Here is a 244,860-nt window from a genome sequence, read left to right on the forward strand (position 1 = left end):
TTCGTTTACAAGTCCATTAGATGTTATCTTTACCTTTTGTCTTCTATTTTCTAGGTAGGAAGTAAACCATTTTAGAACTACACCAAATATTTGACTTTTGTTTTTGACCCTCTGTTTGACTATTTGCATCTATCACCTATCTTCTAGACTATCATCTGCGAAACGTAGGTTGTTTATTTTACGACCATTTATTGAGATGCCCTTTTCTCATCCTTCTCATAATATAATGCTCCCCATATAAATTGAATAATTGTAGAGATAGTATACATCCTTGTCTGATACCCCGTTCTGGATAAAATTCGTTCGAAAGTGTGTCAGACACTTTAACTGTTCCATTAGTTTGTTCGTATAGTTCAGTTATAAGCGAAATAAGATGTGATACCTTTACCCTGTCTCCACTTGACCCTGTCGAACGCTTTACGATAATCTGTAAAGCATATTATGTACAGTGGAATATTTAATTCCCTAGATTTTTAGATTATCTGTATTATATTCAATAATAGGTGTTCTTGAGTAGGGGAGAGTTGGACAAAACCGGGTACCACTCCAAAAACCGCCTGTATCTTTTGCTATGTGAGAGTAGCAAATGTTTGCTACAGATTGAAATATTCTCAAATGATTTAGGTTTGATATACCAATGTCAATTTTTAAAAATATTCTTAGATTTTTAATTTTTTTTATTTTTATGAAAATATTGCAAAATACCCGGTTTTGTCCAACCAGCATGATAAAACCGGGTAGTAACTTAATTACCATGTAAAAAGACTAATCGGAGGAAAATAAAATATTTATTAAAAGTATGTGAACAAAAATCGAAAAACTATGAAGAGAAGTCACAAATAAAAACTTCATCTACATCATCATAGGCACTACAGGCGTCATAAGCCCATTTGGTGCAAGACACACATTTTATCCAGGCTTCCTTCGCATTATAATTTGAAAATAGTTAATTGTAATATAGACATGCATCGTCATTATTATCTTCTTCCTTCAAACTCTCCAAAATTTTGTTTTTGGTGCAGCCCTTTTTACCACGTTTTTTCTTTTTTTTTGTCCAGTTCATTTAGTATTAATTTTATTACGACTGGAGATTTTTTTTTAATTTTCCTACTAGCTTTCTTACTAGCTTCTTCGACAGAAGAAGCTACATGTTGTAGTTAACTAAAAGCAAAAAAACCACTGCAGAAACTGGAAGTAACAACAGGTCTGATAAAATCGGGTACCCGGTTTTGTCGATTTTCGGACTACCCGGTTTTGTCGATTTTCGGACTACCCGGTTTTCTCAAACTCGTAAACAAGACATTGAATGTTATTTAAATTTTTAAGTTATGAAATAATATTCAAAATTTTTGGCCAAATTAAAGGTAATATACTAGGTTACATGTATTAAATTTTTAAATGGCCATTAGTTATTCATTAGAGGAGAAACCAGCTATAAACTAACCTTAAAAATCGAGTTTCCTGCATCAAAAAACAGGTGAGGTCTTACTGCTCCGGCACAGATTACTCAAATGAGGTAGAAATGAATGCACACGACTGTTGGTGGTAAACATTGCCTAATAGATAGCAGCAGACAGTTAGAAAAATTATGGGGTACCCGGTTTTATCAACCTACCCGGTTTTGTCCAACTCTCTCCTACCTCTACCTTTGTTAAATCCAGTTTGCTCTTGTGGAATTTCTTTCTGAAAGAATGGCTTTAGTCTCTCATTAATTATATATGTAGCATTACCTTACTGGCATGCGATATAAGAGAAATAGTTCAATACTTGACGCATATTTCTTGTGATGTTTCGTTACGAATACAGGGCATTATTTTATGTACTTGGAGAAGATCGTCCTTCTTTCTTAGTTCTATCCTCTTTGTCTCTCTTCGTTTGTTGGGCGCTTTAAGTTTAAGCTTTACTTTAGATACGAGGAGAGTAGGATCATATGAGATAAGCATATGAAAATGTCACAAAAAAGAGGATCAAATCATGGTTAAACTTCGTATTGAGGATAGCTTATTGGTCTGTAGCAAAGCCATCGAATTAAATAAAAAAATCGTATTGAAATTTGACTGTCTATTATTGCATATCTGAATTGATTAAGCCGTTATGGTGTTCTCAGCTCATATCCATATTGTTTCACTAGACAACAATTAAATTATACGAATGCATATAAATAGGAATTTAATAAATTTTACCAACTTGTCATTGGAACTAGGTATATTGATGGTATTTAAAATTAATATATACAGAAATATGATGAAAATCCATATGCACCTCATTTACATGTTTTCAAGTCTCCGGCATTTGTTGTAGACGCATTAGTGGTAGGATTACTATATAACTACTGACTAAAAAAAATATCAATAGAGTACAATCATCCAGCAAGATGAAGACGTCGTTAATAGTAAGTACAGCTTTCATATACTTAGTTTACTTTGTCTAAAAAAAAAAAAACAGTTTTCTAGTGCGTCATTAAGAACTTTAAAGTTTGGTAAATATTTGCCATACATTATTCCTTTAAATCGGTGTCACGTTTATTGTTTCGACTTTAACAAGAATTTGTATTTTTCTAAATTCCCCAAAAAGTAGGTACACGTTCTTTATCAATTATGCAATCATAGCAGTGGTAGTCCTAAAGATACCAACCTGTAGAGCGATCAAACGTTTGCAAAAAAGACTGTAATGACACAATTTGTTTACGTGGAGCTCTTTAATTAATTTTTTTGTTTCTTACTAATTTATTCCGCTAGTACTAGTTTTTACCGTCCAAGTTTTATTTATATCTGCACATTTGATATATAATAATAACGTCAGATCTGTTTTTTCTTTGAGCTTTTCCCCAGAACTATGCAGAACTTTTTGTTTTCTGTTTTCCGTAATGTCTATTAGTTATGTATATCTATCATTCTTTACACCGGATTTCTTTACACTATTAATGTTTTAATTATTCGTTCTGATTTGTTCTACGATTTTTTATAATTCAGTGTTAGGTCCATTCCATTTCAAATCACTCAATTTTGGAGCAAAAAAAATTTTGGACCTCCGATTTGTCTGAAAATTGGTATATAGCTTCTGCGGGACGTAAAAATAAGATATTTAAGGTCAAAAAATCTTCTTCTTTTTTTTTAAAAATGTTATTTTATGCGATTTTACAGTGATTTGGTGTTTATTTATACAAATTTGCATTTTCTATCGTAAAATATCAATGGAAAACATAATATTTTAATAGAAGGGACTCAAAAATGTCATTATATGGCATTATAATAAGTTACTTTGATTCAAAACAAGCTTTTGATCAAATTTTATAGTGTAGAAAACATTAAAATACCGTTTTTACATTTTTCTCCATTTCCAAAATACATCATATTCGATTTGGCTGAAAATTTGCCCACAGATAGACAAAACATAGATTCTTTAAGTAGTGAGAAGGATTTGAATTATATTACAATACCAAAAAAGTTACATGCAATATTATAGTCAAAAATATAGGCGTCTACTGTAAGTATAATTAACTCGAAAATATCGACCTCACGACAAAAATTGTTAAAAAGAAATTGTAATAATTGTAAAACCGATTTATTTAAAACAACTTCAGTTCCTACCATTTTTGTCGAAAAGTTAAAAATGGCGGAGATATTGAGCAAAACAGGTTCTCCTTTAAAATCAAGATGGCGGCTAACGTAACGGAGGAATTCATTCGTGATTTTAAATTTAGGCTACTATTGACTCCCCTAAAGATCAGAAAAATAAAATTTTGGGCAGCTCGGCATTCAAGGTCAAATGCTATCCCGACTGGACTAATATATACTTTTGAGTCTGATATTACTGCATGTAACTTTTTTGGTATTGTAATATAATTCAAATCCTTCTAACCACTTAAAGTTATATCTTTTGGCTATCTGTGGGCAAATTTTCAGCCAAATCTATGATGATGTATTTTGGAAATGGAGGAAAATGTAAAAAACGGTATTTTAACGTTTTTTACACTATAAAATTTGATCAAAAACTTGTTTTGATTCAAAATAACTTGTTATAATGCCATATAACTAATGATATTTTTGATACCTTTCTATTAAAATATTATGTTTTTCATTGATACTTTACGACAGAAAATGCAAATTTGTTTAAATAAACACCAAATCACTGTAAAATCGCATAAAATAACATTTTGAGAAAAAAAGAAGAAGAAGATTTTTTGACCTTAAATATCTTATTTTTACGTCCCGCAGAAGCTATATACCAATTTTCAGACAAATCGGAGATCCAAAATTTTTTGCCTGAGTGATTTGACATGGAATGTACCGTTAATATTAGTTTTTTAACAACTTATTTAGAAGAAGCTGTCTTATACTTTTTTATATCAACCAAAAGAAGATTCAGTTTTCAGTCATATAATAGCTTTTTTCTATAATTCCAGTTATTTTAAACAAAAATAGCCTATCGTCAATCTTAAACTTTTTAAATTGGCTTGTAATTCTGCCTCATTTCACATTTTTATACTCATTTTCAACCTTATTTTCAACGTTTTTCCAATTTTTTCGGTCTTCCATCAACCTAGGGTCAAATGGGATGTTCATTTTTCAGAGATCTGCTTGGATGTTATCTCTCCATCGCATTCTGGGGCGTCCGAGTGGTCTTTTGCCTGTCGGAATCTCATCCCATACTAGCAGTGGCGACGCGTGACTTTTTCTAAAGTGTTACCAAAACCAGATGCAAAAAATCTTATTTAAAAAAATGAAGATATGGATAAATGTATATACATATAGCTTCAATAATATCATTTTGTATATCACTTGAAACTCTCGAAAAAACAGTTGATGTTTCTAGATATTGGCAAAATTTTTGTTCTCTTTTGGCAATTAATGTTAACAATTCCCTGTAATTGCCTCGAATGTCAGAGCCGTCTCCCTCAAAATGACCACGAAACGCTAATTCTTGTTCAGCCAAAAAACATACGGTACATATCTATTATAAGTGAGCTAAGGATATACGAGTACCTATGTATTTTTTTAACAAACTCATTATATGTTTAGCAATATTTGCTTTAAATGCTTGGTTAAGAGAACTTTTGATTCTTGTTTTGCCAAGCTGAATCAAATTGGGTATACATCTTACATGTAGGTAACGGAGAAATTTCATGTCTCTTTTTTAAAACTCTAAAACTATTTAAATCGTGAACCTGGTCCACCCATTTTTCTGTAAAAACCAGAAGACATGGCCAACAATACAGTCTATTTTTCTTGCAACCACATAACCAAGGATTTTCACTGTACCAACTAAATTTAAAATATCGAGCTAATTTTTTAAATTCCTTTTTTAAATTTTTTAAAATAGGTCTTTCATTTTCAATAATCTCATTTTATTTTTCAATCAAAATTACTTTTCAAGTAGTTGATCGATTATGCAGCGACACTCATCCATGGTGAACTGCACGCACACTTTTTATTATAGATACTGTTAGCAAATTTAAATCTGGTAACAGCCCTACTGATATACACAGCGCGCTTACGCCCATCGCTCCTTCAAAATTTTCAGTACTAGCCGGTCCCGAGCCGCCCGAGCGACAGCGAGATACCAAAATGAGACTGGTAACAGAATATAATAAAGTGCAACTGAGTCACATAAACTCGCCAATATTTTCGTGTGTCTGGCTATTTACTGAATTAGGTACTATTAACACATAATATGTTTCTATTGGTAAAAATAAAATAAAATAATAAATGGAATTATTCATCGTCATAAAATACATATTTATTTGCAAGATTTTTAACTGTTACCAATGGTAACAGTGGTTACATGGACGCTTCGCCAGTGCATACTAGTCTCACAAATCTCTCGTTATGAAGTCTGTGCACATGCCCTGCCCATCTTAGTCGATGTGATTTGATTTCTTGATCATTTTCTATTTTGTTTTTTTTTTATTAATTATTAAAATATAATTAAAAATGAATTATAATATAACGGATTTTTCCGTATACTCTCCTTAATATATTTCTATCACATTTATGGAATATAATCAAGGCCCCCGTAAGGGCCGTAAGGGTTACTGGCGCCTGTGTGCAAAAAAGAATTTTGTCGCCCCTTAAGGCAATTGGGATCATATTTTTTTATTTATTTTTTGAAAGTAGGTAGGCAGGTAGGCGCGTGAAGTAAAGCAAAAAACCGAAATTTATAGACCATTCACTCAAGGTAAAATATTGCAAAACCTCCGAATTTTAAAGAACCGCTTGGATTGACATGACGCATTTGGCATACAAATAACTAACATGTGAACGAAAAAAGTGATATTGTGCCGATGTGTGCTTTTGCCCTGGATGTGAATTTTACCCCTTCTCGGGGATGAAAAAATATACGTTAAAAAAAGTCCGTAATTGGATAAAACTACTAATTTTAAACAACTTTTGATCAATAGAGTTTTTCGTTTCGAGTTACGTTACACGTTTTTGGATGGTTTTTCACAAAAAACTTAAAAGTAAGTATTTTATCGAATAAATATTCTTAGCAAAAATATAGCTTATAAAGAAGTGAAAAAAAATTGTGTATATATTGTGTAGACTCAGTGGAAGCAGAGTTTTAGCTAATGAAAAGTAGGTTCTGATTCGTCAAATTCCAAATCGAATATTTCAACCAATGTGAAACAACCAAAAAATCAAGCACTTATCGGGGGACACTCATTATAAATTATCTTAAAGTGTTTAAAAGAACCTTTGTTTTTGTTTTTTTTTTAGTTTGTAACACCAAAAGAAAGTAAGTTACGCTCAAAATAATCTTGGTACCTTTCTTTGGTAAAAAAAATCGTGAAAATTACTCCTTAATTAGCATCCCAACCCAAATCAAATTAATCTTTACCGATTCACCACAAGTTACATTTCTTATATTATGTGTTGTTTTATGATCTCAAGTTTTATCGGTTCAAAGTGTTTATTTTTGAAAAGTTAAAAGGGCTTGAACGAATCACTAATCACGAGTGTATGCAACTTTTGAACAGCCATATCTTAACCAATTTTTGTCTCACAGCAATACAAAACATCCAAAATATTCAGAAATACAAACCTACATTTTTTTACTGCTTGAGATTTGTGGTCTAATAATTTTTTAAGGAATTTTCAAGATTAACAAACATTTTATTTTAAAACGAAATTTTTTCAAAAATGAGCACGGTGAACCAATAAAACTAACAAAATATATAAACAATACATATAAAGTAAATGGTAAAGCGGTGACGAGTAATTCCATTTAGGGTGCTAATTAGGGGGTGATTTTTACGATCTTTTTTTACCAAATAAAAAGGGAACAACTTTATTTTGAGCGGAACTTGCTTTTGATGTTAGAGACTTTTTTAAAAAACAAAAGTAAAGCTCTTTTTAAACACTTTAAAGAAGTTGTAATGCGTTTTCGCCGAAAAGTACAAAAAAATTTTTTGGTTATTTCACGTTGAAATATTCAATTTGGAATTTGACGAATCAGAACCAACTTTTCATTCTTTGCTTCTACTGGGTTGACAGACTTCCTATATAAACAATTTTTTTTACTTTGTTGTAAGCTCATTTGTTCGATAAAATACTTACTTTTTGAGTTATTTCCGAAAAACCGTCTAAAAACGGGGTTTTTTGTTAATAATGAACATACTTATTCACTCACAAATAACTCGAAAGGTATTGACATAGCGAAAAAGTCTATAGAACAAAAGTTCACCAGAGAGAAGGGGTGAAACTCACCTCCAGGGCATAGCACACATCGGCATAATATAACTTTTTTCTTTGACATGTTATATTAGATATGTGTACACCAAATTTTATGACAATCCAAGCGGTTCTTTAATTCATAGCAAAAGCCGGGACTATTTATTATTTGTAGACTAAAATATCAAAATGAAACAAACAGAATAAAATCATAATAAAATAAATCAAAATGTCTGACTTCTGACATATTCTCGCAAATAGTAATCAGAAATAACTGGATGATATACTAATCAAATTTCGTGTGTAAGTATTTATACCTTCTTCTTTAGGTGAGTGTCCGTGTTCAGACGTTGACCGTCATCATGTTTACAAGCTCCTGAAACCTTTTTCTATCGGCTGCTGCGCGAAATAATTCCTGTTGTTCCTTACCATTGCCTAATATTACCCAACCATGAAAGTTTCTTTCGACCAATCCATATCTTTCCCTCCACATTTCCTTGCATTAGGCGAAGTAGATGATATTTAGGTCCTCTAATTATATGGCCGAAGTATTCTGGTTGTCTCCTCTTTTTCTCCTATTTACACCTAATCCTATTTAATTTCTCAACTTTTATTTTAAATTTTTTTTTGATTTTTTTGTTTTTTTTTACAAATTTTTTCAAATTTTTACCTCGGGTTTTGGCGCCCCTAAAGAATGGCGCCCGTGTGCATTGCACACTTTGCACATATGGTAGCGGGGGCCCTGAATATAATCATCATCATCAACAACTATTCCATCCATTTTCGGATGTAAGTCTCCGTTAGGTATATCCATTCATTTCTATTCGTTGTTTTTTGCATCTATTCGTGACCAGCCATTCGCTGGATGTCAGCAGTCCATCTTGTTGGAGGTCTGCATCTACTTCTCTTATTTCCTCTTGCTCTTCATTCAACAAGTCGCTTCGTACAACGGTCGTCTTCCATTCTTCCGTGTGTCCTGCCTAGTTCCATTTTAACATGGCAATACTTTGGATTAGATCTGTTATTTTGGTCAATCTGGTGGAAATTTAGCTCACTTTAATACTCCTTCATTAATTGCCATAATTTCAAGTAGTTATATTATTTGCCGTCGTGCAAAAATTTTTTTATAAATTACTCAAAAAATAATGGATTTTTTGCAATTATCTCGGTCAATTATTTACGTATTTTTATTTCTCAACATTAAAGAACTTTTTATGATTTACAATTTTTATTTGAAACATTTTTTTCTAGAATGTATAAAGACACGTTTTATAGGGAAAAAGTATATATGTACAGGGCGATTGATTAGTAGGGTAAAGCTCAATAGCTCCGCTATCGTAATAGATAGCAATAAAAGTTAATAACAAAAAATTTAGCTATCTTTGAGCTTCACATTACAAAATTAGTTAGAATGTTACAGGGTGTTCAATAACACAGTGGCAGACCCAACTTATGTTTTTTTAAAAAGAACATCCTATATTTTATTTTAAATTCGAAATCCTGTTAACTTCTTCATCACAAAAATATAAAGGTTTGTTACGTTATATAGGGTATTTACAAAGTTATAACCAATTTTATATGAAAATCGTAACAAGTTCAACTCCCTGTATAAATAAAAATAAGCAAAACAACAATGGTTTATTAATGCCATATTTTTTAACGTATTGTCAAAATTTTCAAAAATGGTCGATATTGCTAATTTTCTTTATATCAAATACAGGGTGAGTCAAAACGCAAGTACATTATTTTCTCAGTCATTTTAAATGGAACGCCCTATATTTTATATCACTATTGAAAAGTACCATTACCGTACTTCAATTTTTAGATAACATTCCCTATGTCTAAATTTATTAGTTTTCGAGATATTTTCATTTTTCAATGGACCAGTAGCGTTGCCACCCAAATCACGAGAATTTAATAAACTGGACCGATTTTTTTGGGGTTACGTTAATAATGAAGTTTATAAAATACCTCCAACAACAAGGGATGAGATGAAAAATAGAATACAAAGTGTATTTCGATGTGTTAGTTTACAAATGCTCCGTAGAGTAAGTAGCTCATTCAATGATCGTTTTTAGGCGTACATAAATGTGTTAGGAGATAATTTTGAACACCTTATGTAATTAAATATTAAAAATATTTTATTAAAAGTAGCTTCTAATTTTTTCAAACATGTTTTTTTGCAAAATGTATTACTGATAAATTATGTTTCGCTTTTTATTTGTTACATTGTTACATTTACATACAAAAGTAGTGTTTAATTGTCTTCACAAAATATTGTATTTTGTGTTTGTGTGTTTTTTGTAAAATTTATTACTAATTTTCTTTGTTTATTTGTTGCATTTACATAAAAAGATAGTTTTTAATTGTTTCAAAAATGTTGCATGTAGTGGTTGTGTTTTTGTTTGTAAAATGTATTACTAATAAATTATTTTTATTTCTTTATGTGCTACAGTGTTACATTTATTACCGGATTGATAATCGGTAATCTTCAATAATTGTCAATTCAGTCATGGCTTACTTAAAATTTAGATAAATTTAAACACCTAAAATAATTTGCTCTGAAAAATGAAAATATCTCGAAAACGAATCAATTTGGGCATAGGGAATATTATATAAAAATTAAAGTACGTTAATGTTACTTTTCAATAATGATATAAAATACAGGATGTTCCATTTAACATTACTGAGAAAATAGTGTACTTGCGTTTTGACTCACCCTGTATTTGATATAAAGAAAATTAGCAATATTAATAATTATTAAAAATTTTGACAATAAATAAAAAAATATGGCATTAATAAACCATTGCTGTTGTGCTTATTTTTATTTATACAGGGAGTTGAACTTGTTACGATTTTCATACAAAATTGGTTATAACTTTGTAAATACCCTGTATAACATTACAAACCTTTATATTTTTGTGATGGAGAAGTTAACAGGATTTCGAATATAAAATAAAATACAGGGTGTTCCATTTAAAAAAACATAAGTTAGGTCTTCCACTGTGTTATCGAACACCCTGTAACATTCTAACTAATTTTGTAATGTGAAGCTCAAAGGTGGCTAAAATTTTTGTTATTAACTTTTATTGCTATCTATTACTATAGCGGAGCTATTGAGCTTTGCCCTACTAATCAATCACCCTGTATATATTTTTTTAATTTTTAAGAATATTAAAAAAACAAAACAAAATCAGCTGTACGTTTTCACGGATTTGTGATCAGCTACCCTTCATATTTGTGATCCGCCTCCTTTTAAAACCATTAATTATCTGTATAAGATTTTTACATGAAATCAATGATTTTTTCACAGTTTTTCACAATAGACTGGTCTAAACCAGACAAGAAAAAAAAAACTGAAAAAATCTTGTAAAGGGATTTAAACTTTAAAGGGATTTTAAGGTTTTAAAAGGTATTAAGGGATAGCTGATGATAATTATGTGAAGACATACAGCTAATTTTAGTTTTTTTTTATTAAACAATCATAAAAATTGGAAAAAATAGTTCTTGCCTATAAAACGTTTCTAACACATCTTATAGAAAAATGGTTTAAATAAAATATATAAATCATAAAAAATTCTGTAATACGGAGAATTTCAAAATTAAAATAAGTACGTAAACAGTAGACCAGTAGTAAACAGTAGATAATCACAAAAAACCCTTATTTTGGCTGTATTTAATTTATAAATAACTTTGTTTTTTTGCAAAATGACAAATTTTGCAAATTAACATAAATATTCAAAATTGTGGCTGTTAATCAGTTATTAAATAGACATGGATCCGGCGTACCAAAAAAATTGATTAATAGCAAGCTGAAAATTTGTTAATAGCTTAACGGTGTCTAGTCGGACAAACTTTGATGGAGTATAGGAACACTGGAACAGGGGAAGTTTTAATTGTGGAACAAGTTAAAAATTTGGAACGTCAGAGTACTAAAACGTTCCATGTATTTTGTCGGACAGAACTTCCAATTGATTTGTTACCATTTCATTAAACTCTCATGCAAAAATCAGACTGGTGTTTATCACCAACTGGGCATTTTGACCATTTTATCACCAACTGGGCATGAGTGGAACACGAAGAGCATGTCAAATGACAGGAATCATGTTGGTTAGTAATAACAGTCTTATTTTTGCATGAGGGTTTAATGAAAGGGTAACAAATCAATTGGATGTTCTGTCCAACAAAATACATGGGACGTTTTCGTAATCTGACGTTCCAAATTTTTAAACTGTTCCACAATTAAAACTTCTCCTGTTCCAGTGTTCCCGTGCATCAAAGTTTGTCCGACTAGACACCGTTAAACTATTAACAAATTTTCAGCTTGCTATTAATCAACTTTTTTTTTTGGTACGCGGGATCCAGGCCTAAAAGTGCTAAATATCAAACAGATCGAATAAATAGTTTATAAGTTATTCAATGGAAATGGATTATATGATGCTTCATTTTTAAGGTAGGTATATTAAAAAAAATGAAAAAAAATATAAACAGTTTGAAGAAGGGATGCTTTTTATCATATAAATATTTATAATGACTTTAACATTTTTTATGTCACACGCTTGTAAGTAGGCTGAATGAAAAGCCTCATATATGTACTTTTTATCACCGGAGGGACCGCAGACGTTCGGAAACAATTAGCGTCTCTTTGCAAAGACAATGACGTCGACTTTGCAAGGTAACAAGACACTTACTCAACACACACACTACACATTACTCCCCTGACTTAGTAATAAGTTATACAATTACGTGGCTACTAAAGGTTCTAGTTCTAAACCAAAGCCAGAATCAGAGAAAAAAAAATGTACTTTTTAGAACCTTCAAATATCTATATACTTAATTTAAACTCTTTTTCTTCCTTGGATCTTGGTTGGGGTATTGCTCCCATACTTGCTATTTATTATATTCATGTTTTTCTGGGTTGACATTTTTTTTGTGTGAATTTGATGGCCTTGGCTGAGCCAATTAGCCAGTTCTGGGTTGACATCTCTTTTGCTTTTCCCTATTTTTTTTTGAAAATTGCCGAGTTGTTTTTTATTTGGACAATAAAAGTATTCAACACATAATTTTGATTTTCGCATAGTATTTTAGAATATCTGTCATTTTTCTCCTTTATTAGCTTCATGAGAATTTTTTTATCCAATGTTCTGTTCGTATTTAAACGTACATTTTCACTGAGTCTGCTTTATCCAATGAATTTGCTAAATTAATTTACTATGCTTGTGCTGTTTCTACCATTAAGTATGCCTTTTCAAATCAAAGTGAACACGGTCAATGAAGACGATTTTCTTATTGTGTGTGCCATGTTTATAATGATGGCATCTCGAAGGTCAAAATCTCTTAGCATATCTACCATAGATTTGAATAAAATGTATTTAAAAAAAGAAGTTGTTTTTCAATATGGTAGAATGTAGTATAACATTTTTTGGTGTTGTTTTATGTGCTATTAGATTGAAAACTTAGTCTTTTGCTAGCAGTTGCCGCTAGGGCATCCCTGCCATTTTGTTCGTTGCAATCCGTAACTGCACGCCGGGGTTTGTCCTGGTTGGGTCAGAGAGATGTGCAGAATATGTGCCTCCTGATGAGAGACTAATAAGTTTCGAAACCGGTAGAGGTGCTTGCTGCACTCTCTGATTGGACTAGAATATGATGCGGCTGTATTTTCGCTTTGCAACGAAATTGAAAATGGTTTATTCATTTTTGATAAAATGTATTTCTTATTATACAGTTATTCATCTTTTTCATTAGGCCGGATAGCTCAGGCGGTAGGATGTCTAAGTTTCACACCGGAAGGCCGGGGATCGAATCCCAAAACCGCGTTAGCAGTATAAAAGCTTCTCTTTTTTTACTTCTATATTTATGTGTATTTTCAAATATTGATATCTTTTCAATATCTTCGTTAGCACCGCCAAATTCCGCAGCAATTTCTATAAGAGCATTTTGTATTTTGCTTCTGTTATTATAAAACATATACAGTGCGGTGGAATAAGTGTTGCTCCCCCCCCCTGTTAACTTGTTTATTTTAAGAAACTAAGCAAAACGCTCGGACAGGTCGATTTTTAAACTAACCATAGTATATTATAGTATCAACGTTTCGAACTTTACGCGATACCTCTTCAGGTGACAGGCATAACTTTGATTTTTTTAAATGGTAAAGTACATCATGTGACACCTTATTTAACAGCTTTCAAAATAATGATTTCAAAAATGTATAATACTTTAAATCTTTTTGAGATCGCAGGCCCAAAATTTCAGTCGAACTCTTTTTAAACGAATTTATTTTTTTCGAATTCTGAGAAAACTAATAATTATTTTTGAAAAATTTAAACGCAGAATGAAAGATAAGATTATTACCGAGGGCTGACAGTCCCTTAGAATAAACAAAAAGTTTCTTTTGAATGATAAATCACACTAAATTTTTTCTTTTTTCCACCACTGTGACTTATTAAAATAAACATTATAGGAGTTCTCAGGGCCTTTGACTATCGAGAATACTGTAATATTTCATTCTGTGTTTAAATTTTTCAAAAATATTTATTGGTTTTTTCAGGATTCGAAAAAAATGATTGCATTTAGAAAGAATTCGACCGAAATTTTTCGCCTACGCTCTCAAACAGGATTAAAGTATTATACATTTTTGAACTCAGTATTTTAAGAGCTTTTAAATGAGGTGTCACATGATGTACTTTCCCATTTAAAAAAATCAAAGTTATGGCTGTCACCTGAAGAGGGATCGCGTAAAGTTCGAAACGTTGATGCTATAATACACTATGGTTAGTTTCAAAATCGACCTGTCCGAGCGTTTTGCTTATATTCTTAAAATAAACAAGTTAACAGGGGAGGGGGCAACATTTATTCCACCGCACTGTATGTAGTTTTTAATAATATGGGAGTTTACAAAAAAAAACACTCTGCGAAATACCGCAAGTATTGAGTGAGATACCCAAAGATCAACTAAACAACTAGTTTGATGAAGCACGCAAAAGAATAACCAAACAGAAGAAGAATGACGCATATCTCAAAATGGTCAATAGAAGGATTGGGAGCAGTATTGAAGAATATCGAGTAAAAAGAAGAGAGAAAAAGAAAATGGCAACAAATCAATAAATAATAACTAGAAGGAGAGGAAATGAACTTTAAATAATTCTTCTTCTTCATGTGCCTCATCTTTTAAGGACATTGGAGATCATCAACGGCGGATCCAGCAACCTTGCAAAGAGGGGGCAATAAAGTAAAAATTTTCGTTTCGTTTGACGATTAAAAATATGTACGTGGTCTTGCTATGGATAGTTGTAGCTTGTTGGCCAATAGTTATACGTCTTCCCAAACTTTTGAAAATTAAATCTGAGCACTGTTTCTTTTGTTTTGTAATGTTTTAAGGAAATCACCGATCAGGTTTTTAGCAGAAATTAAATCTAATGATTCTTTTTGCAATAAGTTTTTTAGTAAAATTGTGAAGGAGAAAATGTTATTGATGAACTTTAACACGACAATGAATGGTGGTCCTAACAATTTAGGACCAATTATTTAGGAGTCCTAAAGCTATTTAACAATAAATTCCATGTACTGATGCTCTCTAAAACGTCGACAATCTTCACAAACTTCTTTTCGAAATGCAATGAAGCGTTGAGCGTTTCTACCTAATGTGTATCACATAGGTTAGATAAATTAGAGTGTTAAGAATTTTTCAATAAAAAACTTCGTTTGGCGGAAGCATGAACAAAAAAAAGAAATAACTTCCCTCGTAACTCCATAACAATTCCTTATACATGGCACTTGAACGGATTTCAAAATTGATGTTGAGGGAGTGAATATAACAAAGCATTTTTACTGTAAATGGATATATAGATTATGATAACTGTAAATTGATAGATAGATATCCTTATAGATAGATTTATGCTAAAAGTATCTGTATAAATATCAATACAACTTTTTATATTCAAATATGAATGGAACGGAATATATTCAAATGGACGGAACATGAAGAAGAAAAAGAATGCTCATGATGAACTGTAAAAGGTTGGGTCTCTTACCGCTCTTGGTTTATAAACTAAAATAATTGGGCCTTGATACATCGACGGAAGAGCGACACACTTTGTGGTTAATAATATTCAACTTATTTTTTATATCGAACTAATGTTATGTATTAGTTTTTAGCTTCTTAAGTTTCTTCGTTTAATTTATTTAAATTCAATTTCAGGTGTTGTTACTGGCGGTATCACAATCGTACTCTCAGGGGCCCTACAACTACCAAAGACCATCCAACTCATTGGACCACAGTGCATCGAATTCGCATCCTTTCTCGGGATTTAATAATGGTCTAGACTCAAGCTCTTCCCACAATTCAGGATCAGTAGTAGGGGCAGGTTTTCTTGGAAATTCTGGCTTAAATCAAGGATACAACTATCCTCGTCCAGGTGGTTCTGACTTAGGTGGTTCATCATCGTCGAATTCACTTAATTTCAATTCAGGAGGTAACGGTGGTTACAACTACCAAAATCCAAATTCTGGATTTAATCTACCATCTGCTTCAAGAAATGTAAACTTCAATTCAGGATTTAATGATGGATCCACTTCTAGTTCACACAATTCTGGTTCATTTTTATCTTCTTCGTCAAATGGCGTTAACTCAGGATTGAACGGTGGATACAACTACCCTAGTCCAAATAGCGGATCCCAGATTTCTGGGAACGGGAACTTCGGACTAGGCAACAATGGAGGAAATTTACTTTCATCAGGTTCTCAAAACTCTGGATCTTTCTTAAATAATATTCCAAGTAGCAGCTACGGCACCCCTGGCCTTTCTGGATCTCTCTTCCCTTCGGCCTCATCTAACTTAAACAATTTTGGTAACAATGGACTTAACAATTTGGGTAACAATGGACTTAACAGTGGCTCCCTTAACACCGGATCACTCTTCAATAACGTACCCAGCTCTAATTATGGCAGTCCTAGCAATAACAACGGTCAATTTTCTGATTCAAACTCTTCACCATCATTTGGACCCGTACCACAACAGAAACATGTATATGTATACGTTGCTCCTCCAGATCCAGAAGCAGAATCCAAACAACTTTATATTCCTGCTGCACCAGTAAACCACAAAATCATCTTCATCAAGGCTCCGTCTCAGTCAGCATCTAGGACACATGTTGTGCCATCGGGTGCCGGTCAAGAGAAAACATTGGTTTACGTATTGGTGAAGAAACCAGAAGATCCTGAGATCCATTTGAATGCGCCTGCTCCTACTCTAGCGTCCAAACCAGAGGTTTACTTCATCAAGTACAAGACCAACAAGGATGGAACTGGAGCGCCCAGCAACGGGTTCCCTTCAGTAGATAGTAACAGAAATGGAGGAAACAATCAAGGTTTTGATCCTAGCAGCAGTGGTTCCAATAATGTAAATGGCGTATCGCCAGTGTATGGTCCAGCGCATTAGTGTAGAATATTGTATTTATATTTTTTTACTGCTCTTTTTTGTATATAGCTTGTGCATAATAAAAAATCGGTGACAAATCATATTTCTTTTTATACTTCATACTTAATTAACATTAAAGACTAAATTTTTACTCTAATGGCATATAAAACAACATAATGCTATTCTACACCCCACCAGAATGAAAACAATGGGAACCTTCTCTGGTTACACCTCCGAGGCTTCTTCAATTTGCAAGCCATACGGATGCTGAGACTAAGGAAGATGAGGGAATTCTACAATTTACAATCCACGTCCCATCTGCTCAGCGCGGTAAAGTTCCAACGAGAATGGTTCCCTTCATAATCCACACAGAGTAAATGTAAATCAAAAATGAATAACCATTTTCAATTTCGTTGCAAAACGAAAACACAGCCGAACCATATTCTAGTCCAATCAGAGAGTGCTGCAAGCACCCCTACCGGTTTCGAAACTTATTAGTCTCTCATCAGGAGGCACATATGCTGCTCTCCCTGATCCAACCAAAACAAACCCCAGCGTGCAGTCCCGGATTGCAACAAACGAAATGGCATAGATGCCCTAGCGGCAACTGCTGGCAAAAAGACTAAGTTTTCACTCTAATGGCATATAAAACAACATAATGCTATTCTACACCCCACCAGAATGAAAACAATGGGAACCTTCTCTGGTTACACCTCCGAGGCTTCTACAATTTGCAAGCCATACGGATGCTGAGACTAAGGAAGATGAGGGAAATTTACAATTTACAATTCACGTCCCATCTGCTCAGCGCGGTAAAGTTCCAACGAGAATGGTTCCCTTCATACTCCACACAGAGTAAATGTAAATCAAAAATGAATAACCATTTTCAATTTCGTTGCAAAACGAAAACACAGCCGAACCATATTCTAGTCCAATCAGAGAGTGCTGCAAGCACCCCTACCGGTTTCGAAACTTATTAGTCTCTCATCAGGAGGCACATATGCTGCTCTCCCTGATCCAACCAAAACAAACCCCAGCGTGGGGTTAAACGGAATTAACATTCTTAAAAGTAAAAAAGATCAGTGAACTGGCACATGAAGTGAAAATCTAAGGATGACCTGATAGTTTTAATGGAAGTCATAGAATAACAGGCATGTTTCGAAGGCCGGAAAATGCTTCAAAATATAGAAAATGATGAAAATTTCATGATGACTAATATAGCTGAATATATAGCAAACGGGAAAAGTTACATGATTATTCAAAAAAGGTGACTGTAACAATAAATAATCAGAACAACAGATGCATTATTCTGTTAAATACAATCTATAAAATATACCTACTTAGTATGGTATAGTTAGACCCAAACCCAGACATCCAAAGTGAAAATTATCCTCCAACACCAAATTGTTCTATATGGTCCACATAATGTTCAGAAAAAGGTCACACCATTTTGAGCGTCGGGTTTGGGAGAGAGAGGGGGGAGAAATCTGCAAATTCGTAGTTTTTTACGTTTTTCGTCAATATTTCTAAAACTAAGCGGTTTAGCATGAACAACCTTCTACACAAAATTGTTCTACATTAAATTTGAAATAAAAAAGGCCCTATGCATAACCCTTCTAAAATGAACGGTTCCAAAGTTACGGAGGTAGTATAGTATAATTGGTCCAAAAAAAGGCCTAACCCAGACATCCAAAGTAAAAGTTTTCCTTCAACACCAAATTGTTCTATATGGTCCACATATTGTTCAGTAAATATTACACAATTTTGAGCGTCCGGTTTGGGGGGAGATGGGGGAGAAGTCGGTAAATTAGTAGTTTTTTTACGTTTCTCGTCAATATTTCTAAAACTATGCTTTAGCGTAAGGAATGTTCTATAGAAAAATGTTCTACATAAAATTTAAAACAAAAAAGGTTCGATACATAATTGTTATAAAATCAACGGTTCCAGAGTTACGGAGGGTGAAAAGTGGAGGTTTTCGAAACTTTTTATATTTACCGATTTCTCCCCCCTCTCCCCCCCAAACCCGACGCTCAAAATGGTGTGACTTTTTTCTGAACATTATGTGGACCATATAGAACAATTTGGTGTTGGAGGATAACTTTCACTTTGGATGTCTGGATTTTTGGTATAGTTATATCATAAATATTGCCCAAAAAATATAAAAAGTATCGAAAACCTTGACATTTTACCCTCCGTAACTCTGGAACCGTTGATTTTATAACAATTCTGTATAGAACATTTTTTGTTTTAAATTTCATGTAGAATATTTTTTTATATAATATTGTTTACGCTAAAGCATAGTTTTAGAAATATTGACGAAAAACGTAAAAAAACTACTAATTTACCAGCTTCTCTCCCATCTCCCTCCCAAACCGGACGCTCAAAATGGTGCAACTTTTTACTGAACAATATGTGGACCATATAGAACATTTTGGTGTTGGAGGAAAACTTTTACTTTGGATGTTTGGGTTAGGCCTTTTGGACCAGTTATACTATACTACCTCCGTAACTTTGGAACCATTCATTTTAGAAAGATTATGCATAGGGCCTTTTTTATTTCAAATTTAATGTAGAACAATTTGGTATAGAAGGTTGTTCATGCTAAACCGCATAGTTTTAGAAATATTGGCGAAAAACTTAAAAAACTACGAATTTACCGATTTCTCCCCCCTCTCCCCCCAAACCCGACGCTCAAAATGGTGTGACTTTTTTCTGGACATTGTGTGGACCATATAGAACAATTTGGTGTTGAAGGATAACTTTCACTTTGGATGTCTGGGTTATGCCATCTTTTGGATCAACTATACTATACTAACTCCAAAATAATCAACAATAGAAAAAAATATTACAGAAAACATTATGGAAGAATAAGAATGCTATTCTAGCAAAGACAAGATCTAATAACATTGTCTTTTACCTTTTAAAAGGAGAGAAGAGGACTTATTTCGTCCGATATCACGTCTTCCTTTGATTTATCCATTACGATCAACTGCAGAAAACCAGACTTATCGTTTTTAAGGAACTGGACAAAATAAGCTACTTTTCTTCGCTTAACTGTTGTCATTAATTCCTTATATTTCTGCATTCTTTCTAATACTCGACCATTTGATACTTTCTTGATCCATGATGTTTTCAGTAAATATCGCTCTTAAAAGAATACAGACGTGATATGTATCCAATAATGTAGACAGTATAGTATTTATCAAGATATTTTAGAAAACTTTAATCTTAAAGCTTATTACAAACTTTATTTGGCATCTTTGAGAGACATGGTCTGTGGCGACGAAGATATCAATTTGAATTATTAGAGTAGCTATACATAGATCTAGCTACATATTGTGAAATTTATTAAGGTACAGAGACTAAAAAAAAAAACTGACAGAGCGTGGAGCGACACTCTGAGTGAAATAGAAAAATGTAACAGAAAAAGATAAAAACTGAAGACGGGATTCAACCCAACGTGAAAAAGATTAAACGCAACGAGAGATAGAGAAATTTCTGTCAAAATTTGGTATTTATGACCCTTAAAATAACACCAAATGCTAAAATTTATTGGCCTGTGGATATCTCGTCAACCGAGGGTACAATCAGTGGCGTGGTAATTTTATGGTCAAACTACGTTTGTTCTAATTTTTATCATTGTGAGAATTAAAAAAACCAACTAATATTTTTATCTTCACCACTGAGGGCGGTCACCTTTTTGGTTGCCTGTATTCTTCGGGACATATGCTGTGACCCATTTTATCACAAAGTAAATATTACTAATTTTACCGTCTTGTAGGGTAACTGCGTTCTCTTTGTTTTCCACTATTATATATATTATATCTTTCTTTGCCGACGTTTAAATCAGGACCCACTTGAAGCTCGCTTCAACACACGCTTCGACCTGGTCGTGAGATTTCCCCGTAAGACGGGCTGGACACATTGCTAGGATGTCAGATAGTGAACATACGAAGAGATTCATATTCTCAAACCCAGAGGAGAGGAAACTAGACGATTGAGTAAAAGATGGATTGATGATGTGAAGGAAGACCTTAAATTTCCAAGGGTCACAAGATGGAGGAAAGTTGTTAGGAATCGACGGAAGTGGCGACTTCCATGCGAGCAAGCTAAGATCGAAAAAAGATTGTTGAACCAATTATGATGATGATGATGATGAATCCACTCATCTCTTTCGGCAATCCGTAAAGGAGGACTTTTTCCAGTCTTTTGATTTTTTTTATTTTTCTTACTATAGTCTGTTTTTAAACCAAGAGGAGTAATCCAAATTTCCCGCTCCGTCAAGCTTGTTTGTAATTGGTCCAACCTCAGGCAAGTTTATTCTTTCTTCTTAACGTGCCCTATCAAGTCCCCTTGACGTTGGCGATTAACATGGCGAAACTGTCTCTGTCTCGAGCTATTCTAAATAGTTGTTCTGCTTTCTTTATTCCTGTCCAATCCCGGATATTCTTCAACCAAAAGGCCTGCTTTCTATCAATTCCTCCGCATTCTTCGATTTTACCCATCATAATAAGTTGAAGAATATTATACCGGTCTCCCCTTAATACGTGTCCAAAATAGGCCATCTTTCTACAATATATTTGATGTTATCAAGCACCTCGCGGGCAGCATTTGCTCTCTTAAGTTTACTCCACTGTTATCAAATTTTGACACAAATGATATTTATAAAATTTTGACACTATTGGTATTTCATAAGTTAATTAAGTTATATCGTTATTAAGTTATATATATTAAGTTATAATATTTATAGGTTACCATCAAAGGCCGATATGATCAACAAAAAAGAAAATGTATTAAATTTGGTGGTATTTCTAGTGACTTCCTTGGGTGTGAATCTGTCTTTTTAGTTTACTCCTCTTGGTTTAAAAACAAAGCTTAATGACTAGTGCATGTGTTTTATTTTAAATACGAATTCTTGTACTTTTCATAAGCTTCTTGGTTTTTTCAATGCATATTCCAAGTAAACCTGTTTTTTTCTTTTCATTATAAATAGTCAATTCTTTCACGTTTTTGATCAGAATCTTAAAGAACGGCTTCGATTGACATGAAATTATGATATACCCATGGGAAACATATCAAAGAAAAAAAGTTAAGTATACAAATATATAGTACCGATGTGTGCCTTTACTCCAGGGATGAGTACCACCCCTTCTCAGGGGTGAAAATATTCCACTAAATAATTTTAGAAATCGATCGTTTATTTAATTTATAGCTAAAAATGTCTTACAGACTTCTAATATTTTCTAAGTTCTTCACACTTGAAATTGATAATTACCTATCTCTACCTAGAAATGTATGTTTTTCAAAAATAACTCAAAAACAGTAAATTTTAACCAAAAAATCATACGAATAAAAAAACTTTCTAAATATCCAAACAAATGTTTTTTTTTAATTCTTGTGGTAGCTGTACAACTCGAGATCCCACCTGATGAAGGTGAGAGCTTATTTGAATTGACCTGCAATTGAATATTTTATTATCAAGTAACGAAAAAAGAAGAGGTTTTAAAAAATGCTTACAATGCTTTTAAAAAGAGCTTTAAAATGGGCTAAGACAAAAGTGATTCGGATGAAAAACCATAGACATAATAAAGGGTAGACCAGACAAGGTATGGGTCGCTCTGTGCATCGAGGTGTAACGCCAATATCAATGGACAATATTCACTTTGAGTGGTCTAGCCACCTTTGGCTGTGATATGCAGGGATGGCTTTGTAAAAAGAGATAGAGAGACCACCGATCGACTGCCCGCGCGTTACGCTTTTTTGCTCAATATGCCTTGTCTATCCTTAATATGTCTATGTGAAAAACACCCGAGTTTTTTAAAAAAGAAAACGATTACCTCTCTCATGAAAAAAGGAGCGAGCGAAGCTCGTTATTTATACCCCGTTTAGGCCTGAGCCCCTTCAGGATGCTGGAAACTCCTTTTCAGGAGTGTAAGGACGATGAAAGTAAGCTTGTTTGTGAGTGTTGAGTTGATATGAGTGGAGGAGCAAAATTGCTCAGGGGTTGCTCATTGAAACAGGGGTTTAGAAGGTAGAGGTTGTTTTAGCACAGAAGCTATAGAGATGAAGGAGACGAAGTTGCCGTGAACTTGCCCAAACCAGCCAGGGAGGATTCAACGCTGCCACTAATGAGGAACGGCTCTTGGATTCAGCATGTAGGGATGCAGTTTAAGTTATCTGCGATATATTAGGGGGATTTGCTCTAGAATATCGTAGTACTCATCAGGAAGTTCGTTTCTGGCCAATTGTAGAAGATTGGCTGGAGGGAATGGAACTTTGTTTTTGGGAATCCTGGTGAGTATGTGACCTTGCCGATTGCCAGGGGTTGTTAGAACATATTTTGGTCTATGATTGTTACCGTTAATCGTGAGCGAGACGAACTTGTTGCTGAGAGAACGGATTATCTCATTGATAGAGGGTATTTTTGCGATTGGATGTATTAACACCGACGAATACCTCCAGTGCTTCCTGAGGCACTTTCTGAGTATTTTTCGCTCACAAGCCAGGATGATGTTGTTATGTGGACGGTTGATTAAGTCATAGAGAACAGCTCCGTAGTCGATAATGGGCCTTATGTATGTTTTATATGTGTGAATAAGAGTTTTGTTTGATGTACCTCCAGGCGTTCCAGACAGCGCTCCAAGGAGGTTGGACATCAATGTTCCAGTTGAGTGTCCTGCTAAAATGGAGCCCTAAATAGACCACTGATGAACGGAATTCAAGAGCTTCGCCCTTAGGAGTTATCCTAGCCCTTTCATTACGGGTGCTATGAGAATGTCTGAAGGCAATAATTTGGGATTTGGTTGGATTGAGGGTGACTCTCCATTTGTTACACCATAACCATTTTATTTAACTGGGAGTGGGCCTTATCGAAGATAGAGGGATGTCTCAGCGTACCGTATGCAGTTCCTGCAGTGAGCAACGCAGTATGGTCGGCGTACAGTAGGATTGACTCGGTTCGATTAATGGGGTGGGGGATGTCATTGTTGTATGCTGTGTATAATATTGGAGTTAATATCGACCCTTGTGATACTCCTGCTTATGGAGTGAATAGTGTGGAAAGTAAAAAAGGAGAGATTAAATTAACGACATTTCCATTTCCACAAAAATGAAAATTAAACTAATTCTACGTAGGTACAGTTAACTTTATTTATGTATCAACAACGTGTCCTAAAATTTTAACCAGTTTACAAATTTGAAACAAAATTTTTGATATTAAATGAATACAGTAAAACCTCGATAGTACGGACCTCTATTTAACGGACTTCGGATATAATGGACAAAAAATCAGATCGAATGAAAAAAAAAATTGAATGCAAAAAAATATGAAAAATCGAATTCTGGAAGAAAAATTAGCAAGGAAAGGATCGCGGCACTAGTTTGTACTCAAGCCGATGATGGATCGCATGGATTGACTGTTATAATTATTGGCAAATATAGTTATTTTCCTAACAAGTGCAGAAAGTCATTCTTTTCCGCACGCGACTGCAGTTTGCCGAACGACGCGAAGCGGGAGTTCGGCAAGCAGTCGAGTGCGGAAAAGAGACTTTTTGCAAGAATTAGGAACAATATTTTTTCTAAGAGTCTTTAAAAAATTACCAAATCTTAATCAATTAATTTAATTAATATGAAAATATATACACAAATTAATTCTTTGACAAGGTTGTCAAAACCAAACTTTCAATATAATTAGTTAGCATGACGACGATCTTGGTTTCCATGACGATGATTCAAAACGACTGTTATTGTCTACCGATTTGACTTTCAAATATTATGTCAATAGTACATTGTTTACCGGGTAGGAAAAGCTTAACATTCCTGGACGATTGTGAAGATTGCTAAGTCGAGGCGCAAGCCGAGACTTAGCAACACAGAGTCCAGGAATGTGGCTTTTCCTACGAGGTAAACATACTATTTTTCCGCAAATCGTTTAAAATTCGACAGATATTGATTGATTTAAAAAAAACGCGATAATTTTATTCCCAAATAAATGGTGCTTTGAAATTCCTAATAAAATTACTTGGGTTACTATGGAAACGTATTGAGGTTGAATTGTCAAACTTGACGCTTATAAATTTAATTGCTGGTGTTCTCGAAAGTAAAATGATAAGTGATGATGAAATTTCCATTCCTGGGACTCCTCCAGAGCTGGCTGAGGCAGTGAATACTGCTTCATTAGAATTATTGCCAAAGAAATCAAGAGAAAAGTACGAAAATGCATACAGCCGTTTTATGGATTATCGCATGAGTAAAAATACGAGTTCTTTCTCAGAAAATGTTGTAATGGCATACTTCCTAGACCTTTGTTTAAAGATGAAATCTTCAACATTATGGGCCAATTATTCAATGCTGAAGTCAACCCTTGCACTTAAACACAATGTAGATATATCTACATACTCAAAACTTCGTTCTTTATTGAAACGGCAAGCTCAAGGTTATAGGGCAAAGAAATCTAAGATTTTAACGAAGGAAGAAATTGAAAAATTTATCCAGGAAGCTCCAGATAAAGAAAATTTAATGATTAAGTTAATTTACAAGGTTTTAATAGCAATGTGTTTTCTATCATTTATGTAGAACACTAACAACTGTACGGAAATATCATTTCCTTACAGTAAGGAAATGACATTTCCTTACAGTAAGGAAGTCCTGACTTTTTCTTCAAGAAATTTTGACAGGAATGTCAAAATTTCCTGGCGATTTGCGGAAAAATAATTTTATTTCATCGAATTGTCGCGTTAATTTCATTAAAACAGGAACACAATAAGATATATTTGAAATAAATTAGTAAATAATATCTAAATATTAGTTTATTGCATGTATTATAATTACTTTAAGGCCTTATTAACATATCTAAATTAACACGCGTGCCGAAAAGTAAAAACCGCGTGCGGAAAAGTAACACGCGTGCGGAAAAGTGAAACTTTCTAAACTAAAATGCGTGCGCGAAAGTAGACATTTTTGCACGCTCGTAGAAAAAAGCATGTTTCAGCACAGATATTTTCAAAAATTGGTTTTTTTTAAAGAATTTGTACCTGCAGTGAGAAAATTTCAAGAGAAGAAACTGGAAATACCGCCGAAAGAGATGAATTGTTTATTGATTTTAGACAACACTCCTGCTTATCCCCCTGAAAATATTCGTCATTCAGAAAATGGTAACTTGAATTGAATCGTTTTTTCCAAAAAAATACACAGCTTATTCAACACATGGATCAGTGAATAATTTTGGCAACCAAACGAGTATATTGTAAAAAGTTTTGAGATGAAGTCGAGAAGTAAAAAAGCACCAAACAAAACTTAATTCTTCTCTTAACTTAGAGATTTGTACACTGCATCTAAAGTACTACGGCATATATTTTCAAAAAAAATTGTTTTGATTGATTTTAAACCTATTTTTATATAACGGACTTTCAGCTTTAACTGACATACCGTCCCCCCAATTAGTCCGTTATATCGAGGTTTTACTGTACCTATTTAAAATTTTTCCATATTTTCAAAATTACTTTGAAACTAACAGAGATATGGAAAATATACACAAATATAAAAATGTAGTATTTTTTTGCTGAAAATGTTTCATTTTTTGAATTTTTATACCATAAAAACTAATTGGGATCTCGACGTTTAATTAATTCATATTTGATTTGAGAATTAATAATAATTTTGATCTTGATTCGCGAAGTTGGCATAGATGACATAACACTACAAACGGATTATTAGTAGATTATCTAGTAGGTCAATGGTAATCTGCTAACGCTAAAAATAAAGCAAGAACAATAAAAATGCTAAATAGGCCTGCACCAGAATAACTGCTTGTAATCATATTTTGCAATATTGTACAAAAGGATGTGCCAATTGTGCCATGATGATTGCCAACCTCCGTCGCGGAGATGGCAGGTAAAGAAGAAGAAGACAAAAGGATGTGCAGCTGTCGAAAAGTTGGTCTTTTCTGTAATGCAGCCTGTGAAACTTGCTCTGGTAAATATTTGTCAAAACTCTCCTCCAACTACAGATCAAGGAGAGGAACTTGAAAATGATAGTCATTATCATCATGCAACCTCTTCTGTCCACTGCTGGACATAGGTCTCTCTCATTTTTCGCCACTCTCCACGGTTCTTTGTGCGTCTTGTTGTCATTTCTTGGACATTCGTTTAATGTCGTCCATGCAGCGTGTTGGTGTTCGTCCTCTGCTATGTTTGTCTTCTCTTGAGCGACAGTCAATAAGTTTTCTGGTTCATCTTGAGTCTTTTGGTCTCGCTACGTATATATATATATATATATATATATATATATATATATATATATATATATCGGTTTTAAAACGTTCTCCTACGTCTTCCGATGCCTAGTCGCCATTCACTTCGGTCCATCCAAAGGTCTTCATCCAATTCTCTTTCTCTCATTTCTCGATTTATGCCTTCTCTCCAACTCAGGCGGGGTCTTCCTCTTTTTCGTCTACCATGAGGGGTCCACGTTAGGATTTGTTTCGGGAGTCGTTCTTCGGACATTCTTTGTACGTGTCCATACCATCTAAGCTGTTTGGTACTAATGTCATCTACTATTGTGTGTTTCACATTCATTATTTCCCTAATTCTGTTGTTGGTTACCTTTTCTAATCTTGATTTTCCTGCTGAGCGCCTCCAGAAATCCATTTCTGTTGCTTCAAGTTTTCTCTTGTATCTTTCTTTTATTTGCCATACTTCACTGCTGTAAGTGATTATACTCTTAACAATTGTATTGTATATTCTATGTTTGTTGTTGTTTGATATTGACTGGTCCCAGAGGATGCTATTAAGAAGGGTAATTGCTTTTCTTCCCTGGTTGTTTCTTTCTTCTATCGTCCGGTCTACGCTTCCTTCTTGTGTGATGGTCATACCAAGGTATTTATATGCGTCGCAATGTTTAATAATTTCGCCATTCCCCAGTGTAAGGTCCTGCTGTGTCCCACCGATACACATATATTCGGTCTTCTTTATGTTTATTTCCAAACCACCTTTTTTGTACTCCTCTATTAATTTCCTTGTCATATATTCTATATCATCGTAGTCTTGCGCTAGTACAAGTTGGTCGTCTGCAAATGACAAAGTGTATATTGTATTGTTGCTGATCGGTAATCCCATGTTTTTGCATTTGCGTTTCCAAAGTTTTAGAGTTTGTTCGAGGTAGATCTTAAATAATGTCGGTGAAAGGCAGCACCCTTGTTTTAGGCCTTTGCTAATTTGGAATCCTCTCGATAGCCTGCTTCCAACTTTCACCCTTGATGCAGTTTTGGTATACAATTGTTTCGTCGCTGTTATTAAATTTGCGCTTATATTGGTTTTCTCTAATGCTTCCCATAGTTTGTTTTGTGGGATGCTATCATACGCTTTTCTTAAGTCCACATATAACAGATGCACCTCCTGGTTGACGGCCAGTTTCTTCTCAATAATCTGTGTAATACAAAACAGATGGTCAACCGTTGATCTCCCTGCCCTGAATCCTGCCTGTTCTTCAGCTTCTATATCTTTATATTCGTTTTCGATTTTATTTTTAATCAGTTTTCCGTATATTCGGCTGATCGAGTTCGTTACAGCGATGCCTCTGTAGTTGTCACATTGATCCCGTCTGCCTTTTTTATGTATGGTGGATATCCATGATGTCTTCCATTCTTCTGGGATTTCCGCTCCGTTGATGCATCTTTGAAAGAGTTTAGCCAGGTTTTCATATAATTTTGTTGTGCCATATTTTATTAGTTCAGCTGGTATGTTCCCTGGTCCTGGTGCTTTGTTATTTTTTAAGAACTTACATACTTCTTCTACTTCTTTTGTTGTTACCCGTAATGGTGAGGCTAAGATATTTACATTGCTGGTATCACTGTTATTTAAAAATTCCGCTCTGTCCTCATTTAGGAGTTTTTCAAAATATTCGTCCCATTGATCCGGTGTGATTGCTGATATTATATCTCTTTTCTTTTCCTGTCGTAGCGATTTTAATACTTTCCAACTTTCTGTACTTCTCCGTCCTCCTAAATGTGTGTTAATCATGTTACACTTTTGCTCCCAAGCCTCATTCTTCTTTTGGCATATCATTTTTCGCACTTTAGCTTGGACCCTCTTGTATTCTACCTTATCGGCGTCGGTCCTTGTGTTCAGAAATTTTTTATACTTCTCTCTTTTATTTTTAATCTCTTGTTCTATTTCTTCGTCCCACCAATACGGAGTTTTTCTGTGGTTTTTTATTTGGAGTCCGAGGGCCTCTGTTGCTGCTTCCTGAAGACATGTTTTTATATAATGATAATGCTCTTCATTGCTGGTAAATTGCATGGTTTCTAACTTTTTATCTAATCTACTCCTGTATAAATCCCTCACGCTTTCTTGTTCTAAGCTGTTTAGGTTGTATTTCTTTTCTGTTAATTTTTCTATTTCCGCTGCAGCTTCTTTTAAATCTCTTGCTCTATCTATTCCTATTGTGAGCTTTGTTTTTAATAGATGGTGGTCACTGCCGCAAGTGGCTCCTCTATATACCCGCACATCCTGTACAATCAATTTAGTCTTTTGTCTTATGATTGTATAGTCTATGATTGATTTCAGCCCTCGGGTATTTTGTGTCCATGTATATTTATGGATATCTCGGTGTTGGAAGAATCCGTTTGTGATTTTCATATCATTTTGTTCGCATAAGGCTATTAACCTAGTACCATTGTCATTTATAGCTTCTTCACCATATTGGCCTATGACTTTATTGTGCTGTTTCTTGCCTGTTCTACTGTTTAGGTCCCCCAAGATTATAATTTCTCGTGATCTGCCGATATTTGCAATTTCTGAATGTAGCTTTTCAAAAAAGTCGTCCTTAATATTCACCAGTGCATCATCGTTTACTGCATATACTCCAATAATCGTAATCTTTTTTCCTTTGATAGTTAGATTCATTTTTATGAGCCTTTCGCTGATGGCTTCCCAAGCAGTTATGAATCTCCTTAGTTTCTTGCGTATAAGTATACCTACACCTTGTTGGGCTCTTTTCTCCTTTGGTACCCCGCTGTAGAAGTAATCATATTCTCCGATATTTTCTGATCCTTGACCCTTTCGTTTTGTTTCGGTAATCACTGCGATGTCTATGTTCAGTCTATTTATTTCGTGTATTACTTCATTTATTTTTTGTTTAAACCCTTGTACGTTCCAAGTTCCAATATTCGTCATCCTTTTCCGTAGCATGTGTCGTCGTTTTATAATCAATCGATTCCGAGGCGTTTCGCTAGGTTTTTTAACAGTTTGAATTTTTCCGAGTAACGGGGAGTTAACCCGATGCCTCAACCCCCGACCTGGAGGACCAGGGTTTGATTTTGGAGTATTCCTTCTCCTAGAGGATTTGCTTTCTCTACAGCTTTAGAGCATCCTCCGCCCTACCTGTTGGTCCGCGGGTAGTATTTTATTTCCTACCTATCCGCCAGCACTAGGCTGGTGAGGACATGCCCCTATCCGCCACCTTGGGGACGCGCTCTCTAGGGGTTACAGGTTCCCCCGAGAGGGAGGAACCTACGTGACCTGCCCAACTCTCGCTACGTGACCTGCCCAATTCCATTTCAGCTCTGGGCCGTATTTACAGGGGGGCTTGAGGGGCTATAGCCCGAAGCGGCAGATTTTAAAAGGCGGCAATTTTTAGCACGAAGTTTTTGGCGGCGACGGCGATCTCAAAAAATTGCGAATTTGAAAGATTTACTAACATTTATTTCCCTCCTTTAATGGGTACATCGTCTGTCCCGTCCGCGGCAAAATTCGAGTTTAAAAGATGAATCATGAATGTCTATGCAATGCGTATCGCGTATGGGTGTTGCCACTAGCGCTTCTGTCACTGTCAGGCAAATCAAAACTAAACTGAACCTAAACCTGAACAGTCCCACTTCACACTCACAGGAGGTATTGTGTGTTTTTGTTTTTACTTGATACGGATACTTGAAAAAGTTGAGTCGACTAGAGACTGCTTTTCTTTCTTTGTTATGGGGAGATCTTTTGGAAAGGTTTAATGCAGCTAGCAAAGCACTCCAGGGGACCAGTGTAAATATACATGACATCACACAAGTGTACAACTCACTAACCGAATATGTGTCAGGAATACGTAATGATTTTGACATATACGAAAACTCAGCTCTGGTTAATTCTGTGGTGTGTGAGTATGAAGACACCTCCAAAAGAAGGAAGAAAATGAAACTCCAAGCTGGAGAGTCCCGAGAAAATGAAGTAGTTCTCAGTGGTAGAACAAAGTTCAAAAATGACACTTATCTTGTCATTCTTGACAGGCTTCTGACAGAGATGACGAAGCGAAAGGAAATATACGACGAGCTGTCTGCACGGTTTGAGCTTCTTTCTTCAGGGGTTGGCTGGGAACGTGGACAAATCACTATAAGTGCCAAAAAGCTCTGCAATGAATACACTAAAGATTTCCCAGATTTTGAAACATTTGCTAACGAATGTGTCCACTTTTTTGGTTTTGTCAAAAGTGTTGACAAAGAGCCACCAAAAACATTTGTTGAGCTTCTGCAGTTGGTCTGCAACACAGGGTTACAAGAGTTGTACCCATACATGGACATCGCACTCAGGCTCTTTCTCACTACACCAACGTCAAACTGCTCTGCAGAGAGATCGTTTTCCGTGCTGAAAAGAATTAACAATTACCTCCGATTATCACAGACACACGAACGCCTCAATGAGATGGCAGTATTGACGATCGAAAGAGAAATTACGAAGTCACTTAACTTCGACGATGTGATTGACTCGTTTGCCCAATTTAAATCACGGAGGAAGAATCTGTAATTTAATAAAACAGTTTTCAACCAAATGAATTGTTTAATTTAATTTTAAAATGTATAGGTATTTTATTGTTTTGTAAGTAAGTAAGAAATATGCTATGAGATTCACTAAAATTATGCATCATCTGTTTCTGTTGTACATGCTCATATACCTAAAGTTATTACTTTAATTAAATTATGAATTAGCAAAAAAACGTATTTTTTATTAAGTATATCATACCGTACATTACATTATGAATCAAAATAAATAGGTAGATTCAATATTGATACTTTTATATGTACCCCAGGATTATAAAGCTGATATTGCGCTACGTATTAATGCTAGAAAATCATGAATGAGGACTTCCTGGAAGTCCAATTCCTCCGGGATGGAGAGAGTATAATTTTGCATTATTTAGCGTTTTCTATGTTTACGTTAAAAAGGCGGCAAAATCAAGATAGCCCGTAGGCGGCAAAATCGTAAATCCGGCCCTGTTTCAGCTTGGATATACGTTCGACGACGAAGCTAGGACAAATAATCGCCGGAGAAATAATCCCGGACAAAAAATCCCCACAAATTTTTTTGGACAAAATATCCCCACAAAAAATCCCGGACCGAAAATCCCCAAGAAATATGGTCTCTCGAATAGTTCTCTAAAAGTTTTCCTGTAATTTTAAAAAATTTCGAATTCCAATTCCATGCTGAAAACTTTAAAGTATGGATGACAAAAAGGTGTAGGTTTTTTCAAAAATCGTGAAAAATATGGGGAATGAGCTAAGTCTTTTCATGACAGGCGCTTAACGCGAGTTATAGTACAACGACCGCTACCATCCAGTATATTCTACCACGTGGAATCAACACGAGGCTACGCCGCGTCGCAGCGTTGAACATTCTGGACCTAATTGCGACGTATTGGACAGCAAGATCAGCAATTATAAAATTATAAAACACCATGTAAAAATCAATATTTTTCAGTCTGATTAAAATCTCTAAATAAAAGTCTTCTTGTAGTTTCATGGCCTCCACCTCTTAGGTACTTGGCCACTCTAAATAAAAGTCTAATTTAAATATTAAACTAAAGTCTGATTTTAAATTATTGAGTTGTATCTAAAATCTTTGTTTGTCGAAATAAAAGTTTTAATTGTGAAGTTCAGTTTTTTAAAAAAAGTGTTTTTCCAAAGAACATTCATAATTGGCGCCGTAAGTACGGCAGTGGAAGAGTCTTTATAGATCCTCGTCACTTTTCAGTGTTTGTCCACTGTTCCAAGAACCAGCCTCAGGGAAACCGTTGCAGAGTTCACCCGAGGGAATTAGCATTTAGAAATAGAAGTTAGGAGCCTTAAGGAGCAAAGGAATGCACATCGGCATCGTCTTTATCCTGTAAGCGATTTTTATTATTACTTAGAATTAAGATTACATTTTAAAAGAAATATTATTAAATCAGACTCCTCTGAGTCCTTAGATTGAATCAGAGCTAGATTAAGAAGATAAAACAAAGATTTGAATAGATTAATAGAAAGATTAAAATAGTTTAGAAATATCTCCTCTAAGTCTTTAGATTGACTTTAAAGCCAGATTTAGAATCTTATTTAAAGAAAAATTTGAATAGCTTAATAAATACTATATTAATAAACACTAGAGATTAATAGATAGATAATAAGCAATTTAAGATCGATATATTTGAAATTTACTACACTTATTTGACTATTGACTATATATATTGAAAATTATTTTTTTTAAATATGGCAGTTCCACAATTTGACGTGAAAAATTTATGCATTCTTCCAAATTTCGACGGAAACCCAAATGAATTACATGAATTTATTAAAGTTTCTACAATACTTTTAAACCATTATTATGATAGACTAAATGCAGCTAATATCCAAAATAAATTTTTGCTTCATGGTATTATAAGTAAATTAACAGGTAGAGCCAAAGAAGTTATATCCGATGCGAAACTTTTGATGAAATAAAAAATGCATTAATTAAAAATTTTGGAGACCAAAGAGACGAAAATTCGCTTACAAGAGACCTAGTAAATTTAAGACAAGGAGCAACAGAATCTATCATGCATTTTTACGAAAAAATAATGGGACTTTTAAGCTGTATCAACAATTACTTAGAATTACATACTGTAAATGCCGACATTAAAAGAAGCAAACAAGAATTTTTCCGTCAACAAGCTCTCACAACATTTTTAGCAGGCCTAAGCGAACCAATGGGCTCTGTTATCAGAGCAATGAGACCAGGAAGTTTAGCTACGGCGATACAATACATACAGCAGTAGAAAACCCAATTCTTGTTATACCTATTTCGGAAAAACCACTTAACTTCTACAATAACCAAATTAAAGTCAAAATCGTCAACTACAATCCACGACCTCCAGCAATTATACAAACCTTTTCGAATAAAAGACGTTATCATATCCAGCTATCGAAAGATCAGCTAAAAACTGATACCATAAAAATTTTTAAGGAACACCTCAACCCGAAAAAGAAGTATGCAATTTTATTTGAAGCAGAAGAAGAAATTTTTGCAGAAATTTGCGAAATTATCAGAAAAACTTTCAAAAACAAACGCATATGACTTAGTAAAATGTAATCTTTTATTGGAAGATGTTAATCTAGAAGAACAACAAAAAGAAATTATAAAAAACTATCATGAAGGTAAAACGAACCATAGAGGAATAGCTGAAACAGAAAGCCAAATAAGAAGAAGATATTACTGGCCTAATATGAAGAAAGACATAGAAGATATCATAAACTTCTGCGATATATGTCAAGAAAATAAATATGACAGACTTCCTCCCAAACCAAAATTTATGGTTACACCAACTCCCACTAAACCACTGGAAATAGTTCACATCGATTTATTCCAGGCTGATGGACAGAAGTTTCTAACCATAATAGACGCATTTTCGAAGTATGGACAAGCCTATCCAATAAATGGAGGAAACGCAATCAATGTACTCAACGCCCTACTAATTTTTATAACCCATCATGGACTCCCAACAATGATAGTAGCCGATAATGGTACAGAATTCAAAAATGGAGTAATACAAGAATTTGTAGACTCTCATAAAATCTCAATCCACTATACGACACCAGAGAATCCGCAATCCAACGGGATGATTGAGAGATTTCATTCTACATTAATCGAACATCTTCGAATCCTAAGGAACACCAAGGTAAAGCTCCCGATAAAAGAACAAATGCTATACGCTATAATTGGGTACAATAATTCCATACATTCCGCAACGAAGTTACGACCCATTGACATATTAAACGGCCATATCGACGCAAAAGATCCCTTTGACGTTGACATACAGAAAGTAATACTGAATAATTATATTCAAAATCATAGAGAGATAACAAAGGAATTATACAAGGAAGTAAATCAGCATATACAAGAAAATAAAAATAAAGTCATCGAAAATAGAAACAAATCGAGACAAGACCCTATTACGTATAAACTAAGTACAAAAATTTATACCCGAAAAACAGTCACTAGGAATAACTTACTTCCACGATATTCTGCAAAACTTATAAAGAAAAATAACGAAGTTACTGTAAAAACATCAAAAGCTACAGTACATAAGAAGAACATAAAACATCAACCTAAATCAAAAACTAATTCGGAACCTTCCCCACAAGATCAGCCAGACGATAGGAAAGAAATTAAAGATAAAGAAACTGAAAAACAAACCAGAAATAATTCCCCTCAACCTGGGACAAGCAAGGATTTAGATTACTAACAGACAACAAAAAAAAAATGATAAAGAAAAAAAAATAAATTTAACTTTTCAAAATATCCAGAGTTATTAAATTCAAGAGCAAACGTTCCAGATAACTCGCGAATACTTCCCAAAAATTAGGACTACAGAAATTCAAACCATTCAGGATAGACCACATCCCTTTAGAAAAATTCCATAAACTCTCCGAAGGAAGAAGAACATCCAGAAAAAAATAACTCAAAATTATGGAACCATAGCCATAGCCATTTTTTGGTTAACTCCTGTATAGATTTTTATTAAAATTATTTGCCTTGTATATGTTACAGATACAAAAAACAAATTCTAGCAACGAAATTCCAAGAGATGCCAATCCAAAAGTTTTGTTCATCCCTTACAAAACTTTTTCAGGGGATGGAGTAGTTATAGTACAACGACCGCTACCATCCAGTATATTCTACCACGTGGAATCAACACGAGGCTACGCCGCGTCGCAGCGTTGAACATTCTGGACCTAATTGCGACGTATTGGACAGCAAGATCAGCAATTATAAAATTATAAAACACCATGTAAAAATCAATATTTTTCAGTCTGATTAAAATCTCTAAATAAAAGTCTAATTTAAATATTAAAGTAAAGTCTGATTTTAAATTATTGAGTTGTATCTATAATCTTTGTTTGTCGAAATAAAAGTTTTAATTGTGAAGTTCAGTTTTTTAAAAAAGTGTTTTTCCAAAGAACATTCATAATTCGCGTGATTACAACTACATATACATTTCATTTGATACCGTTCACATGCCAACGGGCTTCTTAATGACCTAAAACGCGCGTTAGCATGTGAACGGTCTTCAGTAAAATGTATGTAGTTATAATCGCGCGTTGTCAAAACGCGCGTTAAGCCCCTGTCATGAAAACGAGGCCTTAGGTCATTCCCCATATCTTCCACGATTTTTGAAAAAACTCACACTCTTTAGTCATGTAAAATTTGAAGTGTTCAGCATGGAATCACAAACCATACATACTCAGTATGTATGGTTTGTGTTTGTGCATGTATGGTTTGTGTTTGTGCATGGAATAGACCGTGATAGTCGTGACGTCAAAATGTCAAAAAAAGTTTTCCAAACACGGTGTGTCTAGGTACACGCTAAAATGTACGCAAATAAAAAAGTTAAACTTCATCAAGCTAGTGACTATTTAGCGTGGGCAGTGACTGTATATTTTGATACACGCTATTTTGATATGTTTAGTGTTTGTTTGATAGAAAAATATTTGTTATGACGTTTAATTCTACCTAACTTTTTTATTTGCGTACACGGTAGCGTATACCCTAGACACAACGTGTTTGGAAAAATTTTGACGTTTTGACGTCACACTATCATAGTCCATTGGAATTCGAAATTTGTTAAACTTTCGGGAAAACTTTTAGAGAAATATTCGGCATCTAATATTTCTTGGGGATTTTTGTCCGGGATTTTTTGTCCCGGATTTTTGTGGGGATATTTTGTCCAAAAAAATTGTGGGGATTATTTGTCCGGGATCTTTTGTGGGGATTTTTTGTCCGGGGATTATTTGTCCGGGGATTTTTTGTCCAGGGATAATTTGTAGGGATTTTTTTGTCCGGGATTATTTGTCCGAGGATTATTTGTCCGGACCCCTTCGACGACATCAGTGATACCTGTTATTTTCCTTAGGTCTTGGTTCCTTATTTTGTCTTTTTTTGTCACGCCGAGAATCGATCTTTGGATGCGCCTTTATGCTACTCGTATTTTTAATGCTGTTGTTTTTGTGAGCGTGAGAGTTTCTGCTCCGTATGTTATAATAGGAAGAACGCATTGGTCAAAATGACAATACTTCTGATGAAATGAAACTCTTATATAAAATATTATGGGTACATATAATAAGAGTCTCCCGTTTTTATACCGCTAACGCGGCTTTGGGATTATAGGAAGGTAGTCTGCTAAAAGTTTTAGCAGAGTTTTATATCTAGCGCCTACGGTAAACAAAGAACGTAACAGGGCCAGTGCTATGCTTCAACCGCCTATTATTACCCCTGGTTTTACCAAAGGTACTCATTTTTATTCAGGCTGAGTTGACCTGGTACCTGTAGACATTTTTAAAAATATCTAATAGCAGTTCTTGCCGCTGCTGGGATTCGAACCCCGGTCTACCAGCATGGAAGTCAGATATTCCACCGCCTGAGCTACTCCGGCCCTATGTAGTTTTCTGAAGATAAGGCGGAACTGCAGCTTTGCTGGTATTGGATAAGTGTGAAGCATTCATGAAAACATGATAATACTTATGTTGCTTTTGCAGCACATTATCTATCGCACTTCTTCAGTTTTCTGAGGACTTTTGGGAGGTTTTTTGAAGACTGAAATACGATGCATCTATTTTTGACTATACGAATTCATCAGGGCCGTAACTACGATGTTGGGGGCCCCGGGGCAAACGTAATCTGGGAGCCCCCTACCCCCATCGCGAGGGGGTACGGAAAAATGTTTGATATTTAACCCCTTGAAAACGCATTTTCCCTCCTGTGTGAACACCACACTCTCTTCTTTCTATTTTTTCAGCATGTCCTGCAATAATTATAAAATTAGCAGCGCTAATAAATACATCTTCATCTGTATCTGGTATTGTGGACGGATCATCAACGAATGCGTTCGTTCGCTACAATGTAAATGGTCTTATTTTGTAGCGAACGAATAACCAAGCGAACTACCATGCAAACGTAAATGCACCTTAAGGTGCCTTAAGCTACTGCAGTGTGAGCCAAACACACTCAGTGAAGCTGGTCAGTGTACTGGTGGGACTGATCCTAATGTGCTCATTCTATGTTCCTTTCACATACCAAGATGTGGTCTGGGAAATTTGATTAAGACAAAGTAGCTGGGCTGGGACCTGGGGAAACTATTCCGGTTGCATTTTAATTTTTATTTCGCCAAAGTAACTAATTTCCTCAGCTACAATTTATATCTTTACGAAAGGTCTCAGGGGCCCCAGCTTAGCCCGGGCCCCTCTTCCAATGGCATTCAGTGGCGTAACTAATCTGACTGCGCCCCAATGCACGTATTTCCTGGACGCTCCTATTCATAGACAAATTTTTCAGAATATCAGTATTAGTGCCCCCTAAGGCCTGCGCCCCAATGCACCGCATTGGTTGCATTGGCGTTAGTTAAGCCACTGATGGTATTTTAGGTTTTATTACGCCGAAATAATTAATTTCCTAACTAATAATTTAGATTTTTATGTTAGGATCTCGGGGGTCCCAGCTTAGCTCAGGCCTCAGGGCCAGGGCCCCTGTTCTGTTCCAATTGCATTTTAGTCGAAAAGACTAATTCCCCCAGTGAAAAATTAAGACTTTATGTTGCTGTCTTTTTAAAATTGTGTCATTTGAAAATATTTCGTTGATATTGGCTTTTAAATTACAAATTTTTACTTTCCTCATTAAAATCTATGCACGGCCAAGCAAAAGGGGGCCTCTGCGGGATCCCCCTGACCGGGAGCCCCAGGGCACTGCCCCGGTTGCCCCAATGGTAATTACGGCCCTGGAATTCATATGCGACACGCAAATGTGCATGAAGAAAATGAGCCTCTCTTCTTTAAATACCTACCTAATAAATATTTCCGTTCACTTGACCATGAATTAATGCACTTAACGTAAACCGAGCACCTGAATTCAATAACTTCGGAAGGCTGTAGCTTCAAAATAATAGCCCTTCAGACCTAGGTCCCCTGGACTTTTTTAATCTACGCACTGAGAACTAGCATCGACCGAACTTTCGTTAAATTTGACCGGGGTCAGTTTCCCATAAGGAGTATTGTGGGGTCCTTTCACTTTTTAATAAAAGTATTTTTTTAATATGCGAATACCATTTTACACCAGTTTTTTACTTCACTGTAAAATTACTTTACTTTTATTTTCTTTATTTCATATTGTATGGTTCCAGAACTGATTAACTCATTCTGGTGTTCATTACTAATATCCACATTGTTGCATAAGGCACTAATTTAATAATTAGAAAATATTTCATAAATTGTATCTCTTTGTTGTTAGTAGAACAAGAGATATTGATGACATTTCAAATTAATGTATGTAAGCCCAAATATTATGCAAATGCAAATTCATATGCACCTCATTTGCATGTTTTCAAGTCTCCGGCATTTGGTGCAGATCAATTAGTAGTAGGATTAGTATATAACCACTGACTAAAAAATATCGTTAGAGTACAATTATCTGGCAAGATGAAGACGTCGTTAATAGTAAGTACATTGCAGATAGTTTAATTCAAAAACAACAGTTTATTATTTATTATACACTTTTTCAAAAAATTAATGTACCACCTTAAAAATTGGTCATTTTTAAATATTTCGAATTTTTTAAACCTGTTGTCCGATTTAAGTGATTTTTTTAACATGATATAGCCTTATTCTTTAACAATATCGCTGTAATAGTATTGTTGCTAAACAGGTAAATTGTCATTGTATACCGTGTGTACCAATCAAACTGTGATTTTTTCGCAATGTTCGTGTCACGCTATGGCATGGAATATTCTAACATTTATAAAATACTGAAATTAAAACCCAACTAAAGCCTCATGTTTTCTTAACATTCTGTTTTTTATTAATTCGCTTAGGTTGGATAATAAAAAAGTTAGATACTTTAACAACTAGCCCTGTTTTTGCAATACAGGGTGTTTTTAAATAAGTATGGTAAACTTTAAGGGGCGTTTATATTCACTCAAATACAACTATCATCACAACATTATTACAAACAATTCTTCTTCTTCCTCTATGGCACTACAGCCCAAATTGAGCCTTGGCCTCCTTTATTTTTTGCCTCCACCCTTGTTTGCCTATGGCCGCTCTTCTCCATACACGGACTGCTAAAATTACTTCTGCGTCGCAGCTTACTGTGTCTTCCCAGCGCTTTCTTGGCTTTTCCAACTGGTCTCTTTCTCTGCATTCAGTGCTCTTTTTGGTAGCCTATCCTGTCCCATTATATTATATATGTCCGGCCCATTGCAATTTTTGTATTCTAATGTTGTTGTCTCAAATTCGATTTTCTATCAAATTCTGAAGATTCCGTTTTCCCTCACAGGTACTAATATTCTCCTCAGTACTTTCCTTTCGAATGTGTCTAGTTTGTTTTTGGATGTTTCTTTCAGGACACATGCTTCCACTGCCATATTGGTTCAATTAAGGTCTTATAGATTCTCATCTTTGTATTTCGGTGGACACTGTTTGCCTGCGTTATTCTCTTTCGTATTTCTCCATCTTCTGATCCGTCGGCATATGTTTCTACTCCCAGGTATGTAAACTTTCCAACCGTTTCAATGTCATCTTCATGTATAATGTTTTGTGGGACTATATTTCTTCTCGTCTGTATCATTATTTTTGTTTTTTTCTGTGTTAATTTCCAAACCTAGCCTTTTCGTTTACGTCTTTAACTCTGCGTATGTTTCCTGTGTTCCCGTGGATAATATTACTCATAATATTAATATCATCGGCATAAGCTGCCAGTTGAACCGTTCTGTTGGTCAGTAGGTTTCCTCGTCCAGTTTGCATTTGCCTAACCGCATATTCCAGTGCCAGGTGCCAGGTTAAACAATGTTGGGGACAGCCCATCTCCCTGCTTTCAGTCCATGCAAGATTTTGTGTGGTATTACTAATTCAGCCAATGTATAGTATATAGTCTGTTCCTTTTGACCTAGTCGTATGCCTGTTTGGAGTCTAAAAACACGTTGTGAACATCAATGTCGTGTTCCCACGATTTGCTCAAGACCTGCTTGACTGTAAATATTTTATCCATTATCGATCTTCCCCGTCTGATACTCTCCAATAATATTTTCTGCTAGTGGTTGGAGCCGCTGGTTTATAATATACGTGAGGACTTTATATGCTGTACATAGTAGACAAATACACAGTAGTTTATTTACAAATAATGCTCATGACAAACTGTAAAAGTTGAGCTCAAACAAATTCAACCGAATATGCTCTCTAATTAGGATAATTAAGGGAACTCCATGCATATACCGTCAATGGAAAAGGCGAAACTCTTTATAGGTTGTTTCTTCTTCTTCTTCTTCAGCCTGTGTTCGTCCACTGCTGGACATAGGCCTCTTCCATTTACTTCCATCGATTTCTACTCTTGGCAATTCTCATCCACTGTTTGCCCGCGACTTGTTTGATATCATCTGCCCACCTCTTCTGCGGTCTGCCTACTCCTCGCCTGTTCTCTCTTGGTCTCCAGTTTGTTAGTTTCTGTGTCCATTTTTCGGGATTATCTCGGGCAACATGTCCGACCCATTGCCACTTGAGCCTTGCTATACGTTCTGCGACATCAGTAATCTTTGTTATTTCACGAATGTCGATATTTCGAATTTTGTCTCTCAAACTAATCCCTAGCATTGCCCTCTCCATCGCTCTTTGAGTTGTACTGAGCTGCTCTAAGGTTTTCTTTGTAAAGGCCATGGTCTCCAGTCCATATGTAGTTACAGGCAAGATACATTTGTCATAAACTCTACGTTTTAGACACATTGGTATATCTCTCTCTATTCTTCAAGATAAAGCTTAACTTGCCGAAAGCTACCCAAGACAATTGTATGCGTCTTTTTATTTCGGCTATTTGGCTATAGGTTGTTAATACTATTCAATTAATTTTTCGTATCGAATTTTTTTTTAATATTTAGCTCCTAAAGTTTCTATGTTTTCTTTATTTTAATTTAATTTCAGGTGCTGTTATTGGCGGTATCACAATCGTACTCTCAGGGCCCCTACAACTACCAAAGACCATCCAACCCTTTTGACCACAGTTCATCGCATTCGAATCCTTTCTCTAGGTTTAATAATGGTCCAGGCTTTCACCCTTCTACTTCAGTATCAGTAGTACCAGCGTTAAGTTATCCTGTAAATTCATTATTAGATCAGGGATACAACTATCCACGCCCAAATGGTGGTTTTGACTCCAATTTAGGTTCACCGTCGTCGAATTCACCTAATTTCAATTCAGGAGGTAACGGTGGTTACAACTATCAATCTCCAAATCCCGGATTCCTTCTACCATCTGCTACAAGAAATGTAAACTTCAATTCAGGATTTAACGATGGACCCAGTTCTGGGTCACACCATTCTGGTTCATTTTTATCTTCTTCGTCAAATGGCGTTAATTCAGGATTGAATGGTGGATACAATTATCCTATCCCAAATAGCGGATCGCACAATTCTGGTTCCCTATTACCATCAGGTTCTCAAAACTCTGGATCTTTCTTAAATAATATTCCAAGTATCAACTACGGCAGCCCTAGTCTTTCTGGATCTCTCTTCCCTTCAGCTTCATCTAACTTAAACTCTGGGTCACCCTTCAATAATGTACCGAGCTCTAATTACGGTAGTCCCAACCTCTTCTCAGGTGACTCACGCCCATCACCATCGTTTAGCAATAACAATGGTCTATTTCCTGGTGACTCACACTCTTCACCATCATTTGGACCCGTACCAGAGCAAAAACATGTGTATGTATACGTTGCTCCTCCAGAGCCAGAAGCAGAATCCAAACAACTTCATATTCCTGCTGCACCAGTAAACCACAAAATCATCTTCATCAAGGCTCCGTCTCAGTCAGCATCTAGGACACATGTCGTGCCATTGGGTGCCGATCAAGAGAAGACATTGGTTTACGTATTGGTGAAGAAGCCGGAAGATCCTGAAGTCCATTTGAGAACGCCTGCTCCTACTCTAGCATCCAAACCAGAGGTTTACTTCATCAGATACAAGACCGAAAAGGATGGAACTGGAGCGCCTAGCAACGGGTTGCCTTCTGTAGAAGATAACAGAAGGGGGGCAAACAATGGAGGTTTTGATCCTAGCAGCAGTGGTTCTAGTCCAAACGGCGTATCGCCTGTATATGGTCCATCACGTTAGTGTTGTAAGATAGTTTATTTATATTTTTTTATTGCTCTTCTTTGTATATAGCTTATGCATAATAAAAAACTCGGTGACAAATCATAGTTCTTTTTTCTTTTCAAAAAGTAGGAATTAAATTTTTTTAAATCATACCACTATTAGTAAGTCAACAACATATCAAGGACACACCATTTGTATTGTATATAAGATACATGTAAAATTTGAGTTTCGTGTTAATTTTGAAGGTAAGCTAAATTAAGACCAAATACATACTTTCCATGTCGGGATAGTTTCACGAGGTTTTCTTCCTGGTTGTTTCCTAGTGATTTACTATGGGATCACAAACACGAGAATTCTACTATCATCATTGCATGTGGTTGTCTTTTTAAAGACAAATCACATGCTGCGATTTTTCTGACGTATATTTTTAAGTTAAAAGTTGATTTCATGTAATTTAATGAACTATCTTCCAATAAAATCATCCCAGGAACGCAACTCATAAATATTGACAATATCTATCATTTTAAAGTCATTCACTTTAAAGTGTATAATATATGTCTAATTGTCAATATGAATGATTCAGCTAAAATTAAATTATTAGAAGAATTCTATTACCAAGCAACAAAAACAAAATTTGTTTAATTTGTTAGTTAGGTCAAACCTGAGATCCAGGTTTTTCAGAGGCCTAGCAAATTATTCAATTTTTTAACATGTATTTCTACTCTTCTTTGAGTCATTTATAACCTATAAGACGAATCTCTGATGATGGCATGTGCTATTGCCGAAAGTACTTAGCTGATTTAAATAAAGAATATTTACACATTATCATTTATTTGAAAACATACAACCTGCTGTAGGTGTGATCTACATTTTTAGAAATGTGTACAAGTTATACAATCTTTTTCAATTTAATTAATTTATTATTGCTTTGTATTTCTATAACGATTTCATAAGTGAAAGTCGAAACATCAAACAAAATTTAATTTCAAACTTAAATTGTGGCTTTATTCCCAAATAAAATAGTAAATTGCATTGCCCTAAGGAAATAGCTTCAGAACAATATTAATATAGAAAAATATTTGTTAAAATCATGTATTTGGAACTTGAATTTCAGTTTTTCATTATTAGCCCGATTAGGGAACGCAAAATTTTACGAAACCTCCAAAAAAATAAAGGAAGGATGAAAATTTGGGAATAGGTAGTTGAAATTGTCTATTATTATATAAGAAAAAGTTTACAATTCTACATCCCCTCCATTTTACAAAAATTGGAAAATACGGGGTGAACAATTTTTCTCGGGGGTGAAAAAATATACGTTCAAAATAAGTCCGGAATTGGATAAAATGACTAATTCTAAGTAACTTTTGTTCTATAGAGTTTTTTTATTAAGTCAATACTTTTCGAGTTATTTGAGAGTGAATGTGTTCATTTTTAACCAAAAACAAAAATGTTTTTAGTAATATTTTGTATTTTGACAACGGCACCCGATTTAGGCGTCGAATCGTTAATAAAATTATTTTTTCATTTTAATTGTGGTTTATTTCCCATATAAATAATTAATCATAAAAATGCCACAAGGAAATAGCTTCAGAACAACAAAAATGTTTTTGGACGGTTTTTCGGAGATAACTCAAAAGGTAAGTATTTTAGCGAAAAAAATATTCTTAGTAAAAATACAGCTTATAAAAAATTGAAAAAATTGTGTATGCGTGAAGTCTGCAGACCCAGTAGAAGCAGAGTTGCATCTAACGAAATGTAGGTTCTTCGTCAAATTCCAAATCGAATATTTCAATGTGAAATAACCAAAAAAAGGAGCACTTTTCGGGGAAAATTAATTACAACTTTTTTAAAGTGTCTAAAAAAGCTTTATTTTTGTTTTTTTTTTTAACTTCTAACATTAAAAGTAAGTGAGTTACGCTCAAAATATTGTTGGTCCCTTTTATTTTTTGGTAAAAAAATGACGAAAATCACCTTAATTAGCTTCTCAAATAAAATTAATCGTTACCGCTTTACAAGTTACTTTACTTGTGTATTGTTTATATTATCTATAAGTTTCATTGGTTAAAAGTGCTCAGTTTTGAAAAAAATTGGGTTTAAAATAAAACATTTTTTTTTAATTTTGAAAAAAGTCGTAATTGTTTATGGAATTAACTTAAAAACAATTAGGAATACCAAAAATGTCAAAGAGTAATAAAATGTACGTTTTGCTTTTCTGAATATTTTTGATTTTTTGTTTTCTTGTTAAACAAAAATTGGTTATGCTATGGCTGTTCAAAATTTGCCTAAACTCGTGATTACTTACTCGTTCAAGCCATTTTAACTACAGCTTTTTCAAAACGAAGCACTTTGAACCGATGAAACTTACAGATTATATAAATAATACATAGACAAAGTCACTTGTGAAGTGGTAATGTTAAAATTTATATGTATGTGATGCTAATTAGGGGGTGATTTTCGCGATTTTTTTACCAAAAAATAAAAGGGACCAACAATATTTTGAGCGTAATTCACTTACTTTTAATATTACAAGTTTTTTTAAAAAACAAAAATAAACCTTTTTTAAACACTTTAAAAAAGTTTAAATGAATTTTCCCCTAAAAGTGCTCCGTTTTTGGGTTATTTCACATTGAAATATTCGATTTGGAATTTGACGAAGAAGAACCTACTTTTCATTAGCTGCAACTCTGCTTCTACTGGATATACAGACCTCATGTATACACCATTTTTTTAAAAATTTTTATGGGCTATGTTTTTGCTAAGAATATTTTTTGCTAAAATACTTACTTTTTGAGTTATCTCCCGAAAAACCGTCCAAAAACATGTTTTATTTTGTTAAACATGAACATATTCACTCGCAAATAACTCGAAAAGTATTGACTTAGTGAAAAAACTCATAGAAGAAAAATTGTTTAGAAACAGTAACTTTATCCAATTCCTGCCTTATTTTGAATGTATTTTTTTTTCAACTTCGAGAGGGGGTATTCCTCTCCATTTCTGTAAAATGGAGGGGATGTAGAAATGTAAACTTTTTCTTATATAATAATAGACAATTTCAACTACCTATTCCCAAATTTTCATCCTTCCTTTATTTTTTTTGGGGTCAGATTGTTCTTTGATCAGGCTATATATGCTTTGAAAGTTTACTGTTTCGTTTACAATTTACTAGTGATTTCTTCATAAATTTCAATTTCAAGTTTCTTTAGTGAACACATCAAATTTTTTTGGTAAAAAAATTATGTATAGTGCATAGGGGAGGAATAAGAATTTTAGAAAGACTAAGGCTGAGCATGGAACAAAAATGGTTGGGAAACACTGTTCTAGAATATATAATATCTAGGACAATAAAACATTTTATAGTTTTATCAAAAATTTATTCACACAGACTTCCATGAATGTATAATATAGTTTCAATACAAAATAAACGAAATTAAGAAAAATTATGTCATATGGGCAATGCTCCAGTTCTCTTCGACTGAAATAGGCCCCTCAATACTAACACCATCATCTTTATCAATAACACCAAGCTGATATTTAGGAAAACTTCTGGCATCTCTATAGAACAATACTTCCATGCATTTGTGAATCAGAGTTTTGGCATCGGCCAAGTTAAGAGCTCCATTTTTATCTAAAGAGTCTCTCAGAAGAGGCAAGGCTATGTGGGCTCCATAACCTGTACATATAACTTTGTCTGTATATGCAGTTCCCAATTTATCTACGGTTCCAAGAAAGGGGACTCCATCCTAAGCAAACAAACAAAAAAAATGGTTATTATTTGTTTTTAAAAACTAAGTAAAGAGGATAAAATAATTTATGTATAATAAAAATTCTTAAAATTGGAAATTAGGCACAAAACCTGAACAACTCCTGTTTTCAGGACACAAATCTCGTTACCTAGATATTTTTATACAGGGTGTCCAGAAACTCTACCGACAAACGAAGACAGGAGGTTCCTCAGATAATTTTAAGACAATTTAACCCAATTCACCTAGTCCGAAAATGCTTCCTAAGGGAGCTAGAGCTCTTTAAAGATGGCGCCATGTAATTAGTTTTTCTTAAATACCTCCAGAACGCTTCTATTTAGAAAAACGAAAATGTGTATACATTTTTACTTTCCAGAAATGAATCGATTCCATCCATTGCGAATTTCTAGTACCGGTCATAGGCGTCCGCTTTGGGTAGGGCGACGGTTATTTTATCGCATAAATATAAAAATTCTTAAAATTAGAAATTAGGCACAAAACCTGAACAACTCCTGTTTTCAGGACACAAATCTCGTTACCTAGATATTTTTATACAGGGTGTCCAGAAACTCTACCGACAAACGAAGACAGGAGGTTCCTCAGATAATTTTAAGACAATTTAACCCAATTCACCTAGTCCGAAAATGCTTCCTAAGGGAACTAGAGCTCTTTAAAGATGGCGCCATGTAATTAGTTTTTCTTAAATACCTCCAGAACGCTTCTATTTAGAAAAACGAAAATGTGTATACATATTTACTTTCCAGAAGTGAATCGATTCCATCCATTGCGAATTTCTAGTACCGGTCATAGGCGTCCGCTTTGGGTAGGGCGACGGTTATTTTATCGCATAAATATAAAAATTCTTAAAATTAGAAATTAGGCACAAAACCTGAACAACTCCTGTTTTCAGGACACAAATCTCGTTACCTAGATATTTTTATACAGGGTGTCCAGAAACTCTACCGACAAACGAAGACAGGAGGTTCCTCAGATAATTTTAAGACAATTTAACCCAATTCACCTAGTCCGAAAATGCTTCCTAAGGGAACTAGAGCTCTTTAAAGATGGCGCCATGTAATTAGTTTTTCTTAAATACCTCCAGAACGCTTCTATTTAGAAAAACGAAAATGTGTATACATATTTACTTTCCAGAAGTGAATCGATTCCATCCATTGCGAATTTCTAGTACCGGTCATAGGCGTCCGCTTTGGGTAGGGCGACGGTTATTTTATCGCATAAATATAAAAATTCTTAAAATTAGAAATTAGGCACAAAACCTGAACAACTCCTGTTTTCAGGACACAAATCTCGTTACCTAGATATTTTTATACAGGTTGTCCAGAAACTCTACCGACAAACGAAGACAGGAGGTTCCTCAGATAATTTTAAGACAATTTAACCCAATTCACCTAGTCCGAAAATGCTTCCTAAGGGAGCTAGAGCTCTTTAAAGATGGCGCCATGTAATTAGTTTTTCTGAAATACCTCCAGAACGCTTCTATTTAGAAAAACGAAAATGTGTATACATATTTACTTTCCAGAAATGAATCGATTCCATCCATTGCGAATTTCTAGTACCGGTCATAGGCGTCCGTTTTGGGTAGGGCGACGGTTATTTTATCGCATAAATATAAAAATTCTTACAATTAGAAATTAGGCACAAAACCTGAACAACTCCTGTTTTCAGGACACAAATCTCGTTACCTAGATATTTTTATACAGGGTGTCCAGAAACTCTACCGACAAACGAAGACAGGAGGTTCCTCAGATAATTTTAAGACAATTAACCCAATTCACCTAGTCCGAAATTGCTTCCTAAGGGAACTAGAGCTCTTTAAAGATGGCGCCATGTAATTAGTTTTTCTTAAATACCTCCAGAACGCTTCTATTTAGAAAAACGAAAATGTGTATACATATTTACTTTCCAGAAATGAATCGATTCCATCCATTGCGAATTTCTAGTACCGGTCATAGGCGTCCGTTTTGGGTAGGGCGACGGTTATTTTATCGCATAAATTTTTTCGTCTTCAACTTTTAAGCATTTTTGAGACTGGATTATTAAATTGTGAGGTATTGTAGTAATAAAAGGTACTCTTACTTTAAGTCGGTAGGACACAGCGTTTTCTAGAAAAATCAATTTGAAAATTTTTGGTTTTAAGAATTTGAAAAAAAATTGAAAAAAATTAAAAAAAAAACAATGTATTTTACCAACTGAAAGCAAGAGTAACTTTTAGGACTCGAATATCTCATAATTGAATAAACTAGTGTCAAAAATACATAAAATTAAAGATAATAAAGTTATGCTATAAAATAACTGTTGACCTACCCAAAACGGACGCCTATGACCGTTTCTAGAAATTCGCCATTAATGAAATCGATTAATCTCTGGAATATAAATAAATGTACCAGTTTTCATCTTTCTAAATAGTTTTTTTTAATCTTTTTTTTTTTAAATTCAAATAACGAAAAATTTTCAAATCGATTTTTCTAGAAAACGGTGTATCCTATCGACTTCAAGTAAGAGTACCTTTTAGTACTACAATACCTCATTATTTAATATTTCAGAGTCAAAAATACTTAAAAATTCAATACAAAAAAGTTAGGCGATAAAATAACCATTGCCCTACCCAAAACGGACGCCTATGACCAGTACTAGAAATTCGCAATGGATGGAATCGATTCCTTTCTGGAAAGTAAATATGTATACCAATTTTCGTTTTTCTAAATAGAAGCGTTCTGGAGGTATTTAAGAAAAACTAATTACATGACGCCATCTTCAAAGAGCTCTAGCTCCCTTAGGAAGCATTTTCGGACTAGGTGAATTGGGTTAAATTGTCTTAAAATTATCTGAGGAATCTCCTGTCTTCGTTTGTCGGTAGAGTTTCTGGACACCCTGTATAGTTTCCCTCTCGCTAATAGTTACTGTAGTGCTATTGGGACCGTGCAAGTTCGGAAAAGCGACACCTGGTTTCTTCGCTCTGCCCTTTTAATTATATTGGCCAATCATATGGTCCTGGTTACTGGATAATTGTCAAGACCATAGTCCAAAAAAAAATAATACGAAGAAAAAATAAGATTTAGGTTATGTTATTAAAACGTAAACAATTGTATGTAGTAAATAAAATTAGTTATTAAAATGCAGTGCTGCAAGCAAAATACAATTAATTAAATTTACCTTTATATAATAATTGCATATAATATCAATATTGTGAAGCAATATATAATTTTTCTTCTTAAACGTCAATTTGACAATTTCAATTGACAATATGAATTATTTAAGAAAGTTGCAATATTTCTCCGCTATTCGCGCACGATCGTTTCAGGTATCCCATCCGAGTACTTGCACACCGCGAATAAACTATTTAGAACACTTGCATAGGCACAAATATTGTATGGCTATTCCTACTTTTTCTTTCTTTACACAGCAAATTATGTGTAAAAAAATTCTCATTGGTATGTAGATGTAAACATTAGTTATCATTGACATAGAGATGGCTATTTCATTCAGTTTTTGAATGTTCTTGGATAACTGTTACTATTATGATTACGATAATTATTAATAGTTCAGTTAATTAATAGAATTATTTTTCACCAACTATGTATTCAGTGATTACAATAATTTATATACTATTCGCGGTGTGCAAGTACTTGGAAGGGAATTGAGAAACGATCGTGCGCGAATAGCGGAGAAATATTGCAACTTTCTTAAATATTTCATATTGTCAATTGAAATTGTCAAATTGACGTACATTTCATATCTACTGTCATTGAAGAAGAAAAATTATATGTTGCTCCACAATATTGATATGATATGCAATTATTATTATATAAAGGTAAATTTAATTAATTGTATTTTGCTTGCAGTACAGCAATTTAATAACTAATTTTATTTACTACATACAATTGTTTACTTTTTAATCACATAACCTGAATCTTATTTTTTCTTCTTATTATTTTTTTGGACTATGGCCTTGACAATTATCCAGTAACCAGGACTAATATAATTGGCCAATATAATTAAAAGTACGAATAAAGTTGCAGAGCATAGAAATAGGTGTCGCTTTGCCGAACTTGCACGGTCCCAATACAATAAAAACTAATAATCAAGAAAAGAGAAAAAGTGATAAAGCGATTCTAAACATATATTGTTACTATGGAATGCCTAGATACATTTTGAACATCTGTAACAACAAAATACTTGGTCACAGAATATACCCTGGTGTATTCTGTGCTTGGATCTACCATAAATAATAAACAATAAATAATTTTTTATTAATTTCACATCTTAAATTAATTATTTATCAAATACACTATCAACATTATTTAATAAACAACTCAAGTGTCAAATATTTAGAAGCTGTGTCAAATATTAAGTGCAGAGCTGCCAGCAAACTAAGAAAGTCATTGATATTCAGCTCAGCGGGGCCCTATTCTTTAAAGTGTGAAATTCTATCAACAAGGGATCTACCTGTCTTATGGAAAGATCCTTTGTTTATTTAAATACACATTTCCATCAACAGTACCCCGATGAGCTGAATATTAATGCCTCTCTTAGTTTGCTGGCAGCACTATAGCCTTTTTTTGTCACTGTCTCGTCACCACATTGTGTTTGACTGAGTATGTTATATCACAAATATAGCGAATGTTCGATTGGGAAAATATCACCACAGACATGATGTTCATCTTTGTCAAATCCTGTTCATCCTTGAAAAATTTATATGCACAATTAACAAGCTGAAAATGCGAGCATTATCATAACGAAAACTTTGTTTATTTACGTATTTTAATTCATAATATGGAAAATTGCTATTATGAAAACTAGTTTAGAATTAATAATTATGTTTTAATGTGCAATTATATCATTCTAATTTAAATGTTACGAACTATAAAGGTAGTTTACTTTTGATCGAAATTCATATTTTTTATATACCTCGTATAAAATTAATAAAATTTTACATATGATGGTTGCATCATAAATCTTAGAACATGAAGAGGTTTTTATGAAGAATAACTTTTCTTCGTCAAATTAAAAATAAAAGAGTTATAAATGAAAATGTTGGTATCCATAATTTGAGAAAAATCTTCAAATATTTTTGTTTCATTAGAAGGATGTAATTGCACATATCAGACCATAATTTTTTATACCAAACAATATTATTTCATATACTGTCGGTTCGCTAAACTCAGATACAACTGGTTAGTGATTTTAGTCAATAATTTTGGTAATTTGGCAAAAAAAAATAATTACTAATTAGTTAATAATTACTAAATAATTAGTAATTTTGTCAATTTTGGCAAAATTCACAAAAACAAAAAAATTACCTACTAAAATTACTAGCCAGTTGTGTCGAGTATAGCGAACCGACTATATTTTAATTTCATAGCAAATGGAACAGTCCATTTATCATAAAGGGGAGGCCATATACCCGTATAAAGCTTTTTAAAGCTGTTAATAAATAATTATTGCTTTTAAAATATACTCAAATTGTATTTTTGAACATCTTATTTATTTTATATTATATAATATTTAAATTCACTATCAAATGTCATTGATGTTTTATTAATACTTAATTTAAAATTTAGCTTGACATTCACGAAGTGTCAAACTCAAATGTAAATAACCTATGCCTTGCTTAACAAATTGAGATTAAAAAACTAGCCTACTTAATAGCAACGATTTCAGCTGGACGTGTAGTGTGTCGGCAGAAAATAAAACGATTAGAAATATCGAAATGCCGTTTTCAGATTTGGATTCAGAAGAAAAAACTACATAAGAATCCATTGATAAATCTGATCTGAGTATTGCAGGAGCGGCAATACAATAACACACACACTTTTGCGAATTTATAAACGAAATGTTTTTGTTGAAAATTACATCATTAAAGAGGGTAGAAAGTCCCTTAGAATAAACAAAAAGTTTCTTTTGAATGAGATATTTGAAATTGAAAATCATACTCAATTTTCTCTACTTTTTCACCCCTGTAACTTATTAAAATAAACATTATAGAAGTTTTCAGGGGCTTTCTACCCTCAGTAATGATGTAGTCTTTCACTTTGTGTTTAAATTTTTCAAAAATACTTATTAGTTTCGAAAAGTTCTCAGGAATCGAAAAAAATGAATTCATTTAAAAAGCATTGGAACAAAATTTTGTGGCTACGCTCTTAAAATCATTGCAAATTTTACCTGGATTCCTCCTATAACCAGATTATTCCAAAAAGGGTCTAATTTACTCCTGCGTTGGTACATTACTCTAGTAAGCCAGCAGTACAATGATTTTGGTTTCATTTTTAGTCCATCATCAATGCATTCTTCATCAATTCTAAAAATACAAATATAATCAAACCTTGTGTATATAATATTTATACAGAGAGAGTCTGTAATTTGGAATAAATTCAATATCTCAAACACTAATTGTTTTTTTGAACAATGCTCAGACCCGTCGATTCGTATTTCAACTTGTCCTTTTTGACATACAATAATAATGTATACAGGGTGTCCCAATATAGAGATATGACGTCATCGTTGATTTTCTTAAATGGCAACACTGTCATTTTGATAGCTATTTTGATAACGTGTGTAAAGTTATACACAACTGCAAAATATCAAATTTTTATTCTCTACCATTTACAAGATAATAGAAAATAACAAAGTTATGTCTGTAATTTCGAATAAATTCAATAATTAAAATACTAATTGTTTTTTTGAAAAATGTATACAGGGTGTCCCAAATTAGAGATATGACGTCATCGTTGATTTTATTAAATGGTAACACTGTCATTTTGATAGCTAGTTTGATAGCGTGTGTAAAGTTATATACAATTGCAAAATTTCAAATTTTTATTCCCTACCATTTACAAGATAATAAAAAATACCAAAGTTATGAAAAACAAGTAGGTAATCAAATAATAATTGTATTTAATTATTTCAATTAATCAAATGCTCATAACGTTGCCCATTGGCAATTTGACAATAATAGAGGGCAACATTATGAGTATTTGCTTAATTGAAATAATTAAATTCAATTATTATTTGATTACTTGTTTTTCATAACTTTTGTTATTTTTTATTATCTTGTACATAAACGATAGGGAATAAAACTTTGAAATTTTGCAGTTGTGTATAACTTTAGACACGCTATCAAAATAGCAATCAAAATGACAGTGTTGCCATTTAAGAAAATCAATGATGACGTCATATCTCTAAATTGGGACACCTTGTATACATTATTATTGTATGTCAAAAAGGACAATTTAAAATACTAATCGACGAGTCTGAGCATTTTTCAAAAAAACAATTAGTATTTTAATTATTGAATTTATTCCAAATTACAGATATAACTGTTATTTTCTATTATCTTGTAAATGGTAGAGAATAAAAATTTAATATTTTGCAGTTGTGTATAACTTTACACACCCTATTAAAATAGCTATCAAAATGACAGTGTTGCCATTTAAGAAAATCAACGATGACGTCATATCTCTAAATTGGGACACCCTGTATACATTATTATTGTATGTAAAAAAGGACAATTTGTGATACTAATCGATGGGTCTGAGCATTTTTCAAAAAAACAATTAGTGTTTGAGATATTGAATTTATTCCAAATTACAGACTCTCTCTGTATAATCACTAGGCTCAAAAATAACAAAATACAAGGAGAAAAAGAAATAGCTGCGGAAATGCTAAAGAATGGAGGGGAAGAACTATAAAAAAGGATGTATAGACTTATCAAGAGGATATCAGAAGAGGAAAATATGCCCAAAGATTGGAACAAAGTTTTATTTCCCATATACAAAAAAGCAGATAGATCTGCATCTAAAAATTAGAGGTGTTGCCCTGTTACAAGATATGTGTTGGATGCTTGATACAAGATATTAGTCAGGATGCTAAGAGAGAGACTCAACAGATTTGCTGAAGATAAACTTGGTATCAGGCCAGTTTTGGAGTTAATATATAAGTGATAAATCAGATTTTTACACTTAAAGGAAATCCAGACTATCTGCTATGAAAATAAGATTACCATCATGTGTTGTTCATAGACTTTAAAAAAGCCTAGAATAGGATAAAACTGGTTAGGTTAGTAAGAATGACTCTGAAAGCACAAGAAATCATGTAGTATAAAGAGGATTCTCATAGACAAGGTCTTAGACAAGAAGATCCGTTATCTATGGTGCTTTTTAATTTCGTATTGGAAACAATAATCAGAAATATACCAGTTCTATCTTTAACACTCTATAAAAAAACCAGATCTCTCTTTAACACTCTCTCTGCCAATAGTATTTTAAATTATTTTGTCGTGCGCCAAAACTATACCAGTGTTCTAAGTAAAATGCTGCAAGTGTACATTATTGTTACACGCTTGTCAATACAGAGTGTACATTAATGTTATACTTGGTGGCGATAGTGTTAAGGATGAACATCATCAACTGACCTACGCTAATAATCTCTCTATTCTAATAAACACAAAAAAAATAACAAATTTATAAAAATAATATAAAGTTATAAAAAGATAAAAGAAAAACATGAAATCAATTTACGTTTTGAGTATGATTACCTAATAAGTTAAGTTCCTAATATAATTTTGTTTACTTAATTCTAATTTTAATTTGTTTTTTTAACTAACTTATGCTTTGTACAGGTTGACGTTATATTTTTGTAAAAATGGTATATCCGTAAATAAATAAATAAATCAAAAGTCAAAGTCTTTCATATCTAATGAATCAAGGGAATATAATTTCAAGAGAGTGGACCATGTACATGGACCAATGTGAATTAAATGCCACGTTGGCAAAGGGAAATAAAAAGATGGGGAAACCTACGACCACTGATGAAATCCAAACATCTATTGAGAAAAATAAAGTTGAGGATATATAAAATGGTAATAAGGCCCATAGTGACGTATGGTAGTGAAGTATGGGCAATGAAAAAAACAAATACACAGAAACTGGATAGATGGAAAAGGAAAATGTTCAGAGCTATATAGGGTGAGGCAGATAACTGGCCTATTAGAAATATCTCTAGAACTAAAGGCTCAGAATCTCAGAATCATGAAAATTGGAATAAAAGGGGTTTTGAGGGATGATCTATTAAATGAAATGATTTTCATCTCTTTGCAACTTCCGGTTATACCAGAAGTTGCTTATAACTTGGTTTTTTTAAATTAACCCTGTATATTTTTACATTTTTGGATTCTCCTCAATATCTTCTTTCTTAAAATATGAGATTTTGTAATATTATACAGGGTATTTTAAAAGATATTTACGTTTTTTTATTAATTTCATAGCAACATTCACACCCTGTAGAATTGTAATAGTTTGACATTAAAAACTCTGTTTACGTTCAACTGATTTTTAATATAGTCTATTATTGTTAAGAATCATTAGTATAGCTAATTTTGAAATTTTAGTATACAGGGTTGGTCGAAACTCGGAATGAATATTTTCTGAGTTTTCTTAAATAGAACACCCTGTATTTTAGTACTGTAATGAAATGATATTTCATTGTACTTTTTTATTTTATAAGTATTCCCTATACCTAACTGCTTTATTTTGTGAGTTATTGGTGATTCAAGCTAAACATTAATTGCAACAAAAAATACGTAAAATTTTATTAGGTTGGCCGTGAAAATATTCAATCACAAATAATTTTTCAGAAATAAATAGATATTAATCCAGACTGATCCTTAAAATTACCAATAATGGTTTAGCTATCAAAATCCCTACGTAGTTAAGATTGTTGGTGCGACTAACAATTAAGCACAAATTAAAGCAGTTAGGTATAGGGAATGCTTAAGAAATAAAAAAGTACCATAAAATATAATTTCATTACAATACTAAAATACAGGGTGTTCCATTTAAGAAAACTCAGAAAATACTCATTTCGAGTTTCGACCAACCCTGTATACTAAAATTAAAAATTTAGCTATACTAATGATTCTTAACAATAGTAGACTATAGTAAAAATCATTCGAACGTCAGGGTTGGAAAAAACCCGGGTTTTTTTGTTAAAGCCCAACCCGACGGGTTTTTTTGGGTTTTTTAGGGTTTTTCGGGTTTTTTTGGGAATTTTCAGTTTTTTATTTAGATTTGATATATAGTTTCTGCTCTATCAAAAGTTTGACAAAAATTATGAATTTTATTGCAAAAATAATAAAATAACAAAATATGCTTACAAAATAAAGCAACTTGACAATGTCAGCAATTTATAAGCAACTATCACATATATGTTGAAATTAGGACAGAGAAGGAGCAAGAATTTGATAAAAATATCTCCAAAATATTAGATAATGTCGCCATATATAGAGAGGCTCTGTATTTGCAAAAACAACTTGCCGTTATTGTGAAAGCTCTAGACAGATTCCAAAGCGATTCTGTAAACATTTCTGATGCGGTAGAAATATGGAAAGATGCCCTCGACCATGATTTGTTACAGTCATACAGACAAGAAATAAAAAAGAGATATGACTTTGCCATTCAACCATTTCACCTTTTTGCAAATACTATGGATCACAAATACATGGGAAGACGACTTACAGGGGAAGAAGAGGAAACAGTCGAACAATGGGTTGCATCGAATCTTTCTGATGAGTTTTTGGCAGTGATGTTATCATTCAAGATTAAGGATACAGATATGTTCCCCGCAACACTTTTCAAAGAAGAACTTGTCAAAAAATTATCAACAAAGAAATGGTGGAAGCTGATATCAATAAAAAATAAAAAAACAAATAAAATACCATATGAATTTTGTATTTATATGTTATCTTTGTTCTCATGTCCAGCTTCATCTGCATCTTTAAGCGGATTTTTTCTTCATATGGATTAATATGGACTAAGCTTCGCAACAGATTAGGTGCCGATAGAGCTGCAAACTTGGTAAAAATATATAATCATTTAAGAACCAAGTCCTCGTCCTCGACCGAGTCTAACGAATAACGAATGGGAATTGGGAATGTGACAAAAATACAGATTCTGATTTTCCTGATAACTAATATGCTTTGCTGATGCTTTGTTTAACAAGAAACTTGTTTATTTTTTTATTTGTCTATATACCATGTTTAAAATAAGTGTTTTATTAGTTTAATTTCAGTTTCTCTCGTTTTGTATTCACCTACTACTTACTTCATGGTATTTATGCTAGTTTTTGTTTTTATTCAGAAATAAATATGACGTTCATTCAACTGAAAATTTGCTATTTTTGAAAAAAATCCCAAAAAACCCAATAATAGTGGGTTTTATCAATTGAAAAAACCCGAAAAAACCCACTGGGTTTTATAAGATGGGGAAATTCTATGCCAACCCTGTTGAACGTAAGTAGAGTTTTAGTTGTCAAACTACTACAATTCTACAGGGTGTGAATATTGCTACATAATTAATAAAAAAACGTAATTATCTTTTAAAATACCCTGTATAACATTACAAATCCTCATATTTTAAGAAAGAAGACATCAAAGAGAATCCAAAAATGTAGAAATATACAGGTATCTCCTCAGAGATAGCTACAGATGCATTCTCTGGTGCATTTTGAACCGGTTAATCAAGTTTTGAAACCTAGTCCAGAGAAATAATATTTTTCTCGTGACACATCCCCCTCCAGACCGAAAAATGAAGTTATAAGCAACTTCCGGTATAACCGGAAGTTGCAAAGAGATGAAAATATTTTCATTTAATAGATCATCCTTCAAAACCCCTGTATTCCAATTTTCATGATTCTGTTGCCTTTAGTTCTCGAGATATTTCTAATAGGCCAGTTATCTGCCTCACCCTGTATATGGAGGCATAAACAAGGTGTAAGGTTGGGTGCGATGAACAAACAGGCAACTAGAGGAACTGTATAATGAACCAAGCATCAGTAGCTTCACAAAGGCACAGAGAGTGAGATAGATGGGTCACGTGATGAAAATGGAAAGGAAGATGATGCTAAAAATGATCCTAAAACGGGGGGCAAAGACAAAAACAAGGAAAGGATGATCCAGACAAACATCCTCTTCTCTTTAACTTGTTTATTAATGATATTTCTGAGGTAAAAGTTTATCAGTTTTTGCTATTTGCTGATGACCTTAAGCTATACTTCAAAGTTTCAAATCTGTCTGATTGTCCAAGGATCCAGGAAGACCTGACTTCTCTATACAATTGGTCTCTTTCCAATTGTCTCCAGTCGAATAAAGATAAGTGTTTCGTTATATCCTTTAGCAAATCTAAAAATATTGTTGTGTTTGACTATCACATTAACACTAGAATGTCTGGCTTAGCATACCTACCTAGAAAGCCGGAAGGGATAATTTTGGCCCCACGTTCTTTAATCAATTAAAACTCAGTTTAAAGAAATTAAATCAACTCTAGACGGTAGAATCTAATTTTATTTTTTACTTTTATTGTTTAACACATTCGCTGCCCATCAAAAACATTCAGAACACCATAAAATTTGCAGTTTTTGATATTTGCCACACATTGCCTTGTTACAACCGTGGCAATGATTTGAAGAATGATTTCCTTTACAAAATATTTTCAACTGATATTTTTTTCGTTTTTGGATAGTAACAGTGATAGTTGTTGGTAGACCTGGTGTTGCTAGACGTAGTTCCAGATTTCGGGAGACAAGGTATGGGGCCCATAATTCTTCACACAGCTGAAGAATAAACTTATGGAAACTGAGTTTACTTCCAGTTATTTCTTTATAAATAATCCATGCATTTATTGCTTCCAAGTCAAGAGTATGATAAAACACATACATAGGCCATCGCCTTGAAGTTGCTTTTGTAGTATAAAGACGTCTACTTTTTTTGACTAGAGGACATTTGGTCCTCTACACCAACAATTGCATCTTTGTGTTCACTTGTGTTCGCCAACAATTGTATCTTTATTACGTAGATGATCAGTACCAGTATAAGGGAAACCATTTAATAAACATACTATTGTGTTTTCAATTTATCAATCAAAAGCAAAATGAAAATTAAATTAAATTTTTTTTAAATAACGAAGGCACATAAATTTGATACACCCTGTATATTGAGCTGTAAATATTTATTAGAATTTAGTTTGGATGTAAGTAGATTTCTCTTTTAATGAGCTTTCCGATGAACCATTAAAGACTTTTGTGAATAATTAAAGTGAAAAGGACGATGTATTTAGGTTTAAAATGGAGAAAGTTTGTTTACTACAGAAACTATAGAATCCACAGCTGGATGTAATTATCATTTTCGAGAAAAGTGGTTTTAAAAGAAAATTTGGAATTTTATTATCTTTGTTCAACACGAGTAAATTTTGTAGGGTTCCACGAAAGTAATTAGGATGGTCGGAATAATTTTGAAAAAGACTGTTTGTTTGTCGAATGGAAAAGATTGTTTATGATTCTTGGCAAGTTGGAAGGGGAAAAGTGGTTTGAATGATTGAGAGAGTTTGAAAAAGAAGTCATTATGTTTTTGGCATCGCTGAGGAGCAGTTCGACGTTTTCGTGAATAGATAGTTAGCAAGTACCAGTGGTTTGTTTGATAGTGGAGAATAGTGTTGAAAAGTGGAACGAGAGACAGATCAAATTGAGACGAAATACCTCTTTGATTCTGTATTATTGTGAGAAGGAGAGCAGAGAATTTTTGGAGTTTTGTTTGAATCGAGTACGTATCAAAAGAGGCCCGGCTTGTTGGAGAATTGGTGCTGGTATGCTGATAGTTTTGAAGCTGGAGAACGGAGAGGGCTTTGATGAGTAGCCTTTAACATAGTCAACGAGGGAGAGCTGTTTTGGGTCACGAGAAGACATCAGAGTGAGTGAAGCAAAAGGTCAGTCAACTTATGTGAAAGATATTTTTATGTTCGGAAACTAAAATTTTGAGTAAAAGGCATATGAATTAAAATTTCAATATTTCTAAAAGTAAATAGGAAGTATAGCTAATCTTGCGAATACATAAATTTGTTTTGTTTAGTTTGTATTACCAAAGTCATCGGGAACAAACCGATAAATTGTTTTTTTTTTAACTATAATAAATTTAAGTGGTAAAGATTTCATTCGGACATCTGTGTCCACAGGTTTTAGATTTGATAGATTTTAGAGTATTGATTTTGACAAATAAAAGACAATTTTGTATGTTTATTTTAATATTTTGCTTTATTTCTTTTCCCTATTTTATCCCGATTATGATCAACTAAGAGATACTGAACCCACGAGAGAAGATAAGTATAACGTGAGATAATTTAGATTTTTTTTAATAGTATAAAAAGGCACCCTGAGATTTTTTATTCATTTTTATGTATGATTTGCGACAATTAAATAATTAATCAGATAAATAATAATTAATATAAAATTAATAAAAAGCAGATCATAACAATACATAAATATAATTTTACCCATTCGACAGGAATTTGAAAGAAAGGATCGTCGAATTTAGCAGAAAAAACTTGTACGGTAGACTTCTATGGTAGATTTGTTAAAAAAACCATTAAATAAATTTAGTAAACAATATTTTTTTGTTTTAAATAAGGCTTTGTATAAAATTAAAAGTCATAAAATATGCAAATATTATTGCCTCAAATAAAAACACTACAATAACTTTAAATCGCAACAGGGGCCAAATTGGCCCCTCCGGCTTTCTAGTGTTAATACAAGCCTTCTATCAAGAGTGACTGAAATAAAAGATTTGGGGGTGTTATTTGACAGTTCCTTGTCATTTATCCCACACATTAACAATTTGTCAAATAAAGATACCATAATCTAGGTTTTATCACAAGAAACTCTCGAGATCTTTCTGTACCCACATATAGAATTTTATATCTTACTTTTGTCTGTAGAATCCTGTCTTATGCTTCTATAGTATGGTCACCACACTATTTTAACCATATTTACACCATTGAAAAAATTCAAAATAAGTTTCTCCGGATTTGTGCTTACAGATTAAGCTTAAAGAACATGTCTTTGGTGGAATTAAGGTCAAGGCTAAATATCAGATTCTTAGAAGACTACAGAACTAAATGTGATTTAATTTTTCTCTATAAACTACTTGACCATACCACTGACTGTTCTGATTTATTAAGTCTTATCAACTTTAGATGTAGCACTAGAATTCTTAGAGACATGCCCGTATATTCTATAAAACATTATCACACAAACTATGGCAAATTCTCTCCAATTAACAGGATTCATACACTGGGAAATGACTTTAGTCAATCTCATGATCTGCTGGATATAAGATCTGTAAGATTTAGGGGGGGGGGGGGTTCGATTTTTTTTATTGGCTTATTTGATTGTAAATATTTTCAAGAGTATACCATTAAAATTTCAAGTTAATCCGAGCAAAATTGACGGAGATATGGATATATACAAAAATTTTTTTAGTATTATATTGACAAAACTACATTTTTTTAAACGCATTTTCTCAAAAATATGTTTTTTTGAGGCGGTGTACATCATAACTCAAAAAGTAATGCACCGATCTTTCTGAAATTTTGCACACTTCTTTTTTTAGATATTTTACTAAGTAGTGACGTCGAGTTTTTGCTTATTTTAATATTTTTTTTGTTTATATTACCATTTTTCTCTTTACCGAACACACTTTTTTTTTGTTTTTTTCGATTTTTTCACTTTAAAGTTATACCATGAATTTAAAAATCAATATATGTAATCATAAAAACTCGACGTCACCTCAAAAAACTCTTAAACTAAAATAATCTTTTTGGTTTATATGTTTCAAATGATTCTGTCCGAAGATATGGTGTACACCGTAAATCATCTTCTTTTTTGGATCATCTACTTAAAAATGACGCCACTGCTTCATTTTTTAATATTTTTCAATACAAATTTTACTGAATAATCTTCAAGTGTTGTTCTATAAGATATCCTTTTACCCATTTAATTTAACCCTACCACTTTCAAGGGAAAATGTTTTAAAATTATGCAAAAAAAACGTAGAATTAACTATACCCCCCTTAAGCACTGCCTGACTGAGTATGTTAGGAAACGAAGATGAGTGACCTTTACCTTGGAGTCTTCATTTCATTTGATTTTAATTATCAGAGATTTTCATTTTAATAATATTTTCAGGAGATTTAATTCTCATAAATTATAATCATTTGTTTAACATTATTTGAGGCGCTCAGAGCAACAGTGGCCTAACCCACATCACACAATTTTACAAAAACGCTTTTACTACATTAAAGTTATGCATTAGTTGAGTATTTTCAGATGCAGATTGGCTCAAGTAACTATTGGTTGATCTACTCTGCATCTGAAAATATTTAAATAAGGGATAACTTTAATGTAATTAAAGCATTTTGGTAAAATTGTAGGATGTGGGTTAGGCCACTGTTGCTCTGAGCGCCTCATTTAATACTTAGTTTAGTATTTCGTGTTATGGTTAGGATACTTTATTTTTGTCATTTGTAAAAATGGGGACATCCCGTAATAAATAAATAGACAAACATGGTTTGATAGTGTACAAGAAGATATTGTTTGTCTGCTATAACTTTTCCCATGCGTCCCAATTCATTTTCAAAGAAATTAAGTCAAAACATAAAGTGAAACGTACGCTGATGTGCGTAGTATATGTATACAGTACACAAAATATATATACGCATCGACGTTCGTTTGATGGCGATGATGATGGTTGGGAAGAAAGAGCAACAAACAGGGGAGTAAAATGATTGGAACGGCAGCCAGCCTACTTATGGGTATTATATTAATTGTAATTTAGCCCTATGACTTCACTGCATGCTGAGCTTTGTAAATAATAGATTTCTGAATGAGTAGCAGAATCATACTTACATTTTTTGCTCAATGAAACTCTTGACGTATTGGAAATCAGCATAGTCTCCTCCGGCTCCCAAGATGATATTCTGATTGACTTTAATAACCCTCGGGCAATTTCTGTACCTAGCTAAAGATCCGTATGAAGCAACCAGATCTCCGGCTATCAATACTCCTTTATCGTAAGTAATAGCTAATACAGAAGTTGATGTTGTAACGGGAGACCTAAAAAATTGTGCCTATAATAGTGCAAATCATCAACAATGTTAGGTTAACTTACTGTGTATGTGTTATAGGGTTGGAATAGCTGGTCTGTTTGCCGGGAAAATTGTAAAATTCTCCAGGTACGGGGCCGTTATGCCACAAAGGAGGAGCAGCAGAATTAAACATTTTCTATTTAATACAACAAACTGTAATCAAAGAATCTCTAACTTCAGAAAATTCAACGATGACTTGTTTAAGTTTTCAGTTTTGACATTGACATTGACTATCTTTGACAGAAGTGGACAGGAAGACATAAGAGACTCCAGGGAGCGTATATTTGTAATAATAATATTATGTATTATGCTTATTGCACAGTATACACTCTAATTTCTTATCAAAATTTCCAGAACCCTTTTTTTGTTCATCTCCAAACATTTTAAATTAAGGTGTGTTTCTATGTGGCTATTGATAGCATAGAAGAAGGCAATTTATGCAAAACAAGTTTTGAATTTACCGCCAAATGTTCTAGATCATTCAAAAAAAGAATAAGAATTTACTCAGAGTCTATTGCAAACTTCACATCGATGTTTTCAACATTTTTCTTAAAAAGTTTTCTAGGTCTTTAACTTTAATAATAACGAAATAACGTCCATTTTGCTTTCAAATGTGTTTTTTTAACTTACGGACTTATTGTAGAATTATATTTGTACGTTTTTAAATCCCGCTTTGATTTGTTTTTAACCGATTTAAGAGTTGGTTAAATCAACTTCTGTTGATGGTTAACCTTCTCCTTAATTTAAAACCACAAGCTTGAGAAATATGGAAAAGAATAGTTTAACTGGTATCAGAAAACTTCCAGCTGTATTTAATTTTTCAATTACAAAGCCTATTACTGGGACCGGCAAAAATACCAATACAGGTATGTTTGTAAAAAAACTTATGTTGATGTAAAAATGTACACAAAAATGTGCAACTATCAAGTCAGCAATTAATTAAAATAGTCTTATATAGTATCTTCTACGTTAGACGTTAGTAGTAGTGTAGGGTTTGGGTTAGCCACTCTTGGCACATTTTGTAAATATTTACCCATTTGTTTTCATTGGTTAACAATTACAGTTAGTGTTTAAGCAAACTGTTACCTGTTGCTAGAAGATTTTTCCTTCATGTAAATTTTAGCTGCAGCTGCAGATAATGGACTATTGTTGTTAATATACCTAATTTGATAAATCATAGTTTATAATGTTTCTTTAACACATTGAGTGCCACACTTATCAGGATACTACTCCAGAGACATGTTAACAATAGACCAGGGCCTTGATTTTCGACCCTTCGCTTCATTATCGAATGTATTCGTTTTGTATCTGTTTAGTATATGAAGCAAATACATTTGATAACGAAGCGAAAAGTCAAAAATTGAGGCCCTGGCTAGTTATATGCCACTCAATGCATCAGGGTGTAATGCCAATATCAAGTATGGTGGTCTAGCTATCTTTGTCCATCGTGCGAGTGTGAGCGGAGCGTATCTACCAAGAGGTGGGAGTAATGGAACAACTCAAACACAGAGGCGGCGCCCATCATATGCTAGAGAGAGAAAGCTAAGTGCCAGTAGAGAGAGATAGATAGACCACCGACCAGAATTGCTCCGCGTTATGCTATTTTTCGCACCTGGCCTAATCTACTTGTTATTATATCTATGTACTACTGTCAGGGGCCATTGATATCCACAGCCATGAAAGTTAGTCATATGATTATATCAATAATGAGCGACATGGCCCCTGGCAAAATATCTGTCTCTCATATATATGAGCGATGTGTCACGCATGTGTTAATTACTTTTTGTGTGTTACTTTAACCCTTTCAGTCATGAGTTTTTGTTGGCAAAGATAAAAATTTAAAACTTGGAGATGTAGTACTTATATGATTTTTTTAAAGATTTATAAACAACAATAAACTCGATCAGATAGCTCAGTGCGACTAGCGGCTGACCCACACTTCACTTCGCCTTGAGGTATGTGAGTTCAAGCCCAGCCCAGGCCATCGGAAAAACAAAAAGGCTAACGCACCAGTATAAAATTCTAAATATGAATCTGGCGCTTAGACTGGAATATGCGGGCATTTGATCGACCTATGAGGGAGCAGTACGGCAAGGGATAAGGGCTTGTGGCTCAGTAATACTTCCCCATAGATCCCTACCGAAGGGCGTTGACGCCTAAGAATGGTGTAATACATACATAAACAACAAATTTTGCCCATAAACATTTTTCTGAAAAAATGTAATGTTTGTTAAACGAACACAGTATCTCACGAGTTGCGCATATAAAAGAAATACACGAAAAATCTTAAAAAACATTTACTTTGAACTAAAATCAACCACACAATTAAAATCAGATTTTAACTTACCTGATAAGTTTAAACACAAACGAAATATCACGAACCGGAGCTAACCTCAAAACAAGTGTTACCATGCAGTACTCATCATCCAAACTGGCGTATTCCGAATAAGCATGACAGTATGTCTAGTACAACATACAGAGATGAGGTTCCTTGAAACAATCAGTGTGATTCAACGAAAAAAATGGGAATTAGCTATACAGTCGAACTGTCTCTATAACAAACACAGTTATTACGAGGTTTCGCTTGTAACGAGGTACATTAGATGTCCCATGAAATTCCTATTGAGCTGTAACACCTCTACAACAAGGTTTACTTGGTTAAAACAAGGAAAAATGAAATTGTAGAATATGTATTTTTACCTGTTTTTAACGGTGTAATGGCTATAAATAAATACCCCAACTGCTGTATACAGAAATTCCCAACATCTGTGTGGTTATCGAGAATAGTGCTGTAATAAAATCCACCGCCTATAATAAACTTCTTCCTGTTCTGTTTATCTATCAACCGATATTGAATACCTATTTTAAGAAAATTTACAATTTATGATGGTGAAGCTTTATTGTTGAAGAAACAATATTTAGCATCTTATATGGCTCCGAATGGCTTCATTATAGGAAGTTAATGTTTTAGAAAATTATATATTCATATGTATACACAATATTATTGTTGTCTGATATAACGAGATCCACTTATAACGAGGTAATTAGTCCGCCATTTCAGTTCTCGTTATAGAGTGAGTCTACTATAGCTGGTGCTTATGAAAAGTTAATGTTTGTTAACGATTGTGGTGACTGAAAGGGTTAAAAGTGTAATGTCACTTTTTTGGGTGGCATTGCAATTATTGCGAAAATATGTGTCATCTACATATCAACCCATGCAACGAAGACAATTGTAACTCAAAAAACGTTACATTTGACTTACTCTTATGGTATTATTATTTTTTTTAAGCTTTATTTGGTGGAAAAGTATGGTAAATCAGGTATTAATTTTAAGGCAACCAGTAAAGCATTTGCATGTGTATAGTAAGTTTACTGACCCACACTCCTGCAAGCGAAAACTATAGTAAGTTGAGTTACTGTAGTCTTCATTGCAAGAAACAGCAGAAGGTATTACAAGTTTGAGTTAAACTGTTTGACTTACTCTAGTTTCTCTAGTTAGACTCTAATTTTAGTTATTCCGATTAACTATAGAAATGTTTTTTATTACAATTTTTTAAATAGTACTGTTTTGCTTTAATAAATCTGTTACCAGTTAAGGGACCGTTCAAGTATTACGTAACGCAGGTTGAAGGGGGGGGGGTCAAAAATCTGCAAAAATTGAGTTACGCAATAGTTAAATGCCCGTTAGAGTGCGTTACGTGGGGGGAGGGGTCAAAAATCTTCAAGTATCGCGTTACGTAATACTTGAACGCTCCCTAAGTCTAGTCTAGAATAAGTATTTTTTCGGTAACTGTTTGGACGAAAACTATAGTAAGTCTACAAAATTTAGCAAAAAATCTGTTTTTTGTTATGTTTGATCTGTGAAATCGCTTAAAACCTTTTATACATAATATAACAGAAATTTAAATTTGTAAAACTTATTTCTTCCAAAGATAACGTCATTTGCTGTTACTAAGTCTACAGTAAGTATTATTTTTTCCTTAATTGCTTCAACGAAAACTATGGTAATGGTATATCGGGGCAGGGCCCACTTGTGAGCCCTTCAGACACTTAGACCTCCTACGGCGGGTCCATTGTATCACCCCTATCTTGCTGATCAGATCAGGTCCATAAGAACCTGGTCTTCAGCGTAACAAAAACTATAGTAAGTCTACAAGATTTAGCAAAAAAATGTGTTTTTTGTTGTTTGATTCGTGAAATCCCTTAAAACCCTTTAAATATAATATATCAGAAATTTCAGTGTGTAAGGAGTATTTGTTCCAAAGATATCGTCATTTCTTACAGCAAACTCTTTACAAAAATTTTCAAACGCAATTATCTCAGTTCAACCAAAATTGAGTTACAATAATAGTCTTCGTTGCATGGGTCGATATGAGATCTACATTTTGCCACTTTATACAGTAATAAATGCGCTAATAACCAGCAAAATAATGTAAGATACGGAAAACAATACAATAATATGTTGTGAAAGTACTAGAGATGAAACTAGTGGAGATGGGAAATTATCAATAGAAACCTATAAATTTACATTGTATTGATAGTTTCCCACCTTTAGATGTTTCGGAGGAGTTTGGTAACTACTACTGTGACAGACTTCCTGTTTATGATCCACAAAAACATCTCATATCTCACACAGAGTAAGGATATGCCTCTATAGTTTTTGTAGCTGTTTGTCACTCTTCTTGTTGATTGGGCATATAATTGCTTTTTTCCAGTTTCCGTATTCCACATGTCTGTTATTAGTTTATGATATCTATCTATCAGTGTATGTCCTCCTATTTTTAGAATTTCAGCTGGTATGTGGTCAATCCCTGATCCCTGGGGCTTTATTATTCTTCAGTGTTTAATGGCATCTATTATTTCCTGTCTTGTGAGTGGTTATGTTATTTCTGTTTCTATATAGCATTTTGTTTTATACAGTCTTTATATGAGTAGGTATCTCATTATTTGTTGCATTGTTATTTCAGGTAAAACTACAGAAGATAGGAACGTAATACAAGCAGATAATAAATCTAAAAGAACTAATAATAACTTAAATCCCAGTAAAAGGTTATGTAAGCGTACTGAAGTTGAATATGACAAGTCAGAAAGGTAAGTGATATGTTTTAGACTGTCTTTCAGATGACATAAAAAAGTACTAGCACATGTTAGAGTTTTTTCATTTCTTCACAAATTTAACAGAACAGTAAAATAGCATTAGGCATTACTTGTTAACCCTTTCAATCATGAGTTTTTGTTGGCAAAGATCAAAGTTTAAAACTTGGAGGATGAAATATATGATTCTTTTAAAGAGTTATGAACAACAAATTTCGCCCATAAACATTATTATGCCTAGTACAAAGTACAGAGACGATGTTGAGGAGACAATCACAGTGTTTCAACATAAAAAATAAGAATTAGCGTTTAAACGAACATGGTGACTGAAAGGGCTAAGTTTATGACTCCATTTTTTTATTATGGTTATTATTAGTCACAAATGAACATATACATAAATTATGTGATGTATTTTTGGATGTAAATTTTGACATAATATGTACTAATTTAAACAATGTGAACATAAGTTATTATATCCTTAAGAGCCCTTTTACATGACCGAGATTTACTTCGAAACTGATGCTGATAACTACCATGAAAAATTATCTAATAAAAATATTGGATGTAAAACACAAGATTTAGTCTGAAATTTCCTATGATAATTTTCAATATAAAAATTAAGAACCTATTCTATATTGTAGAAAGTTTTCTGAGTAAACTGCGCGAGTTTCTGCGCAGTAAAAAATAAACAAATGAAAGTCTTCAACTTATAACCTTAAAATGTTATTTCACATTTCTTCTTTTCTTATGTTACCTCTAACTTAGTTTCCTTTCATCAGTGGCCTTTTATTTATAACAAAATTCTATTTAATGTCAGTCACATTCCACACTACGCATGCGTTACACAACAATTATAATAGATCGCACACAAAAAGTCAAACTGGGTTCATTTATGTCAGATGCAATACAGATAAAATCTGGACTTCCACAAGGTGCTCATTGCATGATTTAAAGATGTACAGATCTATCAAAGATCATGAAGATCATAGTCTCCTTCAAAACGATCTCAATAATTTAGTTGAGTGGTGTAACAAAAACAGACTCTTTTTAAACGTTAATAAATGTCATTTCATTAGCTTCCACAAAGTTGCAAAAAAATATCAATCATCATATGTCATCGACAGTAAAGCGCTCTCTTATGTTAAAACAGTAAAGGATTTAGGAGCAATATTCGATGAAAACTTAACGTTTGTGGATCACGTTAACTATGTGACAGCAAAGGCTTCAAAAGTATTGGGTTATATACTTTGCAGTTGTGCTGATCTATCCCTTAATACAATAAAGGCTGTTTACTCATCATTGGTTATATCTATATTAGAATTCTCCTCTATTGTCTGGTCACAATTTTATAATGTTCATGTTGTTTGTCTCGAGAGAGTTCAAAATAAGTTTTTAAGATTTGCAGCGTACAGATTGGGATATAATGTTACTGAACTAAACCACAACTATACCATTATCAGTAGTGATCTCAATTTGCACTCCTTAAAAGACCGTAGAATTATAAATGATCTAGCTTTTATTTATAAACTATTAAATAGTGAAATCAATTGCCCTGTTTTATTAAAATAATAAACTTTAATATTCCAAACCATGATCTGAGAAATAATAACTTGTTCCATGTACCTCATCATTCTACGATTTAACTGTAGGTGTAAAACAAGGAACAATGGAAACATATAATTTTACTACGTACATTTTTATTATTATTCTTGAAATAATTTTCGAAGTCAATATAGGTCATGTAAAACGGCTCTAAGATATAATAATCAAGTTACAAGTACAGTCAAACATGCCATATTCGGATCAATGTGGCGACAGACTGATCCGGATATAAAAAAATCCGGATATCAAGACCACTACTTCTTTTATAGTCTCTGAAACGTTTTCTCCTTCATACATTCCAGTAATCAACGCCGTCAATAACTTTCGTCGATAGACACGTTTTATAGATTCTATAATACATTATTTCGCCATCTTGTAGTTCTTCTTTTAGTGCGTTGTCCAACAGCAGGACTGCCTTTCTCGGTAGATTTCGGTAGATCCGGATGGCGCAGAACCGTCCGGATATGGGGAGGTGGAGGTCCGGATATGGCAGGTTGTACTGTACGTACAATTTTTTCATTTTTTTGGGGGTTAATATAATTGAGGCTTATCATGTCATAACTTTTTTTGGTATTGATGTTATTATTCTATTATGGTGCTAATTGGTTTAAAATGAGTTTTTCATGATAAATGCTTACCTATTTATGTTTTAACACCTTGGCTGCGTTTAGAGATATTTATACACTTATGTTGACTGCGTTATGAGGCACGTAGGTTTCATGTACCCTATTTGCCACCGTGCTTTATGACTCAGTTGACGCAGCCAACCGTTAACCCTTAAACGCCCAACCTTTTTTAGGTTCCATGTACGCCCAAGGGTGGGTAAAAAATGTCCACCTCGAAAATAGCTAATATATTTATTGAGAGTTGTTGAAAATGGATTAAACTTAAGAATCTTATGCTTAATAAACACAGCATCTTCTAAAATATTAATATAAGCAATTTACAAACCTTACAACAAAATTACAATGTACATCAAAATTAACATACCAGTAAAAGCCAGTAATTCAGATTTGTCGATTTTCTCCATATTCTTTCTTTCAGCCTCCTCATTGGCGGATAATTATGTAGATTATGTAATTATACATCAATAATTATATGGATTATCTTCCTACCAGCGAGAAATTATATAGAAACCTTTAGTAACAAGTTTTGCCAAGGGTGTACTTTTTATGCCCAGCCATATTTAACTCAAGATGCTGCTTTTATTTTCAAAAATATTGGTAGAACCAAATTAACATTCGATAATGGGTTGTCTTTTTAACAATAAATAATTTTTAAAAAAAGAATGTGTGTGTACTTTGTACGCACGTAAGAAGTTATACTTCTATTATATGATTATATGATTATATGATTATAAACGAAATTAATATACTTTTTATTTATATTTTATTTAAATATTAAATTAATTTATACTTAATACTTCTCAAACATTTTTATTAAAACAGTGCCAAAAATTAAAATAATAAAAAAATAAAACACACACAAACACATTAAAAATGCCACAAATGATTTCTGAACATTAATTGTCGGAAAAATTTTTAACTAAATACGTATTTTCTGAAAATAAAATTATATAATAAATATACTTACAATCATAAAATGTATAAAAAAAAATAAAAAAATAAAAGTTTCTATTGGGATTCGAACCAACTTACCACGCGGCTGGTATTTGCGTTGTATTGGGATTCACCCGCATTAAAACTGCACCACAGAGGCAGCTTGTCATTATGTGCGAAGATCGTCTAACTAAACAGATTAACCTTTTGACATTTTTAACTTATGTAAATCAAATTATTTTGATTTTAAATTGAAATGATTTAGAATTGAAAAAATACAACAAAACATAGGGTAAGAAGACAATATCGATACATTTTTGGCAAAGTAACGTAAGTGACATTTTATGTTTTTCCATTAAACTAAAGCTATTATTGTTTAGAAGGTACTGCCAAAGTGTAGTAAGTCTAGAATTACTTCAAACATAATATATCTAGGCTTACAACACTTTGGCAGTACCTTCTAAACAATAATAGAGTTTGTTTAATGGAAAAGGATGATTCGCCAAAAATGTCACTTACGTTACTTTGCCAAAAATGTATCGATATATTAGGTGAATATTGATATAAATTTTGATGGTAATCAAATTATGTAAAAAAAAGTATTACATACTACTTATGTATTTTGGTAGGTTCAAGGTAGGTATCGGAGCCCGTATAACGACTAATACATTTCGCAATCACTTGCGTCGTGCAAAGTGGCTATGTTCAAATATCATAACAAAATTTGATCAACTATTTATAAAACACTTACCAGTGAAAGATTCTTTAGCTTTGAATAAGCGAGATCTGCGGCACTCATACTAGGCACAGTTTGATGAGCTTTCACATTGGCATGCAACAATCATCTCTTCTATGTAAATAAGTCCAAAAATATAATATGAAAACTATTTAAAAAGGCAGTATAACCATTAACTAACTTTTTGTTTGTTGTTTCTCTTCCTACAAATTTTAAAACGCAACAAGCATACATTATAACCAAACACAGTCCCACAGCTGTGCCACAGCTGCCATATTGGATAATTTTTGTCATGTCATTTGAACATCCAATCAGAACAAAGTTATAATGCGCATGCGCCCGGTCGCTAGGTTTTCCCATATAAAATTTCACCGTCATTACGCCCGTAAAGAAGTATAACTTCAAAAAATTTAAACACGTAATAAATATGTTACAAGGGAATACGCATTAGGTGGACATTTTTTACCCACCCTTGGGCGTTTAAGGGTTAATGCCATACAAGGCCTATTTGTCCCATAACGTAACCAAGGTGTGAATCAGTAATATAGATCATTTTCATTTTTTAAATGAGTCCCCCAATACCCAATATTTTGATCTTACCACTTCAGAGACAAGGGCCGAGGGTGTTCTAGTGAAAAAATTAAAAGGTATATCAAGTTTAATTTTAATCTTGTCATATTGTAGTGGTTTTAAAGTCAAAATAAAGTTTGCAATTCTTTTGTGAATATAATTGTTAAATTCATAGGTCTCAAGTGGCAATAATCATATTTTAGTCCTCTAGGTCAGGCTTCTAGCCAGATAAAATAACAGCAAAAACTTATGGTCAATGGTTTCAACAATTCACCTTATCTGGCTAAGTGGTCTCCTTATCTTTATCTATCCTTGAAAACCATATATTCTTTAGCTATGTATTGACCTGACTCCTTTGTGTTTAATTTGTTATCACTTCTTCCTTGATTGAAACTTGATACTTTTTGATGCTTAAATATTTAGTGTAAATTTGATACTTTGATACTTAAACCAGAGAACAAGGATCACTGATGATGGTTGTTCTCTGCTTAAACTCATACCATTATTTATTGCATGCTTTCAGATATAATTAAAAACTTACATATTTTTAAAAGAATTTTAAAAATACTACATTTACCCTACATTTTTATAATGGTTTTAATATTTTTGGTTTTTATCTAACACAAACTTATTTGAAATTCATTGTTTATCATAACAATCAATATTCGTTTGTTTAATTTATTTAATTATTAAAAGAGAACCCCTCATTACAAAAATAATAGTACATTCTACTTGAAAGCCATGTCAAAACTATATAAACTATATATTACATATATGTACACACACATATACAGGGTCTCCCAGACTAATTTAGCCACGCTATATCTCTTAAACAAATAGAGATTTTCGAATGGGGCAAAAAGTGATATATTCTATTTGTAATACACTTTAATATGGCCTACAAAAAAATCACCCCTTAATATTCATCCCTTAGTTACAACCCCTAACTTTAATTTTTTTAATAGCACCCTGTATATTTTTTTATAGTTTTGGATGTGGTATTTTATCGTCTATTCAACACATTTTTTGAACATAAAATCGGTTCGTATATACACTTCAATATGGCCTACAAAAAATCACCCCTTAATATTCATCCCTTAGTTACAACCCCTAACTTTATTTTTTTTAATAGCACCCTGTATATTTTTTTATAGTTTTGGATGTGGTATTTTATCGTCTATTCAACACATTTTTTGAACATAAAATCGGTTCGTAAATAACCAAGATACTATCAGTTTATTTTTGTTAATTGTGTGTCCCAGACTAATTTATCCAGGCTATATTTCTTAAACGAATAGAGATTTTCGAATGGGACAAAAATTGATCTATTTCATTTGTAATACACTTTCATGTGGAGTAGAAAAAATTCATCCCTAACTTACAGGGTGCTATTTAAAAAAATTAAGTTAGGGGTTGTAACTAAGGGATGAATATTTAGGGGATAATTCTTTTTCTACGCCATATTAAAGTGTATTACAAATGTAATAGATCAGTTTTTGTCCCATTCGAAAATCTCTATTCGTTTAAGAAATATAGCCTGGATAAATTAGTCTGGGACACATAATTAACAAAACTAAACTGATATTTTCTTGGTTATTTACGAACCGATTTTATTTTCAAAAAATGTTGTAAATGGACGATAGAAGACTACATCCAAAACTATAAAAAAAATATACAGGGTGCTATTAAAAAAATTAAAGTTAGGGGTTGTAACTAAGGGATGAACATTTAGGGGATGATTTTTTCTACGTCATATTAAAGTGTATTACAAGCAGAATAGACCACTTTTTGTCCCATTCGAAAACCTCTATTCGTTTAAGAGATATAGCGTGGCTAAATTAGTCTGGGACACCCTGTATAGTCCAGAAAGCCACTGCGCATCCTCTAGGAAAAATATTCCGATTCGGATTTTTTGCACAATCTTACTGAAAAAGGACCCCTTTTAACAAATTTGCATGTTGCCAGGACCAAAAGTGGGTCAAAAATATTTTAAACGTTTTTTTTTGTTTTTTTCCTAAAATTATTTTTTTTGCATGGAACAAAGTTTTTTAGGTTTTTTGGATCATTCCAAACAGAAAAGGTCTTTAGTGACTTTTCTCTAAAGTTGATAGTTTTTGACATATAAGCGATTAAAAATTGAAAAATTGCGAAATCGGCCATTTTTAACCTTCAAAAACTATGTGAAAAACTTAAAATTTGAATGTTGCCAAGGTAGGTAGGTATTCTTTAAACATCGATTGATGAAATCCCGAAGAGTTTTTTGAAATACAGCATTTAAAACTCCTTTGTTTTTTAATTTCTAATCACATTTCTAAAATGAAAGGAATAAATTCGTTATTTCGTAAACCGGCGACAGGAAAAAACCCGAAACAGGTCGATTTTTAAGTTATGATATTGTGGCATATATGGTATACTAGTGACGTCATCCGTCTGGGCGTGATGACGTAATCAGTGATTTTTTTAAATGAGAATAGGGGTCGTGTGGTAGCTCATTTGAAAGGTTCTTCATTTCTCTATTCAGTGATGTAAACATTTTCATAATTATTTATACAGGGTGTCCAAAAAATTTTTATTAAATTAAATTATTTGACAAAAAAAGAAGTAGTAGGACACCCTGTATAAATAATTCTATAAATGTTTATATTACTGAATAGAGAATTGAAGAACCTTTCAAATGAGCTAGCACACGACCCCTATTTTCATTTAAAAAAATCATCGATTACGTCATCACGCCCAGATGGATGACGTCACTAGTATACCATATATGCCACAATATCACAACTTAAAAATAAAAATCGACCTGTTTCGGGATTTTTCCTTAAAGTCGCCGGTTTACGAAATAATGAATTTATTCCTTTCATTTGCACCATACTGTCGGTGGAAAATAGTGTCGCGTACGCTTGATTAGCAATTAAAAAACAAAGGAGTTTTGAATATTGTATTGCAAAAAACTCTTCGGGATTTCATCAATCGATGTTTAAAGAATATCTACCTACCTTGGCAACATTCAAATTTTCAGTTTTTCACATAGTTTTTGAGACCTTTCGACTTTCGAGAAATGTCACTAAAGACCTTTTCTGTTTGGAATGACCCAAAAAACCTAAAAAAACTTTGTTTCATGCAAAAAAAAAATAATTTTAGGAAAAAAAAACAAAAAACGTTTAAAAAATTTTTGGACCAACTTTTGGTCCTGGCAACATGCAAATTTGTTAAAAGGGGTCCTTTTTGAGTACGATTGTGCAAAAAATCCGAATCGGAATATTTTTCCTAGCGGATGCGCAGTGACTTTCTGGACTAATATGATATATGTGTTGTAGTCAAAGCCCGAATTTCAGGCACTCCTAGGTTTGACTAGGCAATCCTCAGGTCTGACTGACCGTCTTAGTCAAAGCCCGAAATAAATTACAGTTTCGGCCTTTGACTAGTCAAACCTAGGAGAGACTAAGTTGGTCAGGCAAAGGTCGAAATTTAATTTTATGAAATCGGGGTTTGACTAGTCAAACCCCGATCTAGCTTAAAATGTCGTAATTTATTAGATTAGTTTGATTAAAACGTCATTTTTTAATTTTAATGTTTATTATTTTTATATTGTCGTAATTAAAATAAAAAAAATACTGTTTATTCTCACATTTGTTGAGGCATTATGGCATTTAGAGTTTCACAATACGTTAGGCCTTTTACACTTACGTAATTTGGAAGAGCATTTCTTATTGCAGTAGCATTTTATAAGTCCTTGCTTGTCCTCCTTGAGAATCTTTTTTACTAATTTCTCTTAGAGACAGAGACAGTTTAACGTCTGGAACATCTTTGAAATTAGGAAATTTCTTTTGCATTCTCTTATTTGATTTCTTGAAAAAAGTGTTTATTGTTCCGTATTTCGTACCAACTCTATATAAACCGTCAATTGTTTTACCTTGTATGATACCCAAAATATTTCAAGCATTTCCTTTGGCTCTATCAAAGCTGGGGATAGGTATTATTACAGTTTTTCCGATCGAAAGTGGAGGACTTTTTGTTCACTTAATTGTTTCATAGCATTAGGCTGGGCATGAAGACCTGTGCACAACGCATGCTCGAACGCGTGCCAAGGAGATGTTCGAAATATTTTGGGTATCATACAAGATAAAACAATAATTGACGGTTTATATAGAGTTGATACGAAATACGGAACACACGAAATAAATACACTTTTTTCAAGAAATTAAATAAGAGAATGCAAAGAGAATTTTCCTAATTTCGAAGATGTTCCAGACGTTAAGCTGTCTCTAAGAGAAATTAGTACAAAATATTCTAAGTTTGGAGGACAAGGATTTATAAGATACCACTGCAATAAGAAATGCTCTTCAAAACCATGTAAGTGTAAAAGGTCAAACGTATTGTGCAACTCTAAATGCCATAATGACTCAACATGTGAGAATAAATACTAATTTTTTTATTTTAATTACGACAATATAAAAATAATAAACATTACAATTAAAAAATGCCGTTTTATTAACCTAATCTAACAAATTACTACATTTTAATAGCTGATCGGGGTTTGACTAGTCAAACCCCGATTTCATAAAATTAAATTTCGACCTTTGCCTGATCAACTTAGCCTCTCCTAGGTTTGACTAGTCAAAGGCCGAAACTGTAATTTATTTCGGGCTTTGACTAAGACCGTCAGTCAGACCTGAGGATTGCCTAGTCAAACCTAGGAGTGCCTGAAATTCGGGCTTTGACTATAACATATGCATTACACATAGATATGCGAGAGAGATCCGACACGATTATTTTTCGGGCAACGAGGGCTCGCAAAACAGCCATCATTTATTGTCGGCGCCTACAAAAAATCGGTTTCCGATAAATGTGAATAGTTCCTCCATAAAATGATCTGGCACTCGAACCTACTGTTAAAATACGGATCCGACACACCAGGTGGGAACAGACTATTAGGTATTAGTTTACATTGTTTCTTTTTGTTTTTTGTTGAAACATCAACATACTTCTGTTTTCCCATGTATGCTTAAATTCTACAAAATGTATAATATTCTCGGTTTCACACAACCAAGGGAAACTATTATAATAAAACATAATTATTAGTTGAAGCCTTTTATTGGTTCATAAAAATATAAAATCAATTTTAAGTACCATAGTCAAGGTTAAAACCATGAACAATAATTTCTTTTCGGCAGTAAAAAATGAGTTCACATCTACAGATGTCCCGCTCAGTAAATTGAAATTATGTCACGATCGCCCCTTCCGTAAATCCTAATAAAAGAGGAAATTATAATTATGTCTAAATCCTGACTCACTACTTTGTGCCGTGTAATTTGGGTTGCCTATATGAACTTGAATCGGCGAAATGGGCATATAAATAATAAAGTTTTGCTGTATTAACCCCTTTCAAAATTCACATTGTAAGGCATGAATGAATCAAATATGTAGTACCTTTTTGTAGATGTATTTAAAAATGAAACTGAAAAGTTATTACTATAAAGAGTGATGTGTACCTATACTGTTTGACTAAAATAAAACAACGATTAGATATAAAAAAATCACAAATTTTATTAAATTTGGGAAAGTTTTTGGGTAATTTTTTTCTTAATCATCCACTCTCTTTACACATTTTATATTTTTAACTTGGTATCAGAGCTGATGGGCAGTATTTCAAAACTTAAATACTTTTTGTAAGTATGTACAGTCCCTGGCCATATTATTAGACGCACTATAAGATTTTATAAAAAAAGTAATTATGAGCACGGTACACAGAGAACCGGTATGTTCGCACGCATGGAAGGCGAACGCGTGACGTCATATGGGAACCTTAACTTTCATCCGGCAATGCTAAATGAAGCGGTAATATTGTTCGAATTTTAAAATTATGTACCTATCATCGCTTTTTAAATAAGAAATTGTATTTTATATACTTTTTACTGTCATTTTCCACTATGCATTTAATTTAAACATGAATTTCCATTGAAAAATAAAGATTTTAGGTATCCGTTGTCCAATATACATTTACCATAGTATATTAAAAAAATAAAACAGAAATAATATAAACATTCACTTCACTTCTGGGTCTGTAAAAATGTTTCACATAACATTGTGTCTACTTACTGTTATTCTAAATTGTTGAAAAATATTTGACTAAAAATAAAAACTTAACCACAAATCAATTAAGAAATTTTAAGTTTTAGATGAAGTACTTAGAACCAATTATTTGATGACTTTCAAATTTTATTTACAAAATAGAAAAAGGTTGATTTTAAGTTAAACCATGTTAGGAATCTAAAAATTTCAAGTGCGAACATTTTATTAGACGGTAATATACATACATATACAGAGTGGGCCAAAGAAAACAGTCCACCTCAATATTTGGTAGTATTTATTAGATTTTAAGGAAATGACGAAACAGGTCGATTTTTGATCTAAGTGGGACACATTTTTACGGTACATACATTTATAATTTGTCAACCCCCTTCCTTCCACTTCCCCCACCCCTTATTTTTAAATAGGGAATAGGGGTCCTCTTCTAGCTCATTTAAAAGGTTACGCGATTATCTACTCAGTAATATAAACATTAACATAATTATTTATACAGGGTGTTCAAGAAAAAAATATATTAATTAAATTATTTGACACAAAAAGAAGAATGTATGTAATTTATTTAATTCAAAATACATTCTACTGCTGTCATAAAACAGAAAAATATATTTTTTGATAAATAAACATTGCTCTTCGCTTAATTTCAATATTCAAGCTGCCACCCATCTGCCTCTTGGTAGGTTCAATATTGAATTTAAGCGAAAAAGAATATTTATTTATCAAATAAACATTTTTCTCTGTTTTCTGTCAATAGTAGAATGTATTTTGATTTAAATAAATTGCATACATTCTTCCTTTTGTGTTAATTAATTTATTTCAAAATAATTTTTCTTGGACACCCTGTGTAAATGATTATGTCAATGTTAATATTACTGAATAGAGAATTGAATAACCTTTCAAATGAGGTAGCACACGACCCGTATTCCCTATTTAAAAATAAGGGGTGGGGGAAATGGATGGGAGGGGCTGACAAATGGCAGATGTATGTGCCGTAAAAATGTGTCGCCCTTGGATCAAAAATCGACCTGTTTCTTCATTTCCTTAAAATCTAATAAATACTGCCAAATATCGAGGTGAACTGTTTTCTTTGGCCCACTCTGTATAATATGTATGTATAAAATGTTCGCACTTTAAATTTTTAGATTCCTAACCTGGTTTAACTTTCAATCAATTATGTATATTAATACATATTATGTATAATACATATTATGTATATTAATAAAAAACAAATTTGCGGGAAAGGTTTTATTAATAATATTAGAATTAGTATAATTAAAATCATTTTTTAAAATTAGAAAATTTAGATATCTTTTTGTCAAGTGCCCTCTGGCAGATTTAAAACTTATTTTTCTGTTAATATCCCTCATTCTAATATATGTTCGTGTTCTGCACATGCATAATCACCTCAAAGGGCATTATAGTCTCGGTTTTAATAAATTACTATAAAACTAATAGTTATATTATAATAGTTTTAAAAATACACAGTTATGCTAATAAACAACAATTTCTAACTAAAATAATATAGAATTACTTCAATCGTTAATAGCTTAATATTTTAAAACCGCCTCAATCTATTCACTTTCAACGCCACCGCATACGAAATAATGCATCCAAACAATAAGCAAATATCTGTTAGGTTCCCACGTGACGTGCTGCGCGACCGAACCAAATTTAGCGACGACAATCGGCATACCGGTTCTCTGTGTACCGTGATTATGAGGTGATACTAAATAGGTTTTTTGTATGTACCAGACACAATGTTTATCTATTATTTTGTTGTCCATTTAATTGTCTAGTTTTTATCACAAACTAATCATCATTATTAATTAACAAATATGTATTTATTGACTCTTGAAAAAAAAAAACAAAAATAACGACAATTAAATGTTAAATATTTTGTTGAGCCACCTTTAGCCACTATTAGAGCTTTAATTATGCGCGGCATACTATCACTATAAACCTGTACTACGATACCTGTAAAATTAAAGCTCTAATAGTGGCTAAAGGCGGCTCAACAAAATAACATTTAATTGTCGTTATTTTTGTTTTCCTTCAAGAGTCAATAAATACAGATTTGTTCAGTAATAATGATGTTTTATTTGTGATCAAATATAGACAATTAAATGGACAACCAGACAACATACATTGTGTCCGGTACATACAAAAAACCTACGTAGTATCGCCTCATAATTAACATTTTTTATAAAATCTTATAGTGCGTCTAATAATTTGACCAGGGACTGTATTTAAAACTTTGGACTTTAGAGTAAGTATTTAAATGCCAAGTATTTAAATACCTACAAATAAGTATTTAAATTTTGAAATACGGCCCATTAGCTCCGATACCAAGTTAAAAATATGAAATGTACAAAAAGCGTGAATGATTAAGATAAAAATTTTCCCAAAAACTTGAATACATTTTTAGTATTTAAATACTTGGTATTTAAATACGTTTTAGCATCGGTATTTTTATTTATGATACTTTCCCAAATTTACTAAAATTTGTGATTTTTATATCTAATTGTTTTATTTAAGTCAAGCATAGCCACAGTTATAGGTATGTACCTACAGACAGATCACTCTTTATAGTAATAACTTTTCAGTTGCATTTTTAAATACATGTACAAAAAAGGTACTACATATACAGGGTGTAACAAAAATACAGGTCATAAATTTAATCACATATTCTGGGACCAAAAATAGTTCGATTGAACCTAATTTACCTTAGTAAAAATCTGCACATAAAAAAAGTTACAGCCCTTTGAAGTTACAAAATGAAAATCGATTTTTTCCAATATATCGAAAACTATTAGAGATCTTTTATTGAAAATAGACCTGTGGCATTCTTATGGTAGTAGTATCCTAAGAAAAAATTATAGTGAAATTCGTTCCAATTTAATTATAATTGTAGTACCATTAGTTAAACACAATATTTTAAAAACTTTTTTGCCTCTTGTTACTTTTTCGAAAAGTCAGTTTTTATCGAGATATTTTGAATATTTGTCAAATCCACCACATATTTGTATATGGCTAAGTACGATTATGGAGACTTTGTAATAATATGAAAATTTATTTATGATTTACATTTTTAGGTATATTTTGAACCATATTAAAAAAGAAGTAATATCTCGATAAAACTTGCCTTCTCGAAAAAATATAAAGAGGCAAAAATTTTTAAAAACACTGTGTTTAACTAATGGTACCACAGTAAAAGTTTAATTGGAACATACACAAACATTTGGGGGGTTTAAAGGAACAAAACCCCCATACAATTTTTATGTAAACATATTAAAAAAGAAGCCGCAACTCGATAAAAACTACCTTATCGAAAAAATACTAGGAGGCAAAAAAGTTTAAGAAATATTCAGTTTAACTAAGGGTACCACTGAATAAAGTTGGGCTGGAGCTGGACTGTATATTAGGTGTGGTTTTCTTTTTTGTGTTTCCAATGGTTTTAAATAATGTTATACTGATTTACATCTACTAATTAAACATATATTATGGAAAAAGTTACAAAACCAGTATATGAAACAAAAATGTATCTTACATTAAACATTAAAATTGCTAAGGCAACAAAATACAAATCTTCTTCTATTCTTCTTTCAAATTCTTGAAGGTGGGCTAAAAGGAAAACTGTACATACCCCCCACCTTGAAAGAAAGTCTTTCAACATTAAGTTGCAGCCAAAGGAAGAAGGCACAAATTGGCTACGGCTCTTTTTATATTTCCTCTGGAAGTGCGTAGGGACGCCACTCGTGCTACACCATCAGAACCAGTATGGAGGTGGGTAACTCGTCCTAACGTCCATTGCATAGGACCTTGATGAGGTTCTTTAAGAAGAACAAGATCATTGATCTTTAATTTAAATTTATTTTCCTTCCATTTTTGCCTGGACTGCAATTCAGATAAATACTCCAATGACCATCTCTGCCACAAGTGCTGTCGAAGCTGTTGAAGTCTTTTGAAATGGTCCAGCCGATTAACGTTAATTTCTGTGAAGTTCTTCTCAGGTATAGAGGTAAGAGGTCTTCCAATTAAGAAATGTGAAGGTGTGAGACAGGAAAAGTCGTCAGGATCGGAAGAAAGAGGAGTAAGAGGTCGTGAATTTAAAATTGACTCAACTTGAACTAGAATTGTTTGAAAATCTTCATATACCAGAAGAGCTTCGGAGAGGACACGCTTTAAATGTCCTTTCATGGACTTTACACCAGCCTCCCAAATACCACCGAAATGAGGGGAGTAAGCAGGAATAAAATGCCAAGCAATTCCTTGGGAGGCACAAGAGGAAGATATATTTTCATTATTAATATTTAAAAATTTTCCAAGTTCCAAAAGATGATTGTTGGCACCTACAAAGGTAGTACCATTGTCTGAGTAAAGAGCTTGGGGTTTTCCCCGTCTGGAAATAAATCGTTTCAAAGCTGCTATGAAGGCAATACTTGTCAGGTCAGTAACGATTTCTAGGTGAACCGCCTTCGATGAGAGGCAGATAAATAGGCTAATATAAGCCTTATAAGTTTTAAATCCGCGACCGCGTCTGTCTTTTAAAACAAAAGGTCCCGCATAGTCAACTCCAGTATTAATAAAGGGAAGGTATGGAGTCACTCTTACTTCTGGGAGATTTCCCATAAGGGGAAAGTTGGAAACGGGTCGAGCCTTAAAACAAATAAAACAGCGATGAACTACCTGACGGGCCAAAGCCTTGCCGTGTATTGGCCAATAGGTTTCGCGAATTGAATAAAACAATTGTTGAGGACCGGCATGCATTAGCCTCAGGTGCTCATGTTCAAATAATAATTTGGAAAGACGATGCTTTGGAGAAATTATGATAGGATGTTTCTTATCATATGAGTAAGAAGATTGATGTAATCTACCCCCCACCCTGAGTAATCCACTTGCATCAAGAAAAGGATTCAAAGATAACAGTTTACTGTTAGATGGGAGAGTTTTTCCATTCAACAAGCTAAAATATTCAGTATAAAATGATTCACATTGAGAGAATTTGACTAAAATACTTAGAGCTAAATCAAGCTCTTCTACAGAAAGAGCTCCAGATTTCATCTGCTGGGCCTTAAGCACAGCAGATGAGTTATGAATGAATCTCAAACAGTAGGCAAACGAACGCTTTAAACGACCAATTCTAGAATATCTATCAAAGGGAAATTTAAAACTTTCTACAGACACCATTGAAATTATTTTTGCTTGCTTAATTTCAAGTTTAGTTTTCAATTCTAAGGGTGTAAATGGCCATTCTTCAATAGATTTCAACAGAAATTCGGGGCCATGCCACCATAAATTACATGATATGAGATTAGAGGGATTGATTCCCCTAGAAATAAAATCTGCGGGATTCTTGTTCGTGCTTACATGTCGCCAGGAAAAATTGCTGGTGAGAGATTGAATCTCTGACACCCTGTTAGCTACGAATGTTTGTAATAAATGAGGTGACGTTTGAATCCATGAAAGGGCTACAGTTGAGTCAGACCAAAGAAAAATATTATGAATATTAATCGATAAAGATTCAAGAACTTTCTTTAATAATCTGCTCAAAATCAGGGCAGAACATAGTTCAAGACGAGGTATTGTTACCCTTTTCAAAGGTGCCACCCTAGATTTGGCGCAGAGCAATTCGATTTGAACCTTTCCAAATGCATTAATAGAGCGAACGTAAATGCATGAGCCGTAAGCAAGTTCAGATGCATCACAGAAACCGTGAAGTTCATTTAGGAGAGAATCATGTAACTTGACGTTACGAGGTACCTCAAGATCATTTAATTTAAGCAGTTGCTTCCGAAAGGTCATCCATTCAGTATAAATTTGTGAAGGTACTGACTCATCCCAACTTAAGTTCTCTAACCACAATTGTTGCATTAACACTTTGGCCTTGATAATAACTGGACTTAAGAGTCCTAACGGATCAAAAATACTGGCAATACTTGAAAGTATCGTGCGCTTCGTTATCACACTAGAAAAAACTTCGGAAGAAATAGTATATTTGAGCGAATCGGAGCTTTGAAGCCAATGAAGACCCAAAGCTTTCGTCCCATTATTGGAACCAAAGGTATATGTAGTGTCCTGAGATTCAATAATTTGTTTGATGCCTTTTAGAACCAAGACTTCATTGGATACCCATTTACGAAGAGGAAAACAACCTTTAGCTAAAATGGCTACGATTTGGTTACAATGCAAAATAAGTTCAGAAATGGAATCGGAGCCAGTTAGCAGATCATCCACATAGAAATCATTAGCTATAATTTTAGATGCTTCAGGATACTCATTTAAGTGTTCCTTAGAAAGTTGTATTAAACATCGAGTAGCTAAAAAACTTGCCGAAGCAGTACCATAGGTCACAGTATTCAGACAAAAAGTTTGCAAAGGTTGGGACGGATCTGATCGCCAAACTATTTGCTGAAGGTTTCTTTGAGAAGGATCGATTAAGATTTGACGGTACATTTTTGCAATATCAGCTGATACCACATAAGAATGTTGTCTAAATCTCAGAATTATTGCAATTAAATCATTTTGAACTACTGGACCTACCATTTGTAAATCATTTAATGAAACTCCAGATGTAGTGGGTGACGAACCATTGAATACAACTCGAAGTTTTGTAGTTAGGCTATCTTCTTTTTCCACTCCATGATGAGGAAAATAGAAATTAACTAGAGACTCATTATTACATGGAGACATGTGACCCATAGATAAGTATTCGTTCATAAAATCGGAATATTTTTCCTTTAACATAGGATTCTTTTGAAACTTACGCTCAAGAGACATAAATTTACTTCTAGCAATAGATTTTGACTCACCTAATTGATCAAGAGAGTCCTTAAAGGGAATTGTTACGATAAACCTGCCATTTTTGTCCCTCTTATGAAATGACTGAAAATGTTCCTCGCAAGAGATTTCTTCCCTCGAACGTGGGGAAGAAGTAGAAATTTCCTCTATTTCCCAAAAGCGAGATAAATCGTTTACATCAGATAACCGGGAAACATTACATATTGTCCGGTTAGACGCAGTTTGAGCAATTGGGCCAGAAACAATCCATCCTAATCTCGTTTTCTGCAAGATGGGACCAACGCGATTTAGTTTTATCTGTCCTACACACAGCAAGTTATAAAATAGACCTGCTCCAATTAACAAATCTATCGATGAGTTAATATGAAAGTTAGGGTCAGATAGCTGAATATTAGAAGGAATTCGTAAGGAAGATATATCAACATTACAACCAGGGAGCTGATCACATATTGAGTTAGTAATTAGACAATTGATAGAACTTTTGAACGAGGAATAGCAAGAACCAATTCGTAAATTACAATTGTATTTTAAATTCGAGGAAACTTGACCAAAGCCAGATACTGATACATTCAAACGGTTTTTTGCTATTCCCAATTTATCAAAAAAACTAGATACAATATAATTTGATTGTGAAGCACTATCCAGGAGGGCACGACATTTGTGCGCAACTCCTGCGCTATCAAAGACATTCACTAGAACTGTCGATAACAGAACAGACTTGTATTCTGGAACATAGTTAGATAGGGTTTGAGTGTTGTGTACAGTCGAGTCAGATTGAATATTCGAAGATGACTGCAATGGATTGGAATATGAAGTTAAGTTATTTGAGTTGTCCGTATTGATATGCAAGAGAGAATGATGCTTTTTACCACATTTATTACACTTTCCGTACTTACAATTTAAATTAATGTGGCCTGAATGTAGGCAATTGAAACATAATTTAAGCCTTTTAACATTTTCGGCCCGATCAGAAATACTTAAATGATTGAAATCGGGACACAGACTTATTTTATGATTGATGGATTTGCAGAAAGCACAAGAAGTTTGGGTGGCTACTAGAGCTCTTGAGGATTTCCTATCGGAACCGAATCGTTCTTTATTATTCTGTCCAAGGTTGGCATCAATTTTTTCCAAAACGTCAGCCTTACCTTTTAGAAAATTAATAAGATCCTTTAACGTTGCGTTTGAAGGTTTCTTAGATTCCCACTCCTGTGTGGTGTAGGAATCAAGTTTTTCTATTATAATAAATATAAGTAGGGTATCCCAAGTATCAACTGGTTGGTCCAATGATTTAAGTGACCTTAAATTACCTTGAAGTTCATCTATTAATTGCCTGATGCTTGATGCAGACGGCTTTGTGATTTTTGGGAGAGAAAAAAGACACTTGGTGTGATTGTATATTAATAAATCTTTGTTTGCAAATCTTTCACATAGCATTTTCCACGCGACTGAGAAATTATCCGAAGACACTGGCAAACTACTAATGACCTTTTCGGCAACACCGCTAAGAGAAGATTTCAAGTAGTGGAATTTTTGAATAGGATTTATATCTGAATTATCTAAGATTATTGACTGAAACGAATCTCTATACTCTAACCATTTCTCGTAGCTCCCGCTATATTTTACAAGTTGAAGAGTAGGTAATTTGATGTTACAATTGACGTTAGGTCGACTAGAAGGACCTGCTTGGGATTGAACATCGTTTTCTGAATTAATGTTATGCATAACTTCATTGGGATTGGACTTTGATAGCAGCGATCGTGTTTTAGTAATAATAGAGAAATATTCTTTTTCGAAGAGCTCTCTTTGGGACGCTTCCTCCTCTAAATCGTTCACATGACATTCAATTTCGGATTGAATTTCATCGAAATTATCTAATAAATCTACAGCTTTGTTTAATCTTAATTTGATTTCCTCATATGGAATATTATAACCATCGTTGGAAATATTGGACTCTACATCTGTGATATAATTTTTAAAAATTGTCAATTTAGATTTAAGCCCTGCTCTCTTTCTCTTGTACCTCTCAACGTTAGAAACTTGACTATGATTTTCAGTTTCGGACATTGTGACTTATTTTGAAGTAAAAAAGAAGAAAATAAAATATGACAATAATTCTATAACGAGAAATGTCACGTAAACTCACGTAAATGTCAGATAGTTTTGACAAACTAAATTAAATGCAGAATTGTCAAATATGAAGGATTGATATTAAAAAATTAGGTAATAAATTACAAAGTAACAACAAAAAATAATAACCAACTGGAAATTTAGGCGTCACGAGTGAATGATTAGACACTGTGACCTTAAATATCAAATAATCGATCAATAAAATAAACCAAATAAATATGAATAAATTTTATGACACTGGCGAATGATTAGACGCCGAAATTGTCAATTAAATAGGAAAATTAAATACAATTAAATTTTTATAACACTGGCGAATGACTATACGCCGAAATTGTTAATTTAATTATATTCAAAGTACAAATTCGAAAAATAACAAGTATGAGTCAATTCTTATTCAACAAGAAAGTGGAATATAAGAAAAGGAATATAAGTTCTGACCTTTTAACTTCAACGTCTAAAAGTCGGCTTCTCGTTATTTTTCTTATATCCGGCTCGAAGGACCAATGAATAAAGTTGGGCTGGAGCTGGACTGTATATTAGGTGTGGTTTTCTTTTTTGTGTTTCCAATGGTTTTAAATAATGTTATACTGATTTACATCTACTAATTAAACATATATTATGGAAAAAGTTACAAAACCAGTATATGAAACAAAAATGTATCTTACATTAAACATTAAAATTGCTAAGGCAACAAAATACAAATCTTCTTCTATTCTTCTTTCAAATTCTTGAAGGTGGGCTAAAAGGAAAACTGTACAACCACAATAATAATTTAACTGGAACGTACACAAAAGTTTGGGGGGTTTAAGGGAACAAAACCCCATAAAATTTTTATGGGGTGCACAAATTTCACTATAATTCTTTTTTAAGATGATCCTGCTATAAGAATGCCACATGTCCATTTTCAATAAAAAATCTCTAATAGTTTTCGATATATTCAAAAAAATCGATTTTCGTTTTGTAACTTCAAAGGGCTGTAACTTTTTTTATGTGCACATTTGTACTAAGGTAAATTAGGTTCATTCGAACTATTTTTGGTCTAAGAATATGTGATTTAATTTATGACCTGTATTTTCGTTACACCCTGTATTATTTGATTCATTCATGCCTTACAATGTGAATTTTTGTGACGTGGTTAATCCAGTAAAACTTTATTATTTATATGCCCATTTCGCCGATTCAAGTTCATATAGGCAACCCAAATTACACGGCACAAAGTAGTGGGTCAGGATTTTATAGAATCAAGTGAAATTATAAGTAGACCAGGGCGCATCTGTAAAAATATTAGTACATTTGGACGTTGAGAGGTGACTCAAATTTTTTTGCAGAAATTGCTTGAAAATAAATTAAATAATAATATTTGAGTTATCCTCCCTCTCAAAAAGGTCCGGAACATTGTTTAAATAATCAAAATGTCAAAAAAATAAGGAAAAATTCGATTTTTTTCTTGGTTTTTTGATTATAACTTTAAAAGTATTAATTTCCGAGAAAAGCTGTACTGACAAAAGTTGCGTAATTAAATTTCCTACAATATAGAATTGGTTAAAAATTTAAAAAATAGTCACCCTTGTTGCAAAATAGCAATAATTGTGAAAAAACCATACAAAAACAAGTATTCGCATTTTACGTTTTTCAACCATTTATGCTACACTTAGGACCTTCATATTTCACCCTGAAAAACTATATGATACAGTAAAACAATACTTTAAATTTCATTAAGATCGGTTCAATAGATTTTGCAAAATAAATTTTGCAATCCAGCTTTCGTAAAAAAAATTCATTTTTTCAAAATGTTACAGGACTGAAAATATAGCAGATAGCAAGTTGAAAATTTTTTTGCTTATAGAAGTGTACTGTACCTTTCATTTTAAATTTTGCAAAATTAAAATCGATTAACACGACGGCGTCAGGAATTTTTTTAAATAAACATTAATTATTGGTGATACGAGCAGGATAGCGGATAGTTTGCTCTGATTGGGCATTCCAATGACCTTTGACAATGATTGATACATTTTAATTTTTATTACATTTCGATATAAATAAATAAATTTGTTTATTGCAAAATAAAAACACATACTCTATCCTTTGAAATAACACTTTTATTAGCAAAAACTTTATTTGTTCATATATTTTAACTTAAATAATAAAAGTTTATTATTTTTAAACATATGCAATTGTTTAAACAATATTTCACAAACAATAATAAAATTAGTTTGATTTTTGTGGAATTAAAATATTAAAATACAACAAAATATAGAGTAAGACAATAATATATTAGATAATGATTGGAAGAAATTTCGGTGGAAATCAACTTGTGTGAATCGAACACCGCTGTCCTGCGCGTAGGACCAAAAATTATAGTTTATTTCAAAAATTTTCTGACGCCGTGGTAATTAATCGATTTTAATTTTGAAAATTGCAAATAAAAGGTACAGTACACTTCTATAAGCAAAAAAAATTTCAACTTGCTATCTGCTTTATTTTCAGTCCTGTAACATTTTGAAAAAATGAATTTTTTTTGCGAAAGCTGGATTGCAAAATTTATTTTGCAAAATTTATTGAACCGATCTTAATGAAATTTACAGTATTGTTTTACTGTATCATGAAGTTTTTCTGGGTGAAATATGAAGGTCCTAAGTGTAGCATAAATGGTTGAAAAACGTAAAATGCGAATACTTGATTTTGTATGGTTTTGTAACTAGGGTGCAACTAACTTTTGCAACTAGGGTGACTATTTTTTAAATTTTTAACCAATTCTATGTTGTAGGAAATTTAATTACGCAACTTTTATGTCAGTACAACTTTTCTCGGAAATGAATACTTTTAAAGTTATAATCAAAAAACGAAGAAAAAAATCGAATTTTTCCTTCAATTTTTGACATTTTGATTATTTAAACAATGTTCCGGACCTTTTTGAGAGGGAGGATAACTCAAATATTATTATTTGATTTATTTTCAAGCAATTTCTGCAAAAAAATTTGAGTCACCTCTCAACGTCCATCTCAAAACAGATGCGCCCTGGACTAAAGGCACTCTGGGCACTCTCGTCTCAATCGCCAAGCAGAAAACACACACACTTCACATTTTTTCACTCTTATGCATTTTTGTATTAGAAAGACAGTCTCTATTTCCAAGTGCAATTTAATTAAGTTAAATAAGTTGTTCAGTTAATTATTAGTGTAATATTAAACGTCTCGATTTATAAGTGAAAAATAAATATTAGGCCGCACCTACATTGGATCCGATTTTCTCCGATCAGATCAGATCCGACGTCGGCCGACGTCGGAATAGAAAATAAACCCATAGTATTAAATGGGGGTGCCTACATTGGATCCGTTTTTCTCCGATCCGATCAGATCCGACGTCGGCCGACGTCGGAATAAAAAATAAACCCATAGTATTAAATGGGAGTGCCTACATTGGATCCGTTTTTCTCCGATCCGATCAGATCAGATCCGATATCGGCCGACGTCGGGAGTAGCTTCTCCTATTCTCATCGAGAAGTGTTTGGTTTCATTCCGATTGGTTGCAAGTTGAGTTGCAATTTTAGTTGTAAGTTGGTTGCAAGTTGGTTGCAAATTGGTTGCAAATTGGTTGCAAACTGGTTACAAACTGGTTGCAAACTGGTTTCAAACTGGTTTCAAACTGGTTGCAAACTGGTTGCAAGTTGGGGGTTGCAAGCTAACATGTTTAAATATATTCAATTCATCATCTCCTTAACACATCTTCATCGGAACTCATTGTCGGTGGTCGGTGGTCGGAAGATTACTGAACCAATGTAGGCACCCTCGCCGAAAAACCGGTCTGATCGGATCTGATCTGATCGGAGAAAGACGGATCCAATGTAGGCACCGCCTGTCGGATCGGATCTGATCTGATCTGATCGGAGAAAATCGGATCCAATGTAGGTGTGCACTTAGTTTGCATCTGGTGCTTTAATTTGGTATTCATAATAACAGTCAACATTTCGCGCCAATGTATGGTTATGTTATGAGGATGAGGATAGAATCAGTATCAGTTAGTAGGTTTATCTTTAAGTTGGTGATATAACTACAAACTTTAAGTATGCAGTTTTTAAGACCGCAAACTTACTCGGCTCGACGTCGGTGACACACGACAAGCTTGCTCATACTGCATTGCTATGTCGTCGAGAGAAGACATGTACAAAAATAGCAATAATTCAAAAACAAACAAAAAAATACTTGATTCTAAATCCTGACCTACTACTTTGTGCCGTGTAATTTGGGTTGCCTATACGAACTTGAATCGGCGAAATGGGCATTTAAATAATAAAGTTTTGCTGTATTAACCACTTTAAAAATTCGGATTGTAAGGCATGAATGAATCAAATATTTAGTACCTTTTTTGTAGATGTATGTAAAAATGCAACTGAAAAGTTATTACTATAGAGAGCGATCTGTAAGTACCTATAACTGTGGCTATGCTTGACTTAAATAAAACAATTAGATATAAAAAATCACAAATTTTAGTAAATTTGGGAAAGTATCATAAGTACAAATACCGATGTTGAAACGTATTTAAATACCAAGTATTTAAATACTAAAAATGTACCCAAGTTTTTGGGTAAATTTTTATCATTCATGCTTTTTGCACATTTCATATTTTTAACTTGGTATCGGAGCTAATGGGCCGTATTTCAAAATTTAAGTACTTATTTGTAGGTATTTAAATAATTTAGACTTTAGAGCATAATACCAAGTACTTATCTATAATAATTATAGAGTATTTAAATACTTGTCATTTACTTACTCTAAAGTCCCAAGTTTTAAATACATACTTACAAAAAGTATTTAAGTTTTGAAATACTGCCCATCAGCTCTGATACCAAGTTAAAAATATAAAATGTGCAAAAAGAGTGGATGATTAAGAAAAAAATTACCCAAAAACTTTCCCTTTAATAAAATTTGTGATGTTTTTTATATCAAATCGTTGTTTTATTTTAATCAAGCCACAATATAGGTACATAATATCACTCTTTATATTAATAACTTTTCAGTTTCATTTTTAAATACATCTACAAAAAGGTACTACATATTTGATTCATTCATGCCTTACAATGTGAATTTTTAAAGGGGTTAATACTTAATACAGCAAAACTTTATGATTTATATGCCCATTTCGCCGATTCAAGTTCATATTCAATAATTTAGCAGACAAATTTAACCACCATTTTGTTGAAATGGCTCCAAAGTTACTTGCTGCTTTGGATCCTATTAAAATAGGTGGGTTTACATCAGCATCAAAAAACCGTAATAGTTGTTCTATGTTTTTATATCCAACTAACCCACAGGAAATAACTAGTGTAGTCGGAAGTTTTAAATCTAAACACAGTTGTGGTTTTGATCAGATTTCCCCTAAGTTATTAAAACAATGCATTCACGCTTTCGCAGATCCACTGACGGATATTTGTAATGCCTCTTTTCAACAAGGAATATTTCCTAGTATGTTTAAACTATCTATTGTAATCCCTTTATTCAAAAGTGGTGATAAAGATGACCTTAACAACTACCGTCCCATAAGTCTCTTATCTGTGTTTTCAAAGATAATTGAAACTCTGGTTTATACTAGAATAAACGCATTCCTAAAAAAGCATAGTGTCTTGCATAATTTTCAACATGGTTTTACATCTTCTAAGTCTACAACTACAGCTCTTGCAAATTTCGTCAGCTTAGTGTTGGATGCTTTGGACAGACGAGAGAAGGCATGTGGTTTATTTCTCGATTTGTCCAAGGCTTTTGATACTTTGGATCATAATTTGTTGCTAATAAAACTTGAGGGGATTGGTATTCGTGGTGTAGTTCTAAAATGGTTTACTTCCTACCTAGAAAATAGAAGACAAAAAGTAAAGATAACATCTAATGGACTTAAATACGAATCAAACACGTTGGATATCCATTATTGTGTCCCTCAGGGTAGTGTATTGGGTCCTCTACTTTTTATAGTATATATTAATGATATAGCTTTGATAACTAATTCACTGAGTGGAGTTAACATCATCAGTTATGCGGATGATACCAACATTCTAGTCACAGCAACATCCAATCAAAATTTGCAAAATAAAACTACACAGATACTATCCACCATCAACAGTTATTTTCTATCCAACAAACTAGTTTTAAATGAAGAGAAATCAAAGTATATGATTTTCACGTCAAATAATTTTTTAAACCATCAAGCCACTATACAAGCAGCAATAGATAAAACAGACTGCACGAAGTTGCTGGGGGTCCTGTTAGACAGTAATTTTAAATGGTCAAACCACATTTCTAATTTGAAATCCAGATTAAGTAGCGCATGTTATGCATTGAGAATTCTTTCACGTCTCTTTAATACATCAATATTAAAAACAGTATACTTTGCCCATTTTTACTCAATAGCCAAATATGGCATTGAAGTCTGGGGTTGTACCTCTGAATTAGAGCAGAAATTCGTACTTCAGAAAAGAGCTATTAGGATAATATATAAAATGAAATTTAGAGATTCTTGTAGAGGTATCTTTAGACAAAATAATATTCTTACAATTCCTGGTCTGTATATATTTTCGTGTATAATGTATTTACATTGCAAAATTTATGAATTCAATAAATTTCAATTTAACCATATTTATTCAACAAGATTCAGAGACAATCACTTTATGCTTCCACAGCATCGTTCTGTTTTGTTGGAAGGTAGCACACATTATGCAGCCATAAGTTTCTTTAACAAATTGCCAATAGATATACGAATGAATTTACATCAGCCAAACTTTCGGAGGTGTGTACATCAATACATTTGTGAGCTAGAGCCATATTCTACAAATAACTTTTAAGTATGTTTTGTCGTATTTATTAATTTATATACTTTTAATATGTACATTATATATGTCTGTAACTTTGACTTGTCTCATACATGTACAACTTTGTATAATGTCGCATGTGATAAATAAAATTTGACTTGACTTGACTTGACATATAGGCAACTCAAATTACACGGCACAAAGTAGTGGGTCAGGTTTAGACAGAATTAAAAAATGGCCTTGTTTTACTCATAATGCAACTACTTATCAATATTTGATTAGGTTTACTCAAAAATAATTTAGAGTAGCTTAAGGTGGACATTCACGGTCATGCCATCGCGTCAAAGGGCGTGATATACAGCCAAATTTTGATCGTGAGTGTTGAATCATGATTGCTTTTTTGGCGTGATGCTAAAATCCGGATTTCCACTCGCTTCGTAGTCCATCGCGTCATACCGTTGCTTGACGCCAAGCCATCATGCCGTCTGCTCGTGAGTAGCAATACACTGCGTCATGCCATCACGCCGCCCTCCCGTCAATGTCCATTTTTCCTTCATTCTACGCTGAGCTCTTCTTCGAAATCCGACATTGTGCGTCTTCACTGAACCACGTCAAATACGAAATGATAACCAATTTGGATTGATCGTGAATGTGCTATGATTTTGGCGTCAATCCATTTGACTTAAGCCGTTTAGCGTGGCTCCAAATGGATTGACCGTGAATGCCCAGCTTTAGAATAGTTTTTTACGTTTTTCTCAAAACTTATAAACTGTAACTCGTCTTCTTTCAACAATAAACGATTCATTTATTTATATGCAATTTGCTTAATTAGGCGTAGCTTAATAAAATTACTGCTCGCTGCTTGAAGCTAGAAGTACTGATACACATACAAGACGAGCTACGAGCAAGATTTCAAACCGGTTGGATCTACGACGAACTTACTCTGCAAACTTAAATATTTAAGGTGACACACGAGCGAAAAAGGTCGTCGAGCCACAAGTCCGCGTACTTACTCGCATGTCTGTCACCCACTTTCTGGAACAGGAGCCCAAAAGTTGTACTCTGCGCGGAGTGATAAGACAAAATTTTAGTTCTTGCCTTTTTGCATCATTGTATATGGTCTAAGAGCTAGCAACGTTTTCGAGAAACTATTTTAAGACAACTGGTTCTTTAATATATTATTCCCTATGCTTCCTCGAACACCGTACCGGCAATCTGGCTGCTGATACAGGTTGCGTTCATTACTGCGCAGCACACCTGTACAGGTAAATACAAAATCAGGGTGATTGATTAGTGTGATAAAGCTTAGTAGATCCGCTATAGTACTAGATAGCAATAAAAGTTAATAATAAAACTTGTAGCCAACTTTGAAATTCACATTACAAAATTAGTTAGAATGTTACAGGGTGTTCGATATCATAGTGGCAGACCAAACTTATCTTTTTTTTTTAAATGGAACACCCTATGTTTTATTTTCTATTCGAAATCCTGTTAACTTCTCCATCACAAACATATAAAGGTTTGTTATGTTATACAGGGTATTTACAAAGTTATAACCAATATTCTACGAAAATCTTAATAAGTTCAGCTCCCTGTATAAATAAAAATAAGCATAACAGCAATGGTTTATTGGTGCCATATTTTTTTGTTGATTGTCAAAATTTATACAAATGGTTGATATTGCTAATTTTCTTTATACCGAATACAGGATGAGTCAAAACGCAAGTACATTATTTTCTCAGTAATTTTAAATAGAACACCTTAATTAATAACTTGCTCTGAAAAATGAAACTATCTCGAAAACTAACAAATTTAGGCATAGGGAATATTATACAAAAATTAAAATACGGTAATGATACTTTTCGATGGTGATATAAAATACAGTGTGTTCCATTTAAAATTTCTGAGAAAAGAATGTACTTGCGTTTTGACTCACCCTGTATTCGATATAAAGAAAATTAGCAATATCAACCACTTTTATAAATTTTGACAATCAACAAAAAGATATAGCACCAATAAACCATTGCTGTTGTGCTTATTTTTATTTATACAGGGAGCTGAACTTGTTACGTTTTTCATAAAAAATTGGATATAACTTTGTAAAAGCCCTATATGACATAACAAACCTTTATGTTTTTGTGATGGGAAAGTTAAGAGAATTTCAAATATAAAATAAAATATAGGGTGTTCCATTAAAAAAAACATAAGTTTGGTTTGCCACTATGTTATCGAACACCCTGTAACATTCTAACTAATTTTGTAATGTAAAGCTGAAAGTTGGCTACAATTTTTGTTATCAACTTTTATTGCTATCTATTTCTATAGCGGATCTACTGAGCTTTATCACACTCATCAATCACCCTGTATATTGAATTTAAATTATTTTAGGACGAAACATTTTTTTGTCATTACTTTTTAAACCACAAAAATGTCTGTCAATTATAGTTCATATTTCTAATAATGTTTAAAAAGTAATGACAAAATAATTTTTCGTCTTACAATAATTTTAAATTCGATATGTTTACCTGTACAAATGTGCTGCGGAGTAATGAACGCAACCTGTATCAGCAGCCAGATGGCCGGTACGGTGTTCGAGGAAGCATAGGGAATAATATATTAAAGAACCAGTTGTCTTAAAATAATTTATTTTCCGACGTTGCTAGCTCTTGGTCCAATAGTGTAGGGTTAATGCTGGTTATAGTGGGTTTGTCCAGTTGTCTAACCCTTGTAATAAAAAGGGTTGTCTTTATCCTTTTTCCTGACAGAGTAACATCTTTTTATTTTTCGTTTCAGATTCTCCCCTGTAGCTGAATTAGACATCGCCAATGGTGTGCTTATCAAGTATGTCTATAGTGTCTATAGTTTGTAGTTTAGTAAATTTAGTTTGATGCGTGTATTGTGTGTATATGTATGTGTCTGTATCTGTATTAGAATTAGACTATCCGCTGGGAGGGTTAAGATGGACCCATGGAGGGGATACGACATATGTCGACAGTGCTTCTCATGGTAGTGATGTTGATTATAGTTACTTTCGAGTATTCGTTACAAATCGTTACTTTTGTATAAAGTAATCATTTACAGTATTCGTTACTTTGATTACTATGATTACTTTTGTATTTGAGTACCGTAAAACATATCGCGAATCATATTTCTCAGTAGGTAGGTATTTTGTGTAAAGTAATCATTTACATTATTCGTTACTTTGATTACTATGATTACTTTTGTTATTTTTGTATTTGAGTACCGGTAATCATATCGAGAATCGTATTTCTCAGTAGGTAGGTATTTTGTCTTCCGATATAACAACGACCTTCACCGATCTGTTTAAGGGATAAAAATGATTTTATTACTATGATTACTTTTGTATTTGAGAATCGTATCGATTCGATAATATCGTATCGATAATATCGAGAATCGTATTTCTCAGTAGGTAGGTTTGTATAGGTAATCTGATATAACAACGACCTTCACTAATCTGTTTAAAGGATAAAAATGATTTGATTACTATGATTACTTTTGTTACTTTTGCATTTGGGTACCGGTAATCATATCGAGGATCGTATTTCTCAGTAGGTAGATATTTTGTATAGGTATTCCGATATAATAAGGTCCTTCACGAAGTACGAAGTAATCACAGTAATCAAAGTAGATACAATACTCGTTACTCGCTCTAATACGATTGGTATAAAGTAACGAAGTAATCAGGGTAATCAAAGTAATCAAAGTAGATACAATAATCGTTACTAGCTCTGATACGATTGGTACGAAGTAAGTAACGAAGTAATCAGAGTAATCAAAGTAACGATTTGCCTCTCTGTATAGTAATCGTTACTTTCTATTCGTAAGTAACGAGTACTTTGTAACGAATAGTTACTTTTTCAACATCACTGTCTCATGGTGGCATAATTTGTAAGCCTGCCGTCCCCCATGGTCGATAAATTCAGTTCTTTTTCTTCACTATATTTTCTTATCTTAATTACAAAATCCACATCTTCTTTTCTTCTTTTCAACCAGATCCTTTGGAAACACAAATAATCTACATATCCTTCTTTCACTATAGTATTTACAATCCGGGGCAAAGCACATCATCATTTTTATTATACAAAATACAATGGTTCACAAAAGTTCCTAACATTTGCTTGGTGAATATCACTAAAAAACTATACATATTTCAAAGAAATTTAAGGCCTAATTATGGTGGTATTATCTTAATAACACTATACTTAAGCAGAAAAAGCAGTAGAAGAGCAAAATTTCAACTTTATAGGAATTAAAAATGCTCGAGATTGGGCAAATCCTGGCTTTTCAACCTTTGTTTACAAATAACAATATATTGCAGTGGTGACGTCACACTTCGGCTGTCAGCCATCTCTTCGTATTTTCTATATTTAAATTATATTTATGTATTATGTCAGACATTTTCTACCATATAGTGTATTTATAGCAAATTTGTAATAATGTATTGATGCATTAGCACAAAATTAATAATAAAATTTTAAGTAGTCTCTTGTTTTTGTAAATCACACATAAAGCATTAGAGATTTAAAATTTCCGGAAAAATTGGGTGCAGGAAAAATCCTGTTTTTTTCCGGAAAAAAACAGGAAAAAATGGAAAAATACGGAAAAATTGACGTTTGTTACAATATACAAAACAAATTCTGCATCCCGTATCAAAATCGATAAATTTAGTAGAATTCGAGATCTGTATTATCAGAAGTGACTTTTGTCTTTAAGTAGGTATATAAAAGACACAATATTAAAAAATATTCCCCAACAAGTTAACCAGACTAGTTCTCTTATCGAAAGCTTGCTAAAATATATATGTTGAAAAACGCTACGAATTTTGTTCTAAGCTGATTCACTTTGCAGCCTCTTGATGCTCGTTTTAAAGAAGAATAATTGAATGAAGACCAACTAATGGAAGCCATAAACTTCATTACTGAAATGGCTTGTTCACTAAGGCCCGGTCATTTCACCTCCGAATAATTAGATATCGGGAAATTTATTTGAGAGATTTACATGTAATCTGCCGGATAAACTTCCCGATAACTATTTATTCGGAGGTGAAAAGACTGGGCTTAAACCTAGATGTAGGGAAGGAGGTGGCAAATCTAGCCCAATTTAGAACAAAAACTGGATTTTTTAGTCGAAATTCTTTATGGGATAGTGCAAATATGTAGTACTAATCCCGTTATATGGTAGCAAGGTTTATGTACATCGCAGCCACTTATGCCAATTCCCTCCCGAATTTTAAATGGACCTCCATCTTCCGCCTCAGAAAGAAACTGGTCTTTACACAACCTCATAATAATATATACAAGCAAAAAAAAATTTGTTATCACAGGATAAAATTTATAAGTTGTTGCTATTGATTTAAATTTGGTTATACAGCGTGTCTACTTAAGTTGGAAACATATGGGAAACTTTTTTGTTATTCATTTTACGAAAAAAAGTTATTCTTTATAAAAAGTTCTGCATGCTCTAAAACCTAAGATTCAATCATCAGATATCAAATTTTGTCAATATTATACGAGGTATCTCAAAAAATATGAACTTCGTTCAAGAGTAAAGTACCTTTATTTTTCTCAATATCGAAAATTCTTATTATGAAAAGTTGTCTGGAAATAAAAACTAAGATCAAATATGCAATTACATGCTTCTAATTGGAAAAAAAATATTTTCCAAATTTTTCTCAAAATTGATACTAACTTCGTTTTTATTTATTACACATACGATAACTCATTTATTATTACTTTTACGAAAAAAAGGTATTCTTGATAAAAAGCTCTGTATGTCCTAAGACCGAAGATGCAACCATCAGATATCACATTTTATTAATTTTATACGAGGTATGTCAAAAAATATGAATTTCACTCAAGAGTAAAGTACCTTTATTTTTCACAATATTGAAAACGGTTATTAAAAAAGTTGTTTAGAATTAAAAACTATGTTTCAATATGCAATTACATCCTTCTAATTGAAACATTGTGAAATATAAAGATACTATAATCTTGAGCGAATTTCATATTTTTTGACACACCTCGTATAAAATTAATAAAAGTTGATATATCATGGTTGTGTCTTAGATTTTAGACCATGCAAAGCTTTTTATGAAGAATAACTTTTTTTCGTAAAATGAATAATAAACGAGTTATCATAATTATAATAATTAAAAACGATGTTGAATATCCATAAATTTGAGAAAAAAATTTTTTTTTCAATTAGAAGCATGTAATTGCATATTTGATCTAAGTTTTTAATTCCAATCAACTTTTTATCATAAGAATTTTCGATATTGAGAGAAATAAAGGTACTTTACCATTGACCGAAATTCATATATTTTTACATACCTCGTATAATATTGAGAAAATTTGATATCTGATGATTGAATCTTAGGTTTTGGGGCATGCAGAACTTTTTATAAAGAATAACTTTTTTTCGTAAAATTAATAATAAAAAAGTTTCCCATATGTTTCCAACTTAAGTCTGTAGACACGCTGTAGATATTTATTTACGATACTAGACCAGATCCACTTTTAAAAGAGACTGACAAAAATCATGTTGTTTGTGTTATCCGTTCAGGATGGTGAAGTGGAGATCGCGTCTTAATCAGATGCTTGGTCTGAAGATTCAGATGCAGACTCAGATAAAAATATACCACTGAGCAATTTGGTTAAATAATGTGCTTTCTACCTTTGAAGATTCGGTTTTGACACTTACAATTAAAGTCTCTTAGTTTAAGTACACTTAAGTCTGAATTAAAAAACATTTTCAAATTTTCCCATTTTTTCCAATTTTTTCAATGGTCTGGAAAAAAAACGGAAAAAACCTGTTTTTTCCCAATTTTTCCCGTTTTTTCCGATATGTTAATTCTCTATAAAGCATACACATAGGATCGTCCCCCGCGTCGACAGAGTGAACCACGTTACCTAAAATGATAGTCAACGTTCCCAGCGGATAATTCTTACTTCAGTTTATCTATGTTTTATAATATTTTACTTATCTTCTCTTTTTAGGGGTATGTATTCTACGGAACTTGTTGAATGTGAAAAGGACAGCAAAAACCAATATTTTGATTATACAGCTCCAAATGATGAAGTTAGTCCTATGGAATGTGAAGATTGCGATGAATCAGAACAACCATATCCTGTTTGCAATGGTGTGAATGGAAATCGTAAGTAAATTTTATGTTTTATCCTACTTCTATATTATTACAATGAAAGACTCTACAATGTCCCTACTCTGTCGTTCGAAAATCTTTCGAAAAAAAAAAATGAAAAGAATGCTATGTGATCCCGAAAAAACAACACGAAATTCAACTACGTTTATCAAAATCCTACGTCTGGTCGACTCTTCTCTATGCAGTTGAAACGTGGACCCTTAAAACAGTCATCATCATGCAACTTCTTCTGTCCACTGCTGGACATAGGTCTCTCCCATTTTTGGCCACTCTCCACTGTTCTGTGCGTCCTGTTGCCATTTCTTGGATATCCGTTTATTGTCGTCCATCCAGCTTGTTGGTGGTCGTCCTCTGCTGCGTTTGTCTTCTCTTTGGCGCCAGTCAATTAGTTTTCTGGTCCATCTTGATTCTTTTAGTTATAGTAATGATCGTTTATAGTAAGTTGTAATGATCGTAGTTACGATCGTTACGACCACGTATTTTGTTTTATCTTCATTTATGTTTAGACCGATGTTTAATGCAGCTTCGTCAAAGCTCGAGAAAATATCCTTACTGTCTAATGTTGATTATGCCACTGCGTCTACGTCATCGGCAAAAGCGAGTATGATTTTTGCTCCCCGAGCAGTTATGTCTGGTTTGATTTTTGGATACATTTTTCGCATGACATATTCTAAGGCCAGGTTAAACAACAATGGGGACAACGGATCTCCCTATCTCAGTCCAGAATTTACGCAGAAATCATTTGATATTCTTCCCCCCTATTCTAACTTGTGCAAAAGAGTTCTTACACACATTTGTGTTGCCGCAGCTAGTTTCTTGGGTACGCCGAGCTCGATCATTGCCTTCCATAATTCTTAACAAACAGTACCAAAAATGTCGTGCAAAAAATATTTAGTCTCTTTTGTCTTTTCCAGAAAAACAGGTGAATAACAGTCATGCTGCAGGAGATAGGATACATACAGAACAAGAAATTTCAAATAAAACAGCTAGATCAAATAGTCAACCAGATATGTTACCAGATAATGAGATACTTAATTATGAAGTTGATTCTGAGAATGAATCGAAACTTTCGAGTCTAGAAGCGGGTTTTTCGGACGAAGAAGCTCTTCTAGAAGAATATTATGATGATGAAGATGTACCGACAGATGATCATGATGATGTACCGACAGAAAGAGATCAAGAAACTGAGGAAATGTTCGAAGAAGAAATGCTCGCAAGTGAATTTGAATATGAAGACGATGTAAATACCCAACAGGAAACACTTTCAAATACAGAAGATGATGACGATCAGTTTTTGAAAGATCTCATAAAGGCACCATTGTGTATTGACGTTTTCGAGAGACCAGTAAGAGCGTGGCCTGCCAACAATCATTTCAAGCCTACCCGATTGTTTTTAAAGGATATAGGGTATATTCGCCCAGTTGTTGCTAAAGATAACCACGTTTTTGATGTTAAAAGTTCCGATCAGTTTCATCAGAAAGTGGCAGAGTAAGTATAATGTGAATTTTTTCAAATCATATTCTAAAACTACTTTTTCTTCGATTTGTAGTAATTTTGTATTTAAAAGCCCGCAACCACCTAAACCAGTGCCGCACAAGCGAAAGGAGCTAAGTATTACTCCGGTTAAACATGACGATGATGCTATTTCATTGTATGCGTAAGTAGAATGATCTTTTTAATACGTAAGTTATTTTTTTTAACATATAAGTTACGTTTTTGTAGATCAGGTAAATTTTCTTTAGGTTTTGTTAGGTTAGGTTATGCTGCAAGCTTTAAAAGGTTTTCTATTACTATTATGATAGTATTATCGGTTCCTTATTATTGTTCTACAGGGTGATTGATTAGTGGGGTAAAGCTTAGTAGATCCGCTGTAGTAATAGATAGCAATAAAAGTTAATAACAAAAATTGTAGACAACTTTGAGATTCATATTACAAAATTAGTTAGAATGTTACAGGGTGTTCGATAACCTAGTGGCAGACCAAACTTATGTTGTTTTTTTTTTAAATGGAACACCCTGTATTTTATTTTATATTAGAAATCTCCTTAACTGTCCCATCTCAAAAATATGAAGGTTTGTTATGTTATACATTATACAGGGTATGTACAAAGTTATAACCAATTTTATATGAAAATCGTAACAAGTTCAACATCCTGTATAAATAAAAATAAGCACAACAGAAATGGTTTATTGGTGCCATATTTTTTTATTGATTATCAAAATTTTTAGAAATGATTAATATTGGCAATTTCCTTTATATCGAATACAGGATGAGTTAAAACGCAAGTACATTATTTTCTCAGTAGTTTTAAATGGAACACCCTGTGTTTTATATTACTATCGAAAAGTACCATTACCGTACTTTAATTTTTATATAACATTCCCTATGTCTAAATTTATTAGTTTTCGAGATATTTTCAGTTTTCAGAGCAAATTAATAATTACGAGTCTAAATCTTTCCAAATTTTAGGTAAGCCATCACTGAATTGTGTAAAACTGACAATTTATGATTACTGATTTATCAATCCAACAAATTCAGACTGATATCAATGTAACACTGTAGCAAATAAAGAAAGAAAAAGAATTTATTAGTTTTTACAAAAAAAAAACACAAACACCAAATGCAACATTTTGGGAAAACAATTAAAAACTACTTTTGTATGTAAATGTAACGATGTAACAAATAAAGAACGAAAAATAATTTATCAGTAAACAATTTTACAAAAAAAAACATGAACACAAAATACAACATTATTGAAAAATATTTAATTACATAAGGTGTTCAAAATGACCTGCTAATACATTTATGCATGCCTAAAAATGGTCATTGAATGAGTTACTTAAGCGCATGACACACACGCAAACTTTAAGTACGCGGGTTTAAAGCTCGCGGACTTACTCGGCTCGCCGTCGGTGACACACGGCATACTTAGGTATATTGTCGGTATTTTCAGTACCTACGTTTCATTAAAATGAACACTTACATTTTACATTATATTTTACAAAAAATATCGTTTTATTAAAAAAAATTGTCCTAATAGACCATTGTCGTTCATTTATTCGTTCATTTTTTGTAAGTGAGGTAAGCTGTCAAAATGATGATGTGAAATATATCACTTGTTTTTGATCTATTATAATTTAATACAAGGTAGGCCTATAAATAAGAAGGTTTACTCAAAAACATATAATCTAAAATAATTTAGTATAATAGCTTAAAATAGTTTTTTACGGTTTTCTAAAAACTTATAAAATGTAACTTTCAACAATAAACGATTCAATTATTTATAGGAAATTTGCTTAATTGGTGAAAATATAGGTGTAACATAAACGCAATAAAATAACGGCTCGTGGCTCGACGCAGTGATACACGTACAGGCTACGAGTAAGATTTCAAACTTGTCGGATCGACGGCGGACTTAAAGTACGCGTACTTGCCGTGACAAACGCGCGAAAAAGGTCGTCGAGCCATAAGTTCGCGTACTTACTCGCGTGTGTGTCACCCCTTTTACACTACGAAGCATTCATGTGTAAATTAATACTCTATATATTTTGTATTCCATTTTTCATCTTATCAGTTGTTGTTGGAGGCATTTTATAACCTTCATTCTTAATATAATGTAACCCCAAAAAAATCAGTCCAGTTTATTAAATTCTGGTGATCTGGGTGGCCACGCTACTGGTCCATTAAAAAATAAAAATATCTCGAAAACTAATAAATTTAGACATAGGGAATGTTGTATACAAATGAAAGTACTATAATGGTACTTTTCAATAGTGATATAAAATACAGGGTATTCCATTTAAAATTACTGAGAAAATAATGTACTTGCGTTTTGACTCACCCTGTATTCGACATAAAGAAAATTAGCAATGTCAACCATTCTTAATAATGTTAACAATCGACAAAAAAATATGGCATCAATAAACCATTGCTTTTGTGCTTATTTTTATTTATACAGGGAGTTGAACTTGTTACGCTTTTCATAGAAAATTGGTTATAACTTTGTACATACCCTGTATAACATAACAAACCTTTATATTTTTGTGATGGGACAGTTAAGGAGATTTCGAATATAAAATAAAATACAGGGTGTTCCATTAAAAAAAAACAAGTTTGGTCTGCCACTAGTTTATCGAACACCCTGTAACATTCTAACTAATTTTGTAATATGAATCTCAAAGATGTCTACAATTTTTGTTATTAACTTTTATTGCTATCTATTACTATAGCGGATCTATTGAGCTTTACCCCACTAATCAATCACCCTGTATAACAGTTTCTCTGTGGCATGTGTCTTTCATCAATTATACATTATGAAAAAATATAGGTTTAGGTAAATTAACCACACGTCAAACTATTTGACATTTTTTTTTATGAAAATGAACATAATAATCCAGCCAATTTTTTGTGTAAACTGTAATTAAATTATTCAACATTAAAAAAGTAAATTATCCAAAGTGTATCTTACAGATATATTCAATATGGTCTTTTAGTCGAGGAAATGAAGCTGAAAAAACTGCAAAACCTCGCAATTTTTTCGTCCAGCATCGATTTGTACAAAAATTTGGGATTCGGCTCATTTCACCCTCTAGTTCATTTTCTATATTGAGATTTGTACGCTTTTGGTTTTTTAAGGGTGAAAACTACCCCTACTTGTAAAAAATTATAAAATAACATTTTAAACTTTAATATTGTCAACATTTGTTTCTTATTAGTTACATAATGATTGTTTTATGCTTTAAGACATATCTGGGGACCTCGGAGGTAAACTACACTATGTCATTTCGAGCAAATTTGTTTAGCGTGTGTTTGCAACAAAATTTGGAGCACTCAGGATGTTAATAAAAATCTGATATATCCCATAATCGGTTGAAAGACAATATGACAATATTTTAATAATAATATATAACCAATTTGTATAATCCAACTAATAGAATAAGTGGATTAAAACACTGATTCAAAACAACACCATGTCGACATAGTGTAGTTTACCTCCGAGGTCCAGATATGTACTATCATATTATTTCAACCCATAAAACCACCCTTGTTGGAGCTATATATAAAAAATTTACGTATCCTAAAAGAATAATTTCGGCTTGCATCGATTTACATAAAAATTTGGGATTAGGATCATCTCACCCTGTACTTTATATTCTATATCATGCTTAAGGGGGTTAATTATTTTTAGGGGTGTAAACTACCCCTTATGGTCAAAAATTATATAAAAACATTAAAAAACTTTAATATGGGTAAAATTTGGTTTTGATTGGTTAAATAATGATTGTTTTATACTTTAGGATATAATATAATAATATTTCAACCCTTAAAAACCACCCTTAATAACATTACAGTTTTTATAAGTAGATATTTTAATAGATATATACAGACAAAAAAGTAGAATTAAAGAATTACAAAAACATTTATTTACACAAAAATACGAATTTACAAATATGAACAAATACAAATACAAATAGTTTTTTAGTCATCTTCCAGTATTCGAACCGTTTCTGTGGTATTATACATAGGTATGTACATTGAAAATTATCCATAAGGGGACTATCCGAATTTTTCGAAACAAAAATTCGTTTTATAAACATAGCTCTTTCATTTTTGGCGACAAAAAGTTTTTTCAAAAATGACTTTGTAGGATTTTTGAAGAGTTATAAGACTGTAAACTAAATTCCGTAAGATCCCTTAGTTTTTAATTAGGGTGGGTTTAAAAGGCTTGAATAAGGGGGTGTTTGCTCGTAAATAGAGGTTTTAAACAGCTATATCTCGCTGTTTACTGTAATGAAAATCTATGCACAAGAAAATTTTAGTTATTAAAAAAGCTACAATTTAGTAGTTTATCATTTTTTTCGTATCTCCAGTATTTTCGGAGATATTTTGAAGTGAAAGGTGAAAAATGGGAAATTCCAAAAAAATAATTTTTCTTTAAACTCCAATTTTTCTAAAATTAGGCCTTTTAAATGGGTCACACTTCTTGGGTGTATTGATAATATAAATATAAAAGGAATTACTGAAAAGTGACGACCAATTTTTAAGCAGGATGGTAGTTAGAGGCTTGTTTTCACTGATTTTTTCATAGGGAAAAGCAGGTACCCACCTTTTTTTCGCTTAATTTTCAGACTAGAAACTTTTTATTATTATTTTTTGAAAGACCTAACTATATACTTAAAAAAATATTTTTTAAGTTTTCCTCGAAAAAACTTTTTACTTTGAATATTTCAAATTATGCATTTGACGAAAAAAGCTAACTTTTAACATGCCGTATGTCGGTTTGTATTGGTCTTAAAGATATTATAGAAAAATAATGTGGTTTGTGTTACTAAAAGATACAATTTTGATATTTACAGTTTTTTTGATTAAATGCATACTTTTCGAGGTACATATTCTCAAAAAGCTATAAAAAAGTCGATGTTTTCATCGAAAAACTGTTACTCTTCAAGCGCGAATAACTAGAAAAATATTAGTTTTACGAAGAAAATGTAAAAAACATTTTTTTCTTAGAATCACTTTTTACATCGATTTACATGGTTAAATGTAATAAAAAATTCCCTTGGGGGTGGCAACCACCCCCAAGGTTTTAGCGTACAGCGGCATGATATAGAAAATGATCCTTGGACTATTCCCTACCTTCTGTGAAAATTTCAAGTAAATCCATGCTGGACGAAAAAATTGCGAGCCAAAATGCTTCATTTCCTCGACTATTTATTTTCTTGAATATACGAGGGTCAAATATTTTTCATATAAGTATTTTGGTTTCAAACCTATTGAAATTTGCGATTTTTCTATTATTGTAAATGAAAGTACATAACTACAAAAGAATACTCTGAAAATTTCAGATTGATCGGAGTAAAATTACCAGAGGTACATCATGTTGAATATCCCTACCTTCGACTCGCTTTGCCGCGGTTTCGCGCCAGCACGCTTGATCGTAGGGAGAAATATTCAACAGCTGTTCTCCTTTTAGTTCTAGATTTATTTTGCGCCACATAATATTCATATCAGCTCTTTTGTAGCTGAAATATTGTATGCACCACTCATTTTTACGACGTTTAGCGGGTTTTTTTCTTGTTTTTGAACATCCATAAACTACGTCGTAAAAATTTTGGACTTTTTAATATTCTCCCCCCTTCCGTCGTAAAACGTCGTTTACAGTTGACCCCCCCCCCCATGCCGACGTCGCAATTGCAACTCATGACCCCCCTTTTAGTGTTTTTTTTTAAATTCCATGTTATTTCTGGATTTTTTAAAGTTAGCTATCAAAGTTTATTTACGAATGTATCCAAATCAGTATTACTTTGTAGCTCGTTAATATCCGCGTTCTTTTTTCTCTCAATTCACTGTACAATTAATTAGCTTTATTGGGACAAAAGACCATTATTTTATGGGAGTTCCTATGCTTTCTTAACTGCATAATATAAATCTCGATACTTATTTTGTTTTGATTTCAATACCATTTCTTTTATTAACTATAAATACAATGTACTAAGTAAAATAGAATATTTTATTTCTATTCATTCTTGTAGAATTGTTTCACACAGAGTATTTAGTAAATAAACGAACAGTTCATTTATTGCTTCCAGACGTTGTTCTGTACAGAAGCGTTTATTTAAATACATAGAACAATGTTTTATTGTTTGTTATTCTGTACAAAACTGCTAGTAATATTATTAAGGCCGTGAGTGATAAAAACGAAATGAAAAGTATGCGAAAAAGTAATATACAGTATTTTTACTACAAAAGCAACATTACGTAGGTCAAAATTTGTGACGTAAAAGCACTGTCAAAACATTAGAATGTGACTTTTCATCATGGCCACGTTTATGTCATTACTTGTCAGATATTTTCTTTGTTTTTGTTTACTATAAAAATAATATTTAATTCTTTATTCTAATTAATGATGTCAATCGGATTTCATCAATTGCCGAAATATATTAATCATATGCCAAAATATTTGTTAATGTTAACGAAAATAATGATATTCCATAACATCACCGATAACATCAACTGTAGAATTGAAATTTGTGTAGCACAGCTAAAATACGACACCAACACGGAACTTCCTGATCTTGAATAAGCGTCCACATGGTAGGTACCTATAATATTTTAATAAGAACAAGGTAATCGCGATTACATTGAGAATTTTAGAATTATATTAATTAAATAACCAAAAACATTTATTATTATCAATAATATAAATTTTCTAAAACAATTATTTAAGTTCAATATTCCAAAAAATAATAATTTTAGTTAAATATTTCAGACATTCGTACGTACTCTGCTCATACATTCAAACGCAATGACAGTTTAGTGTTGCTGGTTGTGGTCAATTATGCTGTGGGCTGTGAAATAATATATAGTCGGAAAAATGAAAGAATACCCATGAACGAACATATAAAACACGCTGTATTTTCCTGTCACCGCGTCACAAAGAAAATTGCCCAGCGCAAGTACATGTAATAATAATTATTGACAGGAAAATACAGTGTGTTTTATATGTTCGTTCATGGGTATTCTTTCACTTTTCCGACTGTATTTTAATGATTATACCTACACTATGATAATATTCTAATTAATATATGTCGGCAAGTAATGAAAACCAATTGACATCATTAATTAGAATAAATAATTATAGATATTATTATTATAGTAAACAAAAACAAAGAAAAATATCTCTGGCAAGTAATGACATAAACGTGGCCACGATGAAAAGTCACATTCTAATGTTTTGACAGTGCTCATACGTCAAAAATTTTGACCTACGTAATCTTGCTTTTGTAGTAAAAATACTATACCTGCTAATTCATTTAATTCTAAAATAGGGTATATTTTTTATATTCGTGAACATAAACGACGTCGGATGTGCACTCATGGCCCCCTCCCCCTGTCGTATACCGTCGTAATAAGCAAAAACCCCCTCCCCCTTTTCAACAACGTAGTTTATGGATTTTCTCTTTCTATTATGCTGGGGCCACAGTAATAGTCCAAGAGGCAGCGCTGAAAAATCCCTCTGAATTTACTAAAGCTAGTTTTATCACAGTTGATGACTGTGATTGTGTAGAGAAACATACTGTGGTCGGTCAGGCGAAACGTAGAATAGGGGTTACTGATAGGTTATCAAAGTTGCTTTCCTGCGAAGGTAATGCAATCCATTTACTAAGGCTGAAAATCAGTACACACATTCTAAATTGAATATAAATAAAAGTTATTATAGTCGGTCAGCTGTATGACGGGACAGAGCCGGTCGTTCGGCCCCAGTGAATGTACAGGGTTATTCACTATATTTTGACCCCCTGTAAACTTCTTTATTTACAGAGTTAAAAAAAATGTAAAATACAAAAGTTATTCGATTTTTAAATTATGATTTTTTGACATATATATATCGTACTAGTGACGTCATCCAATTTGGCCTGATGACGAAATCGACTATTTTTTTAATGGGAATAGGGGTCGAGTGCTAGCTCATTTAAAAGGTTATTCAATTCCCCTATTCAGTAATATGAACATTATCATGATTAATTATACAGGGTGTCCAAAAAAAAATTTAAATTGAATTAATTGACACAAAAAGAAGAATGTATGTAATTTATTTAATTCAAAATACATTCTAGTGCTGTCAGAAAACATAAATAAATGTTTATTAAACAAATAAACATTATATTTCACTTACATTCAATGTTCAAGCCGCCACCCATCTGCCTTTTGGCAGTTTGAACATTGAATTTAAGCAAAAGTTAATGTTTGTTTGTGCAATAAACTTTTCTTTCTGCTTTCTAACAGCAGTAAAATATATTTTAAATTAAATAAATTACATACATTCTTCTTTTTGTGTCAATTAATTTAATTCAAAAAAAATTTTTGGGCACCCCGTATCATTAATCATGTTAATAGGTTTGTTCGTAGTACGATCCAATCGATCAGCAACCGTTGCCAACCATCAGACGCATGCGCAGTTAACAGTTAGCGCTGCGCAGTTAACAGTTCGAGTTCGTAGACTACGAACGCGCTTGCGTCTGACGGTTGGCAACGATTGCTGATCGTTCTACGAACAAACCTAATGTTTATATTACTGAATAGGGAATTGAATAACCTTTCAAATGAGCTAGCACTCGACCCCTATTCCTAATAAAAAAAAATAGTCGATTACGTCATCACGCCCAAATGGATGACATCGCTAATACAATATATATGTCAAAAAATCATAATTTAAAAATCAAATAACTTTTGTATTTTACATTTTTTTCTAATTCTGTACATAAAGCAGTTTACGGGGGGGTCAGAATATAGTGAATAACCCTGTACATTCACTGGGGCCCACCGACCGGCTCTGTCCCGTCATACAGCTGACCGACTATAATAACTTTTATTTATATTCTATTTAGAATGTGTGTACTGATTTTCAGCCTTAGTAAATTGATTGCATTACCTTCGTAGGAAAGCAACTTTGATAACCTATCAGTAACCCCTGTTCTACGTTTCGCTTGACCGACCGCAGTATGTTTCTCTACACAATCACAGTAATGAACTGTGAAAAAACTAGCTTTAGTAAATTCAGAGAGATTTTTCGGCGCTGCCTCTCCGTCTATAACGTCTAATGCCGTTAATTAACGCATTACTTGCCTTACAGAGATGACAAATAATGCGTTAATTAACGGCATTAGACGTTACTGTGGCCCCAGCCTTACACCCTGCATAATGGGTATAAATTTCGGACAGGTTGTATATTAGTGCACCCAATAGCTTGACATGTAACACCGTTGCCATATCCTCAATTTTTTCATACCACATTACATAAAGTTACATTTAAAAAATAGTTTTGAAACACCAACAAAGTAGTGTTTTATGTTGTTTTTAATACAAAAAGCTCAAAAAAGGCATTTTAAATCAAAAGTTGATTAAAATTGTTATAAAATAGTAGATCAACTGATAAATAAAAAAGATAAATGAAGATAAACTATAAGTGTTTTTAAATAAAAGATAATTTAAATTGTTATAAAAAAGGATAAATAGATAAATCAAACAGATGAATGATTATAATAAATTAAAAATAGTTTTGAAACACCAATCAAGTAGTTCTTTATTCTTGTAGGTATATTTTTAACATTGATTGAAATTATACAAGAAATAGACAAAAAAAGTATGGCAACACTGTGACGCACAAATATAATATTCAGATTCCACATTTTAGGTAGGATGCACTAATATACAAGCTGTCCTAAATTTCAATACTGTTTATGGTAGAAAAAAGTTTAACTCGCAGAATTATAGATTGAGTACCTATTTTTGTTTATTAGGCCAACGTTGTCTGAATTATCGGACGACGAAGATTGTGATTCACCTTCAACTCATTTTTCTCGCACCGGCTCCTTGGAAAGGAACCGACGCGTCATTAAATCAACTCGAGAAAATTCTGATCTTATCGACAAAGATTCTCGCGATTTCGAATTTCGACAGGAAGAACCGTCATACAGTTCTCGCAATTTGGAATGGCGACAGGAAACCGTGCCTGGCATTTCTCGTGATTTGGAATGGCGGCAGGAAGCCGTGCCAGGTATTTCTCGCAATTCGGAATGGCGACAGGAAACCGTGCCAGGCATTTCTCGCAATTCGGAATGGCGACAGGAAACCGTGCCAGGCAATTCTCGTGATTTGGAATGGCGACAGGAAACTGTGCCAGGCAATTCTCGTGATTTGGAATTGCGGCAGGAAAACTTGACAAATAGTTCTCGAAATTTGGAATTGCAACAAGAAAAGCTGCCAAATGGTTCTCTACAGGGACATAATCCACAACCAAACAACGCGTATTGTAAGTATGACTCAAGTTTATGACTTACCTGATCAAATAAAATTACAATACCTACATATAAATCAAAATGTGATTCGGTACAGGTTGGAACAAATTTTATTAAAAAAAAAAACAGTAAAATCCTGTATAAAAGGTATATTTAAAAAACCCTCAAAAGGGCCACATCAAGATCACATAACTAGTTTTCGACTGGTTTACCAGTCATCATCAGTGCTTACCTAAAATGAATATAACCTGATAAAAAAGGCAAAGATGTTGAAATTTTGACTAGGGTTAAAAAATAGTCGGTTATACTCACGTGCAATGTACATGCTAACCACCAAGATAGTATTATACAAAAATATGTGGGTCAAAGCCCAGTAAAATTAGTCCGTCAAGGAAACATTGGTTTAAAATGTTACCTTAAGCCAGGATGTTTAAAATATTTTCTAATTTGCCCTAGGTAACATCTGAGATGTAGAAATATGACTTGTTCACATGTTGGAAGTGAGACGGCAAGTGACAATGAAATGGTTGGGAACCTCGGAACGATGACAAGACAAACGACAGTTCCACAGGTAGTTAAAAATAACCTGTCATATTTAAAAATAAGGTATGCAGATTGCTAAAATTAGAAATGATGTAACAACACACTCCATTGTGAAAATTATCATTTAAAATTCAATGTTACATCATTTCTAATTTTAACAATCTGCATACCTTATTTTTAAATATGACAGGTTATTTTTAACTACCTGTGGAACTGTCGTTTGTCTTGTTATCGTTCTGAGGTTCCCAACCATTTCATTGTCACTTGCCGTCTCACTTCCAACATGTGAACAAGTCATATTTCTACACCTCAGATGTTACCTAGGGCAAATTAGAAAATATTTTAAACATCCTGGCTTAACGTAACATTTTAAACCAATGTTTCCTTGACGGACTAATTTTACTGGGCTTTGACCCACATATTTTTGTATAATACTATCTTGGTGGTTAGCATGTACATTGCACGTGAGTATAACCGACTATTTTTTAACCCTAGTCAAAATTTCAACATCTTTGCCTTTTTTATCAGGTTATATTCATTTTAGGTAAGCACTGATGATGACTGATAAACCAGTCGAAAACTAGTTATGTGATCTTGATGTGGCCCTTTTGAGGATTTTTGAAATATACCTTTTATACAGGATTTTACTGTTTTTTTGTATTACATGGTATATAGCCAACTACAGGAAAACTTTTTCCTTGTGGATTTTTAAATTTTATTAAGTTAAGGTGAAAACCAAAGTTGTTTTCAAGAAGGTAAGTATATAATTTAATTAACGTTCTCATTGTTTAAATAATGAAAAGTGGGCCATTTTTGCCAAAAATTTCTTTTTAACTGCTGCGGTAATTCATGTTTTTATGGCTTTTTACAGTCTATTCCATGAACACAGGGCCGCGTTTAGGTAAATTGACGCTCTAGGCAATTCTCTAGTAGCCGCCCTTCAAACATGTACCATTTTTGCGAAAAAAAAATTGCAGAAATTTTGATTTAAATAAAAATACACTAAAAATGGATATAAACTGTTTACGATGTTTATATACCTATAACAGAAAAAATTGTCATTCCAGTTCGATCACATCAAAGACTTCTTTTCAAAAAGACTTTCCAAAAAAAAATTTTTTCTTGATAAAATTGACAAATTGTTATAACACGTTCTTAGGTCATACTTGATGGGAAGTTATTTTTAATTCTTGACATTTTCGAAAATGACCTTTCAGCGGACACGTTGGCAACTGGGATGCACAAATAAATGTGCAAAGCGATGTCAAAATTAGGGAAAATATCTTTCAATCCACTTAGTGCAGTAGATTTTCATGAAAATTGGTGAGCAGTTAGAGGATACCTCAAGGAATAAAGGTGATATGATTTTAACTTGCGCTTTTACCGTGGTGGTGGATGCCACCCCTTCTCGGGAGTGAATTTGTTAAATAATACCATAAATCGATAGAGAGACAAATTCTAAGCAAAATTTGTTATATACAGTTATTAATATAAATCAAGACTTTTTGAGTTATTCAAAAATTTTATTTTTTCGTAAAAAATGCATGTTTTAAAGCTGTATAACTCAAAAATTATAAGCTTTAACAAACAAGTTATTATTACCAAAATTGAATATAATAAAAAGCTGGATAAACTCCTCACTTAAAGAATTAAACTAATGTTAATTCAAAGTGAGTTATGGGTAATTGAATGTATATTTTTTTCGACGAGTACTCAACTCTAAGTATTCAAGCTTAAATAACGGGAAAACGATGCATTTTATAAAATATACCTGCTAAGCACTTGTCAAAGTACTTCGGAGTACCTATCAAATGAGCTGCAGTAGAAGTTAACAGCATCACAATTAAGCAAGTTATGATAAAAATAAGACAATCCTTTAGAACTTTTTAGGAAAAAGTGAAAAATAAAACATACACCATTTCCACAAAAATTAAAATTTATAGTAATCCTTACAAGAATTTATTTATATTAGCATAAGTAATGATGTCAACAATTTTGAACGGTTTAGAATGCATATTTTGAAAAAAATCAGAATTTTTAAGATTATCCTAATTTTCATTTTCTTTTGATAATACATAACTCCAAAAATACTCAATATAGGTACGTAAAAAGTGATATATGTATAACCAAATTTTAGTTTTTTCTGTATCAAATATTTTACCTTTTTACTATTTATCTAGGGTAAAAAATAACCTAGATAGAAACGTTTAAAGCTTAAATTTTGCTGCGAGAACCATGTAACCGGGGCCATTTAACCTTTTATTTTTAAAAAAGTAAGGGGTTCAAAAGATTAAATTCAACGTGGTTTAATAGCCATTAAAATTAACTTTCAAATAGTTTTTAGGCAAACCTGATATCATAAAAATTAACGGAGTTATTAAAAAAAAACAATAACTTTTTTGGATAAATTTTTAAAAAAGTAAATTTTGAAAAATATTTAATGCATAAATTTTAATGCCATCAACTTGTTCGGGGGCTCATTTGATAGATATTTCTAAGTACTTTAACAACTATTTAAAAGAAGGTTATGTTTTATATAAAATGCATCATTTTCCCGTTATGTAAGCTTGAATACTTAGATTTGGGTACTCGCCGAAAACAATATACCTACATTCAATTACCTATACCTAACTCACTTTTAGATAACATTAAAACGTTTATCCAGTAAGGAGTTTATTTCATTTTTTATTAACTTCAACTTCGGTAATAATAACTTTTTTGTAAAATCTTATAGTTTTTGAGTTATTTATGAAAAATCGGTTAAAAACATGCATTTTTCTCACGAAAAATATGCATTTTTCTCACGAAAAATTAAACTATTTGTGTAATAAAATTTTAATAACTTTATGTAACAAATTTTGCTTAGAATTTGTTCCTCTATCGAATTCTGGGGATATTTTTAATAAAATAATTTTCACCCCCGAGAAGGGCACAACCCTAGGGTAAAAGCGCAAGTTGACACCATGTCACCTTTGTTCCTTGAGATATCCTCTAACCACTCACCAATTTTCATGAAAATCGATGGAGGTTCAACGAAATCGGAGGTAGCTCATATCCACCTTCAGTGACTGCACTAACTCTTCTTTTAAATATTAAGATATGTCAATTGATGATTTTATTGTGGTATTCAACTGACTCTTTAAGTGAATGCATTCATGTATGCATGATGTATCTTGGTCGTCTTTATTTTGTATCAGATTTTCAGCTTCTTTAATAATTTTTCATTGTTTAATTTTGGCAAATCTGTTAATAACACGAAAACGTTGATAAATAAGTCGATAAGATTAAAGACGTATATTCAGGTCTCTTATTAGAGTGTCGATAATAATATAGAATGTGTGGATTCTTTTTACTTTATCGTACTATATACGTAGTATAGTATAATAGATAAAGTTATAGGATCGTGCAAAAAAAAATTTTTCAGATTTCACTTTTTTTCGACGTTTTGAGTCCCGCTGAGTCTAAAAAGCAAATAAAAAAAACATATCGGAAGTATGTACGTACGTACGTACGTATGTACGTACGTACGTATGTCGCCACCGCCCAGCAAAAACTACCGGACCGATTTTGATGAAATTCGGTATGAGTAAGTTTAAGAGAATTTTGTCGAGAAACTAAGCTTTTAAAAAAAACCTCTCAAAGGGGGGCCGAAATAGGGGGGTTATTTAGGGCCCATTTTTGCAAATTTTTACCGAAATGAATGAAATTCAACTCAAAGTAAGCTCATCTATAGGTAAATAAAAATACGAAATTTGACATTTCCAAATTCAAAATGGCGGCCAACATGGCCGACCGCCCACCCGACACATTTCGCTACCTATCTAAAAACTTGTTTAAGATAAGTTTAATTTGAAAACGTCGCTATATAGCTTAAAGATGGGGCTATAAGAAGAATGTTATCGTTTTTCAGAGAAAGTTACGGGTTGCCTATATTTAAGGGGTCAAAATTTGAAATAAATTTGAACTAGATTTTCTCAAAAATGGCTCCAAGGAATTTTTTTATTTTTTGATATGTTTTTGATATCCTATCGCTAAATTGAATGACATTAGTCAGATTTCTTAACTCCCTATAGGAGGCGAGTTATGTATTTTTTATAAAAAAATGTTTGAGTGCCCGTAACTTCCTTCATAATAGAAACTTAAATTTTAAATTTTGCAGACATATATGGTACTTTATTATCTATTATCACAATAAATTTTACCAAAAATATGGCTTCCGGTTGAACCGGAAATGAATAAAAAATCTTAATCTTTTTAGATGCGCCCTGTATATTTTTACATATTTTGAAAGAATGCAAAATTACCTTTCCAATGACATAAAATTCGTTGCTGTACCTCAAAAACTCGAAAAGTTACGGTAAATACGGTAAATACGGTAAATAGTTACGGTGTCCTCTCTCACGCTATCATAGCAGAGCATTATTGTAGGGCACTCAATGAGGGTATTTGGCTCCGAATTCTACCCTACTACATTGATGTACTTGATATTTTCACAGTAAGTAGGGAATAGCTCAAGAAACAAAATCTACCCTATATACTATGGCGCTTTTATCTTGGGGCGGTTCCCACTTCTTCAAGGGGGTGGAAAATTTGTTGGTCAAAATAAGCACGGAAGTGGCTAAAGAACCTATGTCTAAGCAAAAACTGGTCTATACTTTTTTTTGAGAACTCAATACTTTTTGAGTTATGCGTAGTTGAAAATTGGCCATTTTCATTGAAAAATGACACCTTTTCGGACTGATTTTTTGTGAATACCTTAAAAACTATGCATCGAACTAAAAACACTATATAAAACATTATTTAGATTATAAATAATAAAGAGATTCGTTCATTCGTAAATGTTGTATTTATAATACAAAAATAGATATGGTAGGTGAAAATAGTTTGTTTTTTGGTGCATGCTCAAATTGGTGTATTCAACTTAAAATAACAGAGGAACGGTAGGTTTTAGGTGTATAATGCTACCAACACCTTTTGTAGTGTTTGAAAAGGCCTTTAAAAAGAGCACCGTTAAATGTCGGTTACATACAAATTAAGCGAGATATGGTGTAAAAAAATATAAGACTAATGTACTTTAAGGAAAAATGAAAAGTATATACATTTAACTCCCCATCCAACATAATTTAAATGTATTGTTTTTCTTTTGCAATACCTTTTAATATAGTGTTACTTCTACTTTCAAAAAGTTGAACGAGTTTAAAATGAATGGTTTTTGTAGAAAATGTGATCAAATTATAGAATGAATTTTTAAATTTTCTTAAAAATCTTCCTTTTTCTACATGTAATTCGAAAATAAAAATATTTCACCCATGAGAATTGGTGGGAACCGCCCCCATGATAAAAGCGCCATAGTATATAGGATTGACTTTGAATTAGGAGATTGGACTACTCCCAAAATTTCCTTAAAATCCATGCAGTAGGATGGAATTCGGAGATAATATCTTGACTGGCATAATCGAAATAGAATGAAATGTAAATAATATAAGCTATTAATTTCTCAGAAAAATGAACTAATTTTAAATTCTAAAATATCAAAATAACGAGTAACTTTGTTATTTTTATAGAATGCCAGTATCTAGTACCATAACGATAATAGATCGGTACGATAAAGTTCTCGGGCGACCCTTCCGTCCAGCGTTTTTCTTTCTTATTTCTTTATATGTTTTATTTGAGCACAATTTTTTGGCTTCCTTGCGATAAAGTAATTTGAAAGAACTTCATACTCTTTATTAGACAGAACCCAGATCCATAATTTTTATATACAAATATTTTTCGTATAGTATTTTTGCCGCCCTCTCATAATGTGCCGCCCTAGGCAACTGCCTATATTGCCTAATGGATAAAGCTGCCCTGCATGAACATACGACTGTTAAGTCGGTATGAAAGTACAGTAGACTCCCTCTATGACGGGAACTGCAATGGCAGACTAATTACCTCGTTATAAGCCGATCTCGTTATATCAGACAACAATAATATTGTGCATACGTATGAATAGTATGTAGTTTTCTAAAACATTAACTTCCTACAGGGTGTTTCAAAGGGAAATGGAAATACTTTAATTGTGAATAGAGGTCACCAAGGCGGTTCTAGGTGTACTACATTTTTTACCCTACCGACTTTTATAACCGAGTTACAGGGTGTTTTATCGATTTTCTCAATTTCTTTCCTAAGCCATAACTTTAGAACCACCCTGTATATTTTTTTGATATTTGGTACACATGTGTCTTATCCAAAACCCAAACGACCGACATACTAATCACAATAAAAATCCAGATCCGGATTAACAAACAATTATAAAGTAATTGTAGCCTTAAAACAACACCCTGTATATTGAAATTCTGAAAATCTGTTTGCATATTTGAAAAGAGCACAAAAAACTAAGTCTAATCGTTTGTTTCAATTTTTTGGCCAGACAATTTTATGACTTTAATTTTGAAATTATATTGAATTTTTTAAGAACTCTGACATTAAAAAGCAGGTATTAACTTTTAATTATAAATTATTAAAGCTATTGAATAAATAATCATTTTAAAATTAATCAATACTTATTTACCACATTAGAACGACCCAATTATTAATCACAAGAAAAATCCAGGTCTGGATTAACAAAAAAACATAAAGTAATTGTGATTTTAAAACAACACCCTGCATATTGAAATTTTCAAAGTTTGTTTTCACGTTTGAAAAGACCACAAAATCTGAGTTTATCGGTTTGCTTTAATTTGTGAAGGAAATTTATTAACTTTAATTTTGAAATTAAATATATTGATACTTTTAAGAACACTGAAATTAAAAAGCAGATTTTTAAATCACTTTTAACAATAAATTATTAAAGTTATAAAATAAATACCCATTTTAAAAATAATCAATACTTATTTACGACATCGAAACTACCCACTTACAAATCACAACAAAAATCCAGGTCCGGAAAAGGTCCGGATTAACAAAACAATATAAATTAATTGTAACCTTGAAACAACACACTCTATATTGAAATTTTCAAAATCCGTTTGCACATAGGTGTGAAAAGACCACAAAAAACTAAGTTTAATCGTTCGCTTCAATTTTTTGGCCAGACAATTTAATGAATTTAATTTTGAAATTATGTCGAAATTTTTAAGAACTCTGGGAACTCATAATAAAAATTTCGATATATGTAATTTCAAAAGTAATGTCATTAAATTGTCTGCACAAAAAATAAAAGCGGGACATTAAACATAGTTTTTAGTGCTCTCTTCAGGTGTGCAAACGTATTTTAAAAATTCCAATATACAGGGTGTTTTTTCAAGGTCACAATTACTTTGTATTTTGTTGTTAATACGGACCTGGATTTTTCTTGTGATTCGTAAGTGAGTCCTTCTAACGCAGTAAATAATAACTGATTATTTTTAAAATTAGTATTTAGTCATTAACATGAATGATTTATTATTAAAAGGGCTTTAAAAACCTGCTTATAGTCCAAGTAATGAAGCTTGAAATAGAACAAAACCTCGCAATTTTTACAGAATGGATCGATTTGCTTGAAAATTTGAAAATAAGTAGTGGATAGTCCAAGGATCAAAATCTATATGATGCCGAAAGGCGCTTTTACAATGGGGGTGGTTGGCACCCTCTATTGGGGGTGGAAATTTTTTATTATATTTTGACCGCAAAAGTTGGTAAAAACGTTCATTCTAAGCAAAAAATGTTCTATACTTTTTTTGATAAAATTAATAGTTTTCGATTTATTCGCTATCGAAAGTGTTAGTATTATATTGAAAAATCAATGTTTTTAATCATTTTTCTGCTAATAACTCCAAAAGTTTTCGTTTTATCAAAACAACCTTACTTAATAAAAATGTACTATTTGAAAAAATAAACAAAACCGTGTTTTTTTAATTTTCTTTAAGACCAACAGTAATCAAGATATTTTATTATATGTTAGCTCTCCTTTGTCAAATGTTAAATATTGTAGTTTCAAAGTCAAAAGACGGGAAAAATATTCATTTTTCGAGAATAACTTGTTAAAACTAATTTAAATAATTTAAAAATATCTATCTCTAGAAATAAAAAAGAAGTCTCTAGCTCAAAAATTAAGTGACTTATAATGAAAAGAATGTCAGTCCCTATTTTTTTCAGCGCAAAAGTGGTCGGAAGCAACCCCGTAATTACCACCCTAATTAAAACTAGTCATTGACCTTATTTGGTCTTATTTATTTATGTATTATTAATAGGTTCGAGAAGTTTGACCGACTTAGAATGATTCGTTTTTAAAAAAATGAAGTTAACAGCGATTAACGAATTTTTGTAGTTTGGAAAAAATGGCCCTTTCTTCTGAATAGAAAGATTAGCATCAGAGATGTGAAAAAATATTTAAATATTAAATTGTAGCTAATTTAATTTCCAAGAATTTGGTATGAAAAAAATTTTTCTATGACAAAAATTAAGTGAGCTATTGACAATTAATACTTATAATAGCATGCAAAAACCACCTTTACCAAACCTTTCAAAGTCACCTCTTTTTGTGACTAAGATATTTAATAAGATTTAATATTAATGGGCTTGTAGATCTTGTAAAAACCTACAAAATTCTTTTATACCAAACTTTCTAAGATACAAAATAAAAAAGTTACGGTTAAAAAATCAACATATTTTTTTGGGAAAAAAAAAAGGAGAAATCCAATTGTAAGCATAATAATGTAAGCTAGCGGTGTTTTTAGTCATTAGCCTTATTCATTCTTCTTTATTTGTGTATTATTAATAGATTCTAGAAGTTTGACTGGCTTAAAATGATTAGTTTTTAAAAAACTGAAGCTAAAAGCGAATAAAGAATTTTTGTAGTTTTGTAAAAAATGCCATTTTCTTCAGAATAGAAAGATTAGCATCAAAAATAAGAAAAAATGTTTAAATATGAAATTGTAGGTTATTTAGTTCTTAAGAACTTGGTGTGAAAAATTTTTTTCTGCGACAAAAATTGAGTGAATAGTAAATGAGTATACTATAGAAGAACATTGATTTTTTCCATATAAAACTAACATTTTCGATAGCGAATAAATCGAAAACTATTAGTTTTATCAAAAAAATGTATACAACATTTTTTGCTTAGAATTAATGTTTTTATCAACTTTTGCTGTCAAAATATAATAAAAAATTTCCACCCCCGAGATGGGGTGGCAAACACCCCCATAATAAAGGCGCCTTTCGGCATCATATAGATTTTGATCATTGGAACATCCACTACTTATTCTCAAATTTTCAAGCAAATCGATCCATTCTGTAAAAATTGAGGGGTGAAAAGCTTCGGTTCCTGGACTATTATTAATTTCAGGGTTCTCAAAAATTTGAATTTATTTAATTTCAAAGTTAATAAATTTTTGCACAAAAAATCAAAGTGAACCAATAAACTCGGATTTTTGTGGTCTTTTCAAATGTGGAAACCAATTTTGAAAATGTCAATATACAGGGTGTTGTTTTAAGGTCACAATTACTTTATGTTTTTTTGTTAATCCGGACCTGGATTTTTCTTGTGATTAATAATTGGGTCTCTCCAATGTGGTACGTAAGTATTGATTCATTTTAAATACCTACATATTTAAAAGAAACTCTCCCCTACTGCTCGGTCATAACTCATATTCCTCAATTTATTGCTCGGATCGCAATCATTTACAATTACTGCAGGATCGCAATCATTTACAATTACTGCAGGTCATAATTCATAATCCCTCCGCTACTGATCGGTCATAAAAAATAACACTATCTGCATATTTCGTTTTTTATTTTTTTTAAGCATAAAAATGTAATATGTAATAAACAAAAATATAATATGCCGACAAGTTGAATTTGAGGGTAATACGATATTTTTATCGATCACAGTTTTAAGTAACATGAATCATTTTTCACCTTATTTTTCTAATAATGTGTTTTTGTAAAGGCATAACTTTGATTATCAATTTCGTATCGCCGCTTATTTAGTCTACCAAAAGTTATCAGAATTTAATGACAAAGACAACGCAGTTTTCACTCGGGGTGTCGACTATGCTAATATTTTTATTTATCATAATAAATTGTACTTAGGTACCATCCGTATTTGTTTCAGATACGTCCATCTCGCAAACAAAAACAAGTAAAATAAACATCTGGCGCTGAGTCGCGCGTCCCACGGCCCAAGATGTACGCCGATGACAAACGTTCCCAAGCGAGACCTGCGGACGCATGTACTGATAGTAGGATGCGCAAAACTGTCTATGCAGTTCGCCGGTGCAGGTTGTGTCTCGCTTAGGATCAATTTGCGCCGGGGCTAACCCTGGGCACTAAGTGCTCCGGGGGGCGTATTTACGTTTCCGTGTTCGTTTCAAGACCGGGTAGTTTTGAAATCGGCACGTAAACGGCGGAGCATATCTGCTTTCAAACAAGTGTGCATTTCAAGACGTTTAATTTTGAAATGCGCACTGGTTTGTAAAAGAACTTCGCGCCTAAAATGATCACAAATACGTGTTAAGTTGTAACATTGCTTGCTTGCTTGGTTATTGGCCTTGCTTTATGCAATTTGGCCAGCTCGATCAGGTTGGAGGTCACGATGTTGACTGGCTCATGACCATGCTGGGCCCACCGAATATGTCTACTTCTTGATTTTTTGAAGTAAATTGGCTATGGTGATAACTTTGACTAAATATTTACTTTTTGTACAAGGTACAATAACAAACACAATCTATTAGTAATAAGCATGAATTAGAAAGTTGTAGCTAGTTGAGCATTATAATTTTATTCTGTTTATGCTAAGAAACTTCATAATTGCTTTGATTGATTGTTTATCTACGTTATGTAAAATTGAATATATTGTTATCGGGGTTGGAAGTCCTTTATTGGCGAAAAAATTGTAGATATCCCAGTTTGGAATGGAGTTAATAGGGCATTAAAAAATATGTGATTAAGATTTTCTATGGACCCACATTCGCAATAGGGATTGTCTGTCAGGTTCATCCTATGCAAGTTTTCTTTTGTTAGACAGTGCCCTGTACGTAATCTAATTGTAGTGATGTGTCTTCGATCAATGAATGGAAAAATGGCAAACCATTTATTTTTAGGAAAGGTAGGTTGTACTTTCCGGTATTGATAGTCTTTGATTTTGATTAGGTTGTTCTATTTATTTCTGAAATCATCATACACTTTAGATTTAATGTCAGTATATATGTCTTGGACATCGAGGGACATGGCCATTGGTATGTTCAAATTTCTTCCTATATTAGCTAGAGTGTCAGCTTCTTCGTTACCCGGGATATTTGAATGTCCTGGTATCCATGCTAATCTGATGTCAAAGCCATTTTCAGTTGCATGAACTATAAGTCTTTTTGTTTCAATAGGCCAAAACTCTGATATATTTTTGACTGCACAACTGCTGATTTTTTCAATTGCACTGCTGGAATCCGAAAAAATAATTATTCTGAATAAGTTTTTCCTAAGTGCTAATTTAATCGCCTCATAGATTCCTATAATCTCCGCTTTACATATGGAGAGGTGATTTGGTAACTTTGAGTTGTATTTGATGTTGATATCTGGTATACTGATTCCAAACCCTGTTGTAAGTTCTTTCTTCGATGCATCAGTGAATATAAAGGTATGAGTTGCTTTGTATTTTCTGTGTTTATAAAAAATTGTTCTTTGATCATGGGATCATTTTTTTTAGATTCAATGGGACTGTCTTCACTATACTACACAGTGTATTATAAGGGACTTCATAGCAAGGGAAGTTGTTTGACTTATAAATGTCCTTGAGATATGGCATGAATTCAGCTAAACCTGCTATCAAAAGTTGTAACATTATTTTATTTTATTTGAACTGTTTATCACAAATAGCTCCCATGTGCAGAATAACAAATTATCATTCATTGGATCTGTCGAAACAAAACAATTTTGTTACCAAAGTTACCTTCTTTTTTTCTTTATAATGTTTAAAAAAACTCAAAAAGTGCCAAAATATCTAGTCAAAATAAACTATTACGATACGTATACATTTTTTAGTAATGCACAACAATAGGTACTTACAGTGTTCTATTAAAAACTATTTTCTATTTTTCTAACTTCTATTTTTGCAGACAGTTTAGAAGCACTGCAACTAAGCTTGTAGTTACCATTTTCTTCAAATGAGTTTTATTCAAACAACAGAATTTCAAAATCTTGAGAGATATTAGTAAAAATACTTTTAAACTGCTCCGTCACGTTTAAATAATTGATTTAAATACACAACAACACAACCCTCAAAGCTAAGTTGATAAACAACACGTGCAACGAATAGACCTAGTTCTATGCACTTTGGTAGAATTCCAACGCCACGTGTTTCGGTACAAACCCGTGCACATTTCGGGGGTTGGCTGTTTCAAATCAACACCTTTTTGGAACTAAATATACATATATCGCCGTTTCGGTGTCCGTTTCAAAACCGCAATGTCTTGAAATGAACACGTAAACGGAAATACGCCTCCGGGGGTCGATTCTGACGACGTAGCCGTGTTCAGCAGCCCCAAAAACCCATTAGTAACAAAATCTGGTCATTATTTTGACATGTTAATACACTTTTAGATGCATTTTATGCACTTTAAAATGCAATTATGTATTTCCACAAATTTTTCTATAGTAGACTTTTTTCCTGATATCATTGTGAACACAGTGCAAAAAGGTTGCAAGTCTCTAGGTGCTGTATTTAAAAATCGATATATTCCGGTGTTTTGAGTAGGTTAAATGCCCTGATCTATCTGTACCGAATTACATTTTGATTTTATTTTATTTGATCAGACTAGATTCCGTGTTACAATTTTTACTATTACAATCTTATGGACTTTTTTAAATGGTCATGATGTATTAATCTTTTTGTAGGCATGGACCAGATACCTTACGTTTTCTATGGTTTATGTTTTAAGCATTTCTTGAATGGCAGCTGCAGAAGAAAAACATGCCATGTTACTCATCATATATTGCACGACATCTTCGTTGCGAAATGTCGAAAAGTAAAGCCATCTACGAAGTTGATTGAAGCGTACGAATATAGCAAAAAATACCGTAAGTATTGTTTTTAAAATTTTGAATAGTAGTAGCTGGTCATCATCAACACGTACGTGTCCACTGCTGGACATAGGTTTCCCTCCGCTCTTTCCATCTGTCTCTGTTTTGTGCGGCTCGCATCCAGTTACCGATAACAAGCTTCAGATCGTCGGCAGTCGGCCCATCTGATTGGTGGGCGTCCTCTGCTCCGTAGTGCTTGTAGAGACACCCAACATCTGGCGCTCCATAGCCCTCTGAGTTACGCGAATCTTATTCACTACCTTTTATGCGTGTGTTAATGTTTCCGCTCCATAAGTGAGTACAGGCAACACACACTTGTCAATGATTTTCCGTTTCAGGCATATTGGTAAGTCCGATTTAAATATATAGTTCAGTTTACCAAACACTGCCCAGGCTAATCCTATTCGACGTGGGAGCTCGCACTTCTAGTTATCTCTTTCCAACCAAATTTCATGTCCCAAGTACTTATTAGATGCACTCTGCTCAATATCTATTCCATCAACAACAATATTACGATTTAACACCAGATTAGTCTTTATTTGCGTCTTGTTGATGTTAATCTTTAGTCCAACCTATAAGGAAGCGTGATAATTTGTTCAACATTATTATTGTATCATCCATATGATCGGCTATAAGGACGATGTCATCTGACAAAATCTATTTCGACCAACCTTCTTCTTTACACGGATCATATTGTAAATGTTTTCGTGGACAGTTTACAGGTGGATTCCATTTATACTGATCTGTCCAAAGCCTTCGATAAGGTAGATCATTGCCTTTTATTGCATAAATTGGAATGTTTTGATGTGAGTGGTAAACTTCTTTGCTGGTTGAAAACTTAATTGCGGCACAGGTCTTTATGTGTCAAACTGAACGGTTTCACTGAACGGCATAAATTTTTTTTAATTTTTAATTTTTTTTTTAAATTTTGCAATAGATTGTTACTGTTTTTTTTGTTTCTCTTCATTATTTTTATTTATATAGACGATTTATATCATTTTAGTAAATAGTATTTGTTATTTGTTATTGTTCTTATTTATGATTCTTGTAAGCTTTGTCTATAAAATTGTTAAACTTTTCATGACAATAAAGCATATTTCTATTCTATTCTATTCTACACTTCTAATGAGTATTTTCCACTCTCAGGAGCCTCAGGGGTCCCACTTGGTTTACTGTTTGCAGTTTTTATTGACGATGCTATTAAATCATTGACTGACTGCGAAGTGTTGGCATATGCCGATGATATAAAGTTGTTTTGTTCTGTTCGAAATTACTCTGATTGCGCTAGGCTACAGAAATCTCTCGACTTATTTGCGAATTGGTGTGATAATAACAGATTAGTCATTAATCGTGACAAGTGTCAGGTTATCCAGTTTCATCGATCAGTGGAAATGGTAGATTTTATCAGCTAGGGTTTATTAAGAGGCATACAAGAGATTTTCATAACATTTCTTCGCTGAGAATTTTATACTGTTCTCTGGTCCGATCTCAGCTTGAAAATTCCACTATCATCTGGTCTCCCTTTGCCCAATCCTCTGTTCAAAAGTTGGAGAGAGTGCACTTTGCCTTTAAATTACACAGACCTTACTCATATTCTGATATGATGAGATATAGTCCAGAGAAATAAGGTTTTTGTCGGGACACAACTAGCAGCCAGTTTGTAAATGGATATTTTGGATACTATATACGTAATACATTATAAATACAAAAATGCCCGTCACAGTTCGGACGAGAAACTTAGTTATTAACAAATAAGAGTCAAAAATGGCAGTTTTTTCATTTAAATCACTACAGGTAAAAATAGGGTAATTAAATATCTTATTTATAATATTTTTCTTTTAGTAGATGAGCCAAGGTTTAAAATGGCACTTTTTGAATTTTCGTCCGATCATTTGTTGCTTCGGATATTGCAAAATAAAACTAAAATTTGGAAAATAAAAAATTTGCTATAACTTTTGCGAAAATTAATTTAAGACTTTCATATTGCAAGAAAAGTTGAGTCAAACATTCCGTATAATGCACAAAAAATTTTAAGATTCGTCAATTAGTTTAAATTTTATTCAATTTGTTTTTCGCAATGTTATTGTTTAGAAAATAATAATGATATAGCAATTCTGTGGAAATCACGTGCAAGAAGAATAGTTGTATTTACAAAGTATTAAAAAAAAACCAATAAAAAGTCGTTTTTATCACTCCGAAAACAGTTTAGTAATATAAAGTCTTTTTTGGCTTATAAACAATTTCAGTAGCTTTGTTAATATTGACTATAGAGTAAATCTACTTTAGGATTTCAAAAGCTGGTATTTTACACGAATTTTCAGAAAAAAGTTTTCGCCTAGGTTAATTAGGGTCAAAGTTAGCCACTTTTATTATTTAATTCACAGTTACTTCTATATGCATCAAATTCTCCTGTAACAGTGTTATTTATCATACTACTCCGAAACGGCTTGGCCGATGTTTATGAAATTTTACACGTATATCCTATTCGCGGTGTGCAAGTACTTGGAAAGGGAAACGAGAAACGACCGTGCGCGAGTCGCGGAGAAATATTGCAACTATCTTAAATTGTCAAATTGACGTATATTTCATACCTTCTGTCATTGACGCAGCAAAATTAGGGTTTACCCTTTTAAAGTTTCAGCAAAATTATATATTGCTCCACAATATTGATATGATATGCAATTTTTATATAAAGGTAAATTTATTTACCTGATTTTATTTACTACATACAATTGTTTACGTTTGCTAAACATAACCTGCATCTTATTTTTTCTTCTTATTATTTTTTTGGACTATGGTCTTGACAATTATCCAGCAACCAGGACTAACATAATTGGCCAATATAATTAAAAGTGCGAATAAAAGTACAGAGCGTAGAAATAGAGGTCGCTTTGCCGAACTTGCACGGTCCCAATAGGACGGAGAATAGGTTTTAATCTATTTTTATACCCATAAGTTATAAGGGGGGTCACCCCCTTGACATTTTTTTTTGGTACAAAATTATCTACCTTAATTTTATATTATGTAGAATACATACAACCCTTAATTTCCACTCTTCTATCACCAACCCCTATTTGTTAATAGCCATCTATATATTTACATCTATAAAATTCTCCTGTCACATTGTTAGTTTTCATACTCCTCCGAGACCGCTTGACCGATTTTTATGAAATTATATATGTATATTCGGTAGGTCTTAGAATCGGTCGTAATCTATTTTTCATATCCCTGGGCGATAAGCGGAGTTCCTCCTAACATTTTGTATTGTTAGGTGGGAATGTGCGTACATAACGTACTCTAGAAGTCTATGAGTACATACAAATTTAAAAAATTATGATCAAAATCCATCAACAAGCTCCGGCGATATTAATCGTAGCATATGTTTGAAGAATCAGTTTCATTTTTTGAGTGCACGGATTTTAATAATTCCCCTCCATTGACCACGAATCCGTTCCGTTAGGACGCCATTTTTAAAACTTTATTAACCACTCTATTGACGTTCAAAGTTTACTTAAACTTTTACACATAAACTATATACCTTCAACTTCAAAATGGCTCTAGTTATGTTGCTTAATTGTTATAAACAAAGTAGCCGTCAATGAAATAAAAAAAAGTGGCTAACTTTGACCGTAATCAATCTAGTCAAAAAGTTTTTTTTTTTGAAAATTCGTATAAAATACCAGTTTTTCAAATCCCATTGTAGTTTTAGCCTACAGTCAATATTAACAAAGTTATTAAAATTGTTTATAAGCCAAAATGACCCTATTTTAGTAAAATGTTTTCGGAGTGATAAAATAGTTATTTTCTTAACAAGTGCAGAAAGTCATTCTTTTCCGCACGCGACTGCAGTTTGCCGAACGACGCGAAGCGGGAGTTCAGCAAGCAGTCGAGTGCGGAAAAGAGACTTTCTGCAAGAGTTAGGAACAATATTTTTTCTAAGAGTCTTTAAAAAATTACCAAAATTAATTTAGTTAATATGAAAATACATACACAAATTAATCTTTGACAAGGTTGTCAAAACCAAACTTTCAATATAATTAGTTAGCATGAGGACGATCTTGGTTTCCATGACGATGATTCAAAACGACTGTTATTGTCTACCGATTTGACTTTCGAATATTATGTCAAAATAATTTTATTTCATCGAATTGTCGCGTTAATTTCATTAAAACAGGAACACAATAAGATATATTTGAAATAAATTAGTAAATAACATCTAAATATTAGTTTATTGCATGTATTATAATTACTTTAAGGCCATATTAACATATCTAAATTAACACGCGTGCGGAAAAGTGAAACTTTCTAAACTAAAATGCGTGCGCGAAAGTAGACATTTTTGTACGCTCGTAGAAAAATGACTTTTTAATGATTTTTTTTAAATGCGTTGAACATATGACTATTCTTCTTTCATACTATTTCCACAGAATTGCTATATCATTATTATTTTCTGAACAATAACATTGCGAAAAAAAGCTCTTTGGGATAAACAAATTGAATAAAATTTAAGCTAATTGACAAATCGTCTTAAAAATTTTTATGCATTGTGTGGATTGTTTAACTCAACTTTTCTTGCAATATGAAAGTCTTAAATTATTTTCGCAAAAGTTATAGCAAATTTTTTATTTTCCAAATTTTAGTTTTATTTTGCAATATCCGAAGCAACAAATGATCGGACGAAAATTCAAAAAGTGCCATTTTAAACCTTGGCTCATCTACTAAAAGAAAAACATTATAAATAAGATATTTAATTACCCTATTTTTATCTGTAGCGATTTAAACGAAAAAACTCCCATTTTTGACCCTTATTTGTTAATAACTAAATTTCTCGTCCAAGCTGTGACGGGCATTTTTGTATTTATAATGTATTAGGTATATAGTACCCAAAAAACCCATTTGCAACCTGGCTGCTCAAGTGTCCCGAACATGGTATATTTTTGCCTTATTTCCCTGGTGTAATACTTATAACTTGATCCTCTGTCTACTAGACGAGTTAATTTCGATCTCATCTTCATTTTTAAATTGGTTAACGGAGTGATACATTCACCTGAACTGCTTCAATTGGTTTGTTTCCACATTCCTTCCCGAGTCCTTCGTGAGAATACACTATTTTTTTTACACTATTTTATATTCTTTTTCGTCGAACTAATTATTCTGTGAATATAGGTCTGGTCAGCCTTCTTGCTCATGCTAATCGGTTGCCTCATGAGACAGATTTTTTTAACTTGTCCTTAAGTGCATTTAAACAATCTCTGAAGCGTTAAATTTAATTGTAATTCTATATACATATTTATTTTATGATTTTGTATTTTATTTAGTATTTGTTTGTAATGTTTATAAATGTTGCTTAATTGTATATTTTTTGTCAATGGGCTTGCCCCGTTTATTAACAATAAATAAATAAATAAAATATTTACATCATTGATTACCATATTTAATTTGTGTGCGACGAGGAATGAAAGAACAAAGCTTTGGTATTTTTTTTCGCAAAAGGGGAAATCGCGGGAATCACCATTGTCCGTGGGTGGAAATGTCAGCTATGATCTAAATAACACTGACACTACCGACAGCAAACAGATAAATCCTTTAAGTTAAGAAAACCAAGACGATATAATAATTTTGAGACAAGCTCTACTACCGCAACAGTGTTGCCGACGTTGCCGTTCTCTTTTTACATGAAGTTTTTAGCGGCATTATCAAACGATCTTGTTTTTAATTATTTATTTTTTAGTTGTCGTTATGTAATCTTCCTATTTTCTAATTTGTCGAATTTCTAGGGGGAGGGGCAACAGCCCCTCCCTCCCCATGCGTGGCGACGCCCATGTCCATATCCAAAGTATAGGAGTGACAAGAATAAAAAACCGCTAAACGCCGTAAAAATGAGTGGCGCATACAATATTTCAGCTACAAAAGATCTGATATGAATATTACGTGACACGAAAATATATTTTTATTTTGATGCAAAACAAAATTCTAGTTTTATTTTAAAAGATTTTTCCATAATATTTGCTAGATTTGAAGTAAAACGCGCCACAAAAGAGTAACTTTGATACCGTTTGAATTTTGAAACTCTTTTGTGGCGCGTTTACTTCAAATCTAGCAAATATTATGGAAAAATCTTTTAAAATAAAACTAGAATTTTGTTTTGCATCAAAATGAAAATACATTTTCGCGCCACGTAATATTCATATCATATCTTTTGTAGCTGGAATATTGTATGCGTCACTCATTTTTACGGCGTTTAGCGTAAAATCGTTTATTTTCAAAGTTATTTATAAATTAAATGTATGAAGTTGAACGCAATGTTTCTTGATTACACGTTAAGCTTTATAAATGGTCGCCTTTGTCGCATTATCTCCCAAATGATCTAGTGTCCATCGAATGTACACTCGATTTTTTTTCTTTCAATTGCCAGATGACGCTAGTCACCTAATCCATACACGTGGGGATACAATGTGGGGATAAGCTTTCATGGTTGGTCACTTCGAGTAGAGAGCAGCAGGCCTAGGCCTCTCCGATGATGACTCCAATAAGAGTCGAAAATCGTCGATTCAGAGTTCTGGACTGCGCTCTCTATTCTAAGTGAAAAATAAGATTGTTTTGCCTTCGCATTGCAACTGAATAAAAATGGTATACATTTTTATTTTTATTTTATTTAGTGTTACTCCTATAAAGTAACTAGGACCATTTTCCATTGGAACTTTACCAAGCTGCAGACGGGGGTTGTGAATTGCATAGTGTAGAATTCCTTCCCTTTTGTCTTTACTGCAGCATCCATCTGGCTTGCATATTGTAGAAGCCTTGGAGGTGTCACCAGGGAAATGGACCAATAAGTTTTCATTTTAAAAATCTTTTAGTAATATTTTTAATATTTTTTAATGTTATTAATGTTGCTATTAGTATTGAAAACTTTACCTTTCTGATTTTTTTTTCTATTTTAAATAGATTAAAAAAAATATTGGGATGGCCGGTAAATGAACTCGGATTGCCCGTTGCCAGATCAAATTTAGCGTCGTAACCATTATGTATAACTACATAAACCATTTCGGGAATAATCGTTAATTGGAATATACTTTTGTAGCTTAATAACTTCTAAACGGCATAACCGATTCTGATCACTAAACATGAGTTTTAAACGTATTGACAAGTAGTATCTGATGCATCTAAGGTCAAGTATGATAACTGAAGCTATTACAGGAATTATTGAGCTTGAAAAACCGTTTTTTCCCATAGGAAATAGATTTGATCATACTTATGAAGCCTATAACTTAAAAATTCGTATTTTCCCGAATATGAGGTATATACCATTAGATTCGTCTAGAGTTCTTCTACAAACGCTCAGTTATTGGCGCAGTTCGTAGGTTGAAATTTGGAGTAATTGTCGAAAAACCAACATTTTCAAAGTTTAGTTTTTCAGTTTTTCGGCTATACTGAGCCGTGTGTATGTCTGATCCTGACGGCTTAACTCACCATTTGAAAGCTTAACTCAATACTATTGATTTGGTGTATTTGCGGTTCTCGTGTCCCTTCTTGATCCGAAGATATATACCCCCAAAAAATATGCCGTTTTGTACTTACTAAGTCCTATAGTCCTACATACGGTCTGGATCCCACGTATGAAAAAAAAGTTGATTAATAGCAAGCTGAAAATTTGTTATTAGCTTAAGGATGTCTAGTCGGACAAACATTGATATATGGGAATACTGGAACAGGGGAAGTTTTAATTGTGGAACAGGTTAAAAATTTGGAACGGTCAGACCTCGAAAACGGCACATGTATTTTGTCCGACAGAACAGACTTAAACTCTCCGAACAGAGATTAAACTCTCATGCAAAAATCAGACTACTATTTATCACCAAATGGCCGTTTTAATGAGTGGAACATGTAGAATATATCAAATGACAGGAATTAGGACAGGAGATAAATAGCAGTCTGATTTTTGCATGAGAGTTTAATCTCTGTTCGGAGAGTTTAAGTCTGTTCTGTCGGACAAAATAAATGTGCCGTTTTCGTGGTCTGACCGTTCCAAATTTTTAACCTGTTCCACAATTAAAACTGCCCCTGTTCCAGTGCTCCTATATATCAAAGTTTATCTGACTAGACATCCTTAAGCTATTAACAAATTTTCAGCTTGCTATTAATCAACTTTTTTTTCATACGCGGGATCCAGACCTAACATGTATGTACATACATATCCACAAACATTTTCCCTTTTTTAAATAGAAATTGAGTCATATTTCTGAGCTCGGTAACTTTTGAATGGTATAACCGATTTTCAAAATTAGACATGGGTTGGAAAGGTAATTATCAGTACTATTAGAAGCCGCAAAGGTCGGACTTAAATTTTCGAAGTTTTTGGGAGTTTTGGGGACGAGAACGAAAAACAGACCCTAAATAGGACGGGCCATAAAATCCACACCCTTGGACCAAAATGGATGGTTGACATATGAATGGGTGAGTCTTTTCCTGAACTTCGAGATGGGAGTTGGCCCAATTTTCAGTTCAGTCAGATTTAGAAAATCGAAAATTTTGTGTATATGTGTATAGTGTCGCGTGTAGGGGGATTGTGCGCCACTGGCGAGAACTACCGTTCTCTGGTAATAAAAGATATCTAAAGAGAATTGAATTATTTTCAAATGTAGTATATATTTATTTTTTTATTTTTAGCGGTGTTGTTTGAAGCTGCTCATACATGTTTTATAGATGTATTTGCTTACTTAAAACTAGAAGAGCAGTTGATCAATTGTGTCTTCGATTTTATTACGATGCAGCACAAAATAGACTTTCCGAAAGCAATAAGAAAAGTCGTCGCAGCTCTAAACAATGGTTTTACTATTACGTTAGAAACTTTCGACAAGATCGAACGTAGAGTGGATTTAAAGCAGTACCCGGTTTTAGGTAAGTTGTAATTGTTTTATAATTCTTCTTTTTTCTTCATGTGCCTTGCTCGATTATCGAGCGTTAGCTATCAAATTGGCCATAGTAATTTTGTTGACGGCAGTTCCGAAAAGGGATGCAGAGGATCTGTTAAACTATTCTCTCAGGTTTTTAAGCCATGACGTTCTTCTTTGCCCTGGCCCTCTTCTTTCGTCTATCTTGCCTTGTATTATTAAATGGAGTATATTATATCTCTCTGGGTGTCGCATAACATGGCCAAATTATTCAATTCCGTGACTTTTCCCATCCGATGCAAAATAACTTCGTTACGAACTCTATCCACCCAACTTATTCGTAGGATTCTCCGGTATACCCAGATTTCAAAAGCTTTCAATTTCTTGAAAAGAGTGTCTCTTAAAGTCCAACCTTCGACACCGTACAAAATAGTAGAGAACACATAACATCTCACTAATCTAATTTTAAGATTCAAAGTAATGTTTTTTCCACATAAAAGTTTCTTTATCATAAAGAATGCAGCTCTGGCCTTTAAACATATTCTAATTTCTTTGCTCATGTCCCAGTTCTCATTTAGTTTACAACCAAGGTAGGTGATACACTGTTTTACACTCATGGACCAAAATATCGAATATTTTGAAGTTATCATGTGAAGTGAAGATTTTTGTGCTAATCCTTAGCTCTCCCAGTGTCATAAGCATAATAGATGTATGACTGTAAGTACCTAGAAACATGTAACTAGTTTTGTAAGTACCCAGAGATATACAAATTGAAAGTGCCTAAAGAGGGGTAAGTGATTTGGCAAGTAAATGTACGAGGCTAAAGATTCATAAATGATTAATGTCTTGGAACTTTTCTTTTTGTTCAAAATGCACTTGATTTATTAAAAAAACTGTTAAGCAGACAACAGACATTAAATACTTACATTAAAATTATTTTCACATACATGAAGACCCTGAGATTGAATTAAAATGTATTTAATGTGCTTTCAACATGCATGTAACCTCTTCATTAAACGCCGTGTCTTATCGACTGGTAATCTAATAAATATTTTATTGGGGGTTTTAATGGTTGTACTTTAACACAATGATACTAAACAACACTTCTGCCGTGCTTAGCGAAAACGCCGTATCTGCAAAAATCTGAAAAAATTAAATTTATACATTTTTCTAACCCAAATGTGCATATGTATCAATCTTATTTGCTTACTAAAAATGACGTAAGTTAAGCCAAAATACATTAAACACAACGCATTTTATGCCGTATCTGCAAAAATGTTCATGGATACTTAGAATAAATGCGTCATCTGATAAATACTTAGAAAAAACGCCGTATTTAAAGGTCACTTGCCGCGTTTATCCTAAGCAGGCACTAGATGCGGCATTCTGCCTAAGCATGTGACAGATTTTTACAGCATGTGTAAAATTTTTAATAAGGTTAGTTTGTTGCCATTTTTCAACGAGAACGGTTGTTTGATATAATTTTTTAAATATGTCAAATATACTTTTTTGTAAATATGTGAACAATGTTAATCCTGCAGAAGGCTATTTTTTCGTTATCAACAGAAAATCTAAACACATATGTTTGAGTTGTTGGTGATCAAGAAATAATGTTTGGTTCTAAAAACAATGCGGTACTACTAAGTGAGACAAATACTTCCACTAAATGTGGAGTTTCCTGAGGTATAGCGAAGTTTCCTATGTGTATGTATATTGTTGTTGATGCGACATTGTATTATTACGTTACATCAGGCATTTTAAACAGCGCAAATTTTATAAAGTTTGTTCGAAATACAAATTTTGGTAATACGAAGTATTTTGGTCGCCGTAGGTCGTAGAATTTCCAAATAAAAAATGTGGTATAAAAGTACTTAGTTAAAACAATGTCTAATAATTGATAATTAAAAATAAACTTGATCGTAAATGTTAATCGTTTCTGGAATGTTTTTAATTTTAAAATGCAAGAAACGCCCCTTATCGGCAAACTTATTAATTCCATAATTATTTCTAGCACTTTTTTTGTCCATTTTCATGACACACTTTTATAAAAATTGTTTTTTATTCTACTTTTTCATCGTTATATTGTATTTATTATAAGTAGACTCCCTCTATAACGATAACTGAAATGGTAGACTAATTACCCCGTTATACGCGGATCTCGTTATATCAGACAACAATAATATTGTGCATACATATACAGTTGTCTAAAATATTAACTTTCTATAGTGATGCCATTCGGAGCAATATAAGATGCTAAATATTGTCTGCTCGACAATAAGGCTTCGCCATCATAAATTATAAATTTTTTTACAATATTCAGTATCGGCCAATAGATAAACAGAACAGGAATAAGTTTATTATAGGTAGGCGGTGGATTTTTATTAAAGCACTACCCTCGATAACCGCACAGATGTTGGGAATTTATGTATACAGGTACCTAGTTAGGGTATTTACTTATAGCCATTACAGCGCTAAAAATAGATAAAGAATCATAAGGATACATATTTTACGATTTCATTTTTCCTCGTTATATCGAAATATGCCGCGTTATAGAGGTGTTCAGTTCAATAGGAATTTCATGGGACATCTAGTGTACCTCGTTATAAGCGAAACCTCGTAATAACCGTGTTCGTTATAGAGCGAGTCTACTGTATTATAAAATAAGAAAATGCTTAGCGCAATCGCAGTACTGCATTCTTCCTAAGGAGGAAGAAGTTAATTTATGTAGTATACTTAGAAAGAACGCAGTAACATGAGTTTTTAGAGTAAATAATATATATTTTGCCAATCTTATGTATAAATATGAATTCTATGATATATATCATGTATATAAAGTAGAAAACAAAAAAAATTAAATAGTTTTCAACGGCTCGACATTTAAACAAAAACCGATTTTACTCAAATGTGATCTCTCTGCAGATACGGCGTTTTTCCTAAGGACGGCAGACTTACAGTACTTACTTTTATTTTCCATAGTAAACACACACAAAATTCAATACCATCTCTTCAAAAACTGTATTAAACTCCCAAGTAAATAAAATGATATACAGTGTGTCTACGGATGGGGTGCCCAAGAGGAAAAACTTTTTTATTTTAAATTTTAGCGAAAAATGTCATTCTTGATAAAAAGTTTTGCTTGTTCTAAAATCCCATAAAACGAAGTAAAATTCAAGTTTTTCAAAACCTGCTTAATTTTGTAGCCAATTTTATGTAAATCCCTATAAATTTTTGCACTAAGTTCGAAAACATAACAATAACCTAATGTTGCTAAGCTGCAATGTAGCTTAGTAGCTGTCAACTCCAATAAATAATTTGCGAATTGTCATTATTTTTCGACAAGACAATGTTAAGCATCCAACAAAGAATTTATCTTGTTAATATTGAAGATTTGAAACAAGTAATTATAAATGCAGTCAGAGGAATCACCCAGACATGGTAATAAACGCTTATAAATAATTTAAAACTAGGGTGGAGAGATGTTTTGAAGTTGGTGGAGGCTACGTCGAATAGTTGTTGTTTTATTTATTGTTAGTTTTCCTATTTTTCTGTATTATTGCTTTGTTATTGATATTAAAATTTACTGTTTTCTTTTTGTAGGGTTTTAGAACAATCATCATCATCATCATCAATGGCGTTACATCTCTTCGTGAGTCTTTACCGCTTTTACTATTGCCTTCCATGTTTGTCGGTCCTGTGCCACTAATCCCCATTGTCGCACTTCCATTTTCTCTAGATCTTCTTTGACTGTATCTTTCCACCTTTCTCTAGGCCGCTCTACAGACCTTCTGGGTCAGGTTTTAGAACAAGCAAAATATTAATAATGACAGTTCACAAGATAAATTCTTTGTTGAAAGCATAACATTTTCGAAAAAAAAAAATGACAATTCGCAAATTATTTATCGGAGTTGACAGTTACTAAGTTACATTGTAGCTTAGCAACACTAGATCATGTATTGTTACGATTTCGAACTTGCAAAAATTTATAGGTCTTTACATAAAATTGGCTACAAAATTAAGCAGGTTTTGAAAAACTTGAATTTTATTTCGTTTTATCGGGTTTTAGAACAAGCAAACCTTTTTATCAAGAATGACAATTTTCGCTCAAATTGAAAATAAAAAAGTTTTTCCTCTTGGGCACCCCAACAGTGGACACACTGTAGGTATATATGAGACAGGAGAAATGTCACTGCAAAATATTATGATATGACGTCACAAGGGCTCGCGCGCTTTTTCGATCGTTTGAAATGGTTTAAATACACAGAGGATTTTAAATTTGTTTTTCTACGTTATGAGATTTGAGGCGTGAAATTTTGGAAATCTTATTTTTAAACGAGACTGAACATTGTTATGTAATAAAACAAAAATGTACAAGTTCTCTATTTAGGATTCTGTGAGCGATTTTGGAATAACTAAAGAGGTATGAGTGATTTGGGAAGTAACCAGAGAGGTAAGAGTATGTTTTAAGGTACTAGTACACTTTAGAAGACCAAAAATATAATTTTTTTCAAGAATTTTTTTCTCAGAACCTTTATTAAAAATGAACATAAAACTTTTTACATATTAATATGTAACTCTTCGAGAGTCTTAAGAAAACAAATATATTTTTTTCATTTATGCACGTGCACTAATATTGTAGAGGGCGCAAAAGTCGAGGCCTCGAAAAATGATGGCGGACAGTTAATTTCGGGATTGGGATATCTGAAACAAAAAAATCGTACTGCATTTGAAAAAGGAAGGTTTCTTACGTGACAATTTACCACAATTTGACCAAAAAATAAAAAATAAATATTTTTTAACCACGAAAAACTGAAGAAAAACGGGCGATTTTTTTCACAAAATTTTTTGAAATTTCCGTAAAATCTAATTTTTTGGGAATTGTTCACTAACGGTGGTAAATTGTCACGTAAGAGACTTTCCTTTTTCAAATGCCGTACGATTTTTTTGTTTCAGAGATCCCAATCCTGAGATTAACTGTCCGCCATCGGAACTACTTTTTTCGAGGCTTCGACTTTATCGCCCTCTACAATATTAGTGTATGTGCATAAATGAAAAAAGATATTTTTTTGTATTCTCTAAGAGTTAAATATTAATATGTAAAAAGTTTTATGTTCCTTTTTAATAAGAGTTCTGAGAAAAAAATCTTGAGAAAATGCTTATTTTTGGTCTTCTAAAGTGTACTAGTACCTTAATGTGAATTATTTTGGAAGTACCTGATATGTGCGTGATTTTTAAAATACGTACAGCTCCCGGAGCGAACCATGACCGGTGACGGTGAGAGAAACCTTGTCTGCCTTAAGATTGGCTGGGTGTACGACCGACAAGAGCGTTTTTCACCGACCATGTTTCGCTCCGCGAGTTGGGACTTACGAAATACGAAAAGAACAGAGAGCAGTGCATTCATTGAAAAATACGTGATTTTTTCATTTTTTTACCAAAAAGTCACAAGTTTTAGACATATCCGAACATACCGCAGTAGCGATTTAGTCAGTACCTGAAAGTACCGGAGTTAGAATGTTTCGCTTTTGACCCCAATTAATAAAAACGTGTTTAGGAGATAGTAATAAGTAATAAACTAATAATCGCAATAGAAAGTAACGTAACCATTTTGCCATTATAGGGGAGTGCATATAGATTTTCACTTCGGAAAAAATCAAACAAGATAGAACTTTTTGTAATTTCATTAAGTAATGTTTAATAAACAACATATCAAAAAGTTCTACTCGAGAATTGGGTGCTTCATTTTTTATTAAACAAATGAACTACGAAATTAGATGTTTTTTTAAATAACTCCAAAAATATAAATTTTAGAAAAAAACTGACTTGACCATTGAAAATTTCAGAAAATTTTACAAAAAAAACCTTATATAAAGAATTTTCTAAAATTAAATCTGTATCTTCTATAATTTTTTATTTATAACGCTAAAGTCACCCTTCTCACAAACATTGGCGCACTGTAAACTAGCGTACGGCGAAGTGCACGGTTGAGTTATTTTAATGTAATTCTTTAACTAATGGATCAAATGAAATTTTACAAATTGAACATGAAAGAAGAATAATTAAGCTATCTTATGGTTATAATAAAAAAAAGTAAAATGTATGGGCTTAAGTACGGTGGGGGCGGAAAGTGAGCCTTACATGAATTTTGTTTAAAAATGATTTAAAAATGTCTAACTCATACAATTTTTCTTATAAAACCCTCAATTTTGCACAACTTACCTTTCAAGCATCTTACTAAATGATGTTTTATTCAAAAAAAAATCTTAACAATTTAATTCAAATGATGTGACGTCTCAAAAAATGTAATTTTTGAAATCTTTGTAGTTTTATAGAGTTACCACCACTTTATGTATTACTCAAGTTTGAACAGATCTATTACAGTTTTATAAGTGCTTTTTTAAAGCTTAGGATGTTGTCTTTAAAATGCACTAAATTATTTTACTTTAGAAATGAAATAGACTATTTCTTAATTAAGAAAGATAACAAAAATGTAATACAAAAACCGAAAATTACCAGCTAAAAAATGTTTATACAAAGGGATCAAAACTTTTTTCTGCAAAACTTACCTAAAATACATTTAATAATAAGCTTCAACAATATAATAAATTATTCAGCAAAAAAATTTTTTTTAGCTCTTATACAGTATGTCTCCGTAACTTGGAACCTATTGATAACTTTTTTTATTATCAGTTTTACGAAAAAAAGTTATTCTTTATAAAATACTCTGCATCGTGTATAATCTAAAATGTAATCATCAAATATCAAATTTAATTAATTTTATACGAGGTATGTCAAAAATATGAATTTCACTCAAGTGTAAAGTACCGTTATATATCACAATATCGAAAATTGTTATTAAGAAAAGTTGTTTTTAATTAAAAAATTTGTTTTAGTGTTAAATTACATCCTTCTAATTAAAATATTGTGAATAATAGAGGCACTTAACTCTTAAGAAAAATTCATATTTTTTACATACCTCGTACAAAATTAAAAAAGTTTGATATCTGATGGTTGTATCTTAGATTTTAGACCAGGCAGAGCATTTTATGGAGAATAACTTTTTTTCGTAAAAGTGATAATAAAATAGTTATCATAATTGTAATAAAATGATGATGGTTATCCGTAATTTGAGAAAAAAATTTTTCTTGAAAAAATTGAAATTAGAATAATGTAATTGTATATTTAAACATAGTTTTTAATTTCAAACAACTTTTCATAATAGCATTTTTTGATATTCTGGAATATAAAGGTACTTTACTCTTTAACGAAATTCATATTTTTGACATAATTCGTATAAAATTGATAAAATTTGATATCTGATGGTTGAGTTTTAGATTTTTGACTATCCAGAGAATTTTATGAAGAATAACTTTTTTCGTAAAATTGATAATAAAAAAGTTTTCCATGTGGTTCCTAGCTACACAGATATACTGTATAAGAGCTTCTGTCTACGAATTTTCAAACTGCAATGACATATTTGGATTCCGCATAATCAAAAACAAAATAGAAACATATTTGATCAAAGTAAAATGATGAATTTAACGATATTTTTAAAATTATTTATACAAAACAATTGTTATTGTTTAAACAATTATTAAACAATTAGCGGACAAATCTGCGAGTAGAACTTTTTACTTTAACATGTATATAAACTAACAAAAAAAGTTTTAGAAAAATATAAGCTTGTTTGAATTTTTCCAAAACAATGTATGTTTTCGTTCTAATTGCACTCCCCTATGTTTTCTCGAACATTACATTTTTTTTTCAGTTGAGGCTCTAATGGAGGCACTTTCAATGCAACGTGTGTCTCAAAATTGGTGTATGCTCAGGAAACTGATCCACGTAAACAATTATATTGCCCCAGAAATTGTCAATAAATTATTGATGAGTTTTACGTCTGTAATACCCCTCGACCCAGTAATCTCGCAGAGCATATACGAAGAAATAATTGAAAAACAGTTGACAGATGTATCCAAAGTGTCGCCTAGATTCTTAAATGCGTTGAACAAACCTGTTAACTTCTTCGGAGAAACTGCGTGGAATGGAAACCACAATCCACGTGAGCTTGTTCGCTCCAGATCAGATGAAAGCATCTCTGAAGGTTATATGCCAGGTAATAAGCGCCAGGTTAAGCGCTGTAGATCGAATGAAATGATTTCTGCAGATATTCAAGTTAAGACAGAGGATAGGTATGCTCCATATACATCTAATGCCACGTCACGGTAAGTACTTAACGTTAAATATAGTAATTGGAGTCAGTTTTAAATTATTTTTAGTGTGCACTGTTTTTAAACCAAGTTTTCTTTCTTTTCTATACGAATTTTTACTTTGGTCCCATGAACCGGATTTTTATTTTAATGAGTTTTCTTAGATTTCTTTGTGCTTCGTCGCCTATCTTAAATCTATTCTTTTAAAATTATTCATACTATTCAAAACTACACACAGCGGCAAAATTAACGGAACACCTTAAAAGTGGGACATGTTAGATGTCTCGAATTTCCTAAACATATTGTCCGATTTGAGTGATTTTTTTTTAGTACGTTATAGCCTTAGTATATAAGAAAATCGATGTAATGATATTGCTAGACAGGTGTCATTTTATACCGGGTGTAACAATCTGTGCTTATTCCCCTTAAAGTTCGGAACACCTTGTGGAATATTCTAGCAAATATAAACTATTTACATTAAACTCAATTGTAGTCTTGGGCTTTCTTAACATTTTGTTTTTTGATTCATTCGCTTATGTTCGATAATAAAAGAGATATCTACCTACTTTTATTTTACAAATGAGGTATGCTATTTGGTCTTGTAGGGCAGTCAATGAGGGTATTTGGCTCCGAATTCCATCCTACTACATCGATTTACTTGATATTTTCACAGTAACTAGGGAATTGCTCAAGAAACAAAGTCTACCCTATGCCGATGTGCGCTTTTATCTTGAGGGCGGTTCCCACCCCTTCTCGGGGGTGAAAAATGTTTTGGTTAAAATAGCCACGAAAGAGGCTAGAGAACCTAATTTTAAGCAAAAACTGTTCTATAATTATTTTTTGAAAACTCAATACTTTTTGAGTTATTCGTGGTTGAAAATTGGCCATTTTCATTGAAAAATGACACCTTTTCGGACGGATTTTTGCGAATACCTTAAAAACCATGCATCTAACAAAAAAAAACTGTATAAAATATTTCTGTAGGTTATAAAAAAAACAAAGAGATTCGTTCCTTCATAAATCTTCTAGTTAAAATACAAAGAGGGATATGGTAGGTAAGAAGAGTTTGTTTTTTAGCTGCATGCTCAAATCGGTGTATTCAACTTGAAATAACAAAGAAACTGTCGATTTTAGGTGTATAATGATACTAATAACTTGTAGTGCTTGAAAAGACCTTTCAAAACGAGCAATACTAAATGTCGATTACATTCAAACTAAGCGAGATATTCTACAAAAAAGTTGATGACTAATGTATTTTAAGAAGAAATGAGAAGTATATTTAACCCCTCATCCATCAGAATTTAAATCATTTTCCTTCTACAATACTTTTTATTATAGTGTTATTTCTATGTTCAAAAAGTTGGACTAGATTAAAATGAATGGTTTTTGAAAAAAGTAGGATCAAATTATAGAGCGCATTTTTAAATTTTCTTAAAAATCTTCATTTTCCTCAATGTAACTCGAAAAAGATAAGAGATACGAAAAAAGATACCACACAAAAATGTAGGACTTTTTCAGATAAAAATTTCCTTTTTATTTTTTATTACTGTATCTCTTATCATTTTCATGTTACATGAAGAAAAAGGAAGATTTTTAAGAAAATTTAAAAATGTTCTCTATAATTTGATCTTTTTTTTCAAAAACCATTTATTTTAAACCCGTCCAACTCTTTGAACATATAAATAACACTATAATAAAAGATATGGTGGAAGGAAAACGATGCATTTACATTTTGGTGGATGGGGGGTTAAAATTACTTCTCATTTTTTCTTAAAATACATTAGTTATCAATTTTGTTTGCAGCATATCTCGCCTAGTTTTAAGGGATCATATACGTTTCTCGAGCTTAAAAAGTAGTCTAAATGTAATGATAAATTGTACGAAAACTATTGGGCTAATTGATTTCATTTTTTTTTAATTTTAAAGGTCGACTCTTCAGGAGCATAAAACATATGTTAAAAGTTAAAAAATAATTAAAAACATGGCGGCTGCGTCCAGTGTCTTAGAACGTGTTTTTTTTTTCAGGCCAAACGGTGGGCATGATTCAGCTCGTAATATTTATCGAAAACAAAAATTGTTTATTTGTTATCATTTTTTAGAGTAATAGTTCTCGTGTGACGAGAGGAATTTAAGACAAAAAAAAAGATTACGGAAATGGTCGAAATTTTAAAAAAATAGTTTATTTTTTTATTGCTATTCGAAAATGGTTAAATTTAATCAAAAAAGCTCTCGTCATACGATAGTGAATCTAATTTAGAATATGTATACCAAAAATGAAGTTAATCGGACGAACGGTTAAGCAGTTATCATGCCCACCGTTTGACCTGAAAACAAAAACACGTTCTACGCCACTGGACGCAGTCGCCATGTTTTTAATTATTTTTTAACTTTTAACGTATGTTTTATGTCCACCTTTAAAATTAAAAAAAATGAAATCAATTAGCCCAATAGTTATCGTACAATTTATCACTACATTTAGATTACTTTTTAAGCTCGAGAAACGTATATGACCCCTTAATGTAATGGACCTGTAATATAGCTCATTTTAAAGGTCTTTTCAAGCACTACAGAAGGTGTTAGTAGCATTATACACCTAAAATCGACCGTTTCTCTGTTATTTCAAGTTGAATACACCAATTTGAGAATGTACCAAAAACAAACTATTTTCACCTACCATATCTCTTTTTGTATTATAACTAGAAGATTTATGAAGGCAAGTGTCTCTTTGTTTTTTTTTATAACCTACAAATATGTTTGATATAGTTTTTTTAGTTAGATGCATAGTTTTTAAGTTATTCGCAAAAAACCGTTCGAAAAGGTATTATGTTTCAATGAAAATAGCCAATTTTTAACCACGAATATCTCAAAAAGTATTGAGTTTAAAAAAAATTATAGAACAGTTTTTTCTTAGAATTAGGTTCTCTAGCGAATTCCGTGGTAATTTTAACCAAAAAATTTTCCACTCCTAAGAAGGGGTGGGAACTACCCCCAAGATAAAAGCACACATCGGCATAGGGTAGACTTTGAATTAGGAGATAAGTAGAGGCTGTTCCCAAAATTTCATTAAAATCCATGCGGTATGTCACACAAATGTTCTATCGGGTTAAGATCTGGACTATGCGATGGCCAATTCAAAGTCTGAAGATTTACCTATTGTAAATATTCGATTAGTTTGTGAACGTGAGGTTTTGCATTATCGTGCATTAGCAAAAAATTGTTACCAATATAAGGAGCCGATAGCATGGTAGCTAAGTCTTTCGCTATGTAAGATCACTGTTGTTCTGAAGCTATTTCCTTGTGGCATTTTTATAACCAACTATTTTCAGTGGGAGATAAGCCACAATTTTTCCAAAAAAAAATGATTTTATTAACAGATGAAGTTTTCGATCCAATAGCATTATTAATAATATTTAGAAAATATTAAAATATTACTAAAAGATTTTAAATCGAAAACTTATTGGTCCATTTCCTTGGTAACACCTTCAAGGCTTCTAAAATTTGCAAGCCAAATGGATGCTGAAGCGAAGAAGACAAGAGGGAATTCAAAAAACTTACAATTCACGACCCCGTCTGTTCAGCTGGTAAATTCCAACAGAAAATGGACCTAGTTACTCGAAGGAGTAAAGACCAATATAAAAATAAAATAAAAATTTTTCGATTTAAAAATCTTTTAGTAATATTTTAATATTTTCTAAATATTATTAATAATGCTATTAGGATCGAAAACTTCATCTTTTAATTGCCAGATGACGCTAGTCACCTAATATTTTCACTTCAGTTGCAATGGGTGGGAAAACCTCTCAGTGCGGATCAATTGGGATATGGAGAACAAGCCTACGTTCTTTCCGATGAGGCTCCAATAAGAGCCGAAAATCGCGATTCAAGGGACTGGACTGCGCTCCGTATTCTAATTGAAAAGTAAGATTGTTTTGCCTTCGCATTGCAACTGAATTAAAAATAAAATTTTTATTTGATTTTATTAACGTTTCGACACCCAAGTCGGGTGTCGTTGTCAAAATTTGTCAGTATTATTTTGTATTTTGACAACGACCCCCGACTTACGCGTCGAAACGTTAATAAAATCATTTTTTTTTTTGGTAAAATTATGGCTTATTTCCCATTGAAAATAGTTGATTGTAAGATCACTGGTTGAACACACCTATCGAGGTTCAAGTTCCTTGTAGCGCGTTCCATTTCTACCAAACAACAACAAAAAATACGGACTTAATTTTAACTTTAAATAATAAATCTACTAATTTTCACAACAAACCAGACTTTTTGGCTGTTAACAATTCGTCATTTATTAAATTGGTAATTTCTCATAGCCTACTTTAGTCTGGTCCATTAATCTAAGCAGAAAATGAGGATTTATTGATGAAAAACATGGCTAGTTGTTAACGCACCTAACTTTTTTATTGTCCAACATAAGCATAATATGAATCAAAAAAGAAAATGTTAATAAAGCCTAGGGCCACAATTGAGTTTTAATTTCAGTATTTTATATGTGGTAGAATATTCCACAGGGTGTTCCGAACTTTAAGAAAAAACACAGTATGATTGTTACATTCGGTATAAACTGACATAATACTTAATGACATAATGACTTAAATAATAAGGTTATAACATACTAAAAATTACTTAAATCGGACAATAGACCAGGGCGGATCTGTGAAAAAAGTCTATTTTTGGATGTGCGAGGTGGCATTCGGATTTTTGCAGATAAAGCTAGGTGATAATTTCAACAATAATAATTGACTTATGCTCCTTCTCAAATATGCCCGGAACATTAATAAAAAAATTAAAATATTTAAAAATTTCGAAAAACATCGATTTTTTTTCTACTTTCTTTGCTTATAACTTTAAAACGATTCATTTTGGAACAAAGTCGTAGAGAACTAAAATAAAGATAATTGAATTTTGTGTGATAAACGACTGGTTAAAAATGTCTTAAGTTATTACCCTTTCTGCAAAATAGCAATAAAAACAAAATAAGGGGACAAAATAAGCCTGTTTTTATTCAATGTGTTTCAACCAACCACTTTGGTTGCACTTAGAACTTTCGTAATTCGCTTGGAAAGATCTTACAACATACTTCAATCGTTCACCAAATTTGATTAAAATCGACCTGATAGATTTTGCAGAATAATTTTGCAATCTAAATTTTTTTAAAAAAGTTCAAATTTTTTAAAAACTTTTTGAAGAAAAAGTATACCATTTAGAAGTTTGCTTATTTTTTTACATAAAGAGGTTCTCTACCTATCTAATACACTTTACAGAATTAAAATCGGATTATTTAAGCGGCCTCTGCACTGTTTTAAAGTTATAAACAATTTTTTGGCTTATAAACAAATACAGTGAGGACGTTTGAGTTGGCATAAATTCATTTTCTCGAGAATAGGCGTCTCTGGAGATAAATCCCGAAACAGGTCGATTTTTATTTTTAAATTCTAATTTTTTGGTATGTATATCATACTAGTGACGTCATCCATCTGGACGTGATGACGAAATCGATGATTTTTTTAAATGAGAATAGGTGCCGTGTGATAGCTCAATCGAAAAGCTATTCAATTTTGTATTGACTAATATAAACATTAACATAATTATTTATAGAGGGTTTGAATTAAAAAATTAAATTAATTCCAATATTTAGATTACGTCATCACACCCAGATGGATGACGTCACTAGTATGGTATTTATGCCAAAAAATTATAATTTAAAAATAAAAATCGATCTGTTTCTGGATTTATTTCCAGAGTCGCCCATTCTCAAGAAAATGAATTTATTCCAACTCGAAACGTCCTCACTGTATTTGTTTATAAGCCAAAACATTGTTTATAACTTTAAAACAGTGCTGAGGCCGCTTAAATAATCCGATTTTAATTCTGTAAAGTGTATTAGATAGGTAGAGAACCTCTTTATATGTAAAAAAATTAGCAAACTTCTAAATGGTCTACTTTTTCTTCAAAAAGTTTTTAAAAAATTTGAACTTAAAAAAAAATAGATTGCAAAATTATTATGCAAAATCTATTAGGTCGATTTTAATGAAATTTGGTGGACGATTTAAGTATGTCGTAAGAATTTTCTAAGCGAATTATGAAGGTTCTAAGTGCAACCAAAGTGCTTGAAAAACATTGAATAAATAGCAGTCTTTTTGCCCCCTTATTTTCCATTTATTGCTATTTTGCAGAAAGGGTAATAATTTGAAGACATTTTAAACCAGTCGTATATTATACAAAATTCAATTATCTTTATTTTCTTTCCCTACGACTTTGTTCCAAAATGAATCGTTTTAAAGTTATAAGCAATGAAAATAGAAAGAAATCGATATTTTTCGAAATTTTTAAATATTTAAATTTTTTTTATTAATGTTCCGGGCATATTTGAGAAGGAGCATAGGTCAATTATAATTATTGAAGTTGTCACCTAACTTTATCTGCAAAAATCCGAATTCCACCTCTCACATTCACCTCAAAACATATCCGCCCTGGTCTACAACAAGTTTAGGAAATTCGAGACATCTAACATGTCCCATTTTTAAGGTGTTCCTTTAATTTTGCCGCCGTATGTATTTATTCTATCTTTATCTAACTAGAAAAATAAATCACAACTACTTGAATTGGTAAAATACTATAATGTTCACACCAGTGCCTTAGTAAACTGAGCATTTAAATATCGATAAAGTACTGAAAGTACTTAAGTACTTTTCAACTGGAATATCTCGAGGGAAGTAAAAAAAAAGACGTATTATCTCGTGGTCATCGAAATTTTTATTGAGTCATGGTTTTGTATCATTTTAGCAAAAAGTGACTGCTGTTATGTACATATTTCAATATTGCAAAAAAAAAACTATGCACTGTAGAGGAAATGCTCAACAGACGATTTTCTTGAAAACACTTGCTCTTTAAAATGAGACTTTCTAAATAAAAAATGTTATAAACAAAACAAAACAATGTTCCAGGGGTGGCCAAACTGTGGCTCGCGAGCCACATGCTGCTCTTTGAAGAATTACTTGTGGATCTCGATAAATGTACCCGAGACCCTTTTCAATTTTGTGTTCTCATTTAAAAAAATTATTATCGTTTCATATGTGTTTCAGAATTTTTTTTAAATTACTGACAACAAATATGAAAGACCAAATGCAACTTTATAACAAATTCCATTTCCGTCCAAGCTAAGAGTAATGACAAAAATCGAAAACTGCGCGAAAGCATATTAAGAGTGGCGCGACAAAAAAGTCAGTAATCAGCCCACTCCAGACCGATCTGTATATTAAGGGCCGGTTGTTCGAACGCTAATCAACAATGATCACTATCAAATATTTAATTACTGTCAATGTCAACTTTGATTGGGTTGCTGAAAACATAATTGATTATAATTATGAGATTAGTTAATCAATTAACTTAACAATATTAACATAATTGATTAACTAATTTCATAATTGAAATCCATAATTATGTTTTCAGCAACCCAAACAAAGTTGACATTGACGACAGTAATTAAATATTTGATAATGATCATTTTTGATTAGCATTCCAACAACCAGCCCTTAGCCATTTTACTCGACTTAAAAAAATTTGTTACAATATTAAACTAGAAAAACTTAACGAGTAAATAAAAAAGCCAGAAGGAATATTGACCGAAGTCCAAAATTTATTTCAAGACTTTTAAATCGTCTCTTCATTTTTTTCTGAATTAATTTGAAGTAAACATGGTGAATTTTTTATTACCATAATATGACCCAAACAACATCTGGAGAATTAAAATTAATAGAGACGCAAGAAGATCAAGCTCGAAAATAAAACTATAAGTCGACGCCGATTACCGAATTTTGTAAATTTGTACCAAAATCGAAGTACATACTCTAAATTAAAAAAGGATGCTTGTCGAATTATTTCCATATTAGAAACAACGTACTTGTAGTATGGACCATTTAATTCCATTTTAAAATTCGTGAAATCCTAACACATATCAGTATTAACTAACCAGCATCTGAAAGAATTACTGAGAAGTGCTACCACAAATTATTCACCAAATTTTAAAGAATTGCCAAAAGAAGGAAAACAAATGTTGGACAGGGAAAGGAACGAAAACATTAGAAACATGCTAAGACGATAATGATCATTTTTGATTAGCATTCCAACAACCAGCCCTTAGCCATTTTACTCGACTTAAAAAAATTTGTTACAATATTAAACTAGAAAAACTTAACGAGTAAATAAAAAAAGCCAGAAGGAATATTGACCGAAGTCCAAAATTTATTTCAAGACTTTTAAATCGTCTCTTCATTTTTTTCTGAATTAATTTGAAGTAAACATGGTGAATTTTTTATTACCATAATATGACCCAAACAACATCTGGAGAATTAAAATTAATAGAGACGCAAGAAGATCAAGCTCGAAAATAAAACTGTAAGTCGACGCTGATTACCGAATTTTGTAAATTTGTACCAAAATCGAAGTACATTCTCTAAATTAAAAAAGGATGCTTGTCGAATTATTTCCATATTAGAAACAACGTACTTGTAGTATGGACCATTTAATTCCATTTTAAAATTCGTGAAATCCTAACACATATCAGTATTAACTAACCAGCATCTGAAAGAATTACTGAGAAGTGCTACCACAAAAATTATTCACCAAATTTTAAAGAATTGCCAAAAGAAGGAAAACAAATGTTGGACAGGGAAAGGAACGAAAACATTAGAAACATGCTAAGACAGGGACCAATAGAGAAAAAAACTGAAAAAAGAAACCTGAATTGGTTTGGACATATAACTAGAATGAACAAGAACAGACTAGTAAAGAAGGTGACAGATGCCAAGAAACAGGGGAAAAGAAGAAGAAGCAGACCTAGAAAGGGGTGGATGGAAGAAATCCAGGAAATCGGAGCCAAGAGACGGAAAACAGCGCAACAGGTGAAGGAAATGGGAAGAAGACCGGAAGGCGTGGAAGAAATGGGTAAAAGATGGATAGGTGATAGCAAAGTTCGACTCTCTTATTGGGCATAAGGACAACGAGAAGAAGAATAAGGAAAACAAATGTAATTAATTAAGTTTTAATATTTCGTAATTTTATTTCTGTTTTCAATAAATAAAAGTTCTGTTAAAAAACATTGTACATACCTTCTTTACATACTTTTTGAATACGTTTTTAATTGCGGCTCGCGAAAAATTTTAACTTATGAAAAGTGGCTCTGGCTATCAAGGAGCTTGGCCACCCCAACAAAAATTATGTGTATAAACAAAAAAGTTACTCCAAATTAAAATTGATTTCGGGTTTAATTTATAATAATTTTTTTGTTTATAACCCTTTTGTAATTTAAAAAATCTCATTTTAAAGAGCAAATATTTTCAAGAAGGTCTTCTATTGAACGTTTTCATCTGGAATTCGTAGCTTTTTCACAATATTGAAATTAATGAAAAAAGTAGCTTTTTTAATGAAAAAAGTAGCTTTTTTCCTTAAATGTTAATAAAAAATCATGACGCAGTAAAAATTTCGATATCCACAAAATGTTACGCATTTTTCTATCGACTTCACCCAGACTTTTCTTTTCTATTCCAGTTAAAAAATAGCGGGTACTAATTTTTAGATTTTTAACTGCTTTTCAGCTGCGTTTCTTGGGTATTTGAGTAAAATTATTTTTAGTTTTCACTATTTTTAGACCTAGTTTTCTTTTTCATTCGAATTTTTTACTTTGGTCCCTTGAACCGGATTTTCATTTTGAGTTTTAGACTTCTTTTGTTTTGTCGTCTATATTCAATCAATTATTTTTTCAAAATATTCAAAAATATTTATTGTGTAACTAGAAAATAAATCACAACTACTTTCATTATTAAAATACTGTAATATCAACAATTGTTTTATCTCAAGCATTCATTATTCATTCCCCAGTAGATTAAAACCTATGTAATTTGTTCTAATTTGTTATAAATCAAATGGGACGTGATATTTTAATATATTTTGCTATTCATACACATTGTATTTTGTTTTAACTTGCTATTCCATGTGATTAAATATTTTTACGATTATGTTATTTATTAAAAACAGCATGTGGACCCGTGCATAAGTTGACTCAAATCGCTTTTCCATAGTCCAATAAAACCATAGTACAGAATAAAGAATCAGATCATTACATTATAAACCGCGTTACTATCAACATTGTATAAGACAGCCCTGCTCCAGGCAACGATTCTAGGATCAGCTAGACCTCTTATCTCATTCTATACAACAATGAATGTACTATTGGCGTTACATGACAAAACCCTCGAACCAAACTTATTTATATTGTTTTAATTTCAGGTCTAACGAAGGATATAACAAAAAATCGTCAACTTATGGCAATCAATCAAGATACAAATCATTTCTAGATCAAATAGATGATGTGCAAACCGTAGTATTATTTCCAACAAGTCCTATTGTCGGAGAATTTAAGTATAGCAATCCCCTCTCCTTGACTTCTTCAATATCCCTGCACGATTTATTACCTGCCTCCGAGCCTACAATGGTGAGTTAATTTGTATTTATAAAAGTGCTTTGTCACATTATACGTTTTGACCGGATGCGGTGAAAACGCAACCTTTTCGACCGTGCCGGACCGATCTGTCACACTATGCGTTTAGTTTTCTGCTGTTTGTAAGGGCGTCACGATGTCTCAAAAAAAGAATGTGTGTGTACTTTGTACGCACGTAAGAAGTTATTCTTCTATTATATAATTTTAACGAAGTAAATATACTTAACAGGTTATTTGTATTCTATTTAAATATTAAACTAACTTTCTTATCTACCACTTTCAAAATTTTTTTATTAAAACAACCAAAAATAAAAAAAAAATGAATCGTCCAGGATTGGAACCCGGTACCTTTCGATCTCTGACCGAACGCTGAACAACTAGACCACCGAGTACCGAGTCTCCTGTAATTGACACGTAAGTTTCGGATATAATTACACAACACGGTGACAAATAGATTGAGTGGTATCGTGATAAAAATGTTATACCTACATATTTTATTATCTTACTACAGAAGAAGAGAAATTCAAAGACACAAAAATTATAATAAATAATACATTTACTAAAAACACTAATATATTCTTTTAATGACTTATTTACGCTGATACAGATACTATCTTGAAAGATTAGAAACGAACTACATACTGTCTGTGTGCGCATGCGCGCAGTTTTATGAAAAATTTAACTCTTAATCGCGCCTAAAGAAGAATAACTTCAGAAATTTTGAAAAGCGAAAAACGCTATGAAAAACGAGCTGCTTATCGCGTGGTAAATTAAAGTTTATTGGTGGTTTTTAAACCACGTGACATTCGCCGGAGATACGGCTGGCGTATTTATTCATTTCTCGTTGTAATGAGGTTGCGACAACTTTTGGTTATATGGAAACCGCAAAGAACACTGAAAGGAAGGTATCTTCGTCATGTTCGTACCCTAAGAATGCTTGGGCCGTCGATGCATTCCGGTATTGCGGTCTAGTTGCGGCGATGCACAGTGTTCAAAATTGAAGGAAACGTGATCGAAAGTCAAAAGAAAAATAAATCTGAGAATGCCGAAATTAAGGGGTTTGTTTGTACTACTCATGATGCAACTTTTCAGCAAAAATTGATTTTTTAAGTTTGTTAGGGCCAGATGTATTAATGATCAAAAGTACAAAATTCAATATAATTTTATACATCAAATTTAAATCCTCAGAATATGCCTTTTACTTTGATTATTACTTCATTTCTGTGGATAGCTAATGTAAAAGTAATTATTGGAGATAAAAATACATACTTTAAAGAATAAAATGATATAGTTAGCTTCATGAAAAGGTGATTATAATTTTGATATAATCGGCTGTCTAAAAACCTATACAATTTTTGATAAAATTAATGTTTGACAGCGTATTACGTTTATTGTGCCATCTTGTGCCACGTTAAATCCTTCACTAGATGAAAGATTACAATGCAAGGAATAAAAAAATATATAACACAAACTGCGGAAAACTGCGCAACTGAGTACATGGCGCATTGCATCGAGCGCTGCGCGCGTTCAGTCTGAATTAATTGCATTTGTACGTATTGTTTACATGTATGTCAAACACATGATATTTGTTGGGGTTGCGAAAAGAGATTTTAGTTTTGATGAAGTAGTGTTTTTGCTTAATAGAGAATATATTGTACCGGGTGTCCCAATAAGAATGGCTCTCGGCCATATCTCAGGAACCGTTTATAGTAGAGCTTTGAAATAAAAAATTTTATGACAAAAGTTGCCTCAGGAAAAGCCTGGAAATTATTTTCATAATTGTGGGTCCACCGCTAGAGGGCGTAATTGAATATCAAAAATAAAAAAATCTAAATTTTACAAAATTTTCCTAATGAAGGGGCACTGGAAATCCGATTATTGTATTCTTCATCAAATTCTGCGCATATTTGATTTAACAAGTTTAACTCTACCTTTGCAAATAAGAGGTGGGGGTGAGTGGGAACCTTGCTATGAAAAAATGGCTGTAAGTCCGGTTCTGCTAAATCAAATTTTGAAAACTGGGTCTTCTTGAAGACAGATCTTTTTGTTCAATGTAAGCGTGATAATTTTGAACCATCCTAATAAGTAATAAGCCAGCTGGGAGGCGTTATTTAATTTTTTTCAGAAATCTAGTTTTCTTTGGAAAATATTAAATACAAGTATGCATTTTTAATCATACTTTATAAAATTAGATTAAATTAGCAATAGAATAGCGAAAACCGCATGTCGATACCTTTTTTCTATCTCAAGATATCTCGAGAAACGTGTAAATTTTATACATAACTGTTACTATCACCGGTAAACTAAGTTAATGAAAAGTAGTGTGCTGAGGAAAAAACAAAATAACATTTTCCAGAGGTCAACGTATAAAAATATAATTAATTAAAACAAAAATATAAAGAGAAACAATACTATTAAAATTAAATATAACACAGAACAAAAAGAACTACTTAGTGACGACCTAAATATTCAAATTGTTGCCCATCATACACTACTCTAGAATACATTATCCAGAGAATACTAAACGCCATTCAAAGCATATCGAGAGCAGAAATTGAGGCTGCTGTTCAATCTACTCTTGAAAGAGTAAATGTTTGCAACGAAAATGATGGGCAAAAATTTGAACGTTTATGTCATCACTAAATAGTTGTTTTTATTTCTTTGTAATAGGGCTTTTCAACGCTTCTCATTTGTTTCGAGCCTCTGTCATATGCCGTATAATCCGTGTATAATATTAATATACGAGATATGAACGAGGCTCGAAACAAATGAGAAAGCGTTGAAAAGACCTAATATACGTTGACAGCTGGAAAATGTTTCTTTGTTGTTTCCATAGCACACTACTTTTAATGAATTTCGTTTACCGGTGACAGTAACAGTTATGTTTTTAAATTTACACGTTTTGTAAGATATCTCGAGATAGAGGAAAGGTATTAACATGCGGTTTTCGCTATTCTGTTGCTAATTTTATCTAATTTTGTAATACGGTATTAAAAATGCATGTTTGTATTTAATATTTTCCAAGGAACACTAGATTTCTGAAAAAAATTAAATAACGCCTTCTAGCTGGCATATTACCCAGTAAGTTGGTTCGAAATCATAATTTTTACATTGATGAAAAAGATCTGTCTTCAACAAGACCAAGTTTGCAAAATTTGATTAAGCAGAACCGGACTCACAGCCAGTTTTTCATAACAAGGTTCCCACTCACCCCCACCTCTTATTTCCAAAGGTAGACCTAAACTTGTCAAATCAAATATGCGTAGAATTTTATGAAGAATACGACGATCGGATTTCCAGTGCCCCTTCATTAGGAAAATTTTGTAAAATTTAGATTTTTTAATTTTTGATATTCAATTACGCCCTCTAGCGGTGGTCCCACAATTATAAAAATAATTTCCAGGCTTTTCCTGAGGCAACTTTTGTTATAAAATTTTTTATTTCAAAGCTCTACTATAAACGGTTCCTGAGATATGGCCGAGAGCCATTCTTATTGGGACACCCATTAGTACATTAGTTTTATAAATAGCTATATTAACCATTTATTGAAGTTATACTTCTTTAGGCGCGATTGGGAAAAATGTTGGGATTTGGAGTAAATGTAAATGTGCGCGAATTCATCAAAAATTGTTAGCTCTACGCGCAGATACGTTATAGGGTTTTTCAACGCTTCTTATTTGTTTCGAGCTTCCGTCATAATCTGTCGCATAATCCGTGTATATTAATAAACTAAGCAGCAAAATTAACGCACCACCTGTAAAATGGGACATTTTTGATGTCTCGAATTTCCTAAACCTCTTGTCCGATTTAAGTTATTTAAGATGTTATAGCCTTATTCTTTAACAATATCTCCGTAATAATATTGTTGCTAGACGGGTAAGATGTCATTGTATACCGGGTGTACCAATAATACTGTGTTTTTTTTCTAAAAGTATTGAGTATTTCTTACCACTCATAACACTGTTAAAAATATATATACAGGGTGTTTCATTAAGAATGTCCAATGTCTGAGTTGTAGATTCTAGACCTCGAAATATTAAGATTTAACCAAAATCACTTAAATAAAATATGGCTCCTTACAGAGTTAGAGTGTGTTATTTAAAAATTTAAAAACTATGCTCAGTATTTTAAAACTATTCTACGTATCCTTCTCATACTTGACAGACAGTGTAGGTGCTATACACCCTATGAAATTATGTTAAATATTCGTTTCTAGTTAGTCCGAGAGGCGTACGAGATAGGGGACAGTGAGGGGTTGACTCTTTCCAATTCCTACTCCACTGGCGGAATTTCCATTTTAGCGCAATTTTTCAATTCTCCAATACTCGCTATGTAAATAACATACTCCTCACACCTAACGATAAAATTATTCGTTTTCGAGATATTTGAACTTAAACAAGTAACGGCACAGAGATTTTGAATAATGTATTGTGTCGCTTAATTTTAAAATATCTCGAAAACTTATGATCTTATCATTAATAATGAATAATATACTCTTCAGTCTTAACGATAAAATCATTGGTAATAGAGATACTTGAAGTTTAAAATTGAGCGGCACAATACATTAATTAAATATCTGTGCCGTTACATGTTTTCAAATATCTCGAAAACTGATGACTTTATCGTTGCGAATGAAGTGTATGTTATTTACATAGATAGTATTGTAGAATCGAAAAATTGTGCTAAAATGGCATTTCCGCCAGTAGCGTAGAATTTGGGAAGGCTCAACCATTCACTGTCCCCTGTCGTACGCCTCTGGTAATAGGCAAAAACGATTGTTTAACATAATTTTATAGAGTATACAGTACCCACACTTTTTGCCGAGTATGAAGCGGATACGTCAAATAGTTTTAAACCAATGAGCAAAAATATTTTTTAAATTTTTAAATAAAACACCCTGTAACTCTGTAACGAGCCACATTTTATTTAAGTGAAGTCGTCGCTGGGCCATCGAGGTGTAAACATCGTTAAAGCGCTCCGAAAAACCGGTGATTAAGAATTCTAATTATCTTATCAACAACAATAAAAAAAAAACCCATTAGCAATAAGTGAGAAAAACAAAACAATATGTTCCCTTCGGGGAATCTTATTGGGTTCAGAAATGGACAACCAGTTTATCAACAACAAAACATACAGAGTGATCCAATAAATTTACAAATACCACAAGCAACCAATAACCAACTACAGTGGCAGCCAACAATGATGAAGCAACCAGAAAATGCAATGAACATGAATATGCCAACTATGCAACAACAGTATCATACAACTCCTATACAGACAGTAAATACCAACCAGTTCAGCTCTCAACCAGTTCAGCAGCAAATGCCGACATCAAGTAAAAATAGTGCAAATATCGAAGACAGAGAAACTCACTATATGACATCAACCAGTGAAGATGAAGAAGAAAATCAGACAAACAGTAAAAACGCTTGGCAAGTCATGGGAAGCAATAAAAGAAAGAAAATACATAACAACAAACCAAATCCAAGCGAAATTGAAACAGGTAACCGATTCCAACCGCTGTCGAAAGAAACAGAAGAAAATATTGGAAACGTCGAAACCAACAAAATACCAAAACCTCCACCAATATTTGTACACGGGGTACAGGATTTCAAAGAGATGACAAAGCAATTAGAGGAAATAGCCAAAAAAGAAGAATACCAGACAAAAAGTTTAATAAACAACGTTGTCAAAATAAATTGTGAAACACCAGAAATATACCGAAAATTGGTTAAGGAGTTCAAGGAAAAAAATATATACCATCACACGTACCAACTAAAAGAAGAACGAGCCTACAGAATCGTGATCAGATACTTACATCACTCAACCAATACTGATGACATAAAAAGTGAGCTATCTCAGTTAGGGCACAAAGTGAGAAACATAGTTAATGTAAAACAACAAAAAACCAAAGAACCACTTAATCTCTTCTTTGTAGATTTAGAACCCGCGCAAAACAACAAAGATGTCTATAATATAACAGGCCTACAGAACAGAGTAGTACACATAGAACCTCCACGAACTCAAAAAAACAGTATAATACAGTGCATGAGATGCCAACAATATGGACATTCCAAATCATATTGTAATAAACCATACGTCTGTGTAAAATGCGGAGGCTCACACAATACCACCACGTGCAAAAAGTCAAAGGAGACGCCAGCCATATGTGCGTTATGCAATGGAGGCCACCCAGCCAATTACAAGGGATGTGATCACTATAAGAAACTTACCAAAGGAAGCAATAAAAACAATGGAGAGCATCAAAACCCATCAGCAATCTACACAAATGATATATACACAAGAAACACACAACAACTATCCAATCCACTGCCCCAGGGCATGAGCTATGCTGAAGTAACTAAACGCAACCAAACAGAAGATACAACCACTGTGTTAAACAAGTTTTTGGAAGAATTCAAGAATCTATTCAACCAACTAATCCAACAAAATAGCATGGTCCTCAACATGCTTACCATGCTTATGAACAAAATGAAATAAATGGCTAAGTTTCTTCGAATAGCCCAATGGAATGCCAACGGCCTTCCAAGCCATACAGAAGAAGTGAAAATATTTCTAGACATAAATAAAATTGACATATTTTTAATTAGTGAAACACACTTCACAAACAGAACTTATTTTAACATACCTAAATATAAACTATATCATACTGAGCATCCTGACGGCACAGCCCACGGAGGTACAGCAATACTCATCAAAGAAAATATTAAACATCATGAACTACTGAAGTACAAAGAAGAACACATACAAGCAACGACAGTAAGCGTTGAAGCACTTCCATATAATGTCAACGTAACAGCTGTGTACTGCCCTCCTCGCCATAATCTAAAACGAGAACACTATGAAGAATTTTTCCAAACTTTAGGACCAAAATTCATTGCTGGGGGAGATTACAACAGCAAGCATACCTTGTGGGGGTCACGACTTATAACAACAAAAGGCAGAGAACTGGCACATGTTATACAAAATAAGAATTACTCATTTATCTCAACGGGAACACCAACATACTGGCCGACCGATCCCAACAAAAAACCAGATTTATTGGACTTCTTCATAACAAACGGTATCGGTATAACTTATACAGATATAACACCAAGCTATGACCTAACTACTGACCATAGCCCAATAATAGCAACGGTAAGTACAACAGTTATCACTAAAAAACCAAAACTCCACCTGCACAACAATAAAACAAACTGGGACACTTACCGACAAATAATTCACTATACTATCGAAATAACAACGAGGCTGAAAAAACCGGAAGAAATAGAAGAGGACTATAACAAATTTATAAACATACTACAGTGCAGCTAAATCAGCTACCCCACAAAGTAGTCCCAACAGAAACATAAGTAATATACCTTTAGAAATAAAAAAACTGGTAGCTGAAAAAAGAAAGGCCAGATCTGCATGGCAACGAACACACACACCAGACAGCAGAACAAGATACAATCGCATCAGCAACAAATTAAAATCAAAGCTGCAAGAAGTCAAAAATGAGTCATTTACGAATTATATCACCAATCTTTCAAGACAAGACAACTCTATATGGAAGCCCATAAAAAGTAAGAGAAAGCCAATAACAGCATTACCTCCAATACGTAAAAATTCAACACCACCAGGACCATGGGCAAAAAGTGATAAAGAAAAGGCTGACCTATTTGCCGAGTATTTAGCAGAAGTTTTTACTCCACTAAATGACGACCAAGTACCAGAAGCGAACCAAATATTAGAAGAACCACTACAGATACAGGACCGAATAAAACTATTTACTCCAAAAGAAATTAGAGACGTAATTGCCACCCTAAACCCAAAGAAGGCACCAGGCGAAGATCTGATAACCGCAAAAATGTTAAAAGAAATACCCAAAAAGGGCATAGTTAAACTACTGCACATATTCAATGCAATACTTAGATGTGACTACTGGCCCAAAGCACTCAAAATTGGACAAATAATTATGATACCAAAGCCTGGCAAAAACCCTCTAGATGTCTCATCATATAGGCCTATCAGCTTATTACCAACAATCTCCAAGTTGCTTGAAAGACTTATCCTAAACATAATAAATGCAGAAATAAATCCACAAAATTGGATCCCAGATCATCAGTTCGGATTTCGACAAAGCCATTCAACGATACAACAATGCCATCGCATAGTCAACGCCATTAACCAGTCACTTGAAAATCAGCAGTACTGCACAGCAGCCTTTATAGACATCAGTCAGGCTTTTGACAAAGTCTGGCATCCAGGCTTGTTATGCAAAATAAAAAGAATTCTTCCAGCAAGTTACTACAACCTACTGAGAGCCTACCTACACGAACGGCAGTTTAAAGTAAAAGTTAATGAAGAAGTCTCGGAATACAAGCCTATTCACTCTGGCGTACCTCAAGGGAGCATACTAGGACCATTATTGTACATACTATATACATATGACTTGCCTACAAATGATAAAACAACCATCGGGACATTTGCAGACGACACTGCTATTTTTGCCAAGCATGACGATCCTATTGCAGCAACACAAAATCTCCAAGAGCATCTAAACTCACTTGAAATATGGCTGAAGAAGTGGAAGTTTAAGGTAAACGAAACAAAATCATCCCATATAACATTCACTCTCCGGACTGGAACCTGCCCACCAGTAACCATCAATCAAATAAAAATACCACAAAGTAATCAAGTCAAATATCTAGGGCTACACTTTGACAATAAACTCAACTGGAAACACCATATAACAAAGAAAAGAATGCAACTTGACCTAAAAACCAAAGAACTTTACTGGCTCATTGGAAGAAATTCCCATCTTTCAATAGAAAACAAATTGCTAATATATAAAGCAGTGATAAAGCCAATCTGGACTTATGGCATTGAACTGTGGGGCTGTGCTAGCAAATCCAATACTGTGATTATCCAGAGAGCGCAATCCAAGATACTTCGAGCAATAGTTAATGCACCATGGTATGTATCAAACCAAACTCTACACACAGATCTAAAAATTCCATATGTAACCGAAGTCATCCGAGAAAACAACAGAAAACACCACAACAAACTAGAAGACCATCCTAATCCACTACTTCATCCACTACTGCAACCTGTCCACAATAGAAGACTAAGAAGAAGCTGGCCCTCCGACCTAAGAGGTAACTGAGGAAACATCGCTGGATGTTTACCTCTCCACGTCACCACATTTACAATAATTTAATTTAATGTAAGACCAACAAATTGACTTACAGATGTTTGTTTTATATCTGATTGTCAATAAAGGGAGATAATAAAAAAAAAAAAAAATTTATTTAAGTGATTTGGGTTAAATCCTAATATTTTGAGGTCTAGAATCTACAAATCAAATTGGACATTCTTAATGAAACACCCTGTATAACGATATTTTTTAAGTAATTCACCCCCTAATGAAGGGATGAAAACTAAAAAAAACGACCCCTGTTATAATGTACTCGTTATACGGTATAATACCTTAAATATTCCAAGTTTTCAGCCGGATCACTTTTACAGTTCTAAACAAATTTAGTTTCGATCACGTTTTGACCAATTTTGAACACTGTGCGATGTCCGGTAGATGCGGCTAGGGATGGGAAAAACCTACCGGTTAAAACCTAAAACCGGTTTTTTTACTTCGCAATAACCGGTTTTACCGGTTGTTTTTTTGTCCCGGTTATAACCGGTTATTTCTTTTTAAAGTAAAAACCGGTTATTAGGTTTTTACGGTGATTAGGATTAGGTTTGGTATTATTTTGTATCTCAATCATAATTATTATTCTGAAGGAATTATTCCAAACAAAACCATAATTCAAATTTTATTTTCTTTATAAAATACAGAAGCAAACTGAAAGTAAACAATTATTAAGTTTTATTATATTTCCTTGAAAAGGTATTTGTAATCATAATATTTACATAAGAAGTGATCTGGTTTAATTAGACGCAAACATCAACTATTTTTCACAATTAACTGTTGACATTGAAAGTGGGTGAATGACTTTTTCTGATTACCAAAAATAATGCTCTGACTATGAATATAGAATTACTGATTACGAATACGAATCTCCAAGAATTTCCCTACGTTTTCAAAACGATAGACTCATACAGGAAGTATTAAATGAGTTAAAATGTACCTATTCTACAAATATACAAACGTGTTAAAAGTAACACATGTTCTTTCGATAGTACTAATTTTGATCATATTGATATCGAGTCGAATGGAGTATCGCAAACTAAAGTGTATTGCAAATGTAACTTTGTAACATATTGGATTTAAAAAAACCGAAAACCGGTTTTTCCAAAAACCGGTTTTCTTTGGCCTGTTATAACCGCCAGGTTAAACCGTAAGCAAAAAAAACCGGTATAACCGAAAACCGGTGTTTTATCAAAAACCGCCATCCCTAGATGCGGCAAGAACGCATAGTGTGACATCTCACTAACGAAAGTATCTCCCTAACTATTATATCGATTTAATATTTCCTTTGTCGCAGGGCTCGATAGATCACGTAGATCTTCAAAAATGCATAAGGTTTTTGAATGCAGGAACTTTCTTGGACTATTTGAAGAAAGACGAAATTCTTTCTGCGATGGAGCATTTTTTATTTCAGTGTACGACGGAATTTGCCAGGGATTCATCGACCTTTTTGAAAATGACAGACCACATAAGTAAGTAAGAAACATACAGTAATACGTTTACTTATAAAATATATGTTCTAGAATTGGTTCTAGATATCATTTTACAATTCTAGACCTCGGAGGTAAACTACACTATGTCGACATGGTGTTGTTTTGAATAAGTTCCTTTAATCCACTTATTTTATTAGTTGTATTATACAAATTGGTTATATATTGACAGTATATGCCGACGTACTGTTCATTTATTGTTTTGATTTAACTTGTTTGCAAATAATAATTACGTTATGATGAGTCATTTCGTTATTATCAATTATTGTATTTATGCGTCATAGATTGGTATCCCGAATGAAGTACGTGCCTCCTAGTGGCGGGATACGGGCAACAATACATTGGCTTATAGGGCAGTCCTTACAGTAGGGATCCTGGCCTATACAGAAAAATGCAGGCGGGTGTGGGGTAATACTGCACTTTGGTTGCATTGGTGGTGTATTGGCTAAACGTGCAGGACAGGGCAGGGTATGGTGCTGATAGAAAAGGCATTCAGGCATCAAATATCCAAAAATCTTTTCAGGCCATGATAATGAAAAGACCTTCTCCAAACGAAATAAAAAACTTATACTGAAATGATGGCATCTCCTGAGGTAAAATGTTCCGGAAGTAAAATGAGCCTCCATTCGGATCTCCGGGTGAGGACTATCTCAGGGGGAACACCATTGCAGGTTAGAAAAATCAGGATAGGGTCTTGGAATCTTGGTAGTCTTACAGGTAAGAGTCTGGAGTTAGTGGATGCGCTCAAACGAAGAAGAGTTCAAATTGCTTGTATTCAAGAAACTAGGTGGAAAGGACAAAGGGCGAAAGAACTAGGTGATGGATATAAATTGTGGTATGTAGGGAGTAGTAACACTAGAAATGGAGTTGGTATAATTGCTGATAGTGAAATGAAAGATAACGTAGTAGAAGTTGTAAGAACGAGTGATAGAATGATGTCAGTGAAATTTGTAACTGATAAAGAGGTATTGAATGTTGTGTGTGTGTATGCTCCTCAAACAGGTCTGGGTGAGAATGAAAGAAGAGCTTTCTATGATCAATTAGGAGACGTACTGAGTGATATTCCAGCGGAGGAGAAAGTTATAATAGGAGGTGATTTCAATGCACATGTGGGCCAAGCCAAGACAGGATATGAAACAATACATGGGGGATTAGGCTTTGGAACTAGAAATGAAGCTGGACATGACATGCTAGAATTAGCAACAGCATTGGATATGGCGATTGTTAACACATTCTTTAAAAAGAGAGAAACTCAACTTATTACCTACAAAAGTGGACAACATCAATCCCAAATAGACTACTTCATGATAAGGAAAGAAGACATACGTGAATGCAAGGACTGCAAGGTAATAGTTAGTGAGACAGTAAGCCAACAACATAAGCTGCTTGTTCTGGACATCGAAGTAAAAAGCGAAACTAAACAAAAATATCGGAGAGGACCACAAAAAATCAAGTGGTGGATGCTAAAAGATGAGAAGGAAGGCCTATTCAGGGAAAGAATAGTAGAAAAAATATGTTGGAACATGAAAGGAAGCCCTAACACAATTTGGAGAAAAATGGCCAATATTATTAGAGAGACGGCTATTGAAATACTTGGGAAAACGTCAGGAAAGAAGTTTGAGGATAAAGAGACTTGGTGGTGGTCAAATGAAGTACAAAGAAAAATAAAAGAGAAGAGAAAATTATATAAAAAGTGGCAAGAAACCAGATCGGACATAGCTCTTCAAAACTATATGGCCGCCAAAAAGGAAGCGAAAGTAGCAGTAGCAAAAGCTAAAGCAGAAGCGTATTCAAACCTATACGATCAACTTGATACCAGGGAAGGCGAAACGAAGATATATAAAATAGCCAAACAGAGAGCAAAGAAAGCAAAAGATTTTAATCAGATTAGATGTATCCGAGATGAAAATAATAAAATACTAGTTCACGAAAGGGATGTCAAAAAGAGATGGAGAAAGTACTTTGACAGCTTATTAAATGAAGAATTTGACAGACAGCCTGTAGAGTCAACGGAGACAGTAGCAGCAATGGTCACCAAAATAACCAACGAGGAAGTGGCTCAAGCGCTTCAAAAAATAAGGAAAGGAAAAGCGGTAGGACCAGATGATATTCCTGGGGAAGTATGGAGAGCATTGGGAGAGACAGGAACAAGGTGGCTAGCAGGTCTATTTAATAGAATTATGGAAGTTGGACAAATGCCAGACGAATGGAGAAGCAGTATACTGGTACCTGTTTACAAAAACAAGGGAGATATACAACAATGTACAAACTACAGGGCTATAAAACTGCTTAGCCACACCATGAAAATATGGGAAAGAGTAATTGATAGACGGATACGTGAAGAGACCGAAATATCCGAGAATCAATTTGGCTTTATGCAGGGTAGATCAACAACAGATGCAATTTTCATTATAAGGCAGTTGATGGAAAAATACAGGAGTAAAGAAACAAACGCTCATATGGTATTCATTGATCTTGAGAAAGCATATGATAGAGTTCCTCGAGAGAATCTGTGGTGGGCACTCAATAAGAAAGGAGTCCCTGGTGAATATGTAAAGATTGTGAGGGATATGTATGAGGGAGTAACGACTAGTGTTAGGACAGGTGTGGGAGAGACTGATAAATTTCATGTGAAAGTAGGATTGCATCAAGGTTCTGTGCTTAGTCCGTATTTATTCTCATTAGTTTTGGACCAGATAACAGCGAAAATACAGGGTAACATTCCATGGTGCTTAATGTATGCTGATGATGTCGTGTTAGTAGGAAATAGTGAAAGAGACTTAGAACAAAAACTGGAACAGTGGAGACAAGCTCTGGAGGAAAAAGGTTTAAAAGTAGGACAAAAACAGAGTATTTGGAATGTTCATTTAAAGATGGAGCTACTACAAATAAAATGGTATCTTTGGATGGTGAAATGATTGTAAAAAGCAATAGTTTTAAGTACCTAGGATCGGTACTGCAGAGTAATGGAGAAATAGATGGAGATGCATGCAGTAGAATTAGGACTGGATGGATGAAGTGGAAAGAAGCGAGTGGGTGTTGTGTGACAGAAAAATTCCAATGAAGCTGAAGGGAAAATTCTATAAAACAGCCATAAGACCAGCTATGATGTACGGAACTGAATGTTGGGCAGTGAAAAAGAAAGAGGAGCAGCGAATGCATGTGGCGGAAATGAGAATGCTTAGATGGATGAGTGGAGTGACAAAGAAGGATAAAATTAGAAATGAGTATATTAGGGGAAGTCTAGGTGTGGCACCAATTAATGCCAAAATGAGAGAGTATAGGTTAAGATGGTTTGGTCATGTTCAACGTCGAGACGATAACCACCCAATACGAAGAATAGCTGAAGTGCAGATTCCTGGAAGGAGTAGGAGAGGAAGACCAAAGAAGACCTGGGGGGAGACGATAAGGCAGGACATGTTGGTAAAGGGGATTAACATTGATATGGCCCAAGATAGAATTGTGTGGAGAAATGCAATTAGGAAAGCCGACCCCGCATAGGGATAAGGCAAAGAGAATGATGATGATGATGCGTCATAGATTATAGTAAAGCTTTCGACCTAGTCAACTGGAGTAAAATCTCGTTAAACAATTTTTATTTTTACAAAATAAAAATGTATACCATTTTTATTCAGTTGCAATGCGAGTGTTAATTTTTACTTACTTCAGAGAGCGCAACCAGCACTCTATCGACGATTTTGCCTCTTATTAGAGGCTCATTAGATAATGCATAGGTTGCTATCTCAAGAAAATGCACAGGTTGCAATGTCTAGAGATAGCAACCTATGCATTCTCTGACGAGCCTTTAATAAGAGAAATCGTCGATCGAGTGAAACGAAGTAAACATTAAGACTGTTTTAGCTTCGCATTGCAACTGAATAAAAATGGTATACATAGGTCCATTTTCCGTTGGAATTTACCACGCTGAACAGACGGGGTTGTGAATTGCAAATTGTAGAATTCCCTCGTGTCTTCTTTGCTTCAGCATCCATCTGGCTTGCAATTTTTAGAAGCCGTGGAGGTTTTACCAGGAAAATGGTCCAATAAGTTTTCAATTTGATATTATTTTAAATTAGTGCAGTCACTGAAGGTGGATATGAGCTATTACCTCCGATTTCGTTGAACCTCTATCGATTTGCATGAAAATTGGTAAGTGGTTAGAGGATTTTGCATCTCAAGGAACAAAGGTGACATGGTGCCAACCTGCGCTTTTACTCTGGGGGTGGATGCCACCCCTTCTCGGGGGTGAAAATTATTTTATTAAAAATAACCCCATAATTCGATAGAGCTACAAATTCTAAGCAAAATTTGTTATACAAAGTTATTAAAATAAATCAAAACTTTTTGAGTTATTAAACATTAAAAGTTTTAATTTTTGGTGAGAAAAATGCATGTTTTTAAACGATTTTTCATTAATAACTCAAAAACTATAAGTTTTTACACAAAAGATATTATTATTAAAATTGACGCTAATAAAAAGTGAACTAAACCCCTTAGAAGAAAAACCTCATTAATGTTATTTTAAAGTGAGTTATAGGCAATTGAATGTATATTTTTTTCGGCGGGTACCCAAATCTTAGTATTCAAGCTTAAATAACGGGAAAATGATGCATTCTATAACATAAACTTATTAATTATTTGTCAAAGTACTTAAAAATATCTATCAAGTGAGCCCCCGAACAAGTTGATAGCATTAAAATTTATGCTCCAAAAATTTTTCAAAATTCATGTTTTAAAATTTTTTCCAAAAAATTTTGTTTTTTTTTTAATAATTCCGTCAATTTTTACGATATTAGGTTCAACTAAAAACCATTTGAAATTTAATCCCAAGGGCTATTAAAAAAACGTCAAATTTTTCCTTCTACACCTCTTACTTTTTTTTTTTTAATACAAGGTTAAATTACCCAGGTTACATGGTCCTCGCAGCAAAATTTAAGCTTTAAACGTTTCTATCTCGGTTATTCTTTACTCTAGAGAAATAGTAAAAACGGTAGACTATTTGATACAGAAAAAACTAAAATTTGGTTATATATAATTATCAATTATTATTATCAAAAGAAAATGAAAATTACGATCATTTTAAAAATTATGATTTTTTAAAATTATATCTTTTTTCAAAAATATGCATTCTAAACCGGTCAAAGTTGTTGAAATCATTACTTATGCTAATATAATGAAATTGTTGTAAGGATTGTTGTAAATTTTAACTTTTGTGTAAATGGCGTAATACTATGTCTTATTTTTCACTTTTTCCTAAAAAAAATCGAAAGGTTTCTCTTATTTTCATCGTAACTTGCTTAATTTTGATGCCATTAACTTCTTTTGGAGCTAAATTGATAGTTATTTTGAAATACTTTGACAAGTGTATAGCAGGTATATTTTATAAAATGCATCGTTTTCCCGTTATTTAAGCTTGAATACTTAGATTTGAGTACTGGTCGAAAAAAATATACATTTATTTACCCATAACTCACTTTCAATTAACATTAGTTTAGTTTTTTAAGTGGGGAATGTATTGAGTTTTTTATTATCTTCAATTTTGGCAATATTAACTTTTTTGTCAAAGCTTATAGTTTTTGACATATATGTACGTGAAAAACAGCTTTAAAACATGTATTTTTTACGAAAAAATAAAATCTCTGATCTGTAATAACTCAAAAAGTATTGGTTTATATTAATAACTTATTTCTATACAACTATATATCAAATATTGTTTAGAATTTGTCCCTTTATCGATTAAATTATTATTTTTAATAAAATAATTTTCACCCCCGAGAAGGGGTGGCATCCACCCCAGGGTAAAAGCGCAAGTTAGCATCATGTCACCTTTGTTCTTTGAGGTATCCTCTAACTACTCACCAATTTTAATAAAAATTGATGGAGGTTCAACGAAATCGGAGGTGAAAACCTTCAATGACTGCACTAAATATTTTTAAATATTATATAAGTTGACTTTGACTTGTTTTATTTTTGCCTTTTACATCTTTTATTTTTAGAAATTGTGGACCCGTCTTATAATAAAAACCCTATTCTCAAAGGAGTCTTAGAAGTGATTGCTTTCAATCTGATCATACTCTTAGATAAGCGGGGTGAATTTGAAGCTGCTAAAAAACTAATAGAAACATTTTTAGATTGGGATAGTATGTTAACGTCAAAGGTTCGTACCAATTATACACACACCCAAACTTTATGGAATCATCTGATATTTCTTACTATTCCGTGCGAATTTAAAAAAACGAACACACGAAGTCAAACAATATTTATTTTAAAGCAATTTAATAACAAACACATAACAATTAAATAAAACAATAAAGTATTTAACAAACAAATTGAAAGTAGTTGTTTTAAAGTCAATAGCATAAAAAAATTCAATGCAAAACGAATAATGTTTAAATTGTTTTTATTTCTTTTTGTATTTTGTGTTAGTCAGTGTTATCACCTCTAGTCCTTATGCAAGCTTCAGTTTGCGTGGGCACGCTCCTATCAAATTATCAACATTTTGTTGTGGTAGGTTGCTCCATCCTTTAAGAGCAGCTTGTACTAGACGTGCGGTGTTTTGTGGATTATCCCAGCGAGCTCTAATTTTTCTTTTAAGCATATCCCACAAATACTCTATAGCAGGGGTTCTCAATCTGTGTTACATGTACCACTGGTGGTACATATCATTATTGGCGGTGGTACACAAAACACAGAAAAAATTAAAATAGTAGTACTTAGTAAGTATTGATAATACAATTTAAAAATATAGGTGGTACCAAAAATAACAAAAATAACTGTAGGTGGTACATCACTCAAAAAGGTTGAGAACCGCTGCTCTATAGGATTAAGCTCGGGTGAGCAAGCAGGCCACTCCAAACAAGGGATACCTTCTGCTTCAATGATGTCTGTAGTCACTCTAATGGTATGTAGAGGTCCATTATCATGCAATAAAATTAAATTTTCTCCTGTTGCACCTCTCCAGAGCCTGACTACAGGTTATCAACATACGTACCTTCTTCTTCTTGTGCCACTCCTATCGGAGATTGGAAATCATCAAGGCTACCCTGACTTTGTTTACAGCTGACTTAAAAAGTTCATTAGTGGTGCAGCCAAACCACTCTCTCAAATTCCGCATCCACGACATTCTTCTACGGCCTGGATTCCGTTTTCCTTCTATTTTTCCTTGCATTATATTTTGAAGTAATGCGTATTTATGACCTCTCATCAGGTGACCCAAATACTCGAGTTTTCTTCGTTTTATCGTTAATAAAATTTCTGGGTCTCTTCCTATCCTTCGTATTACTTCAAGATTTGTGATTCTTTCAACCCCACTTATCTTCAGCATTCGACGGTAGCACCACATCTCGAAACTTTCAATATTTTTTATGTTGTTCTGTTTGAGAGTCCAGGCCTCTACACCGTATAATAGCGTGTTAAATACGTAGGCACTTAGCATTCTTAATCGTAGAGGGATGCTTATATCTCTGTTGCAGAAGAATTTTCTCACCTTTATGAAGGTGGCCCTGGCAATTCCGATACGTCTTTTTATTTCATTGTTTTGGTCTCCAGTTTCGTTTATTAAAGTTCCCAAGTATTTATAACTTGATACTTTTTCAATTTGAATGCCGTTTATACTAAATGTGCTGGTTGTGTCATGATTTTACTGAAGACCATATACTTGGTTTTTTTGATATTAATGTTTATGCCATAATTGTTGCAAGCAATATTTATGTTTGTAAGTAATCGTTGTAATTCTTCTACTGTTCTTGCAACTAGTACAGTGTCGTCTGCGTATCGAATATTATTTACAACCTCTCCATTGATTACGATTCCTTCATTTGCTTGCAAAAGGGCTTTCTGACAGATGCTTTCACTATATACATTAAATAGCAGTGGTGACAAAATGCATCCCTGTCTTACTCCTCTACGTATTTCTATTGCTTTTGATATCTCGTTTTCTATTTTGATGTTAGCTTTCTGATTCCAATATAAGTTGAGAATTATTCGCAGATCTTTATTATCTATGTCTTTTCTTTCAAGAATGTCTCTTAGCCTATCGTGGCGTACTCTGTCAAACGCTTTTTCAAAATCGATAAAACATGCATGTACTTCTTGATTAACGTCTAGGCATCTTTGTGTAAGAACATTCAAACCGAAGAGAGCTTCTCGAGTACCTAGTCCTTTTCTGAACCCCATCTGTGTATTACTAATATCTGACTCCAACTTTTGATAAACTCGGTTGTGGATGATTTTTAGAAATATCTTAAGTAGATGGCTCATTAAAGATATTGTTCGATGTTCTGAACATTCTTTTGCATTGGATTTCTTTGGCAGTGTAACGAATGTAGACAGCAGCCACTCTTGAGGTATAATACCAGTATTGTATACTGTGTTAAATAAGTGCAATATTATACCTATTGATTCATCATTCAAGAGCTTTAGTAATTCAGTAGGAACCTCATCGAGTCCATTTGCCTTTCCAATTTTGGAATTTCTAAGTGCCATTTCTACTTCACATTTTAGGATTTCAGGTCCCGTTTCACCATTTACCTTGTCAATGTTATTTCTGTTGTCCTCAAACAATTCTCTTATGTATTCACTCTATCTATTAATTTTTTCTGTTAAGTCTACAATAATATTTCCGTCTTTGTCCTTAAGCAAACTTATTTGATGTCTTCTTTGGGTTCCTGTAAGTTCTTTTACTTTTTTATATATATTGAATGTGTCATACTTTCTTTCATAGTCTTCCATTTCTACACATTGTTCTTTAATCCATGATTCTTTGGCCTTCTTTATTATTTGCTTTATGTTCTTATCAACCTCTCTGTATTTTTCTGAATTTGCGTCTTTCATCCATTAGTTCTAGTATGTCTGGTGTCATCCACATCTTATGTTTCTTTGGAGATTTGGTTAGGTGTTTCTTTCCCGTAGTTCTTATTATAGTGTTTATATACTTGTTTTTCATCTATGTTGTCTATATATAGATGAAAAAACAACATAGATATGTACCTGTGAGCAGTTAAAGTTGATTGGATGAAAATTAAAGGAGTTTTTTACGGATCACAATTCCTCTCCAGAACATTACACTTCCCCTTGTATATTTGTGAACAGATCTGACAGTTTTCGTTCTTGCTTGTCTTCCTCGACCTCTAAGTACACGATTTCATGAGTCATCTGATTTTACACAAATCCTGACATTTTCTGAAAATAGCACATTTTGTCAATTCCCAATGTTCCAGTTTTGGTGGTGAAGACACCAATTTAGACGATCAATCTTGTGCTGCCTGGATAACTCGGGAATCCATAACTGTCTCCTGCTGTATACTTCTGGGTACGAACTCTTCTTCTTATCGTTTAAACTGAAACAGTTACACCTACAGCTTCCAAAAGCTCACTTTGGAGCTGCAGGTGAGAAATTTTTTTTTTTTTATTTTATTTTATTTGGGATAGACAGGACAAACCCATAAAAGTATCCACTACAGAATTTCAGATACATTTACAATTTTACAAACTGATATATAACTACAAACTAAAAGTAAAAATATTCATTGAAGTAAGAACATAAATACAGAAAATGATATAATATGTATGAACAAAAGAGAAGAAAAAAAAAATGAGAAAATAAGCGATAACAAGACTGAATACACCAAAAGACTAAGTTTCGGGAAAGTGATTCTTCAATAGTTTTTTAATCATATCCGCTTTATGAAAGAAGATATCAATATCCACAACGCTAGACAATTTATTATAAGTATTTGTCATTCTATGAGCAGGTGAATTTAAAAAGTAATTTGTGCATGCTTGGTCCGTAACAAAAGTATAATTATTTCTAGTAGTGTGGCTTGGAGTACGAATTTTCAGGAAATTTATAAGGTCAATACAATCTACATTATTATTTAGGACCTTGTGAACAAATAAGACATCCACAATTTGTCTACTATGCTCAAGAGAAATTATTTTTAAATTAGAGCGAATGCGTTGTCTATCACTATCAGGATAAAATTTCCTTTTACAATAGGAAATAAACTTATTTTGAATGGATTCTACTTTAGAGATGTATACCGAATAACGCGGATTCCAAATAATAGAACCAAACATTAAAATACTATTGACATATGCCATATATAACGTTCTAATGGTAAAAGGGCTTTGTAACTCAAAACAAGTTCTATATATGAAGCCCAACTGCTTACTGGCTTTTCTAGTAATATTAGAGATATGTTGATCAAAGAGTAGCTTACGGTCCAAAAGTATACCAAGATCCGTAACGCTTTCTACTGCATGCAATACACAGTTAGAAATTGCATATGTGTTATAGTTTAAGTCAGGGCTGCTGCGAGAAAAATGTATATAATTCTTAGGTGTCTTCTAGCTGATTGGACAACTAAACGATCTTGGAGAGCCGTTATTACTTTTGGCGACTTTCCCGTGCTTTATTTTTGAGCTTTCCTAGTTCCTGTTACCGAGCAAATGTTTTGGACAGAACGCCCTGTGTTACGCCTAGCTCTACAGCTATGTCCCTCTGAGAACATTACTTTCTCCACAATAATCTTTCCTCGTTGTAAGTTCTATAACTCCACATCGGGCATATTTTCGTTTTTGGACGCAAAAGTTCGTTTATTTATTTTCGTTAAATTTGCAAGTCAAGCAAATAACCTATACCGTACCGAGCTGTACTATCCGATTGTCTTATATATTTGTTTATTTTCAACAAAAACCTTTATTCTTCGCAACAATAACAAGTTTTTTCAAAAGAAATAAATAAATATTACTTTGAAATACATGGTGATTCCATATAAGTTTGGGTGTGTGTATTTAAAATCTTTTTATATTTTGCAAACTTATTCTAAACTTTTTTCCCTCATTTCCATTCAACATTCTACTGTAGAGTGTTGCGCCTATCATGGACAGCACATTGCATAACTAATTCTAACTTGAAGAACTTGATATAAAAACTAGACTCACTACAACTATCAACCAAAATATACGGATATACAGGGTGTCCAGAAACTCTACCGACAAATGAAAACAGGAGATTCCTCAGATAATTTTAAGACAATTTAACCCAATTCACCTAGTCCGAAAATGCTTCCTAAGGGAGCTAGAGCTCTTTGAAGATGGAGCCATGTAATTCGTTTTTCTTAAATACCTCCGGAACGCTTCTATTTGGAAAAGAGAAAGTTTGTATACATATTTGTTTTCCAGAAATGAATCGATTCCATCTATTGCGAATTTCTAGTACAGCTCATAGGCGTCCGTTTTGGGTAGGGCAACGGTTATTTTATCGCATAACTTTTTTGTCTTCAACTTTTAAGCATTTTTGATACTGGATTATTAAACTGTGAGGTATTCTAGTACTAAAAGGTACTCTTACTAAGTCGGTAGGACACACCGTTTTCTAGAAAAATCGATTTGAAAGCTTTTAGTTTTGGGAATTTGAAAAAAAATTGAAAAAAATTAAAAAAAAACGATGTATTTTACCAACTTAAATCAGGAGTAACTTTTACTACTAGAATATCTCATAATTGACTAATCTAGTGTCAAAAATACTTAAAAATTAAAGACAATTAAGTAATGCTAAAAAATAACTGTTGACCTACCCAAAACGGACGCCTACGACCGGTACTAGAAATTCGCCATTAATTAAATCGATTAATCTCTGGAATATAAACAAATGTACCAGTTTTCATCTTTCTAAATAGTTTTTTTAATATTTTTTTTTTAAATTCAAAGAACGAAAAATTTTCAAATCGGTTTTTCTAGAAAACGGTGGATCCTATCGACTTAAATTGAGAGTACCTTTTAGTACTACAATACCTCACAATTTAATAATTCAGAGTCAAAAATGCTTAAAAATTAAAGACAAAAAAGTTAGGCGATAAAATAACCGTTGCCCTACCCAAAACGGACGCCTATGACCGGTACTAAAAATTCGCAATGGATGGAATCGATTCATTTCTGGAAAGTAAATATGCATACCAATTTTCGTTTTTCTAAATGGAAGCGTTCTGGAGGTATTTAAGAAAAACTAATTACATGACGCCATCTTCAAAGATTTCTAGCTCCCTTAGGAAGCATTTTCGGACTAGGTGAATTTGGTTAAATTATCTTAAAATTATCTGAGGAATCTCCTGTCTTCGTTTGTCGGTAGAGTTCCTGGACACCCTGTATTTTGGAAATATAATTAGAAGAAGAGAACGCATGAATTGAATGATAAGTGAAATCAACGTAGTGGACAAAAGATCCAGACAATGATTTCCAGCATGCTGGTCAGGCAAAAGAAAGGACATGACTGGTCATTTATTCTCCGAAGCAAAACAACACGAACAGGAGGGAGATCATTGGACAGAAATAGTCAAACGAGTAGCATGACGCCACTACATCATTACGAAGGAGAAAATCTAGAGGATGAGGCTTTCCGAAGAAACCCAGATGGCGTAGATGTCATTAATACGAACAAAATTTCCTGAACTGCGGGTTCTTGTACACCGATATGATCGGTTAGCTATTTTATGTTGCGCATTTAACGACAGCCAAAGTTCGGAAATCGAATTTTTTAAAAAGTAGTAAACTTTGTATCTAGGGCTTTTCGTTGTTTTCCTCGCATTGCGAGAGATGTCGCTGGAGTGCGTCTCAAAAGGTGTAATCATTGCATCGCGATGGTTTCCCTTAAATAGGCAGGATTGTTGATATTTCTTTCAGAGTTGTGACTACATAGCTTCACTGAAGATGCATGGGATGCTGAAATAGGCTATATGGAGATGGTAGTCCAACTCTGAATCAAATAAAAACAAAAACTGCCTTTATCTTCTTTATCTTCTTCTATCGCGATGCATCTTTGCATCGCGATGGTTTCCCTTAAATAGGCAGGATTGTTGATATTTCTTTCAGAGTTGTGACTACATAGCTTCACTGAAGATGCATGGGATGCTGAAATAATCTATATGGAGATGGTGGTCCAACTCTGAATCAAATAAAAACAAAAACTGCCTTTATCTCTATCGAATTTTTTAAGTTCTTCGGGTCATGATTGAAAATTATTTTCTGAAATCTTTCCTTTCCAACTATATAAGCCAGTGGCTTTAGAGACAGGGTCGGCAAGGTTTTTTGTCTCCTGAGATAGGTATACCATCTAATTAAAAGGCTTCAATCCTCAGGCTTCAGGAGATTTTTGTTTTTTTACTTTTTTACAACTTGAAAAACTTAAAAAAATTACAATATCAAAATTACTAATTTCATAATTTCATCCCGCGCACACTGGCAAACCTACCTATTTTACATGCCTGCTGCCGTCATCACCGATCGGCAGATTGAAATTTGCCGGGCTTGCCATTCAAGCGAATACGGGTGAAATGTATAATTGGTTGCCTATCGACTAATATTCCGTAGATTCTTAACATGTAAATCGTCAATCTGGGGTCGGCTTGCCGAAACGGGTCTTATAATAAAAATTCACACAATCTCAATCGGATGCATGGCTGATCATTTGAAAAGTGTCTTTTTACGCGCAGGGATCACTTCACGCTCGGATTGGTCGAATTCTTTTAAAAACCATGAATAAAATTTAGTCTGTATTTTCTCACAGATATTTTTTTTATTTCGAAGAAACAAATATCATCAACTCTGATTAAATTAAATATTAAAAAAAAATCTGTAATGACCCTGACCGGCAGCCACTGATATAAACACATTATAGTAGAAAATATCCATGGTTACAGAATTATTTGTTTTTTGAACATCCGCCCTCAACTTACCGTGTACCGGTCAACGGCGTAACCAGGATGATCCTAAGGGGGTTACAATTATGAAGGGTCTCTGGGGGTAAGGATTAAGCTCAAAATACATCCCAATGCGGGTTATAACCCCCACACCCCTTCCTGGTTACGCCACTGGCACCGGTAGCTTTCTTTAGAGCCTATTAGAGTGTTTTATGTTTTTGTGATTTCCCGAATACTAGGTTTTTTTACTTTTAATATCAAATATCTCTGGATCCTTAGATGATAGAAGGTCCAAATTTTTACAGTAGTTGTAGATAGATAATGTCAAGTCCCGGATATAGTTTTGTTGAAAAATGTACGAAAACAAGTAAAGTAAAAAAGTAAAAACTAAACTTTTGGGTGTTTTGTAAGAGTATTTTAAAACATTTTTAAATATATGTTTTTTCACTCTAACTTTACAAGGATCTACGCGGGACTAAACAATACATCGAGTTTCAAAATAAAATTTAGGTCTCTAAGTGCTTTGGTTACAGAGCTATGTGACATAATGTTAACATTGTCGTTAAATGGGACTTCGAGTGCCCTTAACAATCGAAAAGGGCATTTGCAGAGAACTTAAACATTGAAATAAGAAATTTTTCCAGATCTTGTATTAATGACGACTCTGTTCTTATCTAGCACATCGTCTCTTATAGAAGTTCTATCAATTTCCCCACATCTTGGAAAAAATACTGCACTGTTTTCGGTAATTCGATAATTAACTAACTTAAAACTCATCTGTTCTCATTTAGACTTCAATATCTACTATTTAGGCAATACTTGATAATTGTTAATTATTTTAGATATTAGTGGTCCAAGGAAACATAACTCATATGGGCAAATACATACAATTGGCAACTATTTTAGTGAAATCAAACGGTTTCTTTTTAGGTTTTGCAATCCTAAGTTCGCTGGGTAAGTATTTCTATTCCTCAAACAAACAATAAAGTGCTATTTACACGTAAGTAATCTAGGTTAAAATTCCTTTTATGGTTATGAAGAAACAACTCGAGCGATACTCCCGTATTTTTTATCGGTTCTATTTTTACTAAAAGGTTTAAGGCGATAAAAAATATCGCTTATTTTCCGTCGTGTTAAGACTGGTTTTGATGATTACGTTCATGCAAACTACAAATTTTACTGCAAAGGGCCTAGCCGGGTAAGATGATGAAAAGTGCCCCCAACTCGATTCGAATTCCATATAGGTCACCGTTTAGCATATATAGTGAAACTAAATTTCTGAAATTTTTAGCCCCCTAGGTGGTCATGTGACCCACCTAGAGCCTAATTAGGGTTTTTATGTTTTTATTTTTTATCTCAGCCGCATCGAGAACTAGCGAAAAACTTAAATAAAAAACTTGTAAGCTTTAAAAAGTTCTGTCCGAGAAAATTTCTTTTTAATTTTTGGCGGGAAATTTAAATTTTAGAACGATTTTAAAATCTTAAATGAGTATAAAAAAATAACTAAGACATTCGTTTTCACGAAAAAAATATATAACGTGTGTTTTTGCATAATATTTCACCTTCAATTTTTGCAAATTTTTAAAATTGGTCAAATGCACCTTTAAAAATAAAAAACCGCATTTTTTCGGTTTTTTTTTTTTCGTTTTTTGATACAATTTTATACATATTGTTCAAAAAGGCTAACACCGTGACTAGAATAGGTAAAAAACTGAAAAATAATTGGGGTTTAATTAATAAAAAATTTTTGTAATGCCATCCATTTTCAAGATACAGGGCGTTGAAGAAAACAAAATTTTACACATTTTTTACGATTTTGCCGAAACTACTGGCAACATTGTAATAAAATTTGGCGAGCTTTGAGAGGTAGTTGTTGTGCATTTTTTGACATACAATTAAGAATTTTATATTTATCATTGGCACGCATACGGGTAATGGTCTGAACTTTTTAAAGAAAAAAGATAGTACGCCACTGACATATTTGAAATTAACAATCGTTTTTGAATTCCTCGTTAAATTTGTGACAAAAAATCTATCTTCCTATTTTTTCATATGACGCGCCATTTTTTTTCAAAAAACAAAACATCTTAACCCTTACAAAGTATTCGAACTTCTAATAGTAGTTTCTGTATCTACATGAACTTGTACATCCATTATAAAAACTAATTCGAATACTTTGGAAGCGTTAAGATGTTTTATTTTTTTGCAGGAAAACGGCGCGTCGTATGAAAAAATGAGAAGATGCAAAAAATGCACAACAACTACCTCTTAAGACTCACCAAATTGTATTACAATGTTGCCAGTAGTTTCGGCAAAATCGTAAAAAATGTGTAAAATTTTGTTTTCTTCAACGCCCTGTATCTTGAAAATGGATGGCATTACAAAAAATTTTTATTAAGCAAACCCCAATTATTTTTCAATTTTTTACATATACTAGTGACGGTGTTACCTTTTTTGAAAAATATGTATAAAATTGTATCAAGAAACGAAAAAAAAAACCGAAAAAATGCGGTTTTTTATTTTTAAAGGTGCGTTTCACCAATTTTAAAAATTAGAAAAAATTCAGGGTGAAATATTATGCAAAAATACACGTTATATATTTTTTTCGTGAAAACGAATGTCTTAGTTATTTTTTTATACTCATTTAAAATTTTAAAATCGTTCTAAAATTTAAATTTCCCGCCAAGAATTAAAAAGAACTTTTCTCGGACAGAACTTTTTAAAGCTTACAAGTTTTTTATTTAAGTTTTTCGCTAGTTCTCGATGCGGCTGAGATAAAAAATAAAAACAAAAACCCTAGTTAGGCTCTAGGTGGGTCACATGACCACCTAGGGGGCTAAAAATTTCAGAAAGTTAGTTTCCCTATATATGCTAAACGGTGACCTATATGGAATTCGAATCGAGTTGGGGGCACTTTTCATCATCTTACCCGGCTAGGCCCTTTTCAGTTTTATAACTATACCCTGTCGTATGGCGTACGACATAAAATATCACGATTTAAATACCTGGTGGAAGACGACATACGAGTATTAAAAGCTTTCCTTTTTAAATTGATTGGTATATTTGTTTTGAACACGTTTCTCATTTTTCGAATGTAGCCCAACCTAAACTTATTTTTCTGAGTAGCTCACATGTTTGGTTGTCTCGCTTTAACCTTATTCCGTGACACACGGAACCTTATTCCCTTTCCACAAGTTCTATGGGCGACTTCTCGACCTCTATTAGCTCATTGGGGACGAGGTTGGTCATCATTGTTGTTTTGCCATAGTTTATCTTTAAACCGACTCTCTGTGTTACTTGCTGTAGTTGTTGTTGCATAACCCTAGCTTCTCCTTAGTCGTCTATTATGAGAACAATGTCATCGGCGTATCGGAGATAATTTTAATATCTTTCCATCGATGCTAATACCCTTTGATTTCCACTTAAATACGTACTCCATGACTATTATAAATAGTTTTGGCGACAAGGTATCTCCCTGCCGCACCCCTCTGCCAATTTTTATGTTCTCAGTAATCCAATGGAGGTCAACAATTGTTGTCGCATTTTCTTATATATTTCGAATAATATTCGCATATCTGTGATCCATTCTGCATTCTGATAGTGCTTTTAAGATAGCAACTCTTTCCACTATGTCAGTGTTTTGTGGAAGTCGACAAAGATAAGAGAAAGTGGTCTATTATATTCGATAGATTTTTCGACTCTATTAAGGCATTGCAAGTGGTCGTTTGTTCCGTGTTCCGATCGAAATCCTGCCTTTTCTTCTGACTGATAGAAATCGAGTTTTACTTCCAATTTGTTTGTTTCAAACAGATTGGAAGTTTGTGGATATACAGGGTGTCCAGAAACTCTACCGACAAACGAAGACAGGATATTCCTCAGGTAATTTTAAGACAATTTAACCAAATTCACCTTGTCCGAGATTGCTTCCTAAGGGAGCTAGAGCTGTTTGAAAATGGCGCCTTGTAATTAGTTTTTCTTAAATACCTCCAGAACGCTTCTAGTTAGAAAAACAAAAATTGGTATGCATATTTATCTTCCAGAGATAAATCGATTACATCCATTGCGAATTTATAATACCGGTCATAGGCGTCCGTTTTGGGTAGGGTATCGGTTATTTTATCGTATAACTTTTTTGTCTTTAAATTTTAAGCATTTTTCACTTTGGATTAGTAAATTGTGAGGTATGCTAGTACTAAAAGGTACTCTTGATTTAAGTCGGTAGGACACACCGTTTTCTAGAAAAATCGATTTGAAAATTTTTCGTCTCTTGAATTTGAAAAAAAATTGAAAATTTTTTTCAAAAAAACGGTGTATTTTACGAACTTAAACCAAGAGTAACTTTTACTCCTAGAATACCTCATAATGTAATAATCTAGTGACAAAAATCTTAAAAATTAAAGACAAAAAAGTTATGCGATAAAATAACCGTTGACCTACCCAAAACCGACGCATACTTGAAATTCGAAATTAATGAAATCGATTCATCTCTGCAATATAATTAAACGTACAAGTTTTCGTTTTTCTAAACAGTTTTTTTTTGAATTTTTTTTTTGAAATTTAAGGAACAAAAAATTTTCAAATCAATTTTTATAGAAAAAGGTGTATCCTATCGACTTAAAACAAGAGTACCTTTTAATACAAGAATACCTCACATTTTAATAATCCAGAGTAAAAAATGCTTAAAAGTTAAAGACAAAAAAGTTATGCGATAAAGTAACCGTTGCCCTACCCAAAACGGACGCCTATGACCGGTACTAGAAATTTACAATGGATGGAATCGATTTATCTCTAGAAGATAAATATGCATACCAATTTTTGATTTTCTAAATAGAAGCGTTCCGGAGGTATTTAAGAAAAACTAATTACCAGACGCCATCTTCAAATAGCTCTAGCTCCCTTAAGCCAAGCGTCCACAGACCCGCATCGGACGCATCGTACGCAACGGATTTTAGTTTGCCTTGTACAGAAACTTATGTAACCGCGTCCACTGATCCGCATCATACGGATCGCATTATCGGCAATCATTGTAAGGCAAACTAAAATCCGTTGCGTACGATGCGGGTCTGTGGACGCTTGGTTTTAGGAAGCGTTTTCGGACTAAGTGAATTGGGTTAAATTGTCTTAAAATTATCTGAGGAATCTCCTGTATTCGTTTGTCGGTAGAGTTTCTGGACACTCTGTATAACAAAAAAACTGTGTTTCTTTTTAGGATTGAAGTTGATGGAGCACCCGCAAAATTGGCCCCTTAATAATAACAAAATGGATTTGCAAAATCGAAACAGTTTGCTAAACATATTTCTAGAGCGTGCCAAGACGTATGCGAAACCAGAGTTATTCGGATTATACAATCATATGTTCTCGACGCATCTATATGGATTTGGTAAGCATTAAAGTATTTTTTTGTGACAATAAATTTTTTTTATGTTCATCATTAATTTTTATTTCAATTTGACATGATATTTGACATATTTGAAGGTTATAGAACAACACAATACATTATGATCCATTTTTTTTTAAATGTAGTACACAACTATAAGCTATTGATTATGTATTTTAGAAAGGAACTACAACGTTAACGGGGTTTTATTGTTTCATATAGTCAATGGACCATTAAATATGTAAAAACCGCGGAGTGCTACCATTTAAAATGGTGCGTTTTTGAGAAAGGGGTAAATTAGTCCCTAGGCACAGGGTGCATTAGGGTGAGTTCTATGCACTTTTGGTACAAACACGTCTACAGAAAAATTGTTCCAGGTTCAATTTACTATCGAAACATCACATTTTGAAGTAAAAAATATTTTTTTTTTACAAAAATTTATTCAAACGAAAGGCAAGGAAAAAAATATTAAAGATAGCAATTTTGGTTTTTGCCCCATACATTTTTTCCACGGAAATATAGGTATAGGCATTGCTTCACACAAAAAAAACTTCATCCTTCCTCTTTAAAATGACTTGGATAGAGTCTCTGTGATTTATAGTTTCCAAAATATGATTTTTCAAAGTTCGCCACTCACAGCGATTTTGGCCCATTTTTCTTGTTACTTCTGAAACATTGTTCTGTAACTTTTTTACAATGTTACATTTAATAGAAAGAAAAGTCAATTACCTTTAAAATGGTCTACTGTGAAAGTCTGTATGACTATTTTTAAGCAAGATATGGTTGGATACTATTATGGTATTATGGTTGTTCAAAGTTTTATACTTTTTAATGATTTTTGATATTTTAGGATTATTTTTAATTTCTCATTAACTTTTTTTATTGTATATTTAGGTATATACATTGTACAATAAAAAAGAAAGCTTATTTTCTTTACTTTTGGTGTATTGTAAAAAATTCTAGGACTATTTTTAAACAAGATATGCTTTTTCAAATTGTGACATAATACACATATGCAATAGGTCCCACTAAGTTGGCACCATTGGAAAAATTTTTATTATTAACTTTATGAAAAAAAAAATATTGTTAATAAAATGCTCTGATGCAATCATCAGATATAATATTTTATCAATAGTGAACGAGGTATGTTAAAAAATATGAATTTCGCCCAAGAGTAAAGTACCTTTATATTTCACAATATCGAAAAGTGTTATTAAGAAAAGTTATTTGGAATTAAAAATTATGTTATAATGTGTAATTATATATTTCTAGTTGAAAAAAATAAAAAAATAATAATTTTTCTCAAATTACGGATACCCTTGGATATCCTACGGATATCTTGTTGAAAAATAGTCCTAGAATTTTTTTCAATACACCATTTTAAATTAAAGAAAATAAGCTTTTTTATTCAACATTGTATACAGTAAAACCTCTGTTAACCGAAATCTTATTAACCGAAACATCGCTTAACCGAAACAGCTTACAGTTCAATAATTTGGTCAATAAAAAGTAAATTTTTCTCGCAAAACGGAAACAATTCGATCTTAATTTGTCAACATTGCTTTCATACAGCTAAAGAACGCAATTAAATATACAACACATTATGAAATCAGCTCACAGTATTTTTTAATACTAACTTTGCCCAAAATACTATGTAATTTCATACAAGAAGAATACAAAAAACAATGTTATTTTTAACCGAAATTCTTTGCTATCCGAAACGCTCTCTCCCCCAATTATTTCGGTTAACGGAGGTTTTACTGTATACCTAAATGTATACCTAAATGTACAAGAAAAAAGTCATAATGAGAAATTTCAAAAATAATCATTAAAAGTATAAAACCTTGAAAAATTTTATTGCCATCTATTACTATAGCGCATCTATAGAGCTTTACCCCACTAATAAATCACCCTGTATGTCCGCAAATGCTTCGTTTCCGAGATACGGGATGTTGAATTTTTTCTTACAAACTGACGATTTGCTTATTGCTCTAAAACCGGTTAAGATATCTAGATTAAATTTGGTAGGTTTTAAGAGTTATTGCGAATTTTTTGATATACAAATAAGAATTTTATATTCACCATTGGCGTGCATACGGGTCATATGAGAATTTTATGACCCGTATCTCAACCGGTTTTAGAGCAATAAATAAATCGTCATTTTGTAAGAAAAAATTCAACATCCCGTATCTCGGAAATGAAGCATTTGCGAACATATGTTTATAAAGCAAACGGTCATTATTTTTTCATGCAGAATTACCCCTTAAAGTTTGTCGTACTTATTTAGAAACACCCTGTATTGATGAAGAACATGGCTAGTTATTAAAGTACCTAACTTTTTTATTATCTAACATAAGCGAATGAATCAAAAAACAGAATGTTAAGAAAACCTGAAGCTATAGTTGAGTTTTTTTTCAGTATTTTATAAATGCTAGAATATTCCACAGGGTGTAGTGAACTTTTAGAAAAAAAAAACAGTTTGGTACACCTGGTATACAATGTCAATTTACCTGTCTAGCAACAACATTATTACAGCGATATTATTTAAAAAAATCACTTAAATCGGACAACAGGTTTAGGAAATACGAGACATCAAAAATGACCGATTTTGTCGGGTGCCCGTTTTCTCTGACGCGCAGTGTAGCTAAGTTAAATATGATATCACACCAATTCGACAATTATAAGTTATCTAGATAACTTTACATACTTAACTACATAACAGGATAAATTTACGATATATTTAACTTAGTGATACATCACGGGGTTGATTGTACAAATATTGTTGTTTTCAGATGCCCGTAAGCCTTTCAATTCGATGCTGAAGAATGTATTTAAACAAAAAGATTGGTCGTATCTTAGCCACTTTTCCTTGAGTACAGAGGTATTTTGCAAAAATATGGACATCGACAAACTGCGTGCTTTTATCGTTACCATGGCACCGCGATCAAAATTAATTGATCAAAGGTTGAAATATTTCGAATGTGGGTGTATGATGGGGATATATCCCAGGATATCTGTAAGTACACAAATCTATTATCTATAATCAAGTCAGCTCAACCACGAGTGAACTGTTGTGAAAAAACCATGTTATCATTATTTTATATGGTCCTTCGAGCTGAATATGGATGCCTCAGAAGTCAAACGGTGTAAGACACATTCTCCCTAAAAATGACTTTTGAGATACAACACATATTGTTTTATTCGTTCTCTGGATTAACTCTTTATAGAAGTTAAGACTAATTTTAATAGTTTTATTTTAATTAAAATACAAATGTATTGTTACAAACTTATCCGTCAATCAAAACGTAATAACATCTTATAAAAGTCAATAGTCAAAAGGAACTCTTCTTCTTTTTTATAATCTTGTTTAAGGTAGGTAATACAACATCCCCCTCAAGATGATACATCTTCAACATAACTACTGACTAATCTTCACGATAGCGTAAAGGTCTGACAACCGCTCTCCCAGAGCGCGTTGTATTCTTACTCTGCTCAATATTAAATGGTCCATCAGTTTTCGTTGGCGTTGGAAGTCGTACAGGCGTTTTGGGTTGAGTTGGGTGACTTTCCACTTCCTGACTACCTTTCTCAATGTTTGTTGGTCTTTGGGATGTTAGTTGTTGAGTAGTCGGTGTAGTTTCTGGAGTCGAATTTGTTTGTTGAATCCCTGGCAGTTGTTTCAATACTCCATCGGGGATACTGCTTAGATATGGAGCAGGGATCAGATGAAAACGGTTTCTCCTTATGGTGCTTATGGCGGTCTTAACTATGTATGATCTTGGATTAACTTCGTTAATGATTTCACCATGTCGTTTCAGGTCTGTGATCCATACAAAGTCACCAATTTAAAGTCGACTCAAATTCTTCGGTCCATGTTTTCCATCATATAATTTTTTATATTTCGAGCGGTACTTCCTCTCCGCGCTTACTAGCTTTTTTAATGATTTCAATTCAGCTAATGCGATTGATGGTAGATTATCTCTCAATTTTCTTCCAAACATCATTTCGGATGGACTGAATCCGTTCTCTAGTGGTGTGTTTCGATAGGACAGAAGTGCTATCTCTATGTTGTTCTTATTCTTCTTTATTAAGGTTTTTGCGACTTTTACAGCAGCTTCTGCTGCGCCATTTGCTTGGTGGAATTGTGGGCTACTTCTCGATGTAGAGAACCCCCATTCTCTTACGAACTGTTGGAACTCTGATGTTTCAACAGCATGAAATTGTGTTCCAGTGTCGGAACAAACCAACTGTGGTATACCATATCTTGCAAATATTGTTTTGCAGATGTTTATTACTTCCTGTGATCTCATGTTCTGAACAGGAAGTACTTCAAAAAATCTGGAATAGTTATCAGTTACGACGATATACCATTTTCCTTCAGTTTTAAAAAGGTCCATTAATATCACTTGCCATGCATAATCTGGAAATTTAGCTGGCAATAAAGGTTCATGATAGTTTGTCGAGTTTTGAATACAGATAGGACAAGATCTTACTTTGGCTTCTATCTCTTGAGAAATTCCTGGCCACCACATCGTTCCCAGAGCACGACGACGAGTTTTAGTTATTCCAAAGTGGCCAGCGTGCAATTTTTCCAACATCATTGCCCTGAGCTCACATGGAATGATCATACGGTTTCCTCTAAGAAGGATACCATCCACAACTGATAGTTCATGACGTACTGGGTAGTATGGTTTAACATCACCTGATAATGCAGACTTGTGAGGCCAGTCTCCCATTATGTAGTTCTTCAGTTGATTACAGGTTTGATCATTGCTTTGTGAGTTAGCAACTCGTGTTACATTCTCGTCAGATGTGTGAATACCTGCAAGAGTGACTCCATGAATGAAGGCATCGATTTCTTCTTCTAATTCTTTGTCATCTTCTGAAGGTATGGGTTTACGAGATAAAGTATCAGCAATATATAAATTTTTCCCTGGGGTATATACAATATTGTAGTCATAACGCATCATGCGCATTCTAAACCTTTGAAGTCTTGGGGACAGATCATCGAGATGCTTAGTTTTAAATATTTGTATAAGTGGCTTGTGATCGGTCTCTATGGTATATTGTTTTCCTATCAGAAAACTCTTTAGTCGATCGCTTGCCCAGGTCAGAGCTAGTGCTTCTCTTTCTATGTTTGCATAATTTTGTTCAGCTGGAGTCAAAGTCCTCGAGATGTATGCTACAGGTTTCTTATGACCACCTTCAACTTGAAGTAATACAGCTCCCAGTCCTTTGGTAGAAGCGTCACTGGATAGGATTGTAGGTTTATTTGCATCATACATTATTAAACAAGGTGCTGATATAAGCAATTCTTTTATTTTCTGGAACGCCTCTTTTTGTGCTGGGCCCCATAGAAATGCATTGCTTGGACTAACTAAACTTGTAATTGGTTGCATAATCTCACTCCTATTAGGGATAAATTTCGCTAGGAATGTTACAGTACCCATAAGGCGTTGAACTTCCTTGACATTTTTTGGTGCTTCCATGTCTACAATTGCTTTTACCTTGCCTGGATCTGGTGCTACCCCATCCTTCGACAACACAAATCCCAAGAAATCGATTTTCTGCTTACAGAATTCAGTTTGGCCCTTATTCAAGGTTATACGTGCTTTTTTGATTCTCTCGTGCACTTCTCTTAGGCGGTCATCGTGCTCCTCTTTTGTGTTTCCCCAAACCAGCACATCATCCATATGGACTAGAGTATTTTTTGCTCCTTCAAGGACTCGTGACATTATTTTCTGGAATTCCTCTGGTGCCGATGTAATGCCGAAAGGTAATTTCTGGAATTTAAATCTTCCAAATGGGGTTAAAAAGGTTGTGTAGTCTCTTGATTCTTCGGCTAAATTAAGTTGCCAGAATCCATGATTTGCATCAAGTTTGCTAAAGTATTTAGCCCCTCTAATCTCTGCAAGTTGTAGCTCTACTACGGGAATTGGGTGAAGCTGACGTTTGACACTTTTATTTAATCTTGACAGATCGATACGGACCCCTTTTCCTCCTTTCTTTATGTTTACTACCATTGGGGCACACCATTCGGTCGCATGATCTACAGGAACAATGACACCATTTCTCTGCATTTCTTCCAAAGCTTCCTTTACTTGGTCTCTCAATGGAACTGGAACAGTTCTTGGTACAGAAATAGCATATGGTTCAGCATTTTCCTTTATTTCAATTTTGTATTCACCTTCCATATTGCCTAGTCCTTGGAATAATGAGGAGTATTCTGCGACCCAATTTGTCTCAGTGCTTATAGAATAAATTCTTTTTACTAAATATAAGCCTTGGCATGCTTTTCTACTCAACAATGGGACATCAATCTCTTCAGAGATAAATACATTTTCTGTAATTTCCCTATTTTTATATTTTAGTTTTAATTTTACTGTACCTAGTATTTTGAATCTTTCTTGCTTTTTGCACTAAATACTTTATTCGAAGATTCATTTAGAGGTAGTTCATTTATTACATTACTCAGCACTTGGACAGGTACCATTGTTACATCAGCAGCAGTATCCAGTTTGAATGTGATAGGTTCAAGCATTCTCTCTTTGCAGCTTACTTGTAGTTTTTGTGTCCACACATTCCTGTCATCACTCGCTTTAATTTCATGTACATAAGAGTTTTCGTCACTATCAGGCTCTGAATCTTGCTGAATGGCATGTACATTTTTGTTTTTGGACTTTTTATTTTTATAACACATCTTGCTGTAGTGTCCTTCATTTTTGCATGTACCACGTTTAGCAATTTTTGCAGGACAGTTTGCTAATTTATCATGCCAATCATATCCACATCTAGGGCATTTTTTCGTTTTCTCACCTTTACTTGACTGTTGGCAATTTTGGGGCTTCTGTGATTTTTTGTAAGTTGATTGTTCTCTTATAGCAGAAACATTTGATTCATTTAGGTTTTTGTTTTTGACGGATCAGCTCTTCATGTTGTCTTAGACAGGTTACAGCTTTTTCGAGAGTAAGTGCAGCATCAAGTTGCAGTTTGTCACTTATGCTTGTATCTCTCATTCCGATAATCAACACTAATAAAACCATATCATTGTTTAAAGTCCCCCAATCACATGTTTTTGATAGACTATGTAAGTCAGTAATAAATTTCTCTGTAGTATCACTCCCTTGCTTATGATTTAGGAATTTGGCCCTTTCATAGATAATATTTCTACGGGGTATAAAATAATCTTCAAATTGTTTTAATGTCTCATCATGTAGTTGGAACTGGTGAAAATGATGAGAATATTTCTTGAGCTCTTACCCCCATATTATAAATTAACACATCAATTTGTTTTCCATCAGATGCTTTATCAAGGTCACACCCTCGTCTAAATCGTTGAAAATGTATTGTTACAAACTTATCCGTCAATCAAAACGTAATAACATCTTATAAAAGTCAATAGTCAAAACGAACTCTTCTTCTTTTTTATAATCTTGTTTAAGGTAGATAATACAACAGATATTATTATATATAATTGTTTGTATTTGTTGTTTAACTTCTTCTTCAAGTGGACTGTATCTTTTTATGGGTAGTTCAACGTTGTTTTGTATATACTTTTCAAATAAAAATCAGCATGATAAAATTTTTAGACTGCTTTTAATCGTGAATATGAATGAAAGTTTTTTGTGTCAGGTTGACAAAATACAAATTGAAATTGTTTCTAAGGTTGGCGTGTGCCTAGTTACAAAATCTAACAAAAATAATAAACTAACTTAAATCTATAGTCTTTAACAATAATAATATTATTATTTGCTTGTTTGTATTTATGAATATGTTACCCATATTATGATAAATAAAGACGGTTTATTTGTTTTTAATAACTACTTATATTTTTGCAATTACTTTCAGTAATTGCAATTCAGACTTGGCTTCACACCGATTGGCTTCTGAGGCATTGATATCCTGCTAGAAGGACCATATAAAGAAATTGTTAGACTCAACATTCATAAAAGAACGGTTATCTCTCTCTTGTCGTTTCCCCATTACTGAGGATCGTGATTTCTTCCAATATTCCTAACAATTTGTTTCCATTGGTCTCTATCTTCAGCTGCTCTAAGAGCTTCGCAGAATGAGTTGCCAGCTGAATTCTTAATTGGGTCGGACGATCTAGTTGGTGATCGTCCTCTTGATCTTCTCGGAACGTTTCCAGAAACAATTAATCTCTCCAAACTAATCGTCACCTCTGCGAATCACGTGACCAAATAATTGCAGAATTCGTTGCAGACATATTGTGGACATCCTTTTTTTAATCTTGAGTTGGTTTACAATGGAAACGTTTGTCCTATGAGCTGTCCAAGGTATGCGCAGCATTCTTCTCCAGCACCACATCTCAAAGGCATCAATTTTTTGGGGCTCGTGTGCGGGAAGAGTCCAAGTCTCTGCCCCGTATAGAAATGTTGAGAATACAAGGGCATTCACCAGTCTTATCTTGATATTTTGAGAGATATATCTGTCTTTCCAAACATTAGTTAGGTGACTCATCGCATTTTTTGCCATACCAATACGTCTCCGAACTTCTGCTTCACAGTTACCATCGTTAGTTATACCACAGTATATAGAGGTTCCACAGTAGAACCACTCCGAAAAATTGGAAGTAAAATCTTTCAACGCGCAGGGCGACTGCGCATATTTCCTGGTCGTCCGAGAACCATTCTTCCATTGCTAGTCGAGTAGGAACGTACGGGTTAAACGGGAACGTACGGGATTTTGCATAAATTGAGTTAGTTTTTGTGAATAATTTTTAGTATTGTGAAGTTGAACATGAGTAAAATTCGAAGTGGTATTAGTCGGTGTTCAGCGAAAATGTGCACGAACAATTCAAAAAATTGTAACTACAGTTTTTTCCAATTTTCCAAGGAAGCTGATAGGTACGTATATAATTTTGAATTTGCCTATTTAACCACCTTAACAGAATAGAATCATTATTATTGGAAATAGTAAAATGTTACGTGTAGTTTTTTAAATACTTAAGATACAAGTCGAAACGTTAATAAAATTATTTTTTCAAGTTAAATTGTGGCTTATTTCCCAATTAGAATAGTTGATATTCGTTTAATTTATTAAAAAAAAATGTTGAAATTGTTAAAAATAAGAAAGACGAAGAGAAATTTTTTGTATTTAAATTTGTGGCTAAAAATCACCATAAATTATAAAAGGCTTCTCGAGACTATTAAAACACTTTTTCCGTTCATTTACTGTGATTTTAAGATTTGGTTTTACTGTAAAACCATGTAAAACTTTTACATAATAAATGGTTCACTTTTTAGCAGTTTGAATTTTAATTGATATACTCTTACACATTACTTGATTGATTTGATGAAAAGTAGGACTATTGCAAAATTTAATTAATTTTTTGCAGACTACAACTGAAACTAAACGAATAATGCAGAAAACACAAAAAATCGCCGATATAACCAAATTCACCTATGAAATGCCAATAGTAACAAAATTTCATAAATGTCAATAGTGTCAAAATTTCATAACAGTGGAGTAAACTTGCCTGCCGTTGGACGAATTACAAACAAGCGTTACGACGCGGTAAATTTGAATTACTCCTCCTGGTTTAAAAACAGAGTATAGTAATGCCGTGAGAGCTTCGAGATTAACCTCCTTTTTATTTAACGTTTATATGACGTGTACAATACATTAAAAACCATTGAAATTTAAAACTTGCGCAATACCGTTGATATTTTAAACGCCGTTGAAATATAAACATTGAATTGTGATATTGTTTTTCATTTATTAATCCCTTTATTTTGTAATATTAACAGTTAAAATATGGGAAACCGCATTTTTTATTTGAATAAATAATAGTAGTAGGGCCAGACAGTTTTAGTACGGCTCTGTAAGGTTAACCAAAGGAGCGTGCGGCCTCCGCCCGCATCCACCACTGGTGAATTATCAATTTCGTACTTTGCCGGTATTACTTCCTGAGATCAAAGCGCCGACCGAGGAGTGGTTTTACTGTGGAACCTCTATATACTGTGGTTATACTAGACCCGAGATAGACAAAGGTGTTTACTATCTCGTATTCCTGTAACATGTTAGTCAGTTAAATAGTGTCGGATCTGTCGACCACCATTATTTTTGTCTTAGCTTTATTGATTTTCAGACCAACTTTTTGATTTTCCTGCTAGCTACTGTTACTCTACAGGTCCATCCTTCTAAAGCCATCCTCATGATATGTTCCCCATAAATGTTAAATAAGTCAGGTGACAACACGCATCCTTGTTTAACACCTCTCTCGGTCTTGAATTGGTTTGAGAACTTCTGATCTAGTCGTACTGTTGCTATATTGGACTGATCTAGTCGTACAGATTTTTAATAAGTGTCACCAGGTGCATTGGTGTGCCCATTTCTATTAAAATGGACCACATATTTATCCACCTTACACAATCAAATGCCTTTTGGTAGTCAACGAAGCATATAATCATAGGTACTTGAAATTCTCTAGACTTTTCAATGAGTTGTCTCAGGTTCAGGATTTGTTCCCGTGTACCTTTACCCTTTACAAACTCCGCTTGTTCCTGAGGCATTTGGTAACGTAGATAGGTTTTTAATCTGTCAATATTTTACTAGCATGTTATTGTTATTAGTGACAATGTGCGGTAGTTTTGACATCTGGTAGTAGTTCCTTTTTTGTGTAGCGGGATATAAATTGAGGTACAGCAATCAGATGGCAATTATTTTCCTGAACTCCAAACAGCGACAAATGTAGAATGGATGATATGTAATCCTTTGTCTAAACAGCGGTCGGCTTTTATAAAATAAACGTAACATTGTACTCTTGAGCACTGATCCAAAACTGTCCTTTTAGGGTCAAGAATCAATGATTAAAATCGAAGTAAGTATGCCCGAGACAGAGATTCAGCTGTTTCTTGAACAATATTTCTACAAGATGCGATTGTCTTTGAAGACCTATAACTCACAGAAGATCAAATTACCCCCGGGACTCACGATAGTTATTAGTGTATCGCGTGTTTCTGAAGGAGAACTGGATTATCTTGAACTGATAGACAGTACTCAATGGACTTATGCAAATACACATCGCACCATAAAAACCTTGTTGGTGGACCATTTTAGGTTCGACGAAATGCAGTTGTCTAGTCCCGATGATAAAACGATAAGAATATCTGCTGAATCTTTGATGTCATGGGCCACGAGAAAATAACCTGTGATAAATTGATGTTGAATATGTTGAGGTTTGTATATTAGATTTTCTGATAAAATAAGGTTTTTATCTATAGTCCCCAGTACACCGACCTTTTTTTTTAATGATAACACAAGTCTTAAAAATGGTTTTATTTCAACTGTTTCTTTTGAGCGAGTCTACCACTTTCTGAAAAATTTCAGAGTGCAGGTTGGACGCGTTTCTGCACGATCAATACCTAAACCTGTAGCTTCAGCGCGGTTATGTTTTGATATTGCAAAACTATTGCAAAAAGATTATACGTTAAAATAAAATAAATTATTTTTGTCGGACAAAAAGGAGGGAGCGATCGTCGAGTCCGACACCTGCAAGATGTCACCTTAGCGAGATACTGTTTTGTTCTACAAAAGATTGTCGATCTCTTGTTCGACAAATTTACAGCCTCGTTTCTTTAGTCCGACAACGTAAATATGTTAATTACGGCAGGTTATGTTTCGCGATTACAAAAGCCATAATTTTACTTTTTTTAATTTTTAAATAAAACAGGTTTATTAAAAAACTAAATGTCCGACAAAAAAATGACGCAAACTTATAAAAAACGAATTTCTTTATTGAAGTTATACTTCTTTAGGCGCAATTGGGAGTGAATCTTTATTTTTCTGCGCGCATGCGCACACAGACAGTATGGCGTTAGTTGCTAAATCTTTCAAGTTATGTATAAATATATCAGTGCAAAAAAAGTTAAACATTTATTTGACAGTTGCGGTGATGACACTTCATATTTGTTTTTATTCTTTACTATAAGTATTTGTTTCTTTATATTTACTGTTTTTTTACGTACTTTAACGTAAAATTATAACTTAATTCTTGTTTTCTATTTCTAAAGTTTTTATTTATTTACATTGAATATTAATTTGCTTTGCTGTAAAATCCACTTCCGCAAAAATTATGTGATGTATTTGATTTAAAATGAATTCAAGAATTTTTTGTAATTGGCAACAATGTCAACTTAGATCTCTAACGTAAATAATGACGTGCAACGGTAAGTAAATTAGACGGACTGTATAAGTGTCAAACTGACATTGTCCGATATAGTAAGATGTTTGTTTATTTTTTTTTCTTCTTTTATGGTCTTTGTGAGCTGTGCCCATTTAGCCAGCAACATTTCTTAAAATTAACGCCTAATTAAGCCCACCATACAACAAGACTAATCAAAGATAGGGCAGGGAAAGTGAAATTGGTGAAAAAATAAAGTATTGTTAAATTATAAACTAAATAAATAAAATATAATTTGAAAACAATAATTTGACATTATATTTAACCTACACTATTACGACAGACGTCAGTTACCATTTATCATCTGACCAAATATAATAATGACGTCATACACAGAGAGGATCTAAATTATGGAATAAATTCATTTTCTCTAAAATGGACGACTTTGGAGAAATTCCTGAAACAGGTCGATTTTTATTTTTAAATTACAATTGTTTGGCATATATTCCATACTAGTGACGTCATCCATCTGAGCGTGATGACGTAATCAATGATTTTTTTTTAAATGGGAATAGGGGTCGTGTGGCATCTCATTTGAAAGGGTGTGCAATTCTCTATTCAGTAATATAAACGATAATATTATTTATACAGGGTGACCAAAAAATAATTTTTGAATTAAATTAATTGACGCAAAAAGAAGAATGTATGTAATTTATTTAACTCAAAATACATTGAACGGCTGTCAGTAAATAGAAAAAGTGTTTATTTCACAAATAAACCTTTCTTTTCTTTTAAATTAAATCACAAACAGCCTCCCACATACCTCTTAGTAGTTTGAACATTTAATTTAAGCGAAAAGGAATGTTTATTTGCCAAATAAACATTTTTTTTTTCTATTTTCTGACGGCGATAGAATGTATTTTGAGTTAAATAAAATGCATACGTTCTTCTTTTTTCGTCAATTAATTTAATTTAAAAATTATTATTTTGGCCACCCTGTATAAATAATTATATTAATGTTTATATTATTTTATAGAGAATTGAACAAACTTTCAAATGAGGCGCCACACGACCCCTATTCCAATTTAAAAAAATCATCGATTACGTCACCACGCTCAGATGGATGACGTCACTAGTATGAAATATATGCCAAAAAATTGTAATTTGAAAATAAAAATCGACCTGTTTCGGGATCTTTCTCTAAAGTCGTCCATTTTATACATTTTAGAGAAAATGAATTTATTCCATAATTTAGATCCTGTCTGTATAATCGTCACTGCTTCTAGCCAACAGCGGATTTAATTTTTTCGATAAGAAGTACGTTTTGCTGTTTACACGCCACATTATACACTGGACAAAACGTACGTTTTGTCGTACGTTTTGCATGACACACAAAACGTACAATAAGACGTAGCGTGAAAACGAGCCTTAGGACTTTCATTTCTTTATAAATCTTTCTCAGAACCTCTTTGTTTGTGACGTGTTCTGACCATGATGTTCTCAGAATTCTTCTGTACACCTACATGATTCCAGTTTTTCATTGACGCTGCATTCAAGGTCCAAGCTTCCATTCCGTAAAACAAAGTCGAGAAAACCACTGTATACTGTATACAGTGGACAGTGGTTTACTTATATAGCGACACGTTTCAATTATTATTTTACTATTTTTTTAATAGCTAATTTTAAATATTAACTTTCTTTTCTAAGGGAAAATAATATGGGTCCTTTAAAATTCACATGTGTTTCGCTCCTAAATACAAAGCCAGATGTTGATGGCCTGTTTAGTTTATGTATGGGAAACGAAAATTCATAGATTACGGTACCAGATAAAGAGCCAGCGTCTTTATGTCAACTTCTTAAAAACGGTTCTCAGCTTTTAAAACGGCAGATTTAGTAATTTATCGCCTTTTCTGGCCACATGGTAGAACTGCATATATGATGACATAATAGCGTTTGTGGTCTCGGTCAGTATCGACACAGCGAGCACGCAGCGCAGTCACACCCTCGCTAAAATAAATCCTTACGAGGTATAAATGAAGCACGCTTGTTTACCCAAAATAAATAAATATATTACTGTTCGTTGTTTTACACTTACTTTAATTTCATAATTGTTTCCGTCAATACACCACCAACGGAACACTTATCTCTAGGTCTAACCTGATGATGGACTGATTAGTCCGAAAACGTTTGTTTGTGATGTACTTGTGATGTACCTACTTTGACTCCAACTTGGATCTTTTTTAGAAACAATTTTTAAATAAATTATATACCATTTTTACAAGGGAAGATTTTTACTTTTTTAGTAATTTTTATTATGGTATACAGCCAATGAGAGGGATTCTTTCCTTTTTATATGTTTAATATATTTTTGCAGGTATGCCAGTTTTTATATGCTAGTATGGTAGAAATTTTTAAGAACCGCCGGTGCTCTCAACTCCCCTATACAATGTCCTGTAGGCGTACCACCCGAAAAAAGATTTTCCGAGCGCAACTCTCACCTTCCATCGACCAGCGAAGGGATAATGGTTGCGAAGGCAACACTGAGGATCGTAGTCATCTAAGAGTGGTAAGGATTTATAGACGAGGAACTGACAAATCGAAAATCCGGCAACTTACGCATCTATTTTAAAATTCAATAAGCGATGCAGGAGATATAAACATTAGTTGCCGACGACGTCGTCACCAACAGAATAGAGATTATTATTTCGTTTAGTTTTCGAATATTCTTGGAGCATCGTTACATGCATAATTGCTTAAATTATTCATTAATTTAATTAATAGGATTATCTTTTACATTAACTCTGTATTCAATGATTATGATAATTTATATACTATACAATAAAAACTAATAATCGAGAAAAGAGAAAAAGTGATAAAGTGGTTTTAATAATATGTATACTGTTACTATGGAATGAGTAGATAAATTTTGAACATCTTTAACAATTAAAATCGTTGTTTACATACCCTGCATCGCTGATTGAAATTGAGTAAAATTTCATGAACAAGAGTAACGCGCTAATGTTTTAACATACGTATTCACTTATTCTTTGGTTTACTAAAGTTGTGCTATATACCATGTTTTTAAACTAGGAGGAGTGATTCAAATGTACCGCGCCGTAATGCTTGTTTGTAATTGGTACAACCTTAGGCAAGTTTACTCCACTGTTATGAAATTTTGACACTTGGCATTTCATAGGTTAATTAAGTTATATTAATTAACCTTATTAAGTTATTCCTTTACTTTTTAGAAATTTAGTCTGCTTTTATATAAAAAAGTTTAGAACTCTTTAGCGACGTATTAGTATAATATAATATTTATGGATTACTGTCGAAGGTCGACATGATAAACCAAACAAGAAGATGAATTTGGAGATTTTTCTAGTGACATTATCGGGTGTGAATCTCTCTTTTGAGTTTACTCCTCCTAGTTTAAAAACGGTATAATACACTACAATTTGCAAAGTCTTCAAATCATTCAGGAAGATTTTTTTCCCGAACCACTTCACCCAACGCACAGTGGTTTCAAATGCTGAAATCGTGGTTATGAGGTATAAAAAAGTCCCCATCTAGAGATTTTCATGTTTACAGTTGTTTTCTCATACTATCGTAGAGTTGTAATACGCAGGTATAAGGATCAAACCGGATGTATTCTTATTCATAGCTCAGGGACAAGTTAACTATATACAACGTTATTTTGGCCAGAAATGACAGTGAACAAGAACGCGTATATTGAAAACGCTGTAAAACGTTTTGTGGTTTATTAATTTTACCGCTGTAAAGCACATTCTTCTTTTTCAAGTATGTATGAATGTAAGATAAAGGTTGGCTTAAGATTTCATAACAGTAAATGCATAAAATTTATGCATAACTATGCGTAAATGCATACTTGAAATTTTGTAAAGATACAATCAAAAGGTACCGAGTTCTGCATAGTTCTGCGACCAGAGCTGGGCCGGGTACTGATAAATTGTACTTGGGTACAGATTACCGGGTACTTTTCATATTTGAGGAACGAGTACATTGCTCAAAAAAAGTACTTAAGAGTACAATACTTAAAGTACAATTACCCGAATTTCTTGGGTACTTATTTCGAGTACATTTGAATATAGAACCCGAAAAAAGGTAAGAAGGTATTAATTATCTCTGCCTCTCTAAACATATTTATTTATGAGTCATGAAAACATAAATTAACGTACAACTCCAACTTAAATAAAAAAAAATAAGAATTTTAAAAATTGATCATTGATTAATACAATAAAATCTGTCAGTAACGGCCACTAAAAATCAAGGAACTATTGGTCGATATAGAAAGGTGGCCGGTATTTCCAGTTTTTGTAGTCCACAAAGACATAAAAGATAATTGGAACTTTGTAAAGTTAAGAATTTTTCAACCCACTTTTATTTTTTTATATCCTTTGATAATTTGAGTTTTTACACCATATTCTTCGGCCAACTTTTGTAAATTGTAATCATATAAATAGTGACAAACTTTTCTCTTTTACAACACTTTTACGACATTTTATTATAGGATTTTAAGAACCTATTGTGACCACCGACCCGATGCAGGTTATTTAATCTCCTGTTTAGGTAGATACAATAGGTTCTAATAAATAGTACTGGGAATTTCCATCAACAAATAGACAAAACTATTTTAACAAAATTATTTTGTCCAACATTGACATTCAATTTCTATAAAATGGGCTTTAAAAATATGTGATTATTTGGCCGAGTCCGTATTATAAAGGTGGCCGTAAATAGCAGGTTATAAATAAGGGAATATACATATACGATGGACTCTCTCTATAACGAACATGGATATTACGAGGTTTTTCGCTTATAACGAGATACACTAGATGTCCCATGAAGTTCCTATTGAACTATAACACCTCTATAACGCGGCATATTTGGTTATAACGAGGAAAAATGAAATCGAAGAATTTGTTTCTTTACCTGTTTTTAGGGCAGTAATGGCTATAAATAAATACCACAGTTCCCAACTGCCTGTATACAGGGTGTCCCGGAAAATAGTGCGTTCCTTAAAGGTATAGGTAGAAGGCACCATGTAGAACAAAAAACTCTTATAACATTTTTTTCTAAATGCAACCGTTTGACCAAAAAATTAAAATGTATTTTGGTATCCAAATTTAAATCTGACAACTATGTGCGGTACGCAAATTTAAGCATAGACAGTCCCATGTAAATAGATAGAAGATGATAGTAAACAGATATTAGTTTTAAAGAATCCTGTTTAGTGTCAATGCTGAAAATGTTTTCGAATAGTGAGTGTATTATGTTATTACCTATGAATGGTGTTTGTGAAAGGTTACTTGAAACATCTATTCGGTATATTAATTATTTTCAAGTAAGTACAACTTAGTTATTTCAGTTCACAAGTAAACAAATTACTGAGACATTATCTGGTGTATTTAAGTTCCACTGTAAACTATTAAAACTATGTAATTCAGTTAAAGCCCTCAGCAATACTCAGCATTCAACCCATTTAAACCTTACTAAATACATAATACTAGTTTAGTTAAAAGATGTGTTTTTATGTTAAAAGATGTGTAATTCGTTTAAAATTATGCAATAGGTATTTCAATACATTTCAAAAGAAAATAATTTTAGTAAACAAATAGTAAATACATAAGTAGTATTACCTACTATTAGGTTGGATTATTTTAAATACTGTTAATCACAATCACAAACGAGTTCATATTATGTTATTATGCCGTAGTGCGTACGATGTTGCCAGTTTATTAAAATTTCCAGACATTAAAATACAGGTATATGGAAAACAATGTTAACTTTTTTTTGGAAACGCTTAACTTTAGAAAAAAATGGTATAGGACTTTTTTGTTCCAAATTGTGTATTCTCTCCATACCTTAAAGGAACGCACTATTTTCCGGGACACCCTGTATAAAAATGCCCAAACATCTGTGTTATTATCGAGGCCGAGGCTGGTGCTGCAATGAACCCCACCGTCTGTAATAAACTTATTGTTTAGCTATCGACTGATATTGAATATTGTAGGAAATTTACAATTTACGATGGCGAAATGTCATTGTTCAGGTTGACCATCGACAGGCATCAAAAAACTTAAGAGGCATCAAAACATTTCAATATTATTGTTGTTTGATATTACGAGATCCGCTTATAACGAGGTAATTAGTCCCCCATTTCAGTTCTCATTATAGAGGGAGTCTACTGTAATTGGTTTGCGGAATTTTGAAACCTGCCGTAAGTACAGGTGGTCGATTTTGGCAGGTGGCCGGTAACACAGGTTTTACTGTAATCAGTATAATACCACTCACACTCACTGATTAATTTTATTGGTTTTTAAGATAATTTTTCAAAGTTTCATCAGTTTTTCAGAGCATTTCTTGAAGGGCTATTAATTATTATGGCATAAGAGAATAGGCGTTTGCTTGACTTTGCGAATGGACTGATACTGACAACGGCGTTTTGCGTGTTGCTATTAATTTGCTGTCCCACATGCAGCGACAAGTTCAGACTTGCAAAAAGTACTCGGAAAATGTACGCGTATAATAAACGCGGGTACCAGATATTTTACCCATACCCGAGTACTTTATTTGACAATGTACTGGGGTACTGGGTACTGAGTACCCAAAATGTACTTAGAGTACACAATTTGGGTAGTTGTACCCGGGTTTGGCCAGCTCTGTCTGCGACTAACGTTTATTAATCTCAAAATGTACAGTAGGAAGATACATAATCACATTGGTTTAGCTGCCTTTAACTGCCTTTGCATTCCTGACAGTTGTTTGAATACAAAATTGTGAACTGACGCATATTAGATGGTCCTGTCGGTTGTATATAAGTACAGTAGAACCTCTATTATCCGTCAGGGCACCGGACTAAGGGTATGACGGATAATCGAAAAGACGGTTAACAGAACATTAAAAAAAATTAAAAATTCATAGTACAACTCTCAAATTTCATTTGTATGGTTTGTTTGACAATATAAGAGGGATTTGTGTTCGTACAATCGAATCAATTTAAAATAATATTCTGAAATCTTTGTTTGTTTTACTGTTGCTTCACATTTTGCGAATTTCTTAATCGGCATAAGATCATGTAATCTACTTTATTGGCTTCTTCTAGTTGAGAATACCACTCGATGAATTTATTATTGCATATCGCACCCTGAGATGACAAGTGTCGTATCTTACAAAACCAAGTTACGAGATAATCTACCTTTAAAGATTGCCACGGTTCCAGTAATTTTAATATCGGGTATAAGGTTACCTTGCCATGGTTCCAGTAATTCTAAGGTTAAATATAAGGTTAACCTTATACCCGATATTAAAATTACTGGAACCGTGGCAATCTTTAAAGTTTGATTATCTCGTAACTTGGTTTTGGAAGATACGACACTTGTCATCTCAGGGTGCGATATGCGATGCAGCTTCTCTAGATTATTTACGAAAATCTTTGTCAGTTACAATAGGTTCATCAACATAGCTACAGTCAAATTCCAAGTCTGTGTCAGCTTCTGAATCTGTTTGGTCCGCCTTTGTTGCCATTTCAACGATTTCTTTATCTGCCAGCAATGGATAGCCATTTGTGTCCTCATCACAAATCAAATTAACTTTTTTTTTTAATTTTTTTACATTAAAATTTTTGCTTATGTAGTCACTTCTGTATGTACCCTGACGGTTAACAGAGGTGACAGTTAATGGAGAGACGGATAATCGAGGTTCCACTGTAATAGGTTGTGAATGTTGTACTTCAAAATGAAGTTGTATTTGCAATCAGCAATTTCAAAAGTCCCTTATAGGCCTGGATCCCGCGTGCCAAAAAAATTTGTGAAAACTAGCAGGTTGTTTTTAAGTTTATTTAATAGCAAACTTTATATAATATATGAAAAAATGTTTGTCGTACAAATATGTTGGGCGTTTTAATAAGTCCGACACGTAAAACATGTCAAATGACAGGAATTATGTTGGTGATAAATGGCAGTCTGGTTGTTGTTCTGAAGCTATTTCCTTGTGGCATTTTTATGATTAACTATTTAGATGGGAAATAAGCCACAATTAAATTGAAAAATAATTTTATTAACGTTTCGACGCCCAAATCTGGTGCCGTTGTCAAAATACAAAATACTACTAAATTAAACAAAAATGTTGTTGCTAAGTAAAAAAATTCTTCTAATAATTTATTTAATCTGACTCATTTATATTGGCAATTCACACGTATATTATACATTTTAAAGTAGAAGACTTTAAAATGATATCGTCAATATTTATGAGTTGCGTTCCTGGGACGACTTTACTAAAAGATAGTTCATTCGATTACATGAAATCAATTCCATTTCAAGAATATCCGTCACAAAAAAATCATAGCATGTGATCTGTCTTTAAAAAGACAACCAAATGCAACGATGACAGTAAAATTCTGGCGATACAGATTCCATAGTAAATCACGAGGGAAAATCAGGAAAAAAACCTCGTGATACTATCCCGACATCGTAAGTATTTGGTCTTTCATTTAATTTACTTTCAAAAACTAATACCAAATTCTGACTTTAATATGTTTAAATTATAAATAATATTAATATTACATAGATATACAATAAGTAATACTAAAATATAAAATATGTACTAACTCGATATGTTATTGACTTACTAATCGTGGTATTTTCTTTCTATTGACTTCCTCTTTCAGTATGGGTAACCACATCCTGTCAATCGTCAATCCTTTTTCTGTCGTCCGATTTCATTCTCCATGTTTCGGATCCGTAATTAAATATGGGAAAAATTAAGGTACGTACTAATCTTATTTTGGTGTTCTTCGACAAAGAGCGATCTTTCCAGATTTTCGATAATCGACTCGTAGCATTTTTTGCGACACAATTGGTTTCATTTAGCATAATTAGAGCTGCTTCTTTGATTTTTCCCTTTTTACTATCTGATTTTTTCAGGACTATACTTGAATCTCTCCACTGAACTATATGTTCATTATCCCATGCGTGTTGACATATTTGAAATTATCAAATTCTCTGTTTTTAATATAAGACTGATGTTCACTTATTCTAACGTTTAATGGTCTTGATGTTTCACCTAAATAAAATTGTTCGCATTCACAAGGTATTGTATAAATGCAATTCTTTGTTCTTTCTTGTTCATTGTTAGGTTTAGTTATAGATGGAATAGATCTCAATGTGTTTGTTGTTTTGAATGTTGTTGAAATGTTGAATTTATTTCCTATTGTTTTAAGTTTCTCGGATAGTCCTTTTATATATGGTACTGATATTTTCCTCGTATTATTTCTTGTGAATGTTATAGGATCCCGTTCTAAGTTGTTCTGTTCCATTCGATCCAATCTTGACAATTCCTTATTTATAAACAAAAAAGGATAATCATTTTTTAATAAAACAGATGATAACAATTGTTTTTCTTCTAAAAATGAATTTTCGTTGGAGCAAGTAAATTTGGCTTTATCATATAAGGATTTAATGATTCCCTTTTTAACGTTGATGTTGTAATTTGGTTTGTAATTGAATAAAGAATTTTTTTACTTAGCAACAATATTTTTGTTTAATTTAGTAGTATTTTGTATTTTGACAACGGCACCCGATTTGGGCGACGAAACGTTAATAAAAGTATTTTTTCAATTTAATTGTGGTTTATTTCCCATCTAAATAGCAGTCTGATTTTTGCATGAGAGTTTAATGAAAGGGTAACAAATCAATTGGAAGTTCTATGCGACAAAATACATGGGACGTTTTCGTAGTCTGACATTCCAAACCTGTAACCTGTTCCACAATTAAACCTCCCCTGTTCCAGAGTTCCCGTACATCAAAGTTTGTCCGACTAGACACCGTTAAGCTATTAACAAATTTTCAGCTTGCTGTTAATAAACTTTGTGTGGTACGGTGGATCCAGGCCTATTATAATATAATATATCCATATTGGATCCGCCATTTTGTTTTTCATAAAAATAATGTCAGCTTTGTAAAGAGCGACCTTAAATTACCAATATGAAAATTATATATTTGGAAATACACTTTGGAAAAAATATTGCGTTTTGATTGATATTTTCAATGTCTTACTGCCATTTTGTTAAAAAAAATGTCAGATTCGTAATCAGCGATGCGAAAAACCCTTAATTGCGAAAGTAATTTCGAAGTGTATGAACAACATACGGTTTTAAAGGGTCATGACCACGATTTCGGCATTTGGAACAGCAGTGCAAGCAGTGTGTCGTTCCAACAGAGCTATCTATAGTCTAACGGTAAACTTTTTTCAACATATTAAAATGTATAATCTGAAGCTGATGATCAAACTGTCTATAAAAGTAGTACCAAACGCCTTATTGTAGTAGAGTATCCGATATAAGGTTGAACTGCACCGATCTGTTAAGCAGATAAAAATTATTTGATATGTAATTTAGTATGTTAAAAATTATAAAAAACAGGGGGTGCTCGATATAATTTTGTCCTGACTATAATTAATTTAATATTTAAAAATTGACTTTTTTTATAAATAAAAAAAAACGTTTTCGGCGTGGGCAAATATTTTAAATTGATGTATTAAAAAAATGTGTTTTGTAATAATTTTTCTCTTAAGTTGATAGTTTTCGAGTTATAAACAAGTTAAAACAAAAAAAACGAAAAAGGACGATTTTTAAGGTTCAGAGACACAAGTAAAAAATATTATTTTTTAATCAAATATACAGGGTGTTTGGTAACGAATGGGCCATAGCTTAACCTTAGATTCCTGAGGTATAAAATAGGTCGATTTAAGCTAACTTACCTTTGTACGAAAGTTGATAATAACCGAAATACAAGGTGTCAAAGTTAAACTTTTATTTTATTTATTCTCGAATATTTCCTGACAGGCATGGTATAACAACACAAAATTTGGTAAGTGGTGGTTTTTTGGACCCATGTTGAGCTGCCCCCCCCCCCACTTGCAAAAATTAAAAACAAATAGCCCATGAGCTATTTATGAGCTCTCATATTCCGCAAATTAAAAATTTTGAGCTTGTTCCACTGAGCAGGAATTTAATATTTTAGTGGGCTGAGTCAGCCCCCCCCCCCACGACTTAAAAATAGGAATATCGAATCGATTTTTGCAGCAGAATTACGAGCTATTTATGAGCTCTTGAAATGATATAGTTTCGATTTTTGAGCTCATCCCCTTCATCCCCAAACAACCCTTTAATTGATTTAACTTTAGAGAAAAATGCTGAGAAAACTTAAAATATATCGTATTGCGGATATAATTCCTATAGCTTATATATTCTAAGAATAAACTATTAAATCACGTGCATTTCGATTATTGAGCTACAACCCCTTCGCAAGAAAACTACCCCATCTTCCCGACTTATTACTTAAAATGCAATAAATTAATTATTTGGTGACTACATATCATTGAATAATTTATGAGCTTCCAAATTACGCGCATTTAGATCAGTAAATTTGCAATTTATTTTGTATAGTGCAGTCACTGAAGGTAAAAAATTACCTTCAATTTCGGTGAACCTTCATCGATTTTCACGAAAAATGGTCAGTGGTTAGAGGATACCTCAAGAAACAAAGGTGACATGGTGCCACCTTGCGCCTTTACCCTGAGGGTGGATACCGCCCCTTCTCGGGGTGAAAATTATTTTATAAAAAATAACTGCACGAATCAATAAAAGGACAAATTATAAGCAACATTAATTTGTTATTCAAATCTATTCAAATCTAAGGATTCAAGCTTAAATAACGGGAAAGATGCATTTTATGTAACACTTACTAAATACTTGTCGAAGTACTTAGAAATACCTATCAAATGAGCTCCAGAAAAAGTTGATAGCATCAAAATTTATACTCCAAAATTTTTTCCAAAAAAATGATTTTTTTTTAATAACTGTTAATTTTATGATATCAGGCACATCAAACTATTTAAAAGGTAATTTCAAGAGCTATAAAACTGTATTACATTTAATCTTTCAAATACTTTATTTTTTTAGGATAATAGTAAAGGGCTCCTGTTACATTGTTCTCGTAGTAAAATTTAGGCTTAAACGTTTCTATCTTCGTTATTTTGATTCATACAGAAATCAAAAGACAAGTAAAATCTTTGCTAATAAAAATACTCAAATTTCGTTATCTATCATTTTTTACGTGTATCGAGTATTGTTTGAGTTATTATCAAAAGCAAATAATTTCCGAAAATTGAAAAATTTTGATTTTTTTAAATCATATTTAAAACAATAACTCCAAAAATACTCGATACACGTAAAAAATGATAGATAACAAAATTTGAGTTTTTTTTATTAGCAAAGATTTTACTTGTCTTTTGATTTCTGTATGAATCAAAATAGCGAAGATAGAAACGTTTAAGCCTAAATTTTACTATGAGAACAATGTAACAGGAGCCCTTTACTATTATCCTAAAAAAAAAGTTTGAAAGATTAAATGTAATACAGTTTTATAGCTCTTGAAATTACCTTTCAAATAGTTGGATGTGCCTGATATCATAAAAATTAACAGAGTTATTAAAAAAATATTCATTTTTTTGGAAAAATTTTTGGAGTATGAATTTTGATGCTATCAACTTTTTCTGGAGCATATTTGATAGGTATTTCTAAGTACTTTGACAAGTATTTAGTAAGTGTTACATAAAATGCATTTCTTTCCCGTTATTTAAGCTTGAATCCTTAGATATTTGAATAGTCGCAGAAAAAATATACATCTAATTACCTATAACTTCCTTTAAATTAACAATATTTTTAAGTAAGCAATTTATTATATTTTTTATTAGCTTCAATTTTAGTGATGAAAATTTTTTTGTAAAAACTTATAGTTTTTGAGATATTTATTAAAAATCGCTTTAAAGCATGCATTTTCTTTCACAAAAATTAAAATATTTGATCTTTAATAACTCAAAAAGTATTGATTTATTTTAATAACATTATATAACAAATTTTGTTTAGAATTTGCTCTCTCGATTTGTGGGGTTATTTTTAATAAAGTAATTTTAACCCCCGAGAAGGGGTGACATATACCCCAGGCTAAAACCGCAAGTTGTTATTGTTAATTTTGTTTCTTGAGGTATCCTCTATCCGCTCACCAATTTTCGTGAAATATTAAAATATTAAATAATACTAAAATATTAAATTCCTGCTCAGTGGAACCAGCTTAAAATTTTTAATTTGCGGAATATGAGAGCTCATAAATCAGGGCTATTTGTTTTTTAATTTTGGCAAGTGGGGGGGGGCAGCTCAAACGGGTGTTTTTTGGGACGAGAAACCTAAATTCCCCACGAATAATTATATATTACCTGGGGGCGCCAGATCCGTCTTTCATCGCTCATTTAATTCGTTCAATTTTTTTATCCCTCACTCTACATAATTTTGAGATCAAAACTTTTATTTCACTATTATTTTTACTTAAAAAAGATATACTACATTCATCTCACTAAACTCAACCGTTTTCGAGATAAACACATTTTTCCACCTACCTCTACCGAAAGTATACTTTTCCGGACCTGATTGTAGGGAGCAAAGTTGTACTTTTCCTCCCTAAGGAGGAAAAGTAAAAGTGACGTCATGGTATTTCATTTATGAAATATAACTTATTGACGCCCTGTACAATATCTAATTTCTATTACGTAAGTATTTATACATTTTAACGTTTATTTATAAAACACCAGGGGCGGCTCGTGATAGTACAAGATGGTGAGGCACACTACACTTGAGGATTATTATTATTATGGTTAGATTTTCTTTAATAGCCGGAAGGTCGATTTTGTGACGTCATAACGTCACAGAACGGCACCGTATTTATTTTAAGGCTTGCAAACGATATTAAATAACAATTTTATTCGCAAAAGAATAGCTACGAAAGTTCTAAGTCTCTAACAGGTTCATACTCATAGTAGCTGTTTTTTTTAGCTAAAAATAATAATTAATATAATACCACATATCAAAACAGCATGAATCAGATGTTTCGTCGTTGGCTCATCAGCGTTGAACACTTGAACAGCCATATTAAGCAAAATTTACATTATATACTACATGAAAACAACGGACAACTGATTCCAGTGGCGTAACTGGGGGGGGGGGGGTTGGGGGTTATAAGCCTTAAATGCCTTAAATCCTTAAATCCATACCCCTAGAGACCCACCAGTTGTAGCCCCCCTTAGGATCATTCTGGTTTGGCCGTTGACTGATTATGTTATTATTAATCACTTGCCAAAATGAAATTATGGTACGCAAACAATATACCTGCAAACACGTGATAATTTCATTTTAGAACCAATTTTATTATATTGTAAATGTATTGCATATATGCAAATAGAAACAAGCAAGTAAGCAAATTACGGTTATATTATAAGATTGTTTTTTTATGTTAAATAAACTAAGGGTTAAATTTTATTTTTTTGGTTTTTTATTTATTTTATAAAAAGCGTACTTAAAAGTAAATGAATTATTATGAAAGAAATCATAATTTCTAATTTTTTTATTAATTTATTTATTTAATTGACATTGGCAAATGACTTTCAGCCAGTCAGAGCATAATAACATATTCTAAACATCTATTGTATCTCTTATACTAATAGTAAGTACACGTAACTAGAACAAACTGCTCTAACAAACTACCTAAAACTGCAAAACCACGCTAGAGGCATATTTTTTGCCTGCCTCTGAAAGGATACTTAATCCCGCTTCCAAAAATTATTCTCAGTCATGCTGCCGGCCGATCTCCGTCGGCTTCGTAATATGCTAGACGAGGTACCATCAGAGGCAGTGCCTCTAATGGTACCTTGTGAGTAGGTATATCGGTGTGTTATGAAGAACGGGTCAGGGCCGTACTAATTTTTTTTATCATAAAAATAAAGTTAATAAAAAAAGTTTTATAATAAAAATTAAATTATTTAGCAATTTTCAAAAAGTTAAATTGTATTTAAAGAATTATTGATGATGATATAACGAAAATAAAGTTATTTAGCAAATTTCAAACAGTTAAATTGTATTTAAAGAATTGATGATGAAATAACGAAATAACGTAAATAGTCGATTGGTATACTGGTGAGGCACTGCCTCACCTGCCTCATAGGACCAGCCGCCACTGTAAAACACCCTGTATTTTGCAGAATGGTAAAAACAGTAAATTGTTATTTTGATTTAACAATGTTTACATTAATAATTTGACTTATATTTGACAGTTGACAGTTATATTGTACCTACTTGTTAGTTTTAGTTCTAATAAATTTTGTTGGTTAGTTACATAAATAAATTAAGTAAAAATGAAAAAATGACTTGTTATTTGAGGAAGGTGGAAAAACCATATGTGTAACATGGGAGGAAAGTGCCTTTTCCCCCCTTGAATGATTACTGCCCTCCGCTACGCGTCGGGCAGTAAACTTCATTCTCGGGAGGAAAAGTAGCACTTTCCTCGTTATACAAATAGCTATTAAATCAACGATACAAAATACAATTTTTTGCATTTCATTGTAGCTACTAAAAACCATTTAACATATGCTTGTCATCTTGGCAGAAAGTGAAGGAACTGTACACCCTATTAAATTATGTTAAACAAACGTTTCTGGCTACTACCAGTGGAGTTAATTTTCGAGATATTTGAAGTTAAAAATGAAACGGCACAGTTATTTTGATTAATGTATTATGCCACTTCGTTTTTAATTTCAAATATCTCGAAAACTAATGACTTTATTGTTACGAATAAAGAGTATATTATTTACATAGAGAGTATTGGAGAATCCAATAATTATACTAAAATAGCAATTCCGCCAGTGGCGTAGAATTTGGGAAGGGTCAACCATTCTCTTTCCCTCGTCGTACACCAGTACGTGACTGAAAATTACTACACAACCAAACATACCTGCTCATAGCCAATATTACTAATAGTAAACAGACATAAATAACAAACCATACGCCAATCAATAATTATTTATTTACACCATTATAATGTATTGATGACAAACGAGAAAATTATTTATTGTACAAAATAAAAATATTTTGAAGTAATATTCCACAAAATTTTATTTTAGTATACACTCCCACTATTTCCAATAATTCTTTTTTTAATGAAAAATTAAGTTGATTTGAGCAGTTAATAGTGCGAGGTAGGAATTTTTGTGTTGTATGTTTCCTACTCTGAATATGTCACAATGAATCTCGGCTGAGCGAATTTAGTTTAAGGCTTTGGCCACACGTGCGATTTTTACGGCGCCGTAAGAGCAGTAAGCGCTGTAAAATTACGCGGCAGTAAGCGCTGTAAAAAGCATGGCCACACGTGGATGTAAATTACGGCGTGTCGCCAATAAAATTAATTCGTCCCTTCGTTTGTGACACGACGCCAAAGATGGGCCGGGTCGATGTTGCTGCGCGATATTTTACAGCTCAGTCTGGCCATCTACTATTCTCAGCGTGGGGCCCATTTTCGCCCTTATTTTTACGGCGCCGTAAAAAATTGCCCATGTGGCCAAAGCCTAACAACTAAAAAACAATGCTTTAAAATGAATCAAGTCCAAAATACTTGTCAAGAATTAATAGAATAAGGTTTGAACTTAGGTAGTCCTACTTCGTAATTTCAAAAATGATATTTTTTACTTTTTTGTTTTGTTTTTCAGCCTTCAAAATCGTCATCTTTCACTCTTTTTTCAGTTTTAAATTGTTTATGACTCGAAAACAAGCAACTTAAGAGATAAATTACAAAATATCTTTTTTGTTTTAAATAATCCAAAAAATCTAAAATAATATCTGCCCGGGCCGAAAACTTTTTTTAAATAAAAAAAAGTTATTTTTTAGTTAGTAGTTTAATTAGTACTCAGGACAAAATTATATGGGGTACCCCTTGTTTTTTTTATATTTTGACATACTAAATCATACAGGGTGTCCCGAAAAGATTGGTAATAAATTATACCACACATTCTGGGGTCAAAAATAGTTCGGTTGAACCTAACTTACCTTAGTACAAATGTGCTTATAAAAAAGTTACAGCCCTTTGAAGTTACAAAATGAAAATCGATTTTTTTCAATATATCGAAAACTATTAGAGATTTTTTATTGAAAATGGACATGTGTAATTCTTATGGCAGGAACATCTTAAAACAAAATTATAGTAAAATTTGTCCACCTTATAAAATTTTATGGGTGTTTTGTTCCCTTAAATCCCTCCAAACTTTTTTGTACCTTCCAATTAATTCATTATTCTGGTACCATTAGTTAAACACAACGCTTTTAAAACTTTTTTGCCTCCTAGTATTTTTTCGGTAAGCCAGTTTTTATCGAGATGCGGCTTCTTTTTTAATATATTTACATAAAATTTTTATGGTGGTTTTGTTCCTTTAAACCCCCCAATTGTTTGTGTACGTTCCAATTAAACTATTATTGTGGTACCATTAGTTAATCACAGTGTTTTTAAATATTTTTTGCCTAGTCTTTGTTTGATAAGCCACCTTTTATCGAGATGTGGCTTCTTTTTCAAAATATACCTAAAAATGTAAATTATAAATAAATTTTCAGATTATAACAGGTTTCTATAATCATACTTAACCATATACAAATATGTGGTGGATTCGACAAATATTCAAAATATCTCGATAAACACTGGCTTATCAAAAAAGTACTAAGAGGCAAAAAAGTTTTAAAAACATTGTGTTTAACTAATGGTGCCACAATAATAATAGGGAGTTTAAGGGAACAAAACCCCACATAAAATTATTATGGAGTGCACAAATTCACTTCAACTTTTTTTTTAAGATGTTGCTGCCATAAAAATTCCACATGTCCATTTTCAATAAAAAAATCTCGTAAGATTTTTCGATATATGAAAAAAAATGAATTTTCATTTTGTAACTTCAAAGGGCTGTAACTTTTTTGTGTGCACTCTTGTACATAGGTAAGTGAGGTTCAATCAACCTATTTTTGACCCCAGAATCTGTGGTATAATTTATGACCAATCTTTTCGAGACACCATGTATATCAAATATTTTTTATCCATTGAACAGATCGATGCAGGTCGATCTTATATCGTATCTTTTAGACTATTAGAACCACAGGAATGTTTTATTTGATGTTTTGATGGTTTATATCAAAGTTAAAGCAGTTAAGTTTTTTCCTTAGTAAGATCTGTTACGATCTGATATATATTTTTCTACGTGTTAACTTGTACATATTGTTATTTTTTTATTCAATTTGACTTTGTTGTAATAAAGACTTTTCTATCGTTGTTGTTTTATTTATAATTACTGTTAAAGTAGTGATGGTGATATCCCTGAAGATTGGTTTCCTGAAGATTGAAGTCCGAATTCATAACCCTACCAAAAAACAACGTCGGAAAAACTGTAGCGATTATAGAATGATAAGCCGTATAAGCCACACTGAAAATATTTCTACGTATCATCTACAGTAGAATTAGAGATAAATGTGAAGAAGACCAGGATGAAACACAATTTGGCTTCAGAAATGGACTGGGAACCCGGGACGCACTCTTTGCATTAAATGTATTATTGCAGAAATGCCGAGATCAAAGGAAATACGTCTTTGCTGTATTTATTGACTATGAAAAGGCCTTTGATCGAGTACAGCATTAAACAATAAATTAAAATATTAAAGGATAAAGGAGTTGAGAGTCAGACGTACGAATCATAGAAAAAATATACTGGCGTCAAACAGTGACAGCTTGCATAAATGGAAGATCAACAGATATATGTAAAACACAAAGGTGTCCGACAGGGTTGTATACTGTCCCCACTCTTGTTCAATTAATATTCAGATAGGATATTTAAAGAAGCACTGCATAATTTGGAATGGGGCGTGAAAGTTAGGAAATTCTGATAAATACAATCGGATATGCAGACGATACAGTTATTTTAAGTGATAACATGAATGGATTACAATGCTTTTTAAATGCCATTGCCACACCCAAGTAGCACCGAATGGGTTTATTAAGTCTTTTAAGGATGCTTTAAAACTGTAGAATAAAACTAAAATTAAAACCATTTGGTTTTTAAGCAAACCTTAAGGTTGCAATAAAACCGCTTTCAGCATAAAAGGGCCCACTCTGAAAGAGGTCAATAAAACCAAAAATAAAAACCTTAAAACTTTGTTTTCTTAAGCAACTGGTTTTAAAGCTGCTGTGTAGGTGCTTTTAAAACCACGTTAAAAGACACTTGCAGACAGTTTTATAGCAAACTTAAAAAGGTTTTTAAATGGAGACTTTTAAAGACAATTGACCATATTAAATGATTCTTTAAACCACTCCATTAGGCCAACAAATTTTGATAGTTGATGAAAAGTGTTATGATAGGTACATACGCATTTGTAATCATAAAATAATAAAAAGTACTTGGTTTTTTTGGACTATCAAGGTAGAAAAACACTTGCGCACCCAACTTTATTGATAATGTTAACAAAAAGAGTTCTAAATAACTCATGCGCCCTAAAATTTCTGACTTGGCGATTAAAGAATAAAAATAATAAAAAAATTTAAATCCGAAAAATATTAATTTGAAAGAGAATTAATTTTATCTACAATTTTAATGTTAAAATAAACCGAATTTATGTCTTTCAGTCGCTTATTTATAATTTTTATGAAAGCCTTATATTGTAATCTATCATGGTTTTCAGCATCTCCAGAAAGCAATATGGCCGAAATCCAAATAAAACTATTTGGTCTATCGACAGAGAATTGTTAAGATCAAATGGTTTTATTTTATACCTTGCCAAGAGCATATATCCTACATAAAAGCAAGGTTGCCTTGGAATAAAAACCGTTTAGTTTTAATGCTGCTGTCAATAATGCCACTCGGTTTTAATGTGAATCTAACCAAAAATCGAGGCGTCGCAGTGCTTTGTGTGTTGTATTTTTCTTTTAAAATGACCAGTTCGTTTATATTTTAAGGTTTTGGTTTATTGGGCTGGTATTGGTTTAGAATGGAAACGTTTGTCCTATGAGCTGTCCAAGGTATGCGCAGCATTCTTCTCCAGTACCACATCTCAAAGGCATCAATTTTTTGGCTCTCGCGTGCTCGAATAAGAGTACAAAGTCTCTGTCCCGTATAGAAATATTGAGAATACAAGGGCATTCACCGGTCTCATCTTGATATTTTAAGAGATATATCTGTCTTTCCAAACTTTAGTTAGGCGACTCGTCGTATTTTTTGCCAAACCAATACGTCTCAGAACTTCTACTTCATAGTTACCATCGTTAGTTATACTAGACCCGAGATAGACAAAGGTGTTTACTATCTGATATTCCTGTAACATGTTAGTCAGTTGAATAGTGTCGAATCTGTCGACCACTTAGTCTTAGCTTTATTGATTCTCAGACGAACTTTATTGCTGTCGTACTCAACTCTTCGCAGGAGATCAAACATTTCTTGCTTATTTGCTGCTATAAGTGTAGTGTCATCTTCTTCTTGCAGTACCGTCTCCTATCGGAGATTGGCTACCATCACAGCAATCTTAACTTTGTTGGCTGCAGCTCTGAACAACTGTATTGAACTGCACCCATACCACTCTCTTAAATTTCGCAACCAGGAAATCCTCCTACGTCCCACATTTCTCTTTCCCGAGATTTTTCCTTGGATGATGAGTCTTAGCAGAGAATACTTTTCTCCTCTCATTATGTGGCCTAGATATTCCAGTTTTTTCGTTTGTATGGTTTTTATGACTTCGCATTCCTTCCCCATCTTCAGCAGAACATCTTGATTTGTTACTCTTTCTGTCCATGGTATTTTCCACATTCTCCTGTAACACCACATCTCGAATGCCTCAATGTTTTTGATGTTTGTCTTTTTCAGCGTCCAAGCTTCCATGCCGTACAGCAGCATGGAGAAAACATAGCACCTCAACATTCTTGCTCTTAAGTTTATATTTATGTCCCGGCTGCATAGGAACTTTTTCATTTTGACAAACGATTGTCTCGCTATCTCTATTCGCCTCTTGATTTCTCTTGTCTGGTCGTTAGTATCAGTGAAGCCAACCCCTAAATATTTGTAGGACGTAACTCTTTCAACTGGCTGATTATTTATTGTTAAATTCACATTGGTGTATAGTTTCTTCGTTACAATCATGAATTTAGTCTTTTTGATGTTCAGTTTTAGACCATATTTATTGGTATGAGTGTTTATGTTTTCCATCAAATACTGTAAATCTGCTAGGTTATCTGCTACTATTAGCGTGTCATCAGCGTATCGTATATTGTTAATTAACTCTCCGTTAATGTTCATACCAATATTTTGCTCTAGGAGTGCTTCCTGACATATTGTTTCGCTATATATATTGAATAGTAGTGGAGAAAGCACACAACCCTGACGCACACCTCGACGAATCTCAATTTCTTCGGTTAATTCATTATCAACCTTGATATTTGCTGTTTGTCCCCAATACAACCTGGATATAATATTAATGTCGCGACTGTCGATGTTTTTGCTTCTTAGGATTTCATACAGCTTTTGGTGTCTGACTTTATCGAAGGCCTTCTCAAAATCTATAAAACCTACGTAGAGGTCTTGGTTTACATCCAAACATCTTTGCATTAACACACTCAGACCAAACAAAGCTTCCCGTGTTCCCAGTCCACTTCTGAATTCAAACTGTATGGCGCTTATGTCCTCTTCTAGTTTATTAAATATTCTTTTGTGAATTATTTTTAAAAATACTTTCAGTGTGTGGCTCATCAATGCTACAGTTCTGTGGTCTGAACACTCTCTGGCGTTATTCGTCTTCGGGATTGTGACAAAAGTAGAGGAGAGCCATTTCTTTGGTATGATGCCTGTTCTATAAATTGTGTTAAAGAGGTTCACCATTATTTCAAGTGTGTCGTCGTCTATAAGTTTCAACAATTCTACAGGAATTTCATCTGGTCCCCCTTTAGTGTTCCTTATAGCATATTCTATCTCGCTTTTTAGGATTTCAGGCCCTGTTGTGTCGTCTACAGGTTCTGCCACTGCTATTCCTGGTCTTTCGTCTGCAAAAAGTTTTTCAATGTATTCTGTCCATCTTGCCAGTTTTTCATTTAAATCTGTAATTATTTTACCTTTTTTGTCTTTTACGATGGATGCTTGTTTCACTTTTTTACCTGTTATTTCCTTGATCTTTTTATGCATGTTAAAGCTATCGTACTTTCTTTCATATTCTTCTATTTCCTTGCAGTTTTCCAGAACCCACTTCTCTTTGGCTTCTCTAATTTTTCTTTTAAACTCACTGTTCACTTCTTTGTATTTTGTCTTGTTGTTTTTATTTCTTCGCCTTTCCTCCATGAGGTCCAAAATTTCGTTTGTCATCCATTCCTTTTTCTTAATTTTGCTTGGAGCTAAGGAGCTGCCATAAGGGCCTTTTCTATCTCCATCCATTTGTCCTCTACATTGTCTGTGTTCCTATTTTTTGCAGCGAGGTTTCTAAGATTGTTGTTTACCTGTTCTCTTGTCCTTTCCAGTATAGTTGCGTCTTTCAGTTGCTTAACGTCTATCTTTTGTTTGGCTGCATTTTTCTGTAGTTTCTTGAACCTTATATTTACTACAGCCACCACCGGATTGTGATCCGATTCTATATCAGTGCCTGGATAGGTTTTTGTAGACGTGATGGAGTTTTTAAACCGGCTTCTGATTAGTATATAATCGATTTGATTCCTGACGATGTTGTCTGCATTATCTCTTGGTGATGTCCACGTGTACAATCTACGGTTTGGTAATCTGAACATTGTGTTCATTACTACAAATTCTTTTTCTTGGCAAAATTGTACCAGACGTTCACCTCGGTCGTTTCGTTGTCCAAGTCCAAATTCACCAGTGCATCCATCAGTTTTCACCTTACCAACTTTAGCGTTGAAATCGCCCATGATTATGGTGACCTCTTCTTTTTTGGTCGATTCCAGAATGTCTTCGAGTTGCTTGTAGAATTCTTCTATTTCCTCATCCTCTTTCTCCGCTGTCGGTGCATAAACTTGAATAATGTTAATTTTTCCTTTGTTCGACTTTAGTTGGATTGCTATGATTCGTTCTGATATGGGGTAAAACTTAGTACCGATTTGTTGACTTCCCTTTCGACTATTATTCCGACGCCATAACGGTGGTTTGTATCATTAGTTCCCGAATAGTAGAACATGCCGTTTCTAGTTGGACATTTGCCGGATCCTTTCCACAGTACGTCGCTGATACCAAGTATTTTCACATGTAGTCTTTCCATTTCTGTTGTTACGTTTATTAATTTCCCGGTTGCATACAAGCTTCTTGCATTCCAAGTAGCTATTCTCATAACTTTATTTTTAAGTTTAACGACTTTGTTTGCCACTGTTCCCCCCGGAGATCCGATTGGGGAACATTGCCATTGATGGTTTTTTACAAGGGAATCCATTTGGATATTTAATGCAGTGGTTTCCCGTTGCCTTCTGCATCCTGATGCCGTTGACCACTGTCTTGGTTCCTCCGCCTTCGAGACCGATTTCTCAGTCTCAGGACAACAGAGTGCCCTGCCATTTACCAGCTCATCCGCCTGAAGCCGTTGGCCGGTAGATGGGGGATTACTTATACCGGTAATCGCTCGGTTACTAGAGGGTGTAGTAGAAGGAAATATAGTGACCCGTCTGCTTTCGGAAACCTAATCGCCATTCGGGGTCAGAAGAAACAAGAGTTAGCCAAAAGAGGCTGATAGGAAAGATAAAAGACATTTTACTCAAGAGAAGTTGAAAAAGAGTAAAATGTGAAGGCCCCTATAATGCGCCAGGTGCGCTTCATAAGCGTAAGAGTATTGATACACTTTGTGTTCCCGCTCATACCTCGGGGTGTTGACTACAGACTGTATGGCTCGTCCAGCATGCCATAGCATGGAGGATGGGGTACACGACATTTTAGTCGTGTCATCAGCAACTCTTAAATTGGAGATTTTCCTACCAGCTACTGTTACTCTACATCTCCATCGGCCCATTCGTCTAAAGCCATACTCATGACATGTTTACCATAAATGTTAAATAAGTCAGGTGACAACACGCATCCTTGTCTAACACCTCTCTCGGTCTTGAATTGGTTTGAGAACTTCTGATCTAGTTGTACTGTTGCTATATTAGACTGGTAGGGTAGACTGGGTACGGTTGTAACAATTTTTCTTTAGTGCTTCATAGCACAGCTATTATAGCTGTAAGCAACGATCAAAGTCTTTGATGTGAAGTAATATTCATTTGTCTTTACATTAATGTCAAAACCTTTAGCTCAAGTAAAATAGTACGGAGGGAATATGTCATTTAAATAAGTGTGTGCGATTGTTACAACCGACCCCATACCAGGGGCGGTTGTAACACGAATAGGGGACAGTTGTAACAATCAAAAATAATACATAAATCACACATATAAAATCAGTTTTATTATTTTTAATCATATTTATTAATCAAAAATACCAAACCAGATCAAAATCAAATTTATTAATAAAAAATATCAAACAAAATCTGAGTTTAAACAAATTATAATTTCCTATATTTAATCAGACTCATCACAGTTGTGGCATATATAATATCTACTTCCATCAGTATACAGGCCACGTGAGACCATTGTTTGCAGCTACCTTGGCACTGAATCCAACTGTCTCCAGATCGACTCACTGAATAGATCTCTAAGCAAATAAGACAATAATATTCTTCTTCTGATGGTGTATTAATCTTCATTTTCTTCGCTTTTCCTTTCCCTTTGTTTTTGATTACCTTTCCAGTAGATGATTCGAGTACTTTTTTCTTTGTTCGTCTATTTTTCAACCGTTTTTGTCGCTCTTCATACTCCTTTCTAGCAGCTTCCTTTTCTGGAATATCTGTGTAGATAGCAGACTTTTTGGTTTTTCGACCTCTGTTTCCTAGTTTTCTAGGTGGAGCTTTAGGGTAAGGCCGTAAAGTCTCAGGCGAGAAGACAGACTGCTTGCTTGTAGACGGTTCTGATGGCTGACACAAAACAGCATCACGAGGAGAGATGTCTGATTCCAGATTCACTGTACCAGCTTGCCATTCTTGGCTAGGTTCTAGAGATGTTTGCCTAGGCGGTGTTATTGTTGCTTCGAGCTCGGATATTTCAATTAGTGTGAGCATTTGATGGTCAATGGATGTTTCCTTTTTAGGATCACTGTTAGTAAATTCTTTAGTTGAAGCTCTAGTTTCGGGCTCAGTGGGGCTTACTGCGCTGGATGAAGGTGAATCCTCCTTCAGTAACGAAGGTGATAGTGATTCGTCATCAGGTGCAAGTCTAATGCTATGTTGATTAGAAATGCCCACCTCTTCAGTAGCATTTGGATTAGGCCTGTCTGTCGCGAACGATGGCGCAGAATCAATTACTTGAAACAAATCGCGGTTGAATGGGAAGATCCCTCTCTTTCGAAATCCGGCCTGGATATTCACCTGAGTGAAAACAAGTGGCATTGCGATAGTTACAATACCAGGTATGTCGTAAATAGTCATGACTTTTCCTGGGTGATTTCGCATCCAGGCATCACAGGCAGTATTAATGGCTTTTTTGAAAGGCCCATAAACGGATCTATCTAAGGGCTGTAGCTTGTGAGAGCAGTGGGGCGGAAATGACAGTAATACTATCCCATTATCTTTGCAAAAATCTAAGGAGTTGATATGTATATGGGGCGAATGATTGTCTAGCACTAATAATATCTTATGCGACAAAGAGGCATTCGTATGTTTTTGAAAATGTTTAAGAAATATAATGAATGACTTTTCTTGCATCCACCCTGATGGATTACCGGCACCGATTGATCCCACTGGTCCGTCTCTAATAAAATGCTCTTGATATCTAATTCGAGGAAACACGAACATAGGTGGAATGGCGTTGCCTAATGCGTTAGCTGTAAATGCTAGTGTGACCAAAGAGCCTCGTTCAGCAGAAGTAATTGCGCCCACCTGTCTTGTGCCACGTCTTGCAACAACCCTGTCAGGCTTATGTACTGTAGTAACGCCGGTTTACAATTAAAATTACTGTTACAACCGTCCCCATAAAAATCGTTACAACCGTCCCCACCCCCCCATTTTGATAATAATACTGTCGCAAGCACGAAGTAGCATAACCTATACAAAAACATATATGCTTATTATAATCTCTAAACTGCGACGATTATATAAGCATATTTTGAAATACGTGACAATATTAATATTTAAGTTATAATAGAAAGAAATTCGTCAAAAATACTTACTTTTCGTTGACAAAACACAATAGGTCTCACTGTAAGTGTAATTACCGCGCGAAAGGTGATGCAGCACTGACAATCGTGTCGGGACACGTTGTCTGCGTATTCCTTCCCTTGTGCCCCTCGCCTACCATACACAGTTTCGATAATATTCGAGTTGTTACAACCGTACCCTGTTACAACCGTACCCAGGCTCCCCTACAGATTTTTAATAAGTGTCACCAGGTGCACTGGTGTGCCCGTTTCTATTAAAATGGACCATAGATTTATCCAGCTTATACAATCAAATGCCTTTTGGTAGTCAACGAAGCATATAATCATAGGTACTTGAAATTCTCTAGAGACTTTTCAATGTCAATGAGTTGTCTCAGATTCAGGATTTGTTCCCGTGTACCTTTACCCTTTACAAACCCCGCAATTCCTGTAGTATTTGGTAATGTAGATATGTTTTTAATCTGTTTTTGATGATATGCAACAATATTTTACTAGGGCACATTAAGAAGATAAGAAGAAGCAGAAATTCTCGATAATATTTTACTTCGTAATATACCTATACCTATTTGAACCGGAAGACCCATGTCAAATTTCTCATCTTTTTCAACTATTATGTTCTAATAACAGAGGTTATGGTGTTCACGGTCAGACAGACGGGCGGACAAACAGGCATGAAATTGGAAGTACAATATAAATTTGTTCTCGCCTTTCTAAAGCGTGTCAAACAATATTGTTTGTAATTATCTATATATTGTCTGTAAACAGTACTTCCGGTTTCAACTCTGGAACCGGAAGTCCGAGGTCAAATTTCTGACCTTTAAATACCACATTTGGATTATACGTCTAAACATTTGACACCTTATTTGTTACCCTATCTGTCCTAATAACGGAGGAGTTGTGTTTGCGGACGGACGGATAGATAGACAGACATGGATAATTCAAGGTTTTCACATTTTAATGGTGAACACAACTTAAAAAAATTCACACAAGTAATACTAGGTAATTTACTTTAGATGTATTAGGACTTCAAAAAAGTTTGATTAAAGCTTAGAAGCGAGCTTTTCGTTTAGAGCTACGGTTGACGCCCTTTTTTAGCCAGTCCGGCCCTTACAACACCATATACAATTTTGGTCCATTAAACCAGTGTGTTGCAGTTGTTATATTTATAAAGTCACGTCTATATTATTCTCATGAACTACCCAGGCAACCAAGTGACGTCATATAAGGTTGAGGAAACGTCAGTTTTTAGTTGAAAATAACACGTGTTTGAACAGTACGTCAAATAGACGTCTTTTGTAGGTGATTTTAAATACGTAAGATAAATGACGTTAAAATTACGTTTAAAAAACGTTTTAACTTTAGACAGCCTAAGTCTGACGTCACAAAATTGGGAGGAGCTTGCTTGTTTGTATTGACTCCAAACAATTTCGTTTAGGTATAGGGTATAGGTAACGCTAAATGTTTATAAGAAATTTCTCATTTATTGTGTACGCAGTTTGTATCTTGTGTGATAAAATAATACTTTTCATTTATATATTTAGTTAAAGAAAGGTATAAATTAAGAGATTTTTATGCGTTTTTGCTCAGTGAGTTAGTTTAATGCAGTAATTCTTCTTGACAACTATCTGAGGTTATGTTAATTTGTTTTTAATTAAGCGTTAAATGAAGATATTAAGACAGCGTTAAATTAAGATATTAAGTATGCTGGATAATTTGTTAATAAATTATTTATTAGTTTCATATTTTTTGTTTTTTTTATATTTATGTTTCATATTTTTAGTTGTTTCAGTTTTGACACAGTAAGTAGGTATATATATTGGATGGATGGAAGTAGGTATATATAACTAGTGAAAATTCTATAATGTGAGGGCTGGTACAATCAATGTTGCTTCTAGCCTAGCGCACAAGCGATCTTAAACAAGTGGTAGCGCTTATACCTTCGACACATGGGACGTAGACCTATAGGTTTCATGTTATGTACCTATTATACTATTTATACTATTTTGAAACATCTGAAAGAGGTCACTTTTTGAAAGTATTAAAGACGTGATTTTACCGACGTGAAAAAAACGTAGATACGATTACGTTTTAAAATCGTCACCATTATGACGTCAAATCGATGAGACACATACACGTGATTTTCAACGTCAGTACTACGTCATAGAAACACGTCAATTGGTCATTTTTATGAAGTGTTATCTACGTTATAAAAACGTCGTTTGGTTGCCTGGGTAGCCTCATTAAATCTAATACATTTGAAAACAAAATAATATAACAAAGCATTATTGTGGTAATGAATATGTACGGTAACATTTTTAAATGGCCTAGAAAGTATACTACAAAATCGCAAGCATTACATCATGCCTTCTTGAAATGGATATAAATATTCCAGAACATCCAACGAGCCTCAAAATTATTTAACAATATTTAACATGGATATATAAATCTGTCATAAACACATAAACATGGCCAATTTCAGGAATATGTCTACACCATATATGCTTTTTAGAAATACATTCAACAATAATATTACATACTATTATTTGTATTACAGAGATTAAAGATTTGCATCACAGATTTTTGTAAATGTTAACTAATTAAATACTTTTTTGTGCGACCTTACGAAGAGGATAAGACTAAAAAACAAAAATAGGTATAGCCAATAACTTGGCAGATATTGAATAGAATAAATGGAGACATGGTGCAGAAAGTAGGTACAAGCATACAAGTATTTAGGATGCTGGATGAATGAAAAATGGGACTTATCACAGGAAATCAAATGCAGAATAGAGCAAGCGAGAACATCATTTAGGAAAATGTAAAAGGTACTAACCAACAGAGAGCTAAAAATTACGCTAATACACTTATTACGCTGCTATGTGTTGAGCATTTTGTTTTATGGAATGGAAACTTGGACCCTCATGAAAACAATGCGCAAGACGATTGAGGCTTTTGAAATGTGGGTTTTGAGCAGAATATTGAAGATATCGTGGATGAACAAAGTAACAAATCAGGCAGTAATGCAGCGGCTAAACAAAGAAATAAAAGTACTGAATATCATAAAAAGAAGAAAACTAGAGTACTTTGCCCACGTGATGAGAAATCGAAATATGAAATACTACATGTAACCAAGGAAAGATAGAGAGAAAGCGCGGCCACGGACGCAGAAAAACATGCCAGCTTAGGAACCTCCGCCAGTGGTATGGAGTGAGCACCACGACACTATATGAGGTCAACAGGGCTTTTCATTCACAGTCATTTGTTTCGAGCTTCCGTCATCTGTCCTGTCACATAATATTAATATATCTACGTCATACGTTATTGGTATATACCAATGATACAAACAAGATACAAACCAAAGACGTATGACGTAGATACATATATTAATATTATGTGACACATGACAGAGGCTCGAAACAAATGACAATCAATGAAATGCCCTACTGTGGACAAAGTAAAAATCATGCGCCTCATCGCCAATGTTCTGGGGTGGGAGGACAAGGTACTCAAATAAGAAAGAAGAAGTCAGGCATATTGGATTGTGTCAAAGCATAATGAATTACATTCAATATGAATTACAAATATTTTACCGCTTGTTTATAAAAGACCCACACTTTAACATAGGGAAGCGAGTAGTTAGAGAAGTACCAAACTTAATTTTTGTATGCGTATTTTTTCTTCTTCTTGATGTGCTTTTTCGTGACGAATGTTGGCGATCATCATGGCAATCTTTATTTTATCTGCATCAACGCGGAAAATCTGCACAGATGTTGTGTTGATCCAGGTTCTGAGGTTCTTTAGCCAGGATGTTCTTTCTCCACCTGGACATCGCTTTCCAAAGGTTATTCTTTACAGGATGGCTTGTAAGAGGGCATATCTGAATTCATTTCGCATAATAATGTGTCCAAAGTATTCTAACTTTCGAGATTTGATAGTGATTAGTACCTCTCGATCCTTCCCCATTCTCCTAAGGACCTCCTCATTTGTGACCCGGTCAGTCCACGGGATTTGAAGAATTCTCCGATATAGCCACATTTCAAATGCTTCCAATTTTCGGCACACATCTTCGTTCAAGGTCCATGACTCAACACCATAAAAAAGGACAGAGGAGACGTACCATCGCAGCATTCTTACTTTTATACGAAGAGAAAGGTTGTGGCTCCTGAAAAAGAACCCCATACGGTTGAAAGTGGATCTAGCTTTTCCTATCGGTGCTCTTAACTCTTGGTTATTGGTCCATTCTTCATTTATTATGGTGCCGAGATAGTTGTAGTGCGTCACTCGTCCTAGAGGGGTTTGGTTGATGTAGAGTTGACCTGTTATCTTTTTCTTGCTAATGATCATAAGCTTTGTCTTCTTTATGTTTATTGAGTCCATATTGTTGTTGTTGTTGTTTGTTTGGGTTTATATGACTGCGGACACTAAGGTCCACTCGCCAATTTTACTATTTTTTATTTTATTAGTCATTCTTTCGTATCTTATCCTAAAACTAATACTAATATAATAAACAATTCTACTAATAAATAATTATTTTTGTATTTTTTTTAATAATTTCTTATATATATTTTTTTATTTATTTTTTTTAAATGATGTTCTCAGAGTTCCACAGTAAAAACTGCAACATTCTTCTTTAGCCCTCTACTTCATTCGAAAGCTATTTTACTATGGACTGTCCAAGTTCGTCATTTATTTTTATCTACATATTTTTTTTTATATTTTTTTAATTATTATATATTTTTTTCTATTTTTTTATATATCTTTTTATATTTTTTCTTTCTTTTTTTTTGTTTTTTTTTATTTTTTTTTATTTTGTTTTTAATTTTTTTTTATTTATTTTTTTTTATTATTTTTTATATTTCTTTTCTTTTTTTTTTCTTTTTTATTCTTTTATTTTTTTTTTCTTTTAACATATAACAATTTACAAGAAATACTTACTCTATATTTTACAATTATAATTTAAGCTTAATATCTAAAATATGTTTATACAATAGTCGGTATACCAACTCATTATTTTCTAATGTTAATAAATAATTTAAATTAATGGGATGGTGGACATGGTGGTTGTTCATGAGGACTTGTAGGTCTTCTAGGTTGCTCGCAAATACTATGGTGTCATCTGCATACCTGATGTTATTTAGCCGGTACCCGTTTAGTAGAATACCTTTTTGTTTCATGCAAAGCTTCGATAAATATTCTTTCAGAGTAGAGATTGAAAATTAGACCCGACAAAATGCAGCCTTGCCTCACTCCACGCATGATTTTCACATATTCGGTTCACCTTCAACTCTACTGAGGTTTGTAGTCTGATTCCAGTAACAGTTTCTAATTATTTTCAGATCTTGGTTGTTAATTCTTGCTTCCTTTAGTATTTGCATAATCTTGGCGTGCTGAACTCGATTAAACGCTTTCTCGTAATCAACCAGACATGCGTATCTGCATCTCTGGAGTAAGAGTTGTATTGAAAACAAAGCCTCTCTCGTACCAACAGCATTTTATGAACTCGAACTGGTTGGACGAAATTTGACTTTCACATAGCTTGTGTAATGTTATAATGTAACACGTGGTAGGGTTCCTAGGTTAACTTTGGAGGAGAGGTTATAATGAAACAACTTGTATCTATCGTGTCTAGATTCAGAATGGTTTTATTTCCGTTTCACTGTCCTTGTCACTGTCACGTCACTCTTACAATATTACCAACTTGAGTGCGTTCCGAATACTACCTATTTACATACATCACATCCCCCTCTTTTTATAATGACAAAATAAACATAACTTTCTTTAACAAATCTTTAAATAAACATTTATAAATTTCCACAATTGTTTCATTCACCCTTTACCCCCTTTTATTTTATAATAAAATTACTTATAAATCTAGTCTATCAGGTTTTTTAACAATTCGACCTGAAGAGGTTTGTGGAGGTAAGTTTATTGGAGAGTGATGATCAGAATGGTTATCAGAGACACTTTCAAAATTTTGTGACTCACTAGTTTCAGATTCGTTATCTGAATGTTCATCGTCAGAAGTTGCAGGAATGCGAACTAAAAATTGTCTATTTCTTGCAATTTCTGACCCAGAATCTCTTAATTTAATCGAGTAGGTTTTATCTCTTAATTTATGTGTGATAAGACCTTCTCTCAATTTGTTTTTATCTTTAATATAAACTTTTTCATTATTTTTAAGCGGTTTTAAATTTATTGTCCCTCTATCATAATAAGCTTTTTGACTGTTTTGTCTTTTCTGAAAATCGCTGATTACTATTTTAGAATTACATAATTTTGGTTTTAGAATTTTGTCAGTGGTGGGAATCTGAGTTCTAAGTACTCGTGACATTAAAAGTTGAGATGGTGATGGTAAATTTGAATCAATTGGTGTATTTCTAAGTTGTAGCAATGTTAAATATGTATCTTTACCATCTCTAAGAGATTTTCTTAGCGCTTTTTTGTAGGTTTGAATATATCTTTCACTTAGACCATTAGATCTATGATTTTCTGGGCTTGACTTTATGCTTTTAAATTCCCATTCTTGACAAAATTTAACAAATTCATTGGCTGTGTATTGTGGTCCACCATCAGAGTAAAATATTTTTGGTATTCCATGACGAGCAAATATCGATTTTAAATGTGTAATTATAGTTGAACTGGTTGTATCGTTCAACAGACAAATTTCTGGATATTTACTGTAATAATCTACCACCATTAAATAACTTTTTTGACCTATGTAAAATATATCAGAGCCAACTTCCTCCCAGGGGAGTTCTGGGATATTGTGTGGAGTCAAAGGTTCTCTCTTTGCATTTTCAAATTGTGGGCAAATTGGACAACCTTTAACTTCATTCTCAATGTCAACTGTCATGGAAGGCCAATGTAATGATTGTCTAGCTAACATTTTACATTTATTTATTCCTTGATGGCCATAGTGAATTCTTTTTAACATTTCTTTTCTCATTACATGAGGAATTATAATTTGACTATTCCTCATCAACAAACTATCAAAGAAGGTTATTTCATCTTTAATCTTAAAAAATGCTTTTAAATCTTTATGTACATTATTTAATTCTTTTGGCCAACCTTTTTTTATGAAAGTCTTTAGATCAATTAAAGTTTTGTCTTTGCTAGTCTCTTCTTTGATTTTTTGCAGTTGATTGTTTGAAACATTAATGTTTAATCTTACTAAACAAATTTGTGATTCTAGTTCAATATCTAAATCATTCTTTATTACAGGCAATTCCGAACAACATCTCGATAGCGTATCAGCTATATATAGTTCTTTACCTTTTTTATACATCAGATTATAGTCATACCTCTGCAATTTAAATAACATTCTTTGAAGTCGTGGTGGCGCATTCATTAAGGGTTTCTTTACTATGGATATCAATGGTTTGTGATCAGTTTCTATATCAAACTTGGAAGCATATATATAATTATGAAATTTCTCACATGCCACCAGAACTCCAAGAAGTTCTTTTTCAATTTGTGCATAATTTTGTTGTGTTAAAGTTAAAGCCTTTGATATGTAAGCTACTGGTTGACCTTTTTGTAAGAGTACAGCTCCTATTGAGTCTTTTGAACAGTCAACCGATATTAAACACTTTTCATTTATATTAAAATGTCTTAATACTGGGCTTTTTGAAATTATTTCCTTAATTTTACTAAAACATTCATCATGTTTATGTGACCAATGCCATTCTACATTTTCTTTAATTAATTCCCTAAGAGGTGCGGTTAAGTCTGACAAATTTTTTATGTGTTTAGACAAATACGTTATCATTCCTAATAATCTCTGTATGTCTTTTTTATTTTCTGGCTTTTTCATATCTTGAATGGCTTTAATTTTATCACTATCAACACTTTGACCATCTTTATTGTAATTAAATCCTAAAAATTTGACATTTTTTACACCAAAACTACATTTTTCATGATTAAATTTGACATTATTTATCCTAGCTCTTTCTAAAACTTGATATAAACATTTATCATGTTGTTGTTTTGATGAGCCATAAACAATTAAATCATCAATATATGTTTCTACACCCTCCATATTAAATATTTTACTGAATCTTTTGTGAAACACTTCACTTGCTGAACTAATGCCATAAGGCAGTCTTAAAAATTTATATCTACCATAGCAAGTGTTAAAAGTACATAATTTACTACTTTCTTCATCAAGCTTTATGCTCCAAAATGCTTTTGAGGCATCAAGCTTGCTGAAATAAACGTTACCTTTTAAATTTTCAGCTATTTCATCAATCGTAGGGAGTTGAAAGTGCTCTCTTTTGATAGCTTTATTCAAGTCTCTAGGATCTATACAAACTCTTATGGAATTACTTTTTGGTTTTCTTACCAAGACTATCGAGTTGACCCAATCTGTAGGTTCATCAACCTTCTCAATTATTCCATTTTTCTCCATTTCAGCTAATTCAAGTTTTAGTTTCTCCTTTAATTGTAGTGGAATCTTTCTTGGAGGATGTATAACTGGTTGTGCAGTTTCATTTAGCATGATTTTGTATGGCTCATCCAAGCAGCCTATACCTGAAAAAACTTCTTTAAATATTTTTTTCACATCAGAGTAATCATTTTTAAATGTAACTTCTCTAGAATTCAAATTATTTTCAATTTTTTCTATAGTATTGATTCTTTTTAAAATATTTAAAGCTTTACATGTAGGAAGACCTAATACCGTTGGTGAATTAATTTCTACCACATAAAACATTATGTTGTACATGTTATCTTTATACTTGCATTCTAAACTACACTTTCCAATGACCCTAAGTGTTTCATCCGAAAATGTCGTTAACCTGCAGTTTGTTTTCTGTAGTTCAACATTAACTTCTAGAGAATTTAACTTATTTATTGATATTACGTTTGCCATTGCCCCTGTATCTAATCTACAGCTTAATTTACGCTTGTTAACTTCAAAATTTATCATGAAATCATCATCAAAACTGCTATTTTTAGTATTTACCAAGCCTATAAACAAATCATCTGATTCTGAATCATCTACATCTACATACTTAATTTGTTTTTGAAAACATTTTTTTGCATAATGCCCTATTTTATTACATAAATTACACTTAGCTTTATATGCTTTGCATGGTTGGCCTCTGTGCTCCATTCCGCACCTACTGCGCCCTGAACTGCTTCCAGATTTACCATTGAACTGGCCGTCTTGGGACTTTGAATGAGTTGGATTCACTCTTCTGTCTTCCCACTGTTCTCTATTTACATATTTCTTATTGAAGTTTCTTTTCTTTATGTAGTGCACCTCCTCTGACTTCATTTTTTCAGACTGGATTTTCGAACTTTCTATACTTTTACACAGATTGATTGCTTTTTCCAAGCTCATCTCATCTTCTTCTAATAGTCTCTGTCTCATCGTTTCATCTGCTACCCCACAAGTTATGCAAGTCTTAATCAGACTGTCCTCCAAATTCTCTAGCTCACAATTTTTTGCCTTGTTTATAATATCTGTTATAAATTTGTCTACTGACTCACCTTCTTCTTGTTTTCTGGTGAACAGGCAATACCTTGCATTTGACACGTTGCTTTTTGGCTTGAAATGTGCTTCAAATTTTTTTATTAACAGTTCTAACTTGTCTTTTTCTTCTGTTGAGAACTTAAACGTGTTATATATTTTGAACCCTTCGTCCCCTATTAACTGTAATAGCTGTGCACACTGGGTTATTTCAGGTTTCTTTGTTAATTCTGTAGCTTGTAAGTAGTTTTTGAATCTTTGTATGAAGAATTTCCAATTTTCATACACGTTACCTGACATTTGCATCGAGTTTATAGCTGCCTTGAATTCCATTGCACTTATATCTTCTTTTTTTTTTAACGTATTCGATCTAGTTCGGCACCATGTAATGTTATAATGTAACACGTGGTAGGGTTCCTAGGTTAACTTTGGAGGAGAGGTTATAATGAAACAACTTGTATCTATCGTGTCTAGATTCAGAATGGTTTTATTTCCGTTTCACTGTCCTTGTCACTGTCACGTCACTCTTACAATATTACCAACTTGAGTGCGTTCCGAATACTACCTATTTACATACATCACAGCTTGTAAATTCTCGTATGGATTACCTTTAGGAACAATTTTAGGAAGATGACTCATATCAGGCTTATCATACGGTATTCTTCGCATTTTTTGGCTTTTGGTTTTTTGGAAGTACAATAAACTCAGACTTCAGCTATTCTGTTGTTATTTGTCCAGAGTCGTATACATTGTTGAATATACTTGTGATTATTGCTCTTGATTCGTTGTCCATTAGTTTGAGTAGTTTTGCTTGTATATTATCGGTACCTGCTACTTTGCCATCCTTTAGCTGTCTTATTGCAGAATAAACTTCCTTCTGTAATATTCTTGGCCCATTATTTACCTCTTCTTCTAGCTCAAAGGTGTTATCGCTTTGGCCTTTAAATAGTTTTTCTAGGTATTCTTTCTTCGTTCTCATTTTACTGTTTATGTAAGATGATGTTTCCGTCAGAATCAGTTAGATTTCCTTTTCTAGTCGTAGCGTATTTTTTACGTCGCGGTATTTATGTATGTGTCCTTATTTAAAACCACTATAATTTTCTTGTTAATTAGCGTGAATGCCAAAAATATTTAGCCTTTCGGGCATTAAAATAACAGCACTATGTATTCGCGCTTTTTGTCCAAATAATTTCAGCGAACTAGCACTTTTTGTAGCTTAATTTTCCGGGTTGGTTTTTCATGCGTATCTGATTGGCATATTTCTGTGAAACTTGTATACAAATCTATTGAAATGGAGGAACACAAGAGAACAAAAAACAGGCGGTTTGCGGATTTTTTACGAGTGTTTTTATATAGGATGGGCTGTGATAGCAAAAATCATTCTTTACTTTTTGTAGTATTTTCAAACAGTTGCGGGTTTTATAGTCTGCCTGGCGTTGTTCGTTTAACTTGCTCTTTATTTTATTTTACTAGACAACTATTTGGTTTTCAATAATAAATGGTAATTAAAAACATCATTTTTAATGATAATTTAATAAGACGAATCCTTTTCTTATTTATTTAATTATTCACACACTTACATTAAAATACAATATTGAAATCTAAATTTAAAATATGTATGAATATACAATAACGTAGATTTTTAAAACTAGACCATTCATAATTCCAACTCTGAAAACGAACTGGAAGATTGAATGAACAGTTTAGCAACAATTGAATTGTTAATTAAAAATTTACGGTCGCTATAAAAACCACAATTATTACGACACATAAGAATAACTATGATTTTTGTATAAAAACACACTGTTGTACATATCTAATGTACTTTACATATAGTCTAGTAAAATAAAATTACACTACATGTAAATCAAAATGTAAATTCGTACAGGTTGAAACAAATTTTATATTAAAGTTTAGGTGGGTACAAAAGATATTTTCAAGAAAGTATCCAAATCATACAAGGGGATCATTGTTTAAATAATTAAAAAGTGGTCATTTTTACAAAAAAATTACTTTTTTAACTGCTGACGTCATTCAATTACTAATGAAGGTCTATAAAGTTGAAGGGTAAAGTTGAAGGGTAAATCTTTCACATAAGTCTTACTAAATTAAATTTGACCCCCTATTTATTTAAATAATTATACATAAAACTTTAAAAACAAATTTGCAAAAAATTATTTTTAGCGTTTTAAATAAGCACTATGAGATATCTTATTTTACAGGATAAGTTGTGCTATGTTATCAGTATTAAGCAAAAAAAAATTGGTCGAAAAATATTTAATAATTTTTTAGATATTGAATTTGTTTATTAAATGTTACTATATTTTCAATTGCAAAAACGCGGTTGTTGCCAAAGAAATATTCACCTTTGTTAAATCTTATTATTTTTATTTTTATGTATATTTTCGATAAATGTATTGATAAATTTAGATTTCAATTAAACTGCCCCCTAAAATTGCATTTGAAAATAATTCAAATTTGTTTATAATTTGTTGTTTTAATAACGTCGCGGTGATTAAATATTTTAAAATGCTGTTTCGATAATTGGGTTCCTGGGAATTTTTCACTAATTAACAAATTTTTTTGTTTCTTTTTCCTCTTCTTTTTTTTTCTTGGCATTGTATTACTACGGGCCCTTTTTGGGTTAAGTTTCATTAAGAATGTCGAATCTCTAAGTTGTAGATTCTAGACCTAAAAATATCAAGATTGGTCTAAAATCACTTAAATAAAATGTGGCTACTTACTGAGTTACAGAGTGTTTTATTTAAAAATTTAAAAATTATTTTCACCAAGCACTTTCAAACTATTTGACGTAACCTTATCATACTTTACAGAAAGTGTGGGTACTATACAGTCTACTAAATTGTGATAAATAAAAGTTTCTAGCTACCACCAGAGGCGTACGACAGGGGCCAATTAATGGTTGACCCTTCCCAAATTCTACGCCACTGAGGGAATTAATATTTTAGCGAAATTTTTCGATTCTCCAATACTTTCTATGTAAATAATATACTCTTTACTGGTAATGATTAAGTCATTAGTTTTCGAGATATTGGACGTTAAAAATGAAACGGCATAGTTATTTTGATTCATTCATTCATTCATTTTAAACTTCCAATATCTCTCAAACTGATGACTTTATCAATACCAATAAAGTTATTTACATAAAAAGTATTGGATAATCGAAAAATTTCGCTACAATAGTAATTCACTCAGTGGCGTAGAATATGAGAAAGGTCAATCATTCACTATTCCCTGTCGTACGTCTCTGGCACTAGCTAGAAACGTTTATTAATCACAATTTAATAGGGTGTATAATAGCCACACTTTCTGCCAAGTATGATTAGGATACGTCAAATAGTTTTAAAGTACTTGGTAACAATAATTTTTAAATTTTTAAATAAAACACCCTGTAACTCAGTAAGTAGCCACATTTTATTTAAAAGATTTTAGTTAAATCTTAATATTTTTAGGTCCAGAATCTACAACTCAGAGATTCGACATTCTTAATAAAATTAACCCTAAAAGGGCCCGTAGTAATATAACTCCAAGAAGAAAAAGAAGAAGAAAAAACGACAAAAAATTTTTGTTAATTAGTAAAAAAACCCAGGAACCCAATGATCGAAACGGTATTTCAAAATACTTAATCCCCGCGACGTTACTAAAAAAACAAATTATAAACAAATTTGAATAATTTTCAAATGCCATTTTAGGGGGGAGTTTAACTGAAATTTGAATTTATCAATACATTTATCGAAAATATACATAAAAATAAAAATATTGAGATCTTAAGCAGGTGAATATTTCTTTGGCAACAACCGCGTTTTTGCAATTGAAAATATAGTAACATTTAATAAACAAATTCAATATCTCAAAAACTATTAAATATTTTTCGACCAATTGTTTTTTTGCTTGATACTGGTAACATAGCTCAACTTAGTCTGTAAAATTAGATATTTTATAGTGCTTATTTAAAACGATTTACATATAATTATTTAAATAAATAGGGGGTCAAATTTAATTTAGTAAGTCTTATGAGAAATATTTACTCTTCAACTTTGCAGAAAAAATCCTATAGACCTTCGTTGGTAATTGAATGACCTCAGCAGTTAAAAAAGTAATTTTTTTGCAAAAATGACCTCTTTTTATTTATTTAAACAATGATCCCCTTGTATGATTTGGATACTTTCTTGAAAATATCTTTTGTACCCACCTAAACTTTGATATAAAATTTGCTTTAACCTGTACGAATTTACATATTGACTTTTTTTATTTTATTAGGCTAATAATTGAAATTGGACTATTAGGCGGCATCAGGAATATTTTAAAATCATAAACAATTTTTGGCTTATAAACAAATAGAATATCTCGGAAAATATTAAATTAAATCATGAAAACGGTATTGGAAAAAAAGCGGCAGGATGCTTCTTTTAAAAGAAAAAACGTTTAATTGTGATGAGTGGTTCCTGAGATACAACCGGTCAAAGTTGACCGGCATTTACGGCAAATATATAAACAATAGAATCACAATTTTTGAACCATCACCTTTTTATTTTTGTCCTATTTCTCCACACCAATTTTCATATCTTTAAAATACTCTTAACATATATTATTATAATAAAAACTATCGATATTACGAGTGAAAGTTGCCAAAAATAGCAACATTCCAATCAAAAATTAGGTTGGAGAATATGTAATCTAAAAGTTCAAAATTTTTCTACAAGTTTATTTTCTTGAACAGGTGATCTATGATCCCCTTCTCATTTTTTAGTGTTCCCATTACTAACGTGGTTCCGAATTGTTCAAATTTCTTACAACAAAAATATAATTCATTTTACTGCAGTCTAAAATATATATGGAAATTTTTCTTTAAATTTAAACAAATAAAGAGACAATAGTAGTGTAAATTTAAAATCTCGACTGAATTCTACCGTTGCGTTAGCCGCCATCTTGATTTTAAACTAGAACAGTTTCTGCTCAATATCTACGCCATTTTCAACTTTCGACAAAAAGTGTAGAAACCGAAATTGTTGAAAATACGATTTTCTATAATTTCGTCCATTATACTTTTTTCGTGCGGCCCATATTTTCCGAGTTATGGGGGGGGGGGGGGGGATAGTGACAGTTAGAGCACAATTATTGAATTATTGAATTATCTATACCTATACAAAAATGAGGAGAATTAAATGTTGTACAATTTTGATCTCTTAAATTTTCTTGATAAAATCAATATTTAAGGTAGTAAGTCTGCGGTAAAGGTGCGAGCGTAAGACCTGATTGATTTTATAGTAGGGGAGTCCGGGACAAAACGAGGCTCGGGGCAGAACGGGAAATGCATCGGTGTGCATAACTTACAGTCGTCATAATATCGGCAATAGCGTCAATCGAACGAACGTGGGTTGACTCACTTCAGTCATTAGAAAGAAACTTTTAATCACGTAGTGTGCTTCTTTACAGACACAAAATCCGTTTTCTTTTGTTTTGTTAAAAATAGATGAGTAAGCAAGTTTTATCACGTTTTTCATTCAAATATGATAGATATGTTACTGAATTTTAATATTGCGTGCTGCGAACCGTTTTATAGCTTTTACGCTATAGCGTTTTATAGCAAAGCGGTCGGGGCAAGACGGGATATTATCCATTTTGCCTTTCTCTCCTAAAGTGCCACTATTTTACAGCATTAAAACTTTGTAAAATGAATCTTACTAAAACTGAAACTAATAAAAAAAAATCAAAGAAAACTAAAGAAGAAAACGAGATGGACACTGACTCATCAGAAGATGATGAAGGTTGTGGTTGCATCTACTGTGGATACTTATATTTGCAGTCAACTGAAGGATGGGTGGTGTGTAGTGTCTGCCATGGATGGAGTCATAATTTTTTGCGCATATGTTGAGGATGAAAACGAAGGTGCTCATATTTGTGAACTCTGCCAGCTTGACTAAAATACATTCCCATTTTGCCCCGTAGCATTTCCCATTTTGCCCCGTAACCGGGGCAAAACGGGAATTTCGCACTGATAAGTTAAGTTCTTTATAACCAAATAACTAAGCAATTTGGATAATAAATAAAGTCATTTCTATGAAGTTTAATAGCAAGTGATCCTGTCTGACTTTGTTATTTTTTAATACACAGTTTAGTTTTCTTAGGGAATGGGGAAATTCCCCACAACATGGTCCGAAATTAAAAAAAAAATGTTGAAATATAAAAATATATTAGCTGACATGAAACTTAAAATATTGACAGACAAATTCAACCAATAAAACCCTCTAGTTAATAAAATTAAGTGAACTCAATGCATATAAGTTATTATTTATGTCTTTTATATACTTAGTTTGGTTGATGTTTCATTGGAATTTTCAAAAATTGTGTAGAATATAATTCTCTTTATTTTTGTTTATGTAAAATTATGCCGTAAAATTAATAATAAATGAGACAATTCAATAATTATGCTTCCTCTCCGCTTCCAACAATTTTAGTTCCTACCTTTTTTGTCGAAAAGTTGAAAATGGCGGAGATATTAAGCCACAACGGTTCTCCTTTAAAATCAATATGGCGGCCAATGCAACCGCGGTTCAGTCGAGATTTTAAATTTACACTACTATTAAATTTATCTCCCCTTAAGGATAGAATTATAAAATTTGGAGCAACTCGAAAACAAGATTTAATTCAATAACTATGCTTCCCCACCACTTTTAACTATTTTCCCATTTAACTCGGAAAATATCAACTGCATGAAAAAAATTGTTAAAAAGAAATTGTAGGAAATCGTATTTGGAACAATTTTAGTTGAAAATGGCGTAGATATTGAACAAAAACAATTGATATAAAATCAATCAGGTCTTATGCTCGCGCCATTACCGCATACGTACTACCTTAAATAATAATTTTAGCAAAAAAACGAAAGAGATCAAAATTGTGTAGAATTTATTTCTCTCTATTTTTGTATAGATACATTTTTGTCGTAAAACTAATAATAAACGAGATAATTCAAGAATTATGCTCTAACTGTCACTATTTTCCGCCATAACTCGAAAAATATCGACCGCCCGAAAAAATTGTAATGATAGAAATTACATAGAATTACATTTTCAACCATTTTGGTTGGTATACATTTTGTTGAAAAGTCGAAAATGGCGGAGATATTGAGCAAAAACGGTTCTCGTTTGAGCTCAAGATGGCGGCTAACCCAACAACGGAATTCAGTCGAGATTTTAAATTTACACTACTATTGACTCCCTCTAAAGATTAGAAAAATACAATTTGGGGCAGCTCCTAATTCAAGGTTAGGCCTGTTATTCGTCTAGCCCGACTGGACTATTAGGGGTTGAAAAATATTTGATTTTCAGCGGTCTATACATAGGTAAATCGTTGGCCTATAATCGGTGAATAGACGTGAACATATTAATTTGCATTGTAAAAGATGGTTGTACTTGTTTTTGATTCAGAGGGATGCACAATCGCTGGACAGTTGTTTCCACCATTTCAGGCTTCCTCAACAGCGTTAGCGTGCAGTCCTCTGAATCGAAGAACAGCTCAAACATCTATTTAAGGGGAATTTTAAAGATCATTGAGATTCCCATTGGGTCGCGATCCAGCGACATCTCTTAAATTAATTGAAAAGTCTCAGATGCAGAATTCACCACTATAATAAAATTATAGTTGTTCCATTTTATCTTTGCCCATGCGTCGCGATTCATTTTCAAACAAATTATATCAAAATATAAAGTGAAACGTATGCCGATGTGTGTAGTATAGTATACATTATACAAAATGTATATACACATTGACGTTCGTTTCACTTTATGTTTTGATTTAAATTTTTTGAAAATGAATCGTGACGCATGGGAAAAGTTAGAATGGAAGAACTATAAATTGGTAAATAGTTATTTAATTCTGAAAACGGAATGGGATTGCATATAGTGGAATCCGTTTTGTTTTCTATATTCGTCGTCTGCGGTCTTGTAAATTATAAAAGTCGCAGATTAAGGATGTACCAGAAAGATCTTTCAACAGGAAAAGTTTCAGATTTAAATAACTATTTACCATTTTAATTTTATTATAGTGGTGACTTCTGCATTTGAGAGTTTACTCCAGGGAAATAAGGCAAAAATATACCATGTTCGGGACACTTGAGCAGCCAGGTTGCAAATGGGTTTTTTGGGTACTATATACCTAATACATTATACATACAAAAATGCCCGTCACAGTTCGGACGAGAAATTTAGTTATTAACAAATAAGTGTCAAAAATGGCAGTTTTTTCGTTTAAATCGCTACGGGTAAAAAAATGGTAATTAAATATCTTATTTATACTATTACTCTCGTAGTAGATGAGCCAAGGTTTAAAATGACAGTTTTTAAATTTCGGTTCGATCATTTGTTGCTTCAGAAATTGCAAAATAAAACTAAAATTTCGAATATAAAAAATTGCTATAACTTTTTGAAAATGACCTTAAGACTTTCATATTGCACTAAAAGTTGAGACAAAGAGTCCATATAATGCAAAAAATTTTAAGACTATTCGTCAATTAGTTTAAATTTTATTCAATTTGTTTATCCCAATGAGTTTATTCGCAATAATATTGTTCAAAAAATAGTAACGTAATAGCAATTCTGTGAAAACCACATGAAAGAATAAAAGTCATGATTTCAAAGTATTTAAAAAAAATCATTAAAATGTAATTTTTATCATTCCGAAAACATTTTACTAAAGTAGGGTCATTTTTAGTTCAAAACAATTTGAATAACTTTGTTAATATTGACTGTAGATTAAAACTACTTTGAGATTTGAAAAGCTGGTATTTTTATACGAATTTTCAAAAAAACACTTTTTGCCTAGGTTACTTACAGTCAAAGTTAGCCACTTTTTTTATTTAATTGACAGTTACTTTGTTTATAATAATTAAACAACCCAACTAGCGCCATTTCGAAGTTGAAGGTATATAGTTTATGTGTAAAAGTTTGAGTAAACTTTAAACTTCAACAGAGTTGTTAATAAAGCTTTAAAAATAACGTTCTAACGAAATCGATTTGTGGTCGGTGGAAATGAAAAATTAAAATCCGTGCACTCAAAAAATGAAACTGATTCTTCAAACATATGCTGCGATTAATATCTCCAGAGCTTGTTGATGGCTTTTGATAATAATTTTTTTAAATTGTATGTACTCGTAGTCTTGTAGAGTACGTTATGTACGTAAATCCCCACCTAACATTTCAAAATGTTAGGGGGAGTTCCCCTTATCACTCAGGGATATGAAAAATAGATTACGACCGATTATAAGACCTACCGAATATACATATATAATTTCATACACATCGGTCAAGCGGTCTCGGAGGAATATGACAACTAACACTGTGACAGGTGAATTTTATAGATGTAAATATATAGATGGGTATTAACAAATAGGGGTTGGTGATGGAAAAGTGTAAATTAAGGGTTGTATGTATTTTTTAATCCTACATCATATAAAATTAAGATAGACAATTTTGTCCAAAAAAATAAAAAAAAATTTCAGGGGGGCAACTCCCCTTATAACTTATGGATATGAAAAGTAGATTAAAACCTATTCTCAGTCCCATAGGATACACTTGTAAAATTTTATAAAAATCGGCCAAGCCGTTTCGGAGTAGTATGGTAACTAACACTGTTACAGGAGAATTTTATATAAGTATATTGAAGTAACTGTGAATTGAATAATAAAAGTGGCTAACTTTGACCGTAATTAACATAGGCGAAAAGTTTTTTTTTGAAAATTTGTGTAAAAATACCAGCTTTTGAAATTCCAAGGTAAATTTACTCTACAGTCAATAACAAAGCTATTCAAATTGTTTTCAAGCCAAAAATGACTCTACTTTAGTAAAATGTTTTCGTAGTGACAAAAATTACTTTTTAATGATTTTCTTCAATAATTTGAAAACAAGACTATTGTTCTTTCATGTGGTTTTCACAGAATTTCTATACAGTGCGTCCATAAAGTAACGCATAAATTCATTATTTCGTAAACCGGCGACATTAAGAAAAAATTCTGAAACAAGTCGATTTTTATTTTTAAATTCCGATTTTTTGGCATGTATATCATACTAGTGACGTCATCCATATGGGCGTGATGACGTAATCGATAATTTTTTTAAATGAGAATAGGGGTCATGTGATAGCTCATTTGAAAGGGTATTCAATTATCTTTTCAATAATATAAACATTAACATAATTATTTATTGAAGGTGTTCAAAAAAACATTGTTTTAATTAAAATAATTGAGACAAAAAGAAGAATGTATGTAATTTATTAAATTAAAAATACGTTTTACTGTTGTCAAATGTTTGGGAAAAAGAAAAAAATGTTTATTTGACAAATAAATATTGTTTTTCGCTTAAATTCAATGTTAAAGCTGCCACCCACTGGTCTCTTGGCAGATTGAATATTTCGTTTAAGCGAAAATCAATGTTTATTTGTCAAATAAATTTTTTTCTGTTTACTGACAGTAGTAAAATCTATTTTGAATTAAATAAATTACATAATATATTCTTCTTTTTGTCTCACTTATTTTAATTTAAAAAATGTGTTTTGAACACCCTGTATAAATAATTATGTTAATGTTTATATTAATGGATAGAGAATTGAATACTGTTTCAAATGAGCTATCACATGACCCCTATTCTCATTTAAAAAAATCATCGATTACGTCATTACGCCCAGACGGATGACGTCACTAGTATGAAATATATGCCAAAAAATCGTAATTTAAAAATAAAAATCGACCTGTTTCGGTATTTTTCCTTAAAGTCGCCGGTTTACGAAATAACGAATTTATGCGTTACTTTATGGACGCACTCTATAATTATTATTTTCTGAACAATAACATTACAAAAAAAAGCTCTTTGGGATAAACAAATTGAATAAAATTTAAACTAATTGACGAATCGTCTTATAATTTTTTGTGCAGTATATGGACTCTTTGACTCAACTTTTTGTGAAATATAAAAGTCGTAAGGTCACTGTCGCGAAAGTTATAGCAAATTTTTTATTTTCGAAATTTTGGTTTTATTTTGCAATTTTCGAAGCAACAAATGATCGGACCAAAATTAAAAACTGCCGTTTTAAACATTGGCTAATCTACTAAAAGAAGAATACTATAAATAAGATATTTAATTATCCTATTTTTACCTGTAGCGATTTAAACGAAAAAACTGACATTTATTAGGGCTGCACTCCACTTGCGATTGTAGTCGCGCGATTGTTTTGTCGCGAATATTGAACACATTGTTTCAAATACGAGCCAATTCATTTGCGACTAAATAATCACAGCGATTAAAAAAACGCTTTTTACCGCGACGCGATTGCCGCTCGATCGAAATGGATCACACGTACCAGCTTACAGTTGATTCATAGAAACACTGTTACGTTACATGATATTGTTAATATAAATATTATGTCCAGACTTGTTGGATGAGTTCAGATAAATTCAGCAATTCTACAATTTTTGGAACAAGATACAAATGTATACGATCTCGCAAACGATACAAATGTCCGTGAATTTCCGTGAAATAAAAAAAAAATGTAATTTTAAAAATTTTTATTTCAAAATTA

The 244,860-nt window shown here is 32.9% G+C and overlaps 4 protein-coding genes across 5 annotated transcripts; 3 read left to right on the forward strand and 1 right to left on the reverse strand.

Moving 5' to 3' along the window:
- The first annotated feature begins 2,276 nt into the window (after positions 1-2,276).
- Positions 2,277-17,186, forward strand: LOC114339441 (uncharacterized PPE family protein PPE40-like). Its single transcript, XM_028290102.2, has 2 exons — positions 2,277-2,392; positions 15,868-17,186. The coding sequence occupies exons 1-2, from the start codon at positions 2,375-2,377 to the stop codon at positions 17,104-17,106; spliced, it is 1,257 nt and encodes a 418-aa protein (XP_028145903.1). The 5' UTR covers positions 2,277-2,374; the 3' UTR covers positions 17,107-17,186.
- A 22,498-nt stretch (positions 17,187-39,684) lies between these two features.
- LOC114339448 (protein rtoA-like) lies at positions 39,685-43,584 on the forward strand. Its single transcript, XM_050654722.1, has 2 exons — positions 39,685-39,838; positions 42,311-43,584. The coding sequence occupies exons 1-2, from the start codon at positions 39,821-39,823 to the stop codon at positions 43,496-43,498; spliced, it is 1,206 nt and encodes a 401-aa protein (XP_050510679.1). The 5' UTR covers positions 39,685-39,820; the 3' UTR covers positions 43,499-43,584.
- Positions 43,585-46,829: 3,245 nt separating this feature from the next.
- LOC114339440 (proteasome subunit beta type-4) lies at positions 46,830-64,455 on the reverse strand. The gene is made up of 4 exons (XM_028290100.2): positions 64,229-64,455; positions 63,967-64,173; positions 53,404-53,539; positions 46,830-47,220 (listed from the first exon to the last, which is right to left on the reverse strand). The coding sequence occupies exons 1-4, from the start codon at positions 64,336-64,338 to the stop codon at positions 46,918-46,920; spliced, it is 756 nt and encodes a 251-aa protein (XP_028145901.2). The 5' UTR covers positions 64,339-64,455; the 3' UTR covers positions 46,830-46,917.
- An 81-nt stretch (positions 64,456-64,536) lies between these two features.
- Positions 64,537-203,236, forward strand: LOC114339437 (uncharacterized). Of its 2 annotated transcripts, XM_050654717.1 has the most exons (18): positions 64,537-65,071; positions 69,173-69,296; positions 98,371-98,418; positions 102,594-102,751; positions 103,672-104,245; positions 104,307-104,414; positions 114,059-114,570; positions 127,949-128,131; positions 136,802-137,032; positions 144,791-145,244; positions 155,529-155,733; positions 166,245-166,419; positions 172,434-172,594; positions 180,977-181,088; positions 185,344-185,514; positions 188,304-188,527; positions 196,328-196,712; positions 200,031-203,236. In XM_050654717.1, the coding sequence occupies exons 1-17, from the start codon at positions 64,972-64,974 to the stop codon at positions 196,679-196,681; spliced, it is 3,894 nt and encodes a 1,297-aa protein (XP_050510674.1). In that variant the 5' UTR covers positions 64,537-64,971; the 3' UTR covers positions 196,682-196,712; positions 200,031-203,236. The 2 variants fall into 2 exon arrangements, with proteins under 2 accessions (XP_050510674.1, XP_050510675.1); XM_050654718.1 differs by lacking the exon at positions 98,371-98,418.
- Positions 203,237-244,860: the final 41,624 nt, after the last annotated feature.

This window comes from Diabrotica virgifera, chromosome 6 (assembly GCF_917563875.1).
Source record: "Diabrotica virgifera virgifera chromosome 6, PGI_DIABVI_V3a".
Classification (NCBI taxonomy): domain Eukaryota; kingdom Metazoa; phylum Arthropoda; class Insecta; order Coleoptera; family Chrysomelidae; genus Diabrotica; species Diabrotica virgifera.

Excerpts from the sequence above, each read along its gene's own strand:
- LOC114339437 (XM_050654717.1), top strand. The coding sequence starts at position 64,972 with ATGGAAAAGAATAGTTTAACTGGTATCAGAAAACTTCCAGCTGTATTT. Across the intron at positions 114,571-127,948 it reads ACAACCAAACAACGCGTATT|GCATGGACCAGATACCTTAC; the intron begins GTAAGTATGACT and ends ATCTTTTTGTAG. Across the intron at positions 166,420-172,433 it reads GAAAATGACAGACCACATAA|AAATTGTGGACCCGTCTTAT; the intron begins GTAAGTAAGAAA and ends TTTTATTTTTAG.
- LOC114339440 (XM_028290100.2), bottom strand. The coding sequence starts at position 64,338 with ATGTTTAATTCTGCTGCTCCTCCTTTGTGGCATAACGGCCCCGTACCT. Across the intron at positions 64,174-64,228 it reads AACCCTATAACACATACACA|GTCTCCCGTTACAACATCAA; the intron begins GTAAGTTAACCT and ends ACAATTTTTTAG. Across the intron at positions 53,540-63,966 it reads AGTTTCATTGAGCAAAAAAT|AATTGATGAAGAATGCATTG; the intron begins GTAAGTATGATT and ends TTGTATTTTTAG.